Source organism: Natator depressus, chromosome 20, assembly GCF_965152275.1.
Source record: "Natator depressus isolate rNatDep1 chromosome 20, rNatDep2.hap1, whole genome shotgun sequence".
Lineage (NCBI taxonomy): Eukaryota > Metazoa > Chordata > Testudines > Cheloniidae > Natator > Natator depressus.
The window spans coordinates 7,062,437-7,323,145 of record NC_134253.1 but is presented as its reverse complement, the minus strand read 5'-3'; the positions used below and the strand labels follow the sequence as shown (position 1 = coordinate 7,323,145).

The following is a 260,709-nucleotide window of genomic DNA, read 5'->3' as shown; positions in this document are numbered from 1 at the left end:
CGGGCGCTCAGCCGGCACATGGGGCTCTCCACCCCTTGCATCCCCCAGTGTATACTCCAGGAGGTGAGGGCAGCCTTACTATCTGCCTCTCGTGCTTTTCTTGAGCAGGCCCTACGGGAGGGTGCTCTCTGTCCACCCCTCACCTCTGGCCCTCCAGACCTCACCATCAGGCCCCTGTCCCACGAGGCCTCCCTGCTGCACCACCTGAGCAGGCTGTGTGACCTGTGAACTGCGTCCAGGAAACAGCTGCTCCGCACCCATCACTTCCTCACCCTCATGTCTCACCCCCACACCCGGGACCTCCTACCATCCACGGAAGGTGAGGAACACCGGTGGGCCAGTTTGTATTCCATCTTGGTCCCGCTGCCCACCTGGGATATTATTTGGCAGCTCATTCATAGAGCCCTGAGTGCAGGTGTGGTTCAGCACCTCCCTTGACACCTGCTCCTTCTGCGTTGAGTGGGAGATCCTGGCGAACATCTACCTTGAGTGTGCCAGATTGCAGCCCCTTTTCTGGCTCCTCCAGAACCTCCTCCTCACATTCTAGCCATACTTTCCCCCTCATCTCCTGATATATGCATGCCCCACCTGTGGCCAGGGCCGTCCTTAGGATTTATGAGGCCCCTACGCAGTATTATTAAACTGGTGCCCCTACGCTCCACTGAAGGCGGTCCCCAGCTGGTGACGCTGACCTCAGTGTGTCGAGGGGGCACAGCCACCCTGCCTGCGGGCCCCCAGAACCCTCCCCCCGCATTGCTGACACACATCGAGCTTTGTACACAGCAGATGCTGTGGCAGTGACTCAATACAGGCTTTGCGCTGTCACATGGAGGCTGCATCTTGCCAGAGCCCATGGCCTTCCTGCAGCCCCTAGCCACACCTGGCTCACCACGAGCATTTTGACAGGAAGTACCAAGCAGTAATAACAACAACAATAATACAAGTGTGTGCATGACAGAGTGAGTGAGTGACAGAGAGAGAAACTGTGTGTGTGTGTTGGGGTGTGTGTCTCACACACACACAGAGTCTCAATCTGTATTGGGGAACTTGTGTCACTTTAAGTCCCCTCACTTCCTCCTTCCAACCCTGCACCCCTGCTGACTCACATGCAAGTTTTGCTCTGCCTGGCCACCCCCGGAGACCAAGTGGCGCATGCAGGCAGGGTCCAGGGAGGAACTCCGCTCCGGGTAGCGGTGGGCCGGGGCTGTGCTGCTCTGGGCTCCCTGTGGCTGGGTTGGATCCAGCCGGAGTCTGGAGCCCTCAGCCGGCCTGGCTGAGGAGTGAGTGCGGGAGGGAGGATTAGGATCGAGGAGAAGCCCGCTGGCCCAGCGCGGGAGAGGGGCCAGAGAAGAGAGGATTCCAGCAAGGGTGATGCCCCAAATTTTCGGGTGCCCTCTGCTACCGCATATGCTGCGTATGCCTAGGGACAGCCCTGCCTGTGGCCCCATGAAGTCGCGAGACCTCTTCACATCAACCTCCTCCTGGCGTTGGCCAAGGTGGCCGTCTGCCATACCAGGAGGAGGAAGCTAGACATGGGAGGTGCTCTGTGACTGTGGGACCTATTTCTGATTGTCCCTCTAGTCACGTGTCCAGGCAGAGTTCCTCTGGGCTGCATCCACTGGCTCCCTGGATGCCTTTGAGGAGCAGTGGGTGCTGTCCAGCGTTCTCTGCTTGGTGTCCCCCTCTGGACCCCTGCTTTTGACTCTGTGACCCTCACTCCTGTCCCTGTTTTTTCATTTGTTGTCTCCCACATTCGGTTGAGACCTGGGTCTGGTAGCTCCTCCCCTGAGGCTAGGAGGAGGGGCTGTTGATTGTGGGTGGGCTTCCCCCAGAGCCTCAGTAGGTGCAGATGCATTGCTATTTTTACCATGAACTAGGGTGGGTATGTCTACTTCAGCTGGAGATTACACCTCCAGCTCCCATATAGACCTTACCCAATCACTCTGTGCAGTAATCCAATCACTCTGCAGCTCCAATTTTATTTCACACTGTAGCTTCTCTCACTCAAACTAGTCTAACTCCAGAGGAGCTAGCTCGAGCGAAGGCAGAGTCTCAGAGAGCTCAGGTATAAGCAGAGGAATGTTGAGTAGGAGGAGGAAGGTGGAAAGTGAGAGACTGAAGGAGCTCAGTTTATGTAACTTATCAAAGGTAAGAGTGACTTGATCACAGTCTATAAGCACATCCAGGGGGATATTTCTGACAGAGGAGGGCAGACTGAAATGCAATAGCTGGGAGCTAAAGCTATCCAAATTCATGCTAGAAATAAAATGCAAATGTCTAATAGGGAGGTGAATTAAACAATTGGAATAACTAACCCCCGAATGGGGTGGATTCTCTATCACTTGGAGACTTTTTATCAATGACTAGATGTCATAGTTTAAACAGAAGTGATGGTAAATAACTGGCCTGTACTAGGCAGGTCAGACTAGATAATCATTATGGTTGCTTTTGGCCTTAAAATTGATGGCTATGAATTGTCAGCCCCAGGGGTTCAAAAATCATGAGTCAGGGTCCCAAAAAACCATGAGATTAAAAAAAAAAGAATGTTTGGGAGTTCTCGTGTTTTAGCTTTTTGCATTTTTCAGTTTTTCTCTGCAACCACGAGGGCTAGAAACTGAGTTTAAAAAAAAAGGCTATAATTTTCACAGAATAACGACTCCAGAAGCTGGTGCTTATAATGGATCACAAATTGATCATGGGTGAAGAATGCGATGCTGTTGCAAAAAAGACCAATGTCATTCTGGGGTGTATTAGTAGGAGTGTTGGATATAAGACATGGGAGGTAATTGCTCCATTCTGCTTGACCCTTTTGAGGTTTAAGTTGGCGTACTCTGTCCAGTCTTTAAGAAAGAAGTGGTCAAATTGAAGAATCCAGAGAGCAAAAAAAATTATCAGAGTGTTAGAAAATACACCGGCCCCTCGCTAGAATGTGGGGTTTGGGATCCATGCGCAGCACCATGTTAACGTGAGGACCCCGTTGTAGTGGGGCCGCATTATCATGGATCCCAATTTAAATATTTAAATTAGGGATCCATCACCGTGACCGCACTGTACCGAATCTGTGCTATAGCGACGCACGCTCTGGTGAGGGTCCGCTGTATGACCTGTGAGGAAAGGTTGAAAGAATTGGGCATGTTTAGTCTAGAGAGGACTAAGGAGGGACATGACAACAGTCTTCAAATATGTAAAAGTTTATAAGGAGGATAGTGTCATCTGTTCTCCATGAGCGCCAAGGCTAGGACAAGAAGGAAGCGGGTTAATCTGCAGCAAGGGAGATTAAGATTAGCTAGAAGGGAAAACATTCTAGCTTTAATGCCTGTCACCACCCATCATTGCAAAAACTACTGTAATACCATGTTTAGTTCAGGTACTCATAAGTCAAGGATATTGATTAACTGGAAAGGGTTCAAAGAAGAACCACAAGAATGATTAAAGGTTTAGAAAACATGCCTTATAGTGATAGACTCAAGGCATGAATTTTTAAGAGAGAGAAAATTAACAGTTTACCAAGGGTTGTGGTGGATTCTCCGTCACTGATGATTTTTAAATCAAGATTGGATGTTTTTATAAAAGCTCTGCTGGAGGAATTATTTCGGGGAAGTTGTATGGCTTGTGTTAAACAGGAGGTCAGACTAGATGATCATAATGGTCCCTTCTGGCCTTAGAATCTATGAAATGTAGGGAATTTTAAGAAAAATATTCTAGCCTTGACAAGGTAGGATGGAAAGAGCTGTAAAGCCAGTCTATGAGCAAATGCCTTTGGACCTTAGACTAAATACTGAAAAGAGCAGCTGCATCTTCAGTCATCACAGGAAAAACTTTTGTGGGAACACAGATGGAGAACCCATAATAAATCCCAGCTGGAGGCTAGACAGACACACAACTGTTATAAGACACAGCGTCTGAAATGGGACACTAGGATGGAAAATGGGTATGCTGGAGCAGGTTTTATTTCATATGGAGAGACACTGCAATACAACAGGAAATAGAGTATTAGAAGCAAATTTTAAAAAATGGGACTAAAATCTAGGTATCCAAGAGGAACTAAAATCCTGGGATGGAGTCTGGCCAGAACAGACAAAAAGAGGGAACAAATGCTAGGGAGCTGCCCATGGGACTGAAATTCTGTCTCCCACTGTCTATGTAGACAGCCTGTCCATATGAGGTTGAAAGAATGCATAAGTTAGACCCCCTTAGACTTGCCTTATTACAGGTTCCTTAGCTCTTGTGGCAAGTGGGATCATCTCCTGGATATTGCAACAGGCGAGGCTGGGGCAGGCAGCCGCCACTGGCAGTGTGAAGAAGTCTAACTCCTGGGGAGGGTTTCTAGTCTTTGGCATTGTACACTCAGTAATTTCTCCCCTTATTAAGTGCCTTGCTGGCCCCATGCTGTTTACTGCAGTATTGGGAGCTTGCTCAGGAAACAGACACGTTGGCCTGGCCCATGTTCAGGGTTTCTGTGCTAGGTGGGTTCTCTGGTGCTCTGTGAGGTTGGAGCTCCAGCTGAAGCTCTTCCCGCAGTCAGTGCATTGGTATGGGCGCTCCCTTGTCTGGATGCGCTGGTGCTGGGCGAGGTTGGAGCTCTGGGTGAAGGTCTGCCCGCAGTCGGAGCACTTGTAGGGGCGCTCGCCCGTGTGGGTGCCCTGGTGCCGGATGAGGTGGGAGCTCTGGCAGAAGCTCTTGTTGCAGTCAGTGCAGTAGGAGCATTTCTCCTTGGATTGGAGCCCTCTCCCCCAGGGCGGGGATCTGCCCAGCGGCTGCTGCTCTCGGTCATTGCCTCCCAGCAACTCCGACCTGCCAGGACTCTCTGAGCCCACTTCCCGGGGGATGTTCCCTTTGGGTCTACTCCCTTCCTCAGGACCTCCTTGCAGAGGGCTCTCTGCCTCCTTCTCACTCATGATCATAGGCCGTGAGTTAAATGGACCCGTGGTGCCCGGGCTCCAGCAATATTCAGAGCCCCGGGGGCCCAGCTCCACCAATGTTCGGGGCCAGGTCTCTCCCCCAGCCCCGCCTGCCACCCCCCAGCACCTCGCCCGAGTGTCCCCCGGCCTCCCCTTGCTGCCCAGGCTCCCAGGGAGTGGAGCATCTCTGTCTCTCCCCTGCAGCTGCATCCTGCCTCCCTGCATCAACTGCCGCCGCAGGGTCCTAGTGCCCCCAACTCCACGGCCAGGGCAGGCTGACCCTGAGCCTGCCCTTCCCCCTCAGACACTTTCATTTTCCAACGGCACCCTCCACTAGCACAGGGGGCCCCTCTGCCCACAGTCACCGCTCCTGCCCCATGCTGGACAAGGGGAAGCCCCACCCCCCACCCCCAGTGAAGCTACAGTGAGGGGCAGCAGCAGGGGAGGAGGTGCACATGTGATGGCAGCCCCCCCCCCCACGGCACCCACGCAGGGGAGGTGAGGGGGCTTCCTGTACCTGAAAGGGGCCCTAGGAGCACGTGCAATGGCAGTGGTGCGAGGTGAGTGTGGTGCAAGGGGGAAGTAGGGGGCCCTCCCCTGGAGCTCACTGCTGCCTGCAGGGAGAGGGCTGGGGGAATCCTCCTCTCTGGCCCTTGCCCCGGGGCAGCCTGTCTGCACCCCAAACCCCACATCCCCAGCCCTGTCCCACCCCAGAGCCCTCACCCTCTGCACCCCTACCCTCAACTGTCTACCCCAGCCCTGAGCCCCTCCCACACCCCAAACCCCTCATCCCCAGCCCTCTGCCTGAGCCCCCCGCACACCTCAAACCCCTCATCACCAGCCCCACCCCAGAACCCTCACATTTTTACATTATTTTAAAAAAATATACAGTAACTCCTTGCTTAATGTTGTGGTTATGTTCCTGAAAAATGCTAATTTAAATGAAACGATGTTAAGTGAACCCAAGGAGAGACCCCCCCCTCCTTTCCAGCCAGAGCTCAGGGGCTGCTGCAGTAGGGGAGAGAGGGAGAGACCCCCCCTTTTTCCCAGCCCCAGCTTGGGGGCTGCTGCGGTGGGGGAGAGAGGGTACATCCATTGCATTAGAAAGATTAAGACCACTGATATTAAAATATGAGTTGTGTGCTTTTATGTGTAGAACAAAAAAAGTTAATTATTATTTAGGGTTTTTTTTAATATAGCACTTTTATCCAAAGTGCTTTACAATAGTTAGCTAACAGTACAAACAACATTTGGAAAGATCATTAAGTGGTCTGCCAAGACCCTCAGCAATTTTCAAGTGGTCCGTGGAAAAAAAAATTTGAGAGCCACTGCTCTAATTAATCAGCAACGTAACAATAAAACAATGTTAACTGGGATGACTTTAACTGAGGAGTTACTGTATATTGGCTTACAAGGCGGGGGGGGGGGGGAGGAGACTTGGACCTGTTCTGGGTACCACCAAAAATTATACAAACCTGTTGCCCCTGCTCACAATCCCATCTGCTGGAATAAAAGAGAATCCAGGCATCACTCACTCACTTGCCCCCTGGGTTGGGAGGAAAGAGGAGCTGCAACACAAGAATTTTTGGGGGCAAAAACTGGAAAGGGGAATTTGCAAAAAAGGTTTGCTGTTGGACCTAACAGAGAGCACTGTCCCTTTAAGGGCATGCTTATTACAGGGCCTCTGTCTCTTTAAAGCCAGGCATTCTGGCAATTGTTGGGTCTAGGGCTCAGTCATAGTCGGCTGAAAGCAAGGCCTGCTGGGATGAGACAGATAAAAAGCCAAGCTGCTGTAGTAGTAGAGAAAGGGCTCTTTTCTGGGGTGAGCAGCTATGGGTGTTAGGTCTTTTCTGGCCTGAGCTTGGAGAAGGAACCTGTCTGGAACTATGAGCCTACGCTGATGAGAAAGCTAAGAATTCCCTGCAGCTCAGCAAAGTGAAAGGGCTGTCATCAGAGTCCAATGGGAGGGCTAAGGGGAGCCTCTGTAGCTGAGAGGTGGAAGGCCACTGTGATCCAAGGGAGGCTGGACTGTCTGCAGACTGTAGTCTAGAAGCACAAGGATAAAGTGTGGCTGGAATTGGGGGAGGGTGTCCTGCGGCAAGTATTGGAATATTTTGGGCCATTAATAAAACCAAGACCTGGGAAGTCAGGCTACTTTGGAACTACAGCTGAGGGGGTGTGTGTGACACAATGTTGCCAACTCCAGTGACCTCTATTGTGTGATATTTGGTGTCTGCCTTAAAGCCCTACTGGCTGGAATTAATAGATTGCATGAGAATTTCGGCTTTAATTCTTCAGAGAGGTTTCCGGCATTCCTGGCTGCAAAATACTGCTTGAAAATGTGAGTGCTTGTGTGCCTCCTGAAGCTCAAAACCAAGAAGGCAGATAAACCTGGTTTTGTTTTCTTAAATCTCATGTTTAAGTCGTTAATGGTATTTTTGGGGGGGGGGAGGGAGGGGGAAGAGAGAAGCTGACAGTTTTTGAACACTTGTAGTTGGGGATAATAACAGTCACTGATGCGGTGTGGGGGGGAAACTGAGGCACAACTGTCATTTCCCCCCCCTGTGTTGGAGGAGTGAGTTGAACCTCCTACACAAACAGACCAAGCACTGTGTTGCCCAAACATGTCTAGAGGGGAGAGGCAAGGAAAGCCGATGAGCAGCTGAAGTAAAACAGAGAGCATAGATGAAGCGAGGGACAGCCACCAAAAATCCAGCTGGATTGATAAAACTAGAGCGTCTCCCCTCCAGCTCACCCCATAAAAGAACTCCTTCTCTCATTACTACAGTGGCTTGGCTTTTATAGCCTTCTCATCTCAGCAGGCCTTGCTCTCAGCCTGTCAACACATGAGCTATAGGTACGACAAGTCCCAGAACACCTGGGGACAGAGCACCTGTAATATGAGTGCTCTTAAAGGCTGAAGAGCAAAACTTTCTTGCAAATTCCTCTCTCCCCCCTCCCCCCCCGCCACAAATAGTCTGTTTTGCAGTTCCTCTTTCCTCCCAGTCATCAGTGGGTAGATTAAAAAAATCCAGCATTTCAACAAAGGCATCAAAGAAGAGTTTATGCTTCATCTTGTTTCAATATTACCTCTCCCTGTGCTGCCACGGAGTGAGCTGGCTGGTTTACAAGGCAGAACGGGGAGAGAGGCTCCTGGGCTGTGCACCCCCAGAACTAGTTTGGGATACCCTGCTGGGCTGTGCATGCTTCTCCCCATGTGGCCCTGGAGTTGGCTGGTTTGTGCTGGGGTAACCCTACTGGGCTGTGCATTTACTGCCCCCCACCCCCAGCATTCTCCCATACAGCTAGCTGATTGGGTTCAGGGGAGAACCCTGTTAGACTGTGTATTTTCCCCACCCTTCCCCCATGCTGCCCTGGAGTTGGCTGAGTTGCAGGCGGAGGGACCAGCTAGGCTGTGCATCTCTGCATCACCCCTGGTGCTGCAGGGCAGTGCACCGCCCCCCCACCCCTATGCTGCTGTGGAGCTGGCTGGGTTGGGGGTCTCTGTAGGGCGGTGTAACCCCCGTGCTGCCCTTGGGCTGGCTGCGTTGCGGTCCCTGAATGGCAGTGCAATCCCCGTGCTGCCATAGGGCTAGCTGGGTTGGAGGGCGTGTCAAGGCTGATTCCCCACTCTAGCACTTTGATTGCAGAAGGTGGGGGCCCGCAAAGATTTGTGTTAATCTCACAAAGTTACAGCTTTTTTCTGACCTTGGATGGGTAGATGCTGCCACCACCCAAGTGCAGAACCCCTTTGAGAACCCAGGAAGGCGCACTTGGGAATTCCTTCCTGTGGGGTGCCCTCAAGCCCTTTAACCCCCTCTCCGCCGGGGAAGAGCTGAGAAAGGGTGAGGGGGAATGGAAATCAGCTGTTGTCACCAACTAATTAAACAACATGTGCACAAACCTCTTAAGAAACAAAAATCCAACCCTGTTCTTAAAAAAGGTAAATTTTATTAATTAAAAAAAAAGAAGAAAATACATCTGGGAATTTAGGCTTTTGCTAGATTAAAAAAAAACCAACTACAAGGATTGAGCATCAAGAATAGCTTTCTTGAGGTCCAGCTTAAAGGTTACAAGCAAAACAAAAGCACCTGGGGTTAGCACAGAGGAATCCACAGCCATAAAGAAATAAAAGGGATAAACCTAATTGCATCTTCCTAGACATTTCCTGATCTACTTACATATCTGGGGTTTTAGGTGAGTAGTTTCTAGGTATGATACTGATGATTTTTCATACCTGGCCCAAGCTTCTCACAGTATTACTGCTCCGTCTGCCTCTCCCCAAGAACAACCACAGACAGACAAAAGGGGAGCCTTGTTTCAATTTTAAAAAGTTCTAGCCTTCCCACTGGCTCTTTTGGCCAGGTGCTTACTCACTTTCTTTTACCTATGCATAGCGGTAAGACTTTTTAACCCTCTACAGGTAGAGCAATTAGCGAACAGCTACTAAGGGGGATTTTATAGCTATTGGCTGGTTGGGTGTCCATAAGGGAGCTCCCCCCCTTCATTTATCACAGGGGGGTTCCCTGTAGGGTGGTGCACACCCCCCCCCAGCTCTGCCCTGGAGCTGCCTGGGTTGGGGTCCCTGTGGGCAGTGCAGCCCCCCTCATTGCCCTGGGGCTGGTTGGGTTGGTTGCCCTGGGGCTGGCTGGGTTGGGGGTCCCTGCAGGACTGTGCACCCCCCCACATTGTTCTGGGGCTGGCTGGGTTGGGGCGGGGATCTCTGCAGGGCTATGCACCCCCCATGTTGACCTATTGCTGGTTGGGTTGGGGTCTCTGCAGGGCTGTGCACCCCCAGACTGCCCAGGGACTGGCTGGGTTGGGGTTCCTGCAGAGCAGTGCACCCCCCTGTGTTGACCTGGGGCTGGCTGGGTTGGGGTCCCTGCAGGGCGGTGTACCCCCCGACTCACCCTGTGCAGGCAGTGTAGGGAGCCCCTCAGCCTGGCCCCAGTTCGGGGTAAGTCCCTCGATAACACGGTACCCCCTGTAGGGCACTTCTGAGCTTCTTTAGCTGCTGGAGGACTCAGCATCTCTGTGGTTGTATCACTCCCGTTCCCAGCTGCGTGCAGGGCCGGAACGATCCACACACCCCATTCCTGCAGGACAACCTGGGGTGCTCACCCATCACGGCCCTGGCCAGCAATCCCCCCGCTTTATTACAGTAGCAATACTGGGGGTTTCCCTTGCTGCCTGAGCTTTTAGGGTGCACATGGAGCTGATTCTCTAGTGCTTCTCAGTGAACGCCAGGCCAGACACTGGCTCTGGTTAAAGTAAAAGCTGAGACTTCTCTATGTTCACTGGACTCCAGGAGCTGGGGCTTGAAGAAGAGCAACAGAAGTCACCAGTGTCAAAACGTGACCCCCCCCCAAAGGCTTAGGGAGGCAAGTAAAAGAACCCCAGGATGATTAGTTTATTTTTAAAAACTCTTTATTCTTAATCTCTTGATTTTGGAATGTGTGGCTGACTTTTGAAAAAGATGGCTTTAGGTAGTATTTAGAGTTCAGGACTGTTGTTGGGTGTCCCCCCCCCCCCCCCCCAAAAAAAATCTGTTTAGTTACGGCTTCCCTGCTGCAGCATTTCTCAGTCCATAAAGGGGGAAGGGAATCCAGCTTTTGTCCCAACCACAAAGAGTAGAAATGTTTAAAAAAATAAAAGCTGATTGTGATGTTGCACTCCATAATGTTTTATGGAAATATGCTTATGAGTGTGAATATGATGTAACTGGAATATGCTTTATGCAAAAGGTCTCTTGTAAGGTATCATTGCAAAGCTTGTGATCTATTGAGTGTGTTCACCCATTTGTTTGCATGTATTATTTCTATGGCTGGAGTTAGGAGAATAAGATATAAACTTGTATTACTGATGTAAGCATATTAAGTGAAAGCCATTAAAGGTGCTTCAGAATCAATGACCTGTAAATGGCTCTGTTTACTTGCAAACCTTCCTGGGTACGTGCGGGCCAGCCCTGGAAGAATGGAGGCTGGGGTCTCACAGGACATGTGAACATGTCACCTGATACTGGAATCCATCTTAAACCTGGTGCTTTTCCATTTAGAAGGAGGGGTGGGACCCAGAGAGACAAAAGATTCCTACCTTGTGCCAAAGCTATAAAAGGGGGTGGAACAGAACAAGGGGGCTTCCAGTCATGAGAAAACCTCTAGTTTCCACCTAAGATGTCTGCTGAAACTAACAAGAACTGTACCAGGGGAAAGGATTGGGCCCAGACTAGGAAGGAGTCTAGTCTGTGAAAGAAGCTTATTGGAACAGCTCTGAGGGTGAGATATTACCTGTAATCAGTTTCTTAATGTATTAGGCTTAGACTTGTGTGTTTTTTCTTTATTTTGCTTGGTCACTTACTTTGCTCTGTCTGTTATTACTTGAAACCACTTAAATCCTACTTTTTATACTTAATAAAATCACTTTTGTTCATTATTAATGAACCCAGAGTAAGTGATTAATACCTGGGGAAGCACACAGCTGTGCATATCTCTCTATCAGTGTTATAGAGGGTGGATAATTTATGAGTTTACCCTGTATAAGCTTTATAGAGAGTAAAACTGATTTATTTGGGGTTTTGATCGCATTGGAAGCTGGGTGTCTGGGTGCTGGAGATTGGTAACCTGCTGAACAGTTTTTGGTTAAAATCTGCAGCTTTGGGGGCTTGGAGCAGACCTGGGTCTGTGTTGTAGCAGATTAGCATGTCTGGCTCAACAAGGCAGGGTTCTGGAGTCCCAAGCTTTGGCACGGAAAACGGGCTCAGAGGTATAATCTCAGCACATCAGGTGACAGTCCCAAGGGTGTCTCTGTAACCGAACCCGTCACACTGATTTTGCTGTCAGGAAATTTGTGTCCTTCCTCTCCTATCTTACATGACAAATACATAGTTAAAAATTGTAGGGATTTAGCATTAAGGTGGAATTTATGATTGCATGCAAATTAACCAGTGACATAACTTTTATAACATGTCGCACATGGAGCGGTACCAAATTTGGCAGCTGTTGAGATAGTCTACAAGTGAAGACCCTGATCCTGCCAAAACTTCCCACACTGTGTAGGCCCAAAAATGAGCATGTGCATAAATCTTGGTAGAATCAGAGCCTAAACAAACAACAGACAGCTCATTAAGGGAAGGGATGTTGCATACAATCAGGGTGATAGCTTGCAAATGTCATGTTAGTACCATGATGTTTTGTGTCTTGCTTAGAGACCCTAGACTGAGACTGGATCACCTAGCACAATGTTTACCTAAATAGCTTAGAGAATAAATAGGGTTGGTTTGGTTATAATGCAGTATTGGGTATTTTTTGCTCTATTTTTATTTATCTACTTTAAATGTATGACAGGGTGGGGGTGGCTGGCTGTGGGAGGCGCTAAGGCAGGCAGGGGGTGAACTAAGGGGGAAGGAGCATTGAGGGGAGCAGGTAGAGTGAGAGCATGAGGGAAGAGTCTAGAGCGAGCAGCCAATCAGCAGAGGGATGAGAATGTCTAGAACTGGACCAGCCCCTGTGATGACATAAGTTCTTGAAATTCCCTGCTGCTGCAGCTGCTCCTGCTGGCTGGAGGCGTGGAAGGGTTTTCCCTTACGCAGATCTATCTGGGTGCTGGATGCCTCACACCTGTCCCTGCCTGCAATGTCCTAGCCTCTGGGCAAGAGATGGGAACAAGTCGTGGTGTCTGGGCTACTTGCATGGTGGCTAGGGACAAAGGAGATGGGGGTGGGCTGTGCACTAACTGCCCCAATAACAGCTATGTGGGTGAAACCAGACAGACACTACACATTACACTCTCAAATGAACTTCCACAGACAAATGATAAAACACCCTCTCTCCCATGGGTGAGCACTTTTCACAAAGCGACCACTCTGTATCTGACCTCTCAGTCCTCATCCTCAAGGGAAACCTGCACACACGTCTCTCGGGGGTGGATTTTTCACACCCTTGAGAGAGAGAGAGAGAGTGAGCTATGCCGACATAAGTTTTCAGTGTAGACCAGCCCTGAGCACCTTTCCCAGATCTGAACAAGAGCTCTGTGAAAGCTCCAAAGCTCGTCTGTTTCATCTACAGAAGTTGGTCCAATAAAAGATATTACCTCATCCACCTTGTCTCGCTCCTGTTAGGATTGGGGAGAGAAAGACACAAGACTGAGTGTAGGAGCACTGATCTAGGGAGCAGGGGACACATGTAATGTATCCAGTGATTTGAGTTTGGGGAAGGGGAGATTGCGGTGTTGACAACCCCACGTGTTCAAAAATTATGAGTCAGACCTCAAAAAAACCACATGCTTCTGGCTGAAAAATCATGATTAAGAAATACATTTTTGGCTTCATTTTCAGAGAATCATAGAATATCAGGGTTGGAAGGGACCTCAGGAGGTCATCTAGTTCAACCCCCTGCTCCAAGCAGGACCAATCCCCAACTAAATCATCTCAGCCAGGGCTTTGTCAAGCCTGACTTTAAAAACTTCTAAGGAAGGAGATTCCACCACCTCCCTAGGTAACGCATTCCAGTGCTTCACCACCCTCCTAGTGAAAAAGTTTTTCCTAATATTCAACCTAAACTTCCCCCACTGCAACTTGAGACCATTACTCCTTGTTCTGTCATCTGCTACCACTGAGAACAGTCTAGATCCCTCCTCTTTGGAACTCCCTTTCAGGTAGTTGAAAGCAGCTATCAAATCCCCCCCTCCTTCTTCTCTTCCGCAGTCTAAACAATCCCAGTTCCCTCAGCCTCTCCTCATAAGTCATGTGTTCCAGTCCCCTAACCATTTTTGTTGCCCTCCGCTGGACATTTTCCAATTTTTCCACATCCTTCTTGTAGTGTGGGGCCCAAAACTGGACACAGTTCTCCAGATGAGGCCTCACCAGTGTTGAATAGAGGGGAACGATCATGTCCCTCGATCTGCTGGCAATGCCCCGACTTATACATCCCAAAATGCCATTGGCCTTCTTGGCAACAAGGGCACACTGTTGACTCATATCCAGCTTCTCATCCACTGTAACCCATAGGTCCTTTTCTGCAGAACTGCTGCCTAGCCATTCGATCCCTCGTCTGTAGCGGTGCATGGGATTCTTCCGTCCTAAGTGCAGGACTCTGCACTTGTCCTTATTGAACCTCATCAGATTTCTTTTGGCCCAATCCTCTAATTTTCTCTCCTTTCTGCTTTCTGAGCCTTTAAGGTTACACTTGGGTCACATTTTTAAGCATTACTCCTCAACATGGGGAGCTGGAGACTTAGGGTGTGTCTATACTGCAAGCACTGCGCCCCTGCTGCTGTAATGTCGGCACTACAACAATGGAAGGTGTTTCTCCGTCACTGTAGTAAATCCACACCCTTAAGAGCCAGTAGCAAGGTCAATGACAGAATTCTTCCATCCACCTACCTGAGTATACAGTGGCGGTTAGGTTGATCTAACTATGTCGTACAGGGCGCAAAATTTTTCACAGCTCTGAGCGACGTAGCTAGGTTGACCTAAGTTCTAGGTGTAGACCAGGCCTCATTTTCTTTTTAAAGTAAAGGGTGCTGCTGTTCTCACTCAGTCTTGTGACTCCAGAAGCTGGGGCTTTGGGGGAAAAACCACCAAATATTGCAAGACTTGTGAGAACTGGTGTCACTGAGACAGCCCTATGGGAGGGGGAGACAGAACTGATCATGGCGATCATTGGCTGTTGGGAAGGAGGGGCTATTCTGTTGCGGGGGTGGGAGTGTGGGAACTGATTTTTGGAGTCTATTGTGTGGTGGCAGGAATTGGTTTTCCAGAGGGAAAGAGAATTGGGGGAACTATTTTTGGGGTGGGGCGGTTCCTTGAACAGGGAGAGAACAGATGATGGGATGGGATGGGAGGGAAGAGCGTTGTGTAGTGGGGAGGCTAGCTTGTGGGGTACCATTCACAAATCACCTCTTACCCTTTGACTCAGCCCCAGGGTTGTGGTGGGGGAAATAATCATAACTGGTTGCGGCTGGGGGCCCTGAGGAAGGCTGGGTGGCAGAGATGGGCTCATTAGCCCTCTGAGTTTTTCAGTGGGCCTGCAAGACCCATTGGTAGCAGGATTGATAGGGGGAGGGGTCGTGCATGAACTTGAAGATGCTGGAAAGTTGCTTCAGTGGGAAGCTCCAGGACATGATGGAGGCATGTTTATTTTGTTTGGGCTTCTGTTGCAGTATAGGGAACAAAACAAGAACCATGCTGCAGGTGACACACTGCTGGGGGCAGCAGCTGGCTTAGTGCTTGGTGGAACTTCCCTGCTAACACTTCCACATAGCATTTGGTTTTACTGATAAAGGGTAGCCCCTGGCTCCCAGCCCAGCCACAGCTCCACCACCAGCCATGGCTCCGCTCGTGGCCCTGTGTCCAGCCCCAGCCCTGGCCCCACTCCCAGTCCCAGCTTTTGGGGCGCGGGAGGAGAGGAGGATGTGGATGGGGTAAGAGGGGAGTATGAGGTAAAAAGTTTGGGGACCACTCATCTAGGTTGTATTTCCCTAGTTTGTTTATGAGATAGTCATGCGAGACAGTATCAGAAACCTTACTAAAGTCCAGATATACCACATCTACCACTTCCCCGCCATCCACAAGGCTTGTTACCCTGTCAAAGAAAACTCTTAGTTTGGCTTGACATGATTTGTTCTTGACAAACCCATGCTGACTGTTACTTATTAGCTTATAGTCTTCTAGGTGTTTGCAAATGATTGTTTATTTACTCCATTATCTTTCCAGGTACTGAAGTTAAGCTGACTGGTCTGTAATTCCCCAGGTTGTCCCTATTTCCCTTTTTATGGATTGGGACTAGATTTGCCCTTTTCCAGTCCTCTGGAATCTCATTCGTCTTCCATGACTTTTCGAAGATAATCATTAGTGGCTCCGATATCTCTGCAGTCAGCTCCTTGAGTATTCTAGGATGTATTTCATCAGGCCCTGGTGACTTGAAGACACCTAACTTGAGTAAGTAATTTTTAACTTTTTTTCCATAATGTAGCCTCTGCTCCTACCTCATTTTCACTGGCATTCACTATGTTAGATGTCCAATCACCACCAACCTTCTTGGTGAAAACTGAAACAAAAAAGTCATTTAGTACTTCTGCCATTTCCACATTTTCAGTTATTGTTTCCCCCCATCCTCTCATTGAGAAACAGGCCTACCCTGTCCCTGATCTTCCTCTTGCTTTTAATGTATTTGTAGAATGTTTTCTTGTTACCCTTTGTTGTTAGCTAGTTGAATCTCATTTTGTGCCCTGGCCTACATACTTGTGTTATTTGTTTATATTCATCCTTTGTAATTGGACCTAGTTTCCACTTTTTGTAGGACTCTCTTCTGAGTTTCAGGTCATTGAAGATCTTCTGGTTAAGCCAGGGTGGTCTCTTGCCATACTTCCTGTCTTTCCTACACAGTGGTATAGTTTGCTCTTGTGCCCTTAATAAGGTCTCTTTGAAAATCTGCCAACTCTCTTGAACTGTTTTTTCCCCTTAGACTTGCGTCCCATGGGATCTTACCTATCAATTCCCTGAGTTTGGCAAAGTCTGCCTTCTTGAAATCCATTATCTTTATTGTGCTGTTTTCCCTCCTACCATTCCTTAGAATCAAGAACTCTGCCATTTCATGATCACTTTCACCCAAGCTGCCTTCCACTTACAAATTCTCAACCAGTTCCTCTCTATGTGTCAAAATCAAATCTAGAACAGCCTCTCCCCGGTAGGTCCCTCACCAAAGGCTATTACGTAAATTAAGTTGTCATGTGGAAACGTAATAGGAACGGAGTATTCAGATCAGGCTGCTTTGAAAATCTCAGCCTTATTTTGCTGTTGTATAGGGTGACCATCTGTCCCGTTGTTAAAGGGACAGTCCCATTTTTTGGGACTTTTTCTTATATAGGTGCCTATTACCCTCCCACCCCCATCCCGTTTTTTCACAGTTGCTGTCTGGTAACCCTACTATTGTACTAAACTAACGAAAGCTGACCCTTGGGCAGGGGGTCAGGGCGAGTACGGGCGCTACTCGTTGCCTGGGGGCATCTGCTGCTTGTGGCTCCTTTGCATGACACCTCCCGTAAAGTGACTCCTTCCCTGGGTGCATACAGGGCTTGGGCAGGCCGTACCTGCTGCAGGGAGCCTCACATCAGAGCGAAACCAGACTCAACGGCTTCCTGCCAGAGATATGAAGAATACAAGAAAGGAGTGAGAAACCACAGCCATCCCCCTATGACTTGTCCCCAGCACTGAACAGGCTGTGATTGCTCTTGAGAAAGCATTGTGCCTTGCCAGCAACCACGACCCCGGCTCAGCGGGTGCCCCCCAAGCAGTGCACTTGGGACTGACTAGCAGAAGCAGGACAGGAAACCTCTTTGGGACTGGCGCCCCTGCTCTTGCCACTGCCTGAATGGCAGGGGCTCTGGCGCGGGGAGGAAATGGACCACACAGCAGGAACAGACAAATTGGAGCCCCTTCCTCTTCTATTGATCCAGTTTCTTACATGAGCGCCTCCCAGAGAGGAGAGTGCAAGGAAGAGACTGTGGGGAGGGATAGCTCAGTGGTTTGAGCATTGGCCTGCTAAACCCAAGGTTGTGAGTTCAATCCTTGAGGGGGCCATTTAGGGATCTGGGGCAAAAATTGGGGATTGGTCCTGCTTTGAGCAGGGGGTTGGATTAGATGATCTCCTGAGGTCCCTTCCAACCCTGATATTCTATGAGTCAAGAAGGAAGATCCTCTCATGGATTGAGAACTGGTTAAAAGACAGGGAACAAGGTAGGAATAAATGGTAAATTTTCAGAATGGAGAGGGGTAACTAGTGGTGTTCCCCAAGGGTCAGTCCTAGGACCAATCCTATTCAACTTAGTCATAAATGAGCTGGAGAAAGGGGTAAACAGTGAGGTGGCAAAGTTTGCAAGATGATACCAAACTGCTTAAGATAGTTAAGACCAAAACAGACTGTGAAGAACTTCAAAAAGATCTCACAAAACTAAGTGATTGGGCAACAAAATGGCAAATGAAATTTAATGTGGATAAACTATACATACAATATGATGGGGGCTAATTTAGCTACAACTAATCAGGAAAAAGATCTTGGAGTCATCGTGGATAGTTCTCTGAAGACGTCCACGCAGTGTGCAGTGGCAGTCAAAAAAGCAAACAATATGTTAGGAATCCTTAAAAAAGGGATAGAGAATAAGACGGAGAATATCTTATTGCCCTATATGAATCCATGGTATGCCCACATCTTGAATACTGCGTAGAGATGTGGTCTCCTCATCTCAAAAAAGATATACTGGCATTGGAAAAGGTGTTGATATGACGAAATAACTCTGCCCTTCAGAGTCAGGTGAGCATTACTTAGTCTCCCCAAGCAAGGTTGAGCAATTCCCCAGGTGGGGCCTCATGCAGTTGAGTTATTGCATTGTAGCTCCTTTGCTGGACAATGGCTGTTGATGGGTTGTTTGACACCCCACCCAGGTGTTGATTACTTTCCTTGCTGTTGCCTCTGGGCAGCTAATATCTGGCTGATTCCCGCAACTTATAGCATGTTTTAATGACAACCATACAATACAATTCTCATAACTTCATGTGCATTAATGATAGACATATATGGATAGAGAAATGACTTTCAGCAGATCATAACCTTTCCCCTGACACCTTACAAGGCCTGCTTTATATGTAAGATCACGATTATATGAAAATGAAGAATATGGGTGTTACAGCACACTCCCACAAGGTGTAGAATGTCACATCCTCCCTGAATGCACCTCACACTCTTTAATGTTCTTATCATCTCCTCACCCCTGGGAGGCAGGGTAGGGCTATGGATTATGGAAAGTCCCCTTTGTACAGATGAGGAAACTGAGGCATAGAGAGACGTGACTTGTCTGAGGTCACACAGGAAACTCATGGCAGATCAGGGAATTGAACCCAGGTCTCCCAAGTCCTTAGTTCATGCCTGAATCATTGGCCCATCTTGCCTCCTACCAGGGCCTTAGCTGGAGACACTTGGGCTTGTTACACCAGCTCCTGGAACTTGTCCTAGTTTTGAGTCAGTGCTGTTGGCTGTCTCTTCTAGATGCCAGAAGAGCAGAAATAGACTTGCCTGGATATTCTTCAGTCCTTTGTCTCCTTCCAAATGCCAGACAGCTCAACTTTGCCATTCTGGATTGTCCTAGTGAGCTGGTTCTTGCAATAATGGAACCTCTCTGTGAAGAAGGAAGACAGGAGGGCCTGATGCAAGGTTGATCAAGCCAGAGAAATCCTGTCTCCTTGGTCAATAAAGAGCACCCAGACTTACCCTTGCTCTCCCCTCCCTGATCTTCTGTAGGATCTGGGACAGCATAAACACTGGATGGAAGGGATACCAATAACTCTGGGTGTACCTGAGACAGAACAGGAGCAGTGGATGCTGTGAGATCTCACCTCCTGGAGATGAATATCTCATGGACGCAAATGGATACATTTAGCCAAAGCACTGGGCAAAGGAGCTTGAGCCCATTGACTGATTGCTCAAGCCAATCTGCTTTGGTACTCAGCTTTCCTTTTAGGGTGCAGAGAAGTACGGATGATGATCTCTGCCTGAACAGGGGGGAGAGGATATTTGGTTCCTCCTTGCTCACTGATCTGTGGCATGGCCAATGTGTTGTGCAGTAACGATGTGAGGACTCAGATGCCGTTCTGTATCACCCTTAGCTCCAGGTAGCCGACACCGAGTCTCCTCTCCTCCCTCATTCAGGTGCTTTGCACTGTTTGTTTCTGCCTGCAGAAGTCCTGCAGTTCTCCAGTTTTGTGTATAACCCATGCTGCCGCAATCTTGTCAGAACCTCACAGATGTGGTGGTCATGGCTTGCTTGGTCACTGGAGTAGATCAAGATATCATCTAGATTTGTGACCACATAGTAGTCTAGGATGTCTCAAAGTATGTTGTTAATTAGGAACTGAAAGGTGGCAGGGGCTGAAGCGCATTACTAGATATTCAAAATACCCAGGCCTATTTCTAAAGGCTGTCTTCCACTCATACCTCACCCAAGTGGAAACTAGGTTACATGGTCCCCTGCAATCCAATTGGGTGAATATCTTGGCCAACAATTCTCTATCCAAATGCTCTGGAATTAATAGCAATGGGTAACGATTGCATAGTTATTTAGTTAAGTGCCCTGTGATCCATACAAAGTCTCAGGGAACTGTCTTTCTTTTTAATGAAAAGTACCAGCACACCTGTGGTGGAAGTAGAGTGGCAGATAAAGTCTTTGTCTAGGTTTCCTGGATGTACTCTCTTAAGGCTGCTAACTCTAGCTCAGACATAGAATATATAGGTCTGAATGGAATTTTAGCTCCAGGTTGAAGGTCTATGGAACATTTGTAATCATGATGCAGGGGTAATGCGTCTGCATTTCATTTTTTGAAAACGTCTGGTACTGTTGGTGTTTTATGGGACGGCATGGTTCATCATGGAGAATTGGCATTTCTGGATCCAATAGAGTGGCCACCGTGTGGGGGGTGCTCTGTGTTCTTAGATCAGGGTTCTCCAGCTTGGGTTCTAGGATACCAGATTCTTAAACTGGAAGATGGTTCTCCCTACAGAAGCTAGATGGGAAAGAGAACCTGGGCTATGAAAAAGGCCATGAAATTATACCCTGCTCCTGAGTCAATCAAGGCTCTTTGCACTGCAAAGGTCTGCTTGTCCTGCAGGATCCACAATTGCAGGGCTGGCAGAGATTTTGGCAGGGCATATGGATGCTGGAAGTCCTGCTCTTCCACAGTAGAAACAGAGGTTTCCCGTCTCGGGTGCTCCAGGAGGGGCTGCCCCTCATTTATCTGCATGAGCTCTGACAAAGTGTGGAATGTAGATGGGGGCTTCATGCATTCCAGTTGCCGTTCATGAAATATGGTGTCTGACCTGATAAAGGCCTTGAACCTGGCAGGAGGGTCTGCCCATGCCAGCTTGTCCTTTCATTCATTGCAGAGACTGAGCCGAAACTGATGGAGGAGTGTGACATCATTCTGTGTGGTGTCTGCAGGCAAGCATCTAAATTGTGTGCCATAGGAAGGGGCTGACACCAGAGTTTGCTGAAGCTTACGTAAGTTGGTCTCTGCCGTTTGAGCTTTACACGGGTCATCAAAAATGGTGGCAAATGCATGCAGGAAAGAATCCCAATTGGTCAGCACTGAGTGGCTCTGCGCTAGAAGGGGAGAGGTCCGTTCTAGGGCTTCCCCCATAAACAAGCTAAGTACCTGCCCCATCTTGACCTGGTCCATGGCATATTCCTGGGGCCTAAACAGGAGTCTTCACTGGGTAATAAACCCATGAAACTTGCTGCAGGTGCCATCCTATCTCCCTGGTAATGAAACTCTGGGGCTGGTCACCCAAGCTGGTGTTGTAACGGGAGACATGTGGGTACCCACAGCTGTCCCAAGTGTTGCAACTTGGGAGCAATTTTCGGTTTGCAGATGCCGTACTTGATTCCTCTGCCTCTGGTTCTCAGCCTAGAGGACAGTGACCTGTTCCTGTGGATGTACAGGTCCTGGGGCATCAGTGAAGTGGGAGCCTCAGCAATGTCTGTACTCAGTCCAGGGGTTCAGCAAAAAGTCCCAGAAGAGTCCAAGAATGGTCTGAGCAAACTGTCAGGGCCTGTAACCTGGGTGGTCTGACCTAGTGGTCAGAGCCCGGAGTAGCACTGGGGTCGTGGTCAGAAGCCATGCCAAGGGTAAAACTGGAGTTGGAGACAGGAGCCATGCCAAGGTCAAGCCAGAGTCAGCAACTGGAGTTAGGGTGAGGAAGCAGGAACCAGAAACAAGAAACCAGGGGAGGGAACAAGAACAAGGAGCAGGAACCAGGCGAGGAGGCAGAAACGTGGTCTCAGGGATCTGGTCAGCAGCAGGCCAAGTAACTAGTGTGGCAAGAGCAAGAAGCTTTATGCTAAATGGTGTCCAATCAGTGGTCTGCTGCTAAACAGCTGATCCTGCTGAGTCACTAAGCACAGCCTCTGTTTGTGGGTTATCAGCTGTAGTTTCCTTATCAGCTCTCAAGTGCAGCAGCACAGGGGGTAAGGTTCTCTCTCGGTGACCCCACGGGCCTGGACTCGAAACTAGAGGTACCTGACATCCCGTCCCCGTGCTGCTTAATGGCTACAAAAATCTCCTTGCCTCTCTCATTGGCGGTTCTGCCTGTGGGCTCCCCAAACATTAGCTTCCAGCACATTCTATGGCACCAGCAGCTGTTCTGGAAGCATTAACCCATGTGCTGGATGGAGGAGGTGGTATATATCCCACTGCCCGAGCTGGGAACTAGAGGGACTCTAATGTGATGCCAGTGCTGCTGCCAGGGATGTTCTTCATGGGGATACACCCCAGCCATGCATTCCCTTTAACCTTCGTTGGTGAGAGGGCTGGGAAGGGGTCACTCTGGGCTAACATCACCATGTGGGCACCAGTGATACTGCCAAGAATGACCTTGAGCAGGTCACTGCAGATTATGTGGCTCAGGGAAGAAGGATAAAGGAGTTTGAGGTGCAAGTCATGTTCTCGTCCATCCACCCTGTTGAAGGAAAAGGCCCAGGTCACGACCATCAAATTGTGGAAGTAAATGCATGGTTACATTGGTGGTGTTGGAGAGAGGGCTTTGGATTCTTTGACCATGGGATGTTGTTCCAGGAAGAAGGATTGCTAGGAAGAGATGGAATCCACCTAACAAAGAGAGAGAAGAGCGTCTTCGCAGGCAGGCTTGTTAACCTAGTGAGGAGGGTTTTAAATTAGGTTCACCGGGGGATGGAGACATAAGCCCTGAGGTAAGTGGGATACTGGGAGGAAACACAAGGAGGAGGGTGCAACAGGGGAAGCCTCCTGATTCATACTGAGAAAGTAGGGCAATTTGTTAGTTATCTTAGGTGCCTGTACACGAACACAAGAAGCCTGGAAAACAAGCAGGAAGAATTGGAAATCCTGGCACAGTCACGGAACTATGGTGTGATTGGAATAACAGAGACTTGGTGGGGTAACTCACATGACTCAAGCACTGTTATGGAGGGGTATAAACTGTGCAGGAAGGACAGGTGGGGGAGAAAAGGTGGAGGAGTTGCACTGTATGTAAGAGAGCAGTATGCTGGCTCAGAACTCCAGTATGAAACTGGAGAAAAGCCTGTTGAGAGTCTTTGTGTTAAGTTTAGAGGTGAGAGCAACAGGGGTAGTGTTGTGGTGGGCGTCTGCTATAGACCACCAGACTAGGAGGATGAAGTGGACGAGGCTTTCTTCGGACAACTAACAGAAGTTTCCAGATCACAGGCCCTGGTTCTAATGGGGGATTTCAATCACCCTGACATCTGCCGGGAGAGCAATACAGCAATGCACAAACAATCCAGGAAGTTTTTGGAGAGTGTTGGGGACAACTTCCTGGTGCAAGTGCTGGAGGAACCAACTAGGGGCTGTGCTCCTCTTGACCAGCTGCTCACAAACAAGGAAGAATTTGGTAGGGGAAGTAGAAGTGGGTGGCAACCTGGGCAGCAATGACCATGAGATGGTCGAGTTCAGGATCCTGACAAAAGGGAGAAAGGAGAGCAGCAGAATACAGACCCTGGACTTCAGAAAAGGAGACTTTGACTCCCTCAGGGAACTGATGAGCAGGATTCTCTGGGACGCTAATGCGGGAAAGGAGTCCAGGAGAGCTGGCTATATTTTAAAGAAGCCTTATTGAGTGCTCAGGAAAAAACCATCATGATGTGCAGAAAGAATAGCAAATATGGCAGGTGACCAGCTTGGCTTAACAGAGAAATCTTCTGTGAGCTTAAACACAAAAAGGAATCTTACAAGAAGTGGAAACTTGGACAGATGACCAGGAAGGAATATAAAAATATTGCTTGAGCATGCAGGGGTGCAATCGGGAAGGCCAAAGCACAATTGGAGTTGCAGCTACCAAGGGATGTGAAGGGTAACAAGAAGGGTTTCTACAGGTATATTAGCAACAAGAAGGTCAGGGAACGTGTGGGGCCCTTACTGAATGGGGGAAGCAACCTAGTGACAGATGATGTGGAAAAAGCTGAAGTACTCTGGACGTTGCACTCCATATGTTTTATGGAAATATGCTTATGAGTGTGAATATGATGTAACTGGAATATGCTTTTATGCAAAAGGTCTCTTGTAAGGTATGTGACGGGGCAAGGCCAGATGGTTACAGGAAAGTAGTGAGGAACAGGTATGTTAGCCCCAGGCTAAATAAATCCCTGGTACCATGGTAACCAAATGGCAGTTGCTCCAGGTTAATCAAGACACCTGGGGCCAATTAAGATCCTTCTAGAAAGCAGTGGAGATAGCTAGGTTGATTGAGACACCTGAAGCCAATCAAGGGCTGGCTGGAACTAGTTAATAGCCTCCCAGTTAGTTAGTGAGGCATGTGTGGCAGGAGCTGTAGGAGGAAGCTGCACTGCTGGAGAAACTGGGCAGTTCAAACCCTATCAGGCACAAGGAAGGAGGCCCTGAGGTAAGGGTGAAGTACATATTGAGGAAGTGGGGGCTGCTGTGGGGAAGTGACTCAGGGAATTGTACTCGTCCTGTTTCAAAAGGTCAGCTACCAATAGCTGCTACTATTAGGGTCCCTGCGCTGCATCCCGAAGTAGAGGGTGGGCCTGGGTTCTCTCCCCCACTCTCCACAATTAATCACAGAGACTGTGGGACAACAGAGACTGTGTGAGAGCGGGTTGCTTCTTCCCACCTCTCTTGCTGGCTTATGATGAAAATGGCTCAGTAAGCTGTGACCCTTGCCTCTAGAGAGAGAAGGGCTACATGGAGGGTCACAGTGAGACTCTTAGGCTAGTGTAAATCATCTTGGAAGTGCAGGACCCACTGAGACAAGGTCAGAGCTTTGTCACAGGTATCATAACAAATGTTATAACCTACTGAATATATTCCTCCTATTTGTATGTCTGCATCATTCTTGTATCTGAAGCTAGAAATATGAAGTATAACTCTGAGGTCCTATTGTAATTATGCAAAGTGTGGGCTATTAATGGTGGTTTAGAATCTTGATGGCTCCCATTGACTAGGACATTTGGTTGTAAATGGCTCTGTTTACTTGCAAACCTTTCTGTGTATGTGTGGGCCAGCCCAGGAAGAATGGAGGCTGGGGGTCTCACAGGACATGTGATCATGTCATATCACCTGATACTGGAATCCATCTTAAATCAAATAAATTAAATCAAATAAAAATTAAATCAAAATAAAATAAAAAAAGGAGGGGGAGGGACCCAGAAAGACAAAAGATTCCCACCTTGTGCCAAAGCTATAAAAGGGGGTGGAACAGAACAAAGGTGGCTTCCAGTCATGAGAAAACCCCTAGTTTCCACCTAAGATGTCTGCTGAAACTAACAAGGACTGTACCAGGGGAAAGGATTGGGCTCAGACTAGGAAGGAGTGTAGTCTGTGAAAGAAGCTTATTGGAACAGCTCTGAGGGTGAGATATTACCTGTAATCAGTTTCTTAATGTATTAGGCTTAGACTTGCATGTTTTTTCTTTATTTTGCTTGGTCACTTACTTTGTTCTGTCTGTTATTACTTGAAAACACTTATATCCTACTTTTTATACTTAATAAAATCACTTTTGTTCATTATTAATGAACCCAGAGTAAGTGATTAATACCTGGGGGAGCAAACAGCTGTGCATATCTCTCTATTGGTGTTATAGAGGGTGGACAATTTATGAGTTTACCCTGTATAAGCTTTATAGAGAGTAAAACGGATTTATTTGGTGTTTTGATCCCATTAGGAGCTGGGTGTCTGGGTGCTGGAGATTGGTAACCTGCTGAGCAGTTTTTGGTTAAAATCTGCAGCTTTGGGGACGTGGCCCGAACCCTGGCTCTGTGTTGCAGCAGGCTAGTGTGTCTGGCTCTACAAGGCAGGGTCCTGGAGTCCCAAGCTGGCAGGGAAAATGGGCTCAGAAGTAATTTCAGCACATCAGGTGACAGTCCCAAGGGGGTCTCTGTGACCGAACCTGTCACATAATCAATGCTTTTTTTGCCTTGGTTTTCACAGACAAGGCCAGCTCCCAGACTGCTGCACTGGGCAGCACAGTATGGGGAGGAGGTGAGCAGCCTCAGTGGTGAAAGAACAGGTTAAGGACTATTTAGAAAAGCTGGACATGCACAAGTCTATGGGGCCGGATGCAATGCATCCAAGGGTGGTGAGGGAGTTGGCTGATGTGATTGCAGAGCCATTGGCCATTATCTCTGAAAATGTGTGGCGATCGGGATAGCTCCTGGACGATTGGAAAAAGGCAAATATAGTGTCTATCTTTAAATAAGAGAAGAAGGAGAATCCAGGGACCTACAGACAGGTCAGTCTGCACCTCAGTCCCTGGAAAAATCATGGAGTGGGTCCTCAAGGAATCCATTTTGAAGCACCTGGAGGAGAGGAAGGGAATCGGGAACAGTCAACATGGATTCACCAAGGGCGAGTCACGCCTGACCAACCTGATTGCCTTCTATGATGAGATAACTGGCTCTGTGGATATGGAGAAAGCTGTGGATGTGATATACCTTGACTTTAGCAAAGCTTTTGATATGGTCTCCCACAGTATACTTGCCAGCAAGTTGTAGAAGTATGGATTGGATGAATGGACCATAAGGTGGATAGAAAGCTGGCTAGATTGTCAGGCTCAATGGGTAATGATCAACGGCTCGATGTCTAGCTGGCAGCCGGTATCAAGTGGAGTGTCCCAGGGGTGGGTCCTGGGGCTTGTTTTGTTTAACATCTTCATTAATGATCTGGATGATGGGATGGATTGCACCTGCAGGAAGTTTGCAGATGACACTAAGCTGTGGGGAGAGGTAGATACACTGGAGTGTAGGGATAGGGTCCAGAGTGACCTAGACAAAATGGAGGATTGGGCCAAAAGAAATCTGATGAAGTTCAACAAGGACAAGTGCAGAGTCCTGCACTTAGGAAGGAAGAATCCCATGCAATGCTACAGATTAGGGACCGACTGGCTAAGCAGCAGTTCTGCAGAAAAGGACTTTGGGATTACAGAGGACGAGAAGCTGGATATGAGTCAACAGTGTGCCCTTGTTGCCAAGAAGGCTAATGGCATATTGGGCTGTATTAGTAGGAGCATTGCCAACAGATCGAGGGAAGTGATTATTACCCTCTATTCGGCACTGGTGAGGCCACATCTGGAGTATTGCGTCCAGTTTTGGGCCCTCCACTACAGAAAGGATGTGGACAAATTGGAGCAAGTCCAGCGGAGGGCAACGAAAATGATTAGGGGGCTGGGGCACATGACTTACAAGGAGAGGCTGAGGGAACTGGTCTTATTTAGTCTGCACAAAAGAAGAGTGAGGGGGGATTTGATAGCAGTCTTCAACTATCTGAAGGGGAGTTCCAAAGAGGATGGAGCTAGGCTGTTCTCAGTGGTGGCAGATGACAGAGCAAGAAGAAATGGTCTCAAGTTGCAGTGGGGGAGGTTTAGGTTGGATATTAGGAAACACTATTTCACTAGGAGGGGTGGTGAAGCATTGGAATGGGTTACCTAGGGAGGTGGTGGAATCTACATCCTTAGAGGTTTTTAAGGCCTGGCTTGACAAAGCCCTGGCTGGGATGGTTTAGTTGGGGATTGGTCCTGCTTTGAGCAGGGGATTGGACTAGATACCTCCTGAGGTCCCTTCCAACCCTAATCTTCTATGATTCTAAACTCTACAGTGGGAGCCCTGGTCATGCAAGTGTGCAGGGCCATTAATTGCCTCCTGCTATATAGGACTGTGACTCCCAGCAATGTGCAGGATTATAGTAGATGGATCTGCAGCAATGGGGTTTCCGAACTGCAGGGGGCGTGATAGATGGCATGCATATCTCTCTTTTGGCACCCACCCACCTTGCCACAGAGTACATCAACAGAAATTGTCACTTTTCTCTGGTTACGCAAGTGTCAGTGGATCAGCAGGGACACTTCCCTGGCATCAACGTTGGCTGGTCAGGGAAAGTGCATGACACTCACCTCTTTAAGAATGCAGGACTGATCAGAAAACTACAAGCAGGGACATTCCTACCCAACTGACAGCTTACCATTGGTGAGACTGAAATGCCAACAGCAATTGTGGGGGACCCAGCCTATTCCTTACTACCCTGGCCACCTGGACAGCACCAAGGAAAGATACAACTACCAGCTCAGCAGGTGCAGAATGACCGTTGAATGTGCGTTTGGTAGATTGAAGGGATGTTGGGGGTGTTTACTCACAAGGTTAGATCTCAGTGAGAAAAACATCCCAATGGTTATAGCTGCCTGTTGTGTCCTGCAAAGGGGGAAAAGTTGCCAACTGGGTGGAGGTGCAGGAACTGTCTGCTGAGTTTGAGCAGCCAGACACAAAGGCTGTTACAAGAGCTCAAGTGGAGCTGTGTGGTTGAAGGAGGCTTTGAAAGAGCGCTGTCAAGTCACGGTAGTGGTCTATGCTGGACTATTCTCTGGCGCTGGAGCTTTGGGTTCTGACAGGGCTTGTGTAGTGCTTGCTGTACATTTATAAATATTAGATGTGTTTTACTGAAGCTATGAATTATATGGTGCTTGCTTTACATTTATACATATGACTGGGTGTTTTCTTGAACCCGTGAGTTCTGTAGTGCTACACATTTACAAGTACTGGGTGCATTGGGTATTGCTATGCATTCTGCAATATGTGTTGTGAACTAATAAAGATAATTATATTTTTTAAAAATAGAAATTTAAGTGGCAAATACAGCCTAGAAAAACAATGTGCAAAAAAAAAAAAAGTTCAACACCAACTTTCAACATAAATGAACAGAACTTTAAACCTGAAAAGGCAGTGATCAGTGCCAGTCCCTTTAGTGCATTACTGTAGTCTGGTCTGGCTACGCATACCCTGACCTGTGAGAACCACAGCTGGTGTATGTGAAGCTGTGGCTTTCCTTGCTGTCTCCTGGCATGGAGTGGTAGGGTAAGGACGTGGCCCATGATGTACGTGTAATGTTAAGGGGTGGAGGGAGCTGCTATCATGGGGTTACCCAAAGAGTGGAGAGTCTGGGATTTTTAGACCTGTAAATCAACCAGGGTCTGCAACATTTGTGTTTGATGCCTGAGAAGCCCCATTGTGTCCTAGTGAATCTCCCTCTCCTTTTCCTGCTGGGACTCTGGGCCTTTCTCCTGTCTGCTCTGTCCTTCCCCATGTCGACTCTCTTGGCCCTTTCTTCTCAGTCAGATGCAGCACTGGCTTGTAGGATCTCACTGAACATCTCCTCCTGAGTTCTCTTCTTTCTCCTCCTCCTCCTCAAGGTCAGGCGTTCTGCGGGTGTGGAGAGGTCACCGCTCAAGGCCACCAAGGCAGCAACTGCTGATAAAAACAGATCGATATATCATGAATTTACAATCACAACAGAAAGGGAAAGATATGTTTCAAAACGCCCTTCCCTTATTGCCATAAAACTTTTAATAAGAGATGTTTATTGACATTTCAGCTTTGCAATGCCTCTGCCCAGCACACTCTTGAGCCTCAGCAAGACTGAGTGTGGCCCATGGGGATGGGGGGAATTTTCTGTTGCATGGAACAATAACATTTCGCTCCCTAGTCCATGGGTACAATCAGTGGCACTATCTTCCAGAGGTGATGGAGATTTTAAATGATATCATGAGGGTGAGAAAGGCAGAGCTGCTGTTGGTGTCCCAAAGCTGCCGGGGCATGTATGCTGCTAGCCTGTTTACCATAATGGTACCAGAGTGGTGTGGGAAAGCGACCTACTGCCGAGAAAGAACTAAGGCAGCCATCCCTAGAAACTTTGGGAGAAAATTGCAGAATATTTCCATGAAAGTTTCACTGAGATCTCTCCGGAGGATAAAAGGAACAACTCTATGTGCGTAAACAAACTGCTCTGCCTGGAGCCCCCTCCACATCTAACCCAACAGGGGAACGAAAAGCAGGTAACTCTACCTCTGATTGTTGCCCCACTGCCTCTTCTCGTACAACAATGAAAAGTCGATATCAGTGTCTTGTTAATTTGTGGCTGGGCTGGGCATCAGCTTTAAACATGGTAAGGAAAAATGCATGCATGTACTTATTTATAAATGTCAAGGCTAGAAGGGGCCATTGTGATCATCTAGTTTGACCTCCTGTATGACACAGGCCAGAGACCTGCCCCAAAATAATTCCTAGAGCAGATTTTTTAGAAAAACATCCAATCCTGATTTAAAAATTGTCAGTGAGGGAGAATCCACCACAACCCACAGTAAATGGTTCCAGTGGTTAACTACCCTCACTGTCAAAAATGAAAGTGTAATTTCCACGTCTGAATTTGTCTAGCTTCAACTTCCAGCCATTGGACGGTGTTAGACCTTCCTAGGCAAGACTGAACAGCCTATTATTAAATATTTATATTTATCCAAGGGCCCCTCCCCTTCATCAGCCTCTTCTATGCTGGGTTGGCAGCACTGGCTAGGAGTCGCAAACTGGTCCTGGGTCGTGGAATAGCTGGATCCCCTGCTGCCTCTCCCCCCTCCTTCTTATTTGTCTCACTGTTAACAGCAGGGTCTTGGTTCTGGGCTCCTCTGAGGTATCCATGGCACTCTGCAAGGTGCTGTTGGGGTCTCTGGCTAAATTCCCTCTAAGCTGCATGGCCGCGCAGCTGCCTATTAAGCCCCGCGCAGGGGCTCAGGGCTGCGGCAGGGAGAGATGCCTCTCCCACAGTGCTGACCTGCCTCAGCAGGGAGAGGCACCCCTTCCCGCCAGTCACAGCACGGACCTGCGGCAGCGGGGAGAGGCACCCCTTCCCGCAAGTCCCGCCATGGCGGGGAAAGGTGCCCCTTCCCGCCAGTCCCAGCACAGACCTGCCGCAATGAGCAGAGGCGGCAGGTTTGGATAATTTTTGGTCGTGCCCAGAACCGGTCCAAGTCCCCCTGGCCTAAGGCTCTGGGAGGGAGTTTGGGTGTGGGAGGGGGGTTGGGCTCTGGGAGGGAGTTTGGGTGCGGGAGGGGTGAGGTGTCAAGCTCTGAGAGGGAGTTTGGGTGCAGGCTCTGGGCTGGGGCTGGCGCAGGGGGTTGGGATGCAGGAGGGGTGAGGTGTCGGGCTCTGGGAGGGAGTTTAGGTGTGGGGTGTGGGCTTTGGGATGGGTCAGGGGGTTGGTGCTTACCTTAGGTGGTGCCAGCTCCCAAAAGCAACCTGCACTCCCCTCTGGCAGTGGCTCAGTGCAGGGGCAGCGTGTGGAGACTGCCCCCGCGGGGGCCGCAGGGATGTGCCGGCCGCTTCCCAGAATGGTGTGGAGTGGGCAGGCAGGAAGCTGCCTTAGGCTGAGTCTACACTATCACTTTGAGTGCTAAAACTTTAGTCATTCAGAGGTGTCAAAAAACACCCACCTGAGAGACAAAAGTTTTAGTGCTGAAAAACGGCAGTATAGACAGCGCTTTATGGCCAAGAGTGTGGCTCCCGGCAATAAAGCTACCACCCGTCATTCGGGGTGGTTATTTTAAGTGTGGGTGGAGGGGTCCTTCTGTTCTCTTGGGCGGTGGGCTCACAACAGAACAGTCATTGTTGGACATTGGGGGACAGCTGCGGCAGGACCGTTAGGGCAACATTCGCCATGCAGCGCCTACGTTTGCCCTGCATCAACCTCAGTGGGTTGTCCATGGCTCGGTGCCATTTGGGGAGCTTTTTTTTTTTTCCACTGAATCATGGGACGCTCACGTTAGCCAAAGAGAAATCTGAGTGTAGACACAAGTACAAATCAGTCGATGCACAGTGACTTACGTCAGCGTCACTTTGTAGCACGGACTAAGCTTCTCAGGCTCTCCTGGTCTCTGCTGAGGGCATACAGCAGTTTTGTCTCCTGAGGGCTGCAACACTTCAGCCTAACCCAAGCTATGTAGCTAGGGGCTCAATGGGTGAAAATGAATGGCCTGTGCTAGGCCGGAGGTCAGAGACTAGATGGTCTGCGGGTTCCTTTGGGCCTGAAACTCTGTGGAACGATGGCAAACAGTTGACTCCAGTGCAAGGGAGAGAGAATGTTGGACTCCAAGCAAGTGTCCTGCAACTGGCTACAGTAGCCGCTCTCTGCCAGCTGCACTGAGGTCGCACATCACAACCATCCTGTGTGCCAGCCTTGCCGGAGGTAGAGAAGACATGGAAGAGGCCCAGGGATGAGCCTGACGACCTGCTTCTTGAGGACACCCAGCATGCTGCAGTCAGCACGGCACTCACCGCCCCAGTCACTGGCAGCAGTTGCAGCAAACGCAGGCTGCAGCGGGCAGCTCCATCCCAGCAGCAGGTCTCCAGCGACAGAGAGTGAATCATCACGCGCTCGAGCCGACTCCTGGCTGTCTCTGTTAGAGAGCTTATTCCTTCACTCTCCCACTTCCCTGGTCCTTCTCGCACGAACAGAGAGCAACAATACCCGATGTCCGAAGGTGCAAACAATTCGATGTTTATTGGGGTGAACTTCCAGCAAGCTTAAATACAAGTTCCTTTTTCCTTATTTTCGAATCCCAACTTACTTCCTGTTTGCCCCTAATTTATATAGTAATATTCTTAGCTATACCTTAACCAATCATTCTACTGAAATTTAACTAACCAATCCTAACATATTGTAACATGATTAGCTAACCAATTATATCCCACCACCTTAATTAGATTACACCCAGCAAAATTAATTATACAGCAGACAGAAGCAATCACAGAACCAGACAGAGATTATACAGACAAACAATAGCAAAGTGGGAACTATAATGACAAAACAATACAGAAGTGAGGATTTCACATCCCAGCTATTGATAAGTGAGTTCTTGCCAGACAGGATGCTATCAAACTAAGTTTCCTTTTACATCTTCTAGGCACTTCCCTTTCTCTGGAGGTGATAGGAATACAATCCTGTCCTGATAGTGCCTGACAGCCCAATAGCACCTTATTTCAATGTGACTAGTTTGGAATGTGAGGATGTGACTGTTTGCTTCCTAGCTTATGGCTGCCTCTGCTGCTTAGCCAAAGGCCTTAGCCTAAGAACAGGGCCTCAGACTGTCACAGTAAGAGAAGGCCCTTACACCAGCAGACAGTGATTTTGATTCTTTCTTTTATACCTCTAGAACTAGCCAAGTGATAAGAATACCCCTAAATTCTTAAAGTACAGGCCTTTACAGACAGGCCTGAATATCTATATCCTAACAGTCTCTGCTGGGCCAGGCGTGTCAGTGGCTGCTGGGTGTTTGTATTACACTTTATTTAACGAGAAGGGTGTGACAACATCCCCTGCTGATGGGGTGGAGGTTGCCCTGCCATGGCACTGGACGAGTGAACAAATGCATTGGCAGCCTCTGAGTTGCCGCCTGGTGATGCCACTACCCAGAGGCTGGTATGGGCAACTCTCACTGGCTGCAGTCTGGAGAGCCCCTCGTGTCCCTGGTTGTGCTGGGAAGGAAGCTGGTACCTGGCTCCTCAAGCACTAGCCACTGACCATTGCAGAATGGTGGGGCTGGCAGGGAGCCATCAAAGACTGTCCAGGACTCTTGGGGCCAGCAAAGAGTGTAGGCGAATGACCAGAAGGTGAAGGTGTTGACCCAAAGGGTGGCACACCAGGGAGTGAGAGGGACGACTCCACTGGCCAGGCCAGTGGTTAGATGGTAGCCTGGGTGTGGGGAGATCTGAGTTCAATTCTGTCTACCAGACACCCTGTGCCCATCGTTAGGTCTCTCTGTGATACTAGCCCTGCCCCCCAGAGCGCTGTGACTCTACAGTAACGGGGCTGTCTAAGTACCATCAATCGCTCCAGCCCCTTGTTACTATTGTGATGAAACAGGGCTTGGAGCTGGGGCCTGTGCTATTAGGAGAGCAAAGGGTCAGCATCGCTGCAGTACCTGGGGAGAGCTGTGCACTGCTGCCTGGGGTACATCACTGACCAGTGCTTGGCCTCACACTACAGAAGGGGAGAAGCTCTTGGCCCCTGGGCTGTAGCTGATGGCTCATCATGAAAGCCCCAAACCAACTGACTGCTACTAAGTAGGTTGTGTCCATGGGGCCAGAGGGTTTATCCTGCTCCAGAGCTGCGGCTCAACAGAGGGAGTGCAGCAATGTTTTGTATGCAGATGAGTAATGGGAAATTCCCCACCCTCTGCTACTGGGCCAGGATTCCCTGGCGACCAGATCAGGAACAGACCAGTCCCCTTTTGAGCTGCGCCCGGATCTCTCTCAGGAACTGAGGCAAACAGAGAAGGGAGGCAGGTTTTGGGGGGTGGGCAACTCAAAGGCTGCAGGGGCAGGGGGTTGTGGAATCTACCACTGACCATGGGCCCCCTCCACTCCACCGATTCCCTCCTGCCCACTCCTGGGAATGGTGAACAACACTGGGGGACCCACAGAGAGTGTAATAACTACCTGAGATGGACCCAAATGAGAGCTGAAGCTAGAGGAGGACTCGCTCTGTAGGGGGAGGGGGGACACAGAGGCACTAATTCCAAAGGGCTGAAGGGAAGGATCTGAGCACAGGCTCCATGCTCCTTGGGGGCAGCAGATAGTTCCCTCAGCCTCTCCTCATAAGTCAGGTGCCCCAGACCCCTAATCATTTTTTTTTGCCCTCTGCTGGACTCTCCAATTTGTCCACATCCCTTCAGTAGTGGGGGGGACCAAAACTGGACGCAATACTCCAGATGAGGCCTCACCAGTGCCGAATAGAGGGGAATAATCACGTCCCTCGATCTGCTGGCAATGCTCCTACTAATACAGCCCAATATGCCATTGGCCTTCTTGGAAACACTGTTGACTCATATCCAGGGCACACTGTCATATTCAAGCGCACACTGTTGACTCATATCCAGCGTCTCGTCCACTGTAATCCTCAGGTCCTTTTCTGCAGAACTGCTGCTTAGCTAGTCGGTCTCAAGCCTGTAGTGGTGCATAGGATTCTTCCTTACTCGAGGGCAGGGACTGTCACATACGGTGTAGGGCTTATGATGGAGCCTTGATCAAACTGCTGCTGCAATAGAAATGAATGAGTCCATTGGAGCGAAATCACTTTGAAAGTCACTGTAGTTGGAGAGGGAACAACTGTGCTTTTCTGCCGGCTTGTCTCTGTGAGAATAGCAGTACTGGAAGGTGTTAATGGCTGCCATCAGTCACTGTGCTGCGTTAAGTCAATGCGTGTACCAAGCACCCTTCATTCAGGCTAAATGAAGGAGCAATTAAATGACCCTTTGTGTAGCGATAGCTGGAAACAGAAGCCATTGCCCAAGGCACTGGCCAGTCATGTGGGTCTGAGGACTTATTGCAAATGCAGGAGCTGGGCAGTGACTGGTCGCAACTGTGCATAAGGCAAAAAGGGTCAGGAAAGTGGGAGAAGCAGAGGTGAGGGCTGCCCTGAGAGGAAGCAGAGCCAGAGCTCTTCAGGCACAGGACTGGCTGGTGAAGCCAGCTGGGAAATCATGAGCAAGAAAACTGCCTGTTGCTGTTTGTTCCTGTTGCATCTATGGAGACAGGGTTTGTTGCAATCCTGTTTATTGCCAGACAAAGAAATATAGGACGTGGAGCAGCATTTCTTCTCCTCATTGAAACAGTGTTGCAAGGCACTGAATACTGGGGAACTGCTTGGGCCAAAGAGATGGGTAGAAAAAGCCACCGGGTGCTTTGGGCCAGCCCATCTCCAGGGCAGGGGCACCCAAGCAAAGTGTAACTGATGGCTTACATTTGCAAGGTGATGCTCTGGTCATATCAGAGTTAAATTTCTTAAGCCTGTCACCCATTAACGCCTAGTCTGGGCTAACGATTCAGCTGGACTCTGAAACCCATGTCTTGAAAACATAACCCATGGGAAACACACAGGTTCCATCTCCATTCTTGCCTTGAACAAGGGGCCTCAACCCCACCCCAGGCGGGGGAGGGGTCTTGCTGGTTGAACTTCTTTATGACCGCGTGGTCGTGATCGTGGTGGTGGGGCGGGGGGGGGCGGGGCTTGGCTAGAAAGATGCCTGTAGTGGTGGAGGGATGTGCCTGTTACACACTGCAAGGGAGACACCAGTTGGCAGACAGGAGAGAACCGCCCCAGTAGCCGAGGGATATAGCATGGTGCACAGGCATGGGAGTTGATCCCAGAGCCACCTATGCTGCTGCGACCCAAAAGACAAGACCCTAGTGAGGTCCTGAGGAGGGAATGGTGCCCAACAGGATTGTCCTGTGTGAACATGGTCAGAGCAGCAGGGGCCTGAGACAGAAGACCAGCCTGGTGCTGCATGAGGTTCCTGGGGCTGAGGCTGTGGCCCAGCCTGGCTCATGGAGGGAGGAGCAGCCTTACCCCAAAACATGCCCCTTTGGGGTGGTGGGGGGCAGCCTTGTAGGTTTATTTCGTTGTTTTCAGGTAGGACTATGGCATGATTCATCATCCTGCTCAGCCTACCCTGATCCCTTGGTGAGCTACTCATTGACCCTGGGAAATGGACACAGCCTCTGGAGAGGCAGGACAGCTGCTGTGATCTTGTGTGTATGTGTGCATAAGTGAACACCCTCCTGGGAAGACAAACAGCTGCTGTGAGCTTGTGTGTGTTTGTACGCATGTAAACAACCTGCTAACTTGGCTCCCCCGAGGAGGATGGCATGATGCGATTCTGTGCAGATTTCTGAAAGCCTGATGTGAACCCGGGCGAGCCTCACAACCCCCAGCTAGGCCATGCCTACACTTCACATGTTGGGTGACACAATTTACGTTGGTGTACCGCTGCCAAAGTTTTCATATGGCTTGTGTGTGTACCTACTTGGCCGCTTGTGCCCACACTGCATATACTCACTGTGTGTGCTTGAGTGTCCGCACAGCGTGGGGCACCACAGGTGGGTATCCCAGTGTGCCATGCGCCACCAGCCAGCGCAATGGCGTTTGGGAAATTTTCATGTGTTGAGGGGTAGAAATGAGTTACACAGGAATCTAGGGGTCAAGTTCCCAGCATGCAACTTTTGCCATCCCAGTAGGACATCCAGATCCCATCATTTTTGCACATTTTTTAAAAAAGATCCCACAAACCCGCATGGCGCTTTTTAGCCTCTGTCATCTCGGACAGAAGCTGGTAGCCTGAACGGCTCTACACTGTTCTCATGAACATTGAAAATGCAGGCTGAGTGATCCTGTGGTATTTACAGACCCACAGGAGGAACTGCAACAACATGGGCCTTGACGATGCCGTCCAAGGCTGATTGCTAAGGGACACAGTGAAACCCGGTCAAGGCGGGTGGTGGTAGAGCAGCTGCAGAAAATGGAACACTGCACCTGCCCCGTGAAACGAGCCCTGCCTGGTGGGAGCGCATCGTGATACAGGGTTGGGAGGATGAGAAGTGGCTGCAGAACTCTTGGCCGCGAAAGGCCGCATCCCTAGAACTGTGCGCTGAGCTCACCCCAACCCACCAGAATGAGCTGCACTGACAGTGGGGAAGCGAGCAGTGATCCCACTCTGGAAGCTTGCAATGCCGGATTGATACCGGTCAGCGGGAAATAATTGTGAACTTGGAAAATCCACTGTGGGGCTGCTGTGATGCAAGTGTGGAGGGCCTTTAATTGTCTCCTGCTATGTAGGACAAGGTGCAGGGCAACGTGGATGGATTTGCAGCAGTGGGGTGCCCAGACTACAGTGGGGGTGATCGCTCATATATTCCTCATTTGGCCCCAACCCACCTTACACAGAGTACATCAACACAGAGGGCTGGTTTTCTATAGTTATGCAATCAGCGGTGATGCTTCATCAACATCAGCGTGACCTGGTCAGGGAAGGTGCATGATGCTCACGTCTTCAGGAACACAGGCCTGTTCAGAAAGCTGCAAGCAGGGGCATTCTCCCCCCCACCACCCACAATGGGTTATCCTTGGAAATATTGAAATGCCAGGAGTGATCCTGAGGCCCAGCCTACCCCTGGCTCACGAAGCCACGTACCAGCCATCTTGATAGCACCTAAGAAAAGATACAACTACCAGCTCAGCGGGGGCAGAATGGGATTTGAATGCACTTTCGGCAGATTGATCAGATACTGGTGGTGTTTACTCAGCAGACTGGATTGACATGAGAAAATCATCCCAATGGTTACGGCTGCCTGTTGTCTCCTGTGTAATATTGGTGAGGGAAGGCAGAAAAAGTCGCTGCGAGGTGGAGGGTGGAGGCGAAGGCAGCTGTCCGCTGATTTTGAACAGCCAGACTCAGGGGCCATTATGAGAGCACAGCATGAAGTTAGGTCGTTGAGTGAGGCTTTGAAAGAACACTTAAACAGCAAGCCCTATTAATGTGCTGTGCTAGACTGTTCTCTAGGCATGAAGCTTTGGGTGCTGGAAGGATTTGGGAGGTGTTTGCTGAAGATTTATAAATATTACACTGTTTTACTGAACTATGCGGTTCTTACACATATGCCTGGGTGTTTTCTTACTAATTTGTATTCTGAGGTGCTGTACACTTACCCGGATTGGGTGCTTTGAGTATTGCTATGCATTCTGCAGTATGTAGTGTAGAAACTAATAAAGCAGATTTTACCACTCAAATTTCTATTATTTGAAAAAAAAAACCCATCAAAACAAACATCTACCATAAATTAGCAGAACTTCAAAATTGAAAGGCACCAAACATTTCTGTCCATTTCAGTGCACAAACATAGTCCCTTTTGGCTACACATACACCAACCATGGTTCTCCCAGGTCATTGTACGTGAAGCTGTACTGTCCCTTAGTATGGAGGGGTAGGGATAGGGATGGGGGATGTTGGATGGGGTAGGGAGCTGCTAAACTGGAGTTCTCCAAGGACTGTAATGGGTGGCGAGTCTGTGAATGTTGGATCTGTAGATCAAGCGGAGTCTGTAGCATGTGTGTTTGCTGCCTGAGAAGCTCCTTTATATCCTGGTGCGTCTCCCTCTCCTTTTCCTGCTGGGGCTTCTGGGTCTTTCTCCATTGTCTCCTGATCTCTCTGTCCCGCACCATGCCATTGCCATGTTGGCCCATCAGGCATTTTATTCGCAGTCCAATGCAACACTGGCTTGCAGGATCTTGCTGAACATGTCGCCCCAGTCCTTGTTTTTCTCCTCATCAGGATCAGGCATTCCAAGGCTGTGGAGGGGGCACCCCCAAGGCTGCAACAGATAAAACAGACAGATGTATCATTGGATTCACAATCAATGGAAATTGGGAGTTTCAGAAGTCCCTTCCCTTATTCCCATTTAAAAAAAATAAGGCATGCTTATTGACACTTTGCCTCTGCACAACACAGGCTCCAGGCCCAGCCATGGTGAGTATGGCCCATGAAGGGTGAGGGGGTGGGGGTGGGAAAGGAGAAAGGCACTAAGAGTTTTGATTGTATTAAACAATACAATGTTGGGCCCTGTTTCCATGGGTATGAGCATAGGACACTGGCACTGAATATTGGCACTGTTGTCCACAGGCGATGGTGATGTTAGCTGCTCTCTCACTCCTGAGGGTATCAGCGGCACAAGAAAGCAAGGCGGTTGCTGGCATCTTGAAGCTGCCCAGGCCCATATGTCACTAGCCTGTTTACTGCAATGGAGCCAGCTGAACTCATGTCTGAGTGGCAGGGGACAGAATCCTACTAGGGAGGAGGAAATAAGGCTGCCATCCCGTGAAACCTTCAGGAGAAGATTGCAAGAGAATTGCAGAGTACCTCCATGGACATTTCATTGAGATCTCTCAGGAGGATGTGACGAACATCCCTAAGTATATAAACAAACTGCTCCGCCTCCCCGCCTCACCCTACAAGAATGAACTGCACCTGCCAGCTACTCCGCAGCTTGTTGCACTGCCATCACTCTTGTACAAGTAAAACAATGAAAAGTCGATACCTATGTCTTGTTCACGTGGGGCTGGACTGGGGGCCACCTTTACATTTAAACACTGCAAGAGAACATGCATGCACACACTTACCTGAGGTTCTTCCCCCCCCATAGGGATTGTCCATGCCCAGCTGGAGGGACAGGCTAGACTGCAGTGGAGTCTTGAACAGGTCCTGGCTCATGGCATAACTGAACCCCCGGCTGCCATGTCTCCCTGCTCACAGGAATGGTTTCTGTCGTGGTGTCCTTGGAGGTAGCCACTGTGGTCTGTGGGGTGCTGGCAGGATCTCTGCCAAGTATGGCATGCAGCTTTTTGTAAAGCTGGCAGCTCTGGGGCTCAGCGCCAGATGGATTGTTGGCCTCCCTGGCTGTGGTATGCCTGCTGCTGTTCCTTTGCTTTCACGGGGCACTGCTGCTGCTCCCTGTCATATGCTGTCCCCTGCATCCCCTGTGCAAGCTGGTCAGAGATGGCCACATTTCTACAGCTGTTCTGTAGCTGTGCCAGCACAGCCTCTGCTTCCTGGAAGCCCAGGTAATCCCATCTCTCCGGTCTCCTGCAGGCAGGAATGTCTAGTGCATGGAGCTGGCCTAGTCCGTTGGGCAGTTGCACACAAGGGAGTGGTGCTAGGCATGTACACCGTGCTGGGCCATCAAGGAAAGGCATTTCAAAAACATGCAGGAGGCTTTAAAGGTGTGGGTGGGGCTGCCAGTCTCCATGACTTGAGGTCCTGAGGTCCCTTCCAACCCTGCTGTTCTATGATTTGTGACAAAGTTCCTGCTCTACCTTGGTGGGTCTTGCGCTTATTGGCGGATTTGCTCACCTTGGAGCTTCACGGCAGCCCTCAGCTTGGCCGTTTTTCTGAACCCACAGTCCAGGTCGACTCCTCCTGTGTCTGACCAGGAGTTGGGAGGATTTGGGGGGAACCCGGGCCTGCCCTCTACTCCGGGTTCCTGCCCAGGGCCCTGTGGAATGCAGCTGTCTAGAGTGCCTCCTGGAACAGCTGTGTGACAGCTACATCTCCCTGGGCTACTTCCCCATGGCCTCCTCCCAACACCTTCTTTAGCCTCACCATAGGACCTTCCTCCTGGTGTCTGATAATGCTTGTACACCTCAGTCCTCCAATAGCCGCTGCCGAACCACTTGCCGCTGGGGTGACCTCCGCTGCTGCCACGTCCCTCCCCCGCTCAGATTCTGGGGGAGCCCCCCCAGCTGGCAGGAAGGACCAGAGTAAGAAGAAGGGGAAGGGCCCCGCTAAAAAGACCAGGCCCTCCATGGCAGGGGCTGCCCCCACTGCCGCGGCCCCACAACTGGCCGCGGCATCCCTCCCCACTGCTCCCTCCACCAGCTCTGCGGGTGTCCCTCCCCCGGCCCCCAGGGCATATGCCCAGGTGGCGGCAGCCCCCCCCGCCTGCCGCTACGTCATCTCTCCCGCCCACCGCCTCCGCTACCATCTATAGTGGCCGGGGCCCCTTTCCCACCATGACCAGGAAGCACGGCATCCGTTGCCTCCTGGTGCACGCCTCACCCCATGTGGAGACCTACGTGTGGGCGTTGGCGAGGGTGGTGGGGCCCACGGCCATTATGGCAGCCTCCAAAATGTATGGCAAGGTCGTCTTCTTCTTAGCATCGGAGGCCGCCGCCCAGGAGGCGGTGGAGAAGGACCTGGCAGTGGGGGGCGTGTTCGTCCCCCTGGAGCCACTAGAGGACCTGGGCATCTGCCTGGTCCTGACCTCCGTCCCTCCCTTCCTTCCTAATGCCGCCCTGTTACCCGCCCTCTCTACCCTGGGGAGCCCGTCTCTGTCCTGAGCCCTCTCTCCCTGGGCTGCAAGGACCCCGCCCTCCGTCACGTCCTCTCGTTCCGCCAGCAAGTGCAGCTTCAACTGCCACCGGCAGCGTGTGACGGAGAGGCGCTCGAGGGGTCCTTCCTGGTCCCCCACCAGGGAGCCCATTACCGGGTGCACTATTCCACGGGGGAGGCCTGGTGCTACTTCTGCTGGGAGATGGGGCACGTCCAGAGGGACTGCCCCTTGGCCCGGCAAGGGGGGGCATCCGGGACCCCCGAGCCCCGGCAGAGTGCCGGCCCCGTCATCACCGGTGCCCCCTGGCTGCCCGGCGCCTGGAGCCACCCCTCCTCCTCCTCAGTCCACCAGTGCTCCCGCTCGGGCCCAAGGGGCGCCCCCCCAGCACGCTCAGACGAGCGGGAGAGCCCCATCTCTGCTGCCTGCAATCTGGTGGGGCCCCTAGAGGAGAGTGCGGCAGGGATACTGCCGAGCATGGGAGAGGGCCCGCCCCAGGGGGAATCTTCCCTCCCTCATGCCGCCCCACCGCTGCCTCCCACGGTTCCTGAGCCATCGCCCCTTCCCCCCCGACCTGACCCCCGTTAGCCAGCCCCCATATGATGCCATGGAGGGCTGGGTCCTAGTCCAGGGGAAGCGGGGCAAGCGGAAGGCACGAGTTCCGCTCCTTTCCACTGATGCGGAAGCCCCCCGGAAGACAAGAATGGGGGGCACTGATGCCGAGCCTTCTGCCTTGCCCACTGGAGTGTGCCATCCCCCGGTACCGGCTGGGGAAAACGTGGCAGCACGGGAGGGCAGTACCGTCCCTCCATTGGAGTCCCTTCCCTCCAAGGCCCCCGATGGAGCCCCTCCTGCCCCGTTACCATCCGGAGCCCCTGTGAGCCCCAAGGCGAGCGTCTCTTCAGGCACTGGCGGGGAGACCTCCGGGGTGGTGGAAGGAGAGCTCCCCTCCATCTACGAGGAGATCAAGGCCCTGGGTCTGACCCCGGTCACCCAGGGGGAGGACGACCCTCTGCCAGCGGGCCTCGATCTGAGCGACCTCACCCTGGCCCCCCCTTCTCCATGCTCCCTCCCCCTAACCACTGTTTCCGCTCCCGCCTCCGAGGGTTCCCTGGGCTCCTCCATCTGCCCGGCCGTGGGTGGCACCCTGCTGTTGGCTGCCGAGCCCACTGAGGCGACGGCTGGTGCCATGGGGCTGGGACCCGAGCCCCATGGGATGTCCCTCGTGGGTATGGGGCAACCAACCTCCTTCCCGGACAGGGACCCACTGAAGGCTGTTTACCTTTCGATGCCATGGCTGCCATGGAGCCAGAGCCTGGCATCATGGAGGGCCCCCTTCCCACCCCCCAGATTCCTGAGCTTGACCGAGAGGCGCCATTTCCCAGCGGCCTGGCTACTGGGGCCCAGGATCCTGCCTTTGCCCCTCTCCCTGATTCCCAATCCCTGCCCTGCCCCTACTCTAGATCCCTGCCCTGCCCTTGATGCCAACCCCGTCCCTGTCCCCTCCACTTCCCGTGATACCATTGCCGCCCCTGGGGCCGTCATCGCCTCACTCCCAGAGGACAGCCCCCAGGGAGCGGCCTCCGTATTTCCTTGTCCCAACTCACCAGGGGCTGCTACCTTCCCTCCGCCGCCCCCAATCGAGCCGGGGTTTGAGGCAGACTGCGTGGCGCCAGCCCATCGAGCACCATGTCGGGTGTCCACCCCTTGCCTGCTTGTCTCAGTGGGCCACGGGGCTGTGTCAGTGGTCCCTCCGGAGGAAAGCCGGTGGCTAGTGAGCCCGGGCCCCCATACGCTGCAAGAGGAGCTGCGGGAGTTCCTTGAAGATGTCCGTGGCTCCCGTAACAAGGTGCAGCTCGCTCTCCAGCGATGGGGGGATTTCCATCAAATCCTCCAGGCCGCGAGGGCCCTCGGGGGGAGGGTAAAAGGACCGGGAAGCAGGCCGCCGCGGCCTACCAGCGGGTCCGCCTCTTCCGTGACTCCTTACTCACCTACAGGGTAGGTCACGGACTGTTGCGTGGCCCGTTGGGAGCTGCGAGCATCCCTGCCGGCGAGGATCCCCCCCCAGCCCTCCTCATGACACCTCTCACCATCGCAACGTTGAACACCCGAGGCTGTAGGATGGGTCTCCACAGGTGCCAGGTGCTCTCCTTCCTTCGGGAGGGGGGTACTCTGTGGTTTTCCTTCAGGAGACCCATACGGATCCGGCCGCCGAAGACGCTGGCGGCTGGACTGGGGGGACAGGATCTACTTTAGCCATCTCACAGTTTGTACGGCTGGAGTGGCGATCCTGTTCTCCCCCAACCTAGGGCCTGAGGTGCTGGGGGTTGCCGAGCCTGTGCTGGGCCATCTGCTGCACCTCTGGGTCCGTATGGAGGGGCTCGTGGTCAACCTCGTTAACGTCTATGCCCCGACATCGGGCCTGGAGCGGCTGCAATTCTATCACCTTGGATCCTCATGAGTGCCTGGTCCTGGGTGGAGGCTTTAACACCACCCTCGAGGAGCGGGACTGCTCGGGGACCGAGCAGCGCCCGGCCGCCATGGACATCCTCCGGGAGATAGTCGAACACCACTCCCTTGTGGACGTCTGGCGTGACCACCACCTGGATGACATTTCCACGTTCACCTTTGTCCGGGTGGAGGCCCATCGGTCGTGTCACTCCCGGTTGGACCGCATTTATTTATCACGCTTCCACATTTCACGAGCCCACTCCTCCAGCATCCGGCCGGCCCCATTTTCTGACCATCATTTAGCCACCTTGACGGCCTCCCTCTGCGTGGAGAGGCCGGGCCCGGCCTATTGACATTTCAACAACAGCTTGTTGGAGGAAGTGGGCTTCGTGTCGTCCTTCCGGGAGTTCTGGCTGGCCTGGTGAGGGCAGTGGCGTGCCTTTCCCTCGGCGTGGCGGTGGTGGGTCCTGGGGAAGGTGCGCGCCCAGCTCTTCTGCCGTGACTACACCCGGGGCGCCAGCCGACAGAGGGATGCGGCGATAGAGCAGTTGGAATGGGAGCTGGAGAGGCGTCTGGCTGCCAACCCCGAGGATCCGCCCCTCTGCGGAGCGTGCCGGGAGAAGTGGGAGGAGCTCCAGGTCCTTGAGGACCATCGGGCCCGGGGTGCCTTTGTTCGATCCCGCATCCGTCTCCTTCAGGAGATGGATCGCGGCTCCCGCTTCTTCTACGCCCTGGAGAAAAGGAGGGGGGCCAAGAAACACGTCACCTGCCTTCTGGCAGAAGATGGCACCCCCCTCACGGATCCGGTGGAGATGTGCAGGAGGGCGAGAGTCTTCTACACAAGCCTTTTCTCCCCGGATCTGACTGATCCTAACGCTTGCAGAGTGCTCTGGGAGGAGCTCCCTATGGTCAGCGCGGGTGACCGAGACCGGCTAGAGCTGCCTCTCAATGGCCGAGTTCTCGGAAGCCCTCTGTCGCATGCCCACCAATAAATCTCTGGGCATGGGTGGGCTGACTGTGGAGTTCTACCGCGTGTTCTGGGATGTCCTCAGCCCAGACCTAGGGCCGAGTCTTTGCAGAGCGGGGTCCTCTCTCTTTCGTGCAGACGAGCCGTGCTCGCCTTATTGCTGAAGAAGGGGGACCTCCGCGATTTACGAAATTGGCGTCCCGTCTCGCTCCTCAGCACGGACTACAAAGTCGTAGCAAAAGCAATCTCGCTGCGGCTAGGATCCGTGCTGGTGGACGTGATCCACCCAGACCAGACCTACACCATCCCGGGCCGCAGCATCTTTGACAACCTATATCTGGTCTGGGACCTTTTGGAACTCGGGTGTAGGGATGGTCTGTCGTTTGCCCTCCTGAGCACTCTGTGAGCGTTTGGCTTCGGACCCCAGTTTGTGGGTTTTCTCTGGGTGCTGTATGCCTCCGCTGAGTATCTGGTCAGGCTCAACTGGACCCTGACCAAACCGGTCAGCTTCGGACGAGGAGTACGGCAGGGGTGCCCCCTCTTGGGCCAGCTGTATGCTCTGGCGATCGAGCCCTTCCTCTGTCTCCTCTGTAGGAGGTTGATGGGGTTGGCGCTGTGGGAGCCGGAGCTGCGGCTGGTCCTGTCGGCATACGCTGATGATGTGCTAATCGTGGTCCAGGACCCGGGTGACTTGGCACGGGTGGAGGCTTGCCAGGCCATCTATTCGGCAGCCTTCTCCGCCTGGGTCAACTGGATCAAGAGCTCTGGCCTGGTGGTCAGGGACGGCTGGCAGGTGATCTCCCTCCCACCCACGCTTCAGGCCATCCGGTGGAGCGTGGGTCCGCTGTTCTATCTCAGCGTTTACCTTTCTGCCACACATCCCTCTCCGCCAGAGAACTGGCACAATTTAGAGGGCCGGGTGATAGAGCAGCTCTGGAAATGGACAGGACTACTCCGGAACCTCTCCCTTCGAGGAAGAGTGCTGGTGCTTAATCAACTAGTCCTGTCCATGCTCTGGTACTGGTTCTACCCCCTGGTCATAGCATCATAGAATCATAGAATAACAGAGTTGGAAGGGACCTCTGGAGGTCATCTAGTCCAACCCCCTGCCCAGAGCAGGACCAATCCCAACTAAATCATCCCAGCCAGGGCTTTGTCAAGTCTGACCTTAAAAACTCCTAAGGAAGGGGATTCCACCACCTCCCTAGGTAATGCATTCCAGTGTTTCACCACCCTCCCAGTGAAAAAGTTTTTCCTAATATCCAACCTAAACCTCCCCCACTGCAACTTGAGACCATTACTCCTTGTCCTGTCATCTGCTATCACTGAGAATAGTCTAGATCCATCCTCTTTGGATCCATCTTTCAGGTAGTTAAAAGCAGCTATCAAATCCCCCCTCATTCTTCTCTTCCGTAGACTAAACAATCCCAGTTCCCTCAGCCTCTCCTCATAACTCATGTGTTCCAGTCCCCTAATCATTTTTGTTGCCCTTCGCTGGACTCTCTCCAATTTCTCCACATCCTTCTTGTAGTGTGGAGCCCAAAACTGGACACAGTACTCCAGATGAGGCCTCACCAATGTCGAATAGAGGGGAACGATCACGTCCCTCGATCTGCTGGCAATGCCCCTACTTATACACCCCAAAATGCCATTGGCCTTCTTGGCAACAAGGGCACACTGTTGACTCATATCCAGCTTCTCGTCCACTGTCACCCCTAGGTCCTTCTCTGCAGAACTGCTGCCGAGACATTCGGTCCCTAGTCTGTAGCCGTGCATTGGATTCTTCCATCCTAAGTGCAGGACTCTGCACTTGTCTTTGTTGAACCTCATCAGATTTCTTTTGGCCCAATCCTCCAATTTGTCTAGGTCCCTCTGTATCCTATCCCTACCCTCCAGCGTATCTACCACTCCTCCCAGTTTAGTGTCATCCGCAAACTTGCTGAGGGTGCAATCCACACCATCCTCCAGATCATTAATGAAGATATTGAACAAAACCGGCCCCAGGACCGACCCTTGGGGCACTCCGCTAGATACCGGCTGCCAACTAGATATGGAGCCATTGATCACTACCCGTTGAGCCCGACAATCTAGCCAACTTTCTACCCACCTTGTAGTGCATCCATCCAGCCCATACTTCTTTAACTTGCTGGCAAGAATACTGTGGGAGACCGTGTCAAAAGCTTTGCTAAAGTCGAGGAATAACACGTCCACTGCTTTCCCTTCATCCACAGAACCAGTTATCTCATCATAGAAGGCAATTAGATTAGTCAGGCATGACTTTCCCTTGGTGAATCCATGCTGACTGTTCCTGATCACTTTCCTCTCCTCTAAGTGCTTCAGAACAGATTCCTTGAGGACATGCTCCATGATTTTTCCGGGGACTGAGGTGAGGCTGACCAGCCTGTAGTTCCCAGGATCATCCGTCTTCCCTTTTTTAAAGATGGGCACTACATTAGCCTTTTTCCAATCTTCTGGGACTTCCCCCGATCGCCATGAGTTTTCAAAGATAATGGCCAATGGCTCTGCAATCACATCCGCCAATTCCTTTAGCACTCTCGGATGCAACGCATCCGGCCCCATGGACTTGTGCATGTCTAGTTTTTCTAAATAGTCCCAAACCACTTCTTCCTTCACAGAGGGCTGGCCACCTCCTCTCCATGCTGTGCTGCCCAGTGCAGTAGTCTGGGAGCTGCCCTTGTTCGTGAAGACAGAGGCAAAAAAAAAGCATTGAGTACATTAGCTTTTTCCACATCCTCTGTCACTAGGTTGCCTCCCTCATTTAGTAAGGGGCCCACACTTTCCCTTGGCTTTCTTCTTATTGCCAACATACCTGAAGAAACCCTTCTTGTTACTCTTAACATCTCTTGCTAGCTGCAACTCCAGGTGTGATTTAGCCTTCCTGATTCCATTCCTACATGCCCGAGCAATATTTATATACTCATCCCTGGTCATTTGGTCCCGGCCCCGGGTTTCCTGGCCAAGCTCCGGGCATCGATTCTGGAGTTCTTTTGGTCAGGACTGCACTGGGTCCCTGCAGGGGTTCTCCATCTACCCCTGGAGGAGGGAGGGCAGGGCCTGAAGTGTCTGCACACTCAGGTCCATATCTTCCGCCTCCAGGCCCTGCAGAGGCTCCTTTATGGTGCAGGTAGTCTGGCCTGGAGCGTACTGGCGCACGCCTTCCTGTGCCGCCTCCGAGGGCTCTGATACGACTGGCAGCTCCTTTATCTTCATCCGAGAGGTCTTCCGCGAGTCCTCTCTGGGCTGCCGGTCTTCTACCAGGACCTCCTCCGGACCTGGAAACTGCTTTCAAGACCAGGTCCGTGGCGGCCACCAAGGGGGCAGATCTCCTTGCGGAGCCCCTGCTACACAACCCCCAGCTTTGCATGCAGGTGGCGGAGGCCCCCTCTGTGCGCCAGAGGTTGGTTCTGGCAGAAGTCACAAGAGTCGGAGACCTCTTGGAGTATGACCGGGGAGACTGGCTGGAGCCCCTGACGCTCGCTCAGCGCATGGGGCTCTCCAGACCTCGTACTCCCCGGAGCGTACTTCAGGAGGTGAGGGCCGCTTTGCCGCCCGCTGCTCGGGTTTACCTCGACCGGGTCCTGCATGAGGGCGTGCCCCGCCCACCCTCCACCCCAGGCCCACCAGACCTTTTAATTGGGCCCCTGCCCCGTGGACCCAACCAACCCCCCACCCCACCCCTTCACCGTGAGCCGGCTGCATGAGCTGCAGCCGGTCTGCTTCCAGACCGTGCCAAGGAAACATCTATACACGCTCATGCTCCACACCCTTCATGGCCTCACCCTCATGTCCTGCCCCGATACAAAATGGTGGGACCTCCTGCCACCTTTGGAGGGTGAGGAGCCCCAGTGGGCCAGCCTATATTCCACCTTGGTCCCGAGGCCCTCTGGGACCAGGATATCAGTTGGTGGCTCCTTCACGGAGCTGTGAGCACGGGTGTGTACTTGGCGTGGTTCACCCCTATCCCAGACACCTGCCCCTCTTGAGGCGTGAGGGAAACCGTGGCACACATACATTTGGAGTGTGCCAGGCTGCAGCCCCTATTCCGGCTCCTCAGAAATATTTTATTATGTTTTTGGTTGCACTTTTTCCCTCACCTTCTTATTTATGCACTCCCTATCCGCGGCCCCACAAAGTCATGGGATCTCCTTGTCAACCTCCTCCTGGCCCTAGCTAAAATGGCCATCTATAAAACCAGAGTGAGGAGGTTGGCCAATGGAGTCTCCTGTGACTGTGGGGCCTATTTCCAATCCTCTGTCCATTCACGTATCCGGGCAGAGTTCCTATGGGCAGTGTGCACTGACTTCCTTGACGCCGTTGAGGAGCAGTGGGCACTGTCCGGGGTTCTCTGCTTGGTGTCCCTATCCGGTTCCCTTCGTTTGACCCTTTGACCATACTCCTGTCCCTGTTATTTCGTTAGTTGTCCCCCGTATTTATTTGGTGTCCAGGTTCTGTGGATCCCCCTCTTAGGCTGCGGGGGGGATCCTTTAGCAGTGAGCGGGCTTTGCCCACCCACTTCCCGGATCCCAATAGGATTACTCTCCTATAGCCATCTGGCCTGACCCTGTCACAGAGTCTAGGATTCTATGACCCAGGTAGTGGAGTTTGCAATTGTGACCAAAGCAGTCACTGTCGCTGGAAATGGGGCATTGCGGGACAGCTACTGGAGGACTGTTGGAGCCATGCAGTGTCTAGATTTGCAAAGCTTCACACTCAGTGTGTTGATCATGGCGGTTCAGGCAGGTGGTTTTACTGCGTGGCTGCAGACACAGACAGAAATAGGGTGACACAAGGCGCTTAAGATGACCTAACAGTGCAGTGTAGCCCACGCCTCAGACTGAGGGCGAAGAGGCAGTGGTATATCTTCACGTGCCTGGGGCAGTGAATCGGGTACTACCCCTTCCCCAGGAGCTGGAGGAGCACTGTGCACTGGCCTCCCTGCATTGCCTGAAGCTGTTAGCCTGCCTGCTGCTTGGTCTCTGGCAGGCTGGCCGCACTCCAGAGCCGAACACACACATGGTCCATGAGGAGATGTAAATCCTGTGGATGAGGCCTTTAGTGCCTCCTGGGGGGACCAGCTGGAAAACCTCCCAGGCAGATACTGCCAACAGGTCCAGAAACCAGGTTAGCAAGAAACTCCAGGCTGCGTGTGGACCAGGAGGAGGTTAGGGAGCCAGGGGGCATGTGCAGTGCAGGTCTCGTGGGGCCTCCGGTGGCAAAAGGGGCCACAAGGACAGAAACAAAAGACACAGATGCTTAAGCCACATCTTGGCATGTAGCTTGGAGGAACAAGTGCCTTGTTGGTCACATTCCAGTGCTGGCAATACCCCTGCCTGATAACAAATATGCTAAGGGTGGTAGAGGGACTGCATATCACCTGGCCCTTGGACACCCTGTGCATCAGCCAAAACCCATGGCTCCAATTGGCCATCTCTGCAGTCGGCTGGGGAGAAGCTTCACTGCAGAAGAAGGAAAGACTGTGCTACCCAGCCAGCTCCAGGAACAGAGGGATGCAGCTGGAAGAAGGAGCAGGCTATGGAGGCTTCAGAGTGACATATATAGGAGATGCTGTATTCTTGAGTCCCCCCACAAAGCATCATGGTGGCTTCAGAGCCTGAAGGTCGCAGCCCTTGGATACAGAGGTGGAGCTGTGGCCATGTGACTTGGGGAGCAGGGGAAAGGCTCATGACAAGGACAAGCCAATTCTGAAGAACAAGATTGACTTGTCCTCTCTATTAGTGCCCAACGAGTGGAGCAGTGAGAGAACAGTATGTCAGAGCCTCCCATTTATCCCCAGCAACTGCAGCCTGGGCTTTGAGAGGAAACATCAATATTTTGCCCTGGAGGACTGTTGGCCCCACTACAGAGCGAGCATTAACCTGCCTGAGCCTCTCCTCTTGGCAAAGCATGTTGGGAAAGAGTAGGACGGGCTGGGCTGAGGATGGCTTTGAAAGCCAAAGCTGTGGGTGTGCAGGGCAGGACTCACGCACCTCTAACTCTCATAGAAAGCCCTGGCACTCTCCGGCCCTTGGAGCCCGCTGCCCTGCTCTGTGGGTTAGGGTACAGTACTCACAGCTGGGATTTTAGGGGTGGGTGAGATGTGGGGTCATGTGCTCCCTGTACTGGATGGTGATGGGGGATATTGGTCAGATGAGTGGACCAGAAAATAAGAGGAAGTTACTCACCTTGTGCAGTAACAATGGTTCTTCAAGATATGTGTCCCTATGGGTGCTTCACTTTAGGTGTCTGTGTGCCCCTGCACCTGTAATTGGAGATTTTTGGTAGCAGTGTCCTGTTGAGCCCGCACATGTGCTCTCCCTCCCTCGTGGTCTGCCTCGAGGCTATTTAGCACTGCATGGGTGAACACCCCTAACTTCCTTCTCTATCACAGAGCCCTATAGAGAACTCCAAAGTAGAGGAGGGCGGGTTGTGGAGCACCCACAAGGACACACATCTCGAAGAACCTTCGTTACTGCACAAGGTGAGTAACTTCCTCTTCTTCTTCGAGTAGTGTCGCTATGGGTGCTCCACTTTAGGTGACTCCGGAGCAGTACCCACCACTGGAGGCTGGGACTTCGGAGCAGAGTTTTTTACTACAGATGTTATACCAATAAAATAAAAACCAGCAGGATCTTAAAGGGGAAAAGGCACAATGCACATTTATTGTGAATACAGAAAGAATCATAGTAAGCAGTCAATTATAGCTATAACATTCCATTCAATTTCATATTTATTCACACATTCATTCCTACACACACACACACACAGGTTCTGCAAGGTTGTTATCATAGTTACCAGCCTTAGAGTTGCTCATGCCAAGCCACTGGCCAGGTGGACTGGACATGAGGAGGGAGCAGGGCCTTGTCAGATGCTCATCTGATGCTCCTGGAAGTTGGTTTGCAGAATCAGACCCCAAAGCTCTCACTTTCTAGGGTCCATTTTTATAGGAATTTCTTCCTATGCCAGTCTGTGGGAATTGCTTCATCATGCTGTTGCTGAATCAAACAGCAGATGGCACATTCCTGGCGGCTCCGTGCTGCCAGATGTTATCTTGTTCTTCAGTTCTTCCATTCTTGAGGCTGTTGGGTGGATTCCAGTCTGCCCTCCGGGGGTCCTCTGGTTATTTCCACTTGACGCCTTCTTCAGCCGATGGACACTGGATTCTTAGGCTGGCACCTCCCTCTTCATTCAGTTATTATCCACACCAAGCATCCATCCACATACATCCTCTATCTCTATTTTAATCACAATTGTTAACAAAGCGAGATGAATACAACAAAAGGGGCGGGGGGAGTATCTGGGTGCTGTTTCTATTGTTACAGAGTATTGCTTTGAGTCTCTCTCTGTGTGAGTAGTTGTTGTTACAAAGAATTGCTCTGAGAACAGACTCTGTCTTAGAATGTACTAACACAATTAGCAGCTTGCAAGTTTCACCCAGAGAGGGAGAGAAACAGTACCAAAAACCAAGAGCCCTCTTAATTAGTAATACCCTGGAATTTAAACTATGGGGAATCAAACTCATTTGTGATTTTAATATAGAACTTCCTTAATATGATCCAACACAGAGAGTACTGTGGAGTCGAAGATGGTGTCAGCGGCCAAATCTTCAGTGATCGCATGATGTTTTGTGAAAGTATGGACAGAGGCCCCAATCATTGCTCTATAGATTGGGGAGATAGGGGTATCCCTATGGAATGGGATTGAGATAGGAACTGATCTCATGGAGTGCGTATGGACGGAAGCCAGTTGCGCCTTTGCTAAGTGCAACTAGAGACCCATTTGGATAGTCTTTGAGGAGAGCTTTTGGATCTTTCTGTGGATGAAAGGAAGAGTTTAGGGGATTTCCTGAAGTCCTTCGTCCTGTCCAAGTAGAATGCTAATGTCCTTCTAATATCTAGCATATGCACAATTGTCTCCCAGTTGTCACAATGTGGTTTTGGGAAAAAACAGGGACATGGATCTGTTGATTCATATGGAAAGCGCAGAAAAAGTAGGGAGAAACTTGGATATGGCCTTAGAGTTGGGTTTTTTTTGTTTTTTAAAGACAAAGGCCGTGAAAGATGGGTGTGCCATCAGGGCCGCTATTTCTCCTATGTGCCTAGCTGAGGTGATGGCAATTAGAAATGCTGTCGTTATGGACAGGTGTAAGAGAGAACAAGTTGCCCTGGACTCAGAGAGAGGTCTAGTCCAAGTCCTGAGAACTAGATTAAAGTCCCAGGCTGGAGCGGGTGGTGTCACATGGGGGAAGAGAGTCCCAATGCCCTTAAAGAGTCTACACATTAGAGGTTGATCAAGCTCCAAGTGGGAAGCTATTTTTGCCATGAGATGTACCTTAAGGGAGCTGAGTGAGAGTTTAAAATGTAGTGCAAAATCAGAGGGAGGAAAGAAGAGTTGTTTCCATCCAACAAACTTGGAGTTGTTTCCATTCTGTAGATAGGTATGTGGAGGGGTCAACCTGTGGTTGTGTTGCAACATGTGTTTCAGCTTGCCAGAGCACTCTGCTTCTTAGTCTTGGAACAAAGAAAGATCCACGCCTGGAGGTGGAGGACCCAGGGGCTGGGGTGAAGGGTCAGCCCATTGTTTTGAGAGAGCGGGTGAGGAATGGGCTGACGTCAGAGGAGCAGGAGGGCATATTGCCATCTGTGTCAGGTAAGGGAGCCAGACTTGTCATAGTCAAGAGGGGCAATCACAATAACTCTTGCTTTGTTTCGTTGAATTTTCAACAGAATCTTGGATAGGGTAGGAAACTGGGAAAAGACGTACAAGTGGGCCCTGTCCGCTGGGAAGATGAGGGCAACTGCCAGTGAATGTTTCCCCAGAGGGTGGCTATATCTTGAAGCACCTGTGAATTCAGTATACACTCATTGTCGTGAGAAAATTCCAGCTGAGACTGTTGGTTATTCCGTTCTGTATCCCTTGTAGACAGACAGCTGAGATGAGCACATTGTGATGGGTGCATCAATTCCAAAGTTTGAGTGCTGTCTTGTAGAGGGAGGGAGATCTGGCAGCTCCTTGGCAGTTTATACAAAACATACAGGTCACATTAAGTCCAGCATAACCTTTGTGTGTTGTTTTTGATGAAAGGCAGAGTTTGTGCACAGGTACTCCTGACAGCCCCTAGCCCCAGAAGTGTAATATGGAAGGTCATTTCTGTGGAAGGCCATTTGTCCTCAACTTTGTTGTTGTGTAGGTGAGCTACCCAGCATATTAGGGAGACGTGTCGCAGGGTGGTGAATGTGGGTAGTGAGAGGAGCGCTCTCGCTTGTACTGCATCAGGTTGGTGCTGATAAAGTCCAGTCACTGTACTGGGGTTAGTATGCCACTGCAATGAAGTGAACCTTGGAGTCTACCCTGTGTGGAGCAGTCTGTACCTATAATGATCCTGCCCCAAAGGTAAGCAATAGGAAATCTCCTGTACGATGGTTGTATTGAGATATGGAAGTAGGCACCCTGTAAGTTCAGGGCTAGAGATCAATCTCTTTGCTCTAGAGCTGATCCTAACTGCTGTGAAGTAAGGTAAGGTGACTTCTGAGTGGCGTGACAGGTGTATAGATGGCAGCTGATGCTGTAAGGTATCATTGTTCAGGCCCCCAACCAGCTCATCAAAGTGCTTATAAGAGGCAGTTTGAGAGGTCACGGACTGGGGTGCAGACTGTTCTCACTTTTGAGCCCTGGGCCTCTTACACTATGGCTCATAACAGCACAGAGATGGTGAGTACTGAGAAGATTGTGATCTGTGGTGTGGTTGAGAAGTATATCTTCTCTTCTGTTCCACAGTGTAGATTCCTAAGGAGTGTAGTGCAGTCCGAGAATCCTTCAGGATGTGAAGAGAAAATCTGTCTTCTCCACAAAGAGTTTGGCCCTTCAAATTGGAAGCCTGTAGCTCTTTGGGCAATCTAGAGAGGTGTAGCAAACAAAAAAAACCCCCCACAACCCACCTCAGTACCACTGTCATGGAGACTGGGTGGGCAGCTCTCACAGCTGCATCCAGTGGTGTCTCTAGGACTGGTCTGGCTATTAACTGACCTTCTCTAAGACTGAATGGTCTGAATCTGTTCTTTTTGCGTTTCCAGTAATGTTTCAGAAACATCCTGGGTTTCCCAAGATTAACAAAATTGTTTTGGCCATGACAGTTTGGTAATTTATGACTCTAAACAGTAAAGTTGTCGATGAATATGCCATCTTGCAAAGCCTGATCACATGGAGTTGACTTGGCATTATGTTGCTTGCTTCATGCATTCACCGCATCCACTATGATGGAGTTGGGTTGCGGATGTTAAAAACAAAGTCTGCCTCTTTGGGGTTGTAGGGTTGTTTTTGTTTACACTCTGCTGCTGGTTGGTGCGATGGAGGCTGGCTCTGCCAGATGATTTTGGTAGGATCTAGAATCAGCTCATTAATTGGGAAGACAGTTCTAAATGAGAAGGTAGTGTGCAGAATTTCCACCAACCTGTGATGTGTATCTGCCACCTCCTGTAAGGGAATCTGCAGCTCGTCTGCCACCCTCTTGGTAAGAGCCAGAAAGTTCTTAAATCTTCACCTAGTGATGAGGGGTGGGCAGTAAAGTCTCATCTGGGAGAGATGAGAAGTGTGCTGAAGAGGTAGCTTCCTCTTCAGGTGTGGTTCCCCCCCCCTTCCCCCTTCTTTCCTGTTCTGAAAAAGCTTTTTCCTGTCCTGGCTCAGGTGCTCTCCAGCCCTGGCTCAGGTTCCAGGCTGTAGCAAACCATCTGGTGGACTCTCCCTGAGAGACACCGGAGACGGTCGCGCCATGTGTGTGTATATACCCGAAGAGTTACAATATGGCCTTGAGAGGGAGAGGCAGGAAGGCAGGCATGGGTGATTGGTGTGATGGAATTGGGGATGACCTTTGTAGTGTGGTGGTGGGCCACCTTGAGGGACCAGGGAATGATCTCCTCCTGGCCAGTGTCAGATTCATCAGTGGGTAAGGGTGCCGCTGACTGGGGTATTGGGAGTATACCTCCCAGTGCTAAGAGCGATTCTGGGTGCCGGGATGTGCTCGATACCGGGATGTGCTCGATACCGGGGTCCTGGTACCAAGTAATGGGGATTGTGGTTCTTCCCCAAACATCAGGTCTCCAGGGTACCGGAGCTCATGCAGTACCATGGGTTCATTTGGTACCACAGAGGAGGGTCCGTGGTACATTGTCAGTACTGATAGTTGGGCAGAGCACGCCCTAAATGAGAGTTTTGCCCAGTACAAAAAGTTTGTTGGTGCCACTTTTTTAGAGACGGTATGGTAATTTTCAGAGTAGCAGCCGTGTTAGTCTGTATTCACAAAAAGAAAAGGAGGACTTGTGGCACCTTAGAGACTAACCAATTTATTTGAGCATGAGCTTTCGTGAGCTACAGCTCCCTGGGTACTGAGGCCACAGGTCTCCAGAGCATCAGAGCACCTGTGCTACCATGGGCTCATGCGGAACCCCAGAGGAGTGGCTGTAGCCGGTGTCAATGGTTGGGAAGGTGCAGAACACTTCCTAGATGGGAGTTTTGTTGCATCTGGTACCAAAGGGTTTCTCTCTGCTGCTCTTTTAGAGCTGGCATGGTAACTGTGCCCTGGCGGTGCAGTAGCTGCCCAGAGTAGAGCTCAGAGCGGCACAGAGCTCACAGAAGCCCCTTGTCCCTGCCGAGGGCAGAGCTCAGAGCAGGGCCAGCTCACAGCAGGGCGCCCCTTCTCAGCTTTCAGCTTCCCGAGCTTCCCTGCGGAACTGTGAACTGTGCGGCAGCTGAGCTCACAGCAGGAGGTTCCTCTGCTGGTATTGTCCTACCCAGACGGGCGCACTGGGGAACGCCCCCTGGCTGGCCAGTTGCTCGGGGATCGGTACCCAGACGGCCGCACTGGGGAACACCCCCTGGCTGGCCACTTGCTCGGGGATTGGTGCCCAGATGGCCACACTGGGGAACGCCCCCTTGGCGGGCCACTTGCTCGGGGATCGGTGCCCAGACGGCCACACTGGGGAACGCCCCCTGGCTGGCCGGTTGCTCCGGGATCGGTGCCCAGACGGCCGCACTGGGGAACGCCCCCTGGCTGGCCGGTTGCTCGGGGATCGGTGCCGAGACGGCCGCACTGGGGAACACCCCCTGGCTGGCCGGTTGCTCGGGGATCGGTGCCCAGACGGCCGCACTGGGGAACACCCCCCTGGCGGGCCACTTGCTCGGGGATCGGTGCCCAGACGGCCGCACTCGGGAACACCCCCTGGCTGGCCAGTTGCTCCAGGATCGGTGCCCAGACAGCCGCACTGGGGAATACCCCCTGGCTGGCCGGTTGCTTGGGGATCGGTGCCCAGACGGCCGCACTGGGGAACGCCCCCTTGGTGGGCCGGTTGCTCGGGGATCGGTGCCCAGACGGCCGCACTCGGGAACACCCCCTGGCTGGCCAGTTGCTCCAGGATCGGTGCCCAGACGGCCGCACTGGGGAATACCCCCTGGCTGGCCGGTTGCTTGGGGATCGGTGCCCAGACGGCCGCACTGGGGAACGCCCCCTTGGTGGGCCGGTTGCTCGGGGATCGGTGCCCAGACGGCCGCACTGGGGAACGCCCCCTTGGCGGGCCACTTGCTCCAGGATCGGTGCCCAGACGGCCGCACTGGGGAACACCCCCTGGCTGGCCGGTTGCTCGGGGATCGGTGCCCAGACGGCCGCACTGGGGAACGCCCCCTTGGCGGGCCGGTTGCTCGGGGATCGGTGCCCAGACGGCCGCACTGGGGAACACCCCCTGGCTGGCCACTTGCTCCAGGATCGGTGCCCAGACGGCCGCACTGGGGAACACCCCCTGGCTGGCCAGTTGCTCCAGGATCGGTGCCCAGACGGCCGCACTGGGGAACGCCCCCTGGCTGGCCGGTTGCTCGCGGATCGGTGCCGAGACGGCCGCACTGGGGAATACCCCCTGGCTGGCCACTTGCTCGGGGATCGGTGCCCAGACGGCCGCACTGGGGAACACCCCCTGGCTGGCCACTTGCTCCAGGATCGGTGCCCAGACGGCCGCACTGGGGAACACCCCCCTGGCGGGCCACTTGCTCGGGGATCGGTGCCCAGACGGCCGCACTCGGGAACACCCCCTGGCTGGCCAGTTGCTCCAGGATCGGTGCCCAGACGGCCGCACTGGGGAACACCCCCTGGCTGGCCGGTTGCTCGGGGATCGGTGCCCAGACGGCCGCACTGGGGAACGCCCCCTTGGCGGGCCACTTGCTCCAGGATCGGTGCCCAGACGGCCGCACTGGGGAACACCCCCTGGCTGGCCAGTTGCTCGGGGATCGGTGCCCAGACGGCCGCACTGGGGAACACCCCCTGGCTGGCCACTTGCTCGGGGATCGGTGCCCAGACGGCCGCACTGGGGAACGCCCCCCTGGCTGGCCACTTGCTCGGGGATCGGTGCTCAGACGGCCGCACTGGGGAATGCCCCCTGGCTGGCCAGTTGCTCCAGGATCGGTGCCCAGACGGCCGCAGTGGGGTACGCCCCCTGGCTGGCCGGTTGCTCCGGGATCGGTGCCCAGACGGCCGCACTGGGGAACGCCCCCTGGCTGGCCGGTTGCTCCAGGATCGGTGCCCAGACGGCCGCACTGGGGAACACCCCCTGGCTGGCCGGTTGCTCCAGGATCGGTGCCCAGACGGCCGCACTGGGGAACGCCCCTTTGGCGGGCCACTTGCTCGGGGATCGGTGCCCAGACGGCCACACTGGGGAACACCCCCCTGGCTGGCCAGTTGCTCCAGGATCGGTGCCCAGACGGCCGCAGTGGGGAACACCCCCTGGCTGGCCGGTTGCTAGGAGGAGCCTTTCCAGGGAGATTCTGCTGGTGGCTTCTTCTTCTTCTTTTCTCTCTCTCTCTCTTCTCCTCTTCACCACTCGACCCCTTTTGAAGTGAAGGCTCCGGGGATAAGCCAGGGTCACCACCCACCGGAGTCCCCTGCAGACTGAAGTGTTTTCTCTATAGGGAGGATTTTTTACTTCAGCTCCCAGCTCCTGTGAGGCTGCCGTTTTAGATGTGGCAGGTAAAGCAGTTCTGTGAGGGTCTCCCAGGCACAGTGAGTGTCTGGCCTGGCAGGAGAGGCACGGCTTGGAGCAGAGAGAGCCAGGCAAGCCCCTGGGCAGGGGTCTCATCCTCTAGCAGGGAGGAATATGCAGAAGAACATCGTCTTTACTTTTTTTTTAACTGAAAAAGAAAATAATTATGAGTCTACCAGATGCCTGGGGGGGGGGGGGGGGAGAGGGGGAAGCCCCCAGCCAGGGAAGGAAAGTGAAGTTCTTTTCCTTTTTCTCTTTTCTTTTTCAACCAAAGGAATAAAATAAAACAAAACACTAGCCTGAGTACTTTTAGGGAGAACAAAGGTAACAAAACCACCACTACTTACGCTAATGACACAGATAAGGAAGGGACAACTGCTCCTTCTGTCCCAGGCCGAAGGCGGCAGAGAAGGAAGTGAGGGGGGTTCGCCCGTGCACCTCAACGGGACAGTGCTACCAGAAATCTCTGATTAGAGGTGCAGGGGCACACAGACACCTAGTGTGGAGCACCCATAGGGACACTACTCGAAGAAGAACATGGAGTTCCCTGAGAAAGTCTGTCGGTTGCTCTTTTAATGATATTTCCTCGGATACTTTTTTGCACCTCCCCCTCTTTTCCATCCACCCACTCAGTTTGCACAAGCCCCAATTGCCCCTTTGCAACCCTGCCTTGCACCCAGAGGTGACACTTGGTAGAGGGAGTCACCCTTCCCACCCCAGATTTCTCCCAGGGTGAGAGTTGAGCTGAGCGTGGCTGAGGAAAGGCACTAGTCTCTAGGGCTCTCCCTGAGCCCTGCTAGGAGGCACCTGGAGAAGGAAGAGAGATGGGGTGGCAGTGCAGCATGGCCAGGCGGGTGCAGGGAAGCCCTCTGGGTCCCGTCCCTTCCTCACCCGCAGCTGCAGTTATCTGCTCGGTGGTATGTGTCTGGAACCCACCCCAGCCTGCGCTGTGTCTGCAACAGGGAGGCAATGGGAGAAATGGGGCAGGAGCTGTGAAAGGATTAGGGGCAAGGTAGTGCCAGCATGGAGAGTGTGTGGGAGGCAGTGGGGGATTGGGAAAAGACCAGAGGCAACATGTGGGGCCATCCCCCAACCTTTAAATTGTGACACCCCTCATCAAGAGCTACAGGTCATCTCTGCTTGCACCATTCACCCCCTGCCACAGCTGCTCCCTTCAGCCTTTGCACCTACCCCCCTTCCCAGACTGAGGGCTGTCTTGGGCTTCTCCTGCCAAACTCCAGGGGATTTGCTGTGGCCCCCGTTGGGTCCCCTATGCCCTGGCTGCAGCAGTGCAGTGAGATGCAAACTCTTCTCTGGTTTTTGATCATTTCCACCCCTGCAGCAGCTGCACAGCCAGCGGCGCTGGAGTCTGTCACGTATTCCAGCCAGGGTGTACGGCTGCACACTGGGTTTTGTTGTGCAAGAGGCCTGGATTTTAATTGTTGAAAGCAAGCGAAGGGTACCCAGAGCACAGCTTGGTCTCGAACACTAAGCAGAACCTGGCGATACAGACCCCTTCATCGGCTGGCTGCGTTTAAAGGTAAAACACCCCCACCCCGCAGTTTGGGACTGCTAACACCTGTCCCCCCCACGCCCGAGGACACAGGTGGCACAATGGTGTGCTGAGGGATTCTAGAAAGGGGCTCTGGCTGGAATCCCTGGAGGAGTGTTTTGTTGGGTAGCTCTGAGGAGATTAGGCTATTTCCTCCTTCCTGGGTTCCTTAGTGACTGGAGGTTGCAAACTGAACAGCTCAGCTCTACCAAAAAAGTGAGCACGGTGGTATCAGGCTGCAGCTCTGCAACCTCAACCTGTCACACGGCCGGGCCTCTCTTCTGCTCCCAAAAGATGCCCTGATTTGCCTGGGCCAGCACAAGCACTAGCTCCCCTCCTATCTGATTTGGCAGGTCCTGCCCACCAGCTGGGCTCTGAATTCCTAGTTCCTGTGGCCACACTCTCCCTAATGTGTCATTCTCCTCCCCTCCTTGTCACCTGAAGAGAGGCTCAGCCACCACATCAAGTCCACCTTCAGCCTGCCTTTATCAAAGCAGCATGGGGGTGGAGGGTGTGCTTCAAAGAGCCCAGTGCTGGTAACAGCTGGCCAGCTCTCAGGGGCGCTACTAAGGCTGCTTACCACACTGGTAACCTCCCAGCAAGAAGAGATGCTGCCTTGTCCAGCCTTACGACTTTTCTCTGTGTTTTGTCAAAGGGAAAAGGAGGCGATTTGGACAAGACCTCAAAATACAATCATACAATCAATGCCATAAAATCCTTTCCTTGGACAGCTACAGGGAATAAGAAAAACTCAAAGCTCACAGTTTCAAAGGCTTTCACTGTATTTCCTGGTGTGTTTAACAAAAGTCCAGGGGGGTTCTGAGAATGGGGCTCAGCAGGGAGAATTACGCAACCCCCCAAAACATAACTGACTGGTCAATGGAACGGTAACCAAAGGGTTTATTCAAATCCAACTCCTGCTGGGCCCAAAGTCAGCCCTCTCCAAAGAAAGCAGCTGGACAGGCCTGTGGAACACGGGGAGCAGGGAGGGAGGTAAACTACAAAGCTTTCTGGAGTTAAGTGCTCAAGGGCTCTGGCACAGCTCAAGGGTTCACTTTGACCAGCTGTCCCCAGGTAACACTCCACCTTGGCCCTGCCTCTGCGAGGATTTTACACCTTTTTTCCAAGCATACACATGGCCTGAAGGTGGGACATGCCTCAGTTCACTTCCACTCAGGGCTTCCACAGGGGATCAGAGAAATCAGACCTGACTTTTTCTCAGCCCAACTCATTCACACGGAGTGGGAGGCAGCAGCAGAGAAAACAGACATGGTTTCCTATAGCAGGTGAGATGAATCGACAATCCCAACTCTCAGCAGAATACAAGCTCCAGCTCAACTACAAGATACAGGAGACACTGGCTGAAATTCTCTGGTCTGTTCTGCATGGCTGGAGGGAGGCCTTGACCTTGATGAGATGCACAGAGGCTGAAGCCAGCATTCCTAGGGAGTCCTATCAGTTTCTGAGCTCCTTGCAACGTGAATATGCCTTAGCTTTGTGTTGCATGAACTCGTGGAGAGTCTCCATGGATGGATCCTCATTGCTGGCTGCCTTCCGACACCTGTAGTAGGCAGAGGCAATGCTACCCCTTCCCTTCTGGGCAGCTCAGTTACCGTGTGAGTGGAAAGATTCAGTTTTAATCTGGTGTTTAATGATTGATTTTTATGAGATTAGCTCTGTCTAGAAGACATGCTTTTATCTAGCCCCTGTGAAAAATTCTACAGCCTCTGGTTACAGCTGGTCAGATCAGTCATAGCCATTACTTCTAGCATCAGAGTCTGTGAATTGAAATTGGTGCCCATTGCTGTAGTGAAGAAATGTGAATTACAGTTACATGGTTTTGCTGACTCTGGTTTGAATGTTGCCTTCTGCAGCCATTCCATTCTGAACCAGTAATGGGGGGCAAGGGGGAGGGCGATTTCCTGCTAGTGCAAAAATCTAAGATACTTGGAAAAACATCTGCAGAAATTCCTAAAAACGAATCTTCCCAAGTTGATTTATTGTGGTCAGTAAATTAAGAGGTAACAATTCATAGAAAACGCCCAACTGGGTTATCTATCAAAGCATCACAGAAGGAATTTTGCCTCTTAAATTGTGATGGTCCTCTGTGCAAACAACATCCGATTCCCACTCCTTTCTGTCTGGATAATATAAATGCACACACTGTAGGATGCTTGGCTTGGTTTCCAGAAGAGAAGTTTAATCTAATTTACATATTCCTAGGTACATTAATAACCAGAATATGCCCAATGAAAAAAGTTAAAAGGTAAATTCCTTCCAAGCTCTGCTCAGCTTGGGATTCCAAATAAAAATGAATGCTCGTTATTTCTACACAAAACTAGAGTTAAAAAAGTCGAGGTTCTATGCAGCTAGACATAAAAAGCAACAGCGAGCAGGGCTGTGTGGAGAGAGTCCAGGTTCTCCTGGAGAGCGCTGTCGACCGCCCCTGCTGCTGTTTTGGAGTCTGAATTGGCAGGAAAAGTGTTAGTAGCACTCAGCACTTCCCCAAAGAACCCTGGAAGCCCATGCCCGCCATTGCGCCTCCTGGGATAGGCTTGGCTGGTATTTACACACCTGAACTCAGGCAGGAGTTTACACACCCACCCTTCAGACAGGTGGGGTAGGAGGTCGCACTGCGGAGATCTTAAGACATTCTACAATTGAAGGCTAAGAAAGGAAAGGAAGGCAGCGTGCAGCCTAAAGCTACCCCTTCCGCTCGTGGTGGGTCACCGCCACGGGAAGCTAACAGCAACAGGAACCCGCGGGGCACTGCACAATCTCAAGTGAAATGGTTAGGACGACAACTGGACAGCGAGAAGTTGGGGGGAGGGAAAGAATGAATGTAGACATTACGAGATGGGTAGAGGATCAGTAAATCCATGACTTGCCATTTAATGTGCGGGATAAAGTTGACCAATGATGTATTGTCTGGTGGAGAGGGATGGATAACATGCAGCGCAACCCAATAAGAATGGATTCTGACATCTACGTGAACTAAATTCATCATCGTCTAAGGAATCGAATATAATTAACTCTAGGGCCATATACATAATTAACAACATTCACCACCACAGACAGAGTTGCTTTCTCCTCTCTCCCTCTCTTGTTACAGATGGCCTGATGGACCGTCACGTTTGCAATTCTCATCGAAACCTGAATTGCAACAGAGCAAACACGCACTCCCCTCCCTGGGACCAGAATCTCTGGACTAATCTGCATTCATTAGAGGGATCCCCACAATCATCCCCCTTTTGCAGGGAGCTCCCCTTCCCGGATGGGAAAACGAGTCTCATTTCACACCCTCCCTTCGTGACAGGAGCGTGTCCAAAGTGTATCAAGATTCTGTGCAGCAGCCTCCTCGCCTGCTTCATGGGACCCCCATGGGGTCCCATCTCCAGTCTGTATGGGTTGTCTCCCCCAGGAGAATGTCTTCTGTCACATAGTGCTCAACGCTGGCACTCCCATGCTATGCGAGTCAGCACAGGGGAAGCTGGGCTCCGGGAGGCTGCAAAGCCCAGCAGTAAGAATTTAGCTACCTCCCCTTGGTAACCGTCTGCAGCAGAGTCCTTCAGCATGCTCCTTTGGAAATGTGCTCGTACAAGAGAGGGGCAGAGGGATGCTGGCCAGCGGGCTCCGTTACTGAGCCTCAGCTACGGCCTGCACCTCGGGGGCCTCTGGCTCGCTGCGCAGGGGGTCGGCTTTGGAGAAATTCATTTCCAGGATGTGTCGCTGGAGATGTCGCACCCACTCCTCCTGGATGGAGAGAGGGCCCTGGAACTCCACCTCGCAGAACCTGCACGCAAGGGAGGGGAAGGGGGAACAATGTCAGACCCTGACACTCATTGAATATTTCTATTATGGCTCCAGTTGGGACCAGTCCTGTTGTTCTGGGCACTGCAGCCCAACTCTAAGGAGCAAACTCTAAGGAAAGGGGATGCAGATGTGCGCAGTGCCTCAGAGGAGGTTGTTTAATTAACTGTCAGGACTTTGCATTGACTGTCAGGCATCCAGAGAAACCAGTCTTGGGGGAAGCAGCTACCACTGACCTCAGCACCAGACAAAGACAAACGTGGCCCTTTCTGGAAACCAAACGTTACCTTAAACTCCACACATGGCAAATGCTGGGAAGGACCTTAAAGGAAGACGGGTCCCATAGCCAGGACTGGCTGTAGTTACACAGCATGAAAGGGCTCGAAGACTAAAGGCACTAACGGCAGGCTGAGGGACAGCTGCTGGCATTAGGAATCGTTGTGAAATGCTACATGTAGGTGGGGTCTCTCTACACGTACTGCACAGTCACTGCCAGGAGTCCATGCCCCCAAGGAGAGAGTGCTGTGGACTGGGTGCCACCCAGTACTCCAGATGGGGAAGCATGGATCCCTCTCTGCAGACATACCTGCACTTCAGGGTGTAGATGTTACCCACAAATTTCACCAAGGATGTCTGCGGAGGCCTGGGGACCAGCGAGGGCACCGGTCTCATCCTGGGTGGGGGCTGGCGAGCTTCCTCCATTTTCTGCTGGAAGTCGCTGGCCTCCTCCTCTCGGGAGAGGGGGGCCTCTGGGGGTTTGGCTTGTCTTCGTTCAAACTCTAGGGCAGAAGAAGCATCTTCAGAACACAGCACCATTGGCAGACACATGCCACCCAGGCTACAAGCTTGATTCTGAGCTGCAAGGGCCTACGATGTCCCCCCTGCTTCCCATCTGAGGGGACTGGCCGTATGATCCCACCATGGGCGGTATGTAATGGCTGGGGGGCTGGGGGAGAGGAAAGGCAGTGGCAGATTATTGCACTGGCCCATGGGGCCTGTGCCCAGGGGCCTCTGGCAATTTGGAGCCCCTGGAAAAATCTCCCCCCACCACGGCCTCAGCGGTGGAGGAGTTCTCACTCCCAGTGGTGGGGACTCAGGGCCACGGGGGGCAAAAAGGAGCGAGCGGGGGCGTGGCCTCAGGGGGAAGAGGTGGAGTGGGGGTGGAATGGAGATGGGGCTACAGGGCGGAACAGCATGGCGCCATAGGCGGGCCCATGGGCAGAACGGGGGAGGGGCTCCAAGCTTGGAATTCTGGCCAGGGCTGAGAACTTCATCGTGGTTCTGGCCGAGGCCAAGCTCTCAGCCCCCCCAGCCTCGGGCCACGCAGGGAGAGGCCAAGCTCCCAGCCCCCTCCCGCCTTGGGGCCACAGGGGGGCTGAGAGCAGCAAGTGGGGGCATGGCCTCAGTCGGAAGAGGCGGGCAGGGGGCTAGCCTTCCCAAGGGGAAGCTTCACCTGCTGCCCATGGATCCCACCAGCCCTCATCAACAGGAACTGTGTCATCACGCAGTGGACTGGCTGGGGAGGGAGGACCAGGAAACATAGGATGCCAACTGCCTGCCTGTGGGCTCATCCTTCCGTCCCTGGGGGTGGTGCTCTGGACAAGGGTCTCCCAAGACTTGCCAGCCCACAACACCCCCAGAGAGTCCCCAGGGTAAAGGTGTTTGCACGCTCCTGCTTGGCAGTGAGTTCAGGGGCAATAAGAGGTGGCTCCCAACTCACTGTTGATGTTTTGGCGATGCTCCTCCACCTTCACCAGTGACAGCGGAGAGGTGACCATGGGTCGCTCGCCACCCCCACCACTGCCCCTATCCAGGAGTTTGCTGGGCTCACTGTGTCCCATTTCGCCCACCAGGCTCTTGCTCATCAGGGGTATGGTGCCTGGCTGCAGGCCCAAGGGCAGCCTCTTTCCTGTGCTGTCCTGCTCCCGTGAGTGGGATGAGTTGCGGAACTTCTTGGTAAAGGGCCGGCCCCCCTGGATGTAGCTGCGATAGGCTCCAGCCTTCTGGGGCCTGTGCTTGATCCACTCACTCAGCGTCTCGATGGGTGAGCCGTTCACACACCACTCAGTCACACCAAACTGCCGCAGATGAGCCCGGGCATGGCTGGCCAGTGCCTTGCGGTTCTCAAAGTAGAGGCCGCAGAGCTCGCAGCAGGCTTCACTGGCTGGAGACAGAGAAAGCAGGGAGTGAAAGCTTGCAGAGGGCCTGGGAAGCAGATGGCAGCCAGCAGGGCACCACCCAGCAGCTGGAAGGCAGAGAAACACTGGGGTGCTATGATGCAGCAGGAAGGAGTTGCTTGCTCCCTGGCTCTCCCCCCAATCCTTCTCCTCCTCCGTGGTATCTGTTTGGGGTGGGGCGATAGCATTTCCACAGGCTGTGGAATCTGCTTTGGAGCTTACCCTTTACCATCTGTAACCTACAAAATGGCTGGATCTGTCACGTGACCCAACTCCCCACAATCCTTTGCATCTGCAGAGGGCTGTGGGATGGAGTGGGCTGCATGATGATAGTTGGCCATTCTGTGGGTCACAGACCACTAGCCCAGGCTGCCCAGTAGTGAATTGCGCTACTTTGGCTACACGGTGTCCAGAGACCACCGGCAAAGCCCACTGAGAGCTGCAGGGGGTTTTCAGGCCCGGCTGGGTAGGGAGGCAGGTAACTAATCCTGCGGCCTGTGCCCTGAGGTGGTCTCACCACTTGTTCAGCCAGCTCCCTCTGGGTGTTGGTCTGCTCTCCAGCTGGGAGGCTACTTCCCAGCGCGGGTAGACAGACAGGGGCTAGCTTTGCTCAGGCTAGTTCTTACAGCAGTGTAGCTGGGAATAGCACAGGTGGGCATCTCTGACTAGCCATCCGGATACATACCAGGTGGTCTGGGCAGGTCTGTATTCAGGTGACTAGTGTGAGCCATCGCCCATGCTTCCCCAGCTACACTGCTATTGTTAGCCGCTCGCTCCAGCAGAGCTAGTGCAATGACCTGTGCTGGGAAGGGCTGCAGTATAGATGTACCCAGGGTAAGGGCTCAGAATATCCTCTGGTACCAGACAAGCTGCTCTTGTGACGTGACAGGTTTGTGGCACCAGATCAGAGGCCCAGAGCAGCGGACTCCCCAGTCCCTTTACGCTCCCTTGGTTTCTGGGCATGGGGTAGCAATGGAAGAGACAACAAAGCAGGAAGTCTCTCTGCTGGGAAGTGGGAAGGAAAGCGTTAACATCCCAGCAGGGTGCTACCTGTCCCCCTCTCCATGGGATACAGCTCAGCAGGGCTCTCCACCCGCCCATCCCTCCCTATAGGATGGAGCTCTGGCATGGCACTCCACTGGGCCCTCTGTGAAGGGACACAGCCCCTGCAGGGGGCTCTGCCTGTCTCCCCCGCCACGATGGAGCTCTGGCACAGCTCTCTGCCTGCCCCTGCCCCCACTTACATGTGTGCGAGGGCTTGTCATGAGCTGCCTTGGCTTTGAAGGGCAGCTCAGTCTGGATGTAGGTCTTCTGCTTCACTTCACCATGGCCCCCAAGCCGCTCCTCCTGCAGTGGCCGCTTGGCGGAGAGTGGAGTCAGGAAGCCCCCGTGGGGTTTGCTGGTGAGTGGTGAGAGTGAGATCTCCCGGCTCATGCTGGAACCACTGGGGCTGGGCTTCCCCGTCCTTCCACCCAGTGGGGAGAGGGACATGGCCTGCAGCATTTTCCCAGGGGACTTGAGGGCTGCACCTTCCTCTGACATCGGCTTGGGGGGCTCAATGCTGGAAGCATGGGGCTCCTTCTTGATCATACAGGGCTTGGATTTCTTTTTGAGGATCTCCCGCAACGTGTCGATGGGTGAGCCATTGACAGACCACTCGGTCACCCCCATCTGGCGCAGGTGGGACCGGGCATGGCTGGACAGTCCCTTCCGGTTCTCGAAGAACTCGCCACAGAACTCGCACCGGATGTCCCTCACAGGGTCAGCACGGGAGGCTGCAGGGGGCAGAGACAGAGAAGGGAGTGCCTAGGGTCCCCAGGCAGCATCCAGCCAGACCCCTTCACACCACTGGAAGGCTCACCAGGCAGTGCAGACTGGCATCCCCCCGGCAACCTGCACACCACAGAAGATCTAACAGCAAAGGCTGGCGAGCCACACCTCTGCTATTGCAGCCCTCTATCCCCGTAGCAAGGAGGCACTGGGACATCATGTAGATTAAACAGCTGCTAATATTCTGCCACACCTATAATGTGGCACCTGAGGATCTCAAACCACGCTACCAACACTGTCACCCCCCATGAGAGATAAGTGTGATCCCCAATTAACAGATCGGGAAACAACGTGCCCAAAGTGGCCAGTGGCAGAGCTGGGAACAGAACCCAGAAGTCCTGACTCCCAGTCCCCTGCTGTGCCCAAACACTGATTTGTTTACCCCCAAGCTCTTGCCTACTATGGCAGGTGATCACTGAAGTCAAAGTCACCCCATCATGCTAGCAGGAGTGCTGCTGCTCACACTTACAGAGGTTCAGGGGGGACATCTCCTCCCGTGGAGACCAGGTCCTGTCGGATGGATGGGGCTCACCGTGGAGGCTCCCAGATATCATCTCTCGCTTGATCTCCATTCTCATTTGGTCTTGTTTCAGTTTCTTCTGAAAAGAGGGAGGGGCCATCCCTGGAAACATCTTCCTGGCTGTTGGGGGAGGGGAGGAGGTAGGAGAGTGTCCCATGGGATTTCCTGGCTGCTGGACCTTTTTGGGCATGGAGGGCACATGAATCTCTCCTGGGCTGCGAGGCTCCAGTGATCCCATGCTGCCGATGACGGTCTTGGTCATGGCTTTCTGCCCTGGGGCTGGTGGGTTTGTGGTGCCACCCCGGGGCTGAGCTCTGCGCTTGAGGATCTCCCGCAACGTGTCGATTGGGGAGCCGTTGACATACCACTCGGTCACCCCCATCTGGCGCAGGTGGGACCTGGCGTGGCTGGACAGCCCTTTCCGGTTCTCGAAGTACTCTCCACAGAACTCGCACCTGATATCCCTCACAGGCTCCGATCCAGAGGCTGAAACAAGGAGGGGAGACGTGCATTTACTGTAGCACCTGGCAGGCGCAGCCCTATGCCATCGGGGCACTGGGACACTAGCAAGATCATCCCCCCCAACAGGACAGCACAAAGCAAACACGCCACACGCCAGATGTCAAGACAATGGCAAAGCTGATCCCGGAACAAACTCAATGAAAGGAATCAAACCATCAAACAATCCCTGGGAAATGCAATAGGCAAGGGCAGTGCAGGGAGGACAGAGCACAGGGCAGGCTTTGATGGCGGGGCAGAGAGCAGGCACTCTCGGTGAGCCTAGACACAGCAACCGCTATGGCTAGAGGCCTTGCTAGGAGCTGTGGTCCAGGAGGCCTGGGAGAATACAGTCACTTCAGTGTCTTCCTTTGTGTGAATGTCCTGCTTGCCCAAGGCTTTAGAAGTGGGTGTCTATGTGTGCTGGATGCTGAGGGAAGGAAGGGGACCTGCAGGCATGCTAGAGCCCGGATGAAGACATACATTCCACGTTTGTTTGAATCTCCTTCCCACAGACATTGGAATGATCTGTCCAGTAAGCCTGGCAACCCAGGTTTGTATCACACACTGGCTTGTTGTCCACCAAGCAGCTAAACCAAATGTGTCCTTGTCACTTTTGGCTAATCAAAGTGCTGAGCACTCTTCCTTCAAATGCAATGTATCCTTAACCCCATCCCCTCTTGGCTTCTGCAGATCTCCTGCCTGCAGCGTGATCCAGGAAACCCTGATTTCTCAGTGTGTGCTTGGAAGGACCAAGAGGAGTAACACGACGCAGTATATATTTTTTGCCACCATAAGCAAGCTGCAGTCTGAGCCATGCAATCTCCAGGAGGTAAATGCTTAGCGATGAGCGGGTGCAACTTACACATCGTCTTACAGGCTGCTTGAAAGGGGGAAAGCTTAGCAGCCAGTCAGCATTAAATCACCAGTTTATGGAGAAGAGAGTGCACAAACTTGCCACAGTCCCTGATCACCCCTCCCCATCTGAAGGGGAAAGCAGAACCTGCCCCCTTCTCTGCACCAAGGTACGGGGAGAATAGAAACAGATACCCTTCCCCCCGGCCCAGAACGGGGACCAGACTCAGGCCAAAGGCCTGATGAATGCTGGCCTGAAATGAAAGGACAAGAGAGGTTGATTCCCCCTCTGCCAAGGACAGACAGGGCAATTGCAACCCAAGATGAAAACACCCAGCAGTGGGCTTTCTAGCAGGATCCAGGCACTGAGTCACCATGACATACTGTACAGGTTAGGCCACCAAGTACCCTAGAAAATGCAGCAGTCTCTGTGTATCAAGCAGCACTGAGAGAGCTCAGCCTGCACAAGGCGACAGGCGTTCTGCAACATGAGAGCACCAAACAGCCTGGCCTCCCCTCCCTGATCCGGGTGGTCAAGCAGTCAGAACCTGTTTGACTCGAGGATTCCTGAATGGATGGTGCCCAAGTGGGTGCCTGGTGTTACCTGGGAAGGGAAGGGCTGGGCTCTTTAGCTACTCAGGACTGAGGTAGGAATGTGGTGCGTGTGCCTGGCTGAGGAAGGACACAGAAGCTGTCTCAAAAAGTGGTGTGAGAGCACTTTATGGGGAAAAGGAAAATCAAAGGGCGTGCGACCAAGAGCCCAGTTTATTCTCTGTCATTGCCCTGACACAGAACCCAGGAGTCCTGACTCCCAGTCCCCTGGGCCACACTCCATCCCAGCACTGGGAACAAAACCCAGGAGTCTTGATGCCCAGTTCCCTGCGTTAGCCAAACAATGGTGAAGGCTCGATAGAGAGTGGCATCAGGCCTTGCTTAATGTAAACAAGGGGGAGAGGAGGAGGGAAGAGGAGGCAGTGATGAGAGAGAACCTACAGAGGTTGAGTGGAGACATCCCAGCATCTGAAGCCCAGTACGCGCTGGAGGAAAGGCCCTGTTTTCTTTGCAGATTGGCCTCAGCTGACAACCTGTGGGTTTGTGGCTTCAGTTTCTTGGATGGTGGAAGGGAGTGAGGTGAGAGGATGGCTGGCTGTTTGCCCAAAGGCCTTGGTGGAGGTGGTTGTTTCATGACTGTTGCAGATGCTGCTGCTGTGCTCTTTGGGCTGGGTCTGTCCGAGCTCCCAGCCTCCACTAATGATTTTCTCTCACTAGGGAGGAGAGAGGAAAGACGGCTTTTGAAGTCTTCATTTTGGATGAGGTCATTTAAAACATCAATTGGAGAGCCTTTAGCATCTGGATCATTCACTCCCAGGTGTCTCAGGTGGGCTCTAGCATGACTCGATAACCCCTTTCTGGTTTCAAACCAGGCACCACATAACTGGCAGTCAATTTCTTTGCCCGAGTCACTATCTACAGCTGCGGAAAAAAAACACATTGATCATAATACATACGGTCACTGAGGAGAATGTCTTTCAAGCACCAGTTACAACCCAAAAGGGACTTGGTTCAAGTGGCCTGGGTTGTCTCTCCAATGAAGAAGTTATATGCTGCGTTGTCTAGAGATTTTAAACAGGCAGACCTAAAGGAAAGGTAAATTATCATACTGGCCCAGGCAGCATTGCTGCTGCTCCCTGACGGTTATGCTGAAATTCCATCAGAAACCTTGACTTTCAGGGCTTCTCCATCATTTCTGTGTCTCCATTTACAACATGTGCCAAACAGCTTTAGAAGGTGGTAGCCAAAGGCTGTGCACAGTAATCAGGGATCAACATTTTATTTTCTGTTTGCTGGCCCAGGTGCAGCCTCTGGAGAATGTTACTGTTCCTGAAAACCTGTGTGTTGCTCCTCCAGCTAAGCAGTCCTTCCCACATTACTTCAATAGCCAATACCCCATGAATTGCTAAATTTAGAGATTAGCGCTTTACACCATTTGAAAGCTGGAACTCCAAAGTGTCAGATGGCATAAGGCTCTAGTTTCAGCTCTAGCGGACCTCAGTGGTACCAGCTCCTACAATCAGGTCAGATTTAAAGTTGGAAAAAACAAGAAGGTAATCAGAATGGAGTGATTTTAAATTCCAATATTTTGCGACAGGATGGGACTAAAAACAAAGCTTTAGTGTAAGTGCTAAATGTCTGGTGTTCCCTAGCCCCAGTTCTTTGCCATACCAAACCTTAAAACTATACTGGGCTCGCAGGCTCCTCACACTAGCTGTGTTCCTTTGACACTGGTGCAGAACTGAATACAACCAGCTCCAGAGCATTTTCTTTCCCCATCCCTGCTAAGTAGCAAGGAACATCTCAGACCACATTTTAAACATGATCTGATTTTTAAAAGGGATTTCATTTTAAGAAGTTGGTGACTTCCACAAGGCCATGCATGGCAAGGCTATCCCACAGGTGGTACCAAGAGATTAACGAGGGCTGGGATTTTCTGAGGGAAAGGGCCCTCACTTGAACAGCTAAGAGTGAAGACTGGAACACTGTTACTGAGCACGTGCAGAACTGGTGCGTTGATCATTACAAGCTCACAAAGTTCATGCAAATTTCTGCAGCAAAACTGCCATATGCGCTTACAGTGGCAGTCTCTTCCATGCAAGTCTATGAATGTCAAGCAAGCACATAAGATGTCAAGGTAATGACAAACCTCATGATTTGAAATCTGCACTCTGGTATATGGCTGGCTACTCTCCAAATTGCCCAGCCAGACCCCAGCAGCCTAGGTGAAGGTTAACACGTGGACCCTAATATCAATGGGAGCACTGACCACTGCTGTCTCAGTGACTTGGATAACTGAGAAGTCTAGGCCTGGTCGTCGTAACTGAGATAAGGCAGATTGGTACATGAGGATGCTAGGGCATGAGACAGTCAGAGAAACATGTCAAGCGGACAGTCACTTTCCCAACTGTTTCTTTCCGCAGAATAAGAGCAGCAGAATCACCCACATCTAATCAGACTGGATTCAGGGCTTTAGTGCTCAGGTAAACTAGGCTGTGGAAGAGTTCACTAAGTGATACATGAAGGTCAGTCACCCATTTGGAATGACACAAACCTTGATGAACAATAGAAAGGGGGACTGGGACATGGAACTGTTCGTCTGCAGGGGCCTGGATAGGATGGCTGGTCTGTGAAAGTCCAGATCCAAATAGATGATAGACAAGACACATCAGCACAAGTAGGACTGATTGCCGCCTCGCTGCAGAGGGTGGGGACTGGATGTGCCACAGAGGCCAAACTCCCTTTAGTGCTAGAGGAGGTTGCTCCAGGTCATACCTGGGACCCTGGGGAAAGGGGAGTATGCAACAGCTTGTGCTGCTGCAGCCCACTTCCACGGAGAGAGGAGTTCAGTCTAGTCCTGTCAGATCAAAACTAATGTTATGTGAAAAGTAACAGAAGTTAGGCTCCAAACCATACTCTGCTGAGCTTAGCTATGGCAGCATTTACAGTGTGTAAATCCATGGGCTGCCTGACGCAGGAGATCTAGCAAGGAGTGGAGTGCATGTGCGTGGGCTAGAGGAGAGTGGGTAATTCGTTGTGTGTATTTAGGACTATTTCCAGTTGCCAATTCCACAAGCAGTCAGCACCCGATGCCTCACCTCTCGCTCAGGGTTAACAGACACTGAACTGCTGCAGCCCAGTTTGGACAAGAGCTGCTGAGAAAATCCACCTGTGCTTTCTATGCAGAACTGAAGAGTCTTCTCAGAACTCAACCACGCCGCGTTGAACAGTCGCTGCACTGACTCAGTCTGGCTTACGGGGTGTCTCAGCTCAGATTTTGTAGAAAAGGAAAGCTAGTTGGTTGGCAAACTAGTTCAGACTAGGACTCCTCCCGGCTGGCTGTTGTATCCCCACAGGGCACTGCAGGGAACAGTTATACAGAGTCTAGGAACAAAGCTGGAAGGCAGCAAGTGGCATCTTACAGGAGGGTGCCCTCTGGGAACTCCCGTAGGACTCCCCTCCAGGAGTAAGTGGGGTCAGGCGCACGGCTGATAGACTTGCTTAGCCCTCAGAACAGGACTGGGGGGATGCCTGCTGCACGCATGGAGAGAAACAGCAAGATGAATGACCAATTTGGCTGCCCTGGTACAAACACACAGCAAAAGCAGCAAGAACAGGGGTCTTTGAGGAGGTGGCCTGCTCCACTTCTCTGGCTGGAGAGAAATGTGGTAAAGCTGGGGGGGCAGTGGAAAGCTGCAGGTGTAGCAGGGGCACTTACTTTACCCAGAAGTGTTTGGGCGGGGGAGGAGAGAAGGAACGAGGAAACCCTCACCAGCTAAATCAGAAACACATGACAATCACCTCCCACAATGAGCTATTAGCACTCATCCTCCAGAGACAGGAAAGGAGCCGCACGCTTGTCAGCAAGACACACGGAATGCAGTCCAGGACCAAGTTGGGACTCACTGCCCTGTGGATGTTTGCAAGGCGTATCCAGATTAGATGGCAGCAGCCCCTATGGGACCTTGCTGGAAAGCTGCTGACAGCTACACTGAGTCCCACCCACGGCTGAAAGACAGGAGAGCCCTGCACCCATTCTCCCCAAAGGGCAGCGAAGGGATGCCTTGTAGCAAGTTACCCAACAAGCCAGCAGCATTGAGTTTTGGTCAGCAAGTTCCCACACACTCAGCTCTCCTGCCACATATATAGTGGGAAACATCAAAGGTAAAGAGACTCACTTAGATTTAAGGGCCCTTCCTCCTCCGGCTGCGGCCACTGTGCTTTTGGAGAGCTCTGCAGGGGGCTCAGGGGCAGCTTGGGGGTCTTGTCCTCGGGGTGTTTCGGAGGGGGGGATCCCGAGAGCGTGGGTGGCACTTTCTTGAGGAGGGGGGATCCTGGCTGCGAAAGGCTCTTTGAGGAGAAGCCTGGTGGGGACTTGATCGCTTTGTTCACGGGGGGATCTGGCAAGCGATCGCCTGTCTTGCTGAGCGACAGCAGTGTTGGCCGTGGGGAGCTGCCTGCCCCTTCTTTGGGGGAGCTGGATTTTTTGCTGAGTGTTGGGGACAATGGGCTGCTGTCAGGTTTGCCCTTCTGCTTCATCAGTTCATAGAGCAAGTCGATGGGAGCTCCACTGCTCTCGGACTCTGCCACGCCAAGCTGCCGCAGGTGAGAGCGAGCGTGGCTGGACAGGCCTTTGCGGGTCTCAAAGCAGGCGCCACAGACCTCGCACGTTGTGAGGTTTTGAGCTGAAAAAGAAGAGCAGCTGTTAGCGAGTCACAGAGCTCCACAAGATGCAGTGCACAATCCCTGCACGTTTCATGCCGGGTGCCCTGGGCCTCAGCGCCTGGAAGCAGCCCCCCGCATCCTAAAGTGCTACTCTAAACTACTTTAACTCCCAAGACTACTTAAGCAAATGTAGCTATCTTTCTTGTTGCCTTGTCGCCACCTATCAGACCCCTGCACTGTGAGCACTCAGGGTCAAGGACTGCCTTCGGTCCACTTGTCTCTAGAGCACCTAGCACATTAAGGCCCTGACCAAGGCCTCTGGGTATCAGTGCAACCACCAGCAATAAACTGGAAGAAGCTGGGGATGAGGGGGAAGCAGACAACATGTCAGGCATGAGTCTGCAGTGTGATATGGCAGAAAAAGGACAACAGATCTGGGCCATCCTCCTACAGATGTTAACTTTGCTGCTCCCCTTGCAGTCCCTTTCCCCTCACAGTTTATTATTCTTTATTGTATTGCTTCTTAGGTTATAGTGTAATTCTCAGGCCAGGGACCATGGGTGACATTTTCAGAAGCACCCATGTTCCTTTTCAAAATGGTACCCGAGGGGTTTCTGCTGTCTGTACAGTGCCTGGCCCACTCTGGGACCTACAATAAGGGATATGGTGCAAATTGAGCTGGCACGTTGTATACATTTCTAGGCATCTCATTATCAGCAAACCCACAAACTGGAAGAAACCAAGGGGCTGGAGGGACTCAGTTATGAGGTCAGACTGAGACTGTTTAAGTGAGCCCTAACAAGGACAAAGAAGGGACATACCTGCCTAAAGACATCTGAAAGATGCAAACACCCAGGACAGAGAGGAATCATTTACAAAGTTATAAGGGAGTGTAACTAAACCAATCTCTTTCACTAAGGGCAGAATTCAAGACAGACACCAGGAAAAGCTTCCTGATCATGCAACCTTCTACTTATGCTGAATCACCTGCTATGGGAGGTACTGGACAAACCCACATTTGGAGTACTGAAGGTATCATGGGAACTGTCCTGGCTGGCAGTAGAGTGGAGCAGATAGCCTAAGAGGCCATGCAATACTCCATCACAATGCATGTTGTTTGGCAAATTGCCCATGACAGCTCTGATCACAATAAGGTGCTGTAGTCTGGGACCTCTAGCCTCCAGGGCCACACTAGAGTACTAAGAACAAAGGTGGCAGCAGTCCCCTCCAATTTATTCATATTAGAGCCAGCCCTTCAGTTCATGGCAAATTGCCAACATGACTCCTCACCACAGCAACGTGTGAGCACTGCCCTGCTCCAACAGGACCATCTTTCATTCTATCATCCCATGCACTGAATAGGCGCAGAGACCCAGCCTGCCTGCCAGCTCCATTCCTTTCTCAGAGAGGGCACATTTGATGCTGTTTTGAATGAAGAGGGATTGCAACAGAAGAGCCCAATGGTGCTAATCCAGTGATTTTAAGAGAGACTACTTGAAAACTCCACCTGTTGCCCAAGGCAGACTAAAACCCCAGAGTCTCTTTCTGCCAAGTTATGATGAGGATGGAAGAAGTCTAACTGCAAGTACATCAATGACCTTCCCACATCAATGACAATTCCCCATAATTCCGGGCAACAGGGAAACAGCCAAGGGCAAGGAGTTTTCATTTATTTTTAACATGACTTGCTGTCTATTAAATCACAAACAGGAATGTGGGGTCTGGGTAATCAGGAACAGGAGCCAATAAAGGCCTTGTCCTGTTCTTAAATCCTTGGAGCAGAGACCATCCTCTTAAAGTTTTGGAAAGTGACTGGCACACAGTGGGTGCGATCACCAATAAATCATCATCATCGAGCTCTTTCTTTACGGATATCTTCCCATTTTGTCACGCTCACTAGTTTGCTATCGTATGGCCTCTCTTGTGTGCTGGTTCATGACTGCAAGATGCCTTGTAAGTGATGGACTTGGGCAATAATTTGTTCATGTAGGGAAAAAAAAGCTTAATTTTTTTCAATGAAAATTACATGCAATAAAGAACAACAAAACAAGGCTCCCAGGGTTCCTCTGAAATAGCTGAGAAAAGTGCCTCTCCCTCAGTACGAGAGGCCAGCTGCTACGGAGATGAATTACAGAATGAAGTTGAGCCATAATCTGAAAAGCACTCACTTTTGGAATCCTGGGAGTCTGGCTTGTTTCCAGGAGGCTCAGGAGACAGTTTGGTCCCTATTCTGTTTGGAGTTTGATCCAATTGCCCAGCGGAAGTGCTCTTCTTTGGGATGGGTGGTGACCCCACTTCCATGGCAACCATTTCTTCCTCCTCAGAGGCCATAACTGCCAGGGAGAGAAGGAAACATTCAGTCCGAGCTGTAAACAGTAAAGCATTAATGAAACTCACTCAAGGGGAACAGTGAATAAAGGTTAAACCATTCCACATTTGATTAAAATACCCTACAAGTTACTCATTAGCTCAATGTTATCAGCCAAGCACCAAGAATGGAAGTGAAAAAATATCCCAGTTAATACTATCTATTAATGGAAAAACAAGTTTTTGATAGGTAGGTTTACAGCAAACAGATGCTTTTGGAGCTGGATCATTAAGAGAATAGGGACTATAGCTCACGGATGCAAATGCAGGGATCAAGTCATCACTGCATTGGAATATACAGAAATCCACAGTGTAAGCTTAGAATCACAGAATATTAGGGTTGGAAGAGACTTCAGGAGGCCATCTAGTCCAATCCCCTGCTCAAATCAGGGCCAACACCAACTAAATCATCCCAGCCAAGGCTTTGTCAAGCCGGGCCTTAAAAACCTCTAAGGAAGGAGATTCCACCACCTCCCTAGGTAACCCATTCCAGTGCTTCATCACCCTCCTAGTGAAACAGTGTTTCCTAATATCCAACCTAAACCTCCCCCGTGGCAACTTGAGACCATTGCTTCTTGTTCTGTCATCTGCCACCACTGAGAACAGCCTAGCTCCATCCTCTTTGGAACCCCACTTCAGGTAACTGAAGGCTGCTATCAAATCCCACCTCACCCTTTTCTTCTCCAGACTAAATAACCCCAGTTCTCTCAGCCTCTCCTCATAAGTCATTTGTCCCAGCCCCCTAATCATTTTTTGTTGCCCTCCGCTGGACTCTCTCCAATTTGTCCACATCCCTTCTGTACTGGGGGACCAAAACTGGACAAAATACTCCAGGTGTGGCCTCACCAGTGCCAAATAGAGGGGAATAATCACTTCCCCCAATCTGCTGGCAATGCTCCTACTAATACAGCCCAATATGCCACTGGCCTTCTTGGCAACGAGGGCACATTGCTGACTCATATCCAGCTTCTCGTCCACTGTAATCCCCATGCTTCCATGCTATCAGCAGTGACTCAGGGAACACAGAGTGGTATGAAATGATGGTATTCGCCACAGAGTGCGAAACACATTCCATATCTTCTTGTCTCTAGACTGACAGGACCAATGAGCCTCAGCCATGGATCAGAACACCACTGAGCCTGGCATCGTACAAGTACAAAACAAAGAGGGTCCCTGACCACTTCTCTGTAGCTAGTGAGTTGTTAGTTTACATAGCATCACTGATATCCATAGCGTTTTACGGTCAAGCCAACAGGTCCCGGCCTTGAGGAAATTACAATCCTGCCAACAATTCCTACTGTGTGTAGCACGTACTATCAGGACATCAGTAGGACTGTTCATAGCACAAGGACTATGCTTAGTAGTGTTTACATTACAAGGTTAGATGGCTAAAGGCACAAGAAGTGACAACCACAGGGAAGAGAGAACACAACTGGATTGGTACATTGCTTCGGGGAGAGCATTAATTACGGACAGTTGGACTGTTTATGTTGTGTTTGTAATATTTGCTTTATTTTCATTGAAAGCCAGCAGGATAGGGGAAGCACCCAGTGGCACAGCTGAGCTCACCAAGAGCAAACTGGATAAAAAAAGTTTTGAAGGGGTATTTGAATGGAAGGGTGCCTGGAACAGTAGGACAGGGACACTGTACCAGGCACAGAGATCAGTTGAATCCCAAAGAGAAACAGACAGAAAATATTAAAGATGACATGAACAGACACGGCAACGGGAAATCTCCAAAATAAAATGTGGGAAGTTTATAAAAATCACGTTTATTTTACCTACTTCTAGAAACCATAAAACAAAACAAAAACTTAACTTAATGGTTGTTTAGAGAAAAACTGCACTGTAACACAAAAAGGAATTCATAGCAATGTGTCCAACTACAGAGGAGTAAGCCACTGCTCTTTAAAGGGCCTTAAATATTAAATGTGTTGTTTGGAGTCTTGTAGCCCAGGATATCAGAGAGACATGGTGGGCGAGGTAATGTTTTTATTGGAGCAGTTTCTGTTGGTGAAAGAGACAATCTTTTGAGCTGAAGAAACGCCCTGTGTATGCTCAAAAGCTGGTCTCGTTCATCAACAAAAGTTGGTCCAATAAAAGTTATTCCCTTTAGTTAAAACAGTCAAACAGGAAGCTGTCATTTTGACAGTTTGGAAATGCAAGGTAGGGCTTTAGCTGCTTTATTATATAACAGGAAAAGGCTGATTCTTTCAGTTATGCTAAGGTAAACTGCTGTATAGATTTAGTTTTTATGGTTAGTTTTACAGATTAAAGTGACTCTTTAATCTTTCTTTTGGTTAAATTTAACTACAGAGCTGTCTCTGTGACTCTGAAAGTTTCTGAGGGTGACATCAATTTCCTCTGTTCTGTTTCATATCCTCAAACTGAGACTAGTCACTTTCTGCAGAAACACCTCAGCCTCATTCACTAGCCAGAAACACAAAACAGGACAAGAGTTTTTAAAAATGATTCAAAAACAGTGTCTTTTAACAGGCTCTTGGTAAATATTGATGTTGCTTCCTGAGATTAGTGCTTGGGCATCATGGTGATACATAAAATCCTACAACTTGAAGGAATGAGTCTGCTTATATGGCGAGAGCATCCAAAATTTATATCAGCAATGACTGACGTCCCCCCCCCATTCCTGCCAAGAGTTTGGAAGAGTTAAAAACCCTCTTGCTTCAAGATAACAGGCAACTGCTACCTTTGGGGTTTAGGAAGTAGCTTCCCCCATAGGCAGGTTATTCCACAGCTCTCCATTACAGGGTTTCTTGCACCTTCCTTTTAACAGCTAGCACTGGCTGCTGTCAGGAACAAGAGACAGGACTAGAGGGCCCCATATCTGGACTAGCAAATCCTCTGCTCCTAGATTCATGGTGTTAGAGCTACTCCTCACTGGGAGGGCACAATCAAGGAAAAAGAGACTATGAGAAAGGGCTCAGACCTGGGAACAGTTACCCCCGACCCCAGAGGGGAGCCAAGTTTGTGGTCAGGGTAGGGGGCAGTAAGCCCAACCTGTCAATGTGGAGGAGCACAGAGCTGAATTGAGGGTGGGAGAAGGCAATAAGCCCAACCTGTCACTATATTTGGGGGAAGAGGCACACTGGGCACAGCTCCCCAGGGACTAGGGGGAGCCAGGTGTACTGGTAGAGAAGTAGTCAGCCCAGCCTATTAGTGCAGAGGAGCACAGCAGAAAGCACAGCCCCATCACATCAGGAAACCAGTGAGCCTGGCCTGTCAGCGTGTGAGAAGCAAAGAAATAGGCAGAGCCCTGCCATAGTGGGGGCGATCTGGAAGGAGGAGTGAGGACAGTGCTCCAGGCATCCTGTCAGTATGTTTTGTACGTGGGAGGAGCTGAGCACGGCCTCCTAGGAGTGAGAGAGGAGGCAGAGAGGGGGGCAATGAGCCTGGCTTATCAATGCAAAAGGTGGGGAAGGGGAACGGAACTAGGTGCAGCCCCTAGGAAGTGAGCCCAGCATGTCAGTATCGGGGGAAGCTGGACACAGCCCCCAGGGTGGGGACAGGGAGTGCACTGAGCCTGGTCTAATAGCGTGTGCGTGTGTACTAGGCACAGCTGGGGGGAGCGAACCCAGGCTGTCAGTCCGGGGGGGGGGGGGGGCCCAGAAGCAAGCCCAGGCTGTCAGTCTAAGGCAGGGGGAACAAGCTAGGCACAGCCCGCCAGGACACCGGCGATCACACTGAGCCCGGGCTGTCAGTGCAGAAGGTGATCTGGGCAGAGCCCCCCGGGGTGGGGGCAGGGCAGCGAGCCGAGCCCGGGCTCGGGGGGAGGGGAGGCGCTGGGCAGAGCCCGGGGGTTGGGTGGGGGAGCAGGGAGCGCGCTAAACCCGGGCTGTCAGTGCGGGGGGGGTGCTACATGGAGCCACGGGGGCGGGGAGCGCGCTAAACCCGGGCTGCCTGGGCGGAACGCTGAGCCCGGCCTGGCGGGGGGAGGGGGGGACGGGGACGGACTACAGCCAACTGCGTCTTCTCCCCCAGCCCACTCGTTCTTCGACGGGAAGGGCCAAGGAGCGGGCTCAGACACCTGGTGAGACCCGGACCCTCCACCGCCGGGGAGGGGGGAGTCCGGCCTGCTCCCTCTCCCGTCTGGCTGCGGGCTGGGTGGGGCCGCTCCCGCCGCCCAGGCCCGCGGGTGGAGCGGGGGGTCCTCACCGGTCTCGGGCGCCGCCTCCAGCTCAGGCTCCCCGTCCCCGCCCTGCTCCTGGGGCCGCGGCGGCGCCGCCGCTTTTGTCACTTTCAGCGGCGAGGCGGTGGAGGCCGCCATCTTGGGTCCGGCACATGCAGGGCGGCCACAAGGCGGGGCAGCCGAGCGCCGAGCCACGGGCCGCGCCAGGTCAGGCGGGGCAGCCGAGCGCCGAGCCAGCCGCCTCCGAACCAGGCCCCACAAAGCCAGACAGGAACAGTCACCTGCCGAGCAATCGATACCCAGCCCTCGAGGCGGGAGCGCAGACACTTGCCACGCACGTAGGCAGGCCGGAGCAGAGGAGAGCCGAGCTCGCGTAGGGCCCACAGGCCCAGGCGAAGAGCCAGGCTGTGGAGGGCCCCAGGGCGCTGGCAGGGGCCTTGAGGCCGAGTCTGGCTGGTGCTGCCTAGGGCAGTGTCAGGTGGAGTTGCCCCCCCCCCCCCCGATGACCCCTTGCCTTCTACCAGCAGGACGGCACTCCAGCCTTCGCAAAAAGAAAAGGAGGACTTGTGGCACCTTAGAGACTAACCAATTTACTTGAGCATAAGCTTTCGTGAGCTACAGCTCACTTCATGAAGTGAGCTGTAGCTCACGAAAGCTTATGCTCAAATAAATTGGTTAGTCTTTAAGGTGCCACAAGTCCTCCTTTTCTTTTTGCGAATACAGACTCACACGGCGGTTACTCTGAAACTCCAGCCTTCGGCCGACCGGTGCTTGGGCATCTCTCCCGTGAGGGGCGGCCCCGCTGAGCCCAGAAAAGGGGCCCCCCTTCCCCCACTCTTGGCTCATGCTCCAGGTTCCCCCATCTTCACCTCCCCGGTTACTGAAATCCTAGTTCTCCCTCCTGTCCCTGGTCCCTCACACCACTCGACTTTTCCCCACATGGCCCAGTGTGCTGCTGTGGCTGGCTACACCTGTCCCTTTCCCCTGAAGCAGGCTCTCAATGGAGGCAGACTGTCCTGCTTGGCTCGTGGCAAAGCCTGGCAGCAGGAGGTTGATAGATGGCTAATGTCTCTCCCCCTTTTCCTGCCTGCAGTGCCAAGAAAGGCTCAAGGAGGGAAAAGGGCAGGACAGGCCCCCTCACAGCAGCCCCAGGGGACAGGTGGTCAGAACTGATTTTAAATCCTATGCCAGTCTGCTAACATAGTACAGCAGGGACAGCCAACACATCCCTACTTACTGCAGCATTAATTGCTCCATGATATGTCAAGAAGTGGCTCATTTTGGACCTGCATAAAAACAAGGAAAAGGAAGTGCCCCGCCCTCCAACTTCCCCTTTTTAAGAGCCAGAGAATGGCCTGAACGTAAGGGATGCTTTGCTGGATTTGGAACCACAAGGCAGCTAACGAGCCTTAATTCCAAATCACTCATTAACTTGTGCAATGTAAAGAGGAAATGATTTGCCTTCACCAGGAGAAGAAATACATGCGACTTTGACATCGTTCTTAAAGAGGAAGTTACTCACCTTGTGCAGTAACAATGGTTCTTCAGGATGTGTCCCGCTTGCATCCCTGTGCTGCTGCTCAGAGAACTTTGGTAGCAGTATCCCTTCGGCCCGCACATGTGCTGTCCGCCCCTTGTATTCTGCCACAAGGCTAACCAGCGCTGCGCAGGCAAACCCCCCTTAGTTTCTTCTCTACCACAGAGTCCTTGACAAGAACGCCGAAGCAGAGGGGAGGAGGGTGGGTCATGGAGCACCCATACAGACACACATCTTGAAGAATTGTCGTTACTGCACAAGGTGAGTAACCTCCTCTACTTCTTCAAGTAGTGTCCCTGTGGGTGCTCCACTGTAGTTGACTCCCGAGCAGTATCCCTAATGGGAGGCTGAGGCTTTGGAGTAGAGTCAGTTATGGATGACAATACTGCGGAATCGAAGATAGTGTCGGAAGCAGTCCCCGGTAATTGCATAGTATTCTGCGAAGATATGTGCAGATGCCCAGGTTGCTGCTCTGCAGATTTCAGAGATAACTACATTCTTGAGGAAGGTGACAGAAGAGGAAACTGACTTCATGGATCATGCGCATATTCTGGATGGAGGTACGATGATGTGACCTGATCGCTGTGTTTGATACTCTCCAAATGGGTCTCAAACTGTGTCTGAGACGATAGTGCTGGGCCTTTAGACCTTTCTGCAGTGGAGAGGAAAAGTTTAGGAGATTTCCTAAAGGCCTTCATCCTGTCCAGGTAAAAGGCCAGGACTCTTCTACGTCTAGTGTGTGCAGAACAGTCTCCCTGTTATCACAGTGAGGCTTAGGGTAAAAGGTCTGGAAGTAAATCAGCTGGTTTATGTGAAAAGACAAGGTCACCTTGCAGATTAACTTTGGGTGCGGTTTGAGAGTAACCTTATCCCCAAAAAATAATGTATGAGTGGGAAGTGCCATAAATGTTATCTCCCTTATTCTCCTTGCCGAGGTGACTGCCACCAAGAATGCTGTCGTCACAGACAGGTTTTTGACTGAACAGGGCGCCATGGGTTCAAAGGATGGCCTACTCAGACTCTTTAGTATTAAGTTCAGATTTTATGTTGGGGTGGGCTGTCTGGGTTGGGGAAAAAGGTTTTCTGTACCCTTGAGGAATCATATGTAGTTGGGTGTGAGAGCACTGAGTATCCCTCTATTTGTTGATGGAAGGGTGCTAAGGCCACTAGGTGAACTTCGAGTGAGCTAAGAGAGAGTCCTGATTTCTTGAAAAAAGAAAAAGGAGTACTTGTGAGCTGTAGCTCACGAAAGCTTATGCTCAAATAAATTTGTTAGTCTCTAAGGTGCCACAAGTACTCCTTTTCTTTTTGCGAATACAGACTAACACAGCTGCTACTCTGAAACCTGATTTCTTGAGAGTCAGTATATAATCTAGGACCATTGGGAAAGTAGCAGATGTCGGGGAAATTTGTCTTGAATTACACCAAGTCTGACACCTGGTCCACTTTTTCAGGAAAGTACAACAGGTAGCCAATTTCCTACTGTATAGTAACACTTCCTGTACCTCCTCAGAGCAGAATCTTTCTATGTGCTGGAACCACGAAGGACCCAACCTTGAGTCAGAATATCCGCAGGTTGGTGTGGAGAGTGCGTCCTTCGTTCTGCAAGAGGAGACATGGAGTGGGTTGAAGGGAGATAGGTGGACACATTGCCAGTTGTGACAGCTAAGGGTACCATGTTTGTCTCAGGCAGGAGGGAGCAATCAATAAGACATTTGCTCTCTTTTTTATTTTTAAAAACAGATCTTTTGATAATAGAGGGAACTGGAGAAAGGTGTATACAAGGTCCTTGTCCCATAAAAGGAGAGCATCCCCTAAGGAGTGCTGTCCGAGGCCTGTTCTGGAGCAGTAGCATGGACATTCTTTGGTCAGGTAAGTGGCTAAAAGGTCTATAGTTGCTTTCCACCACTGTCAGAAGTAGTACTGTTGAGTTCATTTCACATTTGTGGTCGTGTGGGAACTTGCGGCTGTGACCGTCTGTTATCGTGTTTAGTACTCCTGGAAGGTATGCTGCTGCTATTGTGACACTGTGGGAAATGAACCAGTTCCATAGCTTTAGTGCTTCTGTGCAAAGGGAGGGCGATCTGGCACCTCGTTGACAATTTATGTAGTACATGTATGCTATATTGTCTGTCAAGACTCTTGGGTGTGTACCTCTGATTATCGGAAAGAAGTAGGTGCAGGCATTCCTGACTGCTCTTGAGTTCGAGGAGGTTGATGTGAAGAGACATGTCTGTGGATGACCACTTGCCCTGTGTCGTAAGATTGTTGAGATGTGTGCCCTACTCTATGAGGGATCCGTTGGTCGTGAGAAGTAGCGATGGGGAAGGTTGTGAGAAGGGGATCCCTGTGCAGACATTTGCTGGGTCTTTCCACTAGTCCAGGGAGTGTTTAACTTTGGTGGGCAGTGATAGAGGTTTGTCCAGTCTGTCACTGTTCGGCCTGTAGACCAAGCTGAACCATGTTTGGAGGAACCTCATGTGAAGTCTGGCATGAGATATCACAGACATGCCTGCAGCAGTGTGCCCAAGGAGTTGGAGGTAGTGTCTAGCTGATATTTGAGAGTTGGTTTGTACTGCCCCGATGAGCGTGGACAAGCTTTGGAACCTGTGCTGTGGTAGGAGTGTCATTGCCTGTAATGAGTCTAGATTGGCTCCTATGAACTCTAGGAGCTGTACAGGGGTGCATGTCGATTTTTGGATGTTCATCTGTAGGCCCAGATCCATGACCAAGTCTACAGCTGTTTGGTTGGCCTGAAAGGCCTCATCAAAGGAGCAGGCTCTGAGGAGGCAATCATCCAGGTAGAGGCAGATCATAATTCCCTGGGAGCGTAGGTGAGCTGTCACCATAGGGAGGACTTTGGTGAATACTCTCGGAGCTGATGAGAGGCCAACGGGGAGTATTATGTACTGGTAATGGTCCTGACCCAGGATAAATCTGAGGAATCATCTGTGGGAAGGTAAGATCAGTATGTGAAAACAGGCATCCTATATGTCAAGGGCAGAGAACCGATCTCTGTGTTCCAAAGATGGAATAATTGCTGCTACTGTGACCATCCTGAATTTTTGAGCCTTTACAAATTTGTTCAGTGCTCCGAGGTCCAGTATGGGTCTCCAACTTCCCTCCTTCTTGGGTATCGGGAACTAAGACGTGTCTTGTAGGTGCTGAGATACAGGTTCTATGGCTCATAGACAGAGGAGGTGATCTATTTCTTGTGTTTCCTCAACAAACTCATGAGAAGTGTCTCTGAAGAGGGACAGGGAAGGGTATTGGGGAAAAGGGGGGAACAGTTGTTGTAGAACGAAGCAAGGGGCACCCACATGGATGCGATGGGTTGGTCAGCTGCAGTTGGTGTTGAAGGGAGTGGTCTGTCAGTGCCCCGACGAGGATGTCAAAACCGATGTTTTGAGGCAGATGGTTGTGAAGAGGAACATTGAGGGCCTGATGGTTTGTTTGGAAATATGGATTTTTTCCTTTGAGGCTCATAATAGCGTTGAGTTAGAGAATGGGGTGTGGGGGATTTATGCTGAAGTTGAGGACTAAATTTTCTTTTTTGTCCAGGTGTATAAATTCCTAATGACTGGAGAGTGGCCCTGGAATCTTTGAGCACATGGAGGGACGTGTCAGTCCACATTGCTGCTCTACAGATGTCCTGGATAGGGATCTGTACCATGAATGCAGCTGAAGATGCTTGTGCCCTAGTGAAATGTGCCATCAGGGCCAGAACAGCCAGGTTGTAACGTGTGAATACAAGAGGTGATCCACAGTGAAATTCTCTGGGCTGAGACTGGAAAGTCTTTCATCCTATCTGCAATTGCCACAAACAATTGAGTAGTTTTCCAAAATGATTTAATCCTTTCTATGTAGAAAGCCAGCGCACGTCTGATATCTAACGAGTGAAGTCTCTGCTGCTGGCTCTTGGCATGGGGTTTTGGATAGAAGACCAGAAGGCACATGTCCTGGTTACTATGGAATTGTGAAACCACCCTCGGGAGGAAGGCTGGATAAGGACGCAGGTGACGTGAGAGCCCTAATCTCCAAGACCCTTCTAACTGAAGTAATGGACCCCAGGAAGGTCTAGGACAACAAGGGAAGAGAACACGTTGCCAAGGGCTCGAATGAAGGACCCATGAACCTTGACAACACCAGGTTAAGATCCCAAGGTGGAATTGGTCATTGTACCTGGGGGTATAGTCTGTCCAGCCCCTTCAGAAAATGACTACAAATCGAGATTGCAAAGACAGACTGGCCATTTCACTCATGGGTGAAACGCTGAAATAGCAGCTAGGTGGACTCTAATTGATGAAACTGATAGCCCGTGCTGCTTCAGGTGCAGCAAGTAATCCAGAATGAATGCTACTGATGACTGCGTGGGTGAGACACCTTTCTGCGTTGACCAGATGGAGAACCTTTTCCACTTTGCCAGATATGTAGGTCTAGTGGATGGTTTTCTGCTCCCTGGAAGAACTTCTCAAACCAGACTGGAGCATGCTAGCTCTGAGGGGTTCAGCCATGGAGCTTCCAGGCCGTGAGGTAAAGTGACTTGAGATTCAGGTGACGCAGGTGGCTGTGGTCTTGGGATATCAAATCTGGAACCTCAGGTAGCCAAATTGGCATTTCCACTGACAGGTTCATGAGTGTAGTGAACCAGTGCTATCGTGGCCAGGCTGGGGTTATCAGGATGACTTGCGCTCTGTCCCATCTGATCCTTAGCAAAACCTCACATATGAGAGGAATGGGTGGAAATGAATAGAACAGATGACCCATCCAGGCAAGAGGAAGGCGTCTGTCAAATATCCTAGACTGTGGCCCAGGAGGGAGCAGAATTCGAGACACTTCCTGTTGTGCTTGGTTGCAAATAGATCTATTTGGGGAGTTCCCCACTTCCACAAGACGGCCTGTAGGACCTCTGGATGAATAGACCATTCATAGTGGTTGGAAAAGATGCTACTGAGGTGATCTGCTAGCTCGTTCTGAGAGCCTAGCAGATAGGAGGCCTTGAGGTGAATTGAGTGGGCTATGCAAATTCCCATAAATGAAGTGCCTCCTGGCACAGGTGAGAAGAGCGTGTTACACCCTGCCTGTTGATATAGTACATGGCTGTTGTGTTGTCTGCGAAGACTGACATGCACCTGCCCAACAGGCCAGGAGAACTGCCCTGAGCTCTCTGATATTGATGTGTAACAAGAGTTTTTCCAGAGACCAGAGGCCCTGAGTTTTGAGGGACCCCAAGTGAGCTCCCCATCCCATTATGGATGCACCTGTGATGAGGGACTCTGATAGTTTGTTCTCGAGAAAGGGACTCCTGTGCAAACTGCTAGCGGGTCCAGCCACTATAAGCCTTTTTAATGCTTGGAAGTGTGCTTCTGGGAGAGAACCCCTGGCCTGTACTGAGTCCAGAATTGCCCCAATTAATTCTATTCTCTGGACCAGGGAGAAGGTGGATTTCTGCGCATTTATGAGCGGACCCAAGTCCTGGAAGATTGACTGAATTAGACTCACATCTGCCTCTACCTGACATCTGGACTGACCTTTTACCAGCCAATTGTCGAGGTATAGATAGATCTGGACCCCCTACTTCTTGAGAAAGACCGCGACCACCAAGCATTTTGTGAACATCTGAGGGGCCACAGAGACCAAACGGGAGCACCATAAATTGGTAGTGCACCTGGTTAACAACAAATCTGAAAAATCTGTGTTTCTGAAAGATGGCAATGTGGAAATAAGCATCCTTGAAGTCAAGGGTGGCATACCAGTCCCCTGGATCCAAGGAGGGAATGATGGGGGACAAGGAGACCATGCAGAACTTTAGCTTCTTCATGAATTTGTTGAAATTTCGCAGATCCAGAATCGGTCTGAGACCACTGTTGGCTTTCTAGATTAGGATATAGCGGGAGTAGAACCCTTGGCCCCTTAGCTCTGGTGGAATCTCCTCCACTGCTCCTACCCTTAGGGGAGACTGAACCTCCTGGGCTAGAAGCTGCTCGTGAGAAGGGCCCCTGAAGAGGGATGGGGAGGGAAGGTGGAAAGGAGGGGTACAACAAAACTGAAGGGCATATCCTAGTGCTATCATGCGTAGCACCCATTGATCCAAGGTGTTATGGGCCCACACTCGATAGACGTGGGATAACCGGTCTACAAAAATTGGGGAACTTGGATCCAAGCATTGTCCTGGCATGTCATCCCCGAGCGTACCATCAAAATGCCTGCTTTGACCCTGCCAAGTGTCTGGGGGTTGCAGATACAGATGAAGACTATGTCGGAGGTCTCCTCCTGTAGCTCCTACTCCTTCTCCGACTATAGTCTTGTCAAACAGGTGGGGGGAAGAAGCGAACAACCAACTGTGGCGTATAATGCTTCCTCACTGGGGATAGAGTGGGAAGGCCCAAGGATTTAAATGTATCATAGAACCATAGAATATCAGGGTTGGAAGGGATCTCGGGAGGTCATCTAGCCCAACCCCCTGCTCAAAGCAGGACCAATCCCCAACTAAATCATCCCAGCCAGGGCTTTATCAAGCCTGACCTTAAAAATATCTAAAGAAGGAGATTCCACCACCTCCCTAGGTAACGCATTCCAGTGCTTCACCACCCTCCTAGTGAAAAAGTTTTTCCTAATATCCAACCTAAACCTCCCCCACTGCAACTTGAGACCATTACTCCTTGTTCTGTCATCAGCTACCACTGAGAACAGTCTAGATCTATCCTCTTTGGAACCCCCTTTCAGGCAGTTGAAAGCAGCTATCAAATCTCCCCTCATTCTTCTCTTCCGCAGACTAAACAATTCCAGTTCCCTCAGCCTCTCCTCATAAGTCATGTGTTCCAGTCCCCTAATCATTTTTGTTGCCCTCTGCTGGACGTTTTCCAATTTTTCCACATCTTTCTTGTAGTGTGAGGCCCAAAACTGGACACAGTACTCCAGAAGAGGCCTCACCAATGTCAAGTAGCTCGAGTCCTTCAAGCTGTGTAATTTAGAGTCTGTCTGCTCAGAAAAGAGCAATGTACCCTCAAAGGGGAGGTCCTGCAGAGTTTATTGGACCTCATGTGGCAAGCCCGAGGATTGAAGCCATGAGCTCCTGCACATAGTGACTGTTGAAGCCATGGGGTGGGCTGCCAAGTCCGACGCAACAAGAGCTGCAAACTCTGGTCTTGCTTCCTGAGGTAGCAACTCCTTAAACTTTTGCATAGAGTTCCAGGAGTTGAAATTGTGTCTGCTCAGGAGTGCCTGGCTGGTTGGCAATCCTGAGCTGGTGACCCCCCTGTCGAATAGACCTTCTTCCCAAAAAGGTCTAACTTTTTGGCATCTTTGGCCTTAGGTGTTGGTTCCTGTTGGCCCTGCCTTTCCCACTCAGCCGACACGTCCAATGAACCCAGTGGCGTCTGTGTGTACAGGAACACAAACCCTTTCGCTGGGACAAAATATTTCCTCCTCTGTCCTTTTTGCCATTGGCAGCAGGGATGCCGGGGTCTACCACTACACCTTCAAAGGGTCCATGATGGCATCATTCAGGGGCAGTGCCACACTTGCAGGGCTCGTTGCTGCCAATATATCCACAAGAGAGTGGGAGGATTCCCTAATTTCGTCCACCTGGATCCCCAGGTTTTGAGCTACCCTCCTTAGGAGCTCTTGATGCACTTTATAATCCTCCTGTGGGGGCACAACATCAGTTCCTATGACTGTCTCATCTGGGAAAGAGGAGAAGGATGCTTGGACCGGCACTGAGCCCTGCTCTTTGCCTTCAGTACCCACCAGTGCTGTTTCCTAATACACAACAGTGGCCTTGGTACCGGAGTCTGGATCATGTTCTGGTGGTGGAGGTAATCTGGGCTCCGAAGCCACCAAATATGATTTCCTGGCATGGGACCCAGTTTGCACTGGGAATGCCCAGGGCTTCCAGAAAAGCCATTGCATGGGGAACTGCCACTGCCCTGGTGGCCACACCGCTGGTCGGACCCCTTGACTCGAGTCCATAGCCAGATAGTGTCTAGACTGGTGATGCTGGCTTCTTTGTGAGATGTAAGACTCCACCTCCGAGTCCATCTCTGAGGATCCCTCTGGATACCAGGGTAGAGTGGTGCTGACCAGTGCCTCTGACCGGTGCCAGGAGTGGGAGGGGACTGGGACCGCGCTATAATGGCTGGTTTCCCCTTCGAAACTATCTGTGGCCTCGAGCCTGCAGTGGTCTGTCCTGTCGGTGCCTCCCCTGACTGTTCCCAGAAGGCCGGAGATGACAGTACTGGTAGCACCCGTAAGTCTCTCGCTGCCGCGAAGGCCTCCTGTGTCAATGCCACGGGTAGGATTGTGGGGTTCTGGTGCCTCTCTCTCAGTGGTGAGTCTATCGGTGCTGGTCTCAATGGCTCCCTTTCCGGGACTGGAGTCAACAGCACGGCATGGAATGCGGGTGCCACAGGATGGCCCTAGCCGGGTTTCACTCTGGCAGTATCCCCCTGTCTTGCTGATCTGTGTTGGTGATTGGCCTCTGTTGGTCTTTGTTTCTTCACAGACACCGACGATGGTGAACCATGCCTAGTGTCTCTCACCGGAGAATCTCTCTTTGTCCCTGGAGATGCAATCGGAGTCTCTCTCCTTGGTGCTGGAGACGGGGAATGGTGCTGGGTGTCTCGAAGTAAGGCCGGGGTGCTCCTCACTGAGGCAGTCGGTAGTTGGTGATGGGTCTGAGTGTGCTGGCTCCGATGGAGGTCAGAGCACTGCCTCCATGAGGACAGAGCAAAGTTTAGCATCCCTATCCTTCTTGGTGCAGGGCTTAAATTCCCTACAAATGTTGCACCGCTCTCGCACCAGAGCTTCCCCCAGGCACTTAAGGCAGCTGGATCGGGGGGTCACTCACAGATATAGGCTTGTGACAGGAATCACAAGGCTTAAAGCCTGGAGATCGAGGCATGTCCCAATGCCAGGGAGGGAGGGGGGTTAATCCCGGTTAGTGAACCCTGCTAAGTAACTAAACTAAAACTTACTTCTAAACTGCAATAAACTATATATAAACAAGAGTAGAGAGACTCCACTGGGGAATACTTGCAGAAACAAGAACGAAAAGCAGTTCCAGCAACCATCATGAGTGGTAAGAAAGAACTAGGGGGGTGATGGGTCGGCAGGGACCTTTATATCGGTGCTATGAGAGCACAACTCCCAGGGGCACCAGAGCTGACCTGACGGATACCACTGAGGGAAAAACACTTTCCAGCAGCGGTGCTCGGAGTGAGCACACACCTATATTGGAATGGACATGAGCAAGCACTCTAGGAGGAACCACAGCTGTAGAGATGAACCAAGCTGCTGTGTTGGCTGCATCAAGCGCAGTGTGACTCCAGGAGCTGATCAATGAATGCATAGAGCTTGACTTAATTGATGTAGTTGTATTTTGCTGTCAGAGCTTGATAGTTTGCAATTCTGTATTGTAGCATGGTGGATAAATAGGCCTTTCTCCCAGATAGGGATTGGAGTGGTGACTCAGACCCCCCTGCCCTTGTGAACAGAAGAGAGGGCACTTCCTGTTCTCAAAGGTGGTGAAAAGATGGATTTCTGGCAGTCCCCATTTCTGGAATATGCTTTGGAGAACCTGAGTGTCTAGCTCCCTTTCACAGACTGTGGAAGAAGTGTCTGCTGAGGGCATCAGCTCTGGCGTTCTGGATGCCTGAGAGGTAGAGTGCTGAAATCTGGATCTGGTGGGCAACACACCAGTTCCAGAGCTTTGTGGCTTTGGCACACAAGGAGGGGGATCTTGCTTCTTCCTGCTTGTTGATTTAGGGCATGCAGGACATATCCATAATTGTCCTGCTCCTGATGAGGGGCAGGAAATGGAGGCAAGTGATCCTGACCGCCCTGAGATCCAACAGGTTGATGTGGAGACTGGCTTTGTGGGCTACCCATCTGCCTTGAACTTTGAGGGTGCTGAGGTGGGCTCCCCATCCTAACAGGGATGCATCGGTTGTTAGAGTCACTGATTGGGTTGGATGACAGAAAGGGAAGCCCACATAAACATTGAGTTGCTCCTTCCACCAATTTAGGGACTTCTTTATGTGCAAGGACACCATCACCAGACTGTCCAAGGTGTCGCTGCTCGGAGAGTATGTTGTTCTGAGCCAACCTGAAAGCAGTGAAGGTGTAGACTTGTGTGACTGGCCACAAAGGTACAAGCTGCCATACTGGAGACAGTTGAAGACAGTTCCTTACTGTGGTGTGAGGGCTTCCCTGAATTGTCCCTACCAGACCTGACAAGGTCACAAATCTGTGCAAAGGTAGGTAAACTCTGGTTGTCAATAAGTCTAAGTATGCCTTTGTAAAGAAATCCACGCTGGTACCAGTTGAAAGGATACAGTTTATATTCAGCTGTAGGTCCAACTCCTGGAACAGAGCAAGGCCTGTCTGGGTGGAAGATAGCACTGCCTCGAAGGAGCATCTCTTGAGTCATCGAGGTACAGGAAGACCAGGATTGCTTCCTGCTGAACGTAAGCTGCCACTATTGTTAGAACTTTTGAAAACACCCTTGGGATGGAGGATAGGCCGAAGGGGAGCACTTGGTACTGGAAATTATCTTGGCCTATGGTGAACCGTAATGGCATTGGCACCTGCCTTTTGTGAGCACCCCCACCCCCCCCGCCAATACGTGCCTGCAATCACTCAGTTTTGAATGGGGCAGCACCCACCTCTTGCGGGTCCCTCCTTTCTGGTCGTGTGTGAGCCTGCTTTTCTTTCAGTTCTTACAACAGGGTGGCACCACCTCTCATGGATGTCCCTGGGCTGATGGTTTGTCAGCGGGTCTTCAGTGACGCATCCCTTCAGCCAAGTCACACACACTGTCCCTCTTTTGGGGTATACAGTGTCTAGTTCTCTCTCACAGCCTTGGTATGGGGCCATAACACGAAGGCTTCCTCTGCAGAGACACTGCCTTCTTTAATAACCCAACAGGCTCATCTTGGTGCCCTCAATTGGTGTTCTTTCAGCAGCCCTCCCTGGGCTCAGTCTTCAACCAGACTAATGGGCCCATCACGGTACTCTTGCCTGGTCTGGCTATGTTCTGGGTTCAGTCCACTGGACTCAGTCTGCCTGCACTGACCTGTTCATGGTCCTGCTGCTCTTCCAGCCAGCCAGGCACCCAGCCTTTGGCAGCCTTCCCTGGGCTCAGTCCTGTCTGCAGTAGCTGTCCGCAGTCTTCCTTCTTTGAATTCCAGGCAGCAACTGCGTGCTCTGCCCCTGCTGCTTCCTTTTATATGGTCCTCCTGACCCCTCATTGGTTGCTACAGTAGCCCCTCTATGCTGCCTGGAGGACTTCTCTGATCTTTTCTGGGGCGGGGTGAGGAAGGGCTGTGAGGCCTTCAGCAAGGGGCCTCCAGGCCTAGTCCACCCAATCACACAAATCATATGTATTTCTTGTGCAGCGGGTATATAGTTACATGGAAGTAGGTGTTTTCTAGATTGAGGGCTGAAACAAATCCAATTCCTCCAGTAAAGGAATTATAGTTGCTAGAGTCACCATTCTGCTTTTGAGGCTTTACAAAAACTTGTTCAACAGTCTTAGATCAGCCTCCATCCTTCTTTGGTACTAGGAATTATTTTGAGTAGCACTCCTTGCCCCCGTGAGGGGAAGGGACTGGTTCTATAGCTCCTGATTGCAGGAGAGTCTATCTCTTGCCTCAGTAGAAGCTCGTGAGAGGGTTCCCTAGAGAGGGACATGAAAGGGGGGTGGAAGGGAGGTAGTGACATAAAATGGATAATATAGCCCACTGTTATGACCTCCAAGACCCATTGGTCTGTGGTAACCTGCTCCCAAACCTGGGTGAAATGGGCTAAAAGGCCCAAAATCCAGAGGAGTGGGAGAGTTTGAACCTTTCGCCAACACATCAAGACTGCTGTTTGACACATGGGTGGTTGTGGAGGGTGTTTGGGCAGCCCTCTTCCTCTAAAACGTCTCTCTCTTTCTGGGGGAGTTCCATGGGTCTAGGATAGCCCGAGAATTGTGCAAGGTGTGACCTCTGGACAGTCGGTATAAAATGTTTCTTGTTCATAGGTGCGTAAATGCCCAGGGAACGTAGGATAGCCCCGGAGTCCTTCAACGTGTGAAGGGAATTGTTCAAGGTCTCTGAGAAAAGCGTATGACCATCAAAGGGGAGGTCCTCTACTGCGTTCTGAACTTCTCTCGGAAACCCCCAAAGTTGGAACCATGACACCCTGTGTATAACTACCACCATGGAGATGGATCTGGTAGCAGGATCCACAGCATCTAGGGACACTTGGAGAGTTGTACTGGCGAATAGCTGATTCGCTGCGACTATGGAATTGAATTGCTCCCTTCAGTCACACGGCAGCTGTTCAATACAGGCCGTGGACTTGTTGTAATTAGTAAAGTTGTATTTGGCCATGACCACCTGATAGTTCGTGATCTGGAACTGGAGGGTTGCAGATGAGTATAACTTTCGCCCAGAGAGATCCAGTCACTTTTGGTCCTTGTCATAGGGGGTAGATCTTGAAAAGTGCTGCCTATTGCTGCATCCACCACTAAGGAGTTAGGTGGGGGATGGGAAAATAAAAAGAGACTCCTTAAGAGGCTCATAGTATTTCTTATTTCCCCCTTTTGCATGTTGGTGGAATAGTGGCAGGCGTTGGCCACACTATCTTAGCTGGGTCCAGGAGAGCCTCAATAATAGGTAGCATCACTGTGAACTGCAAGATATCCAGCTTGTGTTGTGAATCCTTGACCTCCTCCAGAGGGATTTGCAGAATGTCTGTTACCCTTCTAATGAGATCCTGAAACTGCCTGAAGTTGGCGGCTATGGAAGGTGGTGGAAGCACAACCACCTCATCCAGAGACGATGATGAGATGGGAGTCTCAGGGGTGGCTTCTTTATCTACTCTAGGCTCGTGCTCCTCAAATGTCTCTTCCCGTGGAGGGTGGGGGTGGATGGGGAGGATGTGAAACGCTGGTCTGTCTCCCTGAGGGATAGTACTGGTGGTCTGGTATATTGCTACCAATAGGCAGCCCACGGGTCCCTATATGGCTATTGCAGGAGTCCATAATGAAGCAGGGGTGGCATACAATGCTGGTTCCACCATCCTTAGTGATCTGAATGGTCCTCCCTGTGACTGGCCAAAAGCAAATTCCCAAAGGAACGTAGGAGAACCCCTCACTGAAATCAAGGAGGCCAATTAGGAGTCTTCTTTCTCCACACCCTCCTATGGTGAGGCAGCTATTGATGACGGAGGAGAATCCTGTGCCACAGGATGGCCGCTTGGACACTGATGGCTCAGTATCAGGAGATGCTTGGTACCAGTCAACAACGGGGACTGGTTCATCTGACGCTGAGAGGTCCCTCGAGTATTGAAATTCCTGTGGTACCAGGGTCCTACACAATGCTGTAGCCTAGGTCACAATAGCTGAAGCCGATGGTATTGACAATGATGAGCATACTACTGGCATTGTAGATGTCTGGCACTGTGTCTTGATCAGTACTGAGGATACTGCTTGCATTGGTACCGATAGCTGGGTTAAGGTACATGATGGCACCAACGGCTGGCATGGTGCTGATGGCAAGGCTGAACTTGATGGTGCCCTGTGCTTGCCTTCCTTACTGGTGGAGGGTAGAAGTGCCCTATTGCAGTGGTTCTCAAACTTATTTGATTGCGCCCCTCTTCTTTGTGTCTGTAGTAGTTTATGCCCTCCTTCCCCTGGTGCCTGGCCAGCAGCCACCTCTCTCTGGCTGTCCAGCTCTGAAGGCAGAGCGGAGAGCACCCAGCTCTGAAGGCAGTGCCACTGCAATGCAGAAGGGTGGCAATACCATACCATGCCTCCCTTACTTCTCCGTTGCTGGTACTGGTGATGCGGCCTTCAGAGCTGGGCACCCAGCCAGTATCTGGTGCTCTCTGGCCACTCAGCTCTGAATGTGTACAGTAAGTTTTCCCCCCCCCCAAAGTGTCTCACGCCTCCCCAGAATACATTCCGCACCCCCCCACCCCCAATTTGAGAACCTCTGCTTTATCGGAGCTGCGATTCTTGTGCTTGGAGCTCAGGAGTTCACAGGCTTGCCAGGACTGGTGGAAGAGTCCTTGGCCTCAACAATATCCTCTGAGCCTGAGGACCTTGACGGGAACCTGGTCTTTTTTGAAGTTGGCTCCTTAGAGTGAGAGTGTGCGTTCTTCTTTCTGAGATCCTTCCCAGTGGGCTCCAAAGACTTCCTTTCCTTAGGAGAAGCATGCCCCGAGGTTGAGGCAGGCAGGTCAGGAGACCCCTGCCCCATCCAATTATATAATTTGTTGAGGTCATTTGTTGAGTTCTGTCCTTCAAAGTGCCTGCAACCTCTCCCAGCTTTGTGTCATCTGCAAATTTTATAAACATACTCTTCACTCTATTATCCAAGTCATTAATGAAAATATTGATTAGTACCAGACGCACAATTGACCCTTGTGGGATACTGGTACTACTCAATATTTCCAGTGTTTACAAAGCCAGAGCCATCTCAGTGGCCAACAGCTATAGTCTCAGAGGGTGCTATTCCAGCTACACAGGAATGACTGGACACCCAGGACAAATTGCTCCAGATGGTTTTCAGGTATGTCCAAATAAATAAAAAATACATCTGGTGAACAGCACATAGGTTTGCAAGACATCTGGAGGATCTTGATTTCAGGCTTATGACTGACCAAGAGCCACTCATAACATTAAGAAATGGCAAAGATATGGAGAAGGTATCCCTTAGATGCCAGAGACTACTCACATACTTGAGATTTAAATTTACATCAGAATAGGCACCAGCAAAGTCCCTAGTGGTGGCCAATATCTACAAGCCCCTAAAAGCCTAGAAGCGCACACTGGGGTCAGTTTGAATGGCCTGCCAACTTCAGCCCAGAAATTAGAACTGATTAATGGAGCCACTAGTGCTATTTCATGGTTGTAAAGTATATCCAAGTTTACAAGACATGGTTGACCCCATTACTTATCAGGGTCCCGCATCCAACTAACACGTCTATGCAATGAGAAAGGAACTCTCGGAACCTGAAGCATGACCTATGGTGGTCATACTGTTGTCCCATTATCCCCCCAGGAAAACACGGGGCACAGGTACCAGCTTCCTCCAGCCCCTGGGGGTGCTCAACCCCCCACTCTGCCCTAGGCCCTGCCCCCACCCCACCTCTTCCTGCCCCACCCCTGCCCTGCCTCTTCCTGCCCAGTTCCCCCCCTCCCCTGAGTGTGCCCCGTCCCCACTCCTCTTCCTAACCCCAGTGCCTCCTGCATGCTGCAGAACAGCTGATCGTGGCAGGCGGGAGGTGCTGGGAGGGAGGTGGGGGAGCTGGCTGCTGGAGGGTGCTAAGCACCCACTAATTTTTTTCCATGGGTGCTCCAGACCTAGAGCACCCATGGGGTCAGCACCTATGACACTGGAACGGATATGTGAGGGGACATCAAGTTATCAAAAAGTGCTGGCTGTGAGCTGAATGTCTACATTGGCTCAGAATAGGGCTGGTCTAAAACCCAAGGCAGCATCCTAGGATTTATTCCAAAAGGCCACACCCACAACTCATGCAACCTCACATACCAGAACATTACAGTCTCGGCCCTGAAGGAGAACCGCTGCCTCTGTGGTGAACAGAAGACACATACCTATTTGGCAGCCAGTGACTATTTTTCTAGATTTGTAGAACTACCTCTCACTGCACTCACAAGGTAAAAAGACATCTCTCTCTCTCTCTCTCTCTCATTTTGGCATCCAGAAGAAACACAGTCACTGACTGTGGAACACCATTTCCCATCACAGAATGCTAAGCTTTTGGGATACAGTAAGATGTCAAACATATTGCTTCTAACCACCACCTCCCACAAGAGAATGGGTTGGCAGAGAGATTTGCTGTAGAATTCGCCTAGCAAAGACCTCCTATTAGCTCTGCTGAGCTCTAGGGCAACCCAAATCGTAATCACTGCAGTAAGCCCAGCTCAGTCAACACATCAGAATGGTGCTGCCAACTTAGAGTTAACACCTTTGTCCTATGTGGCCCTACTTAAAATGTGAAACAGAGGAACACCAAATCTAAGAGACCTCAGGCTTTAATTTGTCTGAATACAGCCAGAAGCTCACCCGCATTTAAGTCAGGAAACCCAGTCCTAACAAAATTAGATGAGGAAAAATATTGGACACCAGCTAATGTCATTGGACACAGCTGCATCCCAATATCCTGTGTGTCAGAGTGATCAAGTTATTTGATACAGGAGATGCAGGTGGTACCTTCCACTGGTTCCAAACTGAGTTGAATTTTGCGTGATCCAAGTGGAAACTACACCCTTATTGCCAGGACACTGTCCTGCTAAGAAGAGTTCTAAACCAAAAAGAATCTACTCTAGTAATGCAAACCCCTGTAGCATTCAAAAATCAGGAGTCAAACCTCAAAACCACCCTCAAAATTGGCTTAAAAATTATGAGATTATTACAATAACATCTATTGTTTTTGTCTGCCGCCTTTTGTAGATTTTAGGGCCAGAAGGGACCATGAGATTCATCTAGTCTGACTTCCAGATAACCTCATCAGTGATTCCTACATCAAGCCCATAACTTCTGGTTGAGCTACAGCAGATCTTTTAGAAAGCCCTCCCATTCGGAGATAGAGTCTGCAAGTGATGGAGAATCCACCACGGTCCTAGATAAGCTGTTCCAATGATTAATCACACTCACTGTTAATAATGTATACCTTATTTGTAATCTGAAATTGTCTAGCTTCAGCATCCAATCATTAGAGCTCATTATGCATTTGTTTGCTAGATTAGCGTAGTCTATTATTAAAAATCTTCTCCCCATGGAAGTATTTAGAGACTGATAAAGTCAACCCTTAACCTTCCCCTGGATAAATTAAATACATTCTATTTAAGGTACTTGTCTGACTCCATTATCACAGTATCCCAGCACATCACAATCTTTAATGTATTTATCCTTACAACATGCCAGGGAGACAGAGCATGGCAGTTATCCCATTGTACAGAAGGGGGAACTGAGGCAAAGATAGACTAAGTGACTCTCCCAAAGTCACACACGGAGTTTGTGCCAGAGTAGGGAATTGAAGCCAGGCCTCCTAATCCCAGTCTAGCACCTTAACCCTTGACACCCTCTCTTCCTCTCAAAGGGCAGAAACGTAATAGAAGGCAGGGGAAGCCACCTTCCCACAAGTTTTGTGAGAGACCATTTCAGGTGTAAATTCACCCTAAAAGCATCCCAGAATGCATCCTTACTGCTGGCCTCTTGGAAGGGACTTCCCTCTGCTAGCTCCTGGGGTAGGGGAGCTGCCCTCATATCCCTCCCACATCCTTCCCTGGCATTCTCCTGTCATCTTCCCTATCCACCTAGCCTTTCTCCATCTCCCTGTTCCCCATTCATTAGCCCCCCCAGTCTACCGCCTCTGCTCCCTCCCCCCCATCTCCCACCAGTTCCCTGTTTCATTCCTTAAATATAGAGTCCAGGTGGCAGCCATCTTCTGAGGTCAGCCTGTCTTCAATCTCATTAAAAATAATGGGAGGAGGCAGCCATGGTGACTTGGGGCAGCCTCACCTCCACCTAGAGTTACCACTTTTGAAATGCAAAAAACCCAGCACACCCCTTCCCCCGCCTTCCCCCCCCACCTGACAAGGCAAGTCTACCCCAACCACAAGGCAACTCCGCAACCCCCCCTTCAACAGCCACTGAAAGTATCTAGAGAGAGAACACAGAGATAAGATTGATAACATTGCACACCTCCTCGCTCTCGTGTGACTCAAATCCTCTCTCACACACACAAGGGGCACTTCTGTGTTGGTGGGCAGGCAGCGGCTGTATTTTCAACCATTTTGATCTGTTATTGCTTAAACTGTGGAAGTGGGAACACTGCAGTATCTTTAGCTGGACACAAACGTTTAACATTAGATATCCCAGTGTATTGTGATAATAATGCAAATCTTTAGACCCACATAAAAAAACATGGCAGCTTAAATTATTTTTCTGGCAACAAGCCAGCCAAGCCGGTCAAATACCAGCCAGGTGGTAACCCTATCTTCTAGACCTGCAAAGGCTATATGTAAATGACAACCAATTTGATAGTGGGGAGCCTGTAGCTTTGGTCCCATTGAAAGAAATGGGGTGGTGGCTATTTTGAGCAAGGGCAAAAATTCATAAGATTCCTGCCAGATACCAGGAGATCTGGAGGAAGCTTTAAAAATGCACAATATTGCAAGAGCTGGCCACTGTTATACCTTTGAGACTCAACAACACAAGGGAATCAGCTCAGGGCTAGGAGATGAGGAAACTGGTGACTCACCTGGCCTCTACAATTTGTTGATAAACAAAATCTTTTAAAAGATGTTTTTGTATAGGAAAAAAAAGTGAGCGGCTATGAGGACACGTGCACTGTTTCTTTAAACTGGTAGCAGTCGGCCAAGCAGGAGGGATTCGGGGAAGGTACCAGGCAGAACCTCTGCAGTGAAACAGAGGGAGAGAGAGAGAGCAGCTTTAAAGGATAGTCTTATTTTCCTTACTCTAACAAAGCTCCTTGTTCAGTCTCAGAAGCAAGTGAATTCTTTGCTGTTGTAACATGACCAGCAAGGGGCAGCAGCGCCTGTCAAAACCCGTAGTCTCTGGGGCTAAATTGCTCATGTAATGGAACATAGCTCACTAGATCCTGTCACTCCAATGGCTGGCCATTCTGTTCAAGATGAAGCACTGCTCACTGAGACATTGTATTCTCCATATAGGCTGCATGGATCAAGGACTGTTGAATGTTGGGAGCTGTGGTCTCCATGGGCCCAGATGCTTAGTTCAAGATGAAGCATTGCATGCTGGGATCTGTAGTCTGTATGAGTAGCAATACAGAATATTCAGAAATAGAGGGCAGCTGCATTCTGGTCTTGTCTGCAAGTCAGATGTGGCCCTTGGGTAACTGGCAAGTTGCCAACATGACCCACGCCTGGATGAGATGTGGATGCTCCTGCATAGAGCAGGAGTGGGATGTGTGTTTGTGGAAGAAGAATTACTTTCTAAAAATTATAGAAAACTTTCTAACAAAAAATGTATTGGAATATATCGAATATGAGAAATAACTGGGAATTGTCTTACAACACTTTATTAGATGCCCCCCAAAACCACAATTTTGCAATCATGATAGGCTTCTTTCACTAAAAAAAATCCTGTTTAAGAGGGGAGATGAAAGAATCATTAAAATAGAACATCTGATATAACATTTGATATATTTATATATAGTACTCCTGGGGGAAATCTGCATGTGTGCATAATTCATGTGCTGTGCATATTTTTAACATTTTTATGCAGAAAATAGCTTCTGCCAGAAAGTTCTGCCTTTTGCCCCCCAGAGGGCGCTGTGGCACTAGAACAGAGCAGCTGCTCCCGGCCAGCCCCGGATACCATAGGGAAGAGAAAGACCCTGCAGTGCCTTCTTCACAGCACCTGTCGGGCCAGGTCAGGAGATGGGACAGTGTGGAGCACATGGGGCTGCTGGGGGTAACACACAGGGCATCATAAGGGATAGTGGGGGAGGACAGACTGAGGCAGGGGCTGAATGGGAAAGGAGGCGCAGGGCCACATGAGGGAAGGGGGCTGAGTGAGGGCATAGACACATGGGGATGGGGAGGGGGTGCAGCGCTACGTGGGGGAAGGGGGATGAATGAGTGGGGGCACGGAGACACATGGGGATGGGGGGGGAGGAGGTGCAGGGCTGCAGAAAATATGGAAATGGCAGAGGTGCTTAAATGACTTCTTTGTTTCGGTTTTCACCAAGAAGGTTGGTAGCAATTGGATATCTACCATAGTGAATGCCAGTGAACATGAGGTAGAATCAGAGTCTAAAATAGGGAAAGAACAAGTCAAAAATTACTTAGACAAGTTAGATGTCTTCAAATCACAAGGGCCTGATGAAATGCATCCTAGAATACTCAAGGAGCTGACTGATGAGATATCTGAGCCATTAGCAATTATCTTTGAAAAGTCATGGAAGACGGGAGATTGGAAAAGGGCAAATATAGTGCCCATCTATAAAAAGGGAAATAACGACAACCCGGGGAATTACAGACCAGTCAGCTTAACTTCTGTACCTGGAAAGATAATGGAGCAAACAATTAAAAAATCAATTTGAAAACACCTAGAAGATAATGTGGTGATAAGTAACAGTCAGCATGGATTTGTCAAGGACAAATCGCGTCAAACCAACCTGATAGCGTTCTTTGACAGGGTAACAAGCCTTGTGGATGGGGGGAGAAGCGGTAGATGTGGTATATCTTGACTTTAGTAAAGCTTTTGATACGGTCTCGCATGACCTTCTCATAAACAAACTAAGGAAATACAACCTAGATGGAGCTACTATAAGGTGTGTGCATAATGGCATAGAGAGTACACTTATAAAGTTTGTGGATGATACCAAGCTGGGAGGGGTTGCAAGTGCTTTGGAGGATAGGATTAAAATTCAAAATGATCAGGACAAACTGGAGTAATAATCTGAAGTAAATAGGATGAAATTCAATAAGGACAAATGCAAAGTAGTCCACTTAGGAAGGAACAAATCAATTGCACACATACAGAATGGGAAATGATGCCTAGGAAGGAGTACTGCGGAAAAGGATCTGGGGGTCATATTGGACCACAAGCTAAATATGAGTCAAGAGTGCAACACTGTTGCAAAAAAAGCAAACATCATTCTGGGATGTATTAGCAGGAGTATTGTAAGCAAGACACGAGAAGTAATTCTTCTGCTCTACTCCGCGCTGATTAGGCCTCAGCTGGAGTATTGTGTCCAGTTCTGGGTGCCACATTTCAGGAAAGATGTGGACAAAATGGAGGAAGTCCAGAAAACAGCAACAAAAATGATTAAAGGTCTAGAAAACATGAGCTATGAGGGAAGATTGAAAAATTGGGTTTGTTTAGTTTGGAGAAGAGAAGACTGAGAAGGGACATGATAACAGTTTTCAAGTTCATAAAAGGTTATTACAAGGAGGAGGGACAAAAATTGTTCTTCTTAACCTCTGAGGATAGGACAAGAAGCAACGGGCTTAAATTGCAGCAAGAGCAGTTTAGGTTGGACATTACGAAAAACTTCCGAACTGTCAGAGTGGCTAAGCACTGGAATAAATTGCCTAGGGAAGTTGTGGAATCTCCATCATTGGAGATTTTTAAGAGCAGTTTAGACAGACACCTGTCAGGGATGGTCTAGATAATACTTAGTCTTGCCTGGAGTGCAGGGAACTGGACTAGATGACCTCTTGAGGTCCCTTCCAGTTCTATTATTCTATGATTCTATGGGAATGGGGGGAGGAGGTGCAGGGGGATGGCTGAGTGGGGGCACAGAGACACATGGGGATTGGGGGAGGGGGTGCAGGGACACACTGGGACAGGGGCAGATGTGCCTGACTGAATGGGAGAGACTAGGGGTCAGCCAGGGTCTGCATGGGGGAAGCTCCCTAACAGTCCCCCCCACCCCAAAAAACAAAAACCGGTTCCATACTTTTTCCACCGATATCCAACAACCCTTCAAGTTCACACCCAGACTCCTTCCCAGCAATTACTTCCTCTCTCTCAGCTCCTCCGTTATCCCTGGCTCCCCCAAGCCTCTGCATTGCTTCTGAGGGGTGTGGGAAATACAGTTCTGTATTGTAGTTTAAATGAATTATTACTCAGAGTTCTGTATTAATATGCCTAGAAAGGAATCTATTTGTCAAAAAACATTTCCTGAATCTTTTTTGTTGTCTGTATTGTTACAGACATACTTGCTAACAGGTATTTTGAAATAAATTACCAAAATAATTGAAACTGGTGTGATTATATTGTGTTATTTTGACAAATAAAATGCAGAATTTTGCAGAATTTTCAAATGTTGTGCACACAATTTTAATTTTTGGTGCAGCATTCCTCCAGGAGTAATACAGGAAGCTGAAATCAATGAATGCAAATCAGCAGTTAGGCAATGCAGATAGTGGATAAGGGAAGCTAAAGGTATTTATGGCTAGTAGTGTTTTTCAAATATATCAGGAATGAATGAAATCCTAGCAGTAATATAAGTCTGATACTAGACAAGAAGGGTAAAATTATCAGCATGATGCAGAAAAGGCCAAAGAATGCAATAAACATTTCTGTTCTGAATTCAGAAAGAAGCTGGATTATGTATCTGATAGTGATAATGAAATACTTTCTGTTCCATTAATAACTAAGGAGGACGTTAAAACAAAAACTTTCAAAGTAAAACATTTTTAAATCGGCAGGAGTGGATAACTTGCTCCCAAGAGTATTAAAAGAATTGGCTGAGGAGCTATCTGAACCATTGATGTTGATTTTTTAACAGGTCATGGAACGTAAAGGGAGTTCCAGAGGCCTGGAAAAAAACTAATGTGTAAAAAGGGTAAAAACGTGGATGGATCTAGAAAACTTGAGGCTGGGCAGTCGGACACCAGTCTTGGACAAAATCATGATGCGGCAGACACGAGATGCAGGTCAGTGAAGGGTTAAAAGATGCTGGCATAAATAATGCCAGTCAAATCCCCGTCCCCCTTTTTTTTTTTTAAAAACAGAACAACCTTGATTTTTGTTTTATGCAATCACAATTTTTGTTGATAAAAAGGTAACTGCACTGACACAATACACTGAGACATCTGTAAGTCCTGGTAAAAATTAGCACAGTATCTATTTAAAAAAAAAAAAAAAAAAATCAATGCCACCTACATAAAAAGGATTAAAACTGGTGAAGTGACAGGTTGCAAAAAGTAATTCTAAATGGGAAATCAAAATCCAGTAATCTCTAGTGGGGGGCCTACATGGATCGGTGATTGGCCCAGTACTATTCAATATTTATATCAATGATGTAAAAAATGACATAAAAATTAGTGGAGTGGTAAAGAATGATGGGGACAGCTCAGTTGTACAGACTGAGCTAGATAACTTGGTAGGATGAGTTCATTTGAGCAACATGCATTTAAAAACAGCCACATCTAAGAACAAAGAACATAAATCATACTTGTAGGATGGGTTACGGTATTCTGGAAAGCAGTGACTCTGAAAGAGACTCTGGAGTCATGGTCGAAACCAACTGAACATGAGCTCCCAGTGTGATGCTGTAGCTCAAAGGGTGAGCATCATCCTCAGATGTATAAAACAGGGAAATATCAAAGCAGGACTAGGGGTAGTATTATATTGCTATAAAACATTAGGAGACCATTACTGAACCCTTTGTACACATCTAGTGTCCAAACTTGAGAAGAATTTGAAAAATGGAAAGAGAATTATGTATGAAAAGACTGCCTTGCAGTGAGAGACTGAAGATGCTCAATCTATTTACAAAAAGAAAAGGAGGACTTGTGGCACCTTAGAGACTCCAAGTTAGTCTCTAAGGTTAGTCTCTAAGGTGCCATAAGTCCTCCTTTTCTTTTTGCGGATACAGACTAACACGGCTGCTACTCTGAAACCTGTCAATCTATTTAGTTTATTGAATAGAAAGTTAAGAGAGGACTTGAACATGGCCTACAAGTACCTACACGGAGGGGAGATTTCTGATAAGCAGAGGGCTCTTTGAGCTAGCAGAAAAAAGGCATAACGAGACCCAATGGCTGGGAGCTGAAGCTAGACGAATTCAAACTAGAAAAAATGTTCCAATTTTTAACCATGTGGGGAATTAACCAGTGGAATAACTCACCTAGGGGTGTGGATAATTCTCCATCACTTGCAGTCTTGAAGTCAAGACTGAATGTCTTTCTAAAAGATCTACTCTAGCTCAACCAGAAGTTATGGACTGAACGCAAAAAAAATTATTAGGTGAAGCTCTCTGGCCTGTGCTACGCAGGAGGTCACACTAGATGATTAAAATGGCCTCTTCTGGCCTTAACACCTATGAATCTATGGGGAGGGACAAAGTTGCAGTTTAGTCAGATCTTGAGACCCCAATGTTGTCGTGCCAGTGGTGTGCAGACTAAGTCGAACAACTGGGGCTCCTTCAAGTTCATGAGATATTTTTTAGTGCATTATGCACAATTAAAAACATCATATCCACTTTTGTTGAGGCTACAGCCCATTCACTCCATGCCTCCCTCTCCTCCTGCAAACAGATTGAGATGTTCATGGAGTGCTACTAAGCTAAGGGCCTTCACTTGGGGCTATAAGGAGTTGAGGCCTCACCTCAGACATACAGTCAGCGCCAGGAGAGTGTACTTTACTACAAGATTAAGTGAACTGGGAGATATGGAGCCAGGAAGAAGTTCTGTTACATTAGATTAGATTTCTTAATTTTGTAGGGGCTTTGGAGGAAGTGAATTGTCTGGGATATATAGACCATAAATTCACAGGATCCTCTTAGTCTGAGTCAAGTTCACAGGATTGTAGGCTATATGAGATACTTATCTGGAAATCCAAATCAGTGGAAGTTGTAAATTTCTGAGGGAAGGAGCCCAGATCAGCAGAGGTAGCAGCTTCTCACAGTTGCCAGCTGGGTTTTCATGTGCACACACTTGCTGTGAAAGGTCGCTGCACACACTGTTAAACAAAACCTGGGCAGGCAAAGCAGCTCAGGTCACTCCTTGCTCTCATGAGTAACTTTCCATTCCTCACACTGAGCAGGAGACTATCACAGAGAGAAACAGCAGGAAGCTAGACTCCTCCCACTGGCGCAATGGAAACCGTGGTGGAAGAGCATGAAATACTAACAGAAATAGGTGTGCAAGAGTTAGCACTGGGCCAGTCCTAAGTCATGAGCTACCCTCCTGTGGATGTATTGCAGATCTCATGAATGACTACAATCCAGTATGAGTGAAACAACTAAAAAAGGATCCCTTCTGATCTCACTCTGTTAGGCACAGACTACACTGCTGGATGCCTAACAGAACAGACTTTGTAATGCTAGCACAGTAGCCAAGGACAAGCTTTCTACTGCTTTCGATTGTGGCAGCTGTGGCGCACGCACGCACGCACAAGCAGCAGGATAGAAGAGCTTAAAATTAAGCCTGCAGGTGGAGCTTGAGAGGTGGCAAGGCTTTCAAAAAAGGGAGAAAAAGACCTTCGGATAAACAAGCTGGGGCTAGGCCAAAGGGAGAGTCATAATGGAAGGTGGTGGAGCCTTCCTGGTTGAGGCAGTTCAGCATGAAACCTGCAGGGGGAGTTTGGAGAAGGGAGGTGAAAGGAGCCCTGTGCATGCGCACACAGAAGTGCTGAGACTTTCTTTTCTCAGGGGGTACCTCATAGCATGCAGGTAGGTCAGGCAGACATATCCTCCTTGGAATACGTAGGCTCCAAACAGATATACTGGTCTCAGGCGTAGACAGACATGAGTGTGACTTTCCCTTGTCACTACAAGCAGGTAGCCACCAACAAGCCACACCTAGAAGGCTCCTTCTTAGAGCAGCTGGTTGCAAGAAAGGTGAGCACTCTGCACAAATTAAAACCACAGACGCAGTGATCCATGAAAACATCAAAGAAAACCTCCAGGAAAAGCAGAGCACAACCTATATCCTTTCCAAAGGGATACACGTGTAGGGGCTGGCTTTGTGTAAGTGGCATTCCACTTTCAACAGGTGAAGCTAAATCACAGAGGACCACTGCTGTGCACATGAATGGGAAGCCTGGACCATGGTCAGCTCTAAGCACCTGCTGATATTTGCACGCTCTCTTATTAACCATCCAATCAGTCTTTGAAAAACTTTAGTTCACCAATGCTTGGGCTGCAAATGGACATTACAAAAACAACAGGGCTGCCTCTGAGTTTAGCTATGAAGAAGCTCTCTCTGCTGCATAAGACCTTCAGGTTCACTCACATTAGCTAAGTAGTGATGGGTTTATTTATCTCTGAGCACAATGGGGGCAGCTCCCTTTTAAACACTGGTTTGGGTTCTCTTTGAACAATCCAGCAGCCAGCTGAGATTAGGAATTGCTGGATTAGTTCAGACCATCAGTCCCTCTGAGCTGGGATAATCTCCCTGTTCTCTTCCATCACGCATCTCCTCTTTAACACCCACTTCTTCCAGCTGCTTTCCAGCCATAGGGGCAAAAGTCCACCTTGTTGGCTCTGCGTTGAATGTCCACAGGGCAGCAGGTAAACAAATTATACAAATGCACATTTGCTCCTTACATACTACTGCAGTTCAGTGTTGTGCCTATGGAAAATGACACATGGGTTTGGGTAAGACAGCATAACATCTGTTTTCTGTTTCTTCAAGATTAACATTCTGCTCTTTTAAATTAAGGTGCAGATCAGTCAAACAGGCAGGCACCATTGCTACTGCGTCAGCTGTCCCAGAACAGGAAGAGGTGAAAAGGTACAAGAAGTCTCTAGATCTATATCTAATAGGTTTCTTGCATTTAGGGTTGATAAAGAAGGCACGGGAATGGCTGCTAGATATGAGAGCAATCCCCAGGACAGAGAAAGGCAACAACAGCCTAGGGGAGGAGAGCTATAGTACGTACTTGGAAGGATATAGATCATGAAGAACACTGAACAAGTGGAGAGGATAAACCATGGGCAACAAAACTACATCCTAGCTAAGTTTACCTCTAGTGAGGAGGAGCTTACATTTACCTAGCACCTTCCATAGCAGAAAAACCTCAAAGTGCTTTACAAGCAATCAGCAAAGATCGCTTTGCCTGCCACTGAAGCACAGCCTCCTGTCAGGTGATACTGGCAGCTGTTTAACAGAGCACAATAGGCTAGGGCAGGAAGCGAAGAATACAATAACCACTTGAAAGTGGAGTGGGGGAAATTCAGGGAAGCAGAATAATTCCCCAGTTGGAATTTGACCAAGACACTCCGGTTAATGTCCTGACTCAGAAAAGGCATTGTGGGGTTTTCAGTTACCATCAGGGCCAAGACCTCTTTACATTTCACACAAACATGACAGCTCGAACAGCACAATTCTCCCTTTGAGCCATTGGTTCAGTCCTGACTCATAACGCAATTTTTTTTGCGCAACTCTATTTATACCTTGTGTTTTTCCATCCAAATACATGTCCCTAGTTCTTATCGTCTATTGGATCCAACTTAAAACTCTTGCCATGGGCTTGAGCATCAGATATTTCCATTCCCCCCACCTCACTTTTATTTTCATTTGTTCAGATGCTTTTACAAGCAATCAGATTTTAAGGTCAGAAGGGACAATTATGATCAACTGGTTTGACCTCCTACATAACCCAGGCCAGAGACCACCACCCAATAATTCCTGCATCCAGCCCATAACTTCTGGTTGAGCTAGAGCAGATCTTTCAGCAAGACAGCTCTTTTCCACTGATACTCTCTAGTTAGTTTTTATTTGTGTATCATGCAAATGGGGAAGTTTACAGGAAAAAGACAGTAGGAAGACTAAGTTCTGGTCTACAACTAAAACTTAGGTTGACCTAGCTATGTCTCTCTGCGGTATGAAAAATTCACACCTCTGAGATGTAGTAAAGCCGGCCTAACACCCAATATAGTCACTGCTAAGATGGAAGAATTCTAGCTACCACCTCTGGAGGGGTAGATTTACTACAGCAATGGGAATAGGGCTCCCATCACTGTAGCAATTGACTACACTACAGTGCTACTGTGGCATACCTGAGGTGCTGCTTTTTAGGGCTTTATCTGGCTAATTCCTGTAACACCAGACAATTGACATAACCTAGAGGACAATTAATAAAATGCTAAAAGAAATTAGTGTCTTTCTATCTTCTGCTGAAGCTGAGCTGCAGGTCCTGACAAACAAAGTGTATCCTGACAACCGGGGCCCTGCCACCAGAAATTTATGGTTTAAATGTAGGGTTTAATAGTGAGCTAGTCCCTGCCTGGAGAGAGGCTTCTCAAATAACCAGAGCCAACACCAGTCAGCTTTTTTCATGATCCACATGTGGAAGGGGACAGGAAAGAAACAGGAATTCTGTTCTGAGAGGTGTTATACATTCACCATTCACAATGGTCCAGGGACAGGTTTAATTCATCTCAGCTAAGCCTTATGATTCCCACAGCAACTGTAACTCCCAAGAGGCAGTGTGAGTTAGTAGTTAAAATCAGAGGAGTGGCAGACAGGAAACCTGGGTTCTATTCCTGACCTGCCACTGCTCCTTTTAGGAACCTTTGACAAGTCAGCTTGCCTCCCTGTGCTCTTAATTACTCACCTGTAAAATGGAGATTGGATGCAGGGTTGGTGTATAATACCCACCTTCATAAGGGGCTTTGAGATGAAGAGTGCTACGCAGTGCAAAGTCATCTACTTTACAAGCATAAATTCAACAGCAGACATAGCAAAACATAAAATACTATCTATGCCCAAAGGAGCAGCTGTATGAAACTCTTCATGTGCTGGCTTTTGGGGTTATCAATTGCAAACTACAGTGTCCCATTAACTTTTTTTGCAGTGACAAAAATTTATATATTATGGAATGAGTGTAAAAAAACCCCCTCAGAAGTCTCTCACCAGAGAGATGTGTTAGGTAATTCCTTCTCCTGACACTGAGTGCTAGAGGTCTTGAAGGAGCCATTTTAAAATTCAGTTGGACTCAAATTAATTAAAAGATTTACTCAAATTCTCAGAAAGTAGATTTCTGTACTCAGGGACGAAGAGTCCTGTGGCACCTTATAGACTAACAGACGTATTGGAGCATGAGCTTTTGTGGGTGAATACCCACTTCGTTGGACACATGACATGCATCCGACGAAGTGGGTATTCACCCACAAAAGCTCATGCTCCAGTACGTCTGTTAGTCTATAAGATGCCACAGGACTCTTTGCCGCTTTTACAGATCCAGACTAACACGGCTACCCCTCTGAAGCTTGTAGTCAGGGAGCGAGTGCTGTAAATTGGGGTGGATATGTTGTGTTCTCTATGCATAATCAAGAGGCTTTGTTCCCTATTTAAATGCAACACTCAAATCACTCTTAACTCTGAAGTTGTGACTAGCACCGACATAATGCTGGGTGTGTGTTAGTTACACTTCAAGTTTTTCAAGCTCTAAATATAGGCCTTTAGCTTTCCAGATTAATTCCCTTTTCTGAGATCCCACTGCCCCAGCACACAAGTAATGAGACTATAAAACAGAAAAAAGTAAGCAATATTTAAATCCAAGAGATAGCTTCTAAAGGATTTGCCATACTCTTGCCCGGGATTCAGAGCAACAAGGCTTATCGCTGGATTTTCCCCACAGCCATATCACTTAACACACACACTTTGGAGTAAACAAGCTGATCGGGGTTTAAATAAGAAATGGAAGTGCAGGAAACTATTCCACTCAGGCTCCAGTACGGTACTAATCACTGGGGGACCTCAGTGCTTTCCGAGATGGCAAGATATTTCTTTACTGTTTCTTTGACCAAACACAGGAGTCCCATTTTATTTCTGTACTTCAGGGGACAGGTTTTGGACAGTTTTTGACACTGTAGCAGCATCAGATGGATGAATCCGACTGCAAGGATTCCGTGCAGTAGCTTCAGTGTTCACATGATTGTAGCAGTAGTTTTCCTTAAGTAAAGCTTAAATGTTACGCCCTAAGTGGAGAACACTTCGGAGGGCCCAGAGCATGACACAGTCAGGTTGGCTTTGTATTGGGAAGTCAAGAGAATGCTATTTTTATGGAGAAAGATTCACACTGGATCACACAGCTACACAGTTCAACTATCATGGCACAAAGTGACAGGTAGATTGGGGTAGGTAATTTTTTCCTGGACTTTGATAAAAGCCAGACAGTTGGCAATGCTCTGAGGCTGACGGGGTGTGATGTGCGCAGTGGTCAAAATTTAGCAGGAAACATTTTCAATTTAGGTACTGGGTCTACATTTCTTCCTAAAGGTGACTGTAATGGCATAACAATTGAGATAGGAATTAACACTAATATTAGCACTACTGGCCCTAATTAATATGCCTGAACTTAGAACATTGGATCAATCACCCTCATTTCTTGTTTGCATTTACAGTACACTCCTGTTTATTGGAATGGCCTGGGGACAGCTGGATTTTGGATAACTGGGTGTTCGAATAAGCAGAAGTGCTATTAACTAACATTGGGCTACTTGAGGGATACTTTTCAGAGTGGTAGCCGTGTTAGTCTGTATCAGCAGAAAGAACGAGGAGTACTTGTGGCACCTTAGAGACTAACAAATTTATTTGAGCATAAGCTTTCGTGGGCTAAAGCCCACTTCATCAGAAGCATGCAGTAGAAAATACAGTAGGAATACACACTCACACACACACACCATGAAAAAATGGGGGTTGCCATACCAACTCTTAACGAGACCTTTTGAGGGACATTGTTTTGGATAACTAGGATTTTTGGATAAGAGGAATTTGTATAATTAGAATTACACTGAAAATCCAAAGTGAAGGTCAGGGTCTCCCATTTTTTAAAATCTCTCTTCACTGAGAGGGATTTGCTACTGAAAGGCTTTTGGAGCGACTTAGCTTACCGAGGCACCTTCCCTTTCCATTCATTTAATTTATTAACAAGAACACATGTACATTCTGGGAGTAGGGCTAACTTTTAACAAAGCTCAACACAGCATTCTAAGTAAACAAACTGCACGTATTAGAAAAGCATCTTCTGCAGTCTTTCATGGAACGTGTGGCTTGAAACTGCTGAAGTGCCAGCCAAAGACAAAGACACTAAAACTGCTTATGAGCGTATGTAAGAGTTGCACCTAAGCAGTGCATCATAGCACTATGTGTCTATGACAAGCCCATAGCTCACATCTTACTAGCAGCCAGTCACAGTCACAAGGCTATATGTATCTATTGTGATTTGACTTGCCAAGTAGAGCTGTGTTTTTCAGATAATTTATCTATATTCATCTTCAAGAATCCTTTTAGACACAGCTAGGGTACGAGGAGCATGCCAGCACACCCTACATTGCATGCTCCTTATTTTAACTAGAGACAGCTAAGGTGACTGCTAAGCCTGGAATTCCAGTGACCATCCTTTTTTCATCTGTTTCAAGGACTTTGAGAAAGTTGACAGGATATTATTGCAGTGGTAGGCGTCAGCAGAGAGTGCTGTCATACACAGCCTTAGAAGTTCCTTTTATCGAGCTTTTAGTCTTTGAAGAAATGTTGTATAATTGTTAGTTTTGTCCTTGGAGAGAAGCTGTGGCAGATAGGAGCGCTTCTCGGTTTTATTCTCTGCATTTGGAGTGAATTCTTGGGACAGAGAAGCTTCCTGGGAACTGGGCTGGGATTTCTGGAAGAAGGGATTGCCTGCATGCTGTATGTGACTGCCTCTGCTCCAGAACTGGTGTGCATGGGTAGATAAAGCAAGGCACACCTAGGACAGACCCAGACTCTGCATCAGTAGTTTCTCTTCCACTGGGAAGCAGACTTGCAAGGTCCAGAGTTCTGTCACCATTCAGCAGAAGGGCTACCCACATATGGGTGTTGGAAGACTCAGACTCATAGACTTTAAAGGCCAGAAAGGACCATCACGATCATCTAGTCCAGTGGTTTTTAGCCTTTTTTCATTTGCAGACCCCTAAAAAACTTCAAATGGAGGTGCAGACCCCTTTGGAAAATCTTAGACAGTCTGTGGACCCCCCCTGAGGTCCATGGATCACAGGTTGAAAACTACTGATCTAGTCTGACTTGCACGTTGCAGGCCACAGAACCTCCTCCATCCACTCCTGTAATAGACCCGTAACCTCTGGCTGAGTTACTGAAGTCCTCAAATCTTGATTTAAAGATTTCAAGTTCAAATTCACCATTTACTCTAGTTCAAACCATCAAGTAACCTGTGCCCCAAGCAGAGGAAGGCGAAAACCTCACTGGGCAACAGCACTGATATACTCTGCTTCTGTATCCAGGAACCCGACAGAAGTAGCCAGGCAGGCTACCCTGGTCTCTGTTTAAGGCATTGGATGGAGATTTGGGAGGTTTTGGGTTCAATTCCAGGCTTTGCCATAGACTCCATGCAAGCCCTTGGAGAAGTCACTTATAGGGTGACCAGACAGCAAATGTGAAAAGTCAGGATGGGAAGTGGGGGGTAATAGGAGCCTATATAAGACAAAGCCCCAAATATCGGGACTGTCCCTATAAAATCGGGACATCTGGTCACCCTCGTCACTTAGGGAAATTGAGGTGCAGAGGCGCTAACTGTAAAACAGGCACAGCTAATCCTTGCCAATATGAAAGGTATGTCACAAGGATAAATTAATGTTTGCAAGGTGCTCAGACGCTGCAGCAGTGGGAGCCATTTTGCTACAGGGAGGCACAGAAAGATCCTGCCACTTTTTGGACTGCACTTCGGAACATGAGATTATATGTGTTGAGATTTGTAGGGCAGCCACTGGTTCCCTACAGCCAGAATTCTGGAATTAAGATTGGAATAGACTGCTCTGGTGAATGCTCTCTAGCCCTTTCTGATGTTAAAGGGAGCTGCAGTTCTAGATTAATGCACCCACACTTTCAGATAGACATTTTTAAAGAACAGGACATTGGGTTTCTTTCACTTGCATCCACTAATCTGGGTGAGTTTACCAGCAACCAGTTTTGTTTGGGGTGGCTGATAGTTACTTTGAACACTTACCTGTCCCTCAGAGTTATGTTAGACTCAAGGAGAGTACAGCAGATGGGGCAAATGCACATCTTCTCAGGCCATGGACTCTACTCACACCTGAGTGCTAGTAGAATTAATAAATAACTAGAAGCCACTGAACTGGTCCCAGTGGCTTCAACTTTGCCATTTCTCCCTCCTACCCAAGTTCTGCTGAGTGAGGAAAAAACTGGGCCAACTCTCATTCCAGGTTTCTAGGTTTAGTGACAGAAACCTAATTCCATGTAGGAGATTGGTCCTTCTAATAAAAAAAAAAAAAAAAAAAAAAAATCTTTCCCTTTCAAATACAGGTGACCGCTCCTAAGTGGTAAGACATGGGTCTCTCCACAGGAGCTTTCAAGGTTGTGCTGTGTGTGAAGAGAAAGGCAGGTTCTTTTGTCTATTGCTCCACCACCACAGATCTATTTGCCTGCTCAAAAGCCAGTGTCAGGTTTCATTGGCACAGCTCAAGCTTCAGTTTATCGCAAGACACAGGGATAACAATGTATGGATGGAGATTAATAACAAGGGGCCCAATTCTGCCACCTTTATTCATGCTGAGTAGAACCTTGCTCTGCAAATTGTCCCCTCCTTCGAATTCTACTCAGTGTAAGGATGGCAGGATCTGGCCTTAGATTAGCAGTAAATACACTTTCCAGCTTGCAAGGTAAGTTCAGGACTTGCTTACCGTCTCGGAAGGACTGCATGGACTCGTCTCCCCACGCAGGTGGGAACGGGGATAAAGGAGACCTTGGAATGCTGCATTCGGACATGGGGGTCATGCTTTTTCGGTATCCAAACCCGTGCATCTCTCTCTCTCGGTTTGGGGATGAAGGCTCCGTTTCTACTGCAGACTGCAGCATAGGGTGTTGGGATGAATTGGCCAGCAGCTCCTTTAAGATGTTAATTGGGGAGATGGTGAGCTCCCAGTTGGTGATACCGAAGTCCCTCAGGTGGGCTCTGGCATGGCTGGACAGACCGGCACGTGTATCAAAACCAGCCCCACAGAACTCGCATCGCATTAAACTGAAAGTACTTGGGTCAAAGTTGGCAACTGCGAAAAGAAGGACAATTTGTCAGCATCATCCAGGAGCAGCTAACCAATATTAAAAGCACCTAACAAATATTTCCAGACGTGGGAAGCCCGAGGGAGGACTTTACTGCACATAACACGGTAAAAGCCACAGCCAAGTGGTAATGCCAAAAGAGAAAAGCTTAACCAGATGAAAAAGCCATGAATGGATGTTGTATTGTGACAAGACACTCCAAGATTCAGGCCAGCTACCATAATATACATACCCATCCTCAGTGGGAGGAATTAAAAAAAAAAAAAAAAGTTAAAAAAAGTAAAAAAAAAAAAAAAAAAAAAAAAAAAGTAAATAACAATAAATTGAGTACATACTACCTTTTTTCTTCTTCTTTTGGAAGGAAAATTTTTGCTCAATAGCTTTCACTTCTTCTGCTGAGATGAAATGACGGACATTGTAGCTCACACCCACCCTGTTCAGGTGTCCCCGCACATGGTTGGCTAGGCCAATCCCATTGTGAAACCTGTCAGGACAATATGGACATTTCCTCTCTTCGTTCTTCAGCATGGGCGAGTCTGTATCCAAGAGGTCATCTAGCTCTAGGGAACCCTCTAGAGGGGAGTCCAGCAAGAGAATATCTAAGGGGAGGGACTCGTCCATCATGAACTCCCTGGAAGGAGCTGCTATTTTCTTCTTGTACAGCTTCCCCTTTGGCCGCTTTGTCTTCTGGGGATGAAGGTTCATCTCCTCTAGAAGGACAACAGGGACCATCTTCCGTAACTGATGCTGCTGTTCTTCTGATGCTATAGAAGAGTCTGTTGCTTTCAATGTGTCTCTGAAAGTCCTCTTGAGGGCCAAAGCAGACTGAGGAATAGCAAAGGGTTTGAAGCGTCTATTCTCAGTCAAATCTATTTCGGTGGTTAAAGAAATTTCCTCTTCCATGCTCCCAACATCATTTGCCAATGCCCATTTGTGCCTGAGCTCCTCCAGCTCCCCCGGGTGACTCCTGACATTGTCCCCGTCACTCTCAAGGTGGTGTACTGTGCTTTTTTTTTTCATTTGCTGCAGGGCAAACTGAGAATAAACTTTTGCTGAGGTAAGGGTGGACAGCCCTAAGTTTTTGTGCAGGGCACCATACGGGGCTGCTTTCCTGGTGTGAAACCCTGATGTCTGGAAGTCCTTTTTATTAGTCCCATTGCTTTTATTGAGTCTCTGGTGACCCATGGCAAAGTTCTGGACAGATTCATAATGGGATGTGCTTTCTCGGTGAGGCTGGGGAAACAGCCTCTCGGCTTTGCCAAAATAATCCGTCTCTGAAAATCGGCCTGGCCTAGCGGGGCTGTAGGCATCCCTGCTAGTTCCAGGCTGATTAGAGTCCTCTTCAAAAGTCTGTGTGTCCCAGGGAAGATGGGAATGGGCATATTTCATGTGTTCCTTTAGGATATTTTCATTGGGAGCAGGGAAGCTGCAGAGCATGCAAGTGCTGAGTCCTTTACTGCTGCTGTGTGGCTGCACCTGCACAGGGGTGTGTTTGTTTGGTTTGAAGTGTTTGTAGATGTTGTGTACTGGGCTGTCATGCATTTCTCCACTGCCAACTCTGCCAAAGAGATTCACATTCTTCATGCCTTGGTCCTTCCTCTCCTTGACGTGCATCTTGGCATGCTGGACGAAGATCTTAGAGGAGTTGGTTCCAAAAACACACTTGGGGCACTGCAGCCGGGCTTCTCGACCTTCGTCTGAAAACTCATTGAGCTTCTGGATTTCTTCAATGATTTTCTCCCTGGACTCCTGATGAAGCCTCTTGTGCTGCTCCAGAGAGCCAGGGTCCCCAAATGCCCATCCGCATTCATTACAGGAGAACTGACACTGACCCCCAACTGCATCTCTGTCTTGGTCCTGCCCTGGTCCCCGGTTATGCTGAAGCATGTGATCCATCAAGTGTTCCTTTTTCTTAAAGTAAATGCTGCATTCAATGCATGTGTACACGGTGGGATCCTCCTCCTGGCCAAGCTCGTCCTTTCCATGCTCCTCTAGCAAGACACTGCACACATATGGCCTCATCTCTATGTCATAGGAGCTGCAGGGAGTCGGTTCTAGAGACATCAGTGGGATTCGCTCCACAGAGTCTTCAGCGTTTACGGTCCAGGACTGTTTGCTGACAGCAAGATCTGCATTTATCTGGAGGCTTGGCTTTTGCAATGTCCACTCTGCAGCATTAAGAGAACTCAAGTCACTCAAACTGGCCTCCATTGCCAGCCCTGTCCTGTGGGAGGATACGCTCTCCACAGTTTTTGACTTGCTCAAGACAGGGTTTAGCATTTTTCTGAATACCGGCAGAGTCAATGGACAAGGCACTTCATGCACGGCCTGTCCCCTGGTGGATAAGTTAGTTGCTACATCTGTTGGCTTATTTATGTCTTTATAGTGAGGACTCGGACTCTCATTGTGCCCAGAAATCCAGTCAAACCTCTGAATGCCCTTCTTTTTTTTATCTAAGTGCTCTTTGCTGAAGGCTTCAAGTTGCTTTGGTTCATTTTTATGATATTTTTCCTCTCCACTAACAGACCGTACTCCAGGACAAGGGATGGAAGTTTCTGCTGTAGCCTTGTGAGTGTTCAAGTCCTCAGAGTTGCTCTCCAGTTGATCAGTGTCCATCTGCACAGTATTTACAATCTTGGACTCCACTGTAAACGTGGACTCCATTGAGTGTGAAGGATTTACACACTGCACTTCCTTTAAGCCTGCTGAGTCCTTCAAACCAGAGAGTCTTTCTAAAGTGCTTTCTTCTCTCAAGTCACCTCCTCTTGTCTCCAGAGTGGAACAATCCCATGATGTGCTGCCAGACACAGTCATACTTCTTAGCTCTGCTGAACTCCTGGAATCTGCTCTGTAAAACCCTTTCTTGAGTTCTACATGTTCTTCATTCCTGGTGCTGCAAATAATTTTTGACATTTATTAGCTGGTTAAAGGATATGAACCAACACTTCTGTTTACATAAAACACATCACTTCATTTTCATAGTTTTTAAAGTCAGAAGGGACTATTAGATCATCTAGTCTGAGCTCCTGCATAATAAATGCCAGAGAATGTCACCAGGCTTCCCCTGTATGTAGCCCATTTAAAATTAACAAGGCTGATCTGTTAATCATAGAATCATAGAATATCAGGGTTGGAGGGGACCTCAGGAGGTCATCTAGTCCAACCCCCTGCTCAAAGCAGGACCAATCCCCAACTAAATCATCCCAGCCAGGGCTTTGTCAAGCCTGACCTTAAAAACTTTTAAGGAAGGAGATTCCACCACCTCCCTAGGTAACGCATTCCAGTGTTTCACCACCCTCCTAGTGAAAAAGTTTTTCCTAATATCCAACCTAAACCACCCCCACTGCAACTTGAGACCATTACTCCTCGTTCTGTCATCTGCTACCACTGAGAACAGTCTAGATCCATCCTCTTTGGAACCCCCTTTCAGGTAGTTGAAAACAGCTATCAAATCCCCCCCTCACTTCTCTTCCGTAGACTAAACAATCCCAGTTTCCTCAGCCTCTCCTCATAAGTCATGTGTTGCAGTCCCCTAATCATTTTTGTTGCCCTCCGCTGGACGTTTTCCAGTTTTTCCACATCCTTCTTGTAATGTGGGGCCCAAAACTGGACATAGTACTCCAGATGAGGCCTCACCAATGTCGAATAGAGGGAAACAATCACGTCCCTCGATCTGCTGGCAATGCCCCTACTTATACATCCCAAAATGCCATTGGCCATCTTGGCAACAACGGCACACTGTTGACTCATATCCAGCTTCTCGTCCACTGTAACCCCTAGGTCCTTTTCTGCAGAACTGCTGCCTAGCCATTCGGTCCCTAGTCTGTAGCGGTGCATGGGATTCTTCCGTCCTAACTGCAGGACTCTGATAATATACTCAAATATACTAAGGATGGAAAGGACCTATTAGGCTGCCTATTCCACTTTCTCCTTCCCCCTCCCAATGCCATGTGCAAGATGAATCTCTTTTGCATATCCTCAAGGACTTGGTCCAGTTTTGTTTCAAAGACTCCAATAGCGTTAGCAGCTTCCCTAGAGAGGCTGACCCACATATTAGAAGTGACCCTGTTAGAAAGGGTTTCCTGAAGTCCAGCTGAATGTTTCCATCATCACTTCCTGGATTCCTGCCTCAACCCACTTAAACAAAATTTTCCCTTTCCCCCTCAAAAATCCACCTCATCCTCTGCAGAGACCTTTGGGACAGAGTCTCCTAGACAGTTCTATCCCTCTTTCTACCAAGCTGCCTGTGGATATTTGCTGTTGTGGGAAGACATTTTATTATGAGGCCAAACAGGAACCAGTGAGGCTTTCATAGAGCTTAATGTACAGTGCAGACATGGCCCCTAGCACTCTGCCTTTTGGATCCATACATTCCTTGGTTAGAAGGGACCATTATGATCATCTTGTCTGACAGCCTGTGTAACACACACCAGATAACTGCCCCGCAATAATTCCTAGAACAGAGCTTTTAGAAAAACATCCAATCTTGATTTCAAAATGGTCAATGATGGAGAATCCACCAAGATCCTTGGTAAGTTGTTCCAGTCATTAATTACTCTCCCTGTTAAAAATTTACATCTTATTTCCAGTCTAAAGTAGTCTAGCTTCAACTGCCAACCATTGGATCATGCTTCAACTTTTCTCTGCTAGATTGAAGGGCCCATTATTGTTCCCTATGTAGGTACTTACAGACTAATCAAATCACCCTTTAACCTTCTCCGAGTCCAGAGATAGAAGCCTGGGGGCTCCTCACCAGTGGCTTGTTCAGAGGAAAGCTCTACTAGCTGGCAGCTCTCTAGAGGAAGTGTGAGAAATTAGGATCCATTTTGCTCCTCTTTATTGTTTTTTGTTTCTCCAGCTTCAATATTCTGTACAGGGGCCACAAGCCAAGGGGGGCAGGAGCAGCAGGCCAGCTTACAGAGAAGTCCTTGGCTAATTCCATCCTCTCACACCTTGGCAGGGCCTCAAAGTAGAGAGAATACGCCCTAAAAAGGTTCCTCCCCACACCTACTATTTCTACACTGGGGCACAGAATAGGACAGTGCTAACCGCCTGCAAGGATCCTGAGGGCTGCATCTCATCTGCATTAAGTGGAGCAGGGCACTGCTGCTAAGGCAGTTGCAGTCTTGTGGGGAGACATTACAATCTCCATCATTCACAGACGATCCCTATGGCATTTGTACCAGTTATGAAAGGGTCGAAGGCTTTTTATTGCCAACGTGGCTGCTGGTAGGAAGGGGAAGGAGAGGGGCAGATGCCCAAAGGGACTAGGGTTCGAGAAGCAGTGCCTATAGGTCAGCTATGGGTAAAATTTCAACCCTTGGGGCAGAGGTAGTGCAGAAACCTAAAAAGAGGTGCCTGTGGACACCACATGAGGGCAGCTGCGGATCAGACTGGGCTCCTTTTCCCCTCTCTGCCAGTGACCAGCTGCTGAACTGCTCTGAGCCACTCCTACTCCCTCTGCAAATACAAGAATAATTATTCTACCCACTTTACAAAGTGCTTGGAAATCTATGGATGAAAAAAAGCTAGGCAAGTGTCTTTATTAAAATGGAGGTGCAGATGGTGGACACCAAGGTCACAGCAGGTTTTGATTGAGAAAGAGCATTGCATGCTGAGAGCGATATTTCTGCTGGCAACTATCAGAGGTACCGCTTCACAGACCATTGGGTTTAGCACAGACAGTGCAAAAGGCAGCACAGTGACAGCCATACAGACTCCAGGCCTCTGTACAGCCAGAGAGTAAGGTAAGATTCCGCCACACACCAGCTCCTGCCAATATACCTTATTCCTGGATTACAAGGACTACACTTGAATCTCCATGGCCTACTCAGTCCTCGGCTTCTCTGTCGTCAGTGACAAACATGGCAGTGATTGTGTGATGTGGACGCTTGTCAAACATCATCTGGGTTGAGATCCCCCCTTGTTCAGTTCATATCAGCCACCAAATACTAATAGCTTTGGCTCATTACAAACCTGGTTCAGTGGAAACCCCCTGAATCTCTTTTATCAATCAACCGAGTCATCCAATACACCACCTCTCTCTCGTTCCAAACCTTCCTCGTAGAAAAGCACCGACTAAGACTTCCACTTGCCCCTTATGATGTGCATTGGGCCAGAGAACCTAACAAACAGGGGACTCAAATGCCTCCAAATGCAGAGGTGACCAGAGGTGATAAAAACCACAACAGTCTCAAGTCTATGAGACAGGATAGCATTATCTAACAGGTCAAGTTCTACTGAAGTGAGAACAAAGCACCTTTGTTGGCAGCTGTTCTATCTTAGCCAAGCCCACAAAATTCCCACACAACACTGCCGTTTTCTGTTTTAAGAAACCTCCTCTCCCCATAAATTCACATCCATTTTTCCAGTTCAGTAAAATCCCTTATTTTACCCAAGCAAAATAACTGCTGGTTGGAAGAGAGTTTCTCTGTGGTCACCAAGGATTACCATATGCACTGCAAATCCCATGTGTATTATTAAGAATAACTCAATAAGGAAACTCCTAGCCCAGGAAGGATCAGAACACTGAGCGACACTGGATACAAAAATAAACCCATTAAAATGTGCTGGGCACCAGTTATGTTGCATAAGCAAGATAAAAGAGAGGGATTCTGAGCAGGTCAGTGGTCCTTACTGCCCTGCAGAATTATCACTCAGTGCCACAATGTGGGACACACAATATCTGACATGCTTTCTCCATCGTGTTCCACAGCTACTCCCTGAACATCTCTCAATCAACCTTAAATCTCTGTTACGACTGCCAGCCTCCTGGAAGATAATGGCTGTAGGCGGGCCCCTAGTGGCCAACATAGTGGCACTGGGAGAGGAATGGTAGACTACGTGGCCTCAGACACCCCCGCAGGAGGTGATGTGCATGCAGGCAGCTGGAGGATATGGGGGAAGAGCAAAACAAGAAAAAGCAAAAGACTGAATGGCAGGTCATGCACCCCATTCCCTTCCAAAAGCCACTTGGTAGCATGTTATCATGGGAAACACAGGTTACTTGAGAGGTGTAATCGGGCGAACTGGGTTTGATTCCTCATCCTAGTCTTATACTTTAAGACTGAGAATGTTGCACGGGTTGGGCTTGAAGGCCCAATGATGTCATCAAGCACGACACCTAGGCTGGACTGCATTCAGCCCTGGCCTGGCAAGCGTGAGTCAGAGTAAGATGCCCACTGTTGCTCAACAGCAAGGAGTGGCACTGGCTGGCTCCAAAGGGGAGCGCCTCTTTGGCCAGGAAGGATAATGATGGCAGGGGGAGGGGGCATCCTTAGGGCTTTACTACCTACAAGCTCAGTTAAAAGTGAAAGTCCTCGGGATCGGTTCAGTGGCAGTGACACAAATGTGCGATTTATCCCAGGAGTATCAGCACTTACCAGAGTTCGTTCCTGTGAGGCGTGGTTGGGACAGCACCACAGAGGGCAGGATCGGGCTCATCTGCAACAGAGAAAAGGAAAGCTTCAGTCGATCGGGGCCGAATCTTGGCTTCTTTACTGCCATTTGGAATAATGTCATTTTGTGTTAAAAAGCTTTCCTGGCAGATAATCGCCCCCTCCTCTGCTTCCGCTGTGCCTCCTCCCCTTCTGCAGCCGGGTTGAGATTACTGCCGCATTTCTAACCCACACTTAAGAGGGTTAATCCTGTGCACCAATGATTTGATGTATAATCATTCTTGCAGTAAGCAGTTTAAAATAAAAATGCACATGCTTCAATGCCTGGCTCCCACCCACCCGCTCCTAAGAGGAGCGGCCAGTCCATTTGAAGTCAAGCCACTGGGTGGTGGTGGATTTTTTGCGAAGAACCCTTGCAAAGGGAACCGTGTGAAAATGATGGAACCTGTGCAGGATGTCACACAGTAACACAGTGACGTGCCCTCTGCTGCCCTTGAGCTGGAGTGACCTGCCCTTAGGCTAGAGGTATCCATTCAAAATGCTGATGCAAAGGATCATTGTCCTAGCCCAGTGGTTCGCAACCTATTTATTTTATTGTGGGCCACGTTATGTGGGCCAAATCAAATACTACCTCTATGGCCCTGAGGATGTCACATGGGCCGCAGCTCTGTGCTGATTGGGCCGCAAGCCGAGAACCACTATCCTAGCCTATTGCTTTGACCACATCATCCCTCTCTAAGCTGCTTGACTTCACTTCCATGGCCCTTTGTGGCCTATCTCCCATTCAGTATCAAAGTGTCTACCCTCGCCTCTGATCAACCCACGATCCTAGCCTCCATCATCCACTTGTTAAATTTTCAAATAGCACCTTTGTGCTTTCTCCCATGCTGCCCCACATGCTCCCCATAAACACCCACAAAACTAACTCATTATACTCCTTCAAATCTCTCCTTTGCCATGATGCCTACAAAAACGTCACAACAGTTAGGCCGCTGGTGTGCTGAGAGCCCTGCCCATCAAGCTGATCACAACTGTCTCATTGTTTCCTTATGCCGCCCCATCTGTCTGTATCCACCCGTTATCTCTTCTCTTACACTTGGACTGTAAACTCATTAGGGCAGGGACCATCTTTTTGTTCTGCATTTGCACAGTACAGCGGGGTCCTGGACTGTGACTGGGGTTCCAATGTGGTCCCGTAACACAAATGATAAGAACAATTTCTGTGTTCCAGTGAAAGCCTGTTCGCACCCTACACAGCCTTCGAGCTTGACTTCCAGGCACAGCCTGTGGGATGAACGTTTATCCCAAGAACACAAAAGCCAGCAGCAGGGCGGAGCTGTTCAGACTGTACGATGGGTATCCACATTAAGTCACAGGAGTGTCAGGCCAGGGAGGCTGCACTTGTTGGAGATATGGACAATGTGAGCAGCCATTAAGGCTGGGATTTCCAAGAGCCCAAGGGAATTAGGTGCTCAAATGTCTAATTTCAATGGGTGTTGGATACTGAACTCCCATAGGCTGCTTTGCCAATTCCGTATTGCCATGGTCTGGAGTGTCCTCAGCGCAGTGGTCTGCTATTGTACACTGCACTGTCAACTCAATACAGGGATCACCTTTTACCAAACATGCCTTCTGCAAGCAGGGATCGAAGTGCTGTCAGTTCAGGAGAACTCCAAAATGAGCAAAAGTAACTCAGGGAAAACCACAGTAAGACAGGCCTCTCAACATGCCCTATCAATCTTTGGTACTTATCTGCCCCTCCTGCCTCCGTTACCATCATATCTGGACGTCTCACAATCACCTCACAAACCCCCTGGGAGGCAGGGCAGCACCGCCATCCCTATTTCAAAGAGGGGAACTGGGCACAGAGAGTGAATGACCTGCCCCAGGACACACTGGAAGTCTGTGACAGAGCAGAGAATTGAACCTGTCTCTCCCAAGCCCCAGACTAGTGTCCTAATCACTGGAAAATCCTTCCCTCCAGTTAAAAAGGCTAAGAGAATGTTAGGAACGAGTAGGAAAGGGATAGAAAACAAGAAAAAAAAAAAATCTCATGCCACAATATAAATCCATGATGCGCCCACACCTTGAATACTATGTGCAGTCCTGGTCCACCCGCCATCTCAAAAAGGATATAATGGAACTGGAAAAGGGTCAGAGAAGGGCAATAAGGATTTCTGAGGTGTTCATACCAGGAGAGACTACAAATATTAGGGCTGTTCAGCTTAGAAAAAGAAGAGACAACTAAAAGGGATGGGAGGAATATGACTGAGGTCTATAAAATCATAAATGGTGTGGAGAAAGTGAGTAGAGAAGTTTTATTTACAATACACAAACCAAGGGTCAACCAATGAAATTATTAGGCAGTAGGTTTAATACAAACAAGAGGAAGTACTTTTTCCACAGTGCATGATTAACCTCTGGAACTCATTGCCATGGGACATTGTGAAGGCCAAAAGTATAACTGGGTTCAAAATGAACTAGATGAGTTCATGGAGGATAGATCCATCAGTGGCTATTTGCCAAGATGGTCAGGGATACAACCCATGCTTGCGGCAACCCTAAACCTCTGACTGCTAGAAGGTAGGAGGGGAAGACGGGGTGGATCATTCCAACTGTCCTGTTCTGTGCACTCCCCCCCCCCCCCCCCCCCGAAGCTCTGGCACTGGCCAGAGACACAATACAGGGCTAGATGGACCATTGGTCTCACCCAGTCCGGTAGGTCTTAGGATCTTAACAATGGCACTGGCACCCTGTCCACATTAGGACACGCAACGTAGCTCCACTGGCAATAGAGCCAGTATCGGCAATAGTGGGATGTTTTAAACCATTTCCCTAGAACAGACAGGGTCTTAGACAGTGCAGACCTACACTACTGTAGATCCCAGCTAGCAGCTAGTACACTCTATGGAGCATAGGTGTGATATGCTCCATGCCTGAATCATCTCTAAAGCAAATGAGAGCCACAGCTCCAGTCAGCTGAAGCTTTCAGGAAGCACAGGCTGTGTTACACATAGACTGCAGTGCACAATTCCAGGGCCTGCTTCTCCATGGTCCTGCTGCCACTTTACGGTAGTGTAATTGCCACCATTGTGAGCTGACCGCATTTGACAGCCACTTTGCTCTGGGGTAAGGGACTATCCAAGATGCGGGGCAAGGGAGATTCAAGGTGCCAGTGTCCATGTCACTCCAGTCCCTGTTTTGCCAGAATAGGCCTGCCATGCGGATGGCTCAGTTTGTCAGAACAGTAGTCAGTTAAACCCGCCTTGCTTCCCGTTTAGTTTTAGAATCCCAGCCTGGTACCCATGTTTGATTTCTGTCACCAAATGGAAAAGGTTTCTATATCCTTGTCATGGTAAATCAACATCTCATGACCCTGCTTTGGTCACCATCATCTCGGGTCACAGTTCTCCTAGCAGCTACAATGCTGCCTTCCTCTCCATCCCAGTATCCTGTAGCTACCTGGCTGTAACCCAGGAAGCCAGCTATGCCTTAGGATTACCCAGTTAAACAAAAAGAGATGCAGCCTGCAGAGACCACAGGTCCAGTCTCATAGCGCTCCTGCACCCTGACAGATCGGGTGAAGGGGTAGTCAACACACAGGATTCTTACACAGTAACCAGAGAATTTACTGAGCATTTCACACTGCAAGCAGAGATGAGGTTCAAAATGCACCAATTAACAGGTGCAACAGCCACCAACATAGACTGTACAAGGGAGCTGGGCCATTACTAATGAGAGATCCGTTAATATTTAGCCTTAAGTTACGGAGAGAGAGGAAATGGGAAGCTGCCAACACTGACACTGACAGAGGCAGGATGGGCTCTCAGGGAACGTGGCACTGCAGGGGATGCAGGCTCAGACCTCGGAGAGCTACTTTAGACATTTAATAGGGTGCAGCCCCCTTCCTCTTCTTCCATGGAAGAGAACAGTTTGGATCTTTCCAATCCTGACCTTCTCATGGGTGTTGCCTCTGTGCTTTTTAGCGTCTGGGGTTTGCTTTCCTCTGTTAGGAGGACAGCAAATTCCAAGGCAGTGACCTCGTAATTTTCAAGGATCTTGCATTTGTTTCATGAAGCGCCGGTTACATTTACTGTGCGATAAAAATGACTGAATAATAGGATACTCCAAGCAAGTGCAGAGTCCAGAATGTTGTCGTAGCTATGAAGGGAAGTGAGGAGCACAGACACCGTGGTAATTCAAAGAAAAGAACTTTTACTTAAAGACTCAGGCTGAGATTTAAAATCATGGAGTGGACGTGTAAGCCCCATTAATCCAGATTCCCAAATCCTCTAGTCCACTTTGAAAATCTCAGGCTTAAACATTCTGCCTGTGATTCAAAAATATCTCCCAGAGTGAGTGCTGAATTCTGATCTCATTTACACCAGTCTAAAACCAGAGTGACTCCAGTGAAGTCTCTGGGCTTACTCTGGATTTACACCATTTGGTGATCATGTCTGGCCTGAAAATGCAGCACCAAAGGACAATGTTCCTAGGATCCAGAGAGAATGTTTCAAACACTTTTCTTTTAAAGGGGAATGGTAAGAGAGCCCGGTAACAAACTGCAGGATCATGTTAAATGGGCAGTGTTCAGGAAGCTGAGTCACACCAGTCTAGAATGCCAGGGGGAGGGGACAGAAGCTGCGATCTTTAAAATCTGACGCTCCAAAAAATGGCAGATTTTAAAGACTTCCAAAATATACGGCGCATAGATGGCATTTGGGAGACAGGCATGTAGCTATGCGTGGAGTGGCAGAGAGCACAGATATGGAGAGGAGGACAATGGCAGAGGTGGTTCCCAAGTGTTCTTTTGTTCTTGGTAGCTCCAGCATGGCTCCTATTTTTAGAAACTGTCTCCTTTAGAGGAAAACATGCAGTGATTTATCTTCCTCTGGATGAGCACGTAGCTGCACTCCCTGCAAACCCTGGTATCTTGGAAACAGTAAGAGACAAGAGAGTTTAATGTCTTGGACTTGGTGGGTTCAATTTTACCCTCTATGGTAATCCAAGGACAACTTCTCCTCTAAGTCGCAAGAGTAGGGACTGTATATTTTTCCAGGAGAGAATGAATGCAGACTTTACATGCTGCTCTCAACAGCAGCAGCAGCTGCTCTCAAGTTTATGCTCTTTCCATGAATTACAGGAACATTGAAGAGGTAAAATGCCACCATTACCCAGACACAGGCCTTCACTACTCTGCCATATTGCACTAGGGAAATTCAGTCCAACAGTCTGGGACATTAAGACATTTTCAAAAGCGAAAACACCACATGAGCGCATAGCGAAGAGGCGGCCAAAACATGCAGCCAAACAAAAAAATAAGCTTTGCATTATGGGGTTTTTCATAGGAGGCACCACATGCTAGAGCAAGAGGTAAGAGTTCTTCTCAACACGATGGACTTAGTTCTAGATCACGGGTGGGCAAACTACGGCCCGTGGGCTGGATCCGGCCTGTCAGGGCTTTGGATCCGGCCCACGGGATTGCCAGCCCTGTGGCACAGCAGGGCTAAGCCAGGCTCCCTGCCTGCCCTGGCCCTGCTCCCGGAAGCGGCCAGCACCATGTACCTGTGGCCCCTGGGGGGAGGTGAGGGCAGAGGGCTCTGTGTGCTGCCCTCGCCTACAGGCACCACCCCCTGCACCTCCCATTGGCCAGGAACGGGGAACCGCGGCCAATGGGAGCTTCAGGGGAGGTACCTGCAGGCGAGGGCAGCACGTGGAGCCCTCTGCCATCCCTTGCCCCCCCCACCCCGGGACATGGTGGTGGCCACTTCTGGGAGCGGAGTGGTGTGGGGCCAGGGCAGGCAGAGAGCCTGCCTTAGTCCCGCTGTGCGCTCCCAGAGCCGCTCAAGGGAAGCGGTGCCAAGCCAGAACCGGCACCCCAAACCCCAACTCCCTGCCCTGAGCCCCCTAACCCCCTGCCACACCCCTCCTGCACCCCAACCCCCTACCCTGAGCCCCCTCCCGCACTCTGCACCCGCTCCCCCTCCCACACCCCAACTCCCTGCCCCAGCCCTACATTTATGGCCCTGCATGCAATTTCCCCACCCAGATGAAAAAGTTTGCCCACCCCTGTTCTAGATAAACTCTTTGCTGAGGGCTATTTACATGCCATGTTTTAAAGTTCAGGTAATTGTGAAATACCAACTTTTCAAGAACACCACTAAAAAAAAAAAAAAAATCTGTGGCTCATTTAGAACAACTAATGCAACTTGAACCATGGTAAATAGAGGTGAATTGCATATTGAAGGGGCATCCATTGCCCATCAACAGCGTGAAGATTTTGCTTAGTCACTAATCTATTATCAAAAGGAATACCCTTGCTCACACGGGATAGCAAATGTGGAATAATTCAGACATGCTTTGTGTAGGTGATAAAGCTTGTAAAGCACAGAACCATCTTTCATTGCACCCACTGAACTCCCAAGGAAAACCGCTAATAGACACTCATATAATAAATAGCCCCCACTCCAGACTGGGAAGTGACGTACAACTCTATAGATGTGGATGGGATATACCATCCACAGCAACAGAACTCCTCTGTAATATCTGAATGCAGAGAAACGTTCTGCAAAATAACACCAGCTTCATCATAAATGAAGGTCCCAAGAAGGACTATGCTAATTTCAGAGGCATCTCTAGAGAGAGCTACAGGGAGCATGGCCTAGAACAGAGGTTCCCAAATTGTGGGGGCAAAGAGGAATGTTGGGGGCGGGGCGGCGCAGCAAGGCCCAGGTCAGCCTCCATGGGAGGGGAGAGCACCACTTAGCCCCTCCCGGCCCTCATCCGCGTCCCTGGCTCCCGTCCCCAGCCTCGGTGTGGCTCTGCTCTTGCCCCACCCCCAGTCTTGGTCACTGGCCACAGCTCCGTTCCCTGCTCGGGACTGAGGCTGGAGGCAGGGCTGGAAGCAGAGCTGCACCTGGACCCAGACCCAGCTGCTGGCCCCCACTGCAGCCTGGTTGCGGCTCTGCTTCCACTCCGGGCCCCAGCCATGGCCCTGCTCCCGGCCTCAGACCCACCCCCAGCTGCGTCCTTTCACCTCTCTGTAACTCAGTTTCCCCATCTATAAACTGGGGATAATGATACTGTCCTCCTTTGTAAAGCACTTTGAGACCAGCTGATGGAAGGTGCTATACAGGGACTGGGGATTATTATTAATAAAATGTTTCAGACAGATTTCTGGACAAAAAAGCATGGTGCCCACAAATAATAAATCAACTTGAAGACTGTTAGAGTGGGCTTTTCAAAGGCATTTAGCATTGGCCTGACTCCCACATCAAAGTCAATCTTAGTGTTACTTAATGGGAGGAGAATTAGGCCAAAGCGGAAGGCTTTGAAAATCCCACTCTTAATATGTGATTTGTACAATGCAGCAATGACTAAGGGAGGCAACATGCACGCAGGAATTGGTTAGGATGATCTAAGGCAGTATAACTAGGAGGAATGGGATAAAATACAGAGATGGAAAATTTAAGCTGGATGTTAGGAAAATATTTCCTTAGTTGCAGATATCTATTCAGTTGCGCAAAGGTCTCTTCAAGGGATACAGTGAAAGACCCATTTTTTGAGACATTCAAAACTAGACAGGGCAAAGTCCTGGAGAATACTTCGTAGCATTCACTAGCCAAGGACAGACAAATAGGACTTTTCCATCTCTAGCATCTATGGTCTTATAGACACCATATACTCAGGCGGTGTGGTGGTGGAAAATGCACTCCTGTCAAGGAGTTTGTTGCTGTCTCACAGCTATAGAAAAATGTCCAGTGACCAAACAATCACCTCAACAAAGTCTTTATTGACCTGAGCAATGCCTTGGATTATGCTCAGGTGTCTCAGTCTTCAGAGGCTTCTCAGATAAATTTCGGCACAGGCAAGACTAACACATTTCAGCATCTCCACAGTAGCATTGTTAGAGAAGTCTGTACAGACAGACAATGTCCAGCCATGGCATTAAGCAATGGGTGACAGTCATTGCCTGATCTTCATAGTAACATAAGATGAAGCAAATCATGGTTTAGCTCTATAATACTAAATTCCACTTGAGCAGTTTCTTTGAATCTATGGTATTTCATGTAAGAGCACAGGTACTGGAAGAGCCACTGCTCTACTGGTGACCCTGCATGAGCAGATAACTACATTATCACTGTCTTGTCCCTAGCTTGGAAAGCAGGGATTCTACAGTCAGCTATTCTAAGGCAATGCTTCTAAGGCAGAGTAACCATCAGTGCCAAAAATATAATATGTTAACCCAAACAGCAGGATCTGTGCTAAGCAAAGGGTAATGTGCTGACTGAGACAACCTTGGCAGTGTCTTCTTGGACTATGAGGAACATATCAAGTCAGGCACCAGAATACCAACTACTGAGCTGGCCTTTTACATGGCTGCTTGTGGAAGTAACGGTGTTTGCCCGTGCACATTAAAGATTGCTGCCCTACTGTATGGTGTACAGATACTAACCTCTTTACCAATGCAGGAATAAAGCAGCTCCCATACCAGATATGCTCGGCAGCTTTTGGTTACAAGAGAACCAAGATAAAATCATACTCTCTTCTGGGTATTTATTTGGCCCCAGCACCTTAGTATCTGGGCACCTCACAAACTTTAATGTATTTGCCCTTGTAAACCTATGTGATGCAGAGCACTGCCATTATCCCCACTGTACAGAAAGGGGACCTGAAGGGCAGAGAGGCTAAGAGACACCCCAGATCATACAGGGAGTCTGTGAAAGAGCAGGGACTTGAACCTAGGTCCCCCAAGTTCTAGGCTGCTTTTCAGTGGGGCTGAGCACTTCCATTGAGAACAAGCAGAATCAGCATATCTGGAAAAAATTCAGATGGTAGGTCCCCTCCCAGCTTGGTATCGCCTGCAAACTTTATAAGTGTCCTTTCTCTGCCACTGTCTAAATCATTGATGAAGATATTGAACAGAACCGATCCCTGCAGGACCCCACTCAATGTACCCATCCAGCTTGACTGAACCACTGATAACTACTCTCTGGGAATGGTTTTCCAACCAGTTATGCACCCACCTTATAGTAGCTTCATCGAGGTTGTAGTTACCCAAGTTGTTTATGAGAAGACAGTTCAAAAGCCTTACTCAAGTCAAGATATATCACATCATCTACTGCTTCCCCCATCCACAAGGCTTGTTACTCTGTCAAAGAAAGCTATTAGGTCAGTTTGACATGATTTGTTCTTGACAAGTCCACGCTGAGTGTTACTTATCACCTTATTATCTTCTAGGTGTTTGCAAATTCATTGCTTAATTATTTGCTCCGTTATCTTCTTGGGTACTGAAGTTAAGCTGACTGGTCTGTAATTCCCCTGGTTGTCCTTATTTCTCTTTTTATAGATGGGCATTACATTTGCCCTTTTCCAGTCCTCTGGAATTTCTCCCATCTTCCATGACTTTTCAAAGATAATGGCTAATGGCTCAGATATCTCCTCTGTCAGCTCTTAGAGTAGTCAAGGATGTATTTCATCAGATCCTGGTGACTTAAAAATTTCTTACACAAGTTAGATGTCTTCAACTCGTTCTTTCCCTATTTTAACCTCTGATCCTACCCCAGCTTCACTGGCATTGACTATGTTAGATGTCCAATCGTTACTCACAAAGAACATTTTTAATTTGAGCTTGATGTGGATGTAAAGTGCAGATCATCATGGCCAGACCCAAATTGTGCGATACCTTCTGGCCACCTGCAGGTGAAAGAGGAGGTGTTTTGCAGCTGTGGTTATTCAGGGCAGAGCTGAAGGGAGCTCCCAAGGGTGTAAATTGTTAAATCCATTTAGGTACAGATGCCCCTAAAAGTGGGAGTTGTTATGCAGGAAGGGTGCTCCCCCTGGCTTAACCTCAGCTTATTTGGGTTTTGCTTCACTAAGATGACAATTCTAGGCACTGTGCAAGTGGGGAAATGGAGTCATTTATGTTTGGCATTCAGGTTTTGCAGAACTGGGTGCTGTCTGCATACTGCTGGGGCACCAGCCTGCACCGCCTCACTAGCTCTCCCAAAGGCACTGTATGAATACTGAATAGGAGGACAGTAGTTTGGGTTTTGTGCAAGAGGAACGTCCTGAGCCATTTCAGGACATTTCCATCAACCTCTGCTGGAGAGGGTCAGAGCAGGACAGAAGAGCTGGGTGATCAACAACATGAAATGTTGCAGAGATGTTAGGCAGCAAGAGCATGGACATGCTTTCCCTTTAGCCTGGAGATGACCTCATATTTCTCCTTGCCACGGCAGACACACAGATTGAGCAATACATTCAGCAGGTGCGGGGAGATGGTGGAGTGTATGCTCAGGAGACTGAAAGCTAGATGGATGTGTCTGCTGAGCTGGAACGACTGTTCAGCCACTAATGTATCTGTCGGCTGCACTTTGCATAACATATGTGAAAGCAAGTGAACAGTAGAGCGCTAAGACAGCCAGACTGACAGCAACCCACGAATAGCCAGACAGACAAGCAGTTCCACCTGAGTTTGTCAGTATGATGGACAGATCATTCCTTATTTGTGCACACACTAGAGAATTAGATCCTGATCAAGTGAAATGAATATAACTTCTGTTTTAAAACCAGCCTCTCTTAATCAAAGTGAAAAAGTTCTTCCTAATATCCAACCTAAACCTCCCCCACTGCAACTTGAGACCATTACTCCTTGTTCTGTCATCTGCTACTACTGAGAACAGTCTAGATCCCTCCTCTTTGGAACCCCCTTTCAGGTAGTTGAAAGCAGCTATCAAATCCTCCCACATTCTTCTCTTCCGCAGGCTAAACAATCCCAGTTCCCTCAGCCTCTCCTCATAAGTCATGTGTTCCAGTCCCATATTCATTTTTGTTGCCCTCCACTGGACGTTTTCCAATTTATCCACATCCTTCTTGTAGTGTGGGGCCCAAAACTGGACACAATACTCCGGATGAGGCCTCACCAATGTCGAATAGAGGGGAATGATCACGTCCCTCGATCTGCTGGCAATGCCCCTACTTATACAGCCCAAAATGCCATTTGCCTTCTTGGCAACAAGGGCACACTGTTGACTCATATCCAGCCTCTCGTCTACTGTAACCCCTAGGTCCTTTTCTGCAGAACTGCTGCCTAGCCACTCGGTCCCTAGTCTGTAGCGGTGCATGGGATTCTTCCGTCCCAAGTGCAGGACTCTGCATTTGTCCTTGTTGAACCTCATCAGATTTCTTTAGGCCCAATCCTTTAATTTGTCTAGGTCCCTCTGTATCCTATCCCTACCGTCCACTGTATCTACCTTTCCTCCCAGTTTAGTGTCATCTGCAAACTTGCTGAGGGTGCAATCCATGCCATCCTCCAGATCATTAATGAAGATATTGAACAAAACCGGCCCCAGGACCGACCCTTGGGGCTGTCCACTTGATACTGGCTGCCAACTAGACATGGAGCCATTGATCACTACCCGTTGAGCCCGACAATCTAGCCAACTTTCTATCCACCTTATAGTCCATTCATCCAGCCCATACTTCTTTAACTTGCTGGCAAGAATACTGTGGGAGACCGTGTCAAAAGCTTTGCTAAAGTCAAGGAACAACACGTCCACTGCTTTCCCCTCATCCACAGAGCCAGTTATCTCGTCATAGATTAGTCAGACTTGCCCTTGGTGAATCCATGCTGACTGTTCCTGATCACTTTCCTCTCCTCTAAGTGCTTCAGAATTGATTCCTTGAGGACCTGCTCCATGATTTTTCCAGGGACTGAGGTGAGGCTGACTGGCCTGTAGTTCCCAGGATCCTCCTTCTTCCCTTTTTTAAAGATGGGCACTACATTAGCCTTTTTCCAGTCATCCAGGACCTCCCCCGATTGCCATGAGTTTTCGAAGATAATGGCCAACGGCTCTGCAATCACATCCGCCAACTCCTTTAGCACTCTCGGATGCAGCGCATCCGGCCCCATGGACTTGTGCTCGTCCAGCTTTTCTAAATAGTCCCGAACCACTTCTTTCTCCACAGAGGGCTAGTCACCTCCTCCCCATGCTGTGCTGCCCAGTGCAGTAGTCTGGGAGTGGACCTTGTTCATGAAGACAGAGGCAAAAAAAGCATTGAGTACATTAGCTTTTTCCACATCCTCTGTCACTAGGTTGCCTCCCTCATTCAGTAAGGGGCCCACACATTCCTTGACTTTCTTCTTGATGCTAACATACCTGAAGAAACCCTTCTTGTTACTCTTAACATCCCTTGCTAGCTGCAACTCCAAGTGTGATAACAGGCTAACAGAGGGAGTTTGCCTGGGATCTGTCTGAGAGGAGGTACGCTAAGTGTTGCATTAGTGGGGCTGTGTTGGCGAGTATCTGAGTGTCTGTTGCGGGGACAGTTTGACCGTGTGCTTGATTGTTTGAAAAGTGTGAATTGGGAGTGCTTTGTTCCAGGTGAGCCTTGAGTGGGCCTGACTGTTATAAAAAGCCAGTCAGCTGCAAACCAGCTGAGCGGCGAACAGCAGAGCGGCGAACAGTGGGAGTTCGCCTGGTGAGAGCCCACTGAGGCTTACATCTTGCAGGCTTCTCTGAGTAGTTACTACAACTCCTGAGGAAGCTCATAGAAGGAAGGTAATATGGATGGTGAGCGTTCAGCTGTTGTGACCTGCACAGGATGTGCCATGTTTGTCTTTCTTCCACAGGACAGAAGCGACTTTGTACAAAGTGCAAGCTGGTCTCCATATTGGAAGAGAAGGTTCAAGGTCTGGAGAAACAAGTATCGACCCTGCGTTGCATAAGAGAAACTGAAGATTTCCTGGACAGACGTCAGGATATGCTTCTACAGGCACAACTTTCTGAAGATTCAGAGCAGGCTGCGCAGCAGGGACAGAAGGATGGTGAGGAAATTTGGCAGCATGTGACCTCCAGAAGAAGAAAGGGGAGCGTCCATGTACCAGCAATGCAGATACAGGTAAGCAACCATTTTCTTGTTCTCTCCACAGGTACTAATGCGGAGAGTGGACTAGATGATACATCTGAGGGAAGGGAACAGAAGGAGACTCTGCCGATTGGAAGGCATGAGATGCACTGTCCTAGGGTTGGGGATTCCACGACCACCGCTCCCAAGAGAAGGAGGCGGGTGGTGGTGGTCAGGGACTCTCTCCTCAGGGGGACTGAGTCATCTATCTGCCGCCCCGACCGGGAAAACCGAGAAGTCTGCTGCTTGCCAGGAGCTAGGATTCACGATGTGATGGAGCGACTGCCGAGACTCATCATGCCCTCCGATCACTACCACTTCCTGCTCCTCCACGTGTGCACCAATGATACTGCCAAGAATGACCTTGAGCGGATCACTGCAGACTATGTGGCTCTGGGAAGAAGGATAAAGAAGACAATAAATTAGACAATTCCATTTATTGGCCCAGAAAAGAAGTTCCTGAAGAAATGGATTACTGTGGGATCAGAGCTATATTCCGGATGAGGTTATGTCCGCAGTGAGTGAGTTCATGGAGGTGTGAACTGCTATTGTACTGATGTTGAAAGGCAGTATTGCTGTTGTGCAACGCACTCAAAGAATAAACTTTGTGTGGCAAATTGCCAGTACGATTATGATGGGTCCCGTGCTTCCTCTTCTTGGGGGGAGGGAATAGCACTAGGGCTACTTTCTTGTGAGTGCCTCTCATTTGCACACATTTTCCTTCCCATATTCTTGCAGAGAAGTAAGATGCCTGAGAAAAGGTTAGGAAGAAGTGAGGGCTTTGGTCTTCTAGCCAGCCATGGCACTTCTCCAGACTCTTCTCTTCTTCAACTCCTCCAAACTGCACTCTGCTCCAACTCCTCCTGGTCTGATTGAAGCAGGGGTTTTTTATCATGTGACTGGCTTCAGGTGCTCTAATTAGTCTATAGCAAACTTTCTTCCCTCTACAGGGAATAAGGCTCCCTTCTAGTACTCTCCTGCTGCCCTCTGGCCATGCTGTATCACATATCCCCCCTCCCTGCTCAACAACATGGGGCTGGGCTACTTCGGACGAGAGGCAGTGCTGTCGTGATAGGCGATCAGCGTTGCCGTGTTGGCTTCTGGCCCTATACTGTACCCGGAAATGGAAGGGCTGCAGGGACAGGAACCACCTAGTCACTCTTGCGTTCTTCTCCTTGTTTCTGTGCATTCACTGGAGTGGGGCGTGGTCTGTCACAAGGGTAAACCGCTGCCCCAGTAGGTAGTAGTGGAGAGTCTCCATAGCCCATTTTACCGCCAGACATTCCTTTTCAACGATGGCGTCCTTTTGTTCCCTGGGGAGGAGTTTCCGGCCGAGGTACAAGATCAGGTGTTCCTCCTCCCCTACCATCTGCGAAAGGACGGCTCCTAGCCCTACTTCCGAGGCATCTGTTTGTAGGACGAATTCCTTCTCGAAGTCTGGGGCTATGAGTACTGGATGGCAGCAAAGTGCTGTCCTTAAATCTGCAAATGCTCCTTCTGCTGCATCAGTCCACTTTACTATCTTGGGGCCCCGAGCCTTTAATCAAATCCGTCAATGGCCCTGCTCTTGTGGCAAAATGAGGGATGAATCTCAGATAGTATCCTATGATCCCTAAAAATGCTCTGACCTGCTTTTTGTGGACTGGTCGAGGCCAACCTTGTATTGCCTCCACTTTGTTCCATTGGGGTTTCACCAAACCTCTCCCTACTACATACCCGAGGTATCTGGCCTCAGCTAGCCCCATCATGCACTTGAGAGGGCTGGCAGTGAGGCCGGCCTTCCAAAGGGCGTCTAGCACCACTTCTACTTTTCCGAGGTGCGTTTCCCATTCAGGGCTATGGATGACTATGTCGTCTAGACAGGCGGCGGCATACTTGACATGGGGTCACAGAAATTTGTCCATAAGTCATTGGAATGTTGCAGGGGCCCCATGGAGTCCGAAAGGGAGGACAGTGTATTGGAACAGGCCATCAGGTGTAGAGAAGGCAGTCTTTTCCTTGGCATTCTCGGCCAGGGGAATTTGCCAATATCCTTTGGTCAGGTCCAGAGTGGTTAGCTATCGGGCCTTGCCTAACTGATCAAGTAGCTCGTCAATTTGTGGTATCGGATAGGCATCGAATTGGGATACTTCCAGAAGTCATTGCAAAACCTCAGGGTGCAGTCAGGCTTGGGGACTAAGATGATAGGGCTGGACCACTGGCTGTGGGATTCTTTAATAACCCCGAGTTCCAGCTTCTTCTTCACTTCTGTCCTAATTTCTTCCCTTTTAGCTTCCAGTATTTGGTACGGTCTTATTGCCATCCTTACTCCGGGACTGGTGACAATATGATGTTGGATCAGTGTCGTACGGCCCGGCTGTATACAGAACATGTCCTGGTTCCGTTGGATCATATCAATGACCTCTGTTCGTTGTTCTGGAGTTAACTCAGGAGATATCTTCACCTGCCTCTGTGGGTCATCTGTCAGGGGTGGAGCTCCCCGAATGACCAGGCATATCTCTCAGTCACACCAGGGCTTCAGTAAGTTGATGTGGTAGATTTGCTTTGGCCTTCGGTGGTCTGGTTATCTGACCTTATAGTCCACCTCCCCAATGGCTTCCACTATCTCATATGGTCCATACCAGCTGGCTAGGATTTTGCTTTCTGCTGTTGGCACTAGCACCATCACCCGTTCCCCAAGCTGAAATCTCTGTACTTTCGCCCGATGGTTGTAATATGTCCGCTGGGGCTCTTGTACTTTTTCCAAATGTTCTTGTACTATAGGGGTTACTTGAGTTATTCGCTCTCTCATCTGTCACGTGCTCAATGACATTCTTTCCTGGGTTGGGTTGTTCTTCCCAATCTTCCTGGGCAATATCTAATATTCCATGTGGGTGGTGTCCGTATAGTAGTTCAAAGGGAGAGAAACCTGTGGACGCCTGGGGGACTTCCCGTATAGCAAACATTAGATACGGTAGAAGGGTATCCCAGTCTTTTCCGTCCTGTGCTACCACCTTCCGGATCATACTTTTAAAGGTACGGTTAAACCGCTCGACCAGTCCATCTGTTTGGGGATGGCAGACTGAGGTCCTTATGGCCTGGATGCGGAGTAGGGTACATAAGTCTTTCATTAATTTTGATATGAAAGGGGTTCCTTGGTCTGTCAGGATCTTCTTAGGGATGCCCACTCTTGCAAAAACCTGGAGTTCTTTTGCTATTGCCTTGGATGTGGGGTTTCTTAAAGGAATGACTTCTGGATACCACGTGGCATAGTCAAGGATGACTAGTATGTTTCGGTGGCCCCATGCTGATCTTTCCAGTGGGCCCACTATGTCCATGGCTATCCTCTCGAAAGGGACTTCAATAATAGGCAAAGGTACTAATGGGGCCCGCAAGTGAGGTCGGGGGCTATGCAACTGGCATTCAGGGCAAGAGGCACAATAGCGCTGGACCTCTGCACGTATTCCTGGCCAATAAAACCTTCTTAGGACTCTATCCAGTGTCTTGACTACTCCTAGATGTCCCCCAAATAGATGACTGTGAGCTAACTCTAGTACTGCCTTTGTATGCCTTTGTATGTTTCCGTGGGACTAAGAGTTGCTCTACTTCTTCCCCTCGTATTTGCTCTATCCTGTACAACAGATCACTTTTGAGCATATAATATGGCCTTGGGCCTTTGGTCTTTCCTTCCACAGGTACGCCATTTACTTCCACTACCTCCTCCCTCACATTCGCATATAGTGAGCGGGTCATTGGCTTGGTCCTGCCCGAAATTCTCCCGTGCGGTACCAATCTGACCTAATTCCAGGGGACCTGTTTCTACTCCGCCCCCTGGGTTGTCCCAAATTGGGCTAGGAACTGCCTCAGAGTCCTCACTGGCCTGAATTATCTCCTGGCCTCCTGAACGGGTTCGCCTACCAACAAGGGAGGTTTTCTGGTTCTCTGCTAGAATCCTGGTCCCTAATCTTTTATCTGATCTCCTTTCCCGCCTAGACTTTCAGGGGTTTTCCAGGGGATGAGAAGAACTCTGGGGCAAATTCGGTAAACCCTGGGGTGAGGCTATCTGTAGGTGCCTCTATCTCAGCCTAGGGGTTGCTACCCTCCCCTGGCTCTACTGGGGGGAGTAAGCTCTCAAACCCGGGGAAGTCCCTACCAATTAAGACAGGGTAGGGGAGCCTGGGGACCACCCCTGCAGTCACCCTGGTAGTATTCCCCTGGATCTCAATCCGTACTGGGATTGTGGGGTAGAAATTTACGGTGCCATGAACTGTGTTTTTGGCCTGGGTTAGTTGGTCTTGCCCCACCAACTTCCGAGACCAGCGTGACAGCACTCCCGGAATCTACTAATGCTATGGTCTCAATACCATTCATTTTTACTGATCTTGTATACCCATGCGAGGTCATTGCGACCCCTACCAGGCCAATTAGGCCACATTGCTCCCTGTGATCCCCCAGATTACATTGCATAGGCTCTTCTCTGTTGGGGCACTGGGCTGCTATATGCCCCAATTCCCCACACACATAACACTTCCCCCTTATTCTGGTTGCCACCCTCTGCCTGGGGCTATTTGGCCGGCTCTCACATCCCTCTCTTCCCAAACCCCCAGATCCCTTCTTGGCCTCGGGCCATTCCTCGGTGTCTTTCCACCCAGTTATGGTTCTCCTGGAGTTCTCGACAGTCCGGGGCCTTGGGTTTGGGACTGGCTTCCTGGTTTGCCGTGTCTCACCCGCTGGGGTCTGGAACAGTTCGCAGGCTGCCAGCTGTCTTTCCACGAGGGCAACCAACTCATCACAGGTGGAGGGGTCATTCTGGCCAACCCAAGCCCGGAGGCCTGGTGGTAGCCCCCTCATATACCGGTCCAGTACCAGGAGTTCTGTCATCTTCTCAGAGCTGAGGGCCTCAGGGCGCAGTCATTTCCGGGTCAGGTGGATCAGGTCAAACAATTGCAATCGGGGTGTCTTGTCCTCTGTATACTGCCACTCATGGAACTTCTGGGCTCGCAATGCCGTCGTTACTCTGGATCTGGCCAGGATCTCTGCCTTCAGCTGGGGGTAATCTGCTGCAGTCGCCGCGGCTATATCATAGTAGACCTTCTGGGCCTCCCCACACAGGGAACGGGGCAAGAATGCCTAGCCTCCCGCAGGGCTGCTCTTTCAAAAGCCAGGACGTATGCCTCCACATCATCCTCCCATGTCATTTTCTGTAGGTAGTGGCTGGCCCATATGGTCTGGGTCCGGTCGCAGTTGCGGTTCAGCTCCATAAGGGCCTTCATCTGGTTCACCAGCTCTTGCAGCAGGGCTTGGTCCTGGGCATCCTGACTCATTAACAGACGATTAGTCTCCTGCTGCATCCGAGTCGCCTCCTGTTGGGCGATTGCTTGGACCTGGGTAGCCTCCTGCTGTGTGGCGGTGGCTTGAATTAGGACCTTGACCACGTCGTCCATCTTAGGGATGGGAGGGTTTTGGCTAACCCTGGTTTAAGTCCCCAGCACGTAGATCCCACACCTGACACCACATGTGGCCAATTGCCAGTACGATTATGATGGGTGCCGCGCTTCCTCTTCTGGGGGCGGGGGGGTTCAGGGCGCAGTTTCCTGCCCCTGAACTAGAGTATCTACTGTCCTACTAGTAACCCAGAGAAGGATAGTGGAGAGAAAGGGACCCGGGCCCGCCCTCTACTCCGGGTCCCAGCCCAGGGGCCCTAGGGATCGTGGTAAACCACTTGAACTAGTGCTTCCTTCCCCTGGGCTACTTCCCTCTCCTGCTCTTCAGCTTGTGGGGCTTCCTGCCTTCCCTCTCTGCACAAGCTGGGTGTCTCTTTACCTAGGGTCTTGGTCTTCTAGCCAGCCATGGCACTTCTCCAAACTCTCTTCTACTTCAACTCCTTCAAACTGCTCTCTACTCCAACTCCAAACCACTCTGCTCCAACTCCTCCTGGTCTGATTGAAGCAGGGGTTTTTTATCATGTGACTGACTTCAGGTGCTCTAATTAGTCTATAGCAAACTTTCTTCCCTCTACAGGGAATAAGTCTCCCTTCTAGTAATCTCCTGCTGCCCTCTGGCCATGCTGTATCACATTTGTTACACACAAACAAGCTGCACTAAGTTTGAACATACAAACCAGAGAAGGGCACTGGGGCTATTCTCTTGCGAGTGCCTCATTTGCACACATTTCCCTTCCCACATTCTTGCAGAGAAGTAAGATGCCTGAGAAAAGGTTAGGAAGAAGTGAGGGCCTAGTAGGACAGTCCCATAACTGCTGTTGCCCTGAATTATTGCACTACCTACCAGTATCAGGGCATGAAGGATGCAGGTGCAGGATCAAAGAAGCAGACATTTTCATATTCCTTTAAATAATTCCTACTGGATCTTTCTGTTCTCCCTGCACATCTCCCTCTCATTCTTAACGCATTCCTGCATCAGTGCCTTAGCCTATCTTTTCATAGCGACTCTCATTTGCGTTTCTACAACTGGCACATCTACTCAGAGTCCCTATTTGGGTCTCTGTGCATTTCCAGGAATAGATCCTCTCTCCTCTTCCCTCTCCCTGGACCTCACTATGCAAGGTTCCACCTCTGCAGATATAGGTCCACCTACCTCCCTGCTGGCTCTGGGTCACCTGTGCTGCAGGAGTGGACGCTACAACGTAAAGCAAATGGTAGAGTTAATAGACTCCCAGCCACTCTTTGCAATACCAAAGAATGCCAGGAAAGCAGAGATTCCAAGTCAGGTTTGCATTCCAGTGCCTACTTGGAAGCCACTCTCTCCTTGAACTACAAAGGCTAAGGACACATTAGAACTCAGATACAACACTTAAAAAGGTGGGGTAGAGGTTACACCATGATATGGGAATCAAGATCCGCCCTTTTGGAACATTACTCAGTGAAGAGCTGCATGCCTGCTGTAGAGAGCCCCTCTTCCACCTCCAAACTGGTTCAGCTGCTACCTCTGCAGCCATGCCAAAGGTGTTAGGTCTGCCCAAGAAATCTTGAGATCCCAGCAATGTACCAGGCACCACCTGCTCTGCTCCTCTTTGCTCTGGTTTGTGTAGTTCTCAGAGTCTGTTTAGCACCTCCTCTAATGACCAATGTTCCCCCTAATTTTTGACTGGCCGTGTGCACAAAATATTTCTTCTGTGCAAATTTTTGTGTGCACGGCGTTTCGCTGTGTGTGTGGGGTTTAGGATCTGTGTGTGCGCGCACATGTGCGCAGCTTAGAGGGAACAGTGCTAATGACTAAGCTGCAAGGTGCTCCTGTGCCAGGCTGGGTGGAGTCCCTAGGATTCAGATGTGCACTTTGTAAACAGGTACATTTCCTGGCTGAGTAGGACGAACTGCTGCCATCCTGGGCCTCATTATACTGGACCTGCAGCCTCTGTCTTCTCATGGCACTGCTTTTGGCAATGCCCCAGTTGCTCTGTTACCCCAGTCGTACGCTAGGGCATGCATGCAACAGTCATATAGCCATGATCTCTCCTCTCCCCAGATGGAGACCTGAATCCACAAGGCAGCCTCAGGCCAACTGGAAGCACACTCGTAGGATGGTCTCCTCTGAGCCAGGCCAGCTATAGTCTCAGTTGCAAGAGTCTTTGAGTGCTGACACTGACAGTGCCGTACAGTGACCAGAGACCATGGGAGGAACACGTTTATAAAATAAAACCATTTTTCAGAATGGTATAATTTCAGGCAGAGTGTTATTAAATGGTTAGGGCAGAAAGGGGAATCCTGACCCCTGCTCTGTTCTACTTTCTGCCTTTCCATTTGCACATCTATTACATGGGCATAGTTTCCACCTCCCAAGAGTGCTGGGAGGCTAATTATGTGCAAAATGCATTGAGGTCTTTGCATGAATGGCACCAGGAGTGTGTATTTGCATTACCATAGAGTCTAGGAGCTCCAGTCACGGACCAGGGGTCTCAAAAACACCAGCAGCCTAACTGTTGTCAAGTTTGTTATAAAGCTCATTTGCCTCAGCTTTATAAAAGGCTTTGATCTGTCCTATGACCTCGCTGTTATGGCCACTGGACCATTCAGAATATTCCTTGTGACATGAGTCATTCCACTAAATTATTTTACAAGCAGCATTGTCTCACCAAACCTTTGACCCACTTCAGCTTCCAGATTGTTACTTAGAGGAAAGCTTGGTTACAGAAGAGTCAAGCTCACACCCATCTCACAACTGTTTACATTAGCATGATCTCATATTTCAACCACTCTCAGCCATCTCGCTTCCCAGGAAATTGGTTCGTGGGTCACTTTGCTTAATCTACAAGCCATTACTAAGATGCCAACATGCCACAGGTATTGAACTTGGCTCCTCTGCATCCAGGGCAGGGTAGAGCTGGCAACTGCTACATCAGACCAACAATATAACCTTGACTTTTACAAGCCACCACAGCACACAAATAAAAAACATTGAGAGTTTCCCCTCCCAAAGCCTGCTGCACGCCATGCCTGGCTTGTAGGCTTTCTGCAGCAGGTTGGAAGGGTAGCAAGACAGTAGACACCTCACTGCTAGCTCTGGAGCCTGGGTAACTAGTTCCATTTGGCCTGTGGAACATCACCTCCTCCTGCACTCGGGCTGGGTGAGTGCTTGGAGACAGTGTCTGGAGCAGTATGTCAAGGCAGAGGGAGAGGGAATTAAATGAAGGTCCTTCTCACTGTTCATAGCTCCCAGATGTCCCTCATGTTTAAGATATTTCTCAGATCTAAGCTCAAAAGCATGTCTAAAGAGCTTCACCAGGGGAAGCTGCCAAAGCAAGAGCTGAAGATTTATGAAGTTGACCCTTGTGTGCTGGCAGTCAAAGTCTTTAAGATGCTGGCAGATGTGAAGCAGGCTCAGTGTGACATCAGAGCAAAGGCTGGTGAGTTCTCTCAGTCAGCAGCGCTTGTTTCATCAGTCCTCTCTTCTAGCTCCAGCAGCTGTCCTGGATACCTCCCTCTGCATCAGACAGAAGCTAGGGCCACTGCCCTCCCCAGCAATCGCTTTGGGAAGGCAGGAGATTAGCTGTTGCCGTCTTCAGCTCCACAATAGCTTTATAAATGGTTTAAAATCTGGTTTTTGATGGCAATCCTGATGGACCAGGGATCATCTCTCGGTGTCTGTACAGCACCCGGCACCAGGGGGCCCCAGTCCTTCCACGGCAGGGATTCTCTTTCTGGGTCCATACAGCACCATGGGGTCCCAATGGGGTAGCCAGCCCTCCAGGATTAGCCTGGAGTCTCCCAGAATCGACATTGATTTCCCAGTGACTACTGAAAGCATTCCGGGATTTTAATAATGTAATTTTCTCAAAATATCCTATGTCATGTTGTGGAAAAAAATATCTCCCGAAATACCTTTAGTCAGAATTGGCAACTCTAGGTCCCAATGAGGACTTTGGGCTCTACCCTGATCTGTTTAAATCAGGGGTGGGCAAACTTTGTGGCCCAAGGACCACATCAGGGAATAGAAATTGTATGGTGGACCATGAATGCTCACAAAATTGGGGTTGGGGTGTGGGAGGGGGTGTGGGCTCTCGGATGGGGCTGGGGATGAGGAGTTTGGGGTATGGAGGGTGCTCTGGGCTGGGACCGAGGGGTTCGGAGGGTGGCAGTGGAATCAGGGCTGGGGCAGGGGTGCGGGTTCTGGCTGGGAGTGGAATCACTGTTGGGGCAGGGGTGCGGGTTCTGGCTGGGAGTGGAATCACGGTTGGGGCAGGGGTGCGGGTTCTGGCTGGGAGTGTGGGCTCTGGGGTGGGGGTGGGGCTGGGGATGAGAGGTTTGGGGTGCAGGAGGGTGCTCTGGGGTGGTATCGAGGGGTTTGGAGAGGGGGATCAAGGCTGGGGCAGGGGTATGGGGAGAGGCTCAGGGGTGCAGGCTCTGAGTGGCACTTACCTCAAGCAGCTCCCAGAAGCAGTGGCATGTCCCTTCTCCAGCTCCTATGTGGAGGTTCGGTCAGGCAGCTCTGCACCCTGCCCCATCCGCAGGCACCGCCCCTGCGGCTCCCAGTGGAGCGCTGGAGGGGGCCACTGGAGCACGTAGGAGGTGAAGTAGGGCCTTGCTGTGGCTTCCAGGAGCCGCGTGCAGCCCCTGACCCAGTGCCTTGGCTGGAGCGGGGCCGAGCGGCGTGGTGCAGCCCCCGACCCAGCGGCCCGGCCAGAGTGGGGCTGAGCAGCATGGCCCTCGACCCAGCACCCCAGCTGGAGCGGGGCCAAGCGGTGTGTTGCGGCCCTCAACCCAGCGCCCCGGCCGGAGCGGGGCTGAGCGGTGTGGTGCGGCTTCTGGGCCAGCTTAAAATAGCTTGCGGGCCGTAGTTTGCCCACCCCTGGTTTAAATATTATTGTATGAAAGCATCAAACAAATTGATAAAGGACAATAACAAAGGCACTATTCAAAAACCAGGGTAATGGAGCCTAAGTCCTACAGCGCTGTGAAACTCTGTTTCCTTGCTGAACCTCGGCTGGCAGACGACCTTCTCCAGGTGGTCCCTGGACTGGGAGTAGACCATCGCCAGCCATTGCTGCAGGGGTCACATCCAGAGCCTGGCGTGGCACACCACATATGTACACGCTGCCATGTGACCTAGTCAGCACAGGCATTTCGTGGAGACTGGGACCTGGCTCTGCCCCTGACAAGCCAGTCGTCGAGGTATGGGTAGATCTGTACACCCCGAAGTCTGAGGTAGGCAGCCACCACCGACATGCACTTGGTAAATACCCACGGTGCTGTCGCTAGGCCAAATGGGAGGACCGCAAACTGATAGTGGTTGGGACCTACCGTAAACCGGAGGAAGCATCTGTGACCCTTGAAGATGGCGATGTGAAAGTACGCATCTTTCAGATCGAGGGCAGCTTACCAGTCTCCCGAATCCAGGGAGGGGATGATGGAGACCAGGGAGACCATGCGGAACTTCAGCTTTGCTAGGAAGTGGTTCAGGTCTCGCAGGTCCAGGATAGGTCATAGACTGCCCTTGGCCTTTGGGATTAAAAAGTAGCGGGAATAGAACCCTTTGTTCCTGAACTCTGGAGGAACGATCTCCACCGCACCTAGCTGCAGTGACCCCTCTACCTCCTGCGTGAGGAGACTCTCATGAGAAGGGTCCCTGAAGAGGGACCCGGGGGGTGGGTGGGGAGGAGGGGTAGAAAGAAACTAAAGGGTAACCCTGCACCACCATACTGAGAACCCATTGGTCCGATGTTATAGATGCTCACGCAGGGAGGAAAGGAGAAAGGCAGTTGGCAAAAATAAGGGAGGGAGGATCCTGGAAACAGTTTGGTATGTCACTTTCGGGCATACCCTCAAAACGAGCGCTTGCCCGCCTGCTTATTGCGGGTCAAGCTTGACTGAGAGGCCTCTTGTAGCCTCTGGATTTCTTATGGGGAGGCTCCTGGCGACGGTGGCTGGAGGGCGCCGCCTGCAGGGCCTCCAGTATGGACAGCACCCAGAGCTGACGGAGGTCTCTGCCACTACCCGGGGTAGCCTATGGGGAGTGGGTTGGGCTACGTTGCTCCCTTGGAGCTTGGGCCTAAGATCCTGACGTGGGTGAAGAGTTGCCCAGCATGGGACCTTGATCACACCCAGTCTTATCCTTTCCCTTGTGGGAGGTTGGAGACTGTCCTCGTCCCGTCTTCTTGGTCAGAGCCGGGACTGGTGCCGGCTAGTGGACGTTTCCAGTGGGGCACTGCGCACCGAGATCACGGTACTCGGCGCCGAGTCGGAGTACTGCTCCAGTGCCGGGGTGAGGGCCAACTCCATAAGGAGCGCTCTTAAACGAATATTGCGCCTCCTTCTTAGTTCTTGGCTTTAAGGACTTGCAAATTTTGCACTTCTCACTAACATGTCCTTCACCCAAGCAACGCAGACAACTGCTATGGGGATCACTAATGGGCATGGGCCTCTTGCAGCAATCACAGGGCTTAAAGCCTGGGGATTGGGGCATGCCCCGACCCAAGGTAAGTTCCCATTCAGGACCTACAACTAACTATAGCTAAAGGATTTATAAACACTAATAGAAAACCATATACACAGAATAATAAAAAGGATAGTTTGTGCGAACAAGCAGCTGCAGCATTAACTAAAGAAGCAACAGTTCCCGCACTGTCACTAGTGCAAGAAGGAACTGAGGGTGGGGGGAACTGGCGGCGCCCTATATACCCGCAGCATGTGCGCACCACTCCAGGAGGCGCCGAAGCTGGTCCCCTATGGATACTGCTGAGACAAAAACTTCCGGCACTGGTGCATGTGGCGAGCACACACACCTAAGTTGAATGGACATAAGCAATCACTCGAAGAAGAACAGTCCCATACTATTTGGTTCCCTGAAGAGCAGATGTAGGCCATCCCCATTCATCTAATGGGACCCGCCCCCCAATTCATACAGCAAGCCATGTTGCTGCTCCATTTCGGCTCCACCAGGACTGGAGGATTTTACTTATCATTCAACACAGCCCTTGGAGGTTTGGCATCTTATAGCCCACTCAAGGTGTCTTTCTAAAGCATCTCTTTCCTTCCATTGCCAGCAACTCAGGTAACGTGACAGAATATCCCTTATAAATGGGCCCTGCTGAAATCCTGAGGTGCCTAAGCACGAGTTTGTGTCTTCCCACAGGGATTCTGTTGTGTTTTTCTCACTGTGATGTCCATCTTCCTCAACTCTTTATTCTTGAGAAACTGCCCAAGTTTTACGGAGATTCTGGCCAGAGACCTCCTACACGACAGTGTTGGGGTAGAGCTGGAGTTTTAGCATGCTGGCTGTTGTAGAGCAAAATCCTAAGAAGACACTGTGCCTGCTGGCTCCCTCTCATGGGCTACGGTTTGGCTGTCCCAGTTAGCAGAGATCAGGAAGCCCTGTTTACCACTGGAAGACAGACACGTAGGAAGCATGACACATCTCTGGATACTGGCTGAACTCCCCTGTAATGTTTCTGGTCACTGAAATCTGCCATGATTTCATAGAATTTGAACATCTGGATGAAAGATTCTACTGAGGCTAAATGGAACGCAGTCCTCTTCAGGATACTGAAACTTACTGCTACAGATGTGTGCGTATCACACACATACAGCAGGGGTGCCCACAGGAGGCTCTTCAGAAGTTAATATGCAGCTCCTCGTATAGGCACCAATTCTGGGGCTGGAGCTACAGGCGCCAACTTTCCAATGTGCCGGGGGGTGCTCACTGCTCAACCCCTGGCTCTGTCACAGGCCCTGCCCCCACTCCACCCCTTCCCACCCACTCCCCTAAGCCTGCTATGCCCTTGCTCCCCCCCCCCCCCAAAGAACCTCCTGCAAGCCACGAAACAGCTGATCGGGAGGTGCAGGAGGGAGGAGGCGGCACTGATCGGTGGGGCTGCTGGTGGCCGGGAGGTGCTGGGAGCAGGGTTGGGGGAGATAATGGGGGGGGCGGTGTGGCTGCTGACGTGTTACTGTGGCTCTTTGGCAATGTACATTGGTAAATTCTGGCTCCTTCTCAGGCTTAGGTTGGCCACCCCTGACATACAGTAAAGAACACCATAGCCTCCTATGTTAGAGAGACAGACACAGGTACAATAGCACAAGAACAGACGATTCTCAGCATCACAGGATCCTCAGCATCAGAGTGCCTTTTGGCAGACAGAGCCAAAGAAGTGGAGGAGCAGGCAGACGGAGGGGAATAAATAAAACCAGAGCCTTCTCTCTGTGAGCCACACTTAGCACCAGAACCTTCCTGGCAGGAGGAGGTATTGTGTTGTATGGATTTGCTACAACCTCAAAGGCCAGGCTGTAGAGGATGCTGTCCTTTAGTGGTGCATAAACCTTGTCATAAATATAAAGGGAAGGGTAAACACCTTTAAAATCCCTCCTGGCCAGAGGAAAAGCCCTTTCACCTGTAAAGGGTTAAGAAACTAAAGGTAACCTCGCTGGCACCTGACCACAATGACCAATGAGGAGACAAGATACTTTCAAAGCTGGAGGGGGGAGAAACAAAGGGTCTGGGTCTGTCTGTGTGATGCTTTTGCTGGGGACAGAACAGGAATGGAGTCTTAGAACTTAGTAAGTAATCTAGCTAGATATGCGTTAGATTATGATTTCTTTAAATGGCTGAGGAAATAAGCTGTGCTGAATAGAATGGATATTCCTGTTTTTGTGTCTTTTTGTAACTTAAGATTTTGCCGAGAGGGATTCTCTATGTTTTGAATCTAATTACCCTGTAAGGTATTTACCATCCTGATTTTACAGAGGTGATTCTTTTTACTTTTTCTTCTATTAAAATTCTTCTTTTAAGAAACTGAATGCTTTTTCATTGTTCTTAAGATCTAAGGGTTTGGGTCTGTGGTCACCTATGCAAATTGGTGAAGATTTTTAATCAAACCTTCCCCAGGAAGGGGGGTGCAAGGTTTTGGTGAGGATTTTTGGGGGAAAAAGACATTTCCAAACAACTCTTTCCCAGTAACCGGTTAAACGTTTGGTGGGGGCAGCGAAAGTCCAAGGGCAAAGGGTAAAATAGTTTGTACCTTGGGGAAGTTTTAACCTAAGCTGGTAAAAGTAAGCTTAGGAGGTTTTCATGCAAGTCCCCACATCTGTACCCTAGAGTTTAGAGTGGGGAGGGAACCTTGACAAACCTTAAACCAGAAATTAAAACTAACATGAGGAGGTGATACATAGACAGCAATATTTCAGCAGTTAGAAGAGATATATGCCAGTGGGGGCTGGGGACATCCAAAGTGGGTGGGAAACCCTAAGAGTGAGGCGATAAGGGGCCATGATTACACTACAATGCTCAGTTTCCCCACCTAAGGGACGGGGAGAGAGGGACACTACACAAGAGAGCCGACAGGTTCCTCTGCTGAACAGTAGCACAAGAAGAGGATCTGCTCACTCCATGCGGAAAAGCACCAGGTTCCCCACTCTCTATAGTCTCAGAGCTCAAAGGACAAGGAGAATCTTCTCTGTGGTGCTTTCCAGGGCCAGTGCAGTGCCATAGAGCCACCACTGGCACACGCCCAAACTTGTGCAGATGATCTGAAGACACCCAGTCCACACATCCATTCGCTCTTGCTTTGCACCAGGAGCCAACCTGCCCCAGCAGTCATTTAAAAAATGATCTCCTTTCAGAGGATCATCTGAATTTGATTATTTTTACTTAAGATGCTCTACATTTTCTAAGAAATATGGGACAAAAGCACTTGACCCTGAAGACAGAGCAACACATCCTGGTGGTTTTCCTACCACTTGCCAAGGAAGGATCTCAGCCAACAACATGACTGTGTTCCCATAGCTTTCTTCCTAAGATTCTTGGGACCAAATTTTCAGCCAAGGCTTTAATCAGGTCTCCAATTCTGTGGGTAGAAAATTGCAGCACCATTTTCCACCTCCAATTTAGGTCACTAAGAAATCTAAATAACCCCCTTTTTGCTGCAAATTGGGACAGACAGCTAAATGCTCTAAACTGGGAGCATAAAATGGTTTCCAGAAAAATGGGGAATGACATCTGAAAGTCCCTTTATTTAAAAGTCACATAAAGCAATCCTCTTTGAAGAGGAATATCACTATAGCTAGAGAAAAAAGGTCATGCAGATTAGCATGAAAGAGCTGTAGAGTATTCAGACATAGCCTGAATATGCAGGCCATCCGAAAACCAAACCACAGGGTTAAGGAATCAAGTATTCAAGAGTCAAGAAGCATAGCTAAGGCTGAAAGTTTAACCTTAACTCTGCCCTCTTGTGCTTCTGCCTTAAATTACGGGGCCAGATTTTCAACTGGTCTAAAGCAGCATAGCTCTACTGATGTCAATGGAGCAGTGTAAACTCATGATTTTATCATGAGTCTCTCACTATTTGGTGTTTCATTTAAGCCCAACTCCTAGGATCAAAAGTTTAGGAGAATCTCAACTTTAGTTTTAAAAGTTTCTCACCCTGGTGGTTGCAGAGAAAAGCTCAAAAACATGCCCTGAGTGCAGCCTAAGGGCTCAGAGATAAGGCAAAGATAAAGGACCCAAAATGTATTGTTTTAATCTCTCATGATTTGGGTGGGGAGGGGAGACTCAAGATTTCTGGCTGCTTGCAGTTAGTGATACCAATGAAGCTACATAGATGTAGAATCCAACTGGCAATTTCTTATACAACCCTGTTTACAGCAAGTTACAGCACATAGCCTCCAGATTTGGCTTGCTTCCCCCCCCCTTCAAGTTTCACTAAGGGTACAGGCAGTTCCAGACTCAGTGCAGCTGGGCAGAAACTCAGCAGGAGCCCAGGGATTGGTCCTGCTTTGAGCAGGGGATTGGACTAGATGACCTCCTGAGGTCCCTTCCAACCCTGATATTCTATGATTCTATGACTAACAAACTCACCACAGCCTCTTGCGGGAGTCAGGTGCATGTAAAGGTTCTTTTGGCACAACAGATTAGCTAAATCCCTCGCCCGCATTCACCATGTGCATACGGACCTGGGCAGGAAGGTTTAAATAGCAGGATAACTACCTTGGTTCTCCAGGGTTCCTCACCCTCCCCAACAAGATTTTGATGCTGGGTGGTGAAAGGAAGCACAAAACAGCTTGCTGAAACGGTGGCCTTTTCACCTACCAAAGACACACATCTGCAGACCAGATTAGAGTGCTTCATGGCTCCTCACCAAGCTGGAGTGTGTCCGTAAAAAGCTTGCTCATCCCTTCCCGAATGGCCAGAAACCCCATGTCCGCCTGATGACAATTTGGTCACAATCCTACCCTGCACCTTCTACACCTGTGCACACAATGGCTCCCCGACCTCACCACATACAGATCCTCCCAGAGACCAACTTCTTCTGCAAAGCCTCCCCACCTTTAATTCAAAAGTTATCTAAGGTAGCTTCTTTCTCTGGCTCTCCCAGAACAACTTACTTCTCTAGTTCCATCTTCTAGAGAGCATGGCCCTTTGGAGATGGGACTGGCTCATCTGTGTATTGTACAGCACCAAGCACATTGTCAACACATTACATAGAAATGGTGTGTACCAACTCTCACACTATGGTTTTCAAAAGCCTCAAGGAGTTTGGTATTCAAACCGCGTTGAAATCCAGGACAAAAAATTAGATGAGTCATTCCCTTCAGCTCCTTTGAAACCAAATCCCTAGCCTTAGCTTACATCTTTTAATGAATTTGGATTGGTCCACTTCCAAATATTAGGATGCTCTGACCAAAGTTAAATATGCTAATTTCATGGGTATTCTTGCTAGAGGGAGGAATCAATGTGCAAACCTACTGCAGACTCAAGACATGCAGAACGATCAGTTAATACTTCAGCAGCTCCTTCCACTGGCATCTGTAATGAGGTCTGCAGTTACTTCATGCATACACTCAATCTTGATTTTAGAGTGCATAGCCACTCAGTCTTCTGCTTACGCTCTCTCCCACTGCAAATTTTTGTTTCCTTCACCATACCTCACAGGTCCTCTGAATCCATTCTTTGGTATTTATATCTGATAATACAATACAGAGTGCAGCAACAGGTTGTTTTGATCTTATTCCTAACTTGCTGTTTTCCAGCAACCACATTCTAAGGTATCACAAATTCATCCTTGGAATCCTGAATTGTTCCATCCAACTTTAAAATGACATGTGGCAGAAGCTTCCCTTGTCCTTTCAGTAGATGCTGACATTTTCTACTGAAGGTGTTGAAAGGCATCCAGACTCAGTCACAAGCTCTTGTTCGGTTTCATCTCTGAAGTTATCAGTTTTCACAGCACGGTTGTTGCTCTGCTAAAGCTGTAGCTCTGATTCTACTGGCGCTGAATGCAGCCAATTCAGACTCCTATTCCCCTTCCCTCCAAATTTCATCAAACTCTCTTAGCAGCCTCATCAGGTGCAGGATCCTGTCAGCACAAGGCCTGACTGCAAACCCTCCTGTCTTGCCAATAACTGCAGTGGAAGCAGGACTGGGCCCTTGGAGGCAGTGGTAGGCTGCTGGGCACTGACTTGCCTTGAATCGTTCAAAACCATCAACTGGTGACAGACTCCATGGTTCAGTTGAGATCTCACCAGAGGTGAAAGTAAGCTGGTACGCCCCGGTATGGCGTACCGGCAAGAGCCGGTGCACTGTACTGGGGCAGCCCGACTTCCCCAGGCAGGGCTGGCTCTAGGCACCAGCAAAACAAGCAGGTGTTTGGGGTGGCACATTTCTAGGGGTGGCATTCCAGCGCCGGCCATGCGCCCCTAGAAATGTACCTCCGCTGCCCCAGCTCGCCTCCGCTGTTCCCCTGAGCACGCTGCCGCCACTCCGCTTCTCCCCCCTCCCTCGCCATGCGCAGAACAGCTGTTTGGCACGGCAAGCCTGGGAGGGAGGGAGCGAGGGAGAAGCCGAGCGGCGGCGCACTCGGGGGAGGCGGCGGAGCGGAGGTGAGCTGGGACGGGGAGCGGTTCCTCTATTCCCCCCCCCCCCCATTACTTCCTGCACTCTGCCACCACCACCCTTGCTCACCTCCGCTCCATCTGCTCCCCTGAACGCGCTGCCTCTCCCTCGCCTGGGAGGGAGGCGGGAGAAGAGGAGCGGTGGTGTGTTCAGGGGAGCAGGCGGAGCAGAGGTGAGCTAGGGCAGGGGGTTGTGGGGGGGGAGCCGCTGGAAGCAATGGGGGGGGGAAATGCGGCACGCCTGGGGGAGGAGGTGGGGCCGGGGATTTGGGGCGCAGCCAGGGTGGCCAAAACGTTTTTTGCTTGGGGTGGCAAAAATCCTAAAGCCAGCCCTGTCCTCAGGGGGCAATTTAAAGGGCCTGGGGCTCCCAGCAGTGGCTGGAGCGCCAGGCCCTTTAAATTGCTTCCAGAGCCCCGCTGCTAGAGCCCTGGGGTAGCTGCTGCGGGGCTCCAGTGGCTATTTAAAGGGCCTGCGGCTCCCCTGCTTCTATCGCCCTGGCCCTTTAAATAGCCGCCGGAGCCCTGCAGCTGCTACTCCAGGGCTTAGAGCCTCTGGGGCTATTTAAAGGACCGGGGCAGTAGAACCAGGGGAGCCACAGGCCCTTTAAATAGCCCCCAGAGCCCTGGGGTAGCGGGGGCTCCAGCTGCCTCTGCCACCCCAGTCCTTTAAATAGCCGCTGGAGCCCCGCTGCTTCCCCAAGGCTCTGGCAGCTAATTAAAGGACCGGGGCAGTAGAAGCAGGGAAGCCCCGGGCCCTTTAAATAACCCCCAGAGCCCTGGGCTGCTGCTGCTACCCTGGTGGGGGAGAAGAAGGAGGGGGAGCACTTACCTTACAGGGTGGGCTGGGGCTGTCTAACCCCTTCAGCCCCGCCCCTTCCGGGGGCCAGAGCTGGCCCTAGCGTACCGGTAAGTCACTCAACTTACTTTCACCCCTGGATCTCACCACGCCTGCTTGATGTGGTGTGCCTGAGGGATCCTTCTCAGGTTCCTCTTCTTGGTATAGCTGGCGGCTGTCAGGGCTTATAAAGCTGTCCTCTCTGCCACTGAATAATCAAGCAGTGATACTTAACTGCTTACAAGCCACCCAGAAGTGGAGTTTACATGCATGCCATGGCACGCAAGTCAAACAAACTGAGATCTCATTAGTTCCAAGTTCTTGCTGAGCAAGGATCCAAATCTACAGATTTCATTTGACTGAACCTGTGTACTAACTACACAGGATTACTTCCTTGATTCTACTCTGGCCTCTTTGTACCACCCCAGCAGTGCAGAGGAGTCAGAAAGCTAGTGCAGCCATCCAGCCGCGGATTTAGCTGGCATGAGGGAATCCTTGAGTGACACAGTTTGCACCGCCAGGTCTTACTCATGGTGTGCCAGGGGCGTGACCAGAGAACGTTATGCAGGAGCAATCCCCTGCTGTGTAATGGCCTGTTGGGGGCTGTTGCTAGCTAGCATAGTTTACAGCAGATCTGGGACTACTCCAGGGACAGGAACTCTGTAGAACTAATCCCAAGATTGCATTGCTGCAAATGGCTCCTTTGTGATGAGAATTCAGCCCCAAAGAGTCTGAGGCTGTTCCTCTGACATTATATTATCTTTTGAAATGGCAGCTCTGTTCCATTTCAAGACCATTTTCAAATACTGCAGGAAATACAGATGGACCAAGCAACAAGAGTCAGTGCCATTGAAATGTGCTTCCGATTGTCTCAAAACTCAATTAATGCAGCTTGTTAACTGTTGGAGTACCATGTATTATCAATGTTACTGGAGTTCTTAGGACCCTACACCAGACTTGCACTTTTGAGCACTCTCACCAGACGGGGAAGAAGGAACCCGTATCTCCATAAACTCTCAAATTTATCTCACTGATATTTGATTCCAGTGGAGATATTAAGGTGCCCATTATTGCTCCACAGTTAAGGCTGAGCTGAGTTTAAAAGCAGAGATTCAACCTCTTATTTTATGTTTGAAAAAATCATGGAAAATTAGGGTTGGAAGAGACCTCAGGAAGTCATCTAGTCCAACCCCCTGCTCAAAGCAGGGCCAACTAAAATCATCCCAGCCAGGGCTTTGTCAAGCGTGGCCTTAAAAACCTCCAAGGATGGAGATTCCACCACCTCCCTAGGAAATCCATTCCAGTGCTTCACCACCCTACAAGTGAAATAGGGTTTCCTAATATCCAAACTAGACTTCCCTGTTGCGGGGTCCTATTGGAAACCTGGGAGGTGCCCACCCACTTCTAAAGGCCCCTCCCCCAGCCTAGGGGGAGGGACCACTGGACCAAGTACATGCGGGGGACAACTAATGAAAAACAGGGATTGGAGTGAAGGTCAGAGGTTCAAAACAAGGATACTGAATGGGGATACTGAACGGGGACACCGAACAGAGAACCCCGGACAGCACCCACTGCTCCTCAAAGCTGTCAAGGGAGCCAGCGGACGCTGCCCAGTGGAACTCTGCCCGGATACGTGAAACTAGGGAGGCTTCAGATATAGGAGTGAACTGCGCCAGGTGCACTCCCTGAAGGAGCTGCCCAACCGATGTCCCCGGCGGACCGTGGGACCAAGATGGAATAAAGGCTGGCCCACCGGGGCTCCTCACCCTCTTCAGGTGGAAGATAGTCCTGCCATTTGGTGTCAGGGCGGGACACAAGGGTGAGGAAGTGCAGTGTATGGAGCATGAGTGTGTACCGATGGTTTCTAGGCACGGTTCGAAACCGGACCGGCTGCAGGATATGCAGCCAGCTTGGACTGTGGGAGCGGGGAGGCCGGGCGGGGGGGGGGGGGGGGGCTCGCGGAATCACAGAATCATAGAATAATCAGGGTTGGAAGGGACCTCAGGATTCCTAGTCCAACCCCCTGCTCAAAGCAGGACCAATCCCCAATAAAAATCATCCCAGCCAGGGCTTTGTCAAGCCTGACCTTAAAAATATCTAAGGAAGAAGATTCCACCACCTCCCTAGGTAACACATTCCAGTGTTTCACCACCCTCCTAGTGAAAAAGTTTTTCCTAATATTCAACCTAGACCTCCCCCACTGCAACTTGAGACCATTACTCCTTGTTCTGTCATCAGCTACCACTGAGAACAGTCTAGCTCCATCCTCTTTGGAACCCCCTTTCAGGTAGTTGAAAGCAGCTATCAAATCCCTCCTCATTCTTCTCTTCCGCAGACTAAACAATCCCAGCTCCCCCAGCCTCTCCTCATAAGTCATGTGTTCCAGTTCCCTAATCATTTTTGTTGCCCTCCGCTGGACTCTTTCCAATTTTTCCACATCCTTCTTGTAGTGTGGGGCCCAAAATTGGACACGATCACGTCCCTCGATCTGCTGGCAATGCCCCTACATATACATCCCAAAATGCCATTGGCGTTCTTGGCAACAAGGGCACACTGTTGACTCATATCCAGCATCTCGTCTACTGTAACCCCTAGGTCCTTTTCTGCAGAACTGCTGCCGAGCCATTCGGTCCCTAGTCTGTAGCGGTGCATGGGATTCTTCCATCCTAAGTGTAGGACTCTGCATTTGTCCTTGTTGAACCTCATTTCTTTTGGCCCAATCCTCTAATTTGTCTAGGTCCCTCTGTATCCCATATCTACCTTTCCTCCCAGTTTAGTGTCATCTGCAAACTTGCTGAGGGTGCAATCCATGCCATCCTCCAGATCATTAATGAAGATATTGAACAAAACCGGCCCCAGGACCGACCCTTAAGGCAGTCCACTGGATACTGGCTGCCAACTAGACATGGAGCCATTGATCACTACCCGTTGAGCCTGACAATCTAGCCAACTTTCTATCCACCTTGTAGTGCATCCATCCAGCCCATACTACTTTAACTTGCTGGCAAGAATACTGTGGGAGACCGTGTCAAAAGCTTTGCTAAAGTCAAGGAACAACATGTCCACTGCTTTCCCCTCATCCACAGAGCCAATTATCTCATCACAGAAGGCAATTAGATTAGTCAGGCATGACTTGCCCTTGGTGAATCCATGCTGACTGTTCCTGATCACTTTCCTCTCCTCTAAGTGCTTCAGAATTTATTCCTTGAGGACCTGCTTCATGATTTTTCCAGGGACTGAGGTGAGGCTGACTGGCTTGTAGTTCCCAGGATCCTCCTACTTCCCTTTTTTAAAGACGGGCACTACATTAGCCTTTTTCCAGTCGTCCGGGACTTCCCCCGATCGCCATGAGTTTTCAAAGATAATGGCCAATGGCTCTGCAATCACATCCGCCAACTCCTTTAGCACTCTCGGATGCAGTGCATCCGGCCCCATGGACTTGTGCTCGTCCAGCTTTTCTAAGTAGTCCCGAACCACTTCTTTCTCCACAGAAGGCTGCTCACCTCCTTCCCATGCTGTGCTGCCCAGTGCAGTAGTCTGGGAGCTGACCTTGTTCGTGAAGACAGAGGCAAAAAAAGCATTGAGTACATTAGCTTTTTCCACATCCTCTGTCACTAGGTTGCCTCCCTCATTCAGTAAGGGGCCCACACTTTCCTTGACTTTCTTCTTGTTGCTAACACACCTGAAGAAACCCTTCTTGTTACTCTTAACATCTCTTGCTAGCTGCAACTCCAGGTGTTATTTGGCCTTCCTGATTTCACTCCTGCATGCCCGAGCAATATTTTTATACTTCTCCCTGGTCATTTGTCCAATCTTCCACTTCTTGTAAGCTTCTTTTTTGTATTTAAGATCAGCAAGGATTTCACTGTTAAGCCAAGCTGGTCGCCTGCCATATTTACTATTCTTTCTACACATCGGGATGGTTTGTCCCTGTAACCTCAATAAGGATTCTTTAAAATACAGCCAGCTCTCCTGGACTCCTTTCCCCCTCATGTTATTCTCCCAGGGGATCCTGCCCATCAGTTCCCTGAGGGCGTCAAAGTCTGCTTTCCTGAAGTCCAGGGTCCGTATTCTGCTGCTCTCCTTTCTTCCTTGTGTCAGGATCCTGAACTCGACCATCTCATGGTCACTGCCACCTAGGTTCCCATCCACTTTAGCTTCCCCTACTAATTCTTCCTGGTTTGTGAGTAGCAGGTCAAGAAGAGCTCTTCCCCTAGTTGGTTCCTCCAGCACTTGCACCAGGAAATTGTCCCCTACACTTTCCAAAAACTTCCTGGATTGTCTGTGCACCGCTGTATTGCTCTCCCAGCAGATATCAGGGTGATTGAAGTCTCCCATGAGAACCAGGGCCTGCGATCTAGTAACTTCTGTGAGTTGCCGTAAGAAAGCCTCGTCCACCTCATCCCCCTGGTCCAGTGGTCTATAGCAGACTCCCACCACGACATCACCCTTGTTGCTCACACTTCTAAACTTAATCCAGAGACTCAGATTTTTCTGCAGTTTCGTATTTGAGCTCTGAGCAGTCATACTGCTCCCTTACATACAGTGCAACTCCCCCATCTTTTCTGCCCTGCCTGTCCTTCCTGAACAGTTTATATCCATCCATGACAGTACTCCAGTCATGTGAGTTATCCCACCAAGTCTCCGTTATTCCAATCACATCATAATTCCTTGACTGTGCCAGGACTTCCAGTTCTCCCTGGTTGGTTCCCAGGCTTCTTGCATTTGTGTATAGGCACTTGAGGTAACTCGCTGGTTGTCCCTCTTTCTCAGTATGAGGCAGGAGCCCTCCCCTCTCGCGCTCTCCTGCTCATGCTTCCTCCCGGTATCCCACTTACCTCAGGGCTTTGGTCTCCTTCCCCTGGTGAACGTAGTTTAAAGCCCTCCTCACTAGGTTAGCCAGCCTGCTTGCGAAGATGCTCTTCCCTCTCTTCGTTAGGTGGAGCCCGTCTCTGCCTAGCACTCCTCCTTCTTGGAACATCATCCCATGGTCAAAGAATCCAGAGCCTTCTCTCTGACACCACCTGCGTAGCCATTCAACGGTCTCTACCCAGGCCTTTTCCTTCCATGGGGAGGATGGACGAGAAGACCACTTGCGCCTCAAACTCCTTTATCCTTCTTCCCAGAGCCACGTAGTCTGCAGTGATCCGCTCAAGGTCATTCTTGGCAGTATCATTGGTGCCCATGTGGAGAAGCAGGAAAGGATAGCGATCAGAGGGCTTGATGAGTCTCGGCAGTCTCTCCGTCACATCGTGAATCCTAGCTCCTGGCAAGCAGCAGACTTCTCGGTTTTCCTGGTCGGGGTGGCAGATAGATGACTCAGTCCCCCTGAGGAGAGAGTCCCTGACCACCACCACCCGCCTCCTTCTCTTGGGAGCGGTGGTCGTGGAACCCCCAACCCTAGGACAGTGCATCTCATGCCTTCCAATCGGCAGAGTCTCCTTCTGTTCCCTTCCCTCAGATGTATCATCTAGTCCACTCTCTGCATTAGTACCTATGGAGAGAACATGAAAACGGTTACTTACCTGTATCTGCGTTGCTGGTACATGGATGCTCCCCCTTTCTTCTTCTGGAGGTCACATGCTGCCAAATTTCTTCATAGAAGAGGGGCTGAAGAAAAATGTCTGGAGGGCCAGGGGTGACCAGGGAGCGCCCTCTCACAGGGCTCGCCACAGGAAAGTGAGAGAATCAGGTGAGAAGGCAGCCTTCACCTCCTGGAGTACGCGCCTAGGAGTTGGAAGGGTGGAAAGCCCCATGTGTTGGCCGAGCACGCAGGGCATCACCCAGTCCCCCCCGGTTACCCAGTCCTGCCTTGAAGGGCTTAAAACAGCCCTGGGAGAGGGCTGGGGCAGGGGAAAAGCTGGGCTGATTGGGAAGCAGCCTCAGTTCTGGCCACGCCACAGTGAGGGCCCAGCTGGCCCTTATAAGAGGGCAGTGGGCCAGGAGCAGGCAGTCTCTCTCTAGCTTGCTGATGGAGAGGGGCCTGGCTGTTGGGAAGCTGAATAGAGTACCTGAGGGGAGCAGGGCTGGGGTGCTCCGCGTAGTAAACCCCAGGCTGTGGCCTTGTCAAAGGCCAGAAAGGTGCAAGGGTGCAGCCCAGGGTAGGCCAAGGTACCAGGTCCAAACTCCTCTTGTCTAGGATGAGTGGTGTTTACACTGCAGTCTGCCCCAGAGAATGGGGGCTAGTTGATGACTGGCAGTGGTCATAGACTGAGGTGAGGTGGGGGTAGAGGGTTGGGGTTCCCCAGGGTGGGGAGACCCATATGTGGGGGTACTGCCAGGGGCAGCACCCTGGCATGAAAGGGGGCACTGGGATCTGGGAGGGACATGGGGGCCAGCGGGACACTGGCCTACAGAGGGTGCTCCAAGGTTGGAAAAGAGCTAATTCCCAGAAGGACACCAGGAGGCGCTGCAGGGGTGAGTCTTGCAGTGCTACACTCCCCCATGCAACTTGAGACCATTGCTCCTTGTTCTGTCATTTGCCACCACTGAGAACAGCCGAGCTCCATCCTCTTTGGAACCCCCCTTCAGGTAGTTGAAGGCTGATATCAAATCCCCCCTCGTTCTTCTCTTCCGCAGACTAAACAATCCCAGTTCCCTCAGCCTCTCCTTGTAAGTCATGTGCCCCAGCCCCATGATCATTTTTGTTGCCCTCCGCTGGACTCTCTCCAATTTGTCCACATCCTTTCTGTAGTGGGGGGCCCAAAACCGGACCCAATACTCGAGATATGGCATCACCAGTGCTGAATAGAGGGGAATAATCACTTCCCTCAATCTGCTGGCAATACTCCTACTAATGCAGCCCCATATGCTGTTAGCCTTCTTGGCAACAAGGGCACACTGCTGACTCATATCCAGCTTCTCATCCACTGTAATCCCCAGGTCCTTTTCTGCAGAACTGCCACTTAGCCCAGCCTGTAGCGGTGCATGGGATTCTTCCATCCTAAATACATGGTAATCTCCCCAGAATTACTGTGCTGCCTTTCTGAGCACAGAATTTATGCTCTAATGGATTCAGTTATGAATCCTCAATTAGTTTACAGATTCATAGATTCTAAGGCCAGAAGGGAGCATTGTGACCATCTAGTCTGACCTTCTGTATAACACAGGCTAGAGAATGTTGCCACAATCATTCCTAGAGCAGATCTTTTAGAAAAACATCCAGCCTTCATTTAAAAATGGTCAGTGATGGAGAATCTACCATGACGCTTGGTAAATTGTTGCAATGATTGATTACTCTCACCATTAAAAATGTATACCTTATTTCCAGTCTTGATTTGTCTAGCTTCAACTTCCACCCATTGGATCATGTTAGACCTTTCTCTGCTAGGTTGAAGAGCCCATTATTAAATAGTCATTCCACATGTAGGTATTTATAGACTAATCAGGTAGGTATTTATAGACTGAATCTCCTCTGAGTCTCACTGTAAGGCATGTTTTCTAATCCTTTAACCGTTCTTGTGCTCTTCTCTGAATCGTCTCCAATTTATCAATCAATCATTCTTCTTGAATTGGGACACCAGAACAGGACAAAGGATTGCAGCAGCAGTCACATTGGTGCCAAATACAGAGGTAAAATAAACGCTCTCCTACTAAATCTTCCCCTATTTATGCATCCCAGGATCAGATTAGTTCTTTTGGCCACAGCATCATAAGGGTGCTCCCATTCAGCAGATTATCCACCACAACCCCAAATCTTTTCAGAGTCACTTCTTCCCAGGATAGAGTCTCCCATCCTGTCAGCATGGCTACATTCTTTGTTCCTAGATTTATACATTTATCTGTATTAAAACACATACTGTTTGCTTGCACACAGTTTACCAAGCAATCCAAATCGTTCTGAATGAGTGACCGGTCCTCTTCATTAGGTGACACAAAAATTGGAGGAGTGGTATCTGCAAACTTTATCAATGATGATTTTATATTTTCTTCCTGGTCACTGATAAAAATGTTAAATAGTGAAAGGCCAAGAACCAATAACTGTGGGAACCCTGGAAACACACCCAATCAATGACTATTCCCTGTTTACACTTACATTTTGAGACCTACCTATCCACCCATTAGCCAATTTTTAAACCACTTAAGGTATGCAGCGTTAACTTTACATCATTCTATTCTATTTTTTTTTTTTTTTTTAATTAAAATGTTGTGTGGTACCAAGTCAACCACCTTACAGAAATCTAAGTTACTACCTCAACACTATTATCTTCAGCAACAAAACTTGCGATTGTATCAAAAAAGATAAAGTTAGACAGGATCTATTTTCCATAAACCCACGTTGATCTGCATTAATTACATTACCCTCCTTTAACTCTTTATTGATAGAGTCCCATATAAGTTGCTCCATTATCATTGTAGGCTGACAGGCTCACAATTACCCGGTTGCTCCCGTTTATTCTTTTAAAAAACTGGCACAACATGAGCTTCTTCCAGTCTTCTGGAACTTCCCCAGTGCTCTAGAACTTATTTTAAAAAACACACAAAAAACAAAACAAAACAAAAAAACCATTAAAGGTCCAGTGAGCTTTTCTCAGACAACTCTTAACTCTTGGGTTCAAGTAATCTGGACTTGCGACTAAAGTAACACATTTTTAAATCAGCTTTTGTTTAACATCCTCCAGAGATACTAGTGGAATAGAAATGAGACTATATAATTTTTCCCCAAATATAGAACAGAAATTTATTGAACACTTCTACCTTTCTATTGAAAATTCTACCATTTCCATCTGGTAATTGACCAGTACCATTGTCAGGATTCTTTTTGGTCCTAATATATTTTAAAACACTCATTGTCCTTAATTCTACCTGCCATAGATTTCTCCTTGTGTTCCTTTGCTCTCCTCAATTTTCTACAATTCCTAACTTGTGATTTATATTCATTACGTTTTATATTATAGTTGCCTTCACTTTCCCTTAACAGTTTGGTTTTTTTAACCAATATAGCCTTCTTCCTCTGCTGTAGGATTGTGGCTTTTTTGGCATCTAGTAAGGTGTTCTTAAATCGGGGGTGGGCGAACTTTTTGGCCTGAGGGCTGCATTGGGTTTCAGAAATAGTATGGAGGGCCAGTTAGGGAGGCTGTGCCTCCTCAAACAGCCAGGTGTGGCCTGGCCCCTCTGGGACTCCTGCCCCATCCAATCCCTCTGCTCCCTGAGGGGACCCCTGCCCCATCCACCCCCCCTGCTCTGTCCCCTGACCGGCCCCTAATGGCCCCCTGCTGCCTGATCCAACCCCTCCCCTCCTTCCTGACTGCCCCCCCCCCCCCCAGGAACCCTGCCCCATCCAACCGCCCTTCTCCCTGACAGCCCCCGGAACCCCTGCCCTCATTCAACCTCCCTGTTCTCCACTCTGACTGCCCCCTTAACGTGCTGCCTGGAGCACTGGTGGCTGGCAGCGCAGCTGCACCAGGACAGACAGCTGCACCACCCGGCTGGAGCCAGCCACACACCACGCAGCAGGGGCCGGGCAGAATGGTCCTGCGGGCCAGACGTGGCCCATGGGCTGTAGTTTGCCCACCTCTGTCTTAAAATGATTCTAATTGAGTTAAAATTAACTAAGAACAGGTCTTTCAAGAAATTTAAGACTCAGGTCAGACTTTTTGTCCCTTTTGGCCTGGAGGGACAATTTAGGCTACTAGGTAAGAGATTGAAGTCCAGGCATCCATGGTAGCATTCTCGGAAGTGCTTCCAGTTCCACACGCAGGGTCAGTTAGATGAGCAGAAGTGCAGGGTCTCACTGCGTGGAAGAGACAATGGTGTAGGGAGGAGGGGGTTAGATTTATTAGGGACAGGGGAAACTTTTGGGAAAGGGGGAGCCTATACAGGAAGGATGGGCTCCACCTAAACCAAAATGGAACTGGATTGCTGGCACAGTTTAAAAACTGTTCTAATACCCTTTTAATTTTGAAGGGCTGGGGGAAAGCTGACCGGTGTGGAGGAGCACATGGTTTAGATCCTTAGGGGAGGATCTATTAATAGAGATTCTCTATATCCTAGTAAGGAGGAGAGGATGGAACATGATAAAGTACAGGTAGGATCTCATGAGAAACAGTCAAATGAAAGACCCATTCAATTACATCACATAATGGCAGACAGCTAAAAAGTGACAACTTAAGTGCTTATATTCAAATGCTAGGTATCTAAATACTAAGATGGGTGAACTAGAGTGCCTCATTAAATGAGGATATTGATATAATGGGCATCACAGAAACTTGGTGGAATGAGGATAATCAGTGGTACAAAATTATATATAAAAAAAATATTTGTCCTTCCTGTGTATCTATATAGAGAGAGAATGAATAGCTTGTGCTGGCTGGGGAGTGGCACTAGATGTGAAAAAAGGTGAATCATAGAATATTAGGGTTGGAAGAGACCTCAGGAAGTCATCTAGTCCAACCCCCTGCTCAAAGCAGGGCCAACCCCAACTAAATCATCCCAGATTTTGTCAAGCCAGGTCTTAAAAACCTCTAAGGATGGAGATTCCACCACCTTCCTATGTAACCCATTCCAGTGCTTCACCATCCTACTAGTGAAATAGTGTTTCCTCATATCCAACCTAGACCTCTCCCATAGCAACTTGAGACCATTGCTTCTTGTTCTGTCATCTGCCACCACTGAGAACAGCCTAGCTCCATCCTCTGTGGAACCTTCCTTTCAGGTAGTTGAAGGCTGCTATTAAATCCCCCCTCACTCTTCTCTTCTGAAGACTAAACAAGCCCAGTTCCCTCAGCCTCTCCTTGTAAGTCATGTGCCCCAGCCCCCTAATCATTTTTGTTGCCCACCACTGGACTCTCTCCAATTTGTCCACATCCCTTCTGTACTGGGGGGGACCAAAACTGGACACAATACTCCAGGTGTGGCCTCACCAGTGCTGAATGGAGGGGAATAATCACTTCCCTTGATCTGCTGGCAATGCTCCTACTCATACAGCCCAATATACTGTTGGCCTTCTTGGCAACGAGGGCAAATGAAGTAAAAATCTTAAATGAACTAAACTGTACAACAGAATCTCTATGGATAGTAATTCCATGCTTGAATAATAAGAATATAGCAGTAGGGATATACTTCTGTCCACCTGACCAGGATGGTGTTAGTGACTGAAATGCTCAGCGAGATTAGAGAGGATAAACAAATAAAAAACCCAATAATAAAGGGGGATTTCAACTATCCCTGTGTTGACTGGGTACATGTCACCTCAGAACAGGATGCTGAGATAAAGTTTCTTGACACCTTAAATGACTGCTTCTTGGAGCAGCTAGTCCTGGAATCCAGAAGAGGGGAGGTAATTCTTGTTTTAGTCCTAAGTGGAGCACGGGCTCTAGTCCAAGCAGTGAAAATACCTGAACAACTTGGTAACAGTGACCAGAACATTTAATATCCCTGTGCGGGCGGAACCACCACAGCAGCCTTTAGCATTTAATTTCAGAAAGGGAAATGACACAAAAATGAGGAAGTTTTAAAATTCCTGTTTAACAAGGTACAATGCCAAAAGTGAAATCCCTGCAAGCTGCATGGAAACTTTTTAAAGACACCATAATAGAAGCTCAATTTAAATGTATACCCTCAAATTAAAAAAAAAAAAAAAAAACTAGGTTCACAAGCCTCAGAGGCATTTGCTCCCCTGGCTACATGGCATCTCCCTTCTGTTTCCAAAATCCTGCACCAGACCTGACAGGGAAAGAGGTACTTTTGACCTTGGCTCTGCATGGGCAGCCCCAGCTCCATAGCTCAGAGCTCCTTGGGACCCAGGGGGTAGCATACACAGTGTGACTAGAGGACATAGCGATTGAAGACACAACCTATACTGGAAACAAAGGACAGCAGATTTTGGTTATAGTATCAGGAAGGAGAATCTGAACAGCTATTATGCCTTCCATGGTACTAATAAAAAAAAAAACACAACACACTTTATGCTGAAAAGCAAATAGAAAATGGTCTATTACTTGAGGTGAAATGAGAGAGGTGGCAGAAATAGCATGGGATATATTGCACCTTGCTCTAGTTTAGATATGTTACATTGTTAATTAATTAGAATTAAACTTAAATGTTGCAAAAGCAGCTCTTTTTCATCAGCTGCTATTTGTTCCACACAGGCCCCAGCTAACTTTGTGCAGCTTGTCATGACAAAGTTATTTGAATAACTTTTCCCAGAATGCAACACTCCAGGATCTCAGGGAACAATGCTGCAGCTGAATTTTAAGAGGAGGTTAAATATTATGGCCAAGAACAGCTTGCAAACCTACAAATACAGGATTAATCTGATCTTGTACTTCAGGCATTAAGGCTTCACTGCTGGGGTCAGAAGGAAGTTACTTCATGTCCCCCACTACCACCACCCCCCCCAACCCTACACAGTCACTAGGCTTGGACTGGGGAATTGTTTGCCCTTCTGGGAAGCATTCGTGTGGGTCATTATCAGAGGCAAAAATGAGCTTGCATAGGCCAATGATCTGATTTAGTATGGGTAATACCACATTCTAGCCTCACACTTTATGCCCAGCTGTAAGTGACAGGCATAGCCCCTTTCCGGCCCGCAAGCATTTCCCTGAAACGGCTTTCGGAGAGGAATGGAGTGATTGTGTAACATCGCTGAGTAGCCTTGTAACATGGTGCCGCTGGGGGAGAGAGCTGGGAACGTCCTAGTTTGAAAGGCTCTTGAGAGGGAAAGGCGGCAAGAGGATCCAGAGCCTCTGCCAGGATTGCCCCCAGCAGCTTATTTTTAAAATGCGCCCTGGTTAGTGTGAGTGACAGCATGGGGCATGCACCTGCTCTTGGGTGCTGTGGGTGGGAGGCTATTTATAGAGGTTGAAAGACTGGCATGGCAGGTGCTTAGTGAGCTCGGACAATCGCTACCAATAGCAAGATTAAAACCCTTTCCTCCACATCAGGGACCATCCTGGCTGCTAATCAACAGGGAGAGAAGAGTTTGGGAATGGATCCCCCATGAGCAAGGTCAGCTGACAAACCCCGAGCACTCACCTCCCTTCCAAATTACTTTGTCAGAGACTAGCACTGCAATGAATAAGCATTTTATCAACTGTGGCATGGTCCTGCTGGTGGCATGTTCAAGGACCATGTTGCATGCCTCCTTCCCAGCGGCCCCCACAGGGAGCCAGTTTGCCTAAATACAGATTTGTTTTAATGAGGGGCAATCAGGGAGCTCTGGGTCAGTAATCAGTTCTAGGGTACAGTCAGTTAAACCAGCAAAACTCTTCGATGAGACTTAAAATTGAGGCCCTGATCAGTCCATCATCAGAGAACCTTTTGCACTTTTTGCAACAGATATTAATTCCACTGTGCATCCTGGCCAAAGCTCTATTAGTGATTACCTCATACTTAAATCCTGCCCTCCTAGATCTTCTACTGGACACTGTATTCTTCACTTTTTGTCTAAAACTGACTGTGTAAGTGTTGCCATTAAACCAGCAAATTATGTATGAAGCAAAATTATACACAGGTCTGTAAAATGCTTTAGGATATTCCATATGAAAGACCCTATATAAACATTCTTACTGGACTACAGATATTAAAAAAAATAAAAGGATTATATTCTCATTTATACGAAAGCCAAAAATACCTTTGTTCAAACAAGATGGCTCAACATAAAAAGTTACACAAATTCAGTGTTCGGATAAGAGAAATGTTAATGAACATTTTATATTTACAAGATTACCTTATTATTCATAAGGAATTGGGAACTGGAGTGTTGCTATTAGAATTAAAATCAAGATCAAGGCACTAAAACAGCCAGCATATTAAAATACTACTGTAAAGTTAATAATCAGTGTACGTGAAACAAAGAATATAAAGTTTCCCAAAGCACTTGTCAGTCATGCAGGGATAAGTCATGCAGCCACCTTTGGGGTGGCACATCGCAGCCATTCTGTGGCAGCTACACTACAAAAGTTTTGTGGGTTGTTTTTTCCTCCAAATATCTGTTGCATTAATGAAGTGTTTTGCATGTAACAGTGATCTGAACACAGTCAGAACAAAGGGAAAGTGGTTACATTGCACCTGCTGAGGTTCTGGTCAGGTGTGTGCAAACAGATGAGGCTCCATGGGTTTCAGTGAAGCTATACTGACTTACACTAGCTGAAGACCTGGCCTAGGGTATATTAAATATATTCACAGACTAACACCAGAGAGGAGCTCTGTGATAGTCTAGTCCAGGGGTTCTCAAACTTCACTGCACTGCGACCAATGTTCCCTCTAATTTTTGACAGGCCATGTGCGCAAAAAATTTCTTCTGTGCAAATTGTTGTTTCTATGCAAATTTTTGAGCGTGCGGGGTTTAGGATCGGTGTGCGCGCACACACATGCACAGCTTAGAGGGAACAGTGACTGCAACCCCCTTCTGCCAACAAAAATTACTACACAAACCCAGGAGGGGGGACCGAAACTTGAGTCCACTGAGCCCTGCTGCCCAGGCTGGCAGGGGCCAAATCCCAAGGGCTTCAGTCAGAGGTGGAGGGCCTAACACGTGAGCCCCGCCACCCAGGGCTGAAGCCTTGGTCTTCGGCTTTGGACCCAGATGGTGGGGCTCGGGCTTCAGCTTCGGCCCCAGACCACAGCAAGTCTACCAGCCCTGGTGACCCCATTAAAATGGGGTTGTGATCCACTATGGTGTCCTGCCCCACAGTTTGAGAACTGTTGGTCTAGTCTGATCACCTGTATATCACAGGACTTCCCTGAATAGATTTCTGTTTGAACTGCAGCATGCCTTTCAAAAATAATAATAAACAACAACAACAAATCAGCTTTGATTTAAAGATTTCCAGGGACAGAATTCACCACAGCCCTTGGTAAGTTGTTCCAAAGCTTAATTACCCTCACTGTTGAAAATCTGCAAATTTAGACTAGAAACAACATGTCTAGCTTCACCTTCCAGCCACTGGATCATGTTAGACCTCTCTCTGCTAGACTGAAGAGCACTCTTATCAAATATTTGTTCTCCATGTAGGTACTTATAAACCACCATCAAGTCACCCCTTAACCTTATTTTTGTTAAGCTAAATGAGAAAAACTTGTTTTTGTTAAGAAAAACTCTAAAGGATTAGAGAACCTGTTTTACAGTGAGACTCAATCATTCTTGTGGCTATTCTCTAACTCTTCTCCAATTTATCAACATCCTTCTTCAATTGTGGACACCAGAACTGGTCACAGGATTGCAGCAGCAGTCTCACCAGTGCCAAATACAGAGGTAATATAACCTCTCTACTTCTACTTGGAATTTTCCAGTTTATGCATCTAAGGATCTCATTTGTTCCCACTAGGAGATGATTATCCACCATGACCACCCAATCCTTTTCAGAGTCCCTGCTTCCCACGATACAGCCCCCCATCCTGCAAGTATGGCCTACATTCTTTGTTCCAAGATGCATATATTTACATTTGGCCATATTAAAAGCCACATGGAGTTTATATTCTAAGCAGCTAAGAATTGGAGCCATCACCATGACAATAGATACACTAAAAACACTAGGGCTTGTCTACCTACAGAGGTGGCATCGGTTTAACTAAAGGTGCAACATTGCACCTTTTCATTAGTAATAAGATACACACCAGGCAGGCAGAGCTCTAGGAAAGATCTTTATTATGCAAGTTGAGTTGCCGGCATTACTTGCTGATGCTCTTGTGTTTGAGTACCAACAGACTGTGCCCTGACTTGCATTCTTGAGCCCTGATGCTACAAACTGGTTCCCTCCTGAAACTTGACCCTTTCTCCAGTTCCCCTCATCACACTACAGCATCAATTTAGTTAAACATGTCCAACTTTGCATGTGGACACATTACACTGATTTAAGCCCAGCTAAGAGGGAACAAGTAAACCAATACAAGCCAAGTTTAAACAGATGAACGTGTGTCCACATTAGGGTTGCCAAGCCTCCCGCTTTGGCCACGAGTCTCTCAGAATTGGGCTTGATCTCCCAGAGGTGACTGAAACCAATCCAGGAGATGGTAGGCCACTAAAAGTCCAGCGGCGCAGCAGGGCTAAGGCAGGTTCCCTACCTGTCCTGGCTCCCAGAAGAGGCTGGCATGTCTGCAGCACTTAGGCAGAGGCGCAGCCAAGGGCTCTCTGCGCACTGCCCCCACCATGAGCACCGACTCCACAGCTCCCATTAGCCAGGAACAGAGAACTGCAGCCAATGGGAGCTGCTGGTGTGGTGCCTGTGTAACCCACACACCTCCTGGGTGTGGTGTTCTGTGCCATCTAGTGGCACTAAGACCACTTAGAGAGGGATATAAAATGAGTGTGCTCTACAGCCTTAGCTAAGAGCCAGCTGGCTTTTAGCTCATGCACTAAGCTCCAGAGGTCCCAGGTTTGATCCCGCCTGCTGACGACCAGGGTCTGTCGGTGTTACACCTGCAGGCAGGGGTAGTGTGCACAGCTGCCTGGCCGCTCCTGAGCCTAGGAGCTGCTGCTGGACATGCCGCCACTTCCAGGAGCCACCCAAGGTAAGTGCCACCCTACTGGAGCCTGCACCCCAACCCCCTCCTGCACCCAAAACTCCCTCCCAGAGCCCACACCCAGCTTCCCCACCCACCCCCAACCACCTGCCCTAGTCCAGTGAGTGAGTGAGGGTTGGGGAAAGCTAGCGATGGAGGGAGGGGGGCTGGACTGAACAGGGGATGGAGCAAGAGCATTTGGGTTTGTGCGATTAGACAGTTGGCAACCCTAGTCCACATACAAAGTTGTGGCAACTTTACAAAAAATCACTGCAGCATCACACCTTTACATAAACTGGACCAACTATGTGTCTGGATGAGGCCTAGTTGCACTCTGGAACTCTGCACTAAACTGTTACAGGTTTTTACAAATTCACAATGCCAAGGGCAATTATGAAACAAAAATCCCAAGTAATTGCTCATGCATAAAAGTGGATTTTTAAAATCACTGCAACATGCTATACAAGACCTAGGTATAATTGTAAAACTTATTACTTTTAAATAACTTTTCAGGGAGGAATAGAAGTTTGAAAACTAGCTCCATGTGATGGGCAGCTTGTAATTCTGTGCAATGTTTAATTAACAAACAAAAAACCCTCACTCTCTCACCCCCCCCCCCAAAAAAAAAAAAACACAACAAAAAACCCACCTTCTTTAAGGATTATATGCTCAAACATTCTATAGAGGAAAAATAAATAAATTAAAAAAGGAAAAACCACCACCAGGTCAAGACCAAGAACAAAAAGATAAAATGGTCACATTATTACCAAGGGATGATGAGGTTTTTAATGGAAACAAAGATGCAACCTTTAAAATAAAGCTGTCACCACTGCAGAAATCATCATCCATTTTCCTCTGGCTCATTAGGGAAAATGAAGAGGAACTCTGACACAAGGCAAACAGAAATATTTCCATGTTAAGAGACACTGTACTATGCCATGAATGTCGGTCTTCTAGCAGACCAGAGAATGAGAGACCTGATTAAAATGTTCCATTTGGTGAGCGGGAGGGAGGGAAAGATGCTTTACTTAGGGAAGAAAGAAGTCACTAGTGGCCTGTGTCCAATACAAGAGAATTAGGCAGCTCAGTAAATTATGCAGATGATCCATTTAGGATTATGCACATAGAAGCAAATTCACCTGCTTTTGGTGCTCCAAAGAGCAACGCAGGTTTTAAAAGGCCGGAAGGCCCCGTTAGGCTCTAGCCAGACCTCCTGCAATATACAGGCCATAGAATTCCACCTAAAGATTCTGGCACCCAGGCCAATAATTTAAGATGAAACTAGAGCTGATTTGATCCATGTTTTGAACGATTGAGAATGTTCCTTATCACAGTGCTCGGTAGAAGGGAGCCACGTGACAAGACTTCAGAGTGTCTGTAACAGGGTCTTTTTCCGAAGCCCGAAAGCTGGAGCGGTCCTTGAGTGTGTGTGTGTGTGTGTGTGTGTGTGTGTGGGGGGGGGGGGGGGGGGGGGGAGGAAGACACAACACGGGGACACGATGACACTTTAAGGGGCAATACTAAGGTTATTCACCTGTGACACTAGTTCAGGCATGCTGCTTCACGTATTTAGGCTTGTGGGATATAGGGGCTTTGGCAAGGTACAGGCGCACAACATGGCTTCAGACTTCCCTAAAGCAGAGGTCCTGGGAGCCAGATTCCTGGATCCACCTGTAGCGTGCAGACCCTATTCTCCCTTTGCTATTATGCTTTCTAATTAGGGGAAACAGGAACCTAGTGTGCCGGGACCTACAGTTGGACCCAATCAGTGAGCAGTTCAGAGATTGTGCTGCTTCCGAAGGCTTCAGTGATCTGAAAGGAGCTAGCTGGTGCAGACGATCTCTTCTTGGCACAGGAAAAGCCTCTGGCTAAATGGCCTGTCTGTGCGGAGCTGCTCGCAGTCCAGTAAAGGGCAACAAGAGAGCTTCCACATTAGCAACCTCCCTAAGCGAAAAGAGAAAAGTCACTATGGCTCCAGGGATGGCATCCCAAACAATAGCTTGAGTCCCCAAGGACTATTCTAGTAGGACAGGAAGGCGAGTCCAGCAGTCTGGGCACTAGCCTAGGATTTCGGAGACTCCGATTCAATTCCCTGCTCTATCACAGACTCCTGGTGGCACCTTGGGCAAGTCACTATCTTTCTCAGCCTCAGTTTTCCATCTGTGCAATGGGAATAATAGCCCCACCTCACTCCACAGGCACCACTCCAAGGGTAAGACTCATCCATGCAGGAGATGGAACTTTCTCAGGGCTGTGCGAGACTGTGGAACGAACTCCAACGAGATCTAGGAACCTTGCCTCCAAGTGTGAGGTGCACGTCTTTGACCTGCCCTTGCTAGTTAAAAAGCACAGAGTACAGCAGATGTTAAAAATCCACAAGCAATTTCCCCACCCTGAGGAGAGGAAGACTTCAACATGAGAGATGCTAGCCTGTCACTTCTCATGCTGGGATGGAAGGAATTCGGAAACAGTGAGGTACAGCATAAGACACTGGAAAGAAGAGACCTGCAGGAGCAGAGAGAATATTTTCTTCATTTGGAAACTGCGTGGGTAAAGCGAGACAGGAATTTCCATATTCCTGTTCCAAGTGACAAGGAGAGAAGTCACAGGTGACAATACTACAGCAGAAAACCTGAAAATTAAACAGGGATCTGTTCTGTTCTGCCAGTAATTAAGAAATTATTGCAAATCAGAGAGTGTAAAGCAAGCACCAGGCGAGCAAAGGCCATAGAACTCCTCTATCACAATTTATTTATAAGCAGTTTTCTGACACTACACTGCAGTGCTGTCCACGGCAGGTGTCCTGGCTCCCACTGCAATGACCACTATGGGACATCCCCCCTCTGCCCTTTCCTCCCCAAAAATGTATTCACGAGATATGGGGCCTTAGCTCTTGAGACAGAGGACTTAAATACAGGCTTTTGGGGGGGGCTTTTTTTTTTTTTTTATAAAAAACATTGATTTTTTAAAAGCCATTTACTCAGGTTAACCTCACACTGCAAAGCAAAAATCCCTCAGGTCCTAACAGTAAGGATGATGGTTCTCTAGGGAGGTGGTGGAATCTCCTTCCTTCGAGGTTTTTAAGGTCAGGCTTGACAAAGTCCTGGCTGGGATGATTTAGTTGGGGATTGGTCCTGCTTTGAGCAGGGGGTTGGACTCCTGAGGTCCCTTCCAACCCTGATAGTCTATGATTCTACGGTACAGAGTAATCCAGATCACCTCACTCCCACTGCACAGGAACCTGGCCTATAGTGGTCCCGACTCCATCACTGCACTGACTTGGCTGGCTCAGAGAGGCCTAGGGGAGCTAGCGAGTGAGCTGGGTGTAAGTGAATCTGCCAAAATGGCTCCCTCGACCAATCTGTTGGGCTTCGGCTTCCACTAGCAACATCTTCAGCCCTGGAAAGCTGAGGAGTGAGAATTCCTGTGGGAAGCAGAGAGCCCAAGCAAACGGCTCCAGCTCAGGAGACGATGCAGCACTGGAGAGTGGCCTGGCTGGACAGATGGAGACGACTGCATTCCCTCAAATTTTCAACAGCTGCCTACACATGCAGAATTACAGGGGACATACCAGGAGTGGGTCTCCTTCCTGCTCCACTGAGGGAATGCAAGGTTCTGCCACTTGACCTTGTAGCCATACAGTCAAACGAAGAGGAAAGTGGCCCTAAGCAGCTTCTTTCATTCTCTAGTGTGTGGCTGCAGGCTCAAGTGGGGCTCTTGAGTTTTGCTCTATTGGCAAAGGAAAACCAGTTTATATATTCAAGAGACTACGGGCAGGAGTCTCCCCATCGGGTAAGTGATCTCTCCAGAGCCACAGGAGAAGGGATAAGCCCGTCCTAGAGAGCGCTCTTAGCTACAAGGACAAGCCCCTGATGAACTCAGGAGAGACGCTTGGATGAATCATGAGATCCTCTCCCACCACTGGCAGCTCCACTTACAAATCAGAAGAGAGTCAGGGGGACAAAAGGACAGATAGAGGGAAAAGACAGATGGAGAGGGAAGAAAAAAGAAAACAAAGACATGGAATACAGGCCGAATCTAATCCCTAGCTCCGTGCAGTGCATCCTGGGCACTGCCTGTGGAAGAGGGGCTATAAAAATTAGACTGGAGACGCAAACTTTAAAGCAACCTGTTCACCTTTGTAAATGGGAGCAGGAGAGTTTTATAACCAGTTTTTATGTATAAGTTTCCAAATATTTAAGGTGTCTGACCCTGTGCTGGCCTGAATGTGTCATCTACAAAGACTGCTGGATTCTACTGGGGTAGCAATGAGGAATGGTTATTTTTTATTAGGTGTATTATGGTAGCGCCTAGCAGCACCAGTCATAGAACAGGGCCCCACTGTGCTAGGCACCGTACATTATCTATTAGCAAAAAGAAAAGGAGGACTTGTGGCACCTTAGAGGCTAACAAATTTGTTAGTCTCTAAGGTGCCACAAGTCCTCCTTTTCTTTTTGCGGATACAGACTAACACGGCTGCTACTCTGAAACCTGTCATTTATTAGGTGTATTACAGTGATGCTTAGGAGCCACAGCCATGGCCCAGGACCCTTTTGCGCTAGATGCTGTACAAATAGGGCGACCATATAGCAAGTGGAAAAAATCGGGATGGGGTAGGGGGGTAATAGGTGCCTATATAAGAAAAAGCCCCCAAAATCGGGACTGTCCCTATAAAAAAATCGGGACATCTGGTCACCCTATGTACAAACACACAACAAAAAGATGGTCCCTGCTGCATAAAGAGCTTATGTGCATACAAGTTACATGCTTGGCATCCAAAATATTCTATCAATTTAATATTATAGGTTGGCTGCCAATAAGATACGTCACATTTTAGGAGAGCCAGTCACCCTGTTTTTTTTAATATTCTGCAGAAACTTTTATCCAATTCTGCTCTTCCCAAATGAGCCAGGTAATAGGACCAGAGATCAGAGGCAGAATCTAAAGAAATTTAAGAATGAATAGTAGGAGTACTACTATGTGGTATCCCCTATGACCCGCAGTCATGGACCAGGAACCCATTGTGCGAAGTGCTGTACAAACCTGGGACAAAAAGACAGTCCCTACCACAAAGAACTCACAATTTTAACAGGTACAAAAATAAGCAAAATATCTCACTTTCCCCAACCATGTCAATCAAGACCCAACAGAACAGATCGTTCTTCGAAGTTTTAAGAAATCCAGTGCCCTCAGGACAGATATGAATGATAGAATGTTCCAGCCTCCCCAAAAATGGATGTTGGCTAAAGTTATAAGCATCTGAAAAACAGACAATACATTTAATATACTCATCTGCTCGGACAATTACATTCACGTAGATAAGGGGTGTCACACTCAGCCTGTGGGGAGGGCCAGATTACACTAGCAATTACGGCTGAAGTTACACTGAGGCTCTCCTACCAATAACAGCAAACACTTGCACAGAGATTGAGGGCACAATATGGCCCTGAGGTAATAATTAAACCTTTAGTTATTGAAGTCACATCTGTATTTGGCACCACTCTAGACAAAAGTGACCCCAAGCACTTTAAGTCCAGTGCTATTTCTGCCCTTGGCTAATCTGGCCATTTGTCTATGTAGTAACCCAATTAGCACACAGCATTGCTATAATGACACACAAATTGGTTGCAAAATTGTGTACCTATATTATAGAAAAATCTGGCTGAGTGACAACACCTTACTAAAACAGACAATAGCCAATCACAATACCAGTGCCATGTTTCAATCTGTCAGACAACACAGGAAGAGAACTCTGCACACTTGGAATGTTTTATTCACAATCTTAAACTAGAAACTCAGTCTTGCCCATTACAACATGCATACAGAGCCCTACTGAAGTCAAATGGGGCTCCCTGCAGCCACAGCAGTCCATCTGTTTGATGTGAATTGCAGGATCAGGGCCTCACTTGCAGAATCTGAATCTGTTGTGGTGTTAGATAAATCTCTCAAGTGAGTGAGGTGCTTGACACCGAGAGTGTCAAGACAGAATGAATACTGCAAGATGACTAAAGCTGGACGAAAAAGCCTGTTGCTATCATATTGTAGTATTTGTGAAATTGTATACTGTTCATGTAATTAAAGAGACTATCATAAGGCATAGGCTAAAAAGGAGACAAGATTAAGCTTTTGCAGGCAACTTAAGTATTAGGAAACAAAGCACAATTCTTAGCTATGTAACTATCTCTTGACAGAGAAGCATTATTATTAAGGTTTTCCAACACTTCCCATTATAAGATCCTGTTTTCAGTTGCTTATAATTTTGCAGACTAACTCTTTGGGTTGAAATTTTCCATGCCTGTTGTCTACCTCAGGCTGAATTGTTTTGGAAAGTTTCAGCCAAAACAGTTTAAGTTGTTTCTGAGCCTAGGGAAAATACGTTGTTTTGCCACATTAAAAAATTCTTACAATCATCTCATTGAGACTCTCTAGTGCCCGGATGCTTTGGAGCAGGAACTTTAAATTTGGCAGAGTAGGGCGATGAATAATCATTTCAAAAAAGGCTATTAGGTGTAAGCAAAAAGAAAAGGAGTACTTGTGGCACCTGAGAGACTAAACCAATTTGAGCATGAGCTTTCGTGAGCTACAGCTCACTTCATCGGATGCATACTGTGGAAACTGCAGTATGCATCCGACGAAGTGAGCTGTAGCTCACGAAAGCTCATGCTCAAATAAATTGGTTAGTCTCTAAGGTGCCACAAGTACTCCTTTTCTTTTTGCGAATACAGACTAACACGGCTGTTACTCTGAAACCTGTCATAGGTGTAAGCAGAGAGCCTACAAGGAATGGAAGAAGGAATTGACTGCAAAGAAAACTACATCTTGGAGGTCAGAAAGTATAGAGAATTGCAAAAGCTGAGTTAAATCTTGTAAAGGAAATTAAAAGCAAAATAGGAAGCAGTATTTTAGATACAGTATATGTAAATAAAAAGATCAAGAAGAAGAGAGAAAGTGGGGCTGCTATGGAGCAAGGATGGGTAGAGATTAAAGATAAACTAGGTATGACCCAAAAACCAAATGAATACTTTGCTTCAGTTTTCAATAAGGATGATAACGTAGAACATGGGGGCAGAGGCAAAATGGCTGATGGGAATGAGTGTACAGAAATGGAAGTTTCCACATCCGAGATGGAAGCAAAACTCAGAGTTTAATTGTCAAAATGTCCATCTCCGAATACTGAAAGATTTGGCACATGAAACTGCAAGTCCAGTAGCAGGTATTTTTAATTAATTAATCTATGAAATTGGGGGTGGTGCAGTATCACTCGATAATACCAAAAGTCAGACCTATATTTAAGAAATGGAAAAAAGCGACCTTGGCAACTGTAGACCCGTTAATCTGACCTCAAGGCTTTAGAACAAATTTTGAAGGAAAAAAAATAAAGCTATGGCAAATGAGAGAAATGCAAGATGGGTTTACCAAAGCTAGACCACATCAAACTAACGTGATTTTTTTTTGGCAGTTGCTTTGTTGACAAGGGAAATGTGGTAGATCTAATCTACTCTGATTTCAATAAAGCATTTGATATCATACCACATGGGAAATTAGTTAAACTAGAGAAGATGGGGATCAATACAAGAATTGTAAGGTGAGTAAAGAACTGGCTACAGTAGCGAAGACAACAAGTTGTGTTGAAAGAGGAACTATCGGGCTGGAGGGAGGTTACTAGTGGTGTTCAGGGATTAGTCTTGGGACCGATCTTATTTAATATTTCCATTAAGGAGTTCTGCATAAAAAGGAGCTTGCTAATGAAATTTCCTGATGACAAAATCGGGAGCACTGGCAATATAAAGATGACTGGAATACTATACAGGAAGAATTGGGCGACCTTGATGACTGGAGCAATAGAAATAGGATGAAATTTCATAGTACAAAGGGCAGAGCCCATTTCTCCCCCTAACCTGTTTCCCCATATCCAGTGGTTCCCAGTCCCAGTCTCCATCTCTTCTCCACACCTCCTATGCCCACCCTGGCTCCTCTTTGCCCAGCCAGTCCCAGTTCTCATTGCAAATTCGAGCCTCAAGCAAATAGGGTGCCGTAAACACTGAGAACAGGAAACAGCTGAGCAAGAGCTTATCCATGGGGGTGTGGCATGACCAGGACACCAACTGCCCCAGTCTCCACCTGTTGATACAGGAAAGATACCCTACCTGTTTGGGGTGATATGGAAGCACTGTGTATAGGGAAGAATTACCTACCATAGCCTGCTAGAATGCAGTGGAGGGCAGTTTTGAGACAAACTTCTACAGATCCATACCCGATAGACTAATCACAAAGCTGGGACTACCTCATCTGAATCTGTCTATGGTCCACTGTGCTAGTGATTCAACCTTGTATTCTTGAGAGAGAAATGGACCCAAAAATGAAGAAAAAGCAAGGGATGGGAAATAAGCAAGAGGAGGGAGAGGTAAAAGGGTTAAAAACACAGACACCCCCCCCCCACACACACACACACACTTCCCCTATAAAATGTTATTAGATTAGTCTCCATAATAGCAAAGCTACCGTCATCCATGACAGGGAGGCTAGGTTGCTTGAACTATTTTCAATTTCTGGGTCCATCTCCCTAAACCATTTTTAAGCTCCAGGCCTCTCAAACTACTTTTCAGATGGGCCCCTCCAGGAGAGAGCAGACACAGCGTGGCCCTGGGGGGAGCACCCTGAATAACATCCCAAGAAGTGCCACATGACCCACAGACAAGCCAGATGCCACTAGTTAAACTGGAGACATTTTCATGGAAATGGCAGGGGGTGAAATGAGTGAGCAGGAAAAACAAGGAGCTGAAAGATGAAATTAAAGCTGGTATCTAACCAGTCCTGGTTCCACACTCTAGGCCCTCTCTCAGGTTCCCAGTCCCTAATGGAACCCTGTGGATGCTGGTCTGTAGGACTGTTTGCAGCACACACCACTGTGCAAACCCAGGATCTTATACAGATTACTTTCCACATAAAATATTGACACTGTAGCCACGAAGGGTCACCGATCACTTAGGAACTCCCCATATACCCGAGAGCAGGTGCCAAGCCATGTCTGGGTTCAGAGGGCCAGGAATTCCCTCAGTGGCAGCCTGACAACCAACCTTCATTCCAGGATTCCCTGCTTGTGCTGCTCAGAGCCAGAGCCAAGCAGCAAGCAGCAGCAGCTTAATTCAGAGATCTGCATAGCACTCCTATGGCAACAAGCCCATTCCCAGGATCTGCACTGAGCCTCATACAGTAAAGAGCCAGATCATGGTTCATCAGACATGTGCAGTCACACACTGAATCATTCATTTGTTAATACTCTCATGGGGCAGCATGCAGCATAATATTCCACAGCATTCTTCCATTCTCCACCCCCCCGCCCCATTTTAACTTCTCCTCCTTACAGTGCCCCCCCCCCCCCCCCCCGAAAAAAGTTCCATATTGCAGCCACCATTTTTCTTGCCAAGGATTTATGAATGGCATTGCCAAGTTCCATCCAGATTGTCCAAAGGAGTAGCTGTGAGCAGTGGCCAGGGGAGAGAAGGGGGAGGAGGACAACCCAACTATCCATCCCCAGTGCTCCTGCCACACATAGGACTGCCAACTTTGCACAAACAAATTGACAGAGCAAGAACCTTTTCAACTTTTTCCAGCCCAGATCCACATACCTGTCCCATTCCTAGACCAAGAACTCAATATATGTCTACACTGTAAACAAGACCTGTGGTAGCAAGTCTGAGAGCCCAGGTAAACAGACTTGAGCTCACAGGGCTCATGCTAGGGGGCTAAAAAGGGCAGTTTAGGTGTTCAGGCTTGGGCTCGAGCCCCTGCTCTGAAACCCATCAAGGGGGATGAGTCTCAGAGACTGGGCTTCCACCTGAGCCCAACAACTCCACTGTTATTTTCAGCCCTGCGCATGAACCTCGAGAGCCTGGAGTCAGTTGACCCAGGCTCTGAAACTTGCTGCCACAGGTGGTCTATTTTTGCAGCGTCGATGTATCTTCAGAGCGATCCATCTCACCTGGAGAGGCGAAAACTGCCCGGACACCACAACTGTACCCTGCTCTCACCAGAGCAAAATGTCTAATGCCCCGGCACCTTCAGCATGGATTGCCTAGAACGTGCAGGCTCCCAGCAAGGCACTTTGCAGTAGGGCAGGCCAAGCCATTTGGAGAAGCTCTATCTAGGCCTGACCTGACACCTTCGCTGAAGGTTTGTCCTTTCAGGCACGCTGAGTGGATCTATGGGAAGCCACAGGAGGCTGGCCAGGATACATGTGATTAGACAGCATGGGACACCAAGCAAGGGCAGTAAATTTGCTCTGTCACTTCCCTCTTCTACACTGCATGGTGGCCAGGAAGGGGAAGAGATATTCCAGTCTATTGTTACACACTCCCTTTCCATAGAGCAGTTCAGAGCTATGATATGCATGGCTTGGCAAAGTTTAACACAACCTTTGGATTGCTGCAGGTGGAGGGTCATCTTTCATTTCTGGCTCTTTGGACCTTTCACAGCAGTATTTGATTCAGCTGACTTGTCTGCAGCATTGGCTGGAGCAGCATGGACTTGGTTTTGTGCTGATCTCTCCCAGGAATTTCTGAAATTGCCTATGGAAGGGAATTTACAAGTCTGTGCTTTCAAATCTGTTTTGGGTCCTTTAAGCTATGTGCATTTGCATGGTAACCACTGGGATTTCCTTTTTCATAGATATGGGCTACATTATGCCCCTGCTAAAATGATTCAGTTTTTACCACTTGATTCTACACACTCTAGTGCTAGCCAGCTGCCAGCAGGCTATTGAAGGTAGCTAGCAGGGAATCCTATTAAATTAAGTCACTACAGGCTGAAATGTTGTTAACTGTACAAGAACGCTCATTAAATCTGGTTTCTTTAGCGAGCAGTTTTGATAACGCAATTATACCACCAACCAATGTAAGAGGCCTGCATGAGACACATTAGCCACTGATAAATGTTCTGCTTCTCTTACTAAACTGCCTTAACTATCTTCATACTAAAGCAAGTGGAAGTTCATTGCACAGAGAATGGATATGGTGGAGATGCTAAATTGTGACTTATTATCCCTAAAGTTAACTGCTATTGGACACAAAGTTACCTGGGTCCCAGAGACTAAGATTTAATTACCAGGATTCAGTGACCAAACATAGGCTGAATCCCAGGTTGTCACCAGGAAGAGGAAGAAGCTCAAGCACTCCATCACTGGCTGGCTGGACAACCTTGGGCAAGTCACTTCATTGCTCTGTGCCTCAGTTTCCCCTTCTGTAAAATGTGGGATTCCCAGACTGCCTTGCTGTAAAAGGGACAGCATCTTATCACACAATGGTTGTTTCAAACATGACAGATATGACCAGGCTTTTAACTAGACTCAGATTATCCGTCCAGATTACTCAAATGCTACCAATACAGTTTCACGCTGATCAGAAAGGCATTATCAACTTATACTTTAATATGGGTACCTTGCAGATTCTCTCTGATAGTATCTGAGCACCTCAATGTTTACTGCATTTATCCTTGCAACCACTCACCTGCGAGCCAAACCAGGTCTATCCCCATTTCACAAATAGGGAAATGAAACAGAGTAAGTCACTCACTGAAGGTCACACAGGAAGTCTGACACAACAGGGACTTGAACCCAGCTCTCCTAAGTTTTAAAGTAGCTCCCAAACCACTGCACCTCACTAGAAAGGGCTGTTTTCTTTCTGTGACAGGCTGCGAAGGTATGTCTGGTCAACCTGTTAACTCCATTTTTGTTCTGTGAGCACCCATCTATGAGGATTTGGCTTTGCCCACTCATTCTGGAGCAGCAGCCGGACACCTACTGCATAGACGATGTCTGGGAAGCTGACACAGAGCAACCAAGGGTCATCAATATTTCCTAGCTCTCCCCTGCTGGAATGGTGGGGTTGCTATGGGCAGGCCACTGACTTGAACAACTCTCTGCCCAGAAGCCAGTGTGGGGGTTAGAGCATGGAAATTCCCCAGCAGAGGAGCAGGGGCAGAACAGGTGTCAGAGTCTGCTTTAAAAAGAGACATGCTCTCTAAGCAACTGTGTAGTTTCATTGCCAGAAACAGAAGACACAGCTGGAGAGTGCGCAGCCAGGTAGAACTTTGCCTCCCCTTTGGCTCAGGCCAAAACCAGGCCTCTCAAAGGTGGCAAGATCAGACTGAGGGGGCTGCATTCAGGAATTTTTTTCCCATAGAAAGCAGAGGGGAGTTACAGATCTAAGAGTAAAGCATGTGTGAATGGGAAATCCCTTAGCATAGCCTGTTCATTGCTTTACTGCCACAGTGTCCCTGAAGGGCATAACTAGGAAACCAGAACTTTCTTAGCCAGGTAGACTCTGGGGGAACATGTCTAAGTAATTGGGGGCTTGGGAGGGCTGGTTCTGGGGTCCAGACAGCCAGACTGCCCAAGAAGAGAGAGTGTCAGATCCAGGAGGGTGCAAGACAGAACCAGAGTTAGGATCAAAAGACTAGTCACTGCCCAGACCTAGGGTGCTGAGCAGCATGTGGGACCCCATCACAACAAACTGGTAACCATTCAGAAAGAGGGACTAGACCAGGTTGTGCCACAAATTTTATCCATCAGTGCTAGAGCCTGCCAGTTGCCAAGCACCCTCAGTTCTCACTGATGTGGGTGAACCTTCACACTCCCCCAGATCTGGCCCTTAGGTCATGGTGTGATGGGAGGTGATTAGATGCCAATAACTGAAAATAAAAGATTTTCAGGCCTTGATTATGTTTGTTAAGTATTAGAGTGCCTTGACTATGGAAAATACAACTGCAATATCTCCCAAAAATGGAGTCTATTGAAGCATTTAACACAGATGTGACACTGCATTTGATTGTATTTATGAAGAGGCACTAAGAAGAGTTCAATACTACTCATTGCCTCTATGGAGCATTTTCCTTTCCCAGCACTCCACTAGTTATGATATCCAGTTCCTTCTGGCCAGCTACAAGATGTGCCTTTGTGAGCCATTCAACTTCCTTTGGGCGCTCTCTCTGCTCCACCAAGGTCCATTGTACCTAGTGAGGAACCCAGATGTGGACACTGGACCCTGACTGCAGCTTTACTAGCTAAGAGGGAATGTCTTGCACATGCATGTCCCAAGGCAGCACGCAGGAGGCCTACACACAGGTTTTGTACCAGTATAACTATGTTGGTTAGGGGTGTGATCTTTCTTTTCTTATAAACCAGTGGTGTTATACCAATACAACCCCTAGTGTGAACACTTATACTGGTATAAAAGGGCCTTATACCACATAACTTATTACCCTCCTCATATGGGAACAGTTATACCAATAAAACCTTTTGAACTTTACTAATCAGATTATCATTATTTGTATTACCATCATGCCTAGGAACCCTGGTTGCTGTCCAGGGTCCCACTGTGCTAGACGCTGTACAAAAAACAAAATGGACAGTCCTTTTGCCTACAATCTAAGTAGTTAAATTGTACTATACTATACCAGTTATGTGCACACAACGCCTTTAATTTGGGGCTTTTCCAAGAGATCACCACATACTCATCTGATTTCTCTACTCTCCACCTGGCTCCTGCTCTACGTTGCTTGTTAGAAAGCTATATTCTCCCAGCTTTGTTTCCAGCCATTCCTTGTCCCCAGCACATAATCTGGATTTAACCATGTTCCATTTCACGCTGACCCTGAAACACTTCTTCAAACTTCCCTAGTCCTTGTGCCATTTCATGCTCCTCCATCCCCCAAATTGGGAATAGGCAGTTTGGGTTATTTCACCAGTTCCTCCAGATCCCTGGCCCAGAGTGCCTAGAGAATCTCACCCCAACATGGCACAGCAGTACTCCTGGTTACTCTGAGCAGTTCATGAGACAGCTTGTCCTGCTGCTAGGCTGCAAGGCAGATGATGTCTTTCCGATAACCAGCAGATACTCTCATGGGACTGGATTAAATATCTAGAAATATTACACTCATTAAGTTTCCCATTGCTATTAAACATGGGATTTTTCAAGCCAGGACGAGGTTAAGAGAAGGGTTTCACTCCAACCACGCAACTGTACACTCCAGTCTCAGCCCAGCTGACTTCACAGAACCCTTTGCTCTAACCAGAGTGTGACACAGCCCACTAACACACTCGGTGGAGAGAGATGGTCCATGCTTTTGTGTGCGCCACTGCACGAACGGGATACAATGTTTTCCTTCCATCCTATACACAGAGACCGAGGGCTTGGCTACATACAAATTTGTCCTGGTTTAATTAAACAAACATAAACTGATGTGGTGTAAACACATGTGGATATGCTTATATCAGTTTAGACTGTTCATACCCAACTTACCACAGTTTAACTAACTAACAAAAAAAAAAAAAAAAAAAAAAATCACACCACAGTTACCCAGGTTTAACTATTGTGTTTAGCCCACATCCTGGTGACTTTTCCCAGTCCCCTTTAGAGCACCAGGCTGCCAGCCCAGCCTATTGCTTGTGGCTTTATCAAAAAAAGTATTTAGGTTGGATTGGAATCATCTAACCCTGCATCCTCCAAGCCATTAAACTGTCATTTAAATGCTTAAAGCTTCCTCATCATCATAGAAGCTCAGCTCATGCTTCCTTCGTTCCCCAATGGCTCCTCTTGAAGGATCAGCTCACTGCTCCATGTTCTCCACCCTTCTGGCAAGTCCCCTGGGTTAGTGATTTATTGCAAATGATTGCTAATGAGCCCGCCATTTCCTCTTGTATGGCCTTCAAAACCTTGGCATGGAAATGGTCAGGGCCAGCCCATTGAAAGGTGTTTGTCCTATCTGATCTATGTTGTGAGCAGTCTCATCTGTCATGACCTGCAGCCACGTCACCTCCTGTTAAAATCCTGTAGGCTCCCAAACACAGCATGGCCAGTACTTGGATGTGGGTGACCCAGCAGGATGCACTCTATCCCCCAATTCAGTACTGACCCAGATGTCCCAACACAGTGCTAGGGGCTGCTGTGCTGCAGAGAGAGGTGCTACTCACTCAAATCATCAGAAAGGAGTCAACAGCTCAGCACAGGGGGCTACCAGAGGTGCTCTAATCGAGGGGAAAGAGTGCTGAGGGCCTGACCACTTGTACTCATTAGAGACCCCACGGCCGTTTTTGTTAGTGAAGGAATGTTACCCATGATATCCCCAGACGCAATCCAAACTGGGTTATGTTTTGCCTCATAAAATTGCCCTTGCTCTTTCATTTGGATACGGCATTCCTCTTCACTTCCTGTCCTAAACAGACGTGCAGTGCTGATGTGTACATTTAAGCCTTGGACTTTTACATTTCACTGGCAATCAAAGAAAATCCCAATACATAAAGGGAACAATTCCGCCACCCTTACCCATGTGAGTAATCTCATAATTACAAACTTGGGGTCTAAAGCACTTGGGGTAACAGACACTATGTAAATGTAAATCGTTCAGGCTTATGCCAGTATTTTGCCAATTCAGTTCACTGCAGTGATGGTCTTTAATGACAGTATTTTGGGTTCCACCTTTGGCCTTTAACACATTAGGTGATTAACACAGTAAAAGCTGCCTTGGAAATTACTAGAGATGATGCATCAGTAATGAGACACATTTTAAAGGAGGTTTTTCCTTTCTCCCTCTCACCCCCTTCCCCCAAAGAGTAAACAAAATTTCGAGCATGGAAGTCATTGGGGACTCAACAAATCCACCACACCCTCCCAACGGTGCATCTTACTCATGTGGGGCACTGTCTGCTCCAACAGATAAGATTCTAATGCAACATGTGTTATGCTGGTAAGACAAGCACACATCATGGAAAATAAGCTTTAATAGACAGCCATAGCTCAAGCCAGAGATTCAATAAATACTACAGCTTTTTAAACTGTGCACTAAGCTGCCTATTCATGGAGGTCATTAATAATGCCAATAACCCACCCTTGTTAGGCAGGAGAGCCCTGGTAGTCTATTTGGTCTTCACCATGAGTTCTGGCCAACAGGAAAAGACCTAGTTTTAGCAAACCTAGGCGTGGGGGGAGCAGAAGAGTCCCAAACACACTTCCCCCAAATAATTCCTAGAGCAGATCTTTTAGAAAACCAACTAATCCTGATTTAAAAATTGCCAGTGAGGGAGAATCCATCATGACCCTTGGTAAACTGTTCCAGTAGTTAATTACTCTCACTGTTGAAAATTTATGCCTTATTTCCAGTCTGAATTTGTCCAGCTTCAACTTGTTGAGCTAGCAACATCGGGGTGGAGTGTGTTTTCTCCCCCAACCCTAGGTTTGCCAAAATTAGATCTGCTCCTGTTGGACAGACTTCATGGTGAAGACCAAGGAGACTACACCAGGACTCTCTTGCCATTGGATCATGTTACACTTTTCTCTGCTAGACTGAAGAGCCTATTATTAAATATTTGTTCCCTATGCAGACACTTTTAGACTGGAACCAAGTCACCCCTTGACTTTCTTGTTAAGCTAAACAGATAGAACCCATTGAATCTCCCATTATAAAGGCATATTTTCTAATTCTTTAACTATTTTCATGGCTCTTCTCTGAATCCTCTCCAATTTATCAATGTCAATCTTGAATTGTGGACCCCAGAAGTGGGCACAGATCGATGCCAAATACAGTGCTAAAATAACCTCTATACTCCAACTCGAGAGTCCCGTTTGTGCATCCCAGGATTGCTTTAGCTCTCTTGGCCACAGCATCACATTTGCAGCTTACATTCAGCTGATTGTCCACCACAACCCCCAAATCTTTTTCAGAGCCCCTGCTTCCCAGGATAGAGTCCCCTATCCTGTGAGTATGGCTTACAGTCTTTGTTCCTAGATGCAGACATTTACATTTAGCCGTATTAAAATGCATACGGTTTGCTTTCACCCAGTTTATAAAGTGATCCAGATCACTCTGAATTGTGACCTGTTCCCTACTTCTCCCCCAATTTTTGTCATCTGCAAACTTTACCAGTGATGATTTCATGTTTTCTTCCAGTTAATGGATATTAAAAAAAAGAAAAGAAAAGAAAAAAGAAAAAAGTTAAATAGTGTAGGGCCAATAACGATCCCTGCAGGACACCACTAGAAATATCAATGATGAGTCCCCATTTACGATTACATTTTGAGACCTATCAGGTGCCGAGAGCCTTCAGGTTTAATGCTATTTGTTCCAAGTGGCTGGCAGTTCTTGGGTTGGTTAGACACAGTCAGGGTCAGGAGGCCCCTAATCTGACACCTTGCACTTTCCGCTCTCCTCCACCACCGGTTTGCAATAATAATAATAAATTCTTTATATGTCACACATACCCTTCCCTAAATACATGGTTCATACTTTTCTGAAATAAAAGCCAGTGCCAGCAGTTATGAGTAAGGCTAAGATTATGTCACGGAGGTCACGGATTCTGTGACTTCCAGAGACGACCTTGATGTTTTCCGCTTCAGCCCCAGGGTGGTGAGTCTAGAGCTGTCAGCTGGTGGGGACCCCAGAGCTCCCAGCCGCTGTGGGTGGCAAGGAGAACCCTGGAGCTCTCAGCTGCTGCAGGCAGGATCCTCCTCCCTGCCTGCAGCAGGGCTCGGGCTCTCATCCCCATTTTGTAACAGTTTTTACTAAAAGAGTCAGACAGGTCACAGGCAATAAACAAAAATTCACAGAAGCCCATGACCTGTCTGTGACTTTTACTAAAAATAATTGTTACAAAATCTTAAACTTATTTACGAGCAACCCTACAATAACAAAGCAAAGTGTACTCTTCCCTAGCTCCTTCCAAAGATCTGAGAACACTTTACGGACACTAACCAAGCCCCACAACCCACCTGAGATACAGGGAAGGATTATCCTGCATAAACCAATCAGAAGGTAGGGATGCTGAACAATGATTGACCCACAACTGTACAGTTTTCCAGCAAATTTTTTTTACACCAGATTATGCAAATCCCTTCCCACCAACAGGCTATTGCCCTCACAACTCCCTGTCCCCAACCAGCACACAGCCACCTCCACTCCAGACCCCACCCCACCCAATACCAGTTATTAAAAGGAATTCCTCACTGGGGGAGGAAGTGGGCTGAGCTTTATGGGAACAGAGCCAGCAGCGGGGAAAGCCCGGGGTGAGAGGAGTTCAGGTGGCCATGTCTGGGTGGGGATTTCTGAGGACATCCGTCTATCAGGTCAGAGGAGCTGGCTGCTGTCATTCAGAGTGCAGAGGATGCACAGCAAGAATCACTACAACTCCCCGGTGTTAACTCCGCAACAGCCACGGGGACCACGGTCAACCTGGGAGGTTATGTGCCCTCAGTGGTTCCTATCTCCAAGCGTGACACTGGATGAGACTCAGAGGACAGTGGGTTTTGCCTGCAAGCTATCAGACATTTACATGCAGGAGCACTGAGAGGCCTCTGCTCAGTCAGGCCAGGCCCCATTGTGCCCAGTACTCACAACACCAGTACATGACAGCCCCAACCAGCACACAATCTAGAAGACAAGGCCTCTAGGTGAATTTAAATGAGCTGTGTCACAGGGTGGCTGGCCCCATTAAATGAAGCAAGTCCACCCCCTGTGTACTAGAGCAGGTGCTCCCAGTCTGGCCAATTAAGAGGGTGGGGCAGTACGTGGGGTCATAAGGAGGCAACCTGTTGGGAAGAAAGTGGGAGGAGGAGCAGCAACAGGGAGTTCCTGGAAGAGGCTGCTAGAGTCCCCTGGCAGGGGAGATAGAGGGAACCTGCTTGGGGGAAAGGGCCTCCAGGGAGAAAGCCCTGTGAGGTGGGGCTCAGCTAAAGAGCACAGAAGAATCCTACAGTAGTCCCTGAAGCAGGAGGGGCTGAGAGAAGCAAATGGGAAATTCCCCTGGAAGCTGTAGCCCAGAGTGGGCTGAGGAACTGTGTGTGTTTGTAAAATAAACCAGTGCCTGGAGAGGGACTCTGGGTATGAAAGTGAGTCCTGCGTAGGCTGCAGACAAGCCAAACACCTGACAGACCATCTTTCTGTTCTGTGTTGTACAGCACCTAACACCATGGGCTCCTAGGTACTACTGTAGCACACCTAATAAATAACGTACAGTGCTAGTGCAATGGGGTCCTGGGCCACGTGTGGGGCTCCTAGGCACTCCACAGCACATGTAATTGATGGTAATAATGACGAGAATTAAACAAGCCAGTTGGAGGAGGACCAGGTAATAAAAAAGGTTGGTTTGGCATGAACTAGCTGTGCATACAGTTGATGGTTTTCCCAACCAGCCAGAATGGATTCTAATTTGCAAAGCATGAGGCACATAATTCACAGTGGGGAGAGGTGAAAATGTTGGGACCACCAGGCCACCCACTACTTGGAAAAAAAAAATGTCCCTGGTCTGGGGAGAGAAGAAAGTGGTTTTCCCTCCTCCATCACATCAAGGCAAGAGACAGCAAGAAATTTATGATGGGGGAGTCACATGCCCTGGAGCCTCCTGTCTAGGCACATCGTTTAAAGCTCAGAGCTTTACCCAATCACACAATGACTACAAAAGTCGCCATGGTGTAGGTGCAATGTTTGGAGAAGAGAAGAGACACTGTCAATCTAGCACAATGGGGTCCTGGGTTTCTAAGTGCTGCCACAATACAATGATAGAGGACAAGAGGATCTGTGGCCCAACGGCTGAATGCTTTTCCTAAGGGAATTCCAAAACGTCACTGGTCTAGGCAGATCGATGAACTAGGATCCTGTTCTTGGAGGTGTGAATAAAAGGATTAACCCAGTTTACCCCTTTTAGCATGTGCTTGGAAAGGAAATCGTTCAATGCTGTTTTATTTACAATGTATTGATTCCAATTGTCTTCTGCACTTTCTATCTATCCCTTCATGGTTTTTTCCTCTATTCAGCTACTTCTGAAAAGTTATAAAACAAAAACAGATTGGTCTCCAATGCTATGCCTGACTTTACACTTGAAGAAGGAGATTGTCTGCCCAGGACAGAATACAACCATCTGGGAGTGAAGGCAGAAATTCCATGTCTGACATCTTTACAGGGGTATCATTCAGCACAGGCAAGTGCAATGCCAGGCCAGACAAGAATTCAGTCATTTCAAGTGGCCACAGGACTGTCTATGTACCAGCACCATCCTGACCCTGATCACACACTTGGATACAAATCAAACCCTGGGCACCTGCCGTAGCCAGGCCAGATAGAATCAGCACAGCTCCACCCCTTTCCCAGCCTCCTGAGGCACATTTTGCACCAAGTATCCATCAGGAGAAAGCTGGACAGAAATTTCTGATGCAACAGAGGGAAATAAAGACTATGTGAGGTTTGAACCTTCACCAGGGCCAGGATCCTGCTCTCATTGACATCAGTGAGACCTGGTCTTAAATTATGAGACATTAAAGAAGTTGGGCTCCTCTCTCAGGAGAGGGAGACACACACACACAAATCAACAGAGTGACATTTTTCACACTAATAAAGGCTTCAATCCATAGATGAGGAAGCTGCTTATTAACAACTTCTCTTCAGAGTCAAGAACAAACATATGAAATAAGCGGCTAGGGAAGGTAATAGGACACAGCATTTGAGAGAGAACTGGAAAGGGCTGCGGCAGAATTGTATAGCAAGGGCTAATGCAGGGGAGCATAGCAAGAAAGTGGTGGGAGTAAAGGTCCCTTCTCTGTTGTTTCTAAAGTAGGAGCTCTAGATTTTTTAAATGGAGAGAATGGATTTAGGCATGAGCTTTCCAGGCCTCCCCTCAGCCAGCACAGAGATTGCATTCATAATCTAATTATACAGAGCAACACAAATCCATGCCCAACAGTCATGTGAACTCATACACCCATCTCACCTGGAGAGGCCACTGTTACTGGAAATAATACATCACAGCTTCCTTCCCCCAAAACTACCTCCCAGCCAGGATTCCTGGGTGCAGTGGGTGGGGAATGAAGCCACTTAGATAACGCACATCCAGGCCAGATGATTACCTGGGAACAGCTGCATAGCCAGAGAACTTCTCTCCCTAGTTCTTAGTATAGGAACACGCATTAGGAGAGGCAACACTGAATAGCAGGAGGGCAACACACAGAGCCCAAAAAGATAACTGGCAAGCCACAGGTTCCTGGGAGGTACAGCTTTTCACAGCGACAAGGAGACTGTAACCAACAGCATGCTTTGTGCCTATGAACTCCACTTAGCAAAGGAAGAAATCACTCCAAGTTCTCCAGGATTCCTGTTTCCACCTGCTGGCAGAGGAGTCTATCCCCACAGCTCTGGACTGGTACAAGGAGAACAAGTGGGAGGTAATGCAATCCACAGTTGTGCAAAGGGCCTAACTAGGTCTCCCAATGCAAGATTGGGAGTATGTATTTTAATACATGACACTGCACTTGAAGATACAACATACCCAGAGAGTTACTATGCTAAGCAAATAGTAACTCCTCCCCCGCCCCCCAAATTTACATGCACGGGTCACTAAATTACCAAGTGCCACTGGCATTTCAGCATCTGACCGGCACCATTTAATGGGTCTGACAAGTCTAAGATTCATGAATTGAACAGGTAGTTTTGACTGTGGCAAGCAGAACTCCTAAGAGCTATTAGCTCATGACAGGTTTCAGAGTAGCAGCCGTGTTAGTCTGTATCTGCAGAAAGAAGAGGAGGACTTGTGGCACCTTAGAGACTAATCAATTTATTTGAGCATAAGCTTTTGTGAGCTACACTCACTTCATCGGATGCATTCAGTGGAAAATCATGACTGTGCCACTGAATTTTACATCCCTATCTGTGGTGCTGAACTTTAAGATCGTTACCATGTTGTTAAATTACCAATTGGCACATTACATTTGGATTCTCTTCTGGTTGCCCCAACATATGTATGAGCTCAAACAAACTAGAGCAGGCACTGTTCAGCATGGCTGTGTCATCATCACGCTCCCTCCCCCTCCAAAACTCTCAACGTCACAAGGGGAAAGATCTTGGAGCTATTCACCTAGGAAGGAAGCCCAGTACTGCACTCATATCCACAGCCTATCGGCGAACAGGGAGATCTCCATGTGGAATACCATTAATTCCTGGACCTCTGAGAAAGTGGAGCCAGGAGAGATAGGGGAGGAGGAGGGGAAACAGCTGTGAAAAGCCCAATACCCAGGAGCTTTCATCAACTGAGTGCTACCAGGAGCTGCGCACCAAGGCAGAGGCTGCATGGCTGGCCACGGCAGGCGGGATGATCACCAGGGACAGTCCACTGCCAAGAAAGCTCAAAAACCCAAAAAAAACCCCCAGCCAAAAAAAACCAAAACAAAAAAACCCCAGCAAACCCACTATCTGCTAGCCAGAGGCCAAAACAAAAGATGAGGGGGTCCCTCCCCACAGCCCCAGCCTGGAGCTGGTGAGATGCCCGGATACACACCCCTTCCCACTACCATCAGATGCTGGGAAAGGCTGCAGATGGAGGAAGTAAAAGTGTGCTGTTCATGGACTTTGCTTCTTTTCTAGGCACCTCTGGCTCAGATACCGGATACATTTGAATGCCTCCCCCCGCCATCCCATCCTCTGGTTGCTGGAAGCGTCTCTTGACTTTGCCCACAGCCTCCTGAAAGACTCCTCCCTTCTCTCCTGCAAAGATCTCCAGTGTCTGCCTTTCTCACTGCTTAGAGCAGCAGCAAAGGAAAACTGGCAGGGATTCTAATCAGTTTCACTGCAGCCTGCAGGGTCCTGAATAGCAGCAGCTGCACTAAGCTGTGTCTCCTTAACTCACTCTGCAAATGAGCGGAAGCGGGGTGCCAAAGCAGTCTGCAGACTCAGGAAGACTCGCTGCTCTGCTGTTCCTTTTAGAAGGTTTCCAGCACCACCACAAATGCCAGGTATATTTTTAAATGAAAATTAAACTCTGCAGCAATCTAGGCTTTTGACCTCCCTTCTGTTCACCAGGAAAGAGGCTCTGACTTGCCATTAGCCAATGGTATTTGAGTCCCACCTATTGATTTACGGTGTGGAACTTACCTGCCACGTTGTGTGCTTCCAAAGCAACATCTGGCTCCTGGCGGGCTAGAGGCAAGAAAAAAGTGGGATCCTTCTTACGGCTGCACATGTCATCAGCACCCGAATTCCCTTTCCCGTCTCTGCTCATGGCTGCCACATTGTCGGAAGCATAGAAGGCAGCCTCCTTAAGATCAGTCCCCCCTTCCACTGATGTCCCTGATAGAGCTGCACTCTCCAGAGGCATTTTTGCATCTTTAACAAAAGCAGTTATTCTCTGTTCACCTTGGGAGCACTCAAGGGCAGCAAAATCTTCTTTGTTTGGCTCCAGTGTCATTAACACGCTTTTGCCTCCATCACACCGATGCGCTCTCTGCTGCTCTGATGAAGAAGTAGAGACAGCTTTCTCCATTCCTCACAGATTCTGTTGTGTCACTCAGGAAAAACAAACATCAGGACTTCACAGGCAGCTGTAGCCAGAAAATCTAAAAAGGGGAAAAAATGATGAGGATTTCTCAATTGCAGAGACACTCCCCAGCCTTCCCTGGTCACACCTGCTCTCTTTAGGCCCAAGGGCATGACCTGGAGTAACAGATAGTAACAAAAGAATCTTACTGTGCCTTTCAGCCCAACATCTTTACAGTGTCACTACATGACTGGCTTCAAGTGGGGCAGAGCAGCAGCTGTTTCAGCCGTGAAGTGAAAAATATCGATACCCAGTTACATCCCATACTGGGATTTAACCAGGACACTCAAGTCCATGCCCTTGGTGCTATGGGATTCCAGGAGGCAATTGGTCAGGACCTTTGTTTTTCATTTCCATATGTGAACATGGCACCTCTGGCAGCACAGTGCTCTCTGGCACCATGCTGGAGCACTGAAGCTTCTATCCCAAGAGCTTGTTGAGCCTAGGAGCATTTCAAGGTGATGCAGAAGGGCTTGGGGAATGAGAAAGAACAGTACAGTGCCCAAGGCACCACATGACCCTGTAGGAGACTGACCTGCTTAGCAAGATTCTGCATCACTCCCTGGCTGCAGGGTTAGCATGGAACAAGGATGAAAAAGGCTAAACGAGGTTATACAGGTGAGAAGGGCAGAAGGTGGAAGAAGCTGCCAAATGGCCAATACAGAGACTGGGAAATCATTTAATATTTGTGCCTTGAGAGCAGTGTATCCTGCCGACATCTTGGTTCCCTCCTTGCTGGAGGAGTCAATGGGGAAAGATACAAGATGTCTGGAGCTACCCACTGGTGACGTAAGACCTTAGTGACATGCCAGGACATGTATGTGTACATAAAGACTGGTCGTGTGTCTATGTGTATCATGAGCTGTTCTGCAGAAGGGCAGGATTATTCCACTGGTCCCTACCATGCAGCATCTCTCCTCATTCACAGGCTAACACTGCACATTTCCATCACACATTGTTGCTCTTCATTTGCACCATGCTTCCTGTTACTACAGAGCTCCGTTATCCTAGGAGCATTTTCTGTCTCCAAGTTTTGTGTTTAGTTTTGACCTAACACATGTAAACGCTCCGAAAAAGGTAAAACACAGAACTTTCAATATCCCATATAATTACATGTATCCACCCTCTGTGACAGGTTCAGGTATTTTCATGGCCTACATGCTCTCCCTTTATATCACCAGAGGCTACTAATAGCTGCAGTTACATTTTTTAAATGGCATTTCATGCTGGTGAAAGGTACCATGTTAACAGACTATTTCTCCCCAAGCAGGTACAGCAGCAGAAGTGCCAGCATATCTCCCACTACCTGCCCCAGGGGTAAGAGGTTTGATACACAACAACTTGTTGGGGCCACCAACAAGCAGGCCGTAGTTCTGCAAAATGGACACCTACTTAAGCAGGATCTGGACTGAAGCTAGCCACTCACTTCATGTAATCCAAAGAGAAACAGATTTCAGTTACCACTCTCCTGGGATGCACTTGAACCAGCCAACTAGAGGCTAAAGACTTGGTACAGCCCCTTACCATCTCCCCAGGGATTTATACTGCTACTTACAGCATTCGCACGCCTCACAAGCCACAGACACCCTATACACACACAAGTTTGGGTCTCTTCCTGCCCCCCACCCACCCATCTCCACCCCTCTGCCTGTTGAGGGGTTTTGGGAGACAGGAAGGAGAAAGGGAAAATGCTCAGCTAGTTATTCTTCCTGGGAGGTGGGCTTTATTGTAGGGCAAAATCTTGTTTCCATTTGCTTCCCCAAAGGCAATGAGATGTAGGTCTGTTCTAGTCTCTCATGGAAGAAGAGTTCCCCAGCTATGGGCCAGCAACTGAGAATGCTCATGTCCCCCGGTTCCCATGAGCAACACCTGTCCTGTTGACAGTTCTACTGTTCCTGAGGGCCACAGCTTCATGGTAGGTCCTGACTGCAGAGTCAGCTCCAGCCCACTGAGGGCTTTGGGACCTTGAACTTGTTCTAGTATTAAGTAGACAGCCAGCGTAGTGTCTGGGGCACAGGATGATTAGCTCATGTCAATGTGCTTTACTTAGCAGGATGGGCACTACATGTTGAACCAGTGTGAGCTTCAAGATCTTTCCTTAAATTCACAGCTACCATGCATTGCATTAGCCATGCCTAGAGGTTGCTGCTGCTAGGTTTGCATCTGTCCCAATGAGACTCACCATCCTAATCGGTCACAGGTGTAAGAAAGCAATTCTAGCACCACTCGCTCTTGGGGCATGGACCCAATAAAGGGTCCCTGGGTGGTTTACCACCATGATGATCAGAGTGCAGACACAGTAAACAATATGACAAGGACTACTTCAACATGGACGTCAAGATGATTATTGATCCCAACCAATCCAGTCACGCTGGGGATGAAGTTACTGTATAACCAACTTCAAATCACTGGTAAAAGTGAACAAAACAACATTTCATAGTGGGTCTGAACAGAGCCTGAGCTACACTCAGGGAAAAGCAGCGACAACCATAGCTCCCAGAATCATAGCCACCATCTCTCATGGTGTGCTGCAAGGCAAAGTTATTATTGCACGTAGGAGGGTAAATCACATACATGAGCTGGAGAGGAGATAAGGCTGCCCTACATAACCCCAATACGGCCATGTTTCAAATAAGCATGAATGGCTCCAGACTCTACAATCCAGAAAGAATGCTAGTGAAAGCACAAGTGACAGCAAGCAAATGTACCAGAGAGCTAGAGAATAAAGGCACATGAGTAGAGGGAGCAAGAGAGCTAAGTTTATGTAGTAAAGGAAAGAGAAGGCCAGAGAAGAGACATGAGTCTATAAATACCTTCAAGGTAACAATATAAATGAAGGGAGGGAATTATTCGCTGTCTCCTAAGAGGCTATTACCATACAAGGAGCAATAGCCTGGAGCCATTTACATAAACCGTTCTTAACCATGAAAGCAAAGGAGCCCTAGAAGAGATGATAGGAGATGGAGTCTCCATCACTGCCGAGAGCCAGGAATGAGCAGAGACCAAGCATTTCTGGGAATGATGTAGAGAAGAGTCCTGTGAGCTCTGCGAGTGGGGAGGTGAGGAAATCAAACTGAATACCTGTTGTGATGGGCTTGATTCCCTATGATTCTCTGCCACCCCACCACAATTGTGCCAGCTACTCTACAGGAGCTACAAAAGGGGAAGGAAAAAACCTGAACCAAACAACCACATGCTACCATGTCAGTAACACAATGAACTTGATCTTCATGCTTGTCTCTCTTTCAGAGCTTTCTGGAGAGGACTCGCACTGAGGAACGCTTGGCTCTCCCCCCAGTGTTGGGGAGGAGGGGACACAGCCACTGCACAACAAACAGAGATGCCTTGTGCTTATTTAAGTCTCACTCTTCCTGTCCCTGCAGCCTTGGCTCTCACACACAGTCCCCACAGAACCAGGCATTACAAAACAGAGTGCATCCCAGCAAGAAAGCCCAGCCAGTGCCAGTCACTGAGCCAAGGCTGCAGGCCTGGGTAACCTGCTACCCCTACCTAGTCCAGTTTCACCCTCAGCAAGACACGCAAAAAATTGCTTCATATGTATTTGCTCTTTTTCTAGCCAGCAGGGGTAGGACCTACCAGCTGGCTTTGATTGCCAAGAGCTTCCTTTAGCAACAAGCACCATTCCACGTGGAGCCAAGACACCTGGAGAGGGCTGACTGCCTCCATCAGGAGCCCATGCATGGCGTGCCAGTGCAGCACTAAGTCCAAAACACGGACAGTGAGGATCTGCTGAAATCTTTTCCCTAGGTTTTTTAGGATTCCACTGGGCTCTTTCCAGTCAAGCCTACAGCTGCACATTTTCAGTGCTTCAGACTCTGTACAAGTCCCTCAGGAACATATATAATCACCACACAAAAAAACCCACAATGACCTCCCACTGGGATTCCCAGCACGTACCCAATACTTTAAAGACTGATATATGGCTCTCCTCAAGGGACCCTTTGTGCTCACTAGAGCTGTGAAGGGTCCCCTCACCCGGTCCTTAGGGCAGGAGTGGGCAAGCTACAGCCCGGGGCCACATCCAGCCCTCCAGATGTTTTAATCCACCCCTCAAGCTCCCGCTGGGGAGTGGGGTCCAGGGCTTGCCCAACTCCATGCAGCTTCCAGAAGCAGCAGCAGGTTCTCCCTCTGGCTCCTACGTGTAGAGGCAGCCCCAAGCCCCAGGAACTACAGCCAATGGGAGCTGCAGGGGCAGTGCCTGCAGACAGGGCAGCGCGTAAAGCTGCCTGGCTGCACCTCTGCTTAGGAGCCATAGGGGAGAAATGTTACTTCTGGGAGCTGCTTGAGGTAAGCGCTACCTGAAGCCTGCACCCTGACCCCGTCCAGCGCCCCAGCCCCGATCCCACTCCCACCTTCCGAACTGCTTGGTCCCAGCCCAAAGCACCCGAAGCCCTCACCCCCGCCCCTTGCACCCCAGCCCAGAGCCCCCTCCCACACCCTGAACGCCTCATTTCTGGCCTCACCCCAGAGCTCACACCCCCAGCTGGAACCCTCACCTCCTCCTGCACCCCAACCCACAATTTCATTAGCATTCATGACCCGCCATACAATTTCCATACCCAGATGTGGCCCTTGGGGCAAAAAGTTTGCCCCCCGCTGCCTTAGGGTCTCATATTGCAGTGCCCATACTCTGCCCCAGAAGAGCTGGACATGAACACTAAGGATTCTCTCTAATGGCAGGAAGATGTCACTGCCATGTGGCACAAGATACCCACTCCCTCTGCCAAGGAACCAAGTGTTCCCTCTCTAGAGCGTGCCAGCCCAAGAGAGAGAGAAAACAGGCTTCAGACGCTGTGCTGCCACATGAAGACCAGAGTGCTAATTTCTTTGCTGCCAGCACAGCACTTGTCACCTATTTTTAAAAGGCGCAGTAGCGAGAAGAGGGTGACTCATGCTTCTCAAGTGCTTTCTGCCCAAGGATCCCAGAGCACTTCAGACATTAGTTATCCCAGTTTCACAAATAAGGAAACTGGAATTAAGACAAAATTTCTTTGCTTAAATAAATACAGAATACCCACTAGTTTGGGGCTTCTGACATGAGCCACTTAATACAGAGCACCTGCAGCTCCCATTGATTTCACCTGGAGTGGAGGATGCTCAATGCCTCTGAAAAGAGTAGCAAAAGAAAACCCCTGTCTAGAGAGCCGAGTAACTGACCCATTGTGCCCACTCACGCTCCACATTAGGAAGCGATCCAGGCCTGCTGGCAGTCAGAGGTTTCGCTTCATGTAGTGTACATGGTACCACAGACCCGCAAAAAGTCAGAGCCTAAACAAAAGGCAAGATTTTCAAATTCTAATTTCTAGCACTCATTTCAAACACGTCTCTTCAGAACTCTAGAGAGAAGGTGGTTGAGGGAATAGCTTTTATTGGACCTACACTGGATCCTCGCGAGAGCATGGGATTTGGGATGCATGCGCGGGACTGCGTTACCATGACTACTAATGAAAGTTACTAAATTTGGAATCCATGGCTGTGACTGCGTTATAAGCGAACTCACGCTAGATAGATGCACATTCTAGCAAGGATCCACCGTTCTTCTACTTATGCAAGAAATCCAGAACTATCAAAGAAAGAAGCTGGTCCAATAAAAGGTATTGCGTCACCCAACTGGTCTCTCTAATATCCGGGGATCAACATGGCTACAACTACACCGCATATATTCAGAACTCTTACAGTTCTGACCACAGAGGAGGTTTTCTAGAGACTGGTTGTACGAAGCATATGAAAGTTGCATTACCCAGACTCCAGGTAACCCTAAAAATATTCTCCATGGTGATGTCAACCCTAGAAGAGCACAATAAAAACCAGCATTTCTAATCTTCAAAGCACTTTACAAACTAACTCACTCCAGTAGCATTGACTAAAAGGAACAAACTTCAACTCTATATGATGGATGTCATGGTGCACACACACCTCATCAGGAGACAATGTGTTAGGGGCAATTTTAATTACAGTTTACAACTAGAATCTGTGGGAGTTCTCATGGGTTCCCTCCTTCTTGGAAAGGGCTAGTTTGTTTCTGTGTGAGGAATCACATATAACCCTTTGTCAATGCCATGCATTGCAGAGGGAAAGTGGCTGGGAGTGGGGTGAGCAGGAAAGACTCACCAGCAGGAGAGGGAAAGTTTGAGACCCCAAGTAGTGCTATTTGGAGCACGGGGGAAAAGCAGGAGATGGGGCTCCAGATACCAAATTAACCTTGTACAGCTGCATTTCCAGACCTGTCCAGCTCCAGAGACCAAGGGGAGAAGCAGAGAATAGGGTCTCTGGAGCTGCTACCAAGACTTTGTGAGATCATGAATGGGCTTGTGGGAGGTACATCCCCAGGACACTCTTGTTAAGGGATGACCATGCTACAGAAAGCCTGTGAATTCCTGAGCTCACACAAACAGTATGCTGAGAAAGTGAAAAAACCCAGAACAAGGAAGTGGTTATACAAACAACTAACAGGCCAGCAAATCTCGGGAATTCACTCAGGACACCAGCTTTGTGGCCCACTGAAGATTAAGAGGTAGCTTGAGCATAGTCTCTAGATACCCATGGGGGAGATTTCTGCTAGCAGGGAGGCTCTTTAATTTATCAGACAAAGACAGAAAAGCTGAAGTTAGACTGAAAATAAGGCACTTAAAAAAAAAAGTCAATTAACCCTTGGCATAACTGATCTAGGACCTGTGGTGCATTATCCATCACTTGAAGTCTTTAAATCAAGACTAGATGTCTCTTTCTAACACATACACTCTAAGCCAACAAGAAATTATGTGCTTGATGCAGAAATTATTAGGTGGCGTTCTCTGGCCTGTGTTATGCAAGAAGTCAGACTGGATGGTCATAGTGGTTCCTAGCCTTAAAAATCTATTAATCAATTTCTGCTGCCCTGCTCTTTCTGGAGTTCCGGCCAACATAAGAATTTCTCTTCACTAGTACCCTCCTGCTCCTTTATCCCTGAATCTTTATCTGACCCCACCAAGAACTCTTAACAGCCACAGTTCTAGGTTATGCAGCAGGATCACAGGCAGTGAACACTTCTCTGCTGAACCTGCAGACAATACCTGGCCACTTCAAGTGCATTCAGAGTCACCAGCTATCGTGACCCTAAGCAGCCCAGCAGAGTAGCTGCCTGGTTTCTGTAGCAGCCCAGTGGTAGATTAGCTCCTGGAAGAACATTCAGGTCATGAGCACCAATGTCATTAGCCTATAAAGCAAGCAGAGGATTTGGCATCCCTGTACTGGCCCCAATATAGTGTTTTTGAATTAGAAATAATGGACAGCACCAGAGCATAGTAACATGTAGGAGAGTTTTCCCAAGTGTCTTACAACGAAGTAGATTGTCTGACTTGGATGATAAGTAGGCAGAATGAAGAGCATTATAAAAGAGAGGAGTCTTAATTATATATCAGGAGTCAAGGTCATGCATCTGAGCAGGAGAACCAACAATGGCCCATAGACTCTCCCAGTTTCATTGACAGCCACTCCCAATGTACATTGGATTCTTCCCAGAGTGAGCCACCGTGCAGTGGAGCCTGACAATGCTGCCATGCCTAGCACAACCCACAGATCACTTTCCTCTCTGCTTTCAGCTTGCTGAAGGGAAAGACTGGCAGAACTTCTGCCAAGCCCAAGGCATCGGAAGGAAGACAGTCTCCACGCCGTGGAGGCTCTAAGGGATAGAGACAACAGCAGTGGCTTGCTGGTGCGTTGGAGATTAGAGTGTGCAATTTGGTGAAGATCATAGAGGCTTTTGACAAGCTAGGAGTCTGACATTCAATTCCGCAGTGGCTAGGAGGAAGGCTAGTCACTGGAAACCTGCTGTTGACCACTCAACACCATCTCAGACTTTGGGTAACTGTATCTGGGGTGCTTTAGACTACTGTTATTTTAGATGTGTGTTTGAGAAAATAAAAAAAAAAAAAAAAAAAAGGATTTTTGGGTGAAAGCACTTGTGCGTACCAATCATTTATCAGACAGAGGAGCTGTATCCACATTGATTTATATCCTGAAAAACAAAGACTAGTTACCATAGTTTCGGGTTCAGAAAAATCCCAGGTAACAGAAAGACTCTCCAAAATGTTCTAGCTCTGTGTCCAATCAGCAGTGGGAATGAGACTTTCTTCCTCTCTTCCCAAACTGACAGCCCCTATTCCCTCAGAATCACAGGCTGCTTCCTGTGGGTAATGATGCACACAGACAAGGACCTTCGCCACCTGTGACCCACCACCACCACCACACAAACTGTGCTTTATGTAGCTTTTTGGATTTTTTGCACAATTAATTCTTTTCACTTTTCTAATACAATCATGTTCTCTGGTAGCATTTCCCCAAAGGATAGAGGGACACACTTGTAAGTAGTTAATTCATTTTATTACATAGCAATGATTGACTGACATCACATCAGTCAGCTCAAGAGAATGCAAGTTAATAGAGGGCATGTGACACTGCCACATGACAGAGTCCCTCTTCTTCCCCCTTCCCAAGTAACCCAATGAACCCAAAGCACCTTGATACAGCACAAGCACCAGCTGTGTAGCTCTTAGGGTGATCAGATGTCCCGATTTTATAGGGACAGTCCCGATATTTGGGGCTTTTTTTTTTTTTTAATATGGGCTCCTATTACCCTTCACCCCTGTCCCAATTTTTCACACTTGCTATCTGGTCACCCTAAGCTCTCCTATCATTTTAGCTTAAGTCAATTAAAAGAGATTTAAGCTAACCCAATAGCATCCACACGTATACAGCAGCTACACCTGTTTAAAGTCACACCTTTAGTTAAACTGCTGCAACTATGTGTTTAGACTGAGCTGTCGGCTGGTGTTATCGCTCCAGGTAAACTGGTAAATGTTCAAATCTACATAGTGCAGTACCATGGGACAAATTTAGCTGGGGTGCCACCACTGAGGTCCATTCGATACTCCGCACCTTGTCTTGTGTTTCACCCACTCAAGTGACACAAAAGCAAAGCCCCGCACCCACCCTCAAAGAGCCAAACAAATGCATCCTGGGACAGAAGGAGGAAACAAAGGCCATGTCCACATTCAGGATTTTCCATGAACGTAGCTACTTGGAGGGAGCTGTGCTGGTGCAAACCTCCGTGCAGACGAACTGCACCAGTGCAACTTACCTTCGGGGTTTGCTCAATCAGTGCAAACCCCCTTGACACCAGCACGTCTACTCTAGTTTAGCTATACCAGTGCAAAAAATCATGGACATAGGCAAGCCCCAACCCACTCTATTCCAGTGGCTACACAAAATCAATGGGGTTATCTTGGCAACAAGCAGCAGAATTTGGGCCTGGGTTTCTAGATGGGGAACTACAGGCCAGTCAGCCTCACCTCAGTCCCTGGAAAAGTCACGGAGCAGGTCCTCAAGGAATCAATTCTGAAGCACTTAGAGGAGAGGAAAGTGATCAGGAACAGTCAGCATGGATTCACCAAGGGCAAGTCATGCCTGACTAATCTAAATGCCTTCTATGATAAGATAGCTGGCTCTGTGGATGAGGGGAAAGCAGTGGACGTGTTGTTCCTTGACTTTAGCAAAGCTTTTGACACGGTCTCCCACAGTATTCTTGCCAGCAAGTTAAAGAAGTATGGGCTGGATGGATGGACTATAAGGTGGATAGAAAGCTGGATAGATCGTCGGGCTCAACGGGTAGTGATCAATGGCTCCATGTCTAGTTGGCAGCCGGTATCAAGTGGAGTGCCCCAAGGGTTGGTCCTGGGGCCAGTTTTGCTCAATATCCTCCTTAATGATCTGGAGGATGGCGTGGATTGCACCCCCAGCAAGTTTGCAGAGGATACTAAACTGGGAGGAGTGGTAGATACGCTGGAGGGTAGGGACACGATACAGAGGGACCTAGACAAATTAGAGGATTGGGCCTAAAGAAATCTGATGAGGTTCAACAAGGACAAGTGCAGAGTCCTGCACTTAGGAAGGAAGAATCCCATGCACTGCTACAGACTAGGGAACGAACGGCCAGGCAGCTGTTCTGCAGAAAAGGACCTAGGGGTTACAGTGGACGAGAAGCTTGATATGAGTCAGTGTGCCCTTGTTGCCAAGAAGGCTAACGGCATTTTCGGCTGTATAAGTAGGAACAGCAGATCAAGGGATGTGATCATTCCCCTCTAGTCAGCATTGGTGAGGCCTCATCTGGAGTACTGTGTCCAGTTCTGGGCCCCACACTACAAGAAGGATGTGGAAAAATTGGAAAACGTCCAGCGGAGGGCAACAAAAATTTTTAGGGGGCTGGAGCACATGACTTATGAGGAGAGGCTGAGGGAACTGGGATTATTTAGTCTGTAGAAGAGAAGAATGAGGGGATTTGATAGCTGCTTTCAACTACCTGAAAGGGGGTTCTAAAGAGGAGGGATCTAGACTGTTCTCAGTGGTAGCAGATGACAGAACAAGGAGTAATGGTCTCAAGTTGCAGTGGATATTAGGAAAAACTTTTTCACTAGGGGGGTGGTGAAGCACTGGAATGGGTTACCTAGGGAGGTGGTGGAATCTCCTTCCTTTGAAGTTTTTAAGGTCAGGCTTGAGAATTCTACGAAATTCACTGGAATGGGAAGACTCATCACACTCGCAATCTCATAACCCTTTCTGGTGAATTCCTGCTACTGGAAAGGTTGCAAAACAATTTCATATGTGACCTACTGATTTCATTCAACTATCACTTGGCACAAATATGTGTTTGGCCTAAAGTTTTCCATACTTGGTCTCAGGAGAACATGAAAACTGGCCTCTAGTTAGGAAAGACAATTCTTATTTCATTAGCAAAATACATATTTTTCACCCCAATTGGTCCTGTCAAAAATCTCTCCTTGTAAACCAGTTTCTATGGAGTGTCACTATTTTTCCCCTTCTCAAACACCTGTTCAGTTGTTTTTAAATTGCACGATGATGGGTGGCGAGGTGATATGGTGATCTCCACACCTCTTTTTAACGTTCAGTATCTGACCAGGCTCCTCAGAAAATCTGCATGAGAAAGATCATAAACACAACACAATCCTCTGAGCTCACATTTGCCTCACCAGGAATCTAGGGGGTCTAATAAAAGTTGCAGATCCCTCAATTGTGGGGCTACCACACAATTTTCATAGCATTTTGAAAATTTGATGGTGTCATTTAAAAAACGTTTCTATCTTTCCTCTTTGCCAAGAGAGCATCCCCCACCCATGTAAACAGATGCACATTTGTCCTGTTAACCCAGACTAGCAGCAAAATGCCTCTTGCCAAATGGCAGCATCAAACTCTTTCCGGCTCCATTCACCTCCTTGAGATGCAAGCTTCAAAGCCGAACCAGGGAATTTTAATGCTAAAGTGGTTAAGCATGGGCAATCACCTCCTTTCCTAAAAATCAAAAACAAGGCTCTTCCATGTCAGAGCTCTGCAAGTGGAATGTTGTAGGTGCACAGTTATGCATCTAAAAACTTACTTCACCCAAGCTGCCCACACTGTACACTTTATGGTGGGGTCTGCGGGGCATGTGTTTCTGGTCCACAGAGCGTCAACAGGCTACATGGACTTAGGTTCTTCCCAGTTGCTTCTTCAGGCACCCAGGTTCTTCTCTAAGGGCCTAGGCACATAAGCATGGGGGATGCTGCTACTATCTAAGGCCTGGTTTACTCTTAAAACTTATACTGGGATAGTTATGTTGCTAAAAGCAGGAGTGGGGGGAAGAAATCATACCCTTAACATAGCTGTGCCAATAAAACCTGCAGCGCTGCCGACAGAACAGTGCTCCTGTCGGTGTAGCTAATGTTATTCGAAGTAGTAGTATTCCTGTACCAGCAGAAGGACTCCTATCAGCTTATGCGGTGTCTACACTAGAGCTATGTAAACATAGCTATGCCCACATAGGCTCCGTAGTGTGGACATGGCCTACAAGCAGGATGAGGGGCAACATGAGCTGCTCCCAGGGGCCAGGGCCAACAGCAGGACTGAAGTGCTAGTCACCCCCCAAGAGCCATCAACAGATCCATAGCCACCAGTTGGAAAGGAAAGTCTAGGGGAGAAAGAGGCAGCGGCTGGGCAACAGGACAGACTGCATGGGGAGAAAGAACAGCAGGACAGAGGAAAGGGGAGCAGGAGACAGTGTGATTAACTTATTTTTAAATGGGAAGGACAAATAGACACAAAACACTTCCCTGATGTTACTCTTCCATGAAGGATTTGCTGTAGTTGCTATAGAGATACTGCATAATCAGCCAGGGGATCATGAATTTGTCTTAGACACTTCTTCCCAAAGACGCACTCTACCTTATGAACAAGTCTGAGAACCCCATTTCATGGTACAGACTTAACAGCATAAAACAGTTTAAAATAGCCTTTCACAAAAAGAGGTGCGCACAGACCCATGCCATGTCATTGAACCCTAACTTTTGCATCAGATAGATTATTTAATCTGTGAAATTTAATCTTTCATGCAAAACAACTATTGGTGAGTCAATGAAGATAGATGAAAATAAGAACAATTGTTCTGGAATCAAATCAAATGGGAATTCAGGGAACTTGGGAAGCTCCCTAAGCAATTCCCCCCCCATTAATGGCAAAGCCACATCAGGGGCTGAAGTCAGGTTAGACAGGATCCCATAAGATTTCCTTCCTCAGAGAAACCTCAAAAGGTCAGCAAGACATCTCCCAAACGCCTGAATGGCATAGATCTTTCTCTGAAGTCACACTAATGAGAGCATTTAGCAGAGGAAGAGGGGCTTTTCTTCTCCCAGAGCTGGAACTGGAGAGGGATGTATCCCCAAAGGAGATCTTCCTTCTCTTCTGCTTACACAGTTGTAGTGCTGAGGCTAGGCAGGCTGGCAAATCTAGCATCAAGCATTTAGCTATATGGGGCTTTGCTGGTATTTGGATTATCTGAACTTTGTTGGTGCTAGGATCTTTGCGGAATTTGGCTCCAGGGTCTTCCATGACAATGAACTTACTGAAGAATCTGACAGGGAGAGATTTCATGCTGCAGTAGGATAAGCAGAGATATAAGCATTCAGGGACTTCAGCAACATTATCTGGGAAAGCTATCCCTGGGGCACCTCTCTCCCCCCCAGGATGCCAACATTCCCTTCCCACTACCAGTAGGGTCCCATGGCCATGTACATTTCTGCACAATTGTAGGGGTTTTTTTAGTTGCTATCTAATTATACTCCGTTTCTCCCCCACCACCAATTAAAAAAATATTCCAGCCTTTCTGGTTGCAAAACAAGCCTTCAAAACACATCCCATGTTTAAGCAATGCCCGAGTCTGCAGACAGCCTGAAACAATTGCTCTAGAGGGGGACAGGGGAGATGAACTGGCCTATTCACTGTATTGGGCTGTACTCTGCTATTTAAATGCCTACATTGTTAAATTTTTTCACTGCTGATCACCTTCTACGCCAAAACCTGCAACTGTATCATACCTGCTGCCAAAGCCTCCAGCTTCTCCCTCCCTGCCTGTCCGCACGCCCTTCAGCTCCCTCCAAGGCAGTTGCTGACTCTCAACACAGAAATCCAAGCCTTGAAAAAAATTGACAGTTCAGAGGCTGCATAAAAATAAACTACAATGAAGGTTCCTGTACTTGTGAGGGGGAGAGGGCTACATAGAACACAATAATTCAGGTATGATGAACCTCATGGGATGATACCTTACCCATTAGCATGAATCATAGAATATCAGGGTTGGAAGGGACCTCAGGAGGTCATCTAGTCCAACCCCCTACTCCAAGCAGGGCCATTCCCCAATTTTTGCCCCAGATCCCTAAATGGCCCCTCAGGGATTGAACTCACAACCCTGGGTTTAGCAGGCCAATACTCAAACCACTGAGCTATCCCTCCCCCCATGCCCATTGCCTCCCTGCCCCAGGCAACACCAGGGAGGATAGCTCCCTTCAGGGGCCACCAATAGCATCACTTCCTTGAAGTACAGTCAATTGCCCAATTGCCTTCTTTGCCCATGCCTGTAAGGATCCCCCATCACCTCCCATGCCTAGATCACCAGCAGCCTTCAATCCTTGGGCATTACCAGCCTCCCTGTTGCATCATCTCCTACATCATCAGCATCCCTACTCCATCAACTCCACATAACCCACTCGGGCACCATCAGCATCCCTGACAGCTCCTTTATAGAGGGCTGTATCAGCCACCCTGACATAATCCAACCACAGTCACTGGCTAGGAAGAAGCTTGCAACAGATGAGTCATGTCACTTAGTGGCCTTCTGGAAGATGTTCGGACAGCACAGTGATAGGCCTGGAAACCTTGAACAGAAAGGTTCCCTATCTCTCCTCCCGCCACTGGTGTGTTACTTTATGGGGTTTTACACCTAACTCCAAAAGATTTGGCACTGTGTCTGGTCTCTACAGTAGGATTTTTTCATCTTTAAATTCTCACCGTTGCTATCCATAGCTGTGTTCCATCTATGGGAGCAGTGCTGGGAGCACTAGTGACCACATGGTCTAACCAGCCCCCAGCGTTTTAAGCACCCTACTGTCTCACTCTGCTCAATGCAGCTCTAGATTACATTGTGGTTAGAAGTGCCAACAGCTGCTGGCACAGTATCCACACTCCCACTGGTGAAGCTGAACCAGCAGCAGCAATGGAAGAAAACTTTAGGGAGAAAATCCTAGCATGGCACATCCCAGAGCCCTCCCCATGCCAAGCATTGTGCCTTATGCACTAGCTGCCTGGTAGGATGATCCTCATCGTTATTGGCATTATGTTAACACCTAGGAACCCCAATCAAGGAGCATGTTCCCACTGTGCTGGGAGTTGTATGGGCAAGTAAGAAGGCAGACAGTCCCTGCCTCAGAGAGCTCACAACCTAAATGTCAGGCAGCTCATAACAGGTGGACACCATACCTGATGCCCCCTTTCCCCATGAAAAGACAGCGTCCCTCCTGCCTCGCCTCCCCAGGCCCCATCAGCTTCCCTCTCATTTCCTTCCTGGAGCAGCATCAGCCCACTGCCCCCTACCCTCCCTGCCCCAGCAGTCTGCCCTCCACCCCCAGCACCTGTCTTTCAGCACCGCAGCATCCACCTGCACTCATCTACAGGCACCAGCCTCCCTGCTCCTTCGAGCACCATCATTTCCCCAGCTACGGAGCACCATCAACTCCAGGACACCTGCTGACCCCCAGTTCTATCAGCCTCTCTGCAGGACACCTGGCTCCCAGCCACCCCAGCGACCCCTAGCACCAGGCTCCCAGCCCTTGGTCATCCCCCTGCCCCCTCCCCTGACACCAGCCTTCCATCCGCAGGCACCTGGGACTCAGTTCCCTCCGCCGTCCCCCCCAGACAGCTGGGTTGCCCTTCCGCACCCCCAACCCCCTTACTCCCTTCCCGGAATAGCTACGTCCCTTCCCCACCTCGGGCACCGGGGGCCCCACCCCCCAGAATCCCCCCCTTGCTCCCCTCATCTGCCGCACTGCATGCCCCCACAACCCAGACCTGGTTGCCAGCCCTCGGGCCCTGCCCCAGCCGGTCCCCGCCCCACTCCAGACACCTGGTGCCCTGCCCCCAGGATTCCCCCCGTGCCCCACACCTGGACCCCCCAGCATCCCTCCGGGCGCCCCGCCCCGGACACCTAGGTCTCTGCCCCCAGCATCCCCCGCTCCCCTCCCCGGGCACCTGGATCCCTGCCCCCACCCCCAGGGCTCCCCGCGCCGCGCCCGGACACCTGGGGCTCTGCCCCCGCCCCACCCTGCCCAGCTTTCAGCACCCCGGACGGGGCCGCTCCCCAGGCTCCGCGCCGCCCCCCCGCAGGGCCGGGCCGGGCCGGGCGCCGAGTCCCCGGGGGCGGCTCCGCTTTGTCCCCGGCCGGCCGGGCTCCCAGCGGACACTCACCCGGTCACGCGCCGTCCCCGCCTCCCGGGCGCCCAGGGGGCCGGGCCCGCAGGGCTCCTCAGCGGCCCCGCAGCCGCCGCCGCCTCCTGCCCGGCTCCGGCCTCCGCAGCAGCACCAGCGCTGGGGACATGGTCCCTTTAAATCCCCCCCCTCCAGGGGCCCGGCCAGTCCCGCGGCTGCCGCTGCCTGCGCCGCTCCGGCCGCTCCCCCGCCCCCCTTCCCGCGGCGGCGCCGCCAGAGCGCGTCACTGAGCGCGCGACATTGCCGCCGACGACATCTTGGAAGAGGCAGGGGAGGTAAATGCCAGGGCCGAGGCCGGACCTCTCGCGCCTCGCGGCCGCCATGTTAGGAGAGGCTAAGGAGTCCTTTGCCAAGACCATGGCTTCCCTCCCAGCGGCACGGCTGGATTACGTCACTCGCAGCGTGACGGTCAGAGCCTCCCTCCCCCCCTTCTTGGGAGAGACAAGCTACACTGACCTGGGAATGCCACGCCCCATTGTCGTGGCTCAGGTGTATTGCGTCACCGAGTAGCGACGGCTATTCGCTACCGCCATCTTAAAAGAGGCAGGGGTGGCAGAGGCGCGACCCAGGGTCTCGTTCCTCCGCGCGTGGGTAGGCGGCTCCAAGCAGAGGGAGGCGGGCGCCGGGCGCCCCTCCCTCCCAGGTAGGGTGACCAGGTGTCCCGATTTTATAGGACAGTCCCGATTTTTGCATCTTTTTCTTATATAGGCTCCTATTACCCCCCACCCCTGTCCTGATTTTTCACACTTGCTGTCTGGTCACCCTACTCCCGGGGGATAACAGGCTTGGGGTCAGCCTCCCCCCCCACCCCCCCGCAATGGATGACCGGCTTGGAGGAGTCTGGCAGGCTCTCCCCACCTCCCGCAGGGTGACCGGCTGGGGGGGGGCTCTTCTCCCTCACATTGGGTGACCTATGTGGGGGGGTTGCCCCCTGCCCCTCATTGGGTGGGAGCCTCTCTGTGGGCAGCAGGCGTGGAGCCGTGCCGCAGGTGGCTGCGTGTCCTTCAGGAGACTCGGGGTAAAAGTAACCCCTAGAGCAGGGGGTCTCAAACGTCATTGCACCGTGACCTTCTGACCAAAAAAAAAAATGACTACAGCACTCCAGGAGTGGGGACCGAGGCCCGAGCTCCGCCACCCCAGGTGGGGAGGCCAAAGTCGGAGCCCCACTGTTCCGGGTTGGGGACCAAAGACCAAGGGCTTCAGCCCCAAGTGGGAGGCCTGTAACCTGAGCCCCGCTACCCAGGGCTGAAGCCCTCATGCTTTGGCCCCAGGCCCCAGCAAGTCAAACGCTAGCCCTGGCAACCCCATTCAAATGGGGTCGCGACCCACAGTTTGAGAACTGCTGCCCTAGAGCAGTGGTCTCCAAAATGGGGTGCGTGCACCCCAGGGGGTGCACCAGAGGATCCCAGGGCATGTGCGGCAGGAGGAACACTGCTGGATGGCACTCTGCCGTGTTTTTTTTCTTCAGCGGCAGCTCTGCACCCCTGCGGCAGGTCCTCCCTCCTTCTTTTTTCGGCGGCATGCCTGCGGTAAGTCTTCCCCTCTCTTTTTTTCGGCGGCACCGTGGGGGTGCGCCATCCAAAAACTTTGGAGACCACTGCCCTAGAGTGATATCAGTGGATATTAACCCCAACCATGTGACACGGATAGTCACTGTATTTTCTGCTCATCACATGATCAGTCCCCACTGATTCAAGAAACTGGAGCAAAAAAATTCTAGGCTAAGACAATGCCAGGTGCTGTCATTTGTTTTGGGAGAGCAGTAGTTTCCAAAGAGCATGTGCCTGGCAACCCGCAAAAAAAGTGGCTACACCACAATCTGTGCCAGTACCACTAACGCCACTAAAGGTCAGCCTATAAGGAGGGCAGACAACATCAAGCAGAGCAAGGAGAATGCTGGCATTTCTTGCTAGAGACCCAGAATTCTGCTGACAAAAGGAACACTCCTCCAGCCTAACAATGGGAAGGTAGTGGAGCTGTAGTGGTGGTCATGTGATCAAAACCCCACTGATGTCCAGATAGAATTATTGCCAGGTGTGCAATAAGATTCATAGACTCCAAGGCCAAAGGGGACCATTATGATCATCTAGTGTGACCTCCAGTAGAACACAGAAGTTCCCCAAAACAATTCCTACAGCATAGCTTTTAGAAAAGTGACCAATTTTGATTAACCACTAGAATAATTTTGCAATTACCCTCACTGTTAAAAATTTACACCTTACTTTGTCTGAATTTATCTAACTTCAACTTCCAGTCATTGGATTGTGTTATTTCTTTCTCAGCTATATTGAAGAGCCAATTATTAAATAGTGGTTCCCCCTGTAGATACTTAAGTCATCCGTTAACCTTCTCTTTGTTAAGCTAAATAAATTGAGCTCTTTAAGTCTATCACTCTAAGGCATGTTTTCTAATCTTTTAAATCATTCTTGTGGGTCTTCTCTGAGCCCTCTCCAATTTATCAACGTCCTTCTTGAATTTTAGGCATCAGAACTGGACACAGGATTCCAGCAATGGTCACACCAATACCAACCATAGAGGTAAAATAACCTCTCTACTCCTACTTGAGATTCTCCTGTTTATGTATCCCAGGATTGCATTAGCTCATTTGGGCACTGGGTCATATTGTGAGCTCAAGTTCAGCTGATTATCCACCACAACCCCCAAATCTTTTCCAGAGTCACTACTTCCTAAGATAGAGCCCCCCATCTTCTAAGAAGGGCCTATGTTCTTTGTTCCTAGATGTATAAGTTTACAATTAGCCATATTAGAACACACTGTTTGCTTGTCCCAATTTATCAAGTGATCCAGATCACTTTGAATCACTGACCTGTCCTGTTCATTATTTACCAGTCCCCAAATTTTTATGTCATCTGCAAACTTTCAGTGGTGATTTTATGTTTCCCTCCAGGTAATTGATAAAAATGATAAATAGCATAGGGCCAAGAACCAGTCCCTCTATGACCCCCGCCAATAACACACCCAATCAATGATTCGCCATTTACAATTACATTTTTGAGACCTATCCATTAGTCAATTTAATATGTGCCATGTTAATTTTTTTTATTGTTCTAGTTTTTTTATCAAAATGCTGTGTGGCACCCAAACTTCTGTAAGGCATTTGATTAAGTATATTACATCAACACTATTACCTTTATCACCAAACTTGTAATCTCATCAATAAAGATATCAAGTTAGTTTGACAGGATCTATTTTCCATAAAGCCATATTGAGTTGTATTCATTACATTACCCTCCTTTAATTTATTAATCAAGTCCCATATCAGCTGCTCCATTATGTTAGCCCAGGATTAGTGTCAGGCTGTCAGGTTATCCCATTTACGATTTAAAAAAATCAGCACAATGTTAGCTTTCTTCCAGTCTTCTGGAACTTCTCCAGTGTTATAAGACATTGAAAATTAACATTAACTGGCTGGCAAGCTCCTCCGGCAACTCTTTTAAAACTCTTGGATGCAAGTTATCTGGACCTGCTGATTTAAAAATATCTGACTTAAGGAGATTCTGTTTAACATCTTCCAGCGATACTAGTGGAATGGAAAGAGTGTTATCACCAAATGATGAGACTATGTCATCTGTTTTTCCCCCAACTATAGAACAGAAATACTTATTCTGTTAGGTGATAGATTTCTCCTTGTGCCCCCTTGCTTCCCTTATCAGTTTTCTATAATTCCCAATTTTTGATTTAAGAAATTTCAAGGATGTTTTAGTACTGGCAGGGTAAGACCTCCAGGATATGTCACTCAGATTGAAGTCCCCCCGTGATCATTCAGCTTTTTTTCCTACACATTGCAGACAGGCACATAAGGAAATGGTCATCCTTTTCCCTAGTGTGATTTGGTGGTCTGTAGCTGACACCAACTAATACCCCATCTTGTGCTTTATTGGTTAGGACATTGATCCATAAACATTCAAGAGGCAGAATAATCCTCTCAGCACTTGGGGCTTCAGGTCATGCATCATAACTTCCATCCTAGGCATCTCCATTTCCATGTTCTATTAATTAGCTGTATTATTTTGTTAATTTTGATTGGTGGTATGATTTGCATGTGATGTCATAGTACCCAGGGATATTTACCCCTTCATACGACAAGGGTGTAAACTTCATAAACAAGACAAGTCAGCTGTCTCTTACCAGCTCTCCTGTGCGTCACAAGTTTACGGTATTGGGACCTGGCAACCACAAGTGGTTTGGGAGTCTGACATCCATAGTTACTGAAAGGTGCATGTGACAACACTGAAACTAATATCTATCGTGTCTCTTCCTAAAGTGTTTTTCATACTCTGGAAGCTCTGTATAATCAAACAAGCGTGCAAGAGGGTATTAGCAGTCCCACAGTTAAGTACCCACAAGTCAGGCAGTGTCAAAATTAATGTTAGTGAGAGCAGATCTAGGAAATTTCAGCCTAAAAAGTTAGTCTGGGAAAGTTATTTGTGACTGAAAATAGGAAGTTGGAGTGGAAACCGTTGGGGAACCTTAATTTTAGCTATTGCTAGTCCTGCAGCTACAGTACACTACTGCCATCACTCTCCACTAAAATGCAGCCATAGCTGGGGCAATGCAGCTGTTTAACACCACACATCAGATTAGTTCAGAAAGTGAGGAAGGGAATTTAGTGCATATCATTATCCAAGTTGGAACTGGGTCAGGACACCAGGGTTAATTCCCTTAATTTTCTAAAGAGTCTGGGATTTTTAGTAGCCAAAAGTGGTTTTGCATCCCCTCCCCAAGATGGCATCCCAACAACAGGGCCCCTCCTAATGCCATAATGGGGTTTAGTACCAACTCAGAGGTAAAGGGAAGCACGCTGTATACCTCTGCATTAGCGCACTTTGTCACACAGCCCAAGATTGGGGGAACAGGCTCAGAAGTGATTCAAGAGAAAAAGCTCCTCTACTGAATCACTAACACTTCCTGAAGCCTCCCCCAGCAACACACTAGGGCACTGGTGTGAGTGCTGGCCCTTGCTATTTTCTCCACACCGCTCCCCATACAGATCTCCCTAGTACCACAATGAAACATTGGGGGCAGTGCTGGCCCAGAGGCCCCCAATGAATGACCCACACCATTCCCTCTAGCACCATGCTGGGATCTTGGGGTCAGCATTCATCTTGAGAGGAGAGCACTCCCTACTGAATGATCCTCCCCTACTGCAGCACAGTGATCCCCACAGCTCACTATTGCCAACGTAAGCATTCAAAAGTCATGAATTGGATACCAAAATAAATACATAAATAAATGAATCAATCAAGCCTGGCTCCAAAATTACTCTCTTTCCCCCATCAGCTTTCTGATTTCAGTGATGCACCCCATTCATGAGCCAGACCGCAAAAATCATGAGACTGATTTAAAAATTAATAAGGTGTGTGGAGAGGAGACCAGCTAGGCACTCCAGCCAGTCAGGGCAGAAGCAGCCAATGCAGGGACCTTTGGACATTCAGAAAACTTCCTTCAGTTTTGACTGGACTTTCTCTGCCATGTGCTGACTGGCTGTTTGCTCCAACCCTCCCCTCTCTCACATTGTCTCTCCACCTCAGCATTACTCCGTACCTGCCTCTCCTCCTCTGCCCTGTCCACCTTACCCTCCTTCTCTTATCTTTCCATTTAGCTGATCCCCTCCTAACTAACCACCTCCTCCCCTAAATCAATCAGTTATGGAACTACCATGCCATCTACTGCCGTCCTGTTGTTCACTCTGCTGGGGTGTTCTACCCCTTCCCCACCCTGTGTTTGTCTGGTCTGTTTACATTGGCAGGTCTTCAGGGCAGGGCTCATCTACCAGTCTGGGTTTGTACAGCACCTAGCACAATGGGGGCCCTGATCTCAGCAGGCCCTTAGGCCCTGTTGCAATCAGCCTGTTTAATAAATACAGGTTTTGATCTGGCTTCTGATTCTTTACCCCTCGGGGAAGCTGCCTGCCCTACAATCAATCACTGTAGAGTGAAAATTCAACCTGAAATGCACACACAATGCCTGTGGCTGCTCCCACTCTCCCATCCCTAGCCCTCAGGTTGGGAAGCTGTCATTGTCTCTCTCTCCAGTCCTGTCCTGCCTCACTATTCCAGCCTATCCCTTCTGTCTCTTGGTCCTATATCCCCCTCACTCCACCCACTCCATTCTTCCTGTCTCTACAGTTGCCTTGTCTGCTCCCAGGTTCCCTTCCATGCCACCATGTTCTCCTAGCCCCAGTCTCCTGCCCTGCCACTCACCCGCGGTCTTTTATCCCCCACATATTCTATCAGCCCCTCTTTCCATCCCCATATTCACCTGCTCTTATCTCCGCTGAAGGCAGCCTGGCTTCCATCCCACTGGCAATGAATAGCGGGTAGCAGTGTCCATGTTCACTGGGGATGTCCTCGTCACCTCCTGCAAAGGGGAATGGTGGCCATCTTAGCTGAAAGCAGCCTGCCACTAGTCCCACGGCCGTGAGAGGTGGTGGCCATTTTGAAAAGAAACAGAGCAGAGCTTTGGAAGCTAGGCTCAGGTTCCCCCTTGGGGACACCCCGCATTGCTCCCCAGGTCTGGCTTGGTGACAGCAGGCAGTGCTGAGCCTGCAGCAGGGACCCACCTGCTCCAATGTATCTATGATAACCCTGGGTTCACAATGCACCCTGAAAAGACAACTGGCTGTACAGGGGAGGCTCCTTCAGCCCCAGGGTGTGGGAGCTGCCATCCCACCCCTCCCTGAGCACTAGCCTGCTTCCCTGTACATCTGCCCTGCCCCTCTCCATCTCCCCACCTGCCCTGCCCATATTTTTCTCTTCTTAGCCCTCCCTTCATCCCCTCTCTGCCTTCTACAGGCCCCTGCACTCCTAGCACCCACACCCATCTGCACATCTTCCCACCCAGCACCTTGCGGGGGAGGGGGTCAGCCCCTATATACCTTACTGAAGAAAAATAAAGTTTGGATATGGGAAAAGCCTCAAGAGGAAGCCTTCTGCCAGTTGAAACAAGCTTTGATTAAAGCACTTGTGTTAGCCTACCCTCAACCTGACAGGCCTTTTCACCTGCAATTGGCCACTACGGAAAAAGAACTGAGTGCAGTACTGCTACAGGATGCTGGAACGGAAGCTTGTAGCATTTGGCTCAAGGATACTCAGCAAGGTAGAAAGAAGGTTTTCAGCTTGTGAAAAGGAAGTATTGGCACTTGTGTGGGTTCTCCAACACTGGGAGTATATTGTGGGGGTGTCTCCAGTCATCCTGAAGACCCCACACACACCTGTCAAATATGTGTTGTCTGGAAAGATCAAAGGGAGAGTATCTATCCTGAGACTTGCAGAATGGACTTTGAACCTGCTGAATAAGAATGTGAAAGTAAAGATCAAAGATTTATCTACCATACTGTATGCACTACTAGTCCAAGGGGAGGAACATGAGTACCCCGTTCTGTATGAAGATCCAGAGCCACTGGAATCCCCATTCAAAATGGGGATTTCGTTTGAACAGGCCAGAGACTTGGAGTTAAAAATATGGTATGTGGACGGAAGCTGCTTCTATCATGAAGGAAAGCTCTGCCCTGGGTATGCTGTCCGACAGGTTGATATCGAAAGAATCCACACTCTGCTCTGGCAGTCAAGGTAGTAGCTATCACAGCGATTCTTGGAGAGGCAGATCCAGAAGACGATCTTCTGATATGCTCAGACTCTGATTGGGCTGTTCAAGCTTTCTTGACCTGGATGTCTATATGGGTGAAGAGAGGCATGACTTCAGCCAACGGGATAGTCATTGCCCATTCCAGGTACCTGCTGTATGCTTGGAAGAAGGCAGAATCCAGAGAGGGAAAGGTCTTTGTGTTGAAAGTGAGAGCACACCAAAAAACTCGAGATGAAATAGCCGAATTGAACAATAGGGTAGACTCTGGATGAAGACAGTGAACCTAATCAGCAAAGTGCAACCTGCTCACCCAACGCTACAGCAATCGGACCTTGTGGTACTCCAGAACCAAGATCCAGAAATTCAGGATTTGGTTAAACAGGGGGAGTCTAAGAACTTTAGGATCTTTAAAACTAAAGATGACCTTGTTATGGCTGTCAGAAAAAGTAACAGAGAGGGAACTACAATGGTAGTGATACCTGTGTGTCTAAGGAAAGAATTTGTTGCTTTGGCTCATGGCCAGCAGCATTTGGGCATAGAGAAGACAGTCAATAGGATCTTGACTCTGGGGTGATGGCCTGGTTATGTGAGGGATATAGATCATCACATGCACAACTGCCTACCCCGTCCAGAGAACAACCCTGACAGCAAGGTAGTGAAGGGATCCTTCCTGCACCAGCCCATAGTAGATCCATGGTCTAGGTTGCTGTGACATTATCTGATTAAAATATGACGAGCAAATCATTGTTGCTACCACTGTTCTATATAATTGCAACAAATCTTATACAAAGTGTGATGCATGGCCAGAAAAGGGTTAAGCATCCTGAAGGATAATTGACCCAGATTCAACCTTTAGAGACATGTTAGAAAAGTATCTGCAAAAAGAACAGAAGTACTTGTGGCACCTTAGAGACTAACAAATTTATTAGAGCATAAGCTTTCGTGGGCTACAGTCCACTTCATCGGATGCATAGAATGGAACATATAGTAAGAAGAGATACAGACTAACACGGCTGCTACTCTGAAACCTGTTAGAAAAGTATGTGAATGGTAATTAGGGCCATTCCATGGTAGATAGGCAAGAAATTCGAAATGCAAACCGATATTACTCATATCTTGCTAAATGTTAGCCATATAAACAGTTCCTGTCTGGCACTATAGCTGTTGATTTAAAGATTAAAAGGGAATATTAATATTTAGATGAATCTTGGGTGAAATAATGTCATTGTCTATATGTCTCTTTAAAGATTGTGATAGACTGCCTAATGGATAAATTGCCTTATGTTAATCTGTGTAGCTAATTACTGGTGAGGCTTAGGAAACAGGGCTACTTCAAAGTATCCATGATTGCCTATTGTTCGCTTAAGGACTCCAACCTGTCAAAGAAGGCTAAAAAACTGTATAAAAGACCCTTGGGTCTTGATTCTTTTTATCTCAGATCTGCTTAAGCTTCATCGGGGAAGTGTGAGTCGCAAGATTGAGATCTCCAGTCCTAATCTGGATTCACCCTGAATATGAACATTGGACTGTAGCCTATGAACTAATTCTGAAAGAACTCTTCGCAACTACAAAGCTCACCATCTCTACTATGAATCTGATCTCAAACTGTACTCATGTCTGTATGTATAGTGATCTTTTAACCAATACTCACTCTCTTTTCTTTAATAAATTTTTGTTTAGTTAATAAGAATTGGTTGTAAGCGTGGATTTGGGTAAGATCTGGAATATTCATTAACCTGAGAGGTTATGTGTCTGATCCTTTGGGATTGGTAGAACTTTCTTATATGATAAGATTTTCAGTAATCCTCATAATATTTGACTTGGGTGTCTGGGTGGAGGCCTGAGGCTGGGTTGCTTTAAGGGAACTGTGCTGTTGGCTTCTGGGTAACCAGTGAGGTATTACAGAAGCTGTTTTGGTAAATCTAAGTATTGGATTGTCTGCCCCATTCTTTGCAGTTCACCCTAATTGAGTAACTCCAGTGTGACGCACTAGGACCCTGGTCACAGTTGCAAATCGATTTTATAAACCCATTGCCTCAGACTGGGCGAGGTAACAAGTACTGTCTGGTAGTGATAGATGCTTTCTTGAAGTGGGTGGAAGCCCACCCAATGAGAAACACATCCAGTACTACAGCTAAGGTGCTGCCAAAGCAGATCTTTTCCAGGTTCGGACTACCTGATGTAATCTATTCTGACCAGGGCCCTCACTTTGTAGGTGATATGGTTAGGTGTATGTCAGGCATTTGGGGTAAAGCAGAGGTTGCATATTGCAGGTCACCGTCAAAGCTCAGGTTTAGTAGAACGAACCAATAGAACCCTAAATACTGCATTGAGAAAGATAGTGAAACAGTCAGGTAAAGATTGGGATAGGAAGCTCCGACTGATTCTCATGACACTAAGATCAACAGTAGCTTCACATAGGCTTACTCCTCACAAGGTCCTGACAGGTAGACTTATGAGATCCCAGAGCAGTAGTGGCTGGGTGGAATGCCATTGGATGATTATCAGCCACGGGTTCTGACAGATAAATTCATGAGTGAGTTGTTAGATTCCATCAGTAAGATCCAGAAACAGGTCGTGGTCAACCTGAAGGCGAATAGAAAGCTAATGGACAAACGTCTGGGGGACACCTCAAAAGGTAACCAAGTGGAACATCAGGGACAGAATGCTGTACAGGTTTTATATGGAAAAGAGCCATGAATTGAGCCCCAGGTGTCTGGATCCTGTTGTTACTGTTAACAAATCAAGTCCCAACGTTTACCAGGTTGAAATTAAAGGGAAAAAGAAGCAGGTTTTTAAAGTGGTTCCACTCTTCCCGATTGAAGAGCTGGAAGAGCCAATAAACATGCAGAGGAAAGCACGGGTGAGCTCTGACAGTACTAAATGCTTAGAGGAAAATGGAGGTTCCAGTGAGCTCTGTCAGTACTAAGCGCCCAGAGGAGCACAGAGGCTCCACTAAGCTCTGTCAGTACTACTTGCCCAGGAGGAAAGCAGAGGCTTTCATGGTGTAAGTCCTAGTAAGGGTTTGTCAGTGCTAAATATAGTAACCTGCTCTTCTCTTTCTTTGCTTTCCAGGTGCTACGGAAAAATGCTCTGGTGTATTTGTTTATGTGTACGGGCCCTGCATTTTGGAAATGCAGTGACTGTTAACACTGGTGACCATTTTAGTTGTGAGGCTAATAACAGTTATGTAATCCAAGGAATGCCTCTTCAACTTAATGGCACCATAGCAATATACGCAAATGAACGATTGACCAATTGTTACGTGGTCTGGGAAGACAAGTCCAGTGGAAGGACTATGACTGCCTTCATGGTAGACAGTGAGTCAAATGTAACCCTAGAAAATGCTAATGGAGACACGCTTGCATCCGTGTTCAGATTGGATGTTGGATGCATGTGGATAATTAGTGATACTTTTCTCACTGGCTGCACTCTGCAAGTGGCAGTAAACAATGGTTCACTTTGTTCATATGTGGAAACAAAAGTGAATAGTTGGATGAAAGTTGGGGTAAACACTATTGATATTGTAATCAATGTTAAGTAAGAGCTGTAAAAATTAATTTGTATACCCCTATTCAAATGTTTACTGGACACATGCAGTGTATCAACTTCACAAATGTCAGACACTTTGGTTCACAGAATAAGAACAAGTTTTGTGAGTATGGAAATGTTACATTCAGTGTTAGGTGCATAAGTAGCGTTGATGTAGACGTAAATGTAAACGGTACCGGTAAATGGATTCACTGGCCTGTATGGTCTCAGGTCAAGGAAGTTACTGTTGTTCGTAGACCATATAAAAGTTATATCGGGGCTGTGGTGGTGAAGAGGGACATAAAAAAAAAAAACTACTGCTGATCAACCCTCGTTACTCCCTGAAAAAAAGTGTCACTTCAGTTAGATATCTCTGCGTACAGTATAGGTATGCACCTTATGTAATGCTACTCAGGGTGGGATGGTACTTCTGGCTGGAAAGCATCACAATAAGGAACTCTAGACGGAGCAAAAGAGACACCCTAGCTACGATCCTTGGAGGGGTGGGCACTGGCCTAGGTGTCCTTAACACTGTAGATAAGGCAATCTTGGCTAGCAAGATAGGGGCTATAGGTGCAGATATAGCTTCCCTTTTGCATGCATAGACAACATCCCTAAACCAACTGAGTGTGATGCAATGTAGAATTGCTAGTGTACTGCCAGGGTGGTTAAGGCTCCAGGAGCAGGATCATCTGAATATTATAACTGCTTTAGATGTCCTGCAGACCAGTGTGTCCCTGGCCCTGTCCTGTATTCTGTCTCAGGACTAGATATTCACAGTAGCAAAAGATCTAATCAGAGATGGGTTTAGTGTAGTTCTGCCAATAGAGTTGAGGGGAGTCATCTGGAGAAACTTCACCATCTCCTTTGAACAAGATCACCAACAATGGTGGAGGTTAGTGAATTTCTTTTACACAAATGAGATTATAATTATTGCATTTGTCTTCACTATTGAGCAGGCTCAGAAGGAACGGATTTACTCTTTGGTTCCACTAGGACTTAATGTCAGTTAGTCTGTCTTTATGCCGGTAGCGTTGAATAGTGGGTGTACGAGAAAGAGAGTACCTACAGGAGTGTTAACTTGAACTCCTGTGTAGAGGAGTATGGTATAGGTTATACCTGTGGCTCAGGGGTAATTGAGACATCCCATATCTGTTTAGATCCTAAAGAGAGTAAATGCCACTACAGAGTAAGTGCCAGTGATTATAACTGATCTGTTATTGTATTTGTGGATAGAAAATGCATCTGCATTAGAAGTTGGTATCCAAAGTTTGTGGTAAATTATTTCTATGAGGTATTTCACAATCCCTATGTTAACCCGTGCCTGTGCTCCGTACCATCTGTGTGATGGGATGTGGTATTGATTTTGTTCTGACCAATGTGTCAATGCAAACCAAGAGCATGCATTATGTGCTATCTGATCATGTAACACCAGTATACATGGGTGCAAATCTTTCTCTGCTCAGAGAGATTGTACATCGTCCTGAGCTTAGGCAGCAGTTGAGGCAGCTGGAGAAAGATGGAGAGGAGGTGATGCTGATAGTCTATCACTCCTCTAGGCAAATAAAGACTATTCTGAAGTGGGTGGCTTCAGAGTCTAGGTTCAGCCACTGGTGGGAAGGATTATTCAGTGGGTCGACTAATCTGAATGAGATATGGAGTATCTTATTGCACCCGAGAGTAATGGTATTGATCGTTCAGATTCTAATGATAATAGGAATGGTCATATTGGTTTATTGGGTCAGAAAAAGAGTTAAAAGGGTTACCAGTATTAACCAAAGGTTAATATCAGGGTAGTACTTGGAGGTAATGGTTCCTTTCACTCAACAGCTGTGAAAGAAATTAACCAAGGGTTTAAATCTAGGTAACATTTGGGGTTACTTGGACAATGGACAGGCTACCTTATACAGATATAGTAATGTGGGGGCTCAACATTTGTATTACTGCACATGGCCACGAAGGAGGAGGGGAAATGTAAACAGTGAATTGCCATTTTGGTTATTCTCACACTCCTGTGTCCTCCATCTTAGATGAGCTTCTTGTTGTCCCTTAGTCCCAATTTGGCACCCTTTTTCCAAGTACTTGTCCCTGATTGGACAGTCACAGCTTTGTTGGTGTTTGAAATCTTTTAGGCGGTCCGTGTAAGTAACGGATACTGCAGCTGCCTGGATACTGCTGGCAAGTCTGCCCAGTAACCAGAAAGAGTGGGAAAGGATATGTGATCAGTGTGAAAATCTATATAAGGACTTGAGACACAGCGACTGGTTGCAATCTGTCCTAGTGGCAGCCTGTGTCCACCTCTGATCAGGGGAAAGCAAGAGCTCCAGCTTTGTTAGTACTATATAGACTGGTTCATAGAATCTCAGGATTGGAAGGGACCTCAGGAGATCTAGTCCAACCCCCTGCTCAGAGCAGGGCCAATCCCCAATTTTTGCCCCAGATCCCTAAATGGCCCCCTCAGGGATTGAACTCACAACCCTGGGTTTAGCAGGCCAATGCTCAAACCACTGAGCTATTCCTCCCCTGCCTATGAACCAGGTAATACTATAGACTTGGGGAAAACAGAGATTAGCTCCGCTAGTAGCGGAGATGAAGAAAAGAAGACGAGGAGACTTGCAAGCTTACCATTGCTCCTGGTCCTTTCCTTGGCAGAGGTAGTCCTGACGGCAAGTTCCTGAGCAGTGTCTCCTGGGTTTCAGAGGCTGGTTCCTTGAAGACTTCGGGGTTCTAGATCCGTTACCCTCATCCTTGTTTCCTGTGTGGATACAGTATTCTAGAGACTTTTTATACACCTGTTTTCCACTTTTGTTTTGGGTTTGGGTTCAGGCTTCATGCCACAGTTATGTTAAACCTACTGTGTGATTTGTTAATAAAATCCTTTTTGTTTAAGTATATCACTGATAGTTTTCACTCTTAGGGAAGGTTGGTGGAGGTGTGAGGATGACAGCTGATAGATGCTGTTGTGGGTATTCTTAAGCTGGGAGGGGTCCTGTTATTTTGGATTCCTAATTGCTCAGGCAGTTCAGGAGGAGTAAATTGTGTGACCTCTCATTGAATTGTGTAACGTCACTTAAAAATGCACCACTTATTTCTAGCCTGAATTTGTCTTGCTTTAGCTTCCAGCCGTTGGATCCTGTTCTGCTTTTGTCTGCTAGATTGAAGAACCCTCTCCTAGCAGGTTTCAGAGTAACAGCCGTGTTAGTCTGTATTCGTAAAAAGAAAAGGAGTACTTGTGGCACCTTAGAGACTAACCAGTTTATTTGAGCATGAGCTTTCGTGAGCTACAGCTCACTTCATCGAATGCATAGCATATCGTGGAAACTGCAGAAGACATTATATACACACAGAGACCATGAAACAAAACTTCCTCCCACCCCACTGTCCTGCTGCTAACAGCTTATCTAAAGTGATCATCAAGGAAGGCCATTTCCAGCACAAATCCAGGTATTCTCACCCTCCCCCCCCACACAGACACACATACAAACTCACTCTCCTGCTGGTAATAGCCCATCCCTCTTTGAAACCTCTCTTTATAATGCGCATGATAATCAAGGTGGGTCATTTCCAGCACTAATCCAGGTTTTCTCACCACCCCCCCCCACACACACACCCCCCTCCAAAAACCACACACACAAACTCACTCTCCTGCTGGCAATAGCTCATCTTACAATGTGCACAGCAATAATCCAAGTTTAACCAGAACGTCTTGGGGGGGGGGGGTTTGTAGGAAAAAAACAAGGGGAGATAGGCTACCTTGCATAATGACTTAGCCACTCCCAGTTTCCACACAAAGATGGACTACAAGCCATCAAGAACACTATCCCCGATAATGTCACGGCTAACCTGGTGGCTGAACTTTGTGACTTTGTCCTTACCCATAACTATTTTACATTTGGGGACAATGTATACCTTCAGATCAGCGGCACTGCTATGGGTACCCGCATGGCCCCACAGTATGCCAACATTTTTATGGCTGATTTAGAACAACGCTTCCTCAGCTCTCGTCCCCTAACGCCCCTACTTTACTTGCGCTATATTGATGACATCTTCATCATCTGGACCCATGGAAAAGAAGCCCTTGAGGAATTCCACCATGATTTCAACAATTTCCATCCCACCATCAACCTCAGCCTGGTCCAGTCCACACATGAGATCCACTTCCTGGACACTACAGTGCTAATAAACGATGGTCACATCAACACCACCCTATACCGGAAACCTACTGACCGCTATTCCTACCTACATGCCTCCAGCTTTCACCCTGACCACACCACACGATCCATCGTCTACAGCCAAGCTCTGCGATACAACCGCATTTGCTCCAACCCCTCAGACAGAGACAAACACCTACAAGATCTCTATCAAGCATTCTTACAACTACAATACCCACCTGCGGAAGTGAAGAAACAGATTGATAGAGCCAGAAGAGTTCCCAGAAGTCACCTACTACAGAACAGGCCTAACAAAGAAAATAACAGAACGCCACTAGCCGTCACCTTCAGCCCCCAACTAAAACCCCTCCAACGCATTATTAAGGATCTACAACCTATCCTGAAGGATGACCCAACACTCTCACAAATCTTGGGAGAAAGGCCAGTCCTTGCCTACAGACAGCCCCCCAACCTGAAGCGAATACTCACCAACAACCACATACCACACAACAGAACCACTAACCCAGGAACCTATCCTTGCAACAAAGCCCGTTGCCAACTGTGCCCACATATCTATTCAGGGAACACCATCACAGGGCCTAACAACATCAGCCACACTATCAGAGGCTCGTTCACCTGCACATCCACCAATGTGATATATGCCATCATGTGCCAGCAATGCCCCTCTGCCATGTACATTGGTCAAACTGGACAGTCTCTACGTAAAAGAATAAATGGACACAAATCAGATGTTAAGAATTATAACATTCATAAACCAGTCGGAGAACACTTCAATCTCTCTGGTCACGCAATCACAGACATGAGGGTCGCTATCTTAAAGCAAAAAAACTTCAAATCCAGACTCCAGCGAGAAACTGCTGAATTGGAATTCATTTGCAAATTGGATACTATTAATTTGGGCTTGAATAGAGACTGGGAGTGGCTAAGTCATTATGCAAGGTAGCCTATCTCCCCTTGTTTTTTTCCTACAAACCCCCCCCCCCCCCCCCCAAGACGTTCTGGTTAAACTTGGATTATTGCTGTGCACATTGTAAGATGAGCTATTGCCAGCAGGAGAGTGAGTTTGTGTGTGTGGTTTTTGGAGGGGTGTGTGGGGGGGGGGGGTGAGAAAACCTGGATTAGTGCTGGAAATGACCCACCTTGATTATCATGCGCATTATAAAGAGAGGTTTCAAAGAGGGATGGGCTATTACCAGCAGGAGAGTGAGTTTGTATGTGTGTCTGTGTGTGTGTGTGTGTGGGGGGAAGGGTGAGAATACCTGGATTTGTGCTGGAAATGGCCTTCCTTGATGATCACTTTAGATAAGCTGTTAGCAGCAGGACAGTGGGGTGGGAGGAAGTTTTGTTTCATGGTCTCTGTGTGTATATAATGTCTTCTGCAGTTTCCACGATATGCTATGCATCCGATGAAGTGAGCTGTAGCTCACGAAAGCTCATGCTCAAATAAACTGGTTAGTCTCTAAGGTGCCACAAGTACTCCTCTCCTAGCAGAAATCTTCACAAAGCATGAGCTCATGTGGGATTGTTTTCTCACATGCTAACTGTGAATCACACCCTAAACCAATAAACCAAACCTAGCCTAACAAACTGACGCAGGAAGCAGCTGTTGTGCTTGTCCTGACTAGGAAAAGTGGCTGGACTTACCCCACATGTGTTTTAGCTGTAGATATCTGCCACATTGGAGCTAAAGGCCCTGCCTCTACTCCTGAGCTAGGTCACCAGCTCAAGTTAGCTAAGCTCAAGCCAAACTAGACCACTTATCCTAGCACATGCTTCCCTTAGCACTTCCTTTAATGCCAGCAGGGCAAGGCCAGCTCCACAAAGTTTGTCGTTCTTTTGGATTTACGGAGGGACCCAGATCCTCAAAGGTATTTAGCTTCTAACTCTCATTGATTTAAATGGGACTTAGGCATCTACATGCATTTGATGCTCTGGGCCCCAGTGTCTAGAAATGGAGAGAAGTGAATGATTCCCCCTCTCACTGTGTCCTATTTGTAAGCGCTTGGGGTCAGGGGGCATGTCTGTGTAGCAGAGCACCTGACATAACTTGGGTGCTGTAAAATTAACAAAGAGTGAGGGCCTTCACAACCTTCATGGAAATCCCACCAAAACATCCTTAACCTTGCTGCGAGCTGTCAAGTGTTCTAAGATAATTCCCAAACTAGGTCACCCAGCCCAAGGTCTGCTGTGTGGAGTTCTTCCCGGTGGAGAGTTCGGCAAAGGTCCCCAAGCATCATGTTTTCGGTCAGTTTCATTTTTCACTCATTACATTTCTCTCCCTCAGGGATGGGATTCCAAGAGCATCCCTTCTGGGGAGGGGAGTTATAGTGGGGGATCTGGGACACAGATGCCCAAACATGTCCTAGAAGGGAGATTAAATCTGTGTCCATCCATTTTCTGGATATTAACCCAAGGGGGTCATATGTGGCCTTAAAAGCTAAGAACTAGCTGATTGCCTGGGTTATTGCAAGATGTTTGCGTGCAAAATTATAGAGTTATGTTCCATGTATGATATTGTGTTCCAAATCTGTTTGGAAGAAAATCACAGGCCTGACCTACTCAACATGAGAACAGTGGACTCCTTTGACTGAGCCAGTTTTTGTTTACTGGGTGGGGGAAGAGGCAGCCTTGAGCATACTCAAACGATTCCCAGGTGAGCTCTCAGAAGGGGAGCCCCCTGAGGTAAGAGATAGTGATCTATGATGGTACAAAATTGAAGAATGGGCATATGTGGGGACTCTGCCAGTGTGGGACTCTCATGAAACTTCATCTCAGTTTCTGGAACTGGACAAGCACTGTAAGGAATGAATTTTGGGTGAGAGAGACCTTAATTAGATAGGAAGGTGACTTGTTAAGAAGTGTAGGCTATAGATTGCATGTTGTGGGTTTTCTTTTTTTTTTAACCTGTAACCTTGTTTCCTAACCCTTACACTTCCTTCTAACTGAATTTTTCTCTCAAGCCCTGGTAGATATACTTCAGTTTGTTTTTACTATAATGCTGTCTCAGTGCCTTGTGCTAAGGAGAGCATTGAACTGAGGTGAAGCTAGTGAATGGGGTGTACTGCTTTCTCAGAGGCAGCAGTGTGGTCCAAAGACCCCTTGATACCAACTGGCAGAGGACACAGAAGTACACATGGGTTACAGGAATTCCCTGGGTCTGGGATCTACGTACCAGACCCAGTCTGCCAAAAAATATAATGTAAGGTCACTAATGAAAGCCTGTGTCACACTGGTCATCATAATCATTGTGATACATATGGACAGAAAATATGCAAAGAGTTGTGTATATACTAAACATTATGTTCTCTACGTCTGTGCATTAAGGCAGGTCACCAAAAGGTGAACCACAGACCCGTCAGGCAGAGGGGAAGAGACGCTATCTCACTTGGGCTGGTCGTGTGAAAATTGAGTATTGTCTGGTTCACAATGGTACAAAGGGACAGTCTGAGCAAAATGCTAATGGACAGATTAAGGGGGCTGCAGGAAAAAACAAAAACAGCTGGGGTTCTCCTCCGTAGGAGTAAGACAATAAACTTCTGAAACTGGATCTGGACTGCAGATGAACCCCCAGTTATTCCTTCAATCTGTGAGGACAAGCAGCCAGCTGGCTTGAAATCTGCCACTAGAAATAAGGTGTAAATTTTTCACAGTGAGGGGAAGTTACCCTTGGTAAGTTAAGTTTCAATGGTTGTGATGGATTCTCCATCATTGGCAAATTTTAAATCCAGGTTGGATGTTTTCCTGACAGGTCTGCTGTTGTTCAAACAAGAATTATTTTGGGGAAGAAGAATGAGGGGGGATTTGATAGCTGCTTTCAACTACCTGAAAGGGGGTTCCAAAGAGGATGGATCTAGACTGTTCTCAGTGGTAGCAGATGACAGAACAAGGAGTAATGGTCTCAAGTTGCAGTGGGGGAGGTTTAGGTTGGATATTAGGAAAAACTTTTTCACTAGGAGGGTGGTGAAACACTGGAATGCGTTACCTAGGGAGGTGGTGGAATCTCCTTCCTTTGAAGTTTAAGATCAGGCTTGACAAAGCCCTGGCTGGGATGATTTAGATGGGGATTGGTCCTGCTTTGAGGAGGGGGTTGGACTAGATGACCTCCTGAAGTCCCTTCCGACCCTGATATTCTAAGGTCTCTGGCCTGTGCTATGCAGGAGGTCAGACTAGCTGATCACAGTGGTCCCTTATGGCCTTGCACTCAATGAACACATTTGTCTGGGAGAGAGTTCTGGCTCTGGTGATACCACCTGTTACTGGTTATTGATTTTCAGCAGTCTCCCCAATATGCTAGGTGCTTTGCAGACCCAAAGGAAGGGATGGTCCTTTCCCCAAAGGTTTTACAGCCTCCAGTGTCTCATTTCCCACACCTGCCTGGCTGATTGTGGGGCATTTTTGCTCCTCCAGGAGCAGGCATTTTCACCCTGATGCACCAATGTTCTGGGCCAGGATTAGCAGAGTGGTGCTGAGGTCCTGCGAGTGGATGGTGCATAGGCCGTAGGCTTTCCCCCCTTCCTGGCATGGTTCCATTTGCTTCTGGGGCAGAGAAATCTTTGGAAGCACCTGCTAGGACTGAATGAACAGAAGAGAAACATGCATGGATGTGTCACCTCCTTTCTTGGTTTGGCTCCTCGCTGTGCAAGGGAATGTGTCTCCTTCCTGTCGTGTGCTGTTCCTGCTTTGTCCCATGAAGGGTTTTGGCAGCCTGCACTGTTGAGATTTTTACTCTTTGTAAAACAATTTTGCTGAATATCCTCAACATGCCAGGTCCGGCAACACATTGTTGCACTGGGGGCTGGGCAATCACACCTTGGTGAAGGTGTTGAGTGTGACAGCTGCCTTCCATTCAAGCTAAAGGAGGGGGCAATTAAATGCTTCTTTGCTTTATGATAGCTGAAACAATGGAAAACCACTGCCCAACAACCACATCCTATGCAAGCTTGGGTAGTGGCTGGGTCTTGCAGTCTAAGAAGTTCCACGGGGGTGGGGAAGTGATTGGACTGAGGTTGTGCATCTGTAGTGTAGCAGAAACACCAAAGAAGCACATGGAGAAAACAGCAAGGAAGCCAAGATGGCACAAAAAAAAAATCAGTTTGATCTTGAGAAAAGCTAGGAGAAAGCGAGCTTTTGGGCTGAGTGCTGGCTGGAAAGTGGTGGTGGTATATTGAAAACTGATCTATCATTTTAAATTCTCAGGGGGTTTCCTGGCCCTGCTTGCAGGACAGGAGCTCTGTAGGGAAGTGTATGATCTGAATCCGTCTGGAAACGGCCAGCCTGCAGCAAGAAGGGGTGTGTTGTGCTTCTCTGCCAGAGGGAGGAGCCTGCTTGGTCTCTATTTCATATTCTTGTATGTTATCATTCTGAACTCTAAAAAGTAAATCACATTGGATTGGAAGGGGTTAAGGAGCTGCTCTGGACCCAGGATGCTCTGCACCACCACACCTGCAATGCATGCACAGGCTGGAGGAGCTGAAAATGGGACCAGAGTAGCTCACTTGTAGGTAGCAGACCTGCCAACTCTTGTGAATTTATCACGAGTGATGCAATTCCTAAGTAAAATTAAACCTCACTCGTGAGCAAACTACCAAATCTCAGGATTTTTTCAGCCCCAGCAGTGGGGCTCTGGCCTCTAGTACCTTTTTGTACTAGAAAGGTAAGTTTCTAGCCTGCGTGGTGGCAGAGGAAAATGGGACCTGAGAGCACCTTTTAAAGGGCCAGAAGGGAAATAAAGAGAACCCACTTTTTTTTTAAAAAAGCCTCAATTTTTAAGGCAAATCTCCTGATTTTGTGGGGTCTGACTCATGATTTTCCAAATGATGAGGGTTGGCAGCACGAAGGTGGCCAGTGGAGGTGAGCAGACCTGCACTCTGAGGCTCTGCAGAAGGAGCCCTGAGGGAGGCCCAGCAGTGGGGGGCCCTGACTGTGGATGGCCTACCTGGCCTGCTGGGGGAAAAGGCTTCTGGAATTTTGTGAGGTTGGAGAAATATTCTTTGTTTTGTTTGCATGTCTTTGCTGTGCCCTCTTGCTTGGGGAGGCTGGTAGGAAGTGACCCGGGAGGCAGCTGCACAACAGTGCAGGGTGCGGGAATCTTTTGGGTGCTGGATTGGAACCTGGTGGAGAGGATGGGCCTGGGTTTTCCTACCTGCCCTGAAGGAGCTGGAGGCACAAAGCCTATCCCGGATACTGAGACTCAGGACTAGGAAGACCCCATATCCCAGAGAGTCTTGGCTCTGGGACTTCGGCCAGGTGAAACCTGAAGCTCCTTGCTGGCCAGTGGATTTAGTCTGTTGGAGTCTTTACTCACCCTCACACAGTTTGTGACCCAGCTGGCTGAATCACAGAAAGGGACAGAGCACTGCAGGGCTGGTGTGTCTATCAACAGAGGGTGCCAAGACAGAAGAGTGCCTGTCATGCCCTTGCCTGACCACTAGGTGGTGCCTGTGGGGACAGACCCACCTGCATGGAGAGATCGAAGATAATGAAAAAGAGGAAGATTTGGCAAATCTACACTGTCAAATCCAGACTTGAGCAGCATTTTTATGCCAGTGCTATAGCAGCTACTGAGACACCAAAGGCTCTGTTGCCAACATTGGCAGGAAAGCCACATTTACAGTGCTGAAAGGCTTCTGTTTTCCATGAGAGCCTGGTGAGCTGGACATGAGCCTCTAGAGACGTATTACGTGTTCCTCCCCGCAATTTTTTAAAAGAGCGAGATAAGTTTTATTGAAGAAACCAAAGAGAAGGGGAAAGTATCTTTGAATTTTTGGCAAGCCGGAAAAAACTGTCTGCTCCATGTCGGTTTGGTAATTTTCTGACAGAGGCTCTCAGAGATCAGTTTGGTTTTGGTATAAAACCTCCTGAATTAAGAGGCTGTTGTATATTGTGTATAACAAGAAACTGCCACTAGAGGGAGCCATGAAGATTGCGCTCTTTGAATCCAAAGGAAAAATGCACAAACATTTGAAAATAGCCTGGCCCCATGGAGCTAGGAAGAAGGGCCTCCGCAGGGGGTGAGGATGATAATGACACAGGCTTGGACATATCATCCCCCTTGTTATCTTAATGCAAAGGGAAATGATGTGACCCTGGAACTAGATACAGGAGAGGCAATGCCAGAGGTCACTCAGGGGGTTACAAATCACCCGGGGGACGATTGAGACACTCAGGTGCTTTACAGAATTACAATGATGGGCAGAAGGAGTATTAGGCAGTCTCCCAGTCACTGCAATATATAAAGGTAGCTGTTTCCCATTAGAGTTAATTGTAATGGAAGGAAATGGTCCCCCATTGATGGGCAGAAAGTGGGTATCCAATGTTTGACTGGATTGGAGTGTGGTGCACCACATGCCAGACAGGGAGGGGGAACTGAAAGAAAACTACAAAGCTGTATGTAATACAGATGTGGGATTGGTAAAAGGCACAGCAGCAAGGCTGGTTGTGTCTGACAAGGCCATTTCTAAACCCCTGAAGGCTAGACTGTGACAAAATGGGAATTTTCTGTAATATTTTTAATGAAGCCTATGAGCTTCAGGGTTACCCTAGGGGGTAAAAAGGCTTGTTTGCTCTCTTCAGAGGCTCAGACTCTGGTGTGAATGGCTCCTAGCTGTCTGGGGCTTGGACCCCATATCAGTGGAGTTCTCAAGAAGACCTTGGCAAACCCAATCACCGAAACTTTGATACCAATGACCATGGATGGCCCACCTCTCGGCAGGAAGCAAACAGTGTTTGCCCAGCTGGAGAACAAAGGACTGGGGAGGTGCCAGGGTGTGATTAAGTGTTGGCCGCTGAGGGCTTCTGGGCACACACCTGAACTGGGACAGAGTGATCAGAAGGACCAAGCTCTGGGCTCTGTACTGACCAGGATGGACTCTGTTGTAACTTCCTTTTCTCTGTGCTAGCCAAGGACTTCCTTTGCTGTGTTCCAGCCAACTAATAAACTTTTCTGTGTGACAGCGCTGGCTGGGTGTCCCTGTGGATGCTGGTGGAGGAGGAGCATTGCTCCCTGAGATCGTACAAGTCTCCCTCAGAGATCTGCCTCAGTTGGACTTGCTGAGTGGTGCACACAGTGTGAAGCAGGGGTGCTGAAGGCCCAGAGGTCCAGCCTAAGGAGGTGATGAAGCCATGTGCTTTCCCTGGAAGAAGAGTGAGGCTACTAGGGGGGTCTGGCTCACTGAAGGAGTTCTCCCAGAGAACGTTGCAAAGCCGGGCTCATAGCACCAGTCCTGTGACAGAGCACTGGATTGGTGGCAGAGACCTGTGCCATATGCTCTGCGATAGACAGCAGAAAACCAAATGGAGGAATTGCAAAATGGTGTAAGTTCAAGTTCATTGAATGGGGTGCCCCAGTTGTGTGTACCCCAAAGAGTGATGGCAGCAGAAGAATTTGTGGGGACTAACATCACCATAAACCCCGGGCTGAAAGTGGACCAATATCCAATTGCTAAACTACAAGATTTATTTGCAGAACTGGCTGCAGGAGTGATGTGTCCCAAACTAGACTTGTCTTAAGCCTACCAGCAGGGGGTGCTGGAACCAGATTAAAAATATCTGACAGTGAAGCCACATAAGGGGCCATTCGGTGTGAAAGCTAACCTTATAACCCCCTTGCGGGGAGCTAGTGCACCTGCTGTGTATCGAAGAGTAACGGTCAGGCACGGCAGGGGGTGAATGGTGAGGACGGTTATTTTGATGACCTATTGATAACAGAGGAATTCAGAAGAACTTTTAGAAAGGCTAGAGGAAGTTCTACAGAGATTGTTAACTCTAACTCTATATTTTTGCAAAGATAAGTGTACGTGTTTCAAAATCAGGTTACTCACTTGGAGCATTGTGGAGGTGGAGAAGGGTAAACCCGTTAAAAGAGAAGCCACTGAGAATGCACCAGTAGCACAGAATGTCTTGGAGCTTAGATTGTTTCTGGCCCCGTTAAACTGCTATGGAAGGCTACTTCCAAATGGAGCCACATTAAGCAGTCCGATGTCCGCGCTGTTATGGACAAATATGAAGCCAGTTTGGACAGAAAAGGAAAACAAGGGTTTTGCGGCTGCAAAAAGGAATCGGAGTCATTCCAGGCTCCTGGAACATTTCAGTCTGGGATCCCCTAGCACTGGTCTGTGAGTGAGGCCTCGTCTGTAGGCGCTGGGGCTGTCACTACACACTGGTAAAGATGGGAGTGAAAACCCCAGAGAATTCACTCCAGAATGTTCTCAAAGGCTGAGAAAAACTATTCACAGATAGAAAGAGGCTTTCGGCACCATTTTGGGGGTAATGAAACTCCATGAGGACCTGTTTCGACAAATGTTTGCCCTCATCACTGATCATAAACCCTAGGCCCAGAGGCAGGGGTTCCACTGATAGAGGCAGCTGAGCGTCAGAGATGGGCTGAGACCTCGGCTGCCTATCGTAGGGTGTGCATCATACCCCATCAGAGGCGCTGTCCCATGTGTGTCTTTACACAGGGAAGCAGAGAGGAAAACCCTGTGTGTACAGTCTCTTTCCAAGATCACCTCCCTATTACAGCTAAGGAAATTGCTCTGGAAACAAGCAAAGACCCCTCTTTAGTTAAGGTGATGCACTAAGCACTTTCAGGCTGGCCAACTCACACAATCAAAGAGCAACTTGGCCCTTGCTATTTCAGGAAAGTGGAGTTATCCATGGACAATGGTCATTTGCCATGGCACCTGTGGCAAAGTGACAACTCACCAGTGCAGTGCCTCCTGCTGGTCATCCAGGGAATTAGCTCTCCAGCATATGCAGCTCCTTCTGCAGGCTGGTGTCTCGCCTGCCACTGGCCCTGTGTCCCTCCTGGACCCCGGTGCCCTTTACCTCAGGGCTCTGCCCCAGCAATACCCCCTCACTCTGGGTCTCCCCTCCCAGGGGAACCCCCAACCCTCTAAACCCACATTGCCTCAGTGGCTACTGCCAGTCATCAGCTACCCCCCCGCACTCCCCCCCCCACTCACTGGGGCAGACTGCAGTCTGTAAAACACTCATCATTGGCAAGGAGGGTTTGGACCAGCTGCCTCTGCCTAACCCCAGGCTACACCTCTGTAGCCTCAGTACCTGCTTTGGGCCTTATCCAAGGCCTCAGCCTGGGGAGTTGCCAGGCTGGAGCTCCCCAGTGCCTCTTGCCTTTCCCCAGCATGGCTCTACCTCAGGTACCCTGCTCAGCTCCCAAACAGCCAGATCCATCTCTCTCCACAGCTAGAGAGAGACTGCCTGAGCTTCTGGCTAGCAGCCCTTTTATAGGGCCAACTGCGGCTAGCCTATTGGCTCCCTGGGGCAGCCCTTTCCCAGGGCCGTTTTACCCCTTCAGGGCCGAAGCGGGTGACCACCCCACTGTAGCGCCTATTAGTAATAATACCAGAAAGCTTACAGAAAAGGCTGCTAGTGGAATTACATGAGCAGCACCAAGGGGTGGTAATAACGGAAGGGGAGGTGTGACATAGAGACTCCTTGGCAAAGGGTCCCCTGTTCTTTGCACGCATCTCTCACCTCTGACCTGACAAACTCTCTACACCAACCTACAGTATGCAGGATATTGCTCCATAAACAGTAACCTATAAGGTATCTACAGAAAGCTCAGAACTTGTCAAGATTCGTACTCATTACAAGACATGCGTATGTACAGGTAATATTTAAGGAATAATGTATTAATATTGACAGCATGCTTTATAAACTTGGAGTAAAAGTCAGTCACCAGGGGATAATATGTCTCAGTGACGGCCTGTTTAAGCAGGAGAGAGTTGTACCTGCCCTGGTTGGCCGGTGATGTAATGCAAGGCTGAATTGTCCAGCCTTGCTCCATCCCAAGACTATCCATGGAAAACCATCAGAGAGAACTACAAGCAATCAAAACCTCTTGGAGGTAAAGAAAGGAACATTACAACAGACAGGGGATCACCCAGTCTAGGAATAGAGACTATGATGCTGGCAGACCAGGTGGCAGCTCATATCAAAGCCCCTAGGCCTCAACTGAATCTTGACAAAGACATAGCTGGAACCAGTCTGGCTCGCCTGGGTGTTAGTGTTGTTAAACCAGGTATTAGGTTTGTGACAGAGGGCCAGAAAGGCTTATACAACTAGCAGGCTGGTTGACCCAGATTCAACCTTTAAAGACATAGTAGATTATGACTGTGGTTTTTGTGTGTTTGTATATATATTGTTAGAGTTTGACAGTGTAACCAAATGGTTCCTGTGTATCGCTGTATTCTGTTAATTCAGAGATCAAAAGGAAATGTTAACGTTTAGATGAATTGTGAATGTAGAAATATCATCATCCTTATTTCTCTTTGAAGTTTGTAGTAAACGACCTGTAAATGGCTGAAGACGGGCAGTTGCCTTATGTTAATCCATGTAGCTAATTATCGGTGATGCTTAGGAAATAGGAGGTCCACTTCAAAGCTAGGATAATTGCCTATTGTTCACCCAAGGACTGCACGCTGTCAAGAGGCTGCTAGAAAACTATAAAAAGAACTCTAGGGCCCTGATCCTATCATCTCAGATCTGCTTAAGCTTCATCAGGGGAAGTTTGAGTCACAAGAATGAGGTCTCCAGTCCCATCTGGATCACCGTGATATAGGACATTGGACTGCTACACATGGACTAATTCTGAAAGTACTTTTTTCAACTCTAAAGCTCACCATCTCTACTATGAAACTGATCTAAGAACTCTATTCATATCTGTATGTATAATGATCTCTATCCAATACTCTCTTTTCTTTTTTAATAAATTTTAGTTTAGTTGATAAGAATTGGCTGTAAGTGTGGATTTGGGTAAGATCTGAAATATTCATTAACTTGGTGGGTAATGTGTCCAATCCTTTGGGATTGGTAGAACTTTTTATATGATGAATAAGATTTTCAGTAATCCTCATCGTATTTGACTTGGCTGTCTGGGTGGGAGCTCAAGGCTGGGTTGCTCTAAGGGAACTGTATTTCTGGCTTCTGGGTAACCAGTATGGTATTGGGGAAGCTATTTTGTTGCTGGCTTGGTGAATCTAAGAATTAGAATAACTGCCAGTTTTGGGGATTGTCTGCCCCATTCTTTGCAGTTTGCCCTAATTGAGCAGCTGCAGCATGGCCCCCCTTGGACCTCAGTCACATGGTTATAAAAATGTGCTTCGTGTTTAGACTTTATGGAATGCTTGTAAGTTGCTGTATGTGTTAACCTCGCTTATAGCTGTAGCCCATGTTGTAATATTTAAGTGTTTGCTCTGTAACTGTAAATCTCCAGTCAGGAGAGAAGCATTATTGAGTATGAAATACTCGTTTGCCTCAGGAGGTGTTATGTCCTACCCAACACAAGAAGGCCCATCGACACCAGACAAACCATTGTGGAACATCAGAGGACAAAAGACTTTGTTGATTGCTCCCCTGTCTTCCATGAAGAGGAGACTGAATTCCTTGCAACAGCTGAACTTGCATCTTGCAGCAGAAGGGGAGAAGGTATAAAAGGCCTTAACAAGGAGAAACTGGATCTTTAATGCTATTTGTACTCTGAGGGGCACGGATTAAGAAAAAGTAAAAAATCCCCAGTGCTTGGCCTGGGGGAGCCCTAAAGGACATATAGCGCTTGCTTATTATGGATGCTTGTATTACTACTTGAGACTTAAGAGTGGAAGCATTTGTGTATATATGTTTACTTGCATTAAGCTTATATCCTTTTCCTAGTTAATAAATCTTCAGAGTTTATTATGGGATTGATTACAGGTGTTGTCTGTGGTGTGAGATCTAAGGTGCAATGGACATGGGGTAAGTGACTGGTCTTTTGGGACTGGAAGTAACCTGAATATTGCTGTGATCATTGGTGTAAAGGACTATCTATCACAAAGGTAAGCTTACCTCCTTGGCTCGTATCCAAGGGGACTGTGTGATTCCATGTTAAGGCCATTATAGTGCTTGTGGAGTTCACACTTGATGATTGGTCGGTGAAATCTAAATATAGAAGTCCCCGCCCAGTTGGGGTTTGTACCCTAGGAGTGGTACTCAGGCTCTCAAACCACTGCAGAGACAAAGATTGTTTGCAGTGTAACAGAGGGGAGAGGCACTCTGTATCCTTGAACTGAAGAGACATCCTGAGCAGCTGGGGTGATCTCATGAAAAGTTGGTTCCTGGTTCCTGTGAAGTCAGCTAGCTCTGCAAGAGATTGAAGTTTGGGGGTGGGAGAAACCTACTTTGTTAGCTAGAAAAGGTAGCTTTTAGTAAGTGTAGATTCAGGTTTGTGTTTTATCATTTTGTTTTGTATTGTAACCTTTTGTTTCCATCACTCTCTCTCTTGTTTCTAGTTGAATACATAACTAAACTGTTTGTTTTTATTACAAGTGTTGTACAGGAATGGGGGGAGGTTAAGGTAAAACTAGTAAACTGGGGTGCACTGCTCCTATGGGGGCAGAGGATCTGGGATTCCTGTGAGTAGCTAGTGTCAGGGGCTGGATATCACAAGGTAATGTTTCAAAGGGACTCGGGCTGGGGTGCACCTCTTGTTAACCTGCAAGGTGAAGTCAGGACTGGCACACCCAAGAGGAGAGTGCTTGGGTGGCTGACAGGCTGGTCATGTTAGGGAGCTGACCCCCAGTTACCAAGACTCCCTCACCCTAGAAGCAGGGCTAACGAGTTGACTGAGTCCGGGATACCCCAGGAACTAGCCCAGTGGTGTAGTCAGTAGGATCTTTACCCTGCTTGCTAGCTAACCACAGACCATGCTCACAGTGCTTATAAACCAGTGACCAAGAGCCTAGAGAGTGTGAAGGTTGGAAAGAAGGGAAGAAAGGGTTACTCTTTGTTGTCTGTGTGTTTGTTTCAGGTAAGGGACTAGAGTGGCAGAAGAGGCCGGATGAGCAGAGAAATACATGGTAATCACAGCAAGAAGCAGTAGGAGGAGCTGTGTGCTGAGTGCTGGCTATTTGCTGCAGGAAAAGATATGGCTGGGTTAAGACCCTCCTCATGGAATATGCCAAGCCGCATGAAGGGCAGCCGAGCTCCAAGTGAGCGTGAAGACTCAGGGAACCCACGTGGTGCCACCACCGCCAGCGTGACAGCTCTGGACCTGGACAAGGCCAGGGCAGAGCTCTGTAAAATGGACCTAGCAGAAAAAGAGAAGGAGGGTGAGCATCAACAGAGAATGGTAGAAATTGCAGCCAAAGAGAATGAAGCAGCACATCAGAGACAGCTGGAGCTGGAAGAAGCTGTATGCCAGCAATCCATGGAGTTGGAGGAGCAAAAGCATGAACCAAAAGATCATGAGCAAGATGCTGGAGAGGTATATACCGAACCCCCAGACAGCAGGCAGTCCTCCAAAAGGGGCACCAGCTGGGACAGACTGTGCCTTACTCTCTGATACAATCCGTCTCTCTCTCTCCACTCTTGAAAGAATATATGAACTGTACAAGATTCCAGAGGAAAAGAGTGTACCCACGCTGATCTCCAAGCTGACTGGTAGAGCACTGGGAGTGGTTAATGAGATGGACAAGGGGCAGGCACTGAAAGGACGAGTTGAAACAAGCTGTGTTTCAAAGGTTTCAGATCACCCCAGAGCTGTATCGTTTAAGGTTCAGAACTCTCAAAAGCATGACAAGGTGAGTCCGAGAGAACATGTGTGCACGTGTGATTAATGAAAAATGGGCAAAGGGAAGAGGGGTAGAAGATTCTGACCAGTTATTTGACCTCTTTCCACAGGAATGTTTCCTGAGTAGATGTACTGAAGGAGTCAGAGCGCCGATCTTTGATAACCCCCCTGCCACTGTATGGAGTATAGTTGATATCAAGACTCCTACATACAGGCCAGACTGTTCAGTGAGCACAGACCCCAGAAGGAGGGGCAGAAGCCCAGTATAAAAGGGGGACCCTGTTTTATGTCTGGGAAAAGGGAGGGTGTGGTGGTGGGTCCAAGCACCCACCACCACAGAACTGATCACCTCCCAGTAGTTAAAATTACAGGCCTCTAGCACAGCAGGATGGCCCAAAAAGTGCTACTCATCTGACTCCACTGGGCACATGAAAAGAAATTATCCTAAGCAAGGGGTATCCGAATATAAACCCTGTTCAGCCCAGGTTAATGTGGCTACTTTGGACTGAGGGGACCCTAGTGAATGCTGTAAGGTCTGACCTATTGGTGGTTGATAAAGAATTTATTAAAGATTCCAAGGTGAATGCTAAGGTTTGCCAAGGTCGGAGGGTTACTTACACCCAAATTTCTCTGGTCAGAAAAGACCTGGTTGTGGAATCTGATCTACTCCCCGAGGAAAATGTAAAACTCCTTCCATTGGGAAACTCTGAAATCACTGTACCCTTAGTTCGTTGGAGTGGGAAGGTTTAAAAGGTACTTTAACAGCTGCTATACTGGATAGACAAGGTGGATGAGGTAATGTCTTTTAATGGACCAATGTCTGTAGATGAAAGAGACAAACTTTCGAGCTGTACAGAGCTCTTCTGCAGGGCTGGGAAAGGTGCTCAGGGTGTCTCAGCTGTCACTGCTGTACAGCAGAACCTCCCATTTATGAACATTGACTTAATAAAGCTTTGAAATTTTACTATTCAGAAAAAATGCTGCTTTTGACCATCTTAATTTAAATGAAACAAGCACAGAATCAGTTTTCCTTTATTTTTTGTAGTATACGTTTAACACAATACTGTACTGTGTTGGCTTTTTTTGATCTCTGCTGCTGCCTGATTGCGTACTTCCAGTTCCAAATGAGGTGTGCGGTTTACTGGTCAGTTCGTAACTCTGGTGTTTGTAGCTCTCAGGTTCTATATATTTGTGTTCACACCCAAAGCAGGCTCAGCCAAAGAAGCTGATTTCTCAACTTCCTGCTCTGCAGACGAGCTGCTCCTGCCTGCTGCTAATGGTGCAGAGCTCTCAGCTCCCTGTGTCTGGGGACTAAGGGTCTGCCTACACTGGCAGAGTTACAGGCCGGCCGTTACAAAGCGCCGCTCAGAGAGCGCTGAAGGGAAACCGCTCTTGTGTGTTCACATTGTTAGCTGCCTGCATGATAGCATGTTGCAGCGGTATTCGGAGTGGTGCACTCTGGGCAGCTATCCCACAGAGCATCTCTTCCTCCCCTGCTGCTAAGAGTTGTGGGAAGGCAGAGGGGGTTGCTGGGCATCCTGGGTCCTGTCCCAATGCCCCGTGATGCATTGCTTTGAATTCCAGCAATCCCTGTGCTTCCGTCCGCATTTGGCGCCATCTGTCAACCGTTTGTGCACTGCGCACTCTGCCTCTTCGGTCTGCAGGAATGGCTCCTGAACTGTGAGCTGTTTCCCTGTGACCATGACCTGATCTCATAGGAGCAAGCTCAGTTTATATTGTGTGTGCACGATTGTGTTTAGCAATATAAGCTGGCTGAAATGCAAGCAGGAGGACATAGAATCGCAGCATTTAGGCTTGGCAACAGGCCAAACCCTAAGCAAGGCCTAATAAGGCACTGAGTCCAAGTGCTTGACATGAGGTCATAAGATTTGGTAACATATAGCTTGTAACACGCATGTACACCCACCACATAAACTTTAAATAGTGGATTTCTAGGGGATTTTGGGATATATGTAACCACAGAGAAACCACACTGATGTGTCAAAACTACTTGCCAGTTAGGTATTAACTCTTGGAACTTTAACTGTGGTTAGCCGGAATACCATGCATGGGCAGGGGCTGAAACGTTATCAGATGTGGTCATGTACATGTGGGGGTGGAACAGGAAAACGGCTGGATATTAGGAGAAACTTTTTCACTAGGAGGGTGGTGAAACACTGGAATGAGTTACTTAGGGAGGTGGTGGAATCTCCTTCCTTTGAAGTTTTTAAGGTCAGGCTTGACAAAGCCGTGGCTGGGATGATTTAGTTGGGGATTGGTCCTGCTTTGAGCAGAGGGTTGGACTAGATGACCTCCCGAGGTCCCTTCCAACCCTGATATTCAATGAAGTCCATAGTAGTATTTGCATGCTTGTGAATGAGACTACTGTATCTTACAGTTGTGACAAGGAACTTAACTTATTCTTAATTACCTTTAGGTTTATAGTATTTATAATTTTTGCTCCAAAACCAACTCCTCCTAATATGGTGTCTACTACATTTCGTTTTGCTCGGCCATTGGAGTGTTGATGTGTTTTTATCCAGGATGTTATAATAGGAAGGGAGTAGTGTAAACATTTGAGTTCCAATATAGACACGTTTAGCTAAGTCCAATTCATACCAATTTTTATTTTTTACTAATAGTGGATTTAACAAGACTTTTACTGGATCACTTTGAGTCACAAACAATTTTGGTTTCTTTATTTTAATTGGGGTACCTTTCTTGAATGCATAGTCTCTGGTCCAGGTTCTGGTGCGCGTGTCTGGGAACCATAGGTTCAATTCACCACGGGGTATTGGACAGTACCCCACAATAGCTGTTAGTATTGTTCCTGTCTTAACAGGCTCATCCCACTGATTGTTGTGGGTAGCTGGAACTCCAGGTGGTATCCCCATAGGGACCCTCTATTTTAACCCCTATTTCCCAGTGGTTTGGTATTTTTGTTGTGTTTATAAGGTACACTTTGTCCCACTTCCCCTTCCCAGGCATACACATTGGTATTTCCTAAGGGTCTTAAGGGTTGGCTAATGTTTTTATTATACTATTTCATGAGGATCACCGGATCACAGGTAGGAATCCATGATTGGTTGGAGGGGAGTGAATTATTCCTTAAATATTGGTTCTAATTATCAGGGCACTAGAAGTTCCCAGCAGCAGGTAAAGCCAGACCTTACACTGGAGGAGAAGGAGGCACACTGCCAGCTCCCAAGGAGGGACAGCAAACGCTCCAGGATCCAGGGGCCAGCCAAACCGGGAAGCACGCTGCGTCCCTGACCGAGGTCTCGACAGGAGGGGATGGACCGGAGGACCTCCCCCCCGCCCATTTGGAGAACACAACGTTGAGGGTAGGAAGTGACCCAGGGGAACTTTAGAGACACGGACACTCGACGTGTTGCGGGCAGATCCCCGCCAAGCTAAGCGCAAGGGGGAACCCCACCAATAGGCAAGCCCTGGGTCGGGACCTGGTGGAGAGGGTGGGCCCAGGTCCCCCTACCACTCCGGCCATTAGGATACTGCCCCGCCTGAGAGGGGGAAGGCTATGGACTCTGGCCGTTGGGCCACACTGCCCTGATTTATGGGGAGAGTTATATGGACTTTGGCTGTTGGGCTATGCTGCCCTAATACTTGGGGCGAGTTGTATGGATTCTGACCGTTAGGGCCCACTACCCCGACCAAGGGGCGAGCACAGGGAAACTGGCCATTGGGTCACATCAGGACGCCCTTAAAGGGATGGGCTTGGGAACTTAAGAGTGATGAGGCCCCGACACCCCATCCACCCCTCCCACAAAGAGGCCCAGCAGTGCTGAACCCATCACACTCCCCCATTGTCAGAATTTATTATTTTGGGGGTGCCATATTTACATACTACCTTATTAAAGAACTTTTTGGCCACCACCCTGGTGCTGTTATTTTTTAGTGGGAAACGCCTCCACCCATCCTGAAAAGGAATCAATTTATCACCATAAGTACTGGAATCCTTCCTTACTCCTTGGCAGTTTATTAATAAAATTAATTTGAACCCTGTGCCATGGCCCAAGCCTTCACTGGTGCATCATGAGTTGCCAGTGCAGAGGATGAACCTTGTCCGGAGCGCACCACACACAATTCTACACCCATGTTTTAACATCATCCTCCATACACTCCCATTCTGCTACTTGCTTTAGCCTTCTTAAAGTTCCTTCTACTCCTTCATGCATAAACTGATGGGCTACATTAAGTAACTCCTGTCTTTCTAATTTTTTTGGAAAAAAGTAAAGGAGGACTTGTGGCACCTTAGAGACTAACAAATTTATTTTAGCATAATGCTTTCGTGAGCTACAGCTCACTTCATCAGATGCATGTTAGTCTCTAAGGTGCCACAAGTCCTCTTCTTTTTGCGAATACAGACTAACACGGCTGATACTCTGAAACCTGTGTTTTTTTGGAACTCGGTTAGGATGGTCTGTAGTGCCATCTGTTGACTCAGATGTGTCAGCACAGACATTCCTTTTCTGACCTTTGGTTACAACTGCTATGTCATGCTGTCCGGCTATTGTATCTACCTTAGGCGCTGTCCGAGGTTCTCTGCTCGGTGTCCCCATCCGGTTCCCTTCGTTTGACCCTTTGACCGCACTCCTGTCCCTGTTGTTCATTAGTTGTCCCCCGTAATTATTTGGCTTTCCAGGTCCTATGGACCCCCCCCCTTAGGCTGGGGGGGGATCCTTTAGCAGTGGGTGGGCAAAGCCCGCCCACTTCCTGGATTCCAATATGGCTTGAATAGAGACTGGGAGTGGATGGGTCATTACACAAAGTAAAACTATTCTCCCCTCTCCCCCACCCCCCCCACTGTTCCTCAGACTTTCTTTTTAACTGCTGGAAATGGCCCACCTTGATTATCACTACAAAAGGTTTTCTTCGCACCCCCCCCCGCCCCCGCTCTCCTGCTGGTAATAGCTCATCTTAAGTGATCACTCTCCTTACGGTGTGTATGTTAACACCCATTTTTTCATGTTCTGTGTGTATATAAATCTCCTCACTGTATTTTCCACTGAATGCATCCGATGAAGTGAGCTGTAGCTCACGAAAGCTTATGCTCAAATAAATTGGTTAGTCTCTAAGGTGCCACTAGTACTCCTTTTCTTTTTGCGGCTACAGACTAACACGGCTGCTACTCTGAAACCTGTATCTACCTCATTGGTCCAGGGGCCTCCATACCTGTTCCTTTACTGTGTGCCTTTACGTGTTGCACCTTTAACTGTTTAGGGTTCTTTGTTACCCACTGGTAAATCCATTTCCATTCCTCTGAATAGGCAATATCCTTTCCATCTACTGCTTTCCACCCATTCCTATACCAGTCTTGTATCCAAAACTGTATCCCCTTTACACAAAAATCATTGTCAGCAAAAATCACTATCAGATACATGGGCCGTGGGGAATTTTCACACAGTCTTAAAACCTGATAAATTGCGTGGAGCTCAGCATGCTGAGCCGATCCATGGTCTAGAAGTCCCTGAATGACTTCCTCTTCTAAGTTAATGTATTTTACACTTTTTTTTTTTTTTTTTTTTTTACTATTATTGCACTTCTGTTAGTAAACCAGATGTGCTTTTTTTGACCCACGGTATTAATTTTTTTTTAGTGGGGGTGCCTCTACTAAGGCAATTCTTTGCTCCAGAGTGACCTCTGGACATTCATGTTGATTCCCTTTTTTAATTAGGCCATATGTTAGCATGTCCGGCTTGGACACTGTTTTTGTGGTCACCCCTCTGTTAACTAAAATAAGCGTCCATTGAGCCATCCGGGTGTTTGAGACTTTACCTTCCATTAATTTCCCTGACAAAATGTACTTGAGAGGAGTGCGGGTGCTTTGGATAGTAATAGGGGCCGTTCCTGTGAGTGTCTCAAAAGATTGTACTACCCAGATGGCTGCTAGACACTCACTTTAGGGATTAAAATTTATTTTTGCTTCTTGTAATTTTCTGGATTTATATGCTACCGGCCCTAGCTTTCCCTTTATATTGTTTTGTAATAGTGTGGCAGCCAAGGCCATGTTATTAGCCGCCAAATGAATAACAAAAGGCTGTGATTCATCAGGGAAATGCAGGACTGGGGCTGTGAGAGCCTTCGGTTTTAGCAGGGTTAAAGCAGAGTTCTGCTCTTTTCCCCTTTTTTATTGTGTTTCTTTTTTTAGCAGTTTTTACAATGGGTGAGTTATTTTAGCATATTTATAAATGCGTGGCTTAAGAAAATGGAATCGTCCTAGCAGTAATTTTAAAGAGTGGGCGTTGGTAGGAGCCGGCATGTCTACTAGTGCCCTTACCTTCCTTTGATTTACCTGTTTTCCTTCTTGTCCAACGACTATGCTCAGGTATGTAACCTGAGGTAGCACCAGCTGAGCCTTGTCTAAGGCTACTTTGAACCCCGTTTCCTGAATTAGTGCCAAAACTTTTTCTGTTAGTGTTTGAGTTTGTCTCTGTTTCCCCAAATATCAAAATGTCATTTACATATGAAAACACACAAGTCCTTTCTTGTGGACTCAACTGGTCTAGTATATCCACAATATGCCGATGGGCAATAGCCGGGCTGTTGTGATATCCCAGGGCAACCGACAAAAGGCCCATTGTTGCTCCTTTATTGCAAAGGCAAACCGATCTTGTGAGTCTGGATGTAGGGGTATGGCAAAGAAACGGCCAGATCAATAACTGAGAAATATTTAGGCATGAAAGACCCCCTAATCTTATATTCCAACTTGCACTTTTTGTATGACCTGTGTCATGTCAACCACAATAGGGGCCACATGGTCAAATCACACACCAATACATTTAATGCATGCTACATTATTATTCTTTATTCTTCATTCTAAATTATGCAAAATACAAACATAAAATCCTACTACTACATAAGCGTCCTGCAGTAAGTGACTGGGGAGCAGTGGAAGGAAGGGGGATTAGCAGGTGTGCTGAAGGCTCCAAGAGGGGTGGTTCCAGGAGGCAGAGGAGCCTATGGCTTAACCCCGAGAGAGAGTGGGCTGTTGCACTGAAGGGGTTCCTCCCAGGGACCGTGCGGAGCTGAGAGAGCACATGACCACTTGGGAACAGCGGGGAGATGGCCTATAACCATTGCCTTAAGAAGAACATTGTAGAGCTGTGCAGAGAGAGAGGGCTGCGCAGTGGAAGATTCACCAAAGCACAGCTGATTGCTCCGTTGGAAGAGAATGATTCCTCTAAGGAGCCGGTTCCTGACCCAGCTGGGGCTGCGAGAGAGGCTGGGAGCAGCCAGGCAGCCCCAGGGGTCACCCCAACCATCAACCCTGTCAGGGTTCCCTCCCCACTCTGAACTCTGGGGTACAGATGTGGGGACCTGCATGAAAGACCCCCTAATCTTATATTCCACCAGCTTAGGTTAAAAACTTCCCCAAGGCACAAATTCCCTTCCTTGTCCTTGGACGGTATTGCTGCCACCACCAAGTGATTTAAACATTCAGGGGGGGCCACTTGGAGCCCTATTCCGCCCAAAATATCCCCCCAAGCCCCTTCACCCCCTTTCCTGGGGAGGCTTGAGAATAATATACCAACCAAATAGGTTAACAAGGTGAGCACAGACCAGATCCTTGGGTTTTTAGGACACTAAAACCAATCAGGTTCTTAAAAGAAGAACTTTATTATAAAAAAAAAAAAAAAAGTAAAAGAAGCACCTCTGTAAAATCAGGATGGAAGGTAATAAAAGGATTCAAAACACAGAGGATTCCCCTCTAGGCTCAACTTCAAAGTTACAGAACAGGAATAAACCTCCCTCTTGGCATAGGGAAAATTCACAAGCTAAAACAAAAGATAATCTAATACATTTCTTTGCTATTACTTACAATTTCTGTAATTTTAGATGTATCATTTCAGTAGGAGCTGGATTACCTGCTTGGTCTCTCTCTTTTTATCTCAAGAGGGAACACACAGAGAGCACAAACAAAACCATACCCGTCCCGTCCCCCCCCCCCGATTTGAAAGTATCTTCTTTCCCCATTGGTCCTTCTGGTCAGATGCCAGCCAGGTTATTTGAGCTTCTTAACCCCTTACAGGTAAAGGAGGGATTTTATGCTACCCTTAGCTGTATGTTTATGACAGAGCCAACCAGGGATGCAGGAGGGGATGAAAACAGCCAGGCAGCCCCAGGATCCACCTACCCGACCAGCAGGGGATCTTCACAACCGAGTTCCCCGTCAGTGGAGCTGAGACGGTTGGAGTTGGAAATGGGACTGAAACTGGAAGAGCTGGAGGCCCAGTGAGAAGGAACAGCAGGACCGTGAGAAGGAATGGGACGACCGTGAGAGACAGAGGCAGCATGAACTAGCGATGGTGAAGCTGAGAAGCAGAGAGACCCCTGCTGGGGTGAGTGGGGATGGGCCCAGAGTGGCTAAGCCCGCAGGGAACTCGGATATAAAAGTGCTGCCTCAGTTTAAGGAAGGGGATGATCTAGCTGCCTTCCTCGCTGCCTTCGAAAAGGCCTGCAATGTGCACCAGGTTGGCCCTGCAGACAGGCTTCAGCATGTCACCGCCTTACTGGGTCCCAAGGCCATAGAGATGTTCAGCCAGATGGATGGGGTGGAAGCAGGGGACCATGAACTGTTCAAACAAGCCCTGTTGCGCAATTTTGCGCTGACCCCTAAGGTGTAGAAGAAAAGGTTCCAGAGTATGCAGAAGACCCAGGGGATGACCTGTCTGGAACTGGTCACACCGATGGGGGAATACACCCGCAAGTCGGTGAATGGGGCTGGGGCCCAGACCAAGGAGGACGTGATTGAACTGATGGGGCTGGAGTGACCATATGAACTCTGTCCCCCTGACCTTAGGATGTGGCTGGTGGACAAGAGGCCGAAGGACCTACACCGTGCAGGGCTGCTGGCTGACGAGTTTGTAGACAGCAGGTCAGGACATGGAATGGAATCCCAGGGGGACAGGCCCACGTCAGTGCAGAAGGGGGTCACCCAGAGGCTTCCCAGAAGAGTGTCTTGGATAAATCCCTCCCAAGAGGCACAGCCAATACCAGAGCTGACCGATCGGCCCCAGGGGACCAACAGGACCTGAGGTGTAATTACTGTGGGCAGAGGGGCCGCAGATGGGCCCGGTGCCAAAAGTTCAGGGACAGGATGAGCAAACCAAGTCCTCACAGGGTTAACTGGATGGGAGCCCAGCCGGAGGAGGGGCTGACTCCCCAGGCAGGAGGGGCTGGTAATTTAGCAATGTCCCAAGAGGGAGGAGTCTCCCACGCCAGCTTCTGGGGGGAGCTTGATGCTGTGGATTCAAAGTTCTCAGTCTACAGGGTGAGCACGGGACGGCCCCTGAGGAGCAAGTGCCTCATTCCCCTGGAGGTGGATGGGAAGCAGGTCACTGGGTACTGGGACACGGGCGCTGAGGTGACGCTGGCCTGGCCTGAGGTGGTGGCCCCAGACCGGGTGGTGCCCAATACCTACCTGACCCTGATGGGTGTGTGCAGGCCCCCGCTTAAGGTACCCATGGTGAGGGTACTTCTGAAAGGGTACTTGAGGGGAGGGATAGCTCAGTGGTTTGCGCATTGGCCTGCTAAACCCAAGGTTGTGAGTTCAATCCTTGAGGGGGCCATTTAGGGATCTGGGGCAAAAATTGGGGATTGGTTCTGCTTTGAGCAGGGGGTTGGACTAGATGACCTCCTGAGGTCCCTTCCAACCCTGATATTCTATGAGTCTATGAAATGGGGGGCCAAGGAGGGGCCCAAAGATGTGGGGGTGCGCCATTAGTTGCCAACCGAGGTGCTGATGGGGGGGTGACCTGGTAGATTGGCTGGGCGGCCCCTAGAGCGCCCTAGTCATCACCTGGAGCCGGAGCCGGCAAAGGGCACTCTGCCCTGACACTGGGGGTGGTGTCCTGCCGGGGGTACAGGTCCCTACCCCGACAGGAAAGGAGCCACTGCGGACAGAACTTGGTGGGGCTGTGGCCTCGGACCCAGCCACTGAGCGGGAGCAGTTCCCCATCCCTTCTCCAGGAGCTGAATTCCAGGCCAAGCTGCGGAAGGATCCCTCCTTAGAGAAGCTGAGGGAACTTGCTGGTCACAGCGCGGCGAAACCCCTGGGAGAAGGCTGCCGGGAAAGATTCCTGTGGGAAAAGGGATTCTTGTACCAGGAATAGGGTGACCAAATGTCCCGATTTTATAGGGACAGTCCCGATATTTGGGGCTTTGTTTTATATAGGTACCTATTACCCCCCACCCCATCTCAATTTTTCACCCTTGCTATCTGGTCACCCTAACCGGGAATGGGCTTCCCAAGGGGAAGCGAAACCGTTGGGGATCAGGAGACAGCTAGTGGTCCCCCAGAAGTACCACCGCAGGCTACTGTACCTGGCCCACGATGTCCCTGTCTTGGGACACCAGGGGATCCAGCTCACCAGGCAGAGGCTGCTACAGAACTTTTACTGGCCCGGGGTCTTTGATGCCGTCCAGCAGTAGTGCAGGTCCTGTGACCCCTGCAGGAGGGTGGGGAAGACCTGGGAGAAGGGAAAGCAGCTGTGAGGCCCCTGCCCATCATAGAGGAGCCTTTCCAGAATGTGGCCATGGACATAGTGGGGCCCCTCAGCAAGGCAACTTGGACAGGGAAAAAATACATTCTGCTGGTGGTAGATTTCGCTACTCGCTATCCCGAGGCAGGGGCTCTGTCCTCTATCGAGGCAGACATTCTGGCAGACGTGCTGCTGACTGTTTTTAGCAGAGTGGGGTTCCCCAAGGAGGTCCTTACACACCAGGGCTCCAATTTCATGTCAACTCTGCTCCGGTGCTTGTGGGACAAGAGTGGGGTCCGACACACCTGGGCCTCAGCGTATCACCCTCAGTCCAGCTGGCTGGTGGAGAGATTCAATGGGACTCTAAAGATGATGGTGAAAACCTTCATGAACCAGCACCCACAGGGCTGGGACAAGTATTTACCCCACCTGCTGTTCGCATACATTGAAGTGCCCCAGGAATCAACTGGGTTCTCTCCTTTCGAGTTGCTGTACGGGAGGAGAGTGAGGGGACCCCTGGACTTGATGAGGGACGAATGGGAGGGGAAGGCCTCCCCCGATGGAGAATCAGTGGTGGAGTATGTACTGACTTTCCCGGAAAAGCTCGCTGAGACCATGGGCTTGGCCAGGGAGAATCTAGCCGGGGCCCAAAGGAAGCAGAAGGTCTGGTATGACTGCATGGTACGTGCCCACTCCTATGCCACCGGGGACCAGGTGATGGTTCTCATTCCCATGAGAAAGAACAAACTACAAGCTTCCTGGGATGGGCCATTTAAGGTCATCAAGCAGCTGAGTGAGGTGAACTATGTAGTGGAACTGTCTAACCGGGCTCATAGCCACCATGTGCACCATGTCAACATGATGAAGCCATATTTTGACAGGGAGAATTTGGTACTGGCAGTGTGTGGTCAGTGGGAGGAGCAGGGAGATGATTCCCTGGTGGATCTATTCCCTCAGACGGGGACGGCCCTTCGCTGGAATCAGTTCCCCTCTCTGACCAGCTAACCCCCGCCCAGCAGGCAGAGATCTGAGGGGTGCTGCGATCCTACCAGCATCTGTTCTCCAACCGGCCTGGGCTCATTAACCTTGCTGTTCACCAGGTGGAGACAGGAGACCACCCTCCTGTAAGATGCTCCCCATTCTGGGTCACTGGGAAAACAGCCCAGGACCTGGAGAAAGAGGTCAAGGACATGCTGGCTTTAGGGGGTGATTCAGCTGTCCTCCAGCCCTTGGGCATCTCCCATGATGTTGGTCACCTATGTGACAGACCCAGACCAGTGGGATACAGGAGTCTGGTCGAAGGCAAATATACTGGCCACTGAGTAGTTTTTGTTCCCTGAATGACCAGAGCAGGGGCTGCCCTAGAGCAATTAGGAACCTGCTAGAACCAGTTAAGACAGGCAAGCTAATTAAGACACCTGGAGCCAATTAAAGAACTTACTAGAATCAATTATGGCAGGCAGGCTAATCAGGACACCTGGCTTAAAAAGGACCTCCCATCAGTTAGTGAGGGGGCATGTAAGGAGCAGGGAGTGAGAAGGTATACTGCTGGAGGACTGAAGAGTACAAGAAGGCCCCACGCTACAAGAAGGATGTGAAAAAATTGGAAAATGTCCAGCAGAGAGCAACAAAAATGATTAGGGGACTGGAATACATGACTTATGAGGAGAGGCTGAGGGAACTGGGATTGTTTAGTCTACAGAAGAGAAGAATGAGGGGGGATTTGATAGCTACTTTCAACTACCTGAAAGGGGGTTCCAAAGAGGATGGAAAACCTGGATTTGTGCTGGAAATGGCCCAACTTGATTATCATACACATTGTAAGGAGAGTGATCACTTGAGATAAGCTATCCCCAGCAGGAGGGTAGGGTGGGGTGGGGGGAGGTATTTTTTCATGCTTTGTGTGTATAAAAAGATCTTCTACACTTTCCACAGTATGCATCCGATGAAGTGAGCTGTAGCTCATGAAAGCTTATGCTCAAATAAATTGGTTAGTCTCTAAGGTGCCACAAGTCCTCCTTTTCTTTTTGCGAATACAGACTAACACGGCTGTTACTCTGAAAACTGTTCTCAGTGGTAGCAGATGACAGAACGAGGAGTAATGGTCTCAAGTTGCAGTGGGTGAGGTTTAGGTTGGATATTAGGAAAACAAATTTCACTATGAGGGTGGTGAAGCACTGGAATGCGTTACCTAGGGAGGTGGTGGAATCTCCTTAGAATCATAGGTTTCAGAGTAGCAGCCGTGTTAGTCTGTATTCACAAAAAGAAAAGGAGTACTTGTGGCTGTAGCTCACGAAAGCTTATGCTCAAATAAATTTGTTAGTCTCTAAGGTGCCACAAGTACTTCTTTTCTTCTTAGAATCATAGAATATCAGGGTTGGAAGGGACTTCAGGAGGTCATCTACTCCAACCCCCTGCTCAAAGCAGGACCAATCCCCAACTAAATCATCCCAGCCAGGGCTTTGTCAAGCCTGACCTTAAAAACTTCTAAGGAAGAAGATTCCACCACCTCCCTAGGTAACGCATTCCAGTGTTTCACCACCCTCCTAGTGAAAAAGTTTTTCCTAATATCCAACCTAAACCTCCCCCACTGCAACTTGAGACCATTACTCCTCATTCTGTCATCTGCTACCACTGAGAATTTCACCAAATGAAATTAATAGGCAGCAGGTTTAAAAGAAACAAAAGGAAGTATTTCTTCACACAATGCACAGTCTATCTGTGGAACTCTTTGCCAGAGGACGTTGTGAAGGCCTCATAGGTCGTGTTTTCTAGACCTTTAATCATTTTTGTTGCTCTTCTCTGGACTTTCTCCAATTTGTCCACATCTTTCCTGAAATGTGGCACCCAGAACTGGACACAATACTTCAGTTGACACCTAATCAGCGTGGACTAGAGCAGATGAATGACTTCTCATGTCTTGCTTACAACACTCCAAGAGCTAGAATGCAAGAGCTTTTCTATGGCCATGTGCTGTGAGCTTGTGTTTGGGACAAAGGATGTACAGCTACATGGCAAAGGATATAAAAGGCAGCTGCATCTTCTCCATTTTGTCTTCAGTCCTGCTTCTCACCTCTGGAGTAACTTCTCTACAAACTGAAGCTTGGACTGATAGACCCATATAAGCTTTGGATGTGTTCCAGAGGAACTTTCAAGCCAGCAAACTCACCAGCATTGCTAAGAACCGGATATATGGACTCTGAAGTCATATGGATGTATCTGATTGCTTTAACATTTAACAACTCTCTTCTCATTTTTTCTTTTCTAATAAACCTTTAGTTTTAGATACTAAAGCATTAGCTGTCAGTGTGGTATTTTGGGTAAGATCCAAACTAGTATTGATCTGGTAATGTGCCTGGCCCTTTTGGGTCAGAAGAACATTTTGTATAGTGAGCAGAGTTTTAAATAACTTCTCACTTTACTGGACCTATTTGCTGATTGGGAGCCAGAGAACTGGAATGCAATAAAGGGGGCTATGTGATTTCTTTTCTTCAGTTTCTTCAACCAGTGTGGGGGATCAGGAGCACAGTTTGTGACTGGTTGGAGAATCTAACTGCCATGTTAACCATCAGTTTGGGGAGAATCTGCTCCCCCCTTTGCAGCCTACCCTGACCTTGGCATTTTCAGTGTGGGCAATTCTAGGCACCTCGGGTCACACTGGGTAAATACATGTGGACTCTGTGAACACACTCTGTGTACACACACGTAGTAAGGAGCAGGGAACCATCTTTTTGTTCTGTGTTTTTACAGCACCTATCACAATGGGGTCCTGGTCAAAGACTGAGGCTCCAAGGGGCCACCATAATACACCTAATAAATAATAATTGTGTGTGTGTGTGTGTATACGCTGTGGGGGGGGGGAAGGAGGGTACTTGTGTGCACTGTGTTTGATATTGTGTGTGTGTGCACCATGTGAATTTGTACACTGTGTGCACGCATGTGGAGTCTGTGTGTAGCATTTCCTGCGGGGCAGCTGAGTCTCGGCGGGAGCTGCGCTTCAGAGTTGCCAGCTGAGCTCTCACAATTTTATCATGTATCTTATGATATTGGGGTGTGTGCTTCTTAACACCCCCCCCCCCACACACACACACACACACAACACACACACAGCCAGCTCCCCTCCAGCTGGACTCATGCAGGAGAAACTCAAATGGCATCTTAAAAAATTTCAGTTTCCAGCCTTGGTGGTTGCAGAGAAATGCTGGGCAAGGTGCCCAAATGCAGCCCAGTGGCTCAGAGACCCCCAGGGGAGGAAGCCTGGGAGCGCCCAGCGAGCAGTTCATTTTAAAACTGTCTGGTGATTCTGGGGTCTGGCTGCTGGTTTCTGATGGCTGGAGGCTGGCAATGCAGGGGTGGCAGTGAGCGCTGAGCGCCATGGGCCCTGGGGGTCTCCTCGGTGTTGTGGGGCCGGATTCCATAGTCCAGCTCCTGTGAAAGTCCAGCCTCTGGCACTGCCACCCCCATCACGGTCAGCAGTTCCATGGTCACTGGAACAGAACTGAGGCTGCTTTTGGGCAGCAGGGCCCGTCCCATGCAGAACACTGGATATTGACACAGAGGCCTTGAACTAGGCCTTAGACCACTTCGGGAGGGGAGAGGGGAACAGCACCTGGTTCTGCTGAGCAGACGGGCTGCTGCGTCCTTGGGTGTGCATATTGATGACTGTGTTAAATTGATCAGCTATCAATTAAAATTCACTTGCAGGCAGGGGGCACTGTAAGGAAGGCTGTGATCTGGTCTCCTGACAGTACAGCAGTCAGTCTGCCCCCCAGCCAGGCTGGAGCAAAGGGGGATAAGTTGTGCCTCCCTGCCTTAGGGAGCAGCAGGCTTTGTCTCTCTCTGGTTTGGGGTTCTTTTGTGACATCGTGCTGGAGTCTATGAAATAAAGTTATGTCACAGCACAGCCTTCCAGGCAGACAGTACTTTATGTTTTTGTCTCACTTCTCTGTGCGTGTGTGTGCTGTGAACATAGCAGGGCATGGATAATAATTATAGTGAGGTGACAGGGAAACTATGGGGGCTGAGGGCACCCTTCTCCCAGAAGACAGGTAGGGATCCGTGGGGAAGAGATGAGATGGAGCCTCTTCCCGGAGGGAGGAATCTCTCCATGGATGTGCATGTGTGTGTCATAGGGCACAGCCAACCCATAGCACCCCCTTCTGTGCAAACATGGTGCCACTGGCCCTTCCTGCCTCAGCTTCCTTCCCCGAGGTGGGTCTCCTTGGCTCGCCACACACAGATCAGTGGTGGCAACCATGGCTCAACCCTCCGCCAGATTGCCAACAAACTTAACCCCTCCTTGGGGAACCAAAGTCCAACTAAAAATCTCAACAAACAAAAAGATTCTTCTGCCCTTCAGAGCTTCTCTTCAGCTCACCCAGGGGGCCTGTTCCCTGGGCTACCTTGGAGTCTTTCTCTGCTCTGGCCCCATGCAGGTTCCCCTGAAACATTTGGCTTCCTGCAGGCCCTAGCTCAGGGCCTTTCACAGGAACCAGCCAGCCTGCCTGGGGTTCCACATTCAGATCTGTGCTATGTCCCAGCTTTTAAATAATCCCTTGGAGGAACACTTCAGTGGGCCAGACCCCCAAGGGGTCCTGCTCTTCCTTCACGTTAGCCCACGTGGCCTCCCTGCCTCTGAGACTGAGCCCCTGGGCTCCAGTCCTCCTGCTTCACCCCGGGAGCTCCATCCGGTGCTTCCAGCTGAGAAAGACGCCAGTCCAGAGACTTGCCCACCCTGGCAAGGATGTGCAGCAACACCAGGCAACGTTTTCAAACAGAGTCAGGTTTATTAGTCGGCTGGAACCCAGCCCGGGAAGTCCCCAGGTTAGCGCCAAGAAGCAAAGGCCTCTTTCCAGCCACAGATCAACCCCTGCCCCCATGTGGGGCTGGATTAGGCCCAAGGTTGCAGGGGGAGGGATGCCTGCAAGGTGTTCCCCCTACTCCCACGCTTCTCATCCTCCAGGCTCACACTGTAAAACAAAATATCCTCCCTCTGGGCACACCCCCAATGGCTGACATGCTTGGCCAGTCCGGCTGCTCCAGCGGATGCTGCCTGAGTCCAGAGGTGAGTACCGGCCCACTGAAAACCAAACCCCTTCCAGGACCCGAGTGGGGGAGCCAGCCAGCCCCACAAGGCACTTGGGAAAATCTTGGCCCAAGACTAGGAAGTGCAGGCAGGTCAGAGCTAGGGGCATTCGAATGGAAATATGCCTGCAGACCTCCCGCCCCAGCATGGACATGCTGGCACAAGGACACCAGGGCTGCTGGGCACCATGTAGGAAGAGCACAGGAGGAGCCCTCTGTCTGTGTCTTCACAGCAGCGACCTCCCTGAGAGTAGGACAGGGGAGCCAGTGCCTGGAGATTGCAGTGCTCGCTGCTCCCAGACAGCCTGCCTGGCCTGTGGAGGCGGGCAGCCCCCCTCTGGTTGCAGGTCTGGACAATGAAGCTCACTGCCAGGCTTCATTCTCGTTCTGCCATTTACTGGGAGATGCTCTGGCTGAGCCCTTCCAGGCTGCGGGAGCAGTGCGGGTCCCAGCTTCTCATTACAATGTTCAGGGCTCAGTGAAACTCTGCCTGTCAGGGACTCTCCTGGAATCCAGCCAGCTGGGCATCCTGGGGCTGCAGGTCTCTGCATCATCCCCACCCACCCTGCTTAGCTCCCTGCAGGGGCTCCCCTACTCTGAACCACCAGGGACTTTGCTCTACTCAGCTGGCATTTGGGGTAGGATCTGGCAGGTAGGAGAGACAGAGAGGAAGGATGGCCCCACTCTGTGCACCAGGGATGCCAGCCCTGCCCTGCCCCAGAGGGGCCTGGATCCCTGGGTGATGGGGCCAGACCAAAATCTCAGATTCCTGGGTTCCTTTCCTCAGGATCCATGCTGGGTTGGTGTTACTCACCCAACACAGCCTGGGGGGGTGGTGGTGGGGGGGTGTTGTCACATCTGTTGTGCCACGGCCCTTCCCCTGCAAGGAGACAGCTGCTGCGATCTCACAAGAGTTTGTGTTGGTGTCACAGCAGCCGAACTGAATCCTGTGGGGGGCGGTGTCCCTAAGTGGTGCTGCTCCAGCTCCCCTCTGTTAACCGAAAAGCCCAGAAGCATCTAGGCCCAGCTCCTCAATGTGATGCAGGCACCTAGCTCCTGTTGAAGCGAATGGTAGTGAGCCCTGATCTACACTACTAAGCTGGGTCCACGTCACTTGCCTTCAGAGCAGTGAGGACAGGCTCCCTCCGGGTTAGATCCTCCCTCTCAGCTGCTCACCCCTCCTTCCCCCACCTGGCTCCATGCTGCGGCTTCCCCTCCCTGCAGCCACAAGCCCCGGCAGGGGCCCCTCCAGGATGGGAATGCACCTGTCCTCAGGAAGGCAACTCCTACAGGTGCTAGGAAACAGTGGGGTGACAGGCTGCAGCAGGAGTCACCCCAAGACCCTGACTATCATCCCACTGCAAATGCACAGGCCAGCCCCTTCAGACAGGCTGGCTCCTAGGGGCTGAGGGGCGAGCTGGCTCCGTGCACTGCTGCACTGTCATGGGAACAGAAGCCATCTGTAGCTCGGGGACGGCGTGGTTTCCACTCTAAGGTTTTTGTCTACACTGGACTTTCATCAGTAAAATTTTTGTCTTTCAGGGGGTGTGAAAAAAACACTCCCCCACCCCGAACGACACAAGTTTTACCGACAAAGAGCACCAGTGTGAACACTCCCAGGTGTGCACTGCACACACACTGGGTGCCAGCTGTGACGGGGCCTCAGCCCTGCATGCCTTGGAAGGTGTCTGTGCGAGCACCCTGGGGCGCAGGGAGAGACTTGCAGAAGTGCTTGGCCCCCAGCAGCACCCGCTGAGAACAATGTGAGCCGCACCTGTGTGCGCACAGGTTGTGCCATGTGTGTGCGCACCCATGAATGTGTGTTGCTCCTGTGCTTGTGCATGCGTGTATGTGTGTGTGTGTGTGTGTATGCATGGACAGCGGGGCTCGGAGGTTCTCCATTGTTCTCAGTAGGAGCTGGGCTTTTCTGAAACATGGCCCTGTGGCAAGAGGCTCTCGGCGCTTGGTGCCTGCCGTGGTTCCCTCTGAACCCTTGGGCTCTGGCCTGTCTGGTCCCACGCGACGAGTGCCCCAGGCTCCGACCCACATGCTCGTCACAAAGGCACCATGTTTACTGCCGGGCTGCAGGGGACCCTCAGAGATGAGGAAGGTTTTGACAAAACAGCTGCTGCATTTCTGGCTCTGCAGGGAGTCGTGGCCAAGCATGGACCTGGAGAAAAGCTCGCTGTGACAGCACAGCCCCGAATCC

At 49.0% G+C, this 260,709-nt stretch overlaps 1 protein-coding gene and 1 long non-coding RNA gene across 9 annotated transcripts; one reads left to right on the top strand and one right to left on the bottom strand.

Moving 5' to 3' along the window:
• Positions 1-61,674: 61,674 nt before the first annotated feature.
• On the bottom strand, positions 61,675-212,070 carry WIZ (WIZ zinc finger). 8 transcript variants are annotated; one of them, XM_074935093.1, is made up of 13 exons: positions 212,017-212,070; positions 195,732-196,192; positions 124,311-124,371; positions 117,264-119,821; positions 116,550-116,915; positions 77,505-77,669; positions 74,850-75,356; positions 71,113-71,592; positions 68,716-69,252; positions 67,661-68,191; positions 65,960-66,403; positions 64,826-65,018; positions 61,678-64,222 (listed from the first exon to the last, which is right to left on the bottom strand). In XM_074935093.1, exons 2-13 carry the CDS (start codon positions 196,117-196,119, stop codon positions 64,066-64,068), a joined length of 6,387 nt encoding a protein of 2,128 aa, XP_074791194.1. In that variant the 5' UTR covers positions 196,120-196,192; positions 212,017-212,070; the 3' UTR covers positions 61,678-64,065. The 8 variants fall into 8 exon arrangements, with proteins under 8 accessions (XP_074791196.1, XP_074791197.1, XP_074791194.1 ...); XM_074935092.1 differs by lacking the exon at positions 212,017-212,070 and adding an exon at positions 209,595-209,687; XM_074935094.1 differs by lacking the exon at positions 212,017-212,070 and adding an exon at positions 209,595-209,687 and having other exon boundaries at positions 117,267-119,821.
• A 492-nt stretch (positions 212,071-212,562) lies between these two features.
• LOC141975117 (uncharacterized) lies at positions 212,563-214,686 on the top strand. Its single transcript, XR_012635862.1, has 3 exons — positions 212,563-212,680; positions 213,506-213,566; positions 214,519-214,686. It is a non-coding gene; the product is annotated as an uncharacterized LOC141975117 (long non-coding RNA).
• The last annotated feature ends 46,023 nt before the right edge of the window (positions 214,687-260,709 follow it).

What these genes read in the sequence shown, in the direction of transcription:
- WIZ (XM_074935093.1), bottom strand. Translation starts at nt 196,119, where the DNA reads ATGGAGAAAGCTGTCTCTACTTCTTCATCAGAGCAGCAGAGAGCGCAT. An exon ending in GGAAGCACACAACGTGGCAG is followed by an intron (nt 124,372 to 195,731) that starts GTAAGTTCCACA and finishes TCTCTGTTGCAG; the next exon opens with ATGAGCCCGATCCTGCCCTC. An exon ending in GGAAGGGCCCTTAAATCTAA is followed by an intron (nt 71,593 to 74,849) that starts GTGAGTCTCTTT and finishes TTTTTTCCGCAG; the next exon opens with CTGTAGATAGTGACTCGGGC.